Here is a 288,358-nt window from a genome sequence, read left to right as displayed (position 1 = left end):
AAAAATAGAGATTGTGTACCATTTTGTCCAAAAATCTCCATGTCTTAAACAGCGATTTATAGCCAAAATGCCCCACAAATTCCTATTTTTGGACACACAAATTACCCAACTGAACCGCTACAATTTTCATATAATAGAACAAACAACTGTTTTAATTGTATACATTAGATTTACTATTTGTACTTTTCCACACCACTAGCTTACTTTTTTTTTGTCATCTGAACCCCAGTTTAGTAACACATAAATTCAAGAATACCTATCCCTACTAGTTGTAGTTCCCAATGCACAATCACACACCATTACATAACATCTTTATCATCTTACTCAAACACTCATGCACACAGCACACATACATTCCAGAACACCCCAACCCATATCTTCTTTATTTTTTTCAACAGACGCTAAAGAATGCCTACCAAAAGTCAAGTCCGTAGAACGCAACGCAAAAGTAGAGCAAATGAAAATAAGTGTCCAACATAAGCCTCCATCTCTAGCAGAATTTGTAAAAAAAAGTTTAAACAAAACAGCTAAAACAGTCATTTAGTGAAACACAAGAAGTTTCAAGTACAAAAACTTTGCCTCCTCTATCAAAATGTAAAACAAACCAAAAAACAATTAACAGAAAATCAGCTATCACTACAGATAAAACTAATTCTTCAAATTTTAATATAGTGCAAAGTAAGCATACCAAGAAAAGTATTTTAGCCAAAATGTACCGTCACAAAGTCCTTCAAAATCTTATAAAAACAGGAGAGAAATCAGGTTCAATGCTTAAATCCTATTGTAGGAAATTAATCTTAGGAGCGTTGATGGACAGTGCAATTCTTCTCAAAAGAAAGTTATTTATTTTACTGTTAAACAAAATGAAACCACTAACAAAACTAATAACTAAATTACAAAACAGACTTCTCAATAAGCGAAATCTCAACAGAAAGAACTTCTTAAGTATCTGCGGAGGTAAATGGAATCACACTACGAGCACAGAACCATATTTTAATGAAGAAGCGCAGAAATAAAAGCAAACAAGTACAATTGCCATACATAGCAGTGGTCGAGGTTATGAAAAAGTGAATAATACCATAATGGAACAAGAAGTACTCCTTACAAAAATATGCCCTGAAAACTTAGAATTACCCCTCCATTCAACTGAATCAGAACGTCTAGTGTACAAATGGCCATGCATGTCAATGTGTAACATTCCCAAACAATGTTTCAAATCTTTACGCAAATTCCTCAATAAATATGTAAAAAGCAAAGACAAAATCAAAATTAAATTACTGCAAAATATGGATACCTGTCCAGTGCGCAAGTACACAGGACTACAAGGACATTCATTGGCCTGCATTACAGGACCTACTTGTAAAACCACTTTCCATGATATCAAAAGGATATCAACACATCATTCAACTATAAGAAATCTAGTCTATAAACTGTTCTATGCTAAAAGTCGTGCTTTAGCACTAGCAAAGTTAAATAACATCCTTCTACATGGTACAGCAAAAGACCTACTTGAAGAAATTCACTATATCCAGAAAAAATATTTTGGAAGTGAAAGCCATTTACAGAACTAAATAGCTTTAAACCAATTAAGCAACAATTCTACACATGGCAACCTTTTGCTAAACACATACAAAAAAGAAATACTAAAATTTGAAAGTACATCAGCTGAAGTACCAAACCATGTATGTGTATGTTGCCGTAGAACTTTTTATAAAAGTAATACAAATAATACAAAATGGCCATGCACCCAAGACTCTATGCCCTGGCAACAACCACCGCAGCATATCACATCCATAGAGTCAAACATTTCAACTATGGTCTATGGAAACTTTTAATGTCCGTGGACATTATGAGTGTTCTTAGAACACTTTCAACTTGCCAGCGAACAATACGGACAGCGTTTTCAGGACACCCCCTACGAACATTCCAGAACAACGCGATAGTTCTTAGAAAACTTTCAACTTGACAACGAACAATACAGACAGTGTCCTCAGAACACCCCCATTTTGTTTATTTGCGAACATTTCAGGACACCATGAGTTTTCTAAGAACACATTCAACTTGACAGAGAACAATACGAACAGCATCTTCAGGACACCCCTTACGAACATTTCAGAACAACGCAAGAGTTCTTAGAACACGTTCAACTTGACAGAGAAAAATACGGACAGCGTCCTCAGGACACCCCCATTTTGTTTATTTGCGAACATTTCAGGACACTGCAAGTGTTCTTAGAACACATTCAACTTACCAGCGAACAATACGGACAGCATCCTCAGGACACCCCCTACGAACATTCCCCGGACACCGCAAGTGTTCTTAGAAGCGTCTTCAGAACACCACCATCTTGTTTATTTGCGAACATTTCAGGACACCGCGAGTGTTCTTAGAACACATTCAACTTGACAACGAACAATACGGACAGTGTCCTCAAAACACCCCCATTTCGTTTATTTGCGGACATTTCAGGACACCATGAGTGTTCTAAAAACACATTCAACTTGTCAGCCACAACCCCCATTCATATTTGCGAACATTTCAGGACACAGCAAGTGTTTGACAACGTCTTCAGAACACCCCCATTTTGTGTATTTGCAAACATTTCAGGACACCGCGAGTGTTCTTAGAACATATTCAACTTGACAACGAACAATACGGACAGCGTCCTCAGGACACCCCCATTTTGCGTATTTGCGAACATTTCAGGACACTGCGAGTGTTCTTAGAACAGTTTCAGTTTGCTTGCAAACAAAACGGACACATATTGAGTCCTTAGAACACCCCCCATTCAGTTTATTTAGAACATTTCAGAACACCCGTGATGTCCACAGACAAATCGAACACAAAAAGAACGTCTAACACATAAAAAAACACAACTTTCATCCTATCTCATACACTCCCACCCTCCCCAAACACTCCTACACACCAACACACTCTACTAAATACAAATTTTGAACAAAGTTTCACTGCACTGTCCGCGGACGACTGTAAATCCAAGATGGCGGGCGCTACCAAAAATCTGACGCGCTCCACGCCGTCCAATCAGCGAGCACGTTGCATGTCCGCGAACATCACGCAAGCCGATTGGCCAATCAGGACACTGTCCACGGAGCGAACAGGGGAGTGTGTCCGCGGACCGAACACAGATATCACTAATTTATTTTTACCTACATTTTGGTCATTTTAAAAAAAAAAACTACTGGATGGATTTTCACCAAATTTGCAAAAGCACGCATTCGGGACCAAGCCGCTGCTCCTGGTCCAAATTTGGTGAAAATCTGTCCAGCGGTTTGGGCCGTAGACGCGAGCAAAACATTTTTCCCATTCAGTCTATGGGAAAAAAAAAAGTTTTGGGACCCCCCCTATAACTTTGCCCCCCTGGACGAATCCTCACCAAACTGTGCAAAAAAATTCAGAGTGACCCAAATACATTTTTTGCAAAGTTTGGTGAGGATTCGTCCAGGGAGAGCGAAGTTATAAGCCACCCAAAAAGTGCTCTTCCTATGGAAACACCAACTTAACCATAACTACATGGCCACTACCGTGGCCATGTAATATATCACTTTGAGTGAAGATTTACCTTGTTGTTCGCCTCAGAAAACATTTGGTTTCTTTTTGACATATACTTTGTTGTTTTCAGTGGAAGGTTGACATTTGTAGTTGGCAGGGAGAAGATAGCAAAGTAGGGCACAGCACATGTTCAGCTCTTGTTGTTATAACCATCCCACCCAACCCTGGTTAATGGAATGGAGCAAGGTGATTCATTTATTTTTATTTTATTTTTTGGATTTGTAGAGCGCGCTTGCAGCCCTTGGGCATTGAGGCGCTGTTGCAAGCAGTTTGTAAGCAGGATTCATTCAAGGTTATGTTAGCACCTCCCGACATTGGGAGTTCTTAGTTATACATCTAATTGACGAGAGACAGTGAACATTACATGTGATGATTGATCAGTAGGTAATCTCATTGAGTTTCAGTAGGGGGAAGCAATCATGTGAATAGCCTGGTTTTGACAGCTTTGTGGAAGGCTATATGGGAGTCAATAGATCTGATGGGCGCAGGAAGAGCGTTCCAATGTGAGGCGGCCATGGCTGGGAAGCTGGTACTGCCTGCTTGTACTCTACGTGTTTTGAGAGTGGTAATCCTGTTCGCATAGGCTGTTCTCGTGGGTCTGGGTGATGTGTGCTTGGATATTCTCTGGGTAGGTACAGTGGTGCTTGGTCATGAATGCAGTTATGAGTAAGGGCAAGGGTCTTAAAGATGATTCTTTCTTCGACGGGAAGCCAGTGCACCTTTCTCCTGACCTCAGAAATTTGGTCCTTTTTGGAGATCCCAGTGGCAGCTCTGAGGGAATTGTTTTGGACAAGTTGGAGTTTGGCGATGTTGTTACATGAGGTGCCTACAAGGAGGGCGTTGCAATAGTCCAGTCTTGAACCAATTATGGCCCTTGCAATAGTGAGAGAGTTCTGTTGGGATAGGAAGGGTCTGGCTCCGTTAAGCAGTTTGGAATAGTACGCTGAGGAGGAGGCAATAGTACTTACTTGTCTGTTCATGGTCAGACTGCAAGCATCCTCGTTTGCACCATGTCTCCTATAGCCAAAGCATATTTGAGGCCATCTCACAGGTTCCATTTAGTTAGTGTGCTGTTACCCACTTGTTGATCAACAGCTCTTTTTAGCTAACTGTGTATAGAAATGGCAAGATCTCTATTTTTGCTTTCTGCACCATCTGCAGTTGAACAGAAAGCTTTTCTCTGTCCCTTCTTTGGCTTAATGTTTCCTAGGCAAAACATCCATGCTTTGTGTTTTGTCTGTGAGCTACAAAGAGATCATCATTCATCATATATTCAAAAAGAGAATTGACAGGCTTGGGAAATGCTCCTAAGTAAAATACATAACACAGTGCACCAGTGAGCTAGAAACAGTGAGGAAACACTAAAAGACTCACGCCAAATGTGTTATTCTGCCACAGTTTCATAAGGATTGGCCCACTGAAGTAAAGATGTTACTAACTCTACGCATCGGGTGGGCTCGAAGAGTAATTTAGGCAGATGCAGATTCCAAATTCACCAGAAAATATGGAGTTTATAGTTTGGCACTGAGACTCCATAAACATGACTGGGCATAAAAATACTTGTTTTTAATCTAAGCTTTGTAGGGCAGCATTCATGTGGGAGGATATATTGTGGCCATGGGAGGGGCATACATAGTATCTCTCCCTGCTCTTGGCACCCATCAGGTTATGGCATGGGTATCCTGCTCACATGTCACAGGCTCAGCAGTCCGGGCCTGGGTGATCGTCATACATAGGTGTCTGTTTGGCCTCAGCACCAGTCGAATCCAGGCATGGGGGTCTGGCATTTCAGTTTTAGTCAATGCGTTCTCGGGTTTGATCTTCGGTGTGCTCTGCACTGCATTTCCCACAGGTCTTAATTCTTATCATATTGTGACTGGGCTTTCAGGGATCTCTGACTCCAGTTGTTTTGGTTTTATTTTTGTTTGTGGTGTTAGCGTCACTCAGTTTATGTCATGTGTCTGAGTTTTCCATGCTTCAGTTGCTGTGGTTCTATTTTCAAGACCCAAAAATGATTGCACTGCGACTATAGCTGGGCCTAACACTGGCCGGGTAACTGCATGAGCATCTGAGTGTTGCCACCTGTTGATCCCCATCATTTAATATATACTATCCAAAAAACGTGGTCACAAACACAGTAAACAAGGTCAGTTCCAGACTAATCTTAAATGGACCCGGACGATCTGCATCTACTTGAAGTGTGGGTATTATGAAGTACAACACAGACAAGAGATATCAATTTAAACAAAAAAATATTTATTAACTTAAATGTCAGGATGGTAAAAGGCCTAACTTGCCCTATGCTAAGGTGGGATTTCCCTACCTCAATAGAGTTAAAGAGTTCAAGTTAAAAGTATGTCTGTGTCCAAAACCTATCCTTTCCCTCACAACTACAATAAACCAATGTTTATGGATGTAAACAGTAAAAAGGAACATTCTTTAACAATATTTTCTGAGCTTCTTCAAGATCATGGCTTTCTTTCAGCTCCCTACCCCAAGTATAAAACAGTTCTACAAAAGTCTCAAAGTTATCTTTTCCAAGTTCAAGATTATATGGTTTTGAAACAATCCTCGGGGTTCCCTTCCCCAAGTTCCAAGCATCAAAGTTCAAGCACAAAAGAAAGAGCCTTGAGGTCCCATCCTCAAAGAAAACAAAGGTAATTTGTGAAGTCTCAGGTTTCCCTTCCCCAAGACTTGTCTTTCAGCAGAGTTCGAAACACACAAAAGAAAGGCTCATAAAGTCTCAGGATTGCCTTCTCCAAGACTTGTATTGAATCACAGTTCAAAACACACAAAATAAAGGGCATTGGCTGTTCTCTCTGGCCCATGAAGGTTCACTTCCTTTCTTCATACAACAGGGTTAACTCCAAGATACCATATGATTATGGAGTTAACTTCCCAACATGCAGAGTTTTAATTTATCTTGTGTTCAGTTGCTTCAGAAATTCAGCATGCAGTGGTTTTGAAAGATTGCACAATTCCATTCTCTGCCAAGTTCAACATGTAGTGTTTTGTGTTTAATTATAAAGTTTGTATTCAATTTAATGCTCTTTGAGCACTGATGTGGCTTACGATCTTGTTTTCATTCATCCCGCTATAGAATATTTATTAATTTCACTTTAAAGGACTTCCCAATGCTTAAAGACTTTCAAAACCGTTTTGCTTTAAGATATGTGGCCACGGCGATACAAAGTATTTCTTGTGCTTTAACGTTCAACAATGCAAAAAGTCTAGGACTGGAAACTTTCAAAAATGTGCTTTTCTGATTCACACGACCACCCCCGCTACTAGATACAAAGTATTTCAGTACAATGGAAATGTTCATTCACTCGCACTTCGCGCACCGGTTTTCTTGTGTCATAGAAACTCACCAGCCTCTTTACTAGCTGTCCTCGTAACGTGGAGCACATGAATTAAAGCTTCTGTTGCTAGGGGTCCAACTTCTGCCCCTTAGGCATACCTGCACTGGCTTCTCTGCAATGGGGTAAAAGCACTTTGATTGAAAGGGAAAGGGGCAGCCTTTACACCCAGCATCCTTATCCACTGCCAGTCTGCTACATGGAGCTTCTGCTCCCTCATCAGGCAGTCTCAGACCACAGCTCCTTGTATTCCCCTGCATCTTGGCATGCTGTGTACCACGGACCTAACCACAGTAGTTCCCTCCAATGGCTCACCTCTCTTCCAACACCCTGTTGCTGCTCTCCATGTTGCTTTTTCATCCTCCTTTTATTCACCTGTGACCCTCTAACAGGTTGCAGGTGTGTTCTCTCAATCAACCTTGCCTGACCATGATTAGAAGGACATGCCTGACCCTCACACCAACTTCAAGCATCTTCTTCATCTGAGTACCAGCCTGGTTTGTGGTGTTCATTACTCTCAGTTGCCTCTTCCTCGTCTCAGTACTGTCAAGGGTCCCATAAGATGAATTGAGGGGAGCTAACTTAAAATAACATATAAAGATTGGGGGAGGGTTTGGTTGTTTGTTTGTTCACTTTTATTGCGCGCCAGACCCGTAAGTAACAGGGCGCAGTAAGAAAATGCAAAGCTTACTTAGTTACAAGAGATACAATATATACAATAAAGGCTTACATAGTATCCGTAGTTATAAAATATACACAATATACAATAAAGACTTATGTGGTGTTGTTCATCACTAAGAAAACAGGGATACCTAGTCTCGTCTGAGGTCATCCCACTTCCAATCCTCATGGACCCTCCAACCAGGTGATCGTCCCTCGCTTCTCTGCCTCCAGGGTTAGGATCCAAAAGCGATGGCCTCTCCCTGGCCACGTATGCAGAGATCCAGAGGGGTTAGATGTGAGGATGCACTCAGGTTTCTCACACTGCTGAACGGTCTATTGAGGACAATGCGGTGTCTTTTGCCGGATAGGTGCATCTGGATGGGCAATGATGTTTTGTTTACTTTGGGCTATTAGGTGTCGTTTGCGACACCTATAAGTCAAAAACTATTCCATTAGAGTATAGATAGGGAGGAATGGCATATGAGGAGGGAGACACAGTATATAGATTATGTGCCCACCCATTGACGGCCCATGGCCCTACTAATACCTATGGCCATTCCCAGCCATTCCTGCCCCTCCCCATCCAAAACACCTTCTCATGGGAACTCTTTGTGCTCGCTTTAATCAAGCCTTATCAACATACTGTGCACTCAAAGTGCCTGCCAATGTTTTTTCAAAGCAGTTTTCTGAGCGTTAATGACTTAATTGGAGTTATAAACCTGCTACTGGTGTAAAGAAAATGTCTTTCCAGGCCTGCCTTCAGCCACTCGATTCATAAGCACTGTGTGTTCTGAAGTCCTGTTAAAATCAAGCATTGGAAGAGCCAAGAGTTTTGGCTTGTGTATAAGTATTACGCTTTTCCCAGGAACTGCTATTAGATGCCCAGGTACTCACACTATTTTTCTCCTGCTACCATCAATGGCCAGTTAATCCCACTACACTGTGATGGACAAGTGCCATTCCCATGCCTACACAAAAGCCCAAACTGTTGACACATTTCCTGTTGTTGGTTTTCATTAAACTAGTGAAAATCCCATCACGATTACAAAATAATCTGTCCATAGGTGGCGTTTTTGGTTTTGGTGAATTTTTGTGGTGGTAAAACATGGATTTACCATAACCATTGTTACAAAAGAGAGAGGGAAATAGAGTTCTGAACTGAGACTATATGGTTGGCATAGCAACCAGCAATGCCATGGAATAAAATGGCCAACTCCGTAAAATCTCTCAAACTCCTCTGCAGCACTACCCAATGAGGAGCTCCCTAACAAGATTTGCTTCAATCAGCAGTTTTGAAAGAAGCAAGTCACTGAGATTTCCATTTTCCATCTGCATAGTGATTTCATGTTGGACTATTTTGGGCTATTTTGCGCATTTGGGCTACTTTTGGGCTCGTTTATGAGGCTATCTTTTTTCTATTCCTACAGAGGCTGCCTCTCTACCACCCCCCAAAGTACTTCGCCTTCAACCTAATAAAACCATTGTGTTCCATTTCACTGTTTTTATACTCTGTCACACAAGGTTTATGGTCTGCACGAGCAGTCGAGTGTGTCGGCCTGACCGTTTTATTGTGAAGAAAAAACTGCTCTAAACCTAGCACGACTACGGAACTCTGATTCAAACAACTCCTCATATGTTGTACTTTCCATTCTCTGTGGTTTGAGTTAAGTTTCTGAAAGAGAAACTCTGCACATCTTAGAAGAAAACGGTGCCAGCTTTTATTGCTACTAAAAACATCGCCCCAAGAACTGATTTTGTATGAAAATATAAACCAACTGTGGGGACATCACATGATCGCGGGAGCGTGTTCTCGCGAGATCTCGCGAGACGGGATCTCGCGAGCCCACGCTCCGTGGGAAAACGTTCCCGCTTCAGAGTTGGCGCCCGGCCAGCTGACGCGGTCACAGAGGAGCGCTGCTCCTGATTACAGGAGAAGAAGCAGTGAGCCACAGAACTCACACCACAGCTTCTAGGGCGTAACACCACAGCCACTGGAGGCTTCATGGGGGCCCTAGAAGTTTACAGCTTGCCACCGGTGAGCACAACCTTTCCACAGTGAATCAACTGGGAAAGCACAGGACTTGATCGCAATGTACTGTAAGTAAGCGCCCAGCACCACCAGGCCACCTTAGAGCCTTTCTCCCTGTTGTCAGTCAATAAAGACTGTTAGAAACCCTACAGCGTCCTGTCATCTATTTAGGCCACAACACCAACGCTTATTAAAATGCTGTCACAAATGTATGGTTTGACTTAAAAACACAAACGTGCCAACTGAAAAATATATAGTTCGGGTCATTCAACACCACACACATGGGCATTACTATATATGCGGTCAGTAAACTGATCCCGTTCTAAACCCTAAAAAATGAATTCAACCTCGCATTATAAGTCACTTCGTAACCTCATCTGGTATACACAAAGCAGAATTCTACCTCACTCTAAACACACAGTTAAACACCCTCCAACACACATCTTTCCAACAATATTTCTACTGCAAGAACCTGTGACTTGTGCAGCTCATCCCAAAATCCCGCCTGAGAGCTTCCTCGCAGAAAACCTGGCATTCTTTTGGCTTCTCCAAAGTGATTTGGATTTCCTCATATTCTCTTTTCTAAAGTATTGAAAGAAAAGCTAATCCCTCCTTCGTGGAAAAGGGCTGACATTGTTTCAGTTTTGAAGAAGGGCAACTACTTCCGGGGAGCAACTGCCCGATAGCCCTCCTCGAAAGTTTGGGTAAAATCTTTGCGTCTATTTTATTGAAGCAGTTGTCTCGGTGGGGTATAGACTCAAAACATCAAGATCCTAGACAAAAGGGTTTATATTGAGGCATAGGCACGGGTCTGAACCTATGCTTGATTAACTTGCTAAAGCTCCAAGCCACGAAGGGCAAAGATAAGTTAAATGTTGCCTTCGTTGACAGGCATCAATAGTGTGAATCGGGAACGGTTGTGGAAAAAGTTGCAGGAATGGAAATAAACTGAAGACCTGTTGGAACCAATGGAAGCTCTCTATTCGGAGACCTTGATGCAGATTCGTCTGAATTCCCAGGGATTGCTTTCCAAAGCAATTTATGTTAATAGGGGCCTTAAGCAGGGCTGTGCCCTAGCCCCCATTCTTTTTAACCTTTATATATTCGATGTAGTTGAATAACAAAAGGGGGTATGCGGCTTTGCTCCAAAATGTAATGGGACCTTGATACCATGTATGATTTACGCGGATGGTCTACTCCTGATTGTCAGGATGCCAATAGGACTTCAAAGGAACCTTGACGCCCTTCATTCTTATATGTCATTAAATGACTTACAAGTAAACGAAAAAAATAAATGTTGGTATTCAATGGGGGACTGAGAGGCAAGTCTACCCTCAAATTCTATTGGCACATAAATCAACAAATGTTGGAATGCATTAACTCGATTACCTATTTAGGCGTCCGGGTCAACCAGAGTGTAGCGGAAACTCCTTGGGCACTCGTCTTGAGATCAAATAGTAAGAACCTGGCTGCCCAGGGTATGGTTCTACATAATAGAATTGGCAAGTTTTCCATGACCCCCTTGATTATATTTTATAATCAAAAAGTGATACCAATACTTACTTATGGGGCAGAATCTTGCTTAAATCTTTCCTTGCAAATTTGGGAACTCTTAGGACTTTTTTGGGAAAAATCTTGAGATTACGTAAGAGTTTGCCCATGGCAGTTTATTCATTTCAAATTGGGCTTATTATCCCTCTATTCGGTTTCACTATGGAAAACCTTTGCCATTTCTCGTACATCTCTTCTGTCCCGCATGAGCCCGGAATCGGTGATTTTGGGAGATAATGACAGGCCTGCCAAACAAGACTACTTATCTTTATGGAAATATAAATGTATTGATTGTTTGGAAGACCTGGATTCTTCAGTGGCAACCTTAATTTCTAACCCCAACTTAATAAAAAAGAAACTTAATCAGCAGGATGGGATATTAACTCGGGCAAAAAGAAATACATTGATAGTTATGAAAGATTACGTGCTAGAGTCTAAACATTTGAAAACGGGTACCCAAATACTTGAAGATCTTCATGTGTCCAATTGTGCGAGGATACTTCCTGAGAATCTGTTTAAACCTGTACCCAACTAGAGCAGTATTGGCTGCTAGGAAACAGTTAAAGGAGGACCAGTCCTTTTGTAGATATTGTCGGAGGCCCTCTGAGACAGAATCATTGAAACATCTGTTAACAACATAGGAGAACCCTGTTCTTGGGCCCCATAATCGCCTCAGCCCCTACACTGGGTACCGATGACTGGGCGCTAAAATTCTTACTGGACAAGAGCCATATGCTGGGTTTTGCTTTGGTCTAGTTCTTGAATGTAATCCCTCTGAGTGATGGCTTCGAGGTCCTGTTATAACAAGGTGCTCCTACTTGGGTGCTTTGGAAGATATAGGATAATGCTTTTGGGTGACAGTGGTGTTCGATCATAGGGGAACAGTGTTTAATATAATATATTTTGATGACTTGTAATTGCTGGCTGATTATGATATTTTATTTATATCGCAACCATACACAAGTGTTTCTTGTTGTTAATCTTTATCTGTTTTTCTTTCTTTCTTATTTGGAATTTTGTACAGTGAAATTTAGAAAGGAATTGTATTTGATTGTTTTGGCTTTTATATTAATTGTTAAAGGTTTAAAATAAACCAATAAAACAAAAAAACAAAAAAAGTGTCTTAATGCCATCATTATGGGAGTCTGTTGCGCTTGTCCTCTACAGTCACCTGACCTAACTCCACTCTCTTTACCCTTCCCCCACTCTCTACCCATCCACCCACCTATCCCCCAATTTCTCTACCCTCACTCACCCTACCCACTCACCCACCCACCCAACCCCCACTCCTCTACCCCACTCTCTCTACCCACACCCACCCTTCCACATTCTCTCTACCCCCACCCACCAACTATCTGTACCCCTACCCACTCTAGCCCCACTCACCCTATCACCAGTCTCTCTAGCCCATCCACCCTACTGTCACTCACTACCCCCAGACACCCTACCAACTTTCTCTGTCCCATCCTCTCTAGCCCGCCCAACCCAACCATCCCCCTCTCTCTACCCCATCCACCCACACTACCCCCTCTCTCTCTATCCCCAGCTACCCTACACCCCTCTCTCTACCACCACCCATCCTACCCACGCTAGCCCCAAGCTGTCAACCCCCACCCTCTCTACCCCCACCTGACCCCTACTCTCTCTACCCTTCCCACCATACCCCTGCTCTCACTACGCCACCCACCCTATGCCCAATCGCTCTACCCCACCCATCCTTCCCCCACTCTCTACCCCCACCCACCTACTCTCTCTACCTACACCCACCCTATCCAATCCACTCTCTCTACCCCCACCCACCTTACTTCCACTATTTCAACCACCACCCACCATACCCAGCTCTTTCTAGCAGCACCCATCCAAACCCCACTCTCTCTATCATAACCCACCCTATCCCTGCTCTCTCTACCCAAACCACCCACCTTTCTCAGCTCTCTGCACCCACCCATCCTACCCCACTCTCTATCCCCACCCATTTACTCTTTCTACCTATACCCACCCTATCCACTCTCTCTAACCCCACCCACCCTGCCCCAACTGTCTCTACTCCCACCCACCCTACCACCACTATTTCTAGGCCCACTGTATCAAAGCTCTTTCTATCCACACCCACCCAAAGCCCACTCTGTCTACACTCACTCACCCTATCCCCACCCTACTCTCTATCTTTACTCATTCACCACAGCCCCACTAGCTCAACCCCATCCATCTCCCAACTCTATCTCCCCCACACTTCTACACACCCTGCCCCCACTCACTCCGACACACTCACCCTGCCTCCACTCTCTCTACCCCTACCAACCCTCTCTCTACAACCCCCCTCTCACTACCTCTATCCATCCACTCTACCCCACTCTCTCAAGCCCCACACATCCGCCCAACCACCACCCTCTCTACCCTCACCAACTCCTGCTTCGGCCACCATCCACCCAACTCCTCTCTCTATCCCTACCCACCCTATCTCTACCCTTGATCCACCCTACTCACACTCTCTGTACCGCCACCCTTCCACCCTACCCACAATCTCTCTACCCCACCCAAGCTACCCAAATTTTCTCTACTCCACCCACCCTCACTCTTTCTATCCAACACCCACCCAACCCCCACTCGTTCTACTGCCACCCAACCCCCACTCTCTCTACCCTCACCCACCCATCTCTGCTCTCTCTAGCCCCACTAAACCACATTGCCCAACACTTGTTATGCTTGCCCACCTTTCCCCCACTCTCTAAACCCTCACCCACCATCCCCACTAACCCACCCTTCCCCACTCTCTCTTTACTTTGTATAAGGCCATAAATCCTATTGATGTTAAATTCATCTTCCCCGAAGTTGCCAGACAAGGGGATGACACATTGAGTGTCACCGGCATAATTTGTAAATTCAGTGTTATTTTCTATAGAAAAATCGAGGAAGGGGACTGTAAAAATGTATAAAATATAGAAGATGGGCAGGCCCCCTGTGGTACTCCTTGGTTCAACATATTGGGGCTGGCATCTGCCAAAGCACTGCTCACCCTGTACTGGCATTCACAAAGAAAAGATCTAGCCCATTCTGCTGCTAAGGTAGCAAAGCCCACTACCTCCTGCAACCTGTTGACCAATAGCACATGGTCGACCACGTCGAAGGTGGCAGACAGATCAAGAAGCATCAGCATAGTTGCTTCTCCTTGGTCCATGTGATGGAATAGTCCAACAGCGCTAACTCCGTTCCATGATTCTCTCTAAATCCGGATTGCCACGGTTTCAAGATGTTATACGTTCTGAGATGGTTAAGAACTTGCGAATACGCTATTCTATCCAAGATTTTAAGAAAAGGAGAATTTGAGATGGCACGATAATTCAGGGGATCACCCATGGCTAGACCAGGTTTCTTAAACAGCAGGAGTTATCCAGGATTCTTTAATGCTTCCTGGGACACAACTGTCTATAAATGAAGAATTTACGAATCTGCATAATGTTGAGATCAAAACAGAGGAACAAGCCTTAATGGCCAGGGCTGGACAAAGATCACCTTTGCAATTAGAGGGTTTAAGTTCATCAATAATCAGGGTCAATATAGCTTCACTTCTAGATTTAAAGGTACATTTTTCTTCTTGTTTCCATTTCCTGTACGTAGTAGCTGAGTTATCAGAATCTATCGCAATGATAGTTTTTTTTAGATTGTCAGTCCTATCTTTTATATTTTTAAGTTTGGCATCCATGGCGTCTTGTACTGTATTACACCATTCAGTGTTTCTGATAATTATCTCTCTGTTGTCTTTTCTAGGATTTTCTAACTCTTAAAACTTTAAAAAGCTCCCTGGGTTGAGACTGAGCTCTGGCTATACGCTCTAAATATGATTTCTTAGCCATAATAGTAGCCGCCTTAAATCTTTTTAAACTGGTTTTGTATAGTTCTTTATCTGATTCAGTGAGCAATCTTTTCCAGTTATACAGCGCTTTCATTATTTTACTTTTTAACTTTTGTATGTCCAGGGAAAACCACGGGTTAGACTCCCTTTGAATGATTTTCTTATTACGCCATGGAGCTAAAGCATTCACCGCTTTCTGAAGGGTCTGTTGGTAAACCTTGGTATTTTGTCTACAAACATAGTATTATTCAGGTTCTGACGCAGTGGGCCCAGCCATGGATCCAATGTTTCTGGCGTAATGTTTTTTTAGATTTCTGCACAGTATTGTAGATGCCATTCATTTCTTCCTCTGAATTTTCTTTTCTGATGCAACTTCAAAGTGGATTAAAAAAAATGGTCCGGACAAGGGCATACATTCTGGCTTGCTAGGGTAATATTGTGTCCTACTAACCAGTCTAGCGTATTGCCCTTTGAATGTGTAGGAGTCTTCACAAATATAATAAAACCCAAGTCCGCCAGGGTACCATTATGGGCCTTAGCTTGTAGGTCACTGACATCTGCTAACCAGTTATTAAAGTCCTCAAAAAGTATGGTTTTAGAACAGGGTTTTAAGGAGGCTAAAAGTAAATCGCATATCTGATTTATAAAGTCTGACATGGAGGAGGGTGGACGATACAAAACAATCATGCTGATGGTAGTCTTGGCATCGGCTGTCACAGTTATCAATATTGGTAGTCGGCACTCTCCACAATTCTAAAGTGTCTTTATAAATCATTGCCATCTCTATCCTCACCCACCCACCCCACTCTCTATCTTCACCCACCCACAATAGCCCATCTCTCACAACCCCCAACCTTTTATCCAACCTACCCCCACTCACTCTACCCCCAACCTTCTTCTCACCCTAGCCCCACTCCCTCAACCCCACCCACCCTAACCCACTCTAACTGCACACACTGTACCAACCCACTCTCTAACCCCACCCACCCTACTCCACTCTCTCTACCACACCCAATCCCACGCTCTCTACTCCCAGCCACTCACACAACCCCCACTCTCTCTACAAACTCCCACTCACCCAACTGTCACTCTCTGTACCTAACTCCCACCTACCCAACTCTCATTCTCTACCCCACCCACCCAATTCCCACTCTCTATACCCCACCCATCCAATTCCTACTCTCTCTACTTCACCCACCCAATTCCTACTCTCTCTACCTCACCCACCCAACACCCACTCTCTCTACGCAACCGTATCTACCCCGGCTCCCTTTACCTTCACTGCCACTCCCTTTCACTCTCTCTACCCCACCCTATCTACCACCGCTCCCTTTATCTTCACCCCTTCTCCCCCACTCTCTCATCCCACCCAGCCTATGCCCACTTTCTCTACTCCCACCCAGCCTACTCCCAATCTCTCTACCCTCACCCACCCTACCCCCACTCTTTATACCCTCACCCCCTCTAGCCCACTCTCTCAATCCCCACTTCCGTACCCCCACTCTACCCCACGGCTCTACCCACCCTACCCCCTCCCTCTTCCCATCATACCCCCACCGCCTGTACGCCACCTACCCTTTCCCACTCTACCCCCACCCACCCTACCAACACTATCTACCACCACCCACCCACACTACCCCCACCCTCTCTACCCTTATCCATCCATCCATCCTACCCTCACTCTCTCTGCCCCACCCAATCCCCACTCTCTCTACATCCACCACCCACACTAACCACAATCTTTCCACCCTATCACACTCTCTCTACACACTCTCTCTACCCCTACCCACCCTCTCTGTCTACCTCCTCCCATCACCCTACCCACACTCTCTGTACCCCCTCCGACCACCCTACCCACACTCTCTCTACCCCCTCCTACCTGCTCTACACACACTATCTCCACCCCCACCCACCCTATCCACACTCTACCATCTCCAACTACCCTACCCACACTTGTTCTACCCTAACTCAACCTACCCCCACTCTCTCTCCCCCACCCTCTACCCTCACCCACCCTACCCCCACTCTCTCTGCCTCCACCCACCCAAGCACCACTCTCTCTACCCTAACCATCCAACCTACCCTAACTCTCTCTAGGCCCAGCCACCCTACCCTCAACCAACGACCCTACCCCCACTATTCACATCACCCACCATATTCCCACTCTCTCTACCCCCTTTCATCCCCTACCCACACTCTCTCTAGCCCGACCCACCCAACCTACCACCCTCAACCATGCTACCTCCACCCAACCTACCCCTCTCACCCACCCTACCCCACTTTACTCCCACCCACCATACCGTCACTCTCTGCACCCCCACTCTAACACCAATCCAGCCACTCTATCCCCACTCTCTTCTCCCACCAACCCCCACACTCTATTCCCCCACTCACATTACTACCCCACTCTCTCTACATGCCCCTTCTTTTTCGACCCCATCCACTCAACTTACATTCTTTCTTGCCCTACCCAACCTCTTTCTACAATGCCAACACTCTCCCACCATCCCTCTCTCTTCCCCAGCCACCCACCCTCTCCCATCCTACCCATACACTCTTTACCCCCCTAATCTCCACTCACTCTACCTCCACCCACCCTACCCCTAATCTCTATACCCCCACCCACCCTGGTCCCACTCAATCAACCTCAGCCCCACTCTCTCTACCCCCTTTACTTTTACTTTACTTTACAACATGTGTTAAGCGCACCGTGGAACCTCAGGCGTAAAGGTGAAAACTTAAACATATAACATACAAAGGTTGAGCCACAAGGGCCAGAGTTTTGGCAATAACCAAAGAGGTGGGTTTTTAACGCTTTCTTAAAGACAGGTAAAGACCCAAGGAGTCTTAATTCTTTAGGTAACTTGTTCCAAAGTTTAGGAGCGGCTGAGAAAAAAAAAACCCTTCTACATCTAGGCTGCAAGAGCTCATTTTGGCCGCTCGACCTGAGATTCCTACTAATCGGTTTATTGATAATGGAGGTCTGTAAGTAAAGTGGCATGTTACCCATTCTACACTTGAAGGTTATGGTAAGTACCCTAAAAGCTATACGAGCTTCAATGGGAGCCAGTGCAAGGATTGTCTGGCGCTCGTAACATGGTCTCTTATAGAAAGACCCAAGACAGCTCTGACCACTCTGTTCTGTATTATTTGTAGTCTGTGTATTTCGTATTTGTTGATACCCACTAGTAGACTACCGCAATAAACTATCTTTGCGCCATAATTGCTATCTAATTTTTTATAGCTGTGGAGCTCCCCACAATCATGAGCTCGGTTTTACTTTTGTTAAGGGCTAAATTATTAATAAGCATCCATTTCTCAAAGATGGTGAAAACTCTGTTAAGTTCCAGTTCATCCTGTGGGTGGCTACTGGAAAGAGGAACAACACAATGTGTGCCGTCAGCATAGTTACAGAACATAATGCCCTTCCTCTTCCGGTTCTGAGAAGAACAGTGTCATAAACAAATTATAAATGCAAGGAGAGGTACTGGCACCCTTTAGTACTCCAAAGAGGACTGGTATTGTTAAAGCTTCTGATACATCCGAACAGACTCTACTAATTCAATTGTCTATGAGGCCGCCAAGGGAGAGAAGTTGGCAACATCTGTAATTCTGTGCTTCAAAATTGAATGATCGACTAAACGAACGCAGCCAATTGATCCAGCAAGACTAACAGAGATAATGATCCTTTGTCCAGTCTCTTAAGTACGTTCGATTTAAGTTTGAGAAGTGAGGTTTCGGTTCCGAAGCTGCTTCCAAAGCCTGACTGGTGTTCATTCAGGATGGGGCATAACTTTAAAGGTTCTGAGATGTGTCCGTATGCAACTATCTAACATCTTTAAAAGAAAAGGTGTGTTTGAAATTAGGTGATAGTTCAAGGGGTTACTACTGTCTAATCCTGTTTTCTTTATGATGTGTGTAACCATGGTTTGTTTCACGATATTGGGTACTAACCCTTTCTCTAAAGATTCATTAACAAATTTACAGATCGCTTTAATAAGGATGGGGGGCACATTCTTGTGATCACCAAGGCACAAACATCAACTTTGCAGTGAGACGGTTTCAGTTTCTCAATGACTACTCGTAGCGCCTCCTTCGTTATAGGGTGGAAATTAAATTGGGCTATGGTTGGTTGACATTTAAAAGCTGTCCGAGCATCCACAAGGGGATTTACTGGGAAGGTCTTCTTTCTTTCTTGCATAGCAGTCATGATTCCTAAAAGCTTATTATGCATACCGTCCTGAATTTTCTGGCACCAGGCAGCATCTCTAGTTTCTAATTGGTCGGTTGTTAATGGAAATATTCTTGCTCTTTTCAATTTTTTTAAATGTACTTAGTATTTGAGGCTGCTTTGTCGATTCTTAGGTTATGAAAGTTTTGTCTTGCCTGTAGGAATGCTGATTTGTATGCTTTTACTAGGTTCTTGTAAGATAGTAACAAATTTGGTGACAGTGTGGATTTCCATATGTGATATGCCTTGAGCGCTGAGGACTTATGTTTCCTGAGTTCAATTGAGAACCAAGGTTCACTTTTTTGATCTATGCACTTCTGTTTCTTGCGTTTTAGAGGAGCGAGAGTTTCGGAGATACTAGCCATGTTAGAAGCAAGATTCGTTGACATGGACAAGCGGCAAAAAGTTTGAGTCAAGAGCTAGTAATGGTGCAATGTTGTCCGCTGTAAGAAGTTCACAGTTGCGTGACAGCACATACCCATTGGAAAGGTTTGAAAGTTTTGTAGGGTATGGCACTATTATGGCAAAGTGAATAAATGAGTGATCCAACCATGGACAAGAAGATTTATTCAAATCGTGACACAAGGTATTATTGGTCGCGATCCAGTCAAGAGTGAGACCCAGGATATGGGTAGGTTTTGTCACTTGTTGCTCAAAACCTTATTCTAAGAGAGCCTTATGAACCTGTGAAGCATGTGAATCTTTAGGGTCACCTAGTCAGTGATGGCAATCGCCCATTAATATGAATTGTGTTGATGGTTTGAGCCTAGAAAGCATCTGGTTAGTAAGGGTCTCAATCCAACTGTCCTTCAACGATGGCGGGCGGTATAGGAGAATAATGTTAACTGTAGCCTCCACATTCATACCGGTCTTGATGTATAGTGAATCAATTTCCTTATTGATCTCTAATGGCACCTCCCATATAGACAGGGAGTCTCTTAAAATGAATGCTACCCCCCTCCTCTGCCTTGTTATAATTAATTTTTAAAAGCACAAAAAAGTAAAACACTCTAGTTAAAGGAGCTTATGACTAAGTAAACAGGTACAGTTAAAAAAGTGATTCCAAATGAAACTGAAGGCACAGCAGCTTTAAATATGCGCTGCAGACTGCCCAAATGAAATTGAAGATCGGAACTACAATCCTGCAGGGGGGTAAGTAATTCCCACCCAGCCTACCCCCACACCTCTCATTCTCTACCCCCACCAACCCACCCTAATGCCTCTCTCCACCCCTATGCACCCACCCTACCGCATATCCCAACCCACCCTACCACATCTACAGCCACCTATCACACCCCTTCTTTCTCTACTCAACCCTGCCTCTTCTCTCTTCCCCACCACACACCATACCCCATCTTTCCAGCCTCATCCACCCTACACCTTTTATTCCAAGACCCACCAACACTATCCCACCCTAGCCGCTCTGTTACCCCACTCACTTTACCCCCTCTCGCTATCTCTCATCCTGCCTCTCACACCCACTTTAGTTCATACCCTCTCACTCGCTCATATTTCCTCTTTCTCATCAACAATGGCACCCTCTATCAATGGCTTCCTCCCTTGCTCTTTTCACTTCTGATTCTATTGCACACCTGCACCCCTTATCACATCCTCCTTTGAAACCTTGCACCTTCCTCCTTGCACCCTGGTGCCTATATATGCAAAATGCAAAGAACATCAGGAAACACCAAAACTATTGGCATTGCCAATGCTTGTTAATATCAGTTATGATTATAATTGGAGATATTTATCAATAGCAGTACTGTCATTAACATTAACTTTTAACCACCATCTGTTTACAACGAGTGATTCTATGATAATGTCCCGGATCTTCAAGATATTGAAATCTGCTCCCGAGAATCTTTCGCCCTGTTGTGTTTGGTTGACCATGCACGCACACCATTTAGAAATGTCTTAGCTTTCCACATCCAAGGCAGATCTATCACATTGACAGGCCTTCCCCTTCATGGGAGTATGAGCAATTGCACAACTACAGAAGAGGTTGTTGAGTATTTTCAAGCGGAATTGCCATGGGGAAGTGCAGACTTCCTGTCTAACATGTTTCCTTTGTTTATTTCACTCCTGAAGGGTTGGCATCGAATGAGTCAGAATCTTCTAGTGAGTGTGAGTTTCATAGAGTGGTATTTTCCTCCATTTGAAGCAGTTCCTGCCACTGGTTAATTGTTCCATGACTGTATTTATTGAGTAAGAGTCAAACGAATGGCCTGCAGGCATTGAGGAAATCTTACTTTTTTGCCCTGGAAATATATAACTAACAAAACATTTTTCAAAGAGTTATTATTGAAGCAATGCGGTGGCTATGTACTTTTTTAAAATGTGTGGTGGTAGTATGAGCTTGCATAAACCTAGCCTTAGAAGTAGAATACCCTGTGCCATCTTTATATTCCCAATCGCTTTCATTGTAAGCTAAATTTTAGCCATCCAGTTCCATCACCATTGTTCTTGTGTGTAGGTTTCAATCAAACACAGGTGCACATGTGGTGTTCAATAAGGGGGCTTTCAGCATATCGAAAAATCATTCTTATTGTCTGTTGTGGAATGTTATGTGTACGTATTGTGGACCATATACTTACAGGTATTCATATTCCTTTATTGTCCAAGACCTGTAATGGTGTGGGAGGATAATCATGTAATGGGCTGTCAGTCAGTCACCCACCTACTTTTATTCAACGAAGCAGAACATAACATCATTCATATATATGTTTTTAAGCCAGCAAAAGACATTAAAAGGTTTCTGTCAACCATTGCCAGGTTTTTAGAGTTAACCTGTGAGCAGCCTGTAGTATAATAATCAGGTACAAGGTAGCTGGTAGCAACAGGCTTTCTTTATTCTCTTCATGCAGTAACAGGCATAACTGATAAATGTGTCCACAGAATGTCCATAAGCTTCAGGTGTAAGTCATGCAGGGCCTGAGGCTTCAGGATTGCCCTCTGGCCCCGGTGGCAATCTTTGGGTCCTTAACTCAAGAGGAGCACCAGGAGCCGACTTCTCCGCATGGCTCGCGCCTTCCTAATCCGTTTGCCGCTTCGTGCAGATCTGCGCGCTTCTGCAGCGAGATCTTGCGAGACTACGGCAGTGCCGCGTCTCACAAACTCTCTACAAGCATGGTGCATGCATCTCTGAATAACCGATAGGCCACATGTTTGAACCTGCACAGCATCTACCCATCCCAGCAGTGCTACTAACCGTATCCGGTTAGGAAGGATGAGTCCTCCCTGCTCGTATTCAATCGTGTAGCCGGTCAGTTAATACGGTTCTATATTATCACCCAAATGACTGGTAACCGTTTTAATAACTAAGGAAGAATAAAGAGCTGAGACGTCCCTTCCAGTCTAACGTGTATGCCCTTGTGAGACTTTTCAGTCAGAAAACTATGTATAAGGAATTCCCTTGTAATAGAATGTTTGGGGTGACACAGAGGCCAATGTTCTGAGAATGTTCCCTTGTTGTCAAGGAGTACACATCTTACATGTTCGCACATTAAATCAACCAATTATGATTACATGGCTGCTGCCAAATCTCACAACTTCAATGATGCATATGGTCGACATTGTGAAATAATATCTGCAAAGGCCAAGTCTTCCCAGGGGTTTTGGTCTACTTGCCTCAATTCTACTTTATTTGCATTGCTCGCATTGCAAACAGTAGTAACATGTTCAGTTGGTACCGTGGCCACAAGCCAATATTTTGTCTTGATCAAGGCAGGTCTTTTATAGACTTTACCTTTCATAAGACTCACATACGTTAGAGTGGAATCCTAGCACAAGACATGTAAAAATGGGCGTCATTACAAGTATGGCGGTAAGGCAACAACGGCGCCGGAATCGCTACCGTACCGCCCTACTAGGACTTCTGCTCGCGGGTGCCCTTGCAGCGGCCAGGTCTGACCTGGTGGCCGTACCGGCACCCGACAGCAGAACATGATGGTAGCACCAGTACCGTTATTAACGGTACCAGCACTACCACCTTCCCCATTCCCATTGAGCCCTATGGGGCTCAAATGGGAATAGTAGATCACCGGGCCCGACAACCGCAAAAGGGCAATTACCCGTCCGTCTGGGCTGGAATAGCCCAGTAATTGGGCATTCGCGGGTGCTGGACCCGGTTGAGAGTTTGGAGGTAACCTTGGCGTTAAAACCGGCAAGGCTACCTCCAACCTCGTAATGAGGCCCAATATGTTGGCAATTTGGTTGTCTATGGTAGCCTCCAGACTAAAGGGCAGTATTTATTTGTGACAATATATTGCTTTATGTGCCATTCACACTGCTTATTATTAGCGTAGGAGCACCTTACACATTAGTGAATAGGGTTAACATGAAGAGAGCAGAGGCGTGCAAAGATCGTTAGGAAGGAAATTGGGCAGTCTGGTCCAAATGCCTAAAGAAAGAGGTAGGCTTTCAGACTGCACCAGTACCTTTTGAAGTCAACCTTAAGGTGGAGGAGCAGATATGGGGAACCTTATAGCCCTGATCTTTGTGAGGGAATCAGAGCTATTGTGGGGTCTACAGGGCTACCACGAAATAAACCCCTCCTTCAGCTCTGTGCTTTTTGCTTTTGTCTGCTTGTGCTGCACTTTTCTCTTTTATCGGGGAACAGTGACATGACTGTGCTTTGACACTGATAGGATGTACCCTTTGCAGACTAACTACCACATAACACGTTCGAACTCAGCTCTGTACAGCTGCATCCCAGGACCTTCTCATTCGCAGTTGCCAGAGTCGGCTTTTTTACAAAGGCCTTCCTTTCTCTGAGACTTGCAGTGAGAGCCCCTCCTTCCTCAAACAGCCCTTGCTGAACTGGCGCCAGAGACTGCTCTCAGAGTCAACACCTGCATGTTCCAGGCCACGCAGGGCTTGAAAGGATTGAAATCTGCTTAGGTTCTGGTAATATATCATATTAGGGAGTTCATTCTTTTGAGAATGCTTTCTGAACTGAACTGTGCACTGCCGGGCGTGCAGTATGTTCGTTTGAATCCAAGAATTGTTCAGACTATATGATTTACTATTTTTTGTTGTTGTGCAGTATGTCTGCGGTAATGCACACTCAACTAACTCACAAATAGAGTGCTGTATGTGACATAAAGGCAGCCTGCCCTTCACAAGTTGGAATTAGATCTAGCCTTTTATCCGTTCATTTGATTAAAGCAAACAGTAGGTGTTTCTGACGGTTTCATTAACCATCTTTAAAAGCAGCAAGCCAATTGTGAGGGTTGGGAAGTGAGCCTTATGAAGACATGCCAAGTTGTTAGCTAGTAGTTAATCTTTTCAAGTACTGTACTTTCGAGTTAAGATGTTTATTTGCTAGAAGTTTCCTGCAGGTTTTTATGCTAAAACCACTGAAATGTAGTAGTGCAGAGTGAAGCTGCAATACTCTACTTAATAGAGTTTCACAACACAGTATTGTTCTATCGACCCTGTGACTTTGTAACATCACAAACAGATCGCCTGACATCTAAAAAAAAAAACATTCTATGTGTCTGCTATTAGAGATTTTGTGATTTCTGCATCTGACCAGATGTATTTCCAGACCCTCGACACCTAAAGGCAACCGTCACTCTGCTACCAATAAAGAGCAGTCTTGCTGTAATGCACACATCGATTTAGAACATGATAAAGATCACTATATAATGTTTACATTCAGAGATTCCCCCTCACACTCCCTCACTCCTTCCCTTTCATGTATTTTCCCACCCAAACCTACCGTCTACATTTTGCAGGTGAAATGCAGTATAAAAAGAAGTGCGGTAAAACAAATCTGCAGTTAAAATTCTGTGGTAAAACACAGAATATCCACTTATACATCTCTGTTCAGACTTAGTATAACAATCACACTCCGTCCGTTTTTTAAAAATATATATTTCACTGATTCAGTACAATGCACAGACTCAATCAGGTCAGGTCTAGCCGCCTTACAGCAGGCACATTCACTCAGTTGTCAATAAACCCTGCATGCTGCATTGCACTTGCTTTCATAGGATTTCTAATCAAGAACAGATGCAGATCAGGTTGAGTCAATTTCCAAACCTAGACACAGTGTGATTCATACATTTACACGGTGCAGACGAGGAATAATGCTCCGTTATTTATAAAGATCAGATTCAGCATGATGTTAGGTTACATTGCATTTCAGAAGTGTAACATTCGTAGTTTGATAGGACTAGATGATGATGGTATTACCCAATTTGATCAAATTTAATTGATCGAATGGTACATCTGGCCGAATTCGGCTAGTACCATTTGATCGATTTGATTCGGTCAAATTGGGTAATCAATTCTGAACGTGAGGAGCGGAGCGAGAGTTGCAGGGGTGTCCCCTAGTCCCCATGTTTGGTAGTGATGTCCTTGGGGGGGTGCCCCACTTCCTGAGGATTAGAGGTGGGGGATTAAAACTGTAGAGGAGGTCCCAAATACAGCCTGTACTCCAACCACCCAGTTTGAAGTACCAGGAACATTCACGCCGAGATTCATGACATATGATGAGCAAATAAACCAGCAGAGAGCCGCAGTGGGGCTCTGTCCAGTATCTAACAGAAGAACAGCAGCGATTGAAGTACCGATACCAAGGAAACCATGGACAGTAAGGAACCCATTAAGAAAGCCATATCAACAAATGTGACGAACCGAAGATCGCCTGAGTACAGTCCCTGAAGAAACCAAAAAGGTCTTAATGGAAGATCAATAGTGAAGTCACAAGAACCTGAACTGACTCACATGTAGAAGAAATGAAGACCAGAGAATGACATAAAAAGACAAAACACCATGAATAAAAGACATTATGAACCCAAAGTGAAGGACGATGTCAAAATACAGAAGCTTAAGCCACAAGCATGATGAAGACAGTCTACCAATTTACACATGTACATATGCTTGGAACCGCAAGAATGCTAAGAAAATTGTGCAGCTTACTATTGTCATGATGCCTACCTCTAAGGAGCCAGGCCGGGCCCAGCAACCCCAGAGGCAGACATCATTTTCCCCAGGGAAGTCTCAGTCGGCCCAAGTCGGGGCCCTTTGGACTCAGTCCTGGCGCCTTAGGCGCCAGGCTCATAGCGGACCCCAGTCCTGGCGCCTTAGGCGCCAGGCTCATAGAAGAGGATATGTGTTTAAGTGCTTGGGTGCACACTTACCTGATGCAGACCTTGCTGCTTCATCCAGGCCCTCTTGAGGCCTAAATGGGACTACTTAACCTGTAGGACTACTTCACCACCCGGGTGTGGTCGGGGAAGGATACATACCAGGAACTTCTTCCAAGGCTATTTAAACCCCACCCGAACAGCCACACATGCTTCGCGTTGTTCTGCACCTAGCAGCTGGACGCTCACCGTGTCAGCTCCTGCATCCTGACTTCAGCCACGCCTGCCAGCACCCTGGAACACCTGTAAGGGGAGAAAGGAAGAGAATAGGAGAAGAAAAGCCCTTACCTGCTAAATCTGCATCCCGGAGTCATTTCTCCAACGGCCCTGAAAAGGAAGACATCATTTTAAAGGCATTTCGTTTCGATCGCTGCAGCGCTGCATTTTACTCACCTTTGCAAGGCGCTTCCATCTTCAGCAGCAATCTTCCGGATTCAGCTACGCCCCGGCGCCTAGAGGAAAAAAGACAAGAACAAAGGTGAGAGGGAGAAAAGGAATAAGGAAAGCTCAGTTTCCTTTTAAGTCTTACCTGTTGGATTATTCCCACTGCATTTCGGGTCCTGCCGCTTCCTGGCATCTCCGGACCCCGGCCCCTATGGGGAAAAAAGACAAAGACATTGAATGAGCGAATGCAAAGACATTACCTGAGCGCTCATCCAGAACTGTTTCACTTTGGGTCGGCGCCATATCTCCGGCACTCCGAACCCCGGCCCCTAAGGGGAAAAAGACATAAGCATTAGCGCTTGCTGCAATTAGACAACGAACATTATTATTAAGCTTGAACTTTTGAACAGAACCTTTACAGTGCCTTACCTGAACAGTCAAGCTTACCTGAACTCCCATCAATCCTCAATCCAGTGAAGTAACTGGGTTTCAACGCGCCCCTGCTTCAGATGCAGGATGGAGAGCTCATCCTTCCAAACCCTAAGGTGAGGCTTCACGGGGAATCGTGGAGGAGGTATCGTGGAGGGTTGGAAGGGAGTGGGAGGCTTGAGCATTGTTCCACAGTTGGTAATACTCCCTTTTCACGCACAGGAGGGTATCCAACGAGCCAGGGAAGCCAGAATAGAGGGGCCCTTCCTGTCTATCTTCAGAGTTCTGCGCCTTCGATGCCGCGCCTCCGTGGGAACCAGGTGAGCGTTACAGCTATGCCTAGTAGAAGACAGACCGCGGCAAGCGCCACATATATATATCTACCTCGAATAAAGCACATTATATGGATACTTCCACTTTGCACAAGAAGCAGAATTAACCAAGACTACTAAAGGCCACACAAGAGAGGTTTCATATTTAGCGAAATCAAGAATAGAGCGGCAGAAACGAAACTCAGCAGAGGCAGATCATGCCGAGAGAACCAAAGTCATCTCTGCCAAGATGGACGAGCAGTAGCTACAATTAACTGAAGCAAAGACCAGAATATACTGCTTTGGAAGGTCAAGATAAGAAGCCGAAGGCAGGTGGTGGGTGAACCGAAAATCAAATACACTAATTGTTGAAGAAGAGGCAAATTCACGGTGTCCGAATCACGTGACCAGCCGAGCGAACAGAAGCAAGAGCCCCACACCTACGCATGGCTGTGAGCCAGGAGAAGATATCTAGACAGAAGATACAGTCTGGAGGCCAACCACAGTGAAATAATTGACACATGGCCACTAAAGTGATGATTGATTGCAACGATAATTGGAGGAAGGCCGAGTGAGTTAAGGGGCAACCTGCACCTGGCCTACCATTCTGCGTGCTGCTAAGCAAAGTGAAAAAGTATGAGTGGGATTGGTGCCAACCCAATCACAGTAGACCAAGTAATCGATGGTCCTATAGTTAGTAGAACAAATGGGACGTCATACTTTTAGTGAAGTTTACAGTAGCCAGTTTGAAGGTAGGGCTTAGATGCCCCACCTGACAGTGTTAACCCAATCCCCTTACTCCGTTACCATATACAGATATAGTACCTATGGTAAAGTTACCTTTTCCAAACCAATAGAATTGCATGCCAATTTTAAGCGTTAAAACTTCAATGATGATGAGTTTTTACTATAAATGATGTATTCTTCATGAAGTTCGTTGGAGTTGTGAAGCGAGAAGGAAGATCGCGCATCTGCTGATATTCATGAGACTCCCCGTTTTTTGTACTTGTCATTAAACGGACTCCCTTTGCCAAACCGTTTAGCTGTCCTTATTTATTGGTGTTGAAGTATATATCTGCACCCCATCCATCTCACAGGTGCTGCTATCTTGTCTTAAAGTGTTCCTGAGCAAACCCTGACTCTATGGGCCAGTTGGGGGTCATGGAGCACAAAACAAAAAAAGGAGAAAAAGGGACCCTTTGGCTTCCGATCCGACCCGCGATAAAGGGACAGAACTGACGCCGCAGTGTCTGGAGAGGCAGTGGATGTGCAAAAGGTAAGTGGTAGGGGATGCAATTGGGTGGCAGGGGCATAGATTTGCTGGGTTTGGCCACGATAAAATTGTATTTGCAGCAAAATTGACCATGGTCCATTCCGCCACGAACAATTCCGCCAAATCACACAGATCCGATGAGGACTACATGACTCACATTCACCCCGTTATCAAACATCTCAGATCAATGTATTATAACGATTGACTTAACTCTTAATAAAGCCATGGGCTACATTTCATATTCACATTCATAATTATTGGCAATTCCCTTGGGCAGTTTCCACTCAATACATGCCTTCACGCCACTCCCCTGTATATTACCTTAGCCCCAGCATGCTACTCTGCCTGACTGCGATCATGTTCCCTTTCTGTGTCATGCAAAGTAACATACCCTGCACTGGCAACAGTTACCTAGCCTATAATAATGGTTTAGTCAGACCCGCCTGCCCAAGACACCACCCGATCACCTGCCCTACACCATTCCTGCCCACCACACCAGCCTTCCCCCCGGATACCAAGTCCGCCCTTCCCACCCATAGACATGCACACGTTCCGCATGTCGCAGCTAACACACACCTAGCTGTCTATAAGCAGAACCCCATCAACACGAGAGCATCTTGCCCTACCATTGACTACAACACCTCTACATTAGCTAACCCAACCAACTCCCGTAACACTACCCTCATCCCCTCCGATCGGAATTCTAGACTTGGCGCCAGAACCCACCACAGACCTAGCAAAGGCCCTACCAAATCACTCAATAAGATCAACCCTCACACTGTAACACCCATCAACACTATCCATCCCAGTCTCAAAGGAGCTCTCCTAAATGTCAGATCATTAATCGCCCATGCCTCAGAAGTCGCTGACATTATTCTAACAAACAACCTGGACTTCCTTGCGGTAACCGAAACATGGCTGCACGATGCTGCAGGTCCATCTCTTACCCTAGCCATACCTGATAACTACACCATCCTTAGAGCAGATAGACCGAACGCTCGAGGTGGCGGCGTAGCTTTCATCTTTAAGTCCACGCTTGACATCAGACTATCCTCTGCTCCCCCACTCAAATCCTGTGAACACATTACAGTCAAATTTCAAACTTCCCCTAAAAGTACTATTACGCTGCACTTAATTTACCGACCCCCGGGCCCTCCTGGCTCATTTGAGGAAGACATCACTTCACTAGTTGCTGAAAGTTCCAAACCATCAGCACAATTGATTATACTCGGAGACTTTAACCTTGGGTTTAACGACCCCCTAGACACCCCAGCCACTGCCCTGGCCATGGCATTAGAGGAGCATGGCCTCCAACAACTTTGCTCCAAACCTACCCATTCGAAAGGCAGAATCCTTGACTGGATAACTACCCTTAACTGCAACATTACTACGAAAGATCCCACACAACTTATCTGGACTGACCACCACCTCCTCCAGTTTGACATTCTTACCAGCAACTCAGCACATAAAAGGCCTATCATGGCACCTGCCTGCCCTACTAGGAAAAAGAGCAATATCACAGCGGAAGCCCTAATACCTCTGGTGATCCCTACTTTAAACGCACTACACGCCACAACGGACTTGAACCAACTGGTCAACGCCTACAATGAGTCCATGGCCAAAGCCATTGACATCATTGCCCCACTGAAACTGCGCAAAGGAATACCCAAAGCGCACCTGAACACATGGTTCACCCCGGAGCTCAAAACCCTGCGTCAACAAAAAAACAAACTTGAAGCACTCTGGAAATTAGTGCCTTCTATAAATAACAGAACCAATCTCACCAACATCTCCACCCTCTACAAAAATGAGATTATACGGGCCAAGAAAGAATCTCTCAACACTAGGATCTCCCAGGCAAGCTCCAGTACTAAGGAGCTCTTTAACATACTAAAGGAATTAGAAAACCCCATTACCCCCACTGACTCTTGCACTAAGGATAAACCCTGGTGCACAGGGATCCAGAATGCCCTAGCTAACAAAATCTCAGGGCTCCAAACTAAAATCAACAACAAACGACAACAACTCACTCTCGATCCCACCTCCTTCCCCACGCCCCCTCCACCTACTGCCACTAATTCAGGCTTCACCTTCAAAAAGGTATCCATATTGGAGGTTCAGAAAATTATAGCATCCCTTAAACCATCGAATTGCAAGGGGGACAGCTGCCCCGCACAGATCATAAAAGATGCAGCTAGGGATCTCTCCCCATTTATCACCAAATTAATAAACCTGTCCTTCGCCAACAACATGGTCCCCAGCAATCTGAAACAGTCCTGGGTCCTACCGCTACTAAAAAAAACTACTCTCAACCCTGACATCCCCACGAATTACAGACCCATTACCACCGTCCCATTCCTACTAAAAATCTTCGATAGAGTGGCTTATTTACAAATCCAGGACTACCTTGAGGCCAATCACCTACTAGGAACTCGCCAATCTGGCTTTCGACCTCAACACGGGACAGAAACGGCCCTTGTTGATCTCAAATGCCAGATAGACGAACTCAAAGACAAAAACAAGGCTGCCATCCTTCTACTCCTTGACCTCTCCGCTGCCTTTGACCTGGTCGACCATAAAATCCTGTGCAACCATTTATCTCTGGCAGCACACTTCTCCCACTCTGCAGTCACATGGATCCAATCTTTCCTGGACAACAGAACCATGCGGGTCTTCTCCCCCCTAGCAGCGGCTGACCCCATCCCCATCACCTGCGGTGTCCCACAAGGATCCTGTGTCTCACCTACCCTTTACAATATTTTCACTAAGCCCTTATTCGACAAGCTGGACAATCTGGGTGTCACCTATACTAACTACGCAGATGACACCCAGATACTCCTCACCTTATCAGGCAACTACAACAAGGACGCCAAATGGATCAATGAAGTCTTTTCCATCATTCAGGCATGGATGGCCACACATGGCCTATGCCTGAATGATGACAAGACTGAATTGCTTCTTGTCGGCTCACCGAACACTATCAGTAAACTCTGTCCCGGCTACACTAGCTTCACTATTGACGGTAATACCATACCCATTGCCAAGAGCGTAAAAACCCTCGGTTTCTACCTAGACACGAACATCAACCTAGCTAAACAAATCAACATGACCGCCTCAGCCACCGCCTACACCGGTAAACTTATCAGGGCCTGCAGACCACTGATCTCCCCTAGCAACTGTCTCATCCTAGCCAGAGCACTCATTCAATCTAAACTGGATTACTGTAATAGCCTCTATGTAGGTGCCAACAAAACAGTAATCAATAAATTGCAAGTTTTACAAAATAACGCACTCAGTGCCGCCCTCAATATTCCTAGAAGGGAACACATCTCCGCCACCAGAACTGCCTGCAAATGGTTGTCCATCCAACAGAAAATTGATTTGAAAACCATATGCCTTACTTACAAAGCCCTCAATCATCTTGCCCCACCCTACCTCTCGAACAAATTTACACTAAGACAGAACACTAGAACCACCAGATCGTCCAACTCATTACAACTAACAGTTCCCAAATACTCCCTCAAAAGAGCTGGAGGATCCAGCTTCCCAACCTTGGCATCACAACTCTGGAATTCCATCCCACTGGATATTAAATCCACACCTACTTTCCAACCCTTCAGAACCAAGGTCATTTCCTGGTTAACCAACAAATAACTGTCCTACCACATATGTATGCACTCCGAATGTCCAATTTTATGTATATTGTTTGAATACTATTATCTATGCCCTATCAATACTGTACTATTGACTTTTACCTGTAACCTGATGTTCAAAGCGCATATATACCCCCGGGTCAAGAGCGCTATATAAATAAATAAACAAACAAACAAACATGTTTTAGTCCATTGCACCATCAAAGTAGGGGGTAAACAAATGCAAATAAGTCTTTGATTTTCTGGAACAGAGGTAATCTAGCCTGACTGCCTGTCTAATATCCATTTCCACACAAAACCATACGTTAACCCAAAGTCTCCCTAGGTGGCACTGGTATGCCCAGGTGTAGGTCCAGACATTGCAGTGACTACAACACAAAGCTATTATACCTCACTGATGACCAAGCGATCTGAAGCATGTCTGAGGTTAGTTTTGGTTTAGTGCAGATGGAATATGAACCAGAGGTTCGGCTGGACTGCCTCCTTTGTGGTAACACTAAGCCATTTATCCCCTTTTCGAGTGGCAAGGCATGCTGGAAGCAATTATTTGATGGAGGAGGTCTTCCCAAAGCAATGCTAGAAGCTATGATTTATTCAAAACCTTCCATCCATAAAGGATCAGTTGGGTATGCTCACATTCATGGCAGATTTGATCAACTCCTGATTTTCTTATATATAAAACACATTTTAAGGGGTCAGTCCAAATTGAAACTTTACTTTTTTCAAAAACTTTTCTTTTCTTTTTTTTTCAATGCACAATAAAACAACACACACAAACCTCTCTGCCCAGAAAGGCACACAAACTCACAAATATAATCTCACAAATTCCCCACCCACCAATCAATGGTGGTTGCGGATCTTCCCAGACATTCTACCATGCTTAATTAGCCAATATTCTGAAAGTCACCACCAAAATGGGGAACTCCTCCACAAATCTCTCCACCCGTATGGGCTCACAATCCTGTCCCCAAAAAAGGGGGGCATATTATCTAAACATATCAATGATAATATCCCAATTGGCACCCCAAGACCTAACCACAATGTGAATCCGCAATCCCCCCAAATTTACATAGGAAGGAAAACCACACCCCCCCCGCATGTTCCCACACCATGTAACAATGAGGTAATATGTTCCATCAGTTATATCTCCTAAGCCTTACTTACCAACGCCCTCTCAGACAGCAAACTTTCCCTCTTCCATGCAATGGCCAAGCAAGCTCTGGCAGCTAGCAACAGGAAATGGACCATGTGTGGGCGAGCCTTTTAACCTCCCTCGTCTTCCAATCAAAAAGTACAAATATAGGATCCGGATGTCTATTTATCCCATCCACTCCGCTAATCCTTCCCAGGACCTCTTTCTAGAAGACCTGAACTTTCACTTGGGATCACCACATATGCCAACAGGAAGCCCCTTGGCCACATCCCTGCCAACATCTTAGAAAGCTGAACTTGATAATATGGCCATCTATGTGAATGTTTTATCCTGTACAGTTTATATTGGAAAGCTATAGAGGTTTTACATGCGCCACTGCACTTTGCCGCCCATAGAGTCTCATCTACTTACCTACTGAGATCCTTTTACCATTTCCATTTCAATCCCTACAACATCTTCCCCCTCACGGCTAACACAGTGGCACACACAGAGAAAATAAGTCCCTTATTTCCCACACAAGTGTCCAACACTTTTTCCAAGGGGGTAAGGCCCTGCTGAATCTTGGCCTTCCATTTCTCCACCATCAGTACACCTTTCAACTGTAAGTACAAAAAGACTGAAAGCTTACCAATGCCCAAGGAAGTCTCCAAATCCTGTGCAATAATATACTTTCCCTTTACCCACAGTTGGCAGACCCTTTCCAAACTTGCCTCATACCATTCCTGAAATCTCAGCGGATCCAGCAATTCATCCCTCACTGTCGGGTCCCACAAAAGACTCAACGAGGATGGCCATGAGGTGACCCCCTTCATCCCTGGGTGCTGTTTTCAAATATACCATATCAATCTGAAGATGCCGTGCTCCCTAATCCTTCTTGGAATTGTCCCTCTGGGGCCCACAACTACTCCCCCAAATTTTCCAGATAAAGCCAATGATTTTGATGGTCCATCCTCAAAAGGGGTATTAGTGTCCTTAACTGTGCTAGCCTGTAGTACAGGACCAATAACCAGAATCCAACCCCTCCCATTTCTTTGGGAAGAACCAAAGTATCATCGGCACTCACCGCTTCTTACCCTGCCTGAGGAAATGTAACATCTGCCCCTTCAATTCTCCCATCGTCGACTCCAGGGCTTTAATTAACAGCATCTTGAACTTGGAAAGCATCCACAAATAGAGGATCATAGGAAGACACCTCATTTTCAGGGCGTTATGTTGCCCCATCCAAGATAACTTAAGCGTACCCCACAAATCCAAATTCGCATAGAGTGTCTCAAATAAGGCTGGATAGTTAGCAGCAAAAAGACCCTCTTCAGCGACTGGGTCACCACAACCCCAAGATATTTAATATTCTCACGATGAACCTACAGAGCCCAGGACTCCATGACACCAACTACCCTTCCACAATCCTTATCAAAATGGAAAAGAACTGATTTATTCATATTGACCCAAGTACAGTTGGTGGAACCCCTACACACAAATACATCTTTTCAGGTGCCTGTAAATGAAAAGGGCGCCATTACCGCTCCAATTCCAAACTTCCCAACCGATCTGCATGGTTTCCTCAGGTGAAGTAGAATATCATCTGCATACATCCCTAATATGAATTCCTGTTCACCTACACGTAAACCCTCAACCTGAGGTAAAGCTCTAATTCTTGCTGCTAATAGTTCCAGAGATAAATCAAACAGCAGAGAACCCGGTCTCCTCCCATTCACTGCAACCCTTTCACTGATGACCCTTATATATTGGTCATATCTCATTGAGAACCCTACAACCAAAACCAAATGCCGCCATGACTGCATACAAGAACTCCCACCCCACCCTATCAGGGATAGGAGCACCACATTCCCTCCTCTTCCCCTTGCCATGTCCATCAATTTCAGCATTTTAAACATTGTATCTGGTCCTGCCTCCCCAAGATGAACCCAACCTGATCTGGCTGGACCAGATGCAGCATTATCTGCTCAAATCTTGAAGCTAGTGCCCTGGTAAAACATTTTGCATCCACATTAAGCAATGATATCGGCCTATAAGATGTACACAGTTTGGGGTCTTTATCTTCCTTGGGGATCACCAAAATCAACGCTTGACAGAATGTACCAGAGGCCCTTCCAGTGTCCAAAATTGGGTTAAACAGCTTCGCTAATATGAACATAAGATCATTGGAAATTCCTTATAAAAACCAATTGTGAATCCATCATCACCTAGAGCCTTAGCCGCCAGCATTCTAGATATGGCTCTTTGATTCGCTTCCCACTAGAATGAAGAATTTATCAAATTAACCATCTCTGGACTCAACCTTGTGAGATGGGTTTCATTGACCCTGATTTGGACAATATACTGTAGCTACCACCATACTAATTTCCCCTGTCAAACAATTCACCGCCAGCAACCACCCCTCCATGGCCCTTGTTACTTGTGCATCTCTCACATGCAACTTTTTGTGAAATATGATATGTACTGCCCCTTTTCTCAAGTTCCCTGATGCCCAGAATGCCTGCCCAATAAGTGCAGCAGGAATGCGCCTTTGCTCTCCCACTATGCACCTAGTTACCTGCAACATCAAAACGTCCGGATGTAGCTTCTGAAATTCACGATTGACCAGTGCCGCTTAGTAGGCAAATTCAAGTTTTTCACATTCAAGGTTCCCACCTTAAAATTATTCACTCCCCCCACTTGCCGCTGTTCTTTCCCCACCATTGTGACCATCACAACATAAGCAACATTCCATATTGCTGCATGACCTCTGTCTGATTTCGTCTCCACATCCGCACCCATAATGGCCACCTCCCTCTTGCCCCTCACCCCTCATCCCTCTCATCCCCCTCAATCCCAACATAACACCCCAAATCACCCCTGAGACATCCATCAACCAAAAAGCCCCTAGGTGAATCATTCTTCCCCCACTCCTCCTCTTTACATTAACTGCATGGCCCACTTCCCTAATCAGACACGGTTTTCAACAACATCCCTTCATCCAATAATGATGGCTTCAGAGACAGTACCCTTCCCAAGTCCCAAATGTCACTTCACTGGCAGAGGCGTACCCAACCTCATGTATCCACCAGGAACCGTTTTTCTCAAAGGAAGGGTCTTTGACAAAGCACAATACTTCTCAGCCACCCCTCCAGACGCAAGGTATCCCTCCTCTGGTACTTCCTCCGAAAGATGTTGAACAACTTGCGTTGTCTCCATCCTGTGGTTATCCAATGTGCACTGTGGTCATTTTCCACATAATGATGAAAATGGGCCACCACCGATCTGGGGCCCTTGACCCTGCCACCTCCACTCCCTTGTGCACTGTCCAACTTAAATGGTTTACCTCCCTCCTCAACGAAAAAGACATTGACAATTTCTTTGGCCTTTCCACCTCATCAACCGTTTCCCCTCTCTTTTCCTTAAGGCCAAGAATCCGCAGATTATTCCTCCCCTCCCTGTTTTCCATGTCCAGTTTCAGCCAGACTTCTTCCTCTTTAGTCTCCAAATCCAACAACCTAGTATCATATCTCTTTTCCACCAAGTCCGCACTGAGTTGGTTGTTCTCAATGCCCTCCACATTATTTGCCAATGAGCCCACTCTACTCCACAAATTGGATATTGAGCTCTGAATATCTCCCCTTAGTTCTTTGATTTTCTGCAGGATTCAGTGGATGTCTTCCTTAGTACCCACAGATGAGGGGTCTCCCTCCACCCCAGCTTGTGGCACTGCGTCTCTGTTCCCACCCCACTCGCCATAGTCCGGTCTCTTAATAACTGTTGCAAAACCTGAATACTATGGGAGCCTTCGCCCTCCAGTGTACCGCAGAAAAAGCTTAACAGCCTCACTGAAAGGAATCAATCAGTCGGGAGCCACCCAGCCCAGATGTCTCTCTACTTCAGGGAACCCCTCAGTAGTATCTGCCCCCCCTGCGAGGCACAAACACACTAACAATGCCCTCCTGATAGATTCCCAAATGTGCACAATCCTGTGGCCCTACACCAGAATTTCTTCTACACCGCCTCCATCTGTGAATCCAAGGGCGTCTCCTTGAAATTGTGTCCAGAGGTCTGCAGCAACATATGCCAACGTCATTCACGGTCTAGAGGGCCCTCATCCCTTCACCTGGCTCTCCTTCAAGGACTCACCCTTGCAGGTCCAATGTCATCAATATCTCCATGTAGGCTCTGCCTCAGGCACTGGAGTCCTGGCTACTGTAGGGAGGGACCTTTAATCACCTTAACCCAAGATAGGCCTGTTACTTCACAAGCGAGTACATGGTTGTACTTAAACAAGTTTATTGTACAAAAGCTCTGGGGAGCCATTAGATGGTATTTTAGGACCAAACTAAGTCTCAACAATACAACATCAGATGGCAGTTTATATACTTTTTGCAACAATTTAAAACTCTCCCAGATACATTTATTACCCTCCACCCCCCAAATATAAGTGGACAAAACCTCTTCAAAGAAATCCCATCTTTCCCCAATATTTCCATTTTCATTGGTTAGGCTTATCTTCATTGTTATCTTCAGATTATATTCGAAACACACTTCTTCTTGGGATTCGGTGTAGTAGGTCCTGATGTCAGTACATGGTTAAATATTGGTATTGAAAACATAATTAATTGCGAGCAAAAAACGGCCTAACACCTATAACTAAGTATGATTGCACATAGTTCTATGGACATATTTTGGTAAATAGAGAGAGATCTGCTTAAACAGGATTTTTCTTTGAACCACAGATAGCCATCTTCATTTCACAGACTCCTGGAGCCTTAATCTAATTTATGCAGCCTTTTATGCAGCCACATGCACCCTCTGATGACCTGGATAAATACTTAACTGTCGGACCCTGGCCTTAGGTTTACTCCCACCGACCAAATGACTAATCCCCTCAAAAAATTTAAATACAAAGGGTTAGATAACATCTCTTCCCTTGCAAGGACTGTGAACAGTGGTGTCCTGTTCGTACAACCATATTACTAAGTAACAAATTCTCTTTCACGTCAAGAATGTCCCTGCCACTTTAGAATGCCTTTGTTAAAAACTCCCACCTGTATGAGTTTGTTTTCATGTTGCATTTACAGTTTATAATATTGCATCTTCCTATGTGATTCATATGGATTTGCGACACTATCCCAGTTTTGCTGTCATCCCACTTCCGCCATCAGTATGGTGTGCCGAACATGAATCCCTCACAAAAAAGGTGACCCGACTTGACCTCCCCAACATTCCCCCCTTTACTTAATACTTTAACTAACAAATAACCATCTTCTTGGGGAACATCTCTTACCCGATCTCAATATGGACATACTCCTCCGCTGAATCAAGCCAACTCGTCCCCCCACCATTTCCGCAATCTACCTTCAGCTTCACACAAGCATGCAAATTTGTTGGAGGAAACAAAACAGCTTCAGTTTGAGTGCTCGTATGGAATGAGGTAGTGGTGGCCCTAGTTTTGGACAGCGTCATGATCATCATGGCTGCACCTAATGGTACCTGGGCAGAGCAACAACGCAGAATGATTTGGCAGGAACAACAAATAATAAGTAAAAAGACACAAATAGGCATCAGAATCTTCACAGCAAGACTTATGCAGGGAGATACCCATGAAAACAAAGAGTTTATCCATGAGTCGTTGGTGATCCCAGTCTCAGTTTCCATGACCTCTTTCAGTTAATGTAGAGCAGCGATAGTTCTGGTGAGCATGCCATTCTCAGTGTCTTTTTGAGGGTCTAATGTACAGCAGGTACTCCCTATTTTCGGGCATACTCCACCCTCATTTGCTGTCAAGAGGTCGAGTATGTACCGGTTTTGCAAAGTTATGAGCCTCAGTGCCCGTAATTCTTCCTTAATGGCACTAAACGCTGACTCAGAAGTGTTCACAAAGAGCAAGAGTTCATAGCCGGTCACCAGGAGCCATTTGGCATTTGCTGCTGCTTGGATGCTGGGTGCCAGGAGAGAGGAAAAAATGGTCTCTGTGTGGCTAAACAGCTGATATCAGTCAGGAATGTCTGCTAAGGCCTGCAATGATGCTGCTGAGAGGCAGTTGGACCTTTTCCTTCATAATAATCTTCCAAAATTTTTCACCATCTTATATGGTGATGAAGGGGACAAAAAGGGGCACAGTTGAATAAGGAGGCAAAGGTGTAATTTCAGGCATTGGATGTGCCAAAGTCAAGGGTAAGTATCTGTACCTTAACAGGTATTTCTGGTTCTTTGAGCCACGCCAGACACTGTAAATGATGTCTCCATACTGCCCACACTCTTTCTTTATTTGTGCCACCCTTTCTTCAGAGAATCCCTTCTCTCCTCCAGTTCTGCAACTCTCCACCCCTTGCTCCCATCGATGTTTAGAAAAAATAGCTCCCTCCAAAATCAATTGAACTCTTTGAGTGAACATAATATTTTTGCGCTCTAACCGCTCTGTCATTTAGCAGTCCTCATCACTTGGCATAACTGATGCAGTAATTGAGTGGACTTTAAACTGCCCCCTGCACAGGGCTTAGTGCACTTAGCATAGCACATCTGCTACCTCCATCTCATTTGGGATAAACACAGAATGAACGTGAGATGCTAAAGGGGATGAGAGAGCAGATGTAGAAATAACCTACAGAACTCTCTCTCCCCACCTTCCTCATTCCACCTTTCTCATATGGCCGTACCATACGTAGTCAGCAGCAAAACCATGTGCATTCTCTATAGGATTTAACTTATAAGTATCGAAAAAACCATTATCAACATTTCTTTTTCCCCTTAAGATTTTCTCCTCAGACTTCATAAAATTAGACAATTCTAATTGGTCTCTATTTATATTGTTTGTCATCTTATGACATGATGCCCCAAGGACCAAAAAACCCACACAAACATTGTTACACAATTTACAACCTTAAACATTCCTTTTCTTATACAAAAATTATTTAAACTCCAGATCTCCATCCACACAAACCTTTGCCCTGAAATGAACTGTGAATCTCTAAGGTGTGCTTAACTTATATACCTGCTCCTCTGCAGGCAGAGGGCTGCCGGTGTCCATTCAAGTGTCTTTTAGGTAATTGCCCTCCACCTTCACAGCAGTCGCATAGACTGCTGTATGCGGTCCATGGAAACGCTGCTCATTCCAGTGACGTATGACGGTGCGGATGTAGATGAGGTCTCCGGGGAGAAACTGTGTCTTGTACTGATCATCAGTAGTCTCGCCATTTTTTCCTGTTGTCTGTTGGCGAGAAGTCACAACCTGTGATCTTATAATCTTAACACTTTTCCTTAATGCAATAAGATACTCTTTGAACTCCTCCCCTAAGACTGCTGTGGTCTTGTGTGCATCTGATGTCAAACGTTTAGGTGAGAGAGGTGTGTGTAGCCTAGGCCGAGTCACAATTTCATGAGGGCTTACATGGTGGCCCTTCTCCGGCTGATTTCCTATGTAAAATAAAGCTAGTGGGGGGGGCAAGTAAACCATGATTTATTTAACTCTTCACACAGTTTGGCTAACCAGTCCTAAAGGACCCCATTGAGTCTCTCCATGAACCGATTGGCCTGCGGGTGGTGAAACAAGCACAACCAGTGATTTATTCTTAGTAGCAAAGTGATTTCTGTAAACAAGGCATTAAAGAAGTGGGCTCCATTGTCAGATTTTAGAAGTTCGCAAATTCCACACCTTGGAAATACCTCTCTCACCAGAAACCTCTCTGCCGATTTAGCACCAGGGTGTACGCAGAGACCAACCTCAAGCCACTGGGAAAATGGGCAATCCACTCCATTAAGATATCTGTGATTACTGCATCTCTTCATCATGTCCACAAAATCAATATGGAGCTCCTTGAATGGACCTGAGGGCCCCCTCATGGTATTTCCAGGAACTCCTTGCACACTACACAATTCCCTACAAATATACGTTCCCTATTCTTGTCAGTTAGGGATAAACCAATCCTCTGAGAGCTCTGCTGCAATTTGTGGTAGCGAAGTATGCAACGGGTAAGGCATTTGCTTTAGAGCCAAAAGAAGCCGCTCTACAGGCATTATCTTCCCCATTACTTCCCGTCTCCAAAGCAAATCTGTGGGTGACAGGATACATCCTCTCTTTTTCCAGAGCTCCTGTTCTTCTCTAGGGGCTTTCACTTGCATTTCTATTATATGGAGCACCGGGACTGAGGTGTACAGGGCTGGGAACTGTACTTGTTGGGACACAGCATCCTTTTTCTCGGAATCTGTGAAAGGAAAATATGGCACTTCCTTCAAAGCCTTGTCTGCAGCATTATTTCCGAGAGCTATTGAATTGAAGCTATAGAAACTATTGGTTAGTGTGGGCAGCGCACTTCACTAGACCTATCTTTGCTTGCGAGGGTAACACTTCAATCAGCCAGGTTAGCAGTGCAGCATGCTGGACAGGGGACCTGTCAGACCTCCAAAATCCTCTTCTCTGCCAACTTGATAACCCAGAGAGGATGATGGAGGTAACTTATGCAGACTGAATAAACAGTGACTGCCTTTCCCTTTCACATTTCCAGTGCCATTATAAGTGCCACCTGTACCGTCGCTTTTGAAGAGTAATGAGAAGGCAGCTGATTCTTCAGTCTCACCCGGTACTCCCCATCCACAAGACCACAACAGCTGTGCCCGTATGCCTCTCTCCCATCTCTTGGTTGATGATCGAAGACCCATCAACATAAATCACCTCATCTCCCTCGCATTTACCCTCTGTTCCTTTTGTCCCTCATATGTGGTGTAATCACAAACAATACACTTATGCTGCAACACCTCTGGTGCAAATGTCACAGGATTTACTAGTTGGCATCCCATGGGCTGAATTGATGAATTTGGTAAGATGACCTCATACCTTGACACTCTCGTCAATGTAGATTTAGATTTTTCTAGAAATGCAAAAATTGCATGCTCTATGTACGATGTCACCAGGCAACACATTGTAATGGTTGAAAATCTTTGAATGGCAAAAGCCGCTACCACTAGAGCTTGTTCGCAAGGAAACTATCCCTGCACCACTGGGTCTAGGAGTCTGCTGTAATACGCTAAAGCTTTGTGGCCTAGCTATGTTTTCTGGGTCAGGACCGCTGTCATCAGCTGTCCGTTTCAATGGGAAATTAGAAAGCATGGCTTCTTGTACTTTGGGGTCGCCAGGACCAGAGCATTGCTGCTCACAGCCTTGAGTTCCCAAAAGCAAGTCACCATTCTCTCGGACCACTCCATCAGACTTTTCCCCTTCTGTCCCTCCTTTAGACCCTGCAATAAGGGACGCACATAAATAGAGTAATCAAAAATCCATGATCTACAATAATTACTGAACCCCAAAATCATCTGCATTTTTTTCACTGTGACTGGTTGAGGTGTATTTTCAACTGTGGTGGCTCTTTCTGGCATTACCTTCCTTCCTGTGAGCAATATTATTTGCCAAAAATAAATGATCTCTGTCTGACAGTATTGCAATTTCACTTTGTACACTTTATACACCTTGTGCGCAAGCAGGGTGAGGAGCGTTATTGAGTCTCCTCGACACTGCTTCTCTGAATTACTGCAGACTAATAAATCATCCACATACTGTCATGGTCATCGGGCCAAGAACACAGACAGGGCCCGGATCGACACAGTCCTGGCGCCTTTAGCGCCATGCTCATAAATATCAAACAACAAGAAACATTTATTGGGGACAAAATGCTTTTATTGTAAGCATAGCACCTCATTCCGGGTAAAAGGTGCATTTCACATGGGCATTTTCATCACTTAAAGCAGCCCCACGTTTACTTCTATTTACTGGGTTTCCTGGCATGTGCTGACTCACTAGGAGTGGCAGGGTGTGGCAGGAAAGCCAGGCCTAGTGAGCATGCCCACGCTCACAGCTATATTAGCTGCTCCAATCCACCAGGCAGACACTTCACGTTATTCTGCACAACCATGCAGCGTAATGCTCACCACCGCCTGAGATTTGAACTTACCTTGGAAATCCTGCTTCCTGCCTCCATACTTACCATCTGAGGGAATCTGCTCTCACCTGTGTACGTCTTCCTCACATCTTCTGGAGCACCAAACTCTTCATCCTGGCACCACAGCTCACCTGCAAATCCTCCGGAGCGGCAAACTCTTCATCTTGACACCGCAGCTCACCTTCGAGACTTCAGGGACGTTGAAATGGTCTTCTTGGCACCGCAGCAAAACGCACTTTGTCCGTGACCGCAGCACCTGCAAGAAAAAGCAAAAAGCAAGGTTAGACATTAAAAAGACACTGAGTTTAGGTCGCGTCCCATCCCATCTCGCGCTTTTTCTTAAACCATCACTCACCTGTTGTCGGACATTGCGGTTTCATCTATCTTCCTCCCGGCTGCGTTCCGCACCTCCACAGCTGCTGTGGAGCCGCAATTCCATCTATTGCGAAAAAAACAGAAGAGAAAAACGTTATTCAGGAAATTACAACACAATCAAGAGCAATAATAAAGCGGGAAGGGGAAAACAGAACGAGGAAAAGATAAGAGACATTGAGAAACACTTACTACCAATTAAGCGAAGAATAGTCGCAGCTAGACTGATCTATTACTCACCAGGGATCAGTGAAGGAACTAGATCCCGTCAACAAGCACCCCTGCCAGAGGTTGCAGACGGAGAGCTCAACATCAATAATTACCAGGTGAGCCTTATGGGCCAGTACATGCCCACAGAAATCGCAACTTGGATAGAAGGGGTTGAGAGGTACCATAGTCACTGAGCAGCACACTCACATTTTCTCATATCCGCGCAGGAGCAGAGTCACCAATTGTCTCATTCCACAGTCTATCCGCAAGGGGAGAGATCTGCTTGGGTGATCAAATTCCTGGGGGGGCTGCAACCATGCCCCAACGCCTCCCCAGAGACCAGGTGAGCATAACACGTACTGAATTACAGTACTGGAAACATGCCAATACCCCAAATTGATCTAAACCACCCTGTTATAAAATACTCAGAGGTTCACAGTACCCCTGGGCCAACCCTATGTGTTCAAATTTCTGACAATAATACGTAAAAGCCGTGAGGTACTGAGAATCGGTAAGGGAACAGAAAACATTTATTTTTTAAATCAATCACTGTGAAGTGGGTCAACTCAGTAGGGATGTTACAGAGAATGGTGGCATGATTTGTTACCAGTGGAAATTCCTCTGCACCAATATTAATAAGGGGGCACACATCCTGGACCATCCTCAAACTGGACCCCGTTGCCTTTTTCACAGGATAGATAGCCATATTGCATGGGGACACAGAGGGTTCAATTATGCCATAATGGTTTCATAAATCCCTTTGTCTGCCTCCCTAGACATGGGGTACTGCTTAACCAGTGGTAATATTGCACCAGATTTCAATTTTATCCTCCCATCTTCAACACTTTTTAGCAGCTCCACATCATGAGGATTGATGGTCCACAAATGATCCATCACTTTTCCAAAATCTTCTTTCCAAAATGACAATGCATTCTTAACGATGAGCATGGTCTGTGATACTTCCCTTTGCTCTATCGCTATCTGGCAAGGCACCCAAATTTCAAAGACTATGGTCCTCATTCCGACAGTGGCTGTAAAAATCTGGTGTTACCATGATGGTGGTCCTACTAGTTCCGCCACCACAGGGTGCCAGAAACAAGGTAGGATTGCGGCTTGTCAGCCACACGCATCCCTTAACTGCGGACCCGGTCACACCACCATCACGGTAACACCGGTGGAGAAAGATGTACCAACACCAATGTTGGCGGTGCATCCGCCTCCGCCGCATGCATGCCGGAACATAGTGGCACTGTGGACATGGAGCTGGAAACACCGGAACTGAAAATAAAGTGATTTCCGGAAACAGAAAGAACCCGGCAGCCATTACAAAAATCACAATCCATTGCAATCTCCCTGTGCCTGAAGCCATCCAGCCTTACTGACTGCCAGGACACATCCAGGGACGTGTCCTCCAGGATTCCCCAAATCCACCAGCGAAGGCCACGCTTCGGTGAGGCCGAGCTGACCATGCTGGCCAACCAAAGTCGACAATGCTGGGGAGCTATTCTCAGCAGAGCAGCGCCACAGCACACAGCTCCGGTGCAAGGCAATCTGAGCAGAAGCAGCCCGGAAGGTGACTGCTGTGGGGGTGACAGCAAGGAGTGTGAAAGACTGCCGCAAGCAGTGGGATGACCGCCGACTGAAGGTGCACAACTTTCTGGCTGCACACCGCCCCAATGCACAGCTGCAGGTGGCGGACCACCCTCGCCCCTCAAGCTGCTGCCCTGGGAGAAGTGCAGCAGTGTGCTGCACTTGGAGGGCATATAGAGAGTTGGTGCCGCAGATGCGGGAGCTGGGACACCTTTTGAGGCAAGTCACATGCCCTGCCCCCATGCATGCCCCACAAAACCACATCAGAATGCACCATACTTGACTGTGTGTGAGCTGAAACAAAGGTGCCTGTAAGTAGACTACCACACATGGGACAGGAGCAGCAAACGCATGATGATGACCCATTACAGTGGCTGCCAGGCTGAAGCGCCCAACAGGCCTGTCTATGGCGGGTGCTGCAGTCCTGGCATGCTGAGTTGCCATGGAAGGGCCTCCACCATCAACGTTGCCACTGCTCCTGCCTACCCACTCCCATGGGTCCATATTGGACTCAATGGGAATGTGTATCAAGAACATTCTGCTGCCTGACTTCCTGGTCTCTGGATTTTTGAATAGTTCAGGGGCACTGTGAAGTCAGCATATGTACATTGTTAATGGCTCAGGGAGCAAGCTGCAGGTAGCACTGGCATGGTTAACACCAGATCCATAATGAGGCACAGTGTCACCTGCACACAGCAGCACACACACACCCAGGCAGGGACACCCATACACAGCTGCATGTACAGCATGGCTACATCATAGGCCACGCACCCAGGCCCCCCCACTTTAACCCGCACATGAGAACACTGATGAACAACTCATAGCCAGACTCAACTGACAAACTGAAAATAGAGGAAAACATAATCCACCAAGGTGACACTTTGCATCCTAGTCACAAGTACTGCATGTGTGTCTGCCATGCTGCCACTGCCAGCACAGCACAAAACAGGTACGCCCTCACCTGCATGTACACATGGCACCTACCAATTGGGGAGTGCATATCCCTTATATGACACTGCCAGCCCTACCATGAAAACCCCACATATATCCTGGTCATGCAACCAGGTCACACATCGACTCCATGCATGCAACCCCCCCACAAGCCCTGCAACACATCCCAAATATCTGCACACAGGCAGACACACATGGTACTACCCACAGCCCAACGTGGGTGCACATGTCAGCATACCCAGCACAGCTGTGTCACATGTGTCGTCTACACAGTGCCTGCAGCGGAGTCTACGGGACACATGCATGAGTTAGACATACAATGCATGCCTCCACAATGTAATATAGCACAATGACCATGTTGCTTGTAAACGTACAATAGTCAGCCAGGCAGTTCCCTATCATCATGCCTTTCATTCACCCACAGGAAAATCATCTGACAAGGACGGCGGGCAACCACACACATCAAGGGACAGCGGATGTGCAAGGGGCACATCACACCATCCAACAACCTCTGGTGCAAGCACATCTGCCATTGTGGGAGTGACAACTGCCACCGTACACCAGGCAGAATCGGCAGATACCCTAGCTGCCCATGTCACACAGGCAGCCCCTCTGCTTGCGCCACATGCTGCCCCTGTCACACAGGCAGCCCCTCTGCTTGCTCCACCTGCTGCACTCGTCACACAGGCAGCCCATCTGCTTGCTTGCCCTGCTGCCCCCAAAACACAGGCAGCCCCAAGTGGAATTCCACAGGGATGTGCACCACCACCACCCCAGCAGCTGACTCATATGCCAGAGACAGCAGTGATGGTGATGGAGCTGTCGAGGCAGGCCTTTACACCGGCAAGGACACAAACCACACCCCAGATGTTTTGGGCACATTCAGCCCCATGAGCCCGAGAAGTCCTGTGCGCTTGCCCTACCTCTCAATACGGGAGATGAATGTGCATCTCCAACATATGGAGGAGTGACAAGACACACTAACTGTCCTGGTGCAGCAGCACTTCGAAGAGTCATGCCTGATGAGGGAGAGCAATCAGGCAATCGGACGGTGGGTTGCACGTGCCATTGGGCGGTCGGCTTGTGCCACTGTCCTTTTGTCTCAGAGAGTCTGTGAGGGAAATAGTGTGCAGTCAAACATTGCAGCGACAATGGCACTGGCCCTACAGTCTATCATGTCACCACTCTCACGTGAAAACACGCCAGCGGCCTCCACTAGGTACCGGCCTGCAAGCTCCCAGGCAGCCAGCCCCAGGAGGAGATCCTTATGTCTGTCTGGCTCCTCTCAGAAGTACACACATGCCGCCAAGCATGGCCAAAAGTAGTGCGGATACATGGACACTTGCACCACGTGTGAATCGTTGGGGAGTGAGGGGTGAGAGGGTACGTTTGGGAGTGGGGGGGCTCCATATTTGGGATAGATAGTTGGGGACTGGGATGTGGGAGGGTGTGTTTGGGCGGGGTATTGCTGTTGCACATGTTTTTCAATATTCTTCATTATAATACACTGGGTTGTGCATATCAATCACAACTGAACATTCTTTTTCTGCGTGAGTATTAATTATTTAATAGATTGTGTTTGAAATGATGTGCCAGAAATTGTGCACCATGTGCTTGTGAGGAATGTTAAAAAGAAATTGTGAATCAGTGCATCCAGTGCATGTTGACCATCCATGGCATCCTGCTGGGGTAGCACTGCCATCCCGTCATCGTCGTCATCCCCATCCTCCTCATCTGCAGGGATCATGTCTTGGGGGCAGTGCAATGTTGTGTCGAATACACGTATTGTGCAACATGGCACATGCCACGACAATCTTGTCAACCTTGATGGGGCTATACATTAGTACCCCGCCAGATCTGCTGAGGCAGAAGAACCTTGCCTTGAGCAGTCCAAATGTCCGTTCTATGGTGCCCTGTGTCCTGATATGTGCCCAGCAGTAGGCCTCCGCATGCACGTTCCGTGGGCCTCTAATGGGTGTCATCAGCTATGGCGTGAGGTGGTATACGGCTGCACCTGCATGGGAATGACAGAATGGTGATTCAATGTTTGTTGTGTCAATCTCTTATCAGTGATGTGAGCATGTACACATTTACAAGATTTAATTAGCACACAACATAGTACATGCCACAGATGACCCTATTGATTTTTACAATGTTACATGTAATGCCATTACCATATTCAAATGTTAGGTCACTCACTCGATCTGAGAATGTTTGGCTTGCTCACTGTCTGCATTCATGATATGCCCTTCGATGCTACTAAATGGGCCTCATTACAACTATGTTGGTCTGGAAACCACAGTGCCAGTAAGCTTACCGGCACTTTTGTTTCCGGACCGGCATATTACAGGTCTGCGGGTGGGTGCCGTCCCGCATGACAGGTCAGACCTGCCGGGTGGAATGGCACCCACCCGCAGAGTTTTCACAGAAGAACCAGCACCGTTATCGAGGGTGCTGGTGCTTCCATGGTCCCTACCCCCATAGAGTCCTATGGGACTCTATTAGAATGGGGATTTACAATTTACCGATGCATGACTTTACGGTCGGCTGTTGTTGTAATCCCCCGTGTTTCTGGGAAGTCAGGCGCTGGTAAATAATTACGGGTCCAGCGGAAACCCGCCAGTGATGATGCCAGACCGGTACCGAGGTCCATCATGTCTTCTTTCCTTGAATGTAAACAAGGGTGCATGCCTGCCTACTAGGAGCCTCCTATCTTGTATGGTGCGAACAATCTGCCTTCCGCACCCGCAGCACCCAAGAGGTAAGACACTGCTGTGAGCAGAGGGCCCAGTAGGCAGTGTGCACAGGGGAGCACCAGCGACATTCTCACTGGTGACAATACTCCCATGTACATATCACCATTGCGTACTGTGGCACTCCATGGTTAGGGGGACTTTCTATTTACTGGAACCTGGATTCCTGTGACATAGTAACCTTTAATGGGCCTCAGGCACTGGTAAACCAGGTGCATGTAAGGTGTGTGGTGTCTTGCACAACCCCAGGAGGGGATGGCTCGAGCTTCATGCAGGCCTATGGATGTGGGCCATGTGTGCATTGGCTTTGATATCTCCAACATATTAATGCACTATCCCACTGAATTGTTCTTTCATGTTGTGTTGCCTACTTCAACATGCTACTCAACATCTTCGAAGCGTACATAGGTCATATTGAGGTGGGTATATAGGCTGTATTGAGTACTTGGTGGTTGCTGACCACTTGTGTAGGCATGTGTACTGGACACCTGTTGCGGGGTCCAATGATGATGGCATGTAGGTTTGCATGATTTTGACTTGTCTGTGAAGCAGGCAGTGGGAGATGCGCACAGTCTTTTGACAGGCATATGTGTGGATTGTCTGATGTATTCAGGTACATGTGGTAGTTTTGTGTTGCCTCATTTGGCATATCATTGATAGGTATTAGGTGTGATCCAAATGACCATTTGGTACATGATTTCCATGATTTTTTAATAAGGGATGCAATGTATTGGTGTTAGGTTGAATTTGCCACATACTCTGCTGACTGTGCTTCTACCTCCCCACCCCCACTAGACAGAGGTCATGCATTGGTCATTCTACTTACCCAACAGTCAGGTACACTCTGGTGAGTGCCTATTCCCCCCCCCCCACTACACAGAGGTCATGCAATGGTCATTCTACTCACCCAACAGCCAGGTGCGCTCTCCGATGTGCCGTGCCATGTACCCTGCCAACATGGAGTTCCGCAAGACCATTGAGTTGTGTGTGGATCCTGGAAACCGTGCACAGCAATGGGTGGTAAAGTGTTCAGCATCACAGACCATTTGCACATTGAGGGAGTGGAATTGTTTTCGGTTTCTATGCACTACCTCAATGGCATTTCTGGCCACCAACTCCACATGGGTGCAATCTAACGCACCAATGCAATTGGGCATGCCTGCAAGAGCATGGACGGCGATTTTGGTGGCATTAACCTGGGCAGGGGTTCGGGGTAGGGCGATGTGGTATGCCACATGGCACAGCAGTGCATCCAGTACCTGGAACAAGACCCTGGAAAAACAGGGTTGTGACAGCCCGTGCAGCTCACCCACGGTGTGCTGGTATGTGCCGCTTGCAAGCAAGTGCCATACCGACACTACCTTCAGCAAGGGGGGGGATTGTAGTCTGTATGTTTATCATGCTGCTGATGTCATTAATAAGGGTGACTATTGATATTATGTTCTCCCTGTCAAGCCGGTACAAGGTGTGGATTTGGCTTGGGGTCAGATTCCAGGGCGAAGCCCTGATGCAGGGTATTGCTGGCTGCCTGTGGGGTGCTACCTGCTGGGCATTGATGTTAGGCATGGCCAACTGGTTCCTCATTTTCCTCCTGTGCCTAAGCCACCTCCTCTGCCTCTCTGCTGCTACATCCTCAATAGCTCCTTGTAGGTTCCCCAGCCAGATTGCTGCTGCACTGACTGCCAGCATGATTGTGTTGTGAGGTGAGGTGGGTGTGGTCCTTTCATACATTCCCAGTGGCAAATGGTGTACAGCTGGGCTAATTTACTCCACCTGGGGCCTGTTGCTGCTCACCTGGTACTGTTTAACACCTGGTCCGTGGTGCTGGTATTATAGGCGCAGTGGTCACGGTGCCCCTGCCATTTTTATGGCGGTGTTTCCGTGTAGGCAGAACTCTGAATGTGCCTGTACTACCGCCATGCCGGTAATTTAGGGGCGTCCGGAGACTCTGCGCTATTTACTGTCACGGTGCTACCAGGTGCGGTAGCACCCTGGGGTAACTTTGCGGTGACAGTGTTTCCGCACTTGTGACTCTGAATGTGCCGGTCTGAGAAACGGTGCTGGTAAAGTGCTACCAGCACCACTATTCCCAGACCGTCATACTTATAATGAGCCACGGTTCAATTTTAAAGTTTCACCAATGAATTAGTAAGTGTGCCCTGTGATTAAACGTGTTTCAGCTAAGTGCATTTTTCAAATCTGGGCACAAATGGTTCTCATCAATCCTGTATTCTGGTGTGCAGTCTGTGCTGTATTAGTGGGATAAATCCCTCTTCAACATCTGCTTTCTCATCGTCCCTGCGTGTCGGCTCTCGCGTTTTCGGACGATGAGAAAGCAGATGTTGAAGAGGGATTTGGACACACAGCCCTTACAAGTGTTTTCCTTGTTTACTAAAACCGCTTTTGCTGCCATTGGTGTAACACAATTTTATGGAAGAAACTGCTGGCTAATGAGCCTTTGATCTCCCAGGAAGTCATTTTATTTCAACCTTTTAAAGAATCTTCTGAATTTTAAAATCAACTGTGGTCTTTCTTCCACTTCAAATTGGACTCTTAAAGCTGTTACCGGGTGGTGCGAAATTGTATCTTGTCAAACGGCTTTGGTACCATCTTGGGTTGGTTTTCTTATTGAAGTTCATTGGGAGTGTGAGCCCATAATATGAGTTATCTTGCTTTATTGAGGAAGAGGCTGTGGGCAAATAAGCCTTCGATCTTCCATAAAATCAAACTATTGTAGAACTTTATTCTGACATGGAAAAATTAAACCTTCAAAGCTGACAAGTTGCAAAGCTGCTGTTGTTGAGCTCTGTGCATTGTCCTGAAAACATTCTTTAGGATTGGTGGGGTTGATTCAGTGGGCAGTATAATTAAAAGTATTTGTAATCTGCCTACAGAGAATGTGATAATTGATTTAAATACTCTGGCCACTACTGCAGGTAAAAAGGAGAATGTGTAGATTGTTTCTATGAGTGCTACCATCAAATCCATGGTCTGTGGTGCAATTGGTAAAAACTCTGACCTCCTTCGGAATAAACCTTAACTAATCTTGAGGCAAAGTTGAGGGCAGTCATTTTCAGCCGCTATTAAAATTGTCGTTCTCTGTTTGGCACTCCCAAAAGCCTGAAACTTTTAAAAACTCCATATTTGCATTCTTCACAAGTCGACCATTTCTGTCTATGACAATAAGAATGTGGTTTTCTTTAAAGCATTTGTCACTACTTCTGTGTGAATTCTGTGTTGTGGACTTTGGTGGTTTTGTGAGGAGGGAATAATTGATGTTTTGAAGAAAAGGGAAAATTGGGAATATTTACAATCATCTCACGGTATTTGGTCTGAGAAGCGGTAAGCATTTAGGGTCTAATCAGTAAAATAAAATAAAGGAAATATGAATATTCCGGATAGAGCAGGCTCTTCAAATAATGAAGCTACTATAATACCATGTAATCCCAATGGTGTAAATACATCTATTAATGTTATTCCTTCACTAAAAATGCGATTAATGAGTACTGAAGAAATAAAGGTTGCCCCTTTTGAAGAAGAATCTAAGGTGGTAATTGTTTTGAAGGAACCCAATAATGCTTTTTCTCGACACAAGATGCTAATTTAAACAATGTAAATGTGTTGGAAGCAAATACTGTGAACAGTAAGACAACCCATCAATTAAGTGCTTCTTCATGCTCCCTTAATCATGTGGACCCGGAGGACCTCTTAAATTGTGGTGATAATAATTTTATATCTGATGTATCAATTTTAGCACCAGTTGTACTAACTGAGCTGGGTAAGCGTGTCAGACTGTCTTTAGGCCCACCAAATACACAATCATTATCTCCTGCAGTTGACGAAATACGTCTATTTAGTAAACCTAGTATGTCTCACAAATGTTCAGAGGGTAGCTCCTCTCATAAAATGCATAACCACTCTCCTTATTCACTTGATCCCATTAATCAACAAAAACAAGATAAAATGTCACTGAAAAAGGAAGGTCCTCTGCCCCATGTAACTCAAATCAATTAAGGAGATCCTTTCAGTTTTATCAAGAGGAGAATGTTACATGTCACAAATCATGTATATCTACACCCTTATCAGCCAATATTCCTCCATTAGAATCCTTCTCAATCGATATCTGCTCCTTTCCAGTGTTAGCAAGAATTTTGAATTTACTGGATAAGGGGCACGATACGACACATTGGAATTTGGGATGTCAAGTCAACCTTAATTGAAATTTTAGCCAAGATAAATATTTTGGAGGGCTTTATTTTGGCTTGTGGTTATACAATCTTAAATGAAAACAAGGGAAGAGTATATAAAGTCTCAACTGCTTGCCAGACACATAGGACCAATGACAACTTTCCAAATCCTCCTGTATGGGTATTAACTGGTGCTCATACTTCCGCATTACCAGCTGCGAGAGTATATAATGGCTTAAAGCATAACTTAGAGGGCAGTGTTAACCAGCAATGGGGTTGGAAAGATGATAATATGTTTATAGGGTCCACACACAAACTCATGAGATAGATGTTTGAGATGCTGTTAAATCTAATATGTCTAAACCAGCCAAACTAGAAAGAGACATTCATACCTTAATGTGCTCCAAGGATAAGGGACATTAAATGGTAAATATGGCAATAGAGGTAAATTTAAGTCAGGGAGAGAGACTTCTCTCCACCAAACAGTCCTACACCATTGGTGGAATTAATGACACAGAGACAAATGACTTCGGAACAGGAGCTTGCTCACAAATCTATGGTAGAGATGAATTCTCGTAAGTCTTCCCCAATCATTACATCAAACTCTCGCATAACTAGATGGAAAGAAGACAAAGCCAGGAGAAAGTCTAAAAAGAACTCCAATAATCAAAGAAAAAGAAAGAAAAATATGCAAGTGGCTAAAATCCATGGTCACAACACTATAATTAAAAGTATTTGTAATCTGCCTACAGAGAATGTGATAATTGATTTAAATACTCTGGCCACTACTGCAGGTAAAAAGGAGAATGTGTAGATTGTTTCTATGAGTGCTACCATCAAATCCATGGTCTGTGGTGCAATTGGTAAAAAAACTGATACAAAAGGGGTGCTTTGCAGGCTGTTCTCACATTGTGGGAAAGTTTGAATAGGCAACTAAACCCAAGGTACTGCAAGTCGATTTAATGATTTTACTGTCCCATTTTACTAAAGGAGGCGAGGTTATTAAACAAAGCAAACTGCCCTCTTTCTTTCCAATGTTGAGTAAAAAGGCCAAGGAAGGAAGTGCAAAGACAGTGGCACATGCCAGAGCTTTGAACGTGGTTGACTCAATTGCCATCTCAAACATTGCTCATGAACAGGAAACAGTGTCGGGCATAGCTGTATTGAATTTGATTCCCAATACTGGTCAAAAACACCAACGGTGCTTCCTACTCCTAAACCATTGAGCAATCAACCAAATTAACCAAAATCAGAGCTCCATCCCTCCAAGATCATGGGATGGGAAAATGACTCAAAACTAAATGGTTCTGGTACAATGAATAGATCCAATCTTTTGGATCTTTTTAAACAAATGCCAGCTTTAAGATCATTAAACTCTGATGACATTGATAGGGTTACTCTACCTCAGAGTAATACAATCACCTGATATGCGGGTACCAAAGTATTATCATTTCAAAACTAATATGGGAACAGCGCCAAAACCTAATGATTCTGGGTTATCAACTGTTCATTATGGATTGAGGATGCTAAGGAATTAATCTCATTCCAGAATGAATTACATAATGTCACAAACAAAGAGTTTTATTCAGGTGAGAATGAATTAGCTACATTAAAATCGATGGCAGATCAAATTTCATGTTTAAATAAAGCAGGTCAGGATTGATTGTGGGTTGAACTGGCAATTAAGACTTTCCTGGCACTCCAAAGGGGGCTTTCTCAACTTTAGCCTGCAATCCATAAGTATAATGTCATGGAATGCTTGTGGTATAAATTATCTAAATTTATGGTTACACAATTCACATCAACACACCAGAGCAATGAGCCTTATGATTAAGGAAACTATGGTGAGTACACATTTTCAGTTAGATGGATATGAAACATACACTTGTCCGGCGATTCAAGCTGCAACAGAATGACCTAGTGGCGGGCTAACAATAGCAATAGATGGTAATCTGAAAATAAAGACCCAGTTAGTCCATTCCTCTGACGGCCATTTAGCTGTAAATGTGGACTTGCTGGAAAAAGACACATCTCTACTCCTCTTAGTGAATATATATTGGAACACAGTGAAAATCCAATTGGAAGAGTTTTTATGTAAATGAACACTTGTTTTGGAAAATTGGGTTCACTTTCACCCAAACAGCTAAATTATATTAGGTGGTGACTTTAAACGTGATTGCTCAGAAGATTCAAAAATCAACAACAATCTGATGCAAGAATCGATGTACACTAAAAAGTAGGCTCAAGGAAGTATATGGGATACATACTTTGCAGAGTGGGAGATATGGCAGTTGGAGGTGTGCCCTAATTCTGTTCCTACATATACATGGCATAGAGGTGATCTTTATTCTATGATAGACGACTTTTACGTATCTTCAAGTAGTAAATCCAAATGTGGGCATGTCAAAATTAGAGATCTGGGTGTGGGTGACCACATGATGCTTGAAGTCAATTACACAAAACAAGTTCAAGTCTATGAAATAAATCTTCACTAGTATTTTTTTAATTTGATCATCCTGGTCTTTCTCTAAGATGGAACAACAGACTAAGCACAGTCTTTATGAACTTACTAAAAGCTGACATTCTCTCTTCGGGTGCTTTATGTGAAGAGAATTTCTATCATGCGGATGAGATAACCTCCTATCAGAGAGTGTGCTTAATTGCTAATTTAATCAGGCACAAAAATGTAAAGTTAAAACCACGTGTGTATAATAAGGAAATAGACCCATCAAAAAAAGTCAAAAACAGTAAAATCAGACATCTTCAAATCTAAATCTGCCTCGGTTAGAATATAAAGAGGAAAAGACACATATATGCCAGTTCCACAGGAACTTACATCACTGAGAATCAGTATCTACACAAGAGACAATCAGATTATGATTAAAAATGTGTGTAATAACAGCACAAAAGCCTTCTGGTCAACCATTAATCAGACTGTTGGAAAGAGTAGGAATAATATTGAATTTCAAATCTCAGAAGAGGTCTGGGTCAATTTCTTTATGGACAAATACAAAACCCCCAAAATCGTTATTGGTTTGCCCAATCCACGTGAAGGTGTATGTCTAGTGGCCCTCTGTCCATGGGAAGAAGAAGACATCACACTGGCCATTAACACATTAAATTCATCAAGAGCAACCGCCAAGGCGGCATTCCATCAATTGTATTGAAAAAATATCCTCTACATTGGGCTTCTATACTTAAAATAAAATCATTTGATATGATATTCCTCACAAACTCAATTCCAGGCTCTTGGTCTGAGTCTCTTGTTATCCCTATTCTCAAAAAGGGTGATCCCTAAATGGCCTCAAACTACAGGCCTATATACCTAACTGATGCTGCTTCTAAGGTGTTCGCATAGCTGGTCTTAAGGGAGTTGGAAAGTATTCTACATCAAAAGGGGGATTTATCACGCTTTCAGGTTGGTTTTCATAAAAGAATGAGATCCTCCCTATATGCGATGATGCTGGCTCATCTCCTAGAATGGTCAAGCATAATCCGATATTTCTGGCTTTATTAGATATGACTTCTTCTTTCGACTGTGTAATAAGACCATTATTATGGCACCAGCTCCACTGATGATCTTATTTTTTTATATAGGACGCCTATGGGGTTACAAGCTAAGCTCATATTATTCAAGCAGTACGCCCTTAAAAATACTAATGCTACTAAATCAAAATGGGCTAATGCTACTAAATCAAAAATTGTTCTTTTTACAGGTAATCATGAGCCAAAAACCATGAGGTGGTCTCTGGGCTTGGAGAGAATAGAACAAGTATCCAAGTTAAGACATCTGGGATATAGTTTATGTAATTTCTCATCGACATCTATGTGGAAAGTGTCTCTGGAAATCAAACTACCACCTCTTCTCTCTCACATGTAATGTCTTTTTTCTAGGGTGTGTACGTTTTCATTAAGACCAATCCTCGATTATTATGTGTTGAAAATCGAACCAATTCTACTTGACGGATTTGACATGTCTCTAATAGATATATATGAACATCTGAATTTGATTCATGGTCGGATATGTAAACGTGTCCTTTGCTTTGCAAATTCATTGCCAAATGCATTATTAAGACTCAAAGTAGGTTTGGTCTCGCTATCCTCATGATTGCATTGGAGGCAACATTCCAAATACTTAAGAATTCTAGATCCACCTTTCAACTCTTTACATGAGGATTTTTCTAAAATCTTTTAAATGAAACCTCTGTTAAAATCTTTCAATATGTATGGCAATAGAATGCATGCTTTGCTCCAATGACTCAATTAAAGAGGAACTGATTCAACTCTCAGAAAAAGTTTTAAAAATAAATATACAACTATGATTGGTTGAAAACCACTGGGACTATGGGAAATTATAAACTCCATAAAGAATATATGTGCTTCCGACAAAAAAGAAATGTCCATGCAACAAAGCATGTGCACTTTATATGTGATTTCAGTTTAAAAACAAATTAACAATGGAATGTACTAAGCACTGGAATGCTGGAAATACACCACATGAAAATGTATATTGTCGATTTTGCTAAATATCTACAGAGACAGAAACCTTAAAACATTGGGTATTGAAATGCCTACATTTTGGTCCTCTGAGAGTACAGACATTTGGTGTTGATTTGTCTACAAAATCTGAATACTATATACTTTTTTTCTGGTCAAGACTCATGTAGGGTGAACATGTTGTTCTTGTCACAGCATTAACTTGTTTTCTCACAACTTTCAATCCCCAATTATAGAGGAAGTAATTTTAGAATTAACGTATAGGATGTTGATAGTTCTTCCTAATATGTTTTTTTGTGTAATGCCACCATCATTGCAATTTAAAATAATGAGGATGTTTTTAAAATTGCTGGTAACTTTTTTAAAGAATGACATTTTAAATGATTGTGAAGTTCTCAATCATTTGTGATAAATGTAAAGTGTTGTGTTTTAATAACAAATTGTTAATCAAATGATAATATGTATATGATGAAATGCATTAATTTTGTAAAGGTCCATTGTTTCGGCCAAATACAATAAAAAAATATGCATCTGTAAAAAATAGAATTATTAATTTGTTGATAGGCCCTGGTTTCACAAAAGAGACAAAAGGCACATGTAAGCACACAAAATGGCAGGTATAAGCACACCTAATTTCGAGACCCGTGGATAGTGAGAGAAAGGCCTATTTTTCACAAAATGCAGATGTAAGCACACATAATGACAGGTATAAACACACCGAAGTTTGAGACTCGTGGATAGAGGGAGAAAGGCCTATGTTTCACCACTTTTATCTGCGATAATGATCAATAATCAGGTGCTACAAACCTGGAAAAATGCTATATTGATCCCAATTTTCAAGAAGGGAGACAGATCTATTCCAGCAAATTATCACACAATTGCACTTCCGGATGCACTGGGAAAGCTGTTTGCCCCCATCCTCCTTTGTCGTCTAACTACCTGGTCTAAACAGACCAATAGGAGAGACCCTAGACAGACCAGTTTTGTCAAAGGAGTGGAGAGAAATGTCAATCTCCTTCTGCTGATCATAAAAGTGCCAAGGTCCAAAAAAAAACATATGTGGCCTTTATTGATCTTAAACAGGCTTTTGACAGCATGAATTGTGATAAACTATGGCATAAATTATTGACATCGAACTGTCTCCCAGATCTAGTAGCTGCAATACGAGCTCTCTACTCAACTACTCTGGTGTAGGTGAGACTCTCAGGAGCAGGAACCACCTCGAACAAAATCAAAACCTGGAATAGTTTCAAACAGGGCTGCCACTGGCACCTATTTTGTTTAACCTTTACATTTCAGACCTGGCTGCCAGTCAAACAGAAGTGAGAGCCCACCCCCCAATCTTGAATGTGGTACTAGTTCCTTGAATGATATACGCCGACGACCTGGTACTATTAGATAAAACACTGATTGGGTTGCAAAGAAGACTGAATGCTCTGGATGCCTACTTCAACGAAAATGGGTTAACTATAAATGTGACAAAGATTCAAATTTTGTCTTTCTGTAACCAACAAGGATCCACCAAGGGGAAGATCTCCTTATTCCTAGGCCCAACCAAACTAGAGCAGGTCTATACCACAAAGTATCTAGGAGTCTGGATAAACTGTAGCATCAATGAACATGAGTGGGACATTGGCCTAAAAACAAAGGTCCGGACTCTGGCCCGACAAACTCTGGTTCGTCATAAAAAGTATAGAAAGTTCTCTTTGATCCCCGTTCTTACTTTCTACTGTCGAAAAGTTATTCCTATTCTGATATATGGAGCGGAAACAGCTCTGAATATTTCATAGTGGATTTGGGATATCCTGGATGGTCTCTTCTGGAGGAAAGTTCTTTTGTTACCGCAATCTTTCCCTGTAGCTAGAATAAGATATGAGCTAGCAACCCATTCAATGCATTCCATGATCTTGTGGAAATCAATAGACTTATATAAAAAAAAAAAACTCTCTTAGATGAAGACTTGCCATGGATATTTTGAGATCAACTCCTATAAGCCAGCAAAGTGATCTTCTCAATGGTAGGAAGTCCAAATGCATGGACTGGATGGTACCCTTTGGTTGTTCACTAGAAACCCTGAAGTCCAATCCGATCAAGATCCGGAAATGAATTCAGTGGAGGGACTGGATTGAAACACAGGAGTTAAAAGCAAGATGCAAACTATCTATTCATTGCTCAGTAGAGAGTCATGCTTTGAACCAACTTTCACCATATCTAAAGAAATTTCCATTTGCAAAGGCCAGAGACATCGTTCTGCGATTGAAGGTAAACCTTCTTCCCACCAGGGAGGTTTAGGCACATCAAAAGCAATTGAATGGCCAGTCAGTGTCCTGTCACTTCTGCGATGACAACACTCACCAAGAAACCTTGAGACACTTGCTGCCCGAATGCACGGCTCTGGCTTATATCAGAAACAAATATCGGGATAGGCTCCCATCGGATTCAATGGGGGTCATTACGAGTGCGGCGGTAAGGGGTTAACGCCGTTAACCCCTTTCCGCCGCATTACGAGGTGCCTTAGCGGGTCCTGCTAAGGGACCAGGGAGCTAATAACGGGGACGTTATTAATGTGCCCGTTATTAGCTCCCTCCCAATTCCCATTGAGCCCTATGGGGGCTCGAATGGGGATGGGTATTTTGAATGGGGACTTACCGGGTCCTCCAAGGTTGGAATGTAAATCCCCCTTCAAGGAACCCGGACACGAGTTTGGAGGCAGCCATGCCACTAATAGCACCATGGCTACCTCCAAACTTGTAATGACCCCTAATGTCTCTTAATGAGGATGAACGATGGAACTCCTTGCTCTTGGCAGAACAAACGTTCTTTATTTTCACAGTACTACAATTCTGGATGGAACTATCCAGTTTGACACATTTTTAATTGTATATGTTCTTAAATCTGCAATGTGATAAAGTAAAGGATGAATGTGAAAGGTTTGTAATAAACCAATCCACTAATAAAAATAAAATAAAAAAAGGTCCAGCCCAGCAAAGCTGTCTCTGCATGCCTCGTGGTGGCATTTTTTGGTGCATTTATGAAGGTCTTTTATTTATATCTTTAAAGACACTGACACTGCCTCACATCACTTAATAAAATCTCAATTGAAATGCAACTCATCTCGCCTCCTGCCTTGGACTGACTGACTCTCTGAGAGTTGTAGTCTTTGTGCTAGGGGGACACTGGCACCTCAAGTTCTTTGCCGGTGGCTGTCGAGACAGATATACTGGTGCTTCTAATCTTGGCCAAACAACCAGCATACCTTTGAGAATTAGGCTTGCCTGATGCCTATTCAGTCCTCCTAGGGCATCTGGCTGCATACTTGGTCTCAGTTGGAAATGGGCCAGAGTCACTGTAACCCATCCTGGCTGCTGGCTTCAGCCATACAGCGCAGTGCATACCAGAAATGCACTGCGGGCTGTGATGAATCCTGTGGAGTCATCACTGATTCCCCAGTGATGATCTCCCCCCACATGGCGAGGGGACGGCTACCGCTACCTTATCTTGACCCTGGTGGTGGTATTTTAAGGGAGGATCATGTGGAAGGGAACGGCTACCGGGAGGAGGAGATGACTCCATTAGGAGGCATGCAGCATTCTTTCCCTCCTTTTGAACTAAGTCCTGTGACACCTAAACTGCTGATGGCATACTGTCATTCTGAGACGAGGAAGGGGAAGGAGGAGTTAATGTCGATTGAAGGAAACACCAAGCCGAACATGCAGGCTAGTTGTTGTAATGAGACTCAGCTGTGCAGGACATTTATGTCTTTCGGAGAAGAAAGAAGCAGAACGGGCAAAGACGGAAGCAGAAACGAAGGTGAAGGCAGCCACACGGGAACAGACTGTGCTGAAGAAAGCAGGTGCTTCCATACTGCTGCTTGGAAGCATTACCTACTGGCGTGGTGTGAAGCCAAAGGAGACACACCAGGCACTGCAGGAGCACCGCTGAGGAGCCGGCAGCAGCAGTTTCACATGTGAGTGAATGCAGAGCTAGCAGGAGAGCCGAGAGTGGGTCTGCAGAGCGGGAGACACTGTCCCACAATGAAAGAGTGAAAGCTTTGCCACTGTAACGTGCCACGGGTAGGAAACGCTATCAGACATCTGCGAGTCTTCTCAGAGATGTTGAGGACGTACCAACAGGCATATGAACAGTTAAGAACTTATTCTGGATACCGACCAAGTCAGAATTTCATCAAATGCTCATGTACCCATAGCTCCTCCACCTTTTTCTTTCTCATGCCTTCCTGAGCTTCATATATATCCCTTCACTCATCCCAACTATCTACCTGACTTTGTTCCTCTCTACCACTACGGAATGTTCTATCATTCTCCTCCTTTGCCTTTCTGACAAGCAAAAGTGCTTCAACGCCATGAACTATGGCAGGAGGTGCTAGACAAATATAAGATAACATAACATAAATCAGTTACATTAAAGGAGGATGATCCTAGAAACTTTTTGTCACATAATAAAGCAGCAGGAGAGGCTGATGGTATGCAGATATATACTCCCTAGGGCAGCATTTTCCCCAAACTAAAGGCTGAGTATCTTTAAATGTGTACTTGCTGGGTAAAGACAGGCTCCTCTATAAAAAGTGTCAACTTATCACCGCCTGCAAAGGAGCCTCCAAACACCTTCAGGTGGCCCTGCATCACCTTATGGTAATATTATGGTACCTTCTTTGCCTAAGCAGATCCATGTAATATTAGGCTGCCAGGTATCCGTTTAATTTTCTGCCGGTTTAGTTAGATGTGGATTCCATATCTGTGCAGGAGTTATTGCTAGATGGGTAAAGGATGGACTATGCGCCACAATTGCTTTTCATTAGGCACTGTATTTAATGTTCTACACATCTGATGATTAACGTAGGTCCTTACTACCTCAGGAAGCACATGGCATTGTTAAAGATGTGAGATGGTACAGTACTAGCACCCTATAATACATGGCCCCCGGGTTTGTGAATCGTTGGCCACTGATTTCCATCTGGACTGTACAACAGTACAATGGTAAGTATATAATTGCTAGAATAATCTGCAGCACATGCATTTATTTGGGAAGAAAGCAGTGCAAACTCTGCAAGATTGAGGAAAATAAATCAGATTTCAGACTGAACAAATTTAAAAGGCATATTCAAGATGGCTATAGAACTTGTAGTGGGTTAGAAGAAGGATCTGTACACAAGGTGGACATGTTCACTTATTTTATTGAAATGATAAAGAAAAACAGACCTAACTCTCCTATTACTATGAGCTAGTTGCCTGCCTCACCAACTAAACTAATGTGCTCCTCTGTCGTCAGGAAGTCAATAAAGGACACGTCCTCTCTCCAAACCTATCTCTATCTATCCCTACCACTAATAACCAATAATTAAAATGGGCCAGTCTAATGTCTCTCGCTATGTGGCCTCCCCTTTGCCTTTTTCTCGTGTGGCTTATTCTGAGGGTTTCTTCTTTTAACAATGTTGTTACAAACACAAATGCCTCTCTTCCTCAATGGGACTCTCTAGGTTGATCTCTTGAAAGAAGACCGGTGGGTCTGGTCTACAAGTTCCTGTAACTCTTTTCAACAGTCACTATATCTTAGACTACAATTTACATGACTCTTGTCCTCAATGTTTTCCACATAGGTTTTTGCACCTTCTTCCTCTAACTGTATGTGCTCGAGCTTTTGATAAATGTTGAGGTTTCTCCACTCTTGGGAGCTCTTTAATATCATGTCTGAATTGTTTTATTTCACACAACACTTTTATTACAGACAGTCTGCCCCCTATTGTTCTCTCTCTTCTGTTCAGGCTTCCTCATTTCTACTTTCATAGTGACTTGTTCTTAAAGGGCATTGTCTGAATCAAAACAGAAGACAGACACATTGGGCCCCATTACGAGTCCGGCAGTAGCTGTCCAGAAAAACCAGCAGGCTGCCGCCAGACCCGGAATGAATTTCGGCCTCCGGACTTGCCAGATTTACCAGGGCATTACGGCCACAGTGATCCAGTAATTCCGGAGGCAGAATAACGTTACTCCCCATATAGGACTCCATGGGGACCATGGAAACACTGGCACCCTAATTAAAGGTGCCGGTTTTTCCATTTCCGTCTGCAGGCAGGTGGCGCTACTCCCGCCAGGTCAGACCTGGCGGGAGTGCCACCACCAGCCTGCACAACTCAATCTTCCAGGGCGGAAACCAGGGTGGCGGTGGGTTTACCGCCACCTTTGTTTCCGGACCGGCAGGGTCATAATGAGGCCCATTGTTTTTAATATAAGGAAGTCCCATATATGCAGAAAAAGTGTCTTCAAAAGGGAGTTCCCCTTCAGGTCCCACTTGCCCAGGCCCTAGGGAGGGTCTTGGCTAGTGCGCTCACCTCCCTAGCCTCACAGGGGATGGCTCTCCCTTGGGGATAAGGGACGAATACTCCCGATTTGTCACAAACTGCACAGTACAATGTAGACTTACTATCAAGTAAGTAGCCCTTTTGTGGTGCTATTTCGAAAGGTTATCTTCAGGGAAGATTGATACTTATGTGATATATTCCTGCAATGATTACTGAGTAATGCAGCGTGATTCTTATAATTACAGAAATTCTAAAAGAGCCCCTAACTTACTTCCACCTAAGGGCCAACGTTGTTTCTCAATCCAGCCCTGCTGTAGTATGGTGCTTACACGAGCATAGCTGGTGGAATGTTCAGTGCCTTGCAACCTATGGTTCCTGGGGGTTCTCTTGGAGGAGGTTGGGATCAATCAGGATGGGAACTATTACTGAATGGGCCTATTTACACTGCTCTCCTGTTAAACATTCCTACTATACCCTGTACCATAATAAATACCTGTCCTTTCATACTGATCGGCGCTAGTGTCTTACCTGCATCCTTCCTGTGCTACCAGCTGAATTCAGACACTACAAAATTGGCAACGAGTGAAGAAAATCTGGAGCAAAGATGAAATTCAGAGCCCGTGATGAAGACAGGGGTAAAGACCTCATGACACGGATGAAGATGGCCCCAAGTTTCATCTGCGCTGTCAAGGCGAGCCATGTTATGGTGAGGAGCTGGTCACGGTGTGGTGATGGCAGTTCTGGTGTCTTATGGGACATATAGTCCCTCTGCCATGGCCCTGCAGTGGTATGGACACCAACACCAGATGGTTGTGCGATATGAAAATAAAGGAGTGACACTTAAATGGAAAAGAATGATGAGAATAATCACTTGTTTGACCTGCAAGTGCTTTCCTTCTCCCCTGCATTCCACCAAGTCACATTTTTAGCTGATCCTCCAGGAATCTAAGGCGGCTGAAGATACGGTCTTTCATGGCGCTCACTCGTTGATCGCCTGAATGAAAGCGTGACTAGTGGAAGTGTTAAAATGTACATTTTGAGCAATGAGCTTGCTGCTCAGTCACAGGTCATTGCTTTGAAAATCGGCCTCGACCTGCATTATTTTGGAACCACATTGCATGGGCATCATGACCCCTTGCTGCGAACAGACATAAAAGTTTGTTTTGATAACGCTTTATCCCTTTAAAAGGGAGAAAAGTCACTCATGTGAGGTCTGAAAGCCCATGTCATTGTGTTTCCTTTGTCAAAATATCATAGCCAAAACACGCTCACGGAAAGGTTGTATATTGATCAAATTACTATAGCTTGTTTACCATCTGCTGGTGTATTATAAAGGTCTGATGTTGGACTGACCATGTAATCCTAACAGTACAGTGTTCTGTGGGCGCTGTTGATTTCTTTCAATACGTGTTAATTTACCTTGTTAAAGATAGTGGCACAAAAACCTTTTGAAACTGACAAAGTTAAAATACATATCGGCACAAATATGGCCTAGACCACCACCTCACCACAGCCCTACCGTTTTCCCCAGGTCTGAGCGCATAAGGACCCTTGTCATGTGAGTTGAGACAGAGGAATGCTTTCGTGGATGGTGTCACAAATCGAGGATGGATCCGAGAAATATTTCACCCCCATTGCTCTGGATACTTCAAATTGAATGTAGAATCTGTCTTGCCTGCTTGAGTCCAGTGCCATATGCACAAGGCTGGTGATAGATCAAGCGAAGCAACAACTCTAGTGCCAATGTGCAAATCTACAGGGAGGACAGTGGGGGGCAGTTTATATACTAGCACAAAGCACTGATAGGCCCAGTGTTCATACAGTCTACAGAGCTAACGTTTTTTGTGGACAAGCATCAGAAGGGCATCCAGTTCATTGCCCCTCCCTTTGAATTCTGGGATGTGTAGTTCCCCATCTTTCAAATTGATGCAAAAACGAAAAATCGGCTGATCTTTAACCCGATACTGCTGATCACTAAGAAAGAGCAGTCACAGCATCAAAGCTGCATTTTCTAATGGGGCCTCACTTTCCCTATGCTCATGTCTGCCAAACAAGGCCCCCTTGGCAGACGCCACATACCACAATTACTGCAGCCTTTCCAAATCAGATTGAAAAGCTCACTTAATAGCTGCAGGCCTTAAAACGGTATACTGGTATATACAACGTGATGGTTATTATAGTTCAATTTAGATGTTCACGGTATCTATAACGGTATACCGGTATACAGTTTTACACCCCTAATGTGCGTTGGGCGTCGTAGAGAGTCCGAGCACAATACTGAAATATGTGTATGAGTGATATTCATGGTTTTTGGTGCATGTTAAGTGTAGTCTGGTCAGATGCAATGGAGGCGTTTGTGTGGCATATGATATTTATACAGATTAAGCGCTAAGTTGTGTTGAGTGTACGTAAAAGAAGGAAGTATACTTGTAGTTAACACATGCATGCAAAATGATATTCCACCAATGCACGATTTAACATTCTGCTCCTTTAGCAACAGTGTTTGTTTTTATCTGTGCTTTTATTCGTGTTTCAAAGCACTCCAACAGGACAATAAGTTAATGCACGTGCCTGACAATCGTTACATTATGCAAGAGCTTAACAGGAAGGAGGGAGAGGAGGTAAAGGGGGAAGACAAACAGGTAAGTGCAGAGACAAATAAGAAAATGGGCTGGGGTGGGAGTGGTAGGCAGGATAGGCACATCCAGTAGGCATCTAGAACTGATTTATGCACAGGTATAATACACATCAAGCGAAGAGTGGCAGATCAGTGAAGTCAATTGAGAAAAAGATAAAATGAGTGAACTGAGCTGCCATCTCACAAAAGTTCAAATCGCTGGGCGTTACATGGTATCGTGAGTCTTTCCAGGAAGTCACGAACAAGCCCACAAACTAGATTAATACTGGGGGATCGCGAGAGGAGATAGAAGGGTAGACATGACCAACGTACGGGCCAGGCCTGGAAAGGGCCAGACAGGGGCCTTTGATGCAGGCCTTGGGTGGAGGGCCAGCTGTCCCGCTTGTCCCGCTTGCCGGCTGCAGATTGGCAGATGAAGCATAAGAATTCCAATCAGCACCTTAAAGCAAGCAAGGCACTCTGGTGCCAGGGGAATGAACAAAGATGCCGGCGGCCATGTTGGAGACGGCTGGGCCGACCGGCATAGAAACTTCAGGCCCCACGAAATAACGCCACTGCAGGTGCTGCATGTTCAAGTTTGCAGGGTTGGTACAATGCATGAGGGTGCGCGGCAGAAGAGCAGAGCCCCAGTGGGCTTACCCTCATGATTCATGCAGATTCTCCTGGTCATGTTGACATCGGGAGAGGGAGGCCAGGGGAGGGAGCCAGATGAGTGCCCCAGAGGGCAGGGAGGGGGAAGTGAAGTCCAGGCCAGGGCAGGCAGGGGGCTTTGATGCAGGCCTCACGTGGAGGGCCGTCTCTCCCGCCTGCCGGCTGCTGATTGGCAGGCTGAAGCAGAAGAGGGCCAATCAGCACTTCGAAGCAAACAAGGCACTCCTATGCCAGAGGAATGAAAAAGATGCTGGCGGCCATGTTGGAGAGGGGCAGGCCGACTGGCATAGAAACATCAAGCCCCATGAGACAGCGCCATTGCAGGTGCTGCATTTTTTGGCACAATGAATGAGGGTGCGAGGCAGAAGAGCAGAGCCCCAGTGGGCTTACCTTCATGATTCACACAGATTCTCCTGGTCGGGTCGACATCATGGGAGGGAGAGCAGGGAAGGGAAGGGAGCCATATGAGTGCCCCATGGGGCAGGGAGGTGGAAGTGTGTTTTTGGGAAGATGCGTGGTGTAAAGTGGCTCATTCTAATGTGTTGGTGGCCTCCCTAGTGTTATCAGACTATGGCAGAGTTTGTTTATGGTGGATAAGTTATAGCACTTGAATTGTTGCTAATGTTGTTTTGTTTCTTTTGTAATGGTTCTGAGTGCACTCAAGCATGCAGGCCGAAACCTAGTGTGGCGGGCAGATGGAAGGTGAATAAGCCATTATGGTTTTGAATGTGGGAATGTTGTGGTTTGTGCTCAGAGGTGGCAGATCTGAGATTCGGGCTGGCAGACCGAATATGTGGTTTCATGTTTTTCTCAGTGGTTTTGTGGGTTAGTTACGTTGAATGTAGAATACGTTGTGAATAGTAATGTCGGTGGCCTTGTTTGAGTCTGGTTAGTGCTGTGTGGGTTATGAATAAGAGTGTCTAGCCCTTTCCTTAGGCTTAATAATGAAAGGGGATATGTAGTATGGTGCGTACACCAGCTTAACTGGTGAAATGTCCAGTGCCTTGGAACCTAGGGTTACTCTTGGTGGAGGTTGGGATCAATCAGGATGGGAGCTGTCACTGAATGGACCTATTTACCCTGCTCTGCGCTTAACTATTCCTACTATACTACGTAACATGATAAATACCTATCCTTTCATACTCACTGGCTCCTGTGTCTTACCTCCATCCATCCTGTGCTACCTGCTGAATTCAGACACTACAATAACTTCAAAATGTACTGAGCAATTCACTAGGATCTTGAGCATCCCTTTTTGTTGAAAAGAAGGGTGGTGTATGGAACTTATTTTATTTTATTTAATGTTTAACATCAATTGTTTGTTACTATATATAATGGGTTACTGTTTTAAATAACTCATTTCTTTTAAAGGATAGTTCCGGGATTTTTTTTTTATTGTTCCTATGGTTCGGCCATGTGTTTTTAAGCATAAATCGGTAGATCGTAGAAAACTTTCCTATGGACCTTACCCGACTTTTCGTCCATTAACGCACTCGAAAACATCCGCCATTTTATGATAATCCTATCATTTCCCCCCATCGCCCTGGCTCACCTGATTTTGCGGCACTAAATCAAATCCCCCGCCCCTGAAACAGACTTGATCAAAACATTCATATTCCCCGCCTCTATCCGTGACGTGACTGTGCTGCGTAGGCAAACGCGCCCAGGCGTCTTCTACGCAACTCCACACAGAACCAGGAAATCAACACAGATGAGCTCACACAACACAGCGCGCCACAATTGGGAATATGAAACTGTACTTTTAAATTAAACCGCAAGATTGTAAATTTGGTAAAGTACATTTATTGGACATCAAATGTTTTGAGAATATTCAGCGATTTGCATTTTTATTTGCTCACGTTCCAAAAAGTTTGTTTCGAGGCACACGATGTTCCTTTGCTGTACACAGGGTCTTAGATCAATGAATTTTTATTTGCTCTCAATCCAAAATATTTCGTCTTGAGGCAAGCGATGTTCGTGTGCAGTACACAGGGTGTTGGTTTACGATAAAATAAGCTCTTCGGTCGCACTGATAATCGCATGGCTGTTCCAACAACGAGGCAGTAGGCCACCACAACGGTCTGTATGTTGCATCTAGCCGTTAGTACCGCGTAAGCGCATAATTGTACTTGGCGATCGTCCCACAAAATGGTCAGGGTGCTAACGTTGTTCACGCGGAGAAGCAATTGGCGATTATAGAAGCCATCCGCCGGTGTCTGGTACTCGTGACACAGACAATAATGGATGATGTACCTGTTTGAAAAACATAAAAAATGAAATTAGTCTCACCATCAGATCTTTATTAAAATTATTCATTTTATATATTAGGTCGGGAAATTATTTCATAGCTAGGACAGTGCAACTGGGTTTTATACGTCAAGGGGGGGCTGTAGGATACTGAGACAGTCCCCCAGTGCAGGGGTTGACAGGGAGTGCAGGTGGAGAGTGGAAGGGCCCAGGACCGAGGTCGCAGACAGTGGACCAGTTGTAGCAGGGGAGAGGGAGAGAGAAAGCAGAAGCAAAGAGGAAGGTTTTGAGGTGCTTCCGTAAAAGGAGATGGTTCTCCCCAAGATAGTGCGCGGTACAAAACAATATGCCACATAGAACGAACAAGTACAACTTAACCCCTCTTTAAAGCTACTGTATAGTAATTAAATTGCGGTATAAACTCATCTAAAGAGTTACTTACATTATATTTGCATTTTCCATTGTGTCTGTGCGTAGGGCAGCCCCGAAATACCACTCCTTCTATGCCGACGTTATTTCTTCTAATGAACGAACATGAAATGGCTTTCGTTTCTGAAATTATATTCATTATCGTTTCTTACGTGGTCCCGGCCTGTCAAGGTCAAATAACAATAGAACCTTATACTGAGTCGTGGGCCATTCTGGCACCCGAGAAAAAATCAAAGCAGCTGACCTTCACTTTGAACGAGCACACATTCCTAGTTAGCTACATTCAGTGTAAGGCCATCTCACAGGACTTGAAATTTACACTCCATCTTTGCATTTTGTCTGCATGCTTTGCAGCCCCACAGAACCATAAATACGGAGACATTCTATATTTTTTGAAAAATGATTTATATTACTGTTTGGTTTAATTTAATGCGCAAATGAACAAGGTTGGATAGACACATTGCATGTACACTGAGCAATCACTTTTATTTACACATTACATAGATACACATATTCAATGGGCCTGCGACATGAGGAGACTCGAGAGAACAGACAATCAAATTACAATCATTTAAACCGTGATGTGTATTTCTCAATGAGCTCTTCTTTAGGTGGACATGGAAAAGAGGCAATGTTGGGTGGCAATGCAGTTGTCCCCTGCACAGGTTCGTTCACAACTCCATTTATGTGCCTATCTAGGACGTCAACAATAAGTCTCTCAAACTCATATTGCATATCCTCAAACACTGGTTTGATCACCCATTGTTTACTTCTTTTAGTGAAGGCCTTATTGTAGCGAAGCGTCCCTAAAGTTCCGGTCGTCCTACTTTGTTGACGGCCAACATTATGGTTATGTGCCAAGACCGCTAGAAGAGTCCGATTTATCATGCCCTCCATGCCAAAATGCAATCGTTTTGGCCTGTACTTTAGGCACATATTGTGGAACACCTCCAAATCTCCTGTGTGGCAGAATTCCGTGAGTCCCCTCAAAGCTTTTGTTATAGTTTTATCAAATACAATCTTTTCAATGGCTTTGTGAGTGGGTGATGAAGGAATCAACCACTTCTTCTTCCGTGCCTCCTCTGTGGACAAATGGCCATGTTCACAATTGTGGAAATGTTGGTTTGTGTTCAAGCGGTGAACGTTTGTACAGTGTAGCATTACTGACCGCCATTTTTCCAGTAGAATTTCCAACGACCCTCCACATGTTTTTGAGCTCCACCAAAGATGGTTGCTGATTGACTTGGACCACTGTGAAGTACCTTGCATATCTTTTTTTTTACCTGCAGCCGACAATTTTTTATTGATTGTTTTTGCAAGATGCCAAACGTCAAATTGGTGATTTATATTTTTGTACTCTTCTCTCATTGTCTTGGCAATTGAAACGTGTCTGTCCGTGGCTATCAGGTCGATCACCATTCCCCGCGATTGTAGTTCTTGCAATGATGCTACAAAGCCAACTTTCTCCATGGCCACTGAGGATGTACTTTGTGACACCTGCACGACCACCGAACTCACAATTTTCTTACTTTCCATGTCCTGAAAGTGGTAGGTGCAGTACTTGGCTGAAAATCCTGGGCTGTCGCACTGTCCATCACCGGCTAGCCTGAACCGTTTGCCCGCGAATGTACCATCAATAGACATTTTTTCCATTCTCCAAGCTTCGCTAATGGCTGGAAATAGATAATCGGTTTGGTATTTGTAGAACTGAGTTTTCGCAATGAAATGGATTCCCACAAACTGAAAGAAAGACTCTAATTTTTTAAAACTTGAACCACTAAAAAGTGCAGCCGCTGCACAAAGTAGATTGCCTGCTGGCAGTTGTCCCAGCATGGGTTGTGCAGACCATGAGAAAGGATGATATTTTGTACAGGTGGCATGTATTTTAAGGTTAGTGCCTCGAATTGCACGAGTCACATTAATCAATGGCTCCCCACATACTTCCCCACCTACCGTATGCCCACATTTCAACCGAATAATAATATCAATCAAACAACTATCGAATACAATGAATTTGGCCTCTTTCCTTATACTGTCACTCTGCATCCCAGCTGGTTCGGCCTGCAACGTTGAGGACATGTCACTCACATGAAAGGTAGAATCTCTGATATCGTCTTCCGCTATGTTCAGTGATATTGAAGGTGTTTCATTGTAGTCCACTTCATTCTCTTCCATTGCAACATCTGTTCCTTCTCCGGCAATGGGTGAATAGGACAATTTCTTCAACTTTCTCGCGGTCATAGTTTTTGCGGGTGTGGATTCTGTGAATTGATCTCCGACTGCATCCGAACTACCAGGAGGACATTCACTATCAATGGCTGGTGGTGGTATAGCTCCGTTGTCAATCACTTCATATTCTTCCCATTGGCACGATGCATCTCCAGTCTCAAGTCCCTGCCAAAAGGTTTGACAAGCAACATCTCTCGTTCGCTTCACTGTTTGTGTAGATCTAGTTCGTACACCCACTCGCAACTAGAGGACAGATTGGAAAAGGGATGTTCAGTTTAAACAGAACTTACAGTATTGAACTATTAACAGTGAAAAACAACATAGTATAGTGACCAGGACACTAACCTTCTTTTGCTTTCTTTTCTTTGAAACTTTCTTGCCTCGAACTTCAACATCAGGACGCTGTTGCTCCGACTCGTGTGTGCATGTCTCCACTTCCTCTTGCGCTGCAACGACTATATTTTCATGATAAGCACATCCATCACGCACTGACGCTCCATCGACTCCCTGAAACATAGAACTTTCATTAGTATGTATAATAATATTGAAAACACAAAATGTACTTGGGGACCAATACCCACGTACATCTCAATAGCAAAACACGAATGAACGCTTTGTGTAGAACATTCAAACGACAATTATTCACGCATAGTTGATCTAGTTAGATGGAACTGTCAAGATCCATACCTTGGGCTCCTCATAGACTTCCATTGATGATATTATTGAAGATGATGCTTCAGTAACTCCCTGAAACACAGTAATTGCATTAGTATGGTTTTCTATTTTGATAAAAAGAACAGAAACTTTGTGCAGGCATCAACGGCTCATCTAAATAGACCTGCACAAATGATCAGTTGTCTAAAATAAATAATGGATATCTAAATATGATTCGATTTGCTCGATCGTTGGAAGTGTCACCACCCAGAGATCTGCATCAACTACTAGGGGTGATGTTCTTGTAGAAGAAGCTCCGTCATCTCCCTGAAACATAGTACTTGCGTTAATAAAGAAGGAAGTATAGCGGATGTAATCACGTCATATGATTTCGCTTGATCGAACTGTCAGTATCCATACCTCGAAATGCATAAGAACATCAAGGGACGATGTAACTGCGGTGCACACTTCTGCAAGCTGTTGCGCCGACCCGTAACTGCATGCGCCCCCTTCTTCTTGGACTAATGCTCCATCAACTCCCTGAAACATAGGACTTTCATTAGTAATGAACACAATATTGAAAAAAGAAGACACATAGGAGGGCGACGACAGAAGGACATATCAATGGCTAAAAACGAAAGAAACATTGTGTGTAACAATCACGCTACAAGAATGCAAGATCTGATGATCTCCATCGATGGAACTGTCCGGAAACGTACCTCGAGCATCTGAGTGACATCAACGGTAGTCGTCAATACATTGGACTCCTCAGCATCTCCCTGAAAGACAGTACTTGCATTATTTTGGATAACAATAATTATAACTGAAAACAAAGACTAGAGGACGAGTACAAGGGTGTACCATTAGGTAAAATAATTACACGATAAATTAAAACTATTGATTTACATGCCTAAAACAAGTCAGTGGCAGAATAGCCAAGTAAGATTACCCGATAGGCGCTTGAAGTGGCTGATGACTGCAATAACGACACGGATGGAGAATCTTCCGCCTTCATATTGAGTGGATACATAAATGGGGAAATTATTGTTAGCTAATGCTACACACTACCGCAAGGCCGAGAGATAAATACGTAACGTTGACTCACCAGTGGAGGGATGTGGACGAATAGAGTGGGAATAGCGGTTGAGAGCAATTTTCGCCTCGCTCGCGGTGTGTTCTTCTTTATTAGCAATGATGTGGAGTACATGTCAGAGGTAAAGTGCCTGCTGCAGATGCGGTATCGATCACCCCTCTTGTCCGCAAAGACTTCTAGGACTCTACTTTCAAGCTCAGACGGTGGATATCCGCAATATCGGACCCATTCTCTTATCTGATCTATTGTTTTAGGGAAAACATGCATTATAGTACCTTCAGATTTATAATGGGTCTTCGAAGGGCAACCGCCAATGGAACAGGCAGGCATTGTGGAAAGTTCTGAAAAGTAAAGATCAACAATTCTCTATGAATACCAATGTAAACTCAGAACATGTGACTAGTTCCTTGCATGTACTGTCTTGAACGAAAAGAAATTGGACGCAAAATGATTATGGTACATGGCCTTACCTTGACGAACAAACAGTTAGATGCAGGGATCAGAGTAGTTTCTTGTCGTAGAAAAGGGAGCAGTTCACAGGTTGCAAACTGAGGAGTTTCCTAGAAGTGGTCACGGAAGTTCACAGAGACGAAGAGCAGATAACCAGCACCTTCACGGGTTGACTAGCAAAGCGCAAAGAAGTGCTCATTAGAAATATGAAGTGGGTTATAAGGGATTCGAAACTGGGGTGTGTTTGTGAATGAATGATGTGTTAATAGTCGTGGCATTATGCGGTTTGCAGGGGGGAGTCCAGCGTGAGGGGGGATGCTTGGCAGGAGACACGGGGTCTGGAGGTAGACATGGGAACAACAACCTATGCTCTATAGACCACTTTGAAGTGTTCATGGTCTTTGGCACCTCTTGGCCTTTATCGCTCCCTGACAGCTCCACTTGCCAGCGCAAGTACCCCGGTGCGAACAGCCTTTGATAGGGCGGGGGGTGGATTGGGGCGGTGGTCGTGCAGACAAGACACAGGAAGACTCGTGAATGGAGACACACTTATGTGGATTGCAGGGGGGCGTCCAGCGTGAGGGGGGATGCTTGGCAGGAGACACGGGGCGGCACGGGCCAGAGGGGGTCATCTCTGTACCCGGTGCCCAAAAGGATGATTTATTGGGCGGCCTGCGTGAGGGAGGATGCTGGCCGGAGACATGTGGTGTGACAAGACAAGGCACAGGAAGACTATTCAATGGAGACACACTAGATCCATTTAAAAAATCAAAACAACCATTGTTAAAATATATGTTGGGTTTTATTTTAGATCTTAATTTCAATTGAACATAAATAATAAACATTACACATTGTAAAGTTCCGGTTGCAGCACATCCAGGGAAAATCCGCGGTATTGTCCACTGTCGCTGGGGAAATGTTGTCTAATGGCAAGTACCGCACAGGCAGGTATTACTCTCCGAACGCGGTGTCCGAGCCTCCCGTGAAGCCACCAAGTGAAGCAACGATAGGCCACCAGCCTGTACCACCTGTGAAAATGAAAGATGCAAACTGTATTAAAATGACAAAACTTTCTTATCACTGTCGATTCAGGTAAAAAATGTCATTCTGCTTTGAAAAAAATTCTATCTAGAAAATGCATAATATGGAACCAATTTACATGCATTCGAATGATATGTAGATGTAATTTTATATGTGGGAGACGACCATGACATAGTAGTGGCATCACTGACATCACAACCAGAGTATACTTACTCGTTACTCGGATTACGCGGACGAACAGTGCCGCGAAGTTCGTGCATAAGCACCATCATCATCCTCAACACGGTCCGTGAGAGGCAGGCTTCCCTGAACTCTGGCAGCTCGGTGATGCATTGCGGACTTGGCTCGCCTTCCAAAATGTAGGCCAAGCACCCGGAATTTTCACGGCAGCAGCAGTTCTCCTCCTCAGTTGGCATTAGCTCGCACCGATTGCACGTGCACCAGGTGGAGACGCCGTCCATGCGACATGGTCCAGGCTCTTCATCCGTTGACTGGTCCTCCCAACTGCCGTCCGAATCCCCATCGTTTTCGCGTGCTTGCCTTTCCAGTAGTTCTTCCTCGGTGTACTCGGGATCGTACATATATGGCATTATTGTAGCCATTGTGTGGTAAAGAAAGTAAAATAATTTACAGAGATGGTACAGGTGTTCACAAGGCCTAGAAGCGGCGAAGGTAGCTGACCAGAGCACAGAAACGAGTCACAGAATACACAAAGTAACACAGAGAGAGGAATGGATTCGAAAATCTGCTGCTCTGTGTTGTGAAACGGTGTGTTTATACTTATAGAGGAAAGAGGCGTCCTGCCATTTCCATGGCGACACTTCATTAGCTGAGGTGCAGCGATTGTTGACACGAAACATGCTTTGGCGTTGGGAAATGGGTGGTACGCGTCTGCTGATGTCAGGCTCAGGGGCGGGGGATTTGATTTAGTGCCGCAAAAGCAGGTGAGCCAGGGCGATGGGGGGAAATGATAGGATTATCATAAAATGGCGGATGTTTTCGAGTGCGTTAATGGACGAAAAGTCGGGTAAGGTCCATAGGAAAGTTTTCTACGATCTACCGATTTATGCTTAAAAACACATGGCCGAACCATAGGAACAATAAAAAAAAAGTCCCGGAACTATCCTTTAACGCACTCGAAAACATCCGCCATTTTATGATAATCCTATCATTTCCCCCCATCGCCCTGGCTCACCTGCTTTTGCGGCACTAAATCAAATCCCCCGCCCCTGAGCCTGACATCAGCAGACGCGTACCGCCCATTTCCCAACGCCAAAGCACGTTTCGTGTCAACAATCGCTGCGCCTCAGCTAATGAAGTGTCGCCATGGAAATGGCAGGACGCCTCTTTCCTCTATAAGTATAAACACACCGTTTCACAACACAGAGCAGCAGATTTTCGAATCCATTCCTCTCTCTGTGTTACTTTGAGTATTCTATGACTCGTTTCTGTGCTCTGGTCAGCTACCTTCGCCGCTTCTAGGCCTTGTGAACACCTGTACCATCTCTGTAAATTATTTTACTTTCTTTACCACACAATGGCTACAATAATGCTGTATATGTACGAGCCCGAGTACACCGAGGAAGAACTACTGGAAAGGCAAGCAAGCGAAAACGATGGGGATTCGGACGGCAGTTGGGAGGACCAGTCAACGGATGAAGAGCCTGGACCATGTCGCATGGACGGCGTCTCCATCTGGTGCACGTGCAATCGGTGCGAGCTAATGCCAACTGAGGAGGAGAACTGCTGCTGCCGTGAAAATTCCGGGTGCTTGGCCTACATTTCGGAAGGCGAGCCAAGTCCGCAATGCATCACCGAGCTGCCAGAGTTCAGGGAAGCCTGCCTCTCACGGACCGTGTTGAGGATGATGATGGTGCTTATGCACGAACTTCGCGGCACTGTTCGTCCGCGTAATCCGAGTAACGAGTAAGTATACTCTGGTTGTGATGTCAGTGATGCCACTACTATGTCATGGTCGTCTCCCACATATAAAATTACATCTACATATCATTCGAATGCATGTAAATTGGTTCCATATTGTGCATTTTCTAGATAGAATTTTTTTCAAAGCAGAATGACATTTTTTACCTGAATCGACAGTGATAAGAAAGTTTTGTCATTTTAATACAGTTTGCATCTTTCATTTTCACAGGTGGTACAGGCTGGTGGCCTATCGTTGCTTCACTTGGTGGCTTCACGGGAGGCTCGGACACCGCGTTCGGAGAGTAATACCTGCCTGTGCAGTACTTGCCATTAGACAACATTTCCCCAGCGACAGTGGACAATACCGCAGATTTTCCCTGGATGTGCTGCAACCGGAACTTTACAATGTGTAATGTTTATTATTTATGTTCAATTGAAATTAAGATCTAAAATAAAACCCAACATATATTTTAATAATGGTTGTTTTGATTTTTTAAATGAATCTAGTGTGTCTCCATTGAATAGTCTTCCTGTGCCTTGTCTTGTCACACCACATGTCTCCGGCCAGCATCCTCCCTCACGCAGGCCGCCCAATAAATCATCCTTTTGGGCACCGGGTACAGAGATGACCCCCTCTGGCCCGTGCCGCCCCGTGTCTCCTGCCAAGCATCCCCCCTCACGCTGTACGCCCCCCTGCAATCCACATAAGTGTGTCTCCATTCACGAGTCTTCCTGTGTCTTGTCTGCACGACCACCGCCCCAATCCACCCCCCGCCCTATCAAAGGCAGTTCGCACCGGGGTACTTGCGCTGGCAAGTGGAGCTGTCAGGGAGCGATAAAGGCCAAGAGGTGCCAAAGACCATGTACACTTCAAAGTGGTCTATAGAGCATGGGTTGTTGTTCCCATGTCTACCTCCAGACCCCGTGTCTCCTGCCAAGCATCCCCCCTCACGCTGGACGCCCCCCTGCAATCCACATAAGTGTGTCTCCATTCACGAGTCTTCCTGTGTCTTGTCTGCACGACCACCGCCCCAATCCACCCCCCGCCCTATCAAAGGCTGTTCGCACCGGGGTACTTGCGCTGGCAAGTGGAGCTGTCACGGAGCGATAAATGCCAAGAGGTGCCAAAGACCATGTACACTTCAAAGTGGTCTATAGAGCATGGGTTGTTGTTCCCATGTCTACCTCCAGACCCCGTGTCTCCTGCCAAGCATCCCCCCTCACGCTGGACGCCCCCCTGCAAACCGCATAATGCCACGACATATACACGTCATTCATTCACAAACACACCCCAGTTTCGAATCCTTTATAACCCACTTCATATTTCTAATGAGCACTTCTTTGCACTTTGCTAGTCAACCCGTGAAGGTGCTGGTTATCTGCTCTTCGTCTCTGTGAACTTCCGTGACCACTTAGAGGAAACTCCTCAGTTTGCAACCTGTGAACTGCTCCCTGTTCTACGACAAGAAACTACTCTGATCCCTGCATCTAACTGTTTGTTCGTCAAGGTAAGGCCATGTACCATAATCATTTTGCGTCCAATTTCTTTTCGTTCAAGACAGTACATGCAAGGAACTAGTCACATGTTCTGAGTTTACATTGGTATTCATAGAGAATTGTTGATCTTTACTTTTCAGAACTTTCCACAATGCCTGCCTGTTCCATTGGCGGTTGCCCTTCGAAGACCCATAATAAATCTGAAGGTACTATAATGCATGTTTTCCCTAAGACAATAGATCAGATAAGAGAATGGGTCCGATATTGCGGATATCCACCGTCTGAGCTTGAAAGTAGAGTCCTAGAAGTCTTTGCGGACAAGAGGGGTGATCGATACCGCATCTGCAGCAGGCACTTTACCTCTGACATGTACTCCACATCATTGCTAATAAAGAAGAACACACCGCGAGCGAGGCGAAAATTGCTCTCAACCGCTATTCCCACTCTATTCGTCCACATCCCTCCACTGGTGAGTCAACGTTACGTATTTATCTCTCGGCCTTGCGGTAGTGTGTAGCATTAGCTAACAATAATTTCCCCATTTATGTATCCACTCAATATGAAGGCGGAAGATTCTCCATCCGTGTCGTTATTGCAGTCATCAGCCACTTCAAGCGCCTATCGGGTAATCTTACTTGGCTATTCTGCCACTGACTTGTTTTAGGCATGTAAATCAATAGTTTTAATTTATCGTGTAATTATTTTACCTAATGGTACACCCTTGTACTCGTCCTCTAGTCTTTGTTTTCAGTTATAATTATTGTTATCCAAAATAATGCAAGTACTGTCTTTCAGGGAGATGCTGAGGAGTCCAATGTATTGACGACTACCGTTGATGTCACTCAGATGCTCGAGGTACGTTTCCGGACAGTTCCATCGATGGAGATCATCAGATCTTGCATTCTTGTAGCGTGATTGTTACACACAATGTTTCTTTCGTTTTTAGCCATTGATATGTCCTTCTGTCGTCGCCCTCCTATGTGTCTTCTTTTTTCAATATTGTGTTCATTACTAATGAAAGTCCTATGTTTCAGGGAGTCGATGGAGCATTAGTCCAAGAAGAAGGGGGAGCATGCAGTTACGGGTCGGCGCAACAGCTTGCAGAAGTGTGCACCGCAGTTACATCGTCCCTTGATGTTCTTATGCATTTCGAGGTATGGATACTGAGAGTTCGATCAAGCAAAATCATATGACGTGATTACATCCGCTATACTTCCTTCTTTATTAATGCAAGTACTATGTTTCAGGGAGATGACGGAGCTTCTTCTACAAGAACATCACCCCTAGTAGTTGATGCAGATCTCTGGGTGGTGACACTTCCAACGATCGAGCAAATTGAATCATATTTAGATATCCATTATTTATTTTAAACAACTGATCATTTGTGCAGGTCTATTTAGATGAGCCGTTGACGCCTGCACAAAGTTTCTGTTCTTTTTATCAAAATAGAAAACCATACTAATGCAATTACTGTGTTTCAGGGAGTTACTGAAGCATCATCTTCAATAATATCATCAATGGAAGTCTATGAGGAGCCCGAGGTATGGATCTTGACAGTTCCATCTAACTAGATCAACTATGCGTGAATAATTGTCGTTTGAATGTTCTACACAAAGCGTTCATTCGTGTTTTGCTATTGAGATGTACGTGGGTATTGGTCCCCAAGTACATTTTGTGTTTTCAATATTATTATACATACTAATGAAAGTTCTATGTTTCAGGGAGTCGATGGAGCGTCAGTGCGTGATGGATGTGCTTATCATGAAAATATAGTCGTTGCAGCGCAAGAGGAAGTGGAGACATGCACACACGAGTCGGAGCAACAGCGTCCTGATGTTGAAGTTCGAGGCAAGAAAGTTTCAAAGAAAAGAAAGCAAAAGAAGGTTAGTGTCCTGGTCACTATATTATGTTGTTTTTCACTGTTAATAGTTCAATACTGTAAGTTGTGTTTAAACTGAACATCCCTTTTCCAATCTGTCCTCTAGTTACGAGTGGGTGTACGAACTAGATCTACACAGACAGTGAAGCGAACGAGAGATGTTGCTTGTCAAACCTTTTGGCAGGGACTTGAGACTGGAGATGCATCGTGCCAATGGGAAGAATATGAAGTGATTGACAACGGAGCTATACCACCACCAGCCATTGATAGTGAATGTCCTCCTGGTAGTTCGGATGCAGTCGGAGATCAATTCACAGAATCCACACCCGCAAAAACTATGACCGCGAGAAAGTTGAAGAAATTGTCCTATTCACCCATTGCCGGAGAAGGAACAGATGTTGAATGGAAGAGAATGAAGTGGACTACAATGAAACACCTTCAATATCACTGAACATAGCGGAAGACGATATCAGAGATTCTACCTTTCATGTGAGTGACATGTCCTCAACGTTACAGGCCGAACCAGCTGGGATGCAGAATGACAGTATAAGGAAAGAGGCCAAATTCATTGTATTCGATAGTTGTTTGATTGATATTATTATTCGGTTGAAATGTAGGCATTCGGTAGGTGGGGAAGTATGTGGGGAGCCATTGATTAATGTGACTCGTGCAATTCGAGGCACTAACCTTAAAATACATGCCACCTGTACAAAATATCATCCTTTCTCATGGTCTGCACAACCCATGCTGGGACAACTGCCAGCAGGCAATCTACTTTGTGCAGCGGCTGCACTTTTTAGTGGTTCAAGTTTTAAAAAATTAGAGTCTTTCTTTCAGTTTGTGGGAATCCATTTCATTGCGAAAACTCAGTTCTACAAATACCAAACCGATTATCTATTTCCAGCCATTAGCGAAGCTTGGAGAATGGAAAAAATGTCTATTGATAGTACATTCGCGGGCAAACGGTTCAGGCTAGCCGGTGATGGACAGTGCGACAGCCCAGGATTTTCAGCCAAGTACTGCACCTACCACTTTCAGGACATGGAAAGTAAGAAAATTGTGAGTTCGGTGGTCGTGCAGGTGTCACAAAGTACATCCTCAGTGGCCATGGAGAAAGTTGGCTTTGTAGCATCATTGCAAGAACTACAATCGCGGGGAATGGTGATCGACCTGATAGCCACGGACAGACACGTTTCAATTGCCAAGACAATGAGAGAAGAGTACAAAAATATAAATCACCAATTTGACGTTTGGCATCTTGCAAAAACAATCAATAAAAAATTGTCGGCTGCAGGTAAAAAAAAAGATATGCAAGGTATTTCACAGTGGTCCAAGTCAATCAGCAACCATCTTTGGTGGAGCTCAAAAACATGTGGAGGGTCGTTGGAAATTCTACTGGAAAAATGGTGGTCAGTAATGCTACACTGTACAAACGTTCACCGCTGGAACACAAACCAACATTTCCACAATTGTGAACATGGCCATTTGTCCACAGAGGAGGCACGGAAGAAGAAGTGGTTGATTCCTTCATCACCCACTCACAAAGCCATTGAAAAGATTGTATTTGATAAAACTATAACAAAAGCTTTGAGGGGACTCACGGAATTCTGCCACACAGGAGATTTGGAGGTGTTCCACAATATGTGCCTAAAGTACAGGCCAAAACGATTGCATTTTGGCATGGAGGGCATGATAAATCGGACTCTTCTAGCGGTCTTGGCACATAACCATAATGTTGGCCGTCAACAAAGTAGGACGACCGGAACTTTAGGGACGCTTCGCTACAATAAGGCCTTCACTAAAAGAAGTAAACAATGGGTGATCAAACCAGTGTTTGAGGATATGCAATATGAGCTTATTGAGAGACTTATTGTTGACGTCCTAGATAGGAAAATAAATGGAGTTGTGAACGAACCTGTGCAGGGGACAACTGCATTGCCACCCAACATTGCCTCTGTTCCATGTCCACCTAAAGAAGAGCTCATTGAGAAATACACATCATGGTTTAAATGATTGTAATTTGATTGTCTGTTCTCTCGAGTCTCCTCATGTCGCAGGCCCATTGAATATGTGTATCTATGTAATGTGTAAATAAAAGTGATTGCTCAGTGTACATGCAATGTGTCTATCCAACCTTGTTCATTTGCGCATTAAATTAAACCAAACAGTAATATAAATCATTTTTCAAAAAATATAGAATGTCTCCGTATTTATGGTTCTGTGGGGCTGCAAAGCACGCAGACAAAATGCAAAGATGGAGTGTACATTTCAAGTCCTGTGAGATGGCCTTACACTGAATGTAGCTAACTAGGAATGTGTGCTCGTTCAAAGTGAAGGTCAGCTGCTTTGATTTTTTCTCGGGTGCCAGAATGGCCCACGACTCAGTATAAGGTTCTATTGTTATTTGACCTTGACAGGCCGGGACCACGTAAGAAACGATAATGAATATAATTTCAGAAACGAAAGCCATTTCATGTTCGTTCATTAGAAGAAATAACGTCGGCATAGAAGGAGTGGTATTTCGGGGCTGCCCTACGCACAGACACAATGGAAAATGCAAATATAATGTAAGTAACTCTTGAGATGAGTTTATACCGCAATTTAATTACTATACAGTAGCTTTAAAGACGGGTTAAGTTGTACTTGTTTGTTCTATGTGGCATATTGTTTTGTACCGCGCACTATCTTGGGGAGAACCATCTCCTTTTACGGAAGCACGTAAAAACCTTCCTCTTTGCTTCTGCTTTCTCTCTCCCTCTCCCCTGCTACAACTGGTCCACTGTCTGCGACCTCGGTCCTGGGCCCTTCCACTCTCCACCTGCACTCCCTGTCAACCCCTGCACTGGGGGACTGTCTCAGTATCCTACAGCCCCCCCTTGACGTATAAAACCCAGTTGCACTGTCCTAGCTATGAAATAATTTCCCGACCTAATATATAAAATGAATAATTTTAATAAAGATCTGATGGTGAGACTAATTTCATTTTTTATGTTTTTCAAACAGGTACATCATCCATTATTGTCTGTGTCACGAATACCAGACACCGGCGGATGGCTTCTATAATCGCCAATTGCTTCTCCGCGTGAACAACGTTAGCACCCTGACCATTTTGTGGGACGATCGCCAAGTACAAGTATGCCCTTACGCGGTACTAACGGCTAGATGCAACATACAGACCGTTGTGGTGGCCTAGTGCCTCGTTGTTGGAACAGCCATGCGATTATCAGTGCGACCGAAGAGCTTATTTTATCGTAAACCAACACCCTGTGTACTGCACACGAACATCGCTTGCCTCAAGACGAAATATTTTGGATCGAGAGCAAATAAAAATTCATTGATCTAAGACCCTGTGTACAGCAAAGGAACATCGTGTGCCTCGAAACGAACTTTTTGGAACGTGAGCAAATAAAAATGCAAATCACTGAATATTCTCAAAACATTTGATGTCCAATAAATGTACTTTGCCAAATGTACAATCTTGCCGTTTGCTTTTAAACCACAGTTTCATATTCCGAATTGTGGCGCTGTATTGTGAGATGATCTAAGACCCTGTGTACAGCAAAGGAACATTGTGTGCCTCGAAACAAACTTTTTGGAACGTGAGCAAATAAAAATGCAAATCGCTGAATATTCTCAAAACATTTGATGTCAAATAAATGTACTTTACCAAATTTACAATCTTGCGGTTTAATTTAAAAGTACAGTTTCATATTCCCAATTGTGGCGCGCTGTGTTGTGTGAGCTCATCTGTGTTGATTTCCTGGTTCTGTGTGGAGTCGCGTAGAAGACGCCTGGGCGCGTTTGCCTACGCAGCACAGTCACGTCACGGATAGAGGCGGGGAATATGAATGTTTTGATCAAGTCTGTTTCAGGGGCGGGGGATTTGATTTAGTGCCGCAAAAGCAGGTGAGCCAGGGCGATGGGGGGAAATGATAGGATTATCATAAAATGGCGGATGTTTTCGAGTGCGTTAATGGACGAAAAGTCGGGTAAGGTCCATAGGAAAGTTTTCTACGATCTACCGATTTATGCTTAAAAACACATGGCCGAACCATAGGAACAATAAAAAAAAAATCCCGGAACTATCCTTTAATGGACGAAAAGTCGGGTAAGGTCCATAGGAAAGTTTTCTACGATCTACTGATTTATGCTTAAAAACACATAGCCGAACCATAGGAACAATAAAAAAAAAGTCCCGGAACTATCCTTTAATGTGTGATACTTTATTGTTGGTTTTCTTAATCTTTACCAATAACAACTGTTGTTAAATGTGTTGTGTTTGTGCTCCAAAAGTGTTTTTCTGTTCTCCTAAAGTACCCTTATTCCTTCCAAATGAAGGTTTGCTGCCTTACATTGGACAACTCGCTGCCCTCCTAAAATTCTGAACAGTTCTTTCAGCGTACACGATGGTTCAATCATAAAATAACCATTGGAAGAGCCAAAAAGTCAATGTGTTTAGCAAGGCAACTACAAATAAAATGTTATTTAATTGTACCTTTTTGTTTACAAAGCTAGACCTATTGGCTTTGTCAGTGCTTATATACGCTTGTCAACACTGTGTGGTTCTCTCTTATCCTTATTTCCAGGCTATGTTTGAGGCAACTGAAAGGACAAATCACACAAATGGGCTGATGGCCAACATAGTTCCTGCCTTCTTAATTGGATCTATGTGATTATTGCGACGGCCGAAAATGACTACTTTTTCTTTAACCCTTTACAACACATATATATGCGGTGGGAGACAACCTGCAAACCCCCCCCATATTATTAGTATACTGTAATCCCCCCGCCCCCGTCGCAATTCCCAGATTCACATTTTTGTATGATTCCTCTTAATTTATTAGGAATTGTGTGCATGAACACAGCAGGAATTGTGCTTTAAAATTGCAGGCAGAAGTGTGAAGGTCAGCGGGATAGGATCCGAAAATTCAGGAAATGGGGTATGCTGGAACAGAGAAGGGAAGCAGATGGCCGAGTATTTGAAAGAACTTGGCAGGGTAAAAAGGAACAGTAATGGAACAGACAGTGAAAGGTTGCAGGCCTAAGATGAGTAGTGATGGAGCAGCACTGGATGGCTCAGCTGGCACCTCCATTGGGATAGACACTGAGGGGTAGGACTATACTGTAGCCATGAAGAAAAATGTGTGTTTTGGGAATTGTAGGGAAAAGGATGGGGACAAGTTCAATAGTGCAAAGAAAGGGCAGTGAAGGAAGGGGGTGGTTGATCAAATGAGTCAATGGTCCTCGGGAGGATAGCTCAATGACAATGTGCTTGCCTTGGAAGCAAGATGACACGGAGCAACACAGGTTTGATTCCCGGGACCGCGCTTAGAAACCTCTGGGTATTCAGCATGTTATAAATAACCTATCATATCATATCATTAGGACTGAAGCAAAATAGGATTAGGGTTGGGACGACAGAGGGGGAAGTAAGCTAGAGGTGCAAGCTGATAAAAAAGGTAAGTAAGGCTGGTAAGGTTGATACACATCGGTTCTGAAGACATACGTGCATTGGGACACTGAACGGGCAGAGCAGAGACCTGAGGTGGAGCAGGTAAACAGTGAACAGTAAGATGATCAGAGTATGAGGTTAGCAAACGAGGATTCCAGGGTCGTTTCTTCCATGTCTCCATTGTTATCTAAGGCCATGTCTTCCAATTGCAAGTGTCAAGTTTACTAAGTCAATTGCACCAATCTCATGGTCAGTGTGTCCAAAGTCCACTGATTAAGGAATTCATGCTTTTGTCACCTAGATTCTGTTACCTTGTCCAAGTATCCTGCTCTGTTACCTTGTACATGTGCCTTGCCTCAGCTACCTTGTGACGGTTCTGTGCCTCAGTTTTCTACATTCCTAGTTCCTGCTTTCCGGTTATGAATTCTTGTTTCCCATTTAGAGGCTCTTAGTGTCTGGTAAGTGATTTATGGAGTCTAAACCCATGCATCTGTGTATTTCTTTGTACAGCGATTGGTTCCTATGCCCTAGTAGATAATCTCTGCCATATCCTTTGTCATGTCTTGCATGTAGTCTATAGTGTTTTATGTAACTGTGTTGCTTTCTGTTCCTACGGAAGGCATCCACTGATTGTTCCTGCTGGACTCACATAGGCTTGTCCCGTGTATGTACACTCCTTGTTTATGTTATGTTATCGGAGCTTAGTATAGCTTGGGTATTACCTAAAGGTGTTTTGGCACTTTTACTGAACACCACATGGGTAATCAGAGAGAATAACAGAGAATAAGAAAAGGGAAACAGCACTGATAAATGCGGGAATAGGAACATTTTAGAGCATTATGGAATTCAAAGTAATCGTCAGTAAGTCTTGAAGCAAGGGTCAGGGTGTTCCAGAGCCGAGGCCCAGCTACAGAGAACATCCAACCGCGCTTTTTAAAATCCGGGGTACACAGAGACATCGATGACCAGCAGAATGCAGTGCACTACCATGGGCATAAAGAATGAGCTTTTTCATAAACAGAAGGCCCCCAGGCCATGCACTGCATGATTAATGAGGCACAGAGCCATAAACTTCACTCTGCTTTTCATTGGGAGCCTATGGAATTTAGTCAGAATAGGGGAAGCATCGGAAAATGTAGGGAGGCCTGGCACCAGTCGGGCAGCCGTGTTTTGAATAACCTGAAGCCGTGTGGCGTTACAATAGTCCAAAATACCCATAATTGTGCAGGCAACCACTAGGCCCTTCATATTGGCAAGGATTAATGGCACAAGTTTTTTTAAAGTTCTCAAAAGCAAGAGCTACATCTGCCATCTGCTACTAAACTGTAGATCAGGAGAGAGAGTGGCAGAGATCTTTACCACAAGATGTTTTACTGATTCAACAGGGGAATGGAGGTTACCAAAAGAAGGGGGGCAAAATTCATCATAAGGACCGGGCAGGAGGGGGGCCTACCACCAATACCTGAGTTTTATTTCCATTAAGCTTGAACCAGTTTTGGCTCATCCAGGCACCAGTGTCTGCCAAACATCCTCACAGGCAAGATGCCACTTCCTTGAGGTTGGTATCAACTCGAAGAATGAGTTGGGTTCCATCGGCCTATGTGTAAAATTGACAACCATGATTTTGATCAGATTAGCCAGGAGGTGAACATAGAGATTAAACAGCAGGGTGACATTTCAGAACCTTACACAGCAAAGACATAGGGATTGACCTAAACAGAGGGTCAGGGGGACAAAGTTTGTGATCCGTCAGATAAAAAAGATGTAAGCCACTCCAGAGCTGCACCTGTAATTCCATCCTCCACAAAGCAATGGTGACAACGCTGCAGAGAGGTTCAAAAGAATAAGAAAGCCCACACCGTCCTGGTCTCTGATACTGGCCAAATCATCAATCACCAACACCAACACAGCCTCCGTTCCCATTAGGAGATGAAAGCCTGATTGATGGAGATGTAAAATTGCAGCTTCCTCAAAGAAAATATGTAGCTGTGGTGTAACAACAACCTCCATCACTTTCATTTGGAATTTAAGGAGGAAATTAACTGCCTTGTGGGCTTTATGCCTTAGGGCCCAGATACAGAAGCCAACCTTGCTGCCCCCTTCCATAGGCGTGCGGCGTGTGGAGCCTGTAAGAGTAACTTGCACAGAAGCATTGAGCTTCCCATATTTCTGTGTGTAGTCTCAGGTGGAAGTCCTCATTCTGTGTCCATTACATGGTTCCCATTTCGTCTTGTTGACCATCGCAGTCTGCCTTGTATGTTTGTCCTTCTTGTTTTCCATTCTGCTGTATTACCTTGCCTGTCCCTATACATCAACAAGCAGCCCCCAAACATATCTGGGTTGCCCTGTTGTGTACCTCCTGGCCGCTAGGGGGCCCTATAGAGTTTCAGCAGTTCTTGCAGGAACACGCCACAGTTCAGGGGCAGATGAGCCACCAACAGGATGGGTCAGCTGTAACCAAAGTTCTGAAACCCTGCATGGCCTTGGGGTAGTGTGCTGATTACACATATACAGGGTAGAAGAATTGTTGGCACCTGAGTTAGGAATAGTAGGGTGTACGACTGTCAGAAGTTAAAAAACACTAACATCTCTTTCATAGGTACATTGCCCAAATACAAAGATTGATCTACTTGACAGCATCTAAATGAAGACCAAATTGTAATACTACCACAGATATATATTGGAAGGCATGATACTAAAAATATCATGATTTGGAGAAAGTGTGAGGTTAGGCGTTCTATGATATTGGCGAACATCTGTATTCAAAATGTGATTATTGTTATTTCAGTGAACGATAAATGTATATACAAACTAAAGAGTTAAAATGTGGTCATCAAATATTTTTTTCTGAGGAAAGAAGGCAAAAACACTAGTAAGTACTTGACGGGAAAGTGGAGGAAACAAGGCCATTAAATAAAGAAACAGAATTGACAAGGAAAAGAAAGCACAGGTTAAGCAAACCAAAAATAACTACCATTGAGTTTTCTAATGCTGAATTTAGTTAATGTATTCTTGACATACCGTTGCAATAGGTTACTGTATTTGTAACACTAAACAATAAAATAAATGACACAAGAAAAAGCATTTTACTTCCAACTTCTTATGATAGCATCTGTCTCCAACTGCCTAAGTAGTACTGGGGTTTGTTCAATACAGTATTGATAAACAGCTGTTCTGATATCTAAGAATAACACATAGCAATCTGACTGAAGGAGCTGGGACGGTCGCCATGTATTCAGGATTACTTCACAATGTCCTTCTGTGTTTAGGACTTCACACAGGTAGATATTTGGAATTCTGCAGATTGTATACCTACAATATATTCCACTGTGTGAAGGTATGTACAGAATGTGGTGTGTGATTTAGTGATCCCCATCGAAGAAAGTCACTGCCAGAGGTGTGCAACCACACCCCAGCACCCACTAACTACATTTCTCTAAAGCTCATGGACAGGAACATACAAATATTAGATTTTCTTTAATGAGGTTAGTGGCGATCCAACTACAGACACTCTCAGAAAGAAAGTGTCTGTAAATCCTATGAAAGAAGCATTTTAAAATAGCCTATTTTCTGGCAAATGCCCTTCCTGCGCGTCAGGCGACATGCATATGCTTAGGTCTAGTGCACAGATGCCTTGCAATATGCTCTTTAATTTGCAACTTGATGTGTCAGAAAGAGGTCGCCGTGATGGGCAAGACACCAGTGAGAGCTCTGAATCCCTGGTGTTCACAAGCTTATCAGTTTTGGGAAAACCTCTTTTTTCATGCAGCTCAGTACTGTTGACAAGTGCTACTGCCAACTGAAATGGCGCTTTTTTAAAAGCGAGAATAAGTCAAATGTTAACTTTGGCAGTGTGGGGAGCACTGCCATAATTAAAAGCACATGCCCTTACAGTTTTTTTTCTACAAAATATGAAAATCCAACTCAGGAAATTGCACTTGGCCTACTTCCTTTCTATGCTGTGCTAATTTGGTTCTCCCTGGAGTTCAGCAGATCAAAGTGAAAACACCAAGGAATAAAATCTTATTATCATTGGCGCTCAATTACACATTTTATATATTTCTCTGCCTGAAAACAGAGGAGTTGGACTTGTATTCATTAGTTTCTTATTGAATGCATAAAATCGCCCTGCAGTTCCTCAAGGCTGAAGGAGTTAGAGAAAAAGCATGAATCCACCCAGTCAATGCAGCAAAAAGAGGAATTCAATGGGCTTCTTTTGAAGCAACAATGTCCTTTGCTTCTTCCTGAACAGCATATAATTGCTGATGTTGTGCAGGGATAGCGGCAGGTCATTCCATTGGTGGGCAGCCTGGTATGAACATGACCTGCCACCGCACCTAGTACACTTGAACATTGTTTGCCACAGTAACAAAATAATGCTTCTGGGGTCAAAGTGGAAGGACATGAATCATGCAATGCCTTAAAGGATAGCGAGACAGACCAGAAGTAGGACTAGGACTCGGGGACATCATGTTCATGGATCTCCATTATTTCCCCTAACAATTAGTCTGACCTCTTGGCCAGCTTCAAAGAAAGAAAACAAACATAATTAAAATTAACTCTAAGTGACAAGTTCCCTATTCTAAAACTCAAATGTTCAAGGAAAAAGTTTATTCTAGGATGAATCAAAATATAAAGTTCCTTCGCCCAAATCCTATACTAGCCTACTACCTTTACAGAAAAGCTAACACACAAGTCTAAAGGATTCAACAACTAAAAAGATGCTTGACTGCTTTTGTTCCAGGTTTTCTCCCCTGCATAGAAAGTTCTTCAGGTGCCACTGTAATGGTTAAATGTTCCAAATGTAGTTCCAAATACAGTCTTAATTTGGATATTTCAGTCTGTCTTTCTCCTAATACCTGTGGGTGTCGTTATAACTTATTTACCACACTCTGGGGTGTTTCTTTTCCACTCTAGGGCTTCACACTCTCTTTCACTTCACTTAGGGTGTTTCTCGCTTGTATCCCTGTTCCTGGGTGTCCTCACCCTCGCCCCCTCTCTTGAGGTCTCTTGACTCTCATCCACTGCTCTTGGGGTGTCTTCACTCTCACGCCCTCTCTAGATGTATCTGAAACTCAGAGCATCTGGGCTTCTGGATCAGAGGGGTACGGCTCTCTTCTTCCCCTATGCGTTCAGCTGGGCTGTGTCAGGTTTCCCTCTTCAGCACAGCAGGGAAGCTACCAGGCTCAAGGCAGCCTTCCTTCACTGCTTCAGGCTTCTTCTCAATCGTTTTCCCCAAACCAGCGAGATAAGGAACCAGTTCCCAGCTGAGACAACTTTCAACTGAACAGGCACTCTTTTTATACAGTCCTTTCTCCATTAGCCCACTACTGAGCTGTCCAACTTCACCATTGGTGGAAGTATTGCTTACCTCACAAGCCTTCCAGGGTAGGTAATCCACTATTGGTCAGTTTGAATTTCGTTTGAATCCATTAAGAGTTCCAATTAACTTTATTATACCAGGGCTTTTCTCCAGTTTATCTGACTTGCTCCTTCTGGGTAGTTGGTACATCTCTCTGTGTTCCTCTTGCTCTGTGAAATAAGGCTTTTATTCACCATGCCTTTGGGATGTTGTATGTTTTTAATTCATTTAAATTCTATTTACCCAGAATACTTAATGGGGGGATGGTTTGAGACTGTCTTTTTACATGGGAGATAACAATACTACCACTGTGCTATTTCATCTGTGCTGCTATTCAGTTGTGAGGGAGGCTGAAGCCTTTTTCCTGCAGCTAATCATTGTTTTTTCTCTCTCCATGTTGGTAGCGCATCTCGCTGTATGTTGCCGGCTTGATCAGCCACTCCTCTTGTTCACAGTGTGTACTCAGGCCGCAACCATTTCCCAACTTTGCCGCCACAGGCGTCCAGAGGTATGAAATTTGTGTGAGTCAAGGAACGTCTCTATTCATGACATTAGTTCAATTGAGAGAGCCTTTGGGATACAGGCTGTTCTAAACCACCCTGGCTGCCACACCCTGGATAGTCTATAGTTTAACAAAAAACAGCGTTTCGTAGGAAGGTCAAAATAGACTGAATTTCAGACATTCATGATCACAGTCTTGTTAATAAAATAAAAAAATAAAAAAAAACTTTTCCACAGTTGGTTGAAAACAGCAGGTTTGCACAATCTTATTAATTTGACATTTGACATTCAGATGCCAAGGATATTGGTCACTGGGTTGGGGAACAGGGAGAGTCCCATGTCATCTTGCAGAGAAAGAGAAAGGGAAGTAGGACTGGCAGTGCTAAAGTAAAGAATATATATCTTAGAACAGTTAAAATGACAGTTTGTTAAAATGCATCCAGTGATTGATGGTCTTCATGCAATCTTAGAATTCGTGCACTGGAGAGTTAGAGTTTATTCACATTGAAGTGTCATCTGCAAAGGCATAATAATGTATAGAACTCTCCCGCATCAATCTATCTAAGGCTGGTTTATAAATTAAAGATAAGTGCAAACAAAGTCAGTATTTGTGGTTCCCCATAGTGGTGCAGAAAAACCTCATCACATTCTGAATCCATCGGAATGATCTGAAATCTACAGTATAAGAAAGTATGAATAAGGTCAGGTTTAGACACTGTTGTCTGTAAATTCAAGGTTTTGGATAACCTGCTTTTGCATAGCCGTGATCGCTGTTGGTAAATTTGATAAACATTTTTTCCTAGATTTTAGCTTTTATATTGCATGCATATGTACAATATTCAGTAACAAAATTATAAGAAACCTGTTGGTGACGAATTGCAAATTGAACATTATATTGCTGATACAAATGTACAATAATAAAAGAGCATAATTGGTCAATAGTTTTGATAGTATATGTTGAATCTCATCATGGTGCCATTCCTTCAAATGTTTTACATCTAGCGAATCTTCAAGCTAAACATGTTGCGACTCTTAACATAGTATACATGCATTATAATTCCTTGGTCACAGGTGTCAGAATTCTGAAATGGATGATGGGTTCAATGTTATCTTTTTTATTTTGTATTTAGTGCCTGCTATTTAATGGATTATGTTTATGGCTTTCTGTTGGTAGCTTGTCTAGTGGTGATATTACAATTATTGCTTTGAAAACAGGCTTGTGAAAGTTAGGAGAGGACAAAAGACTTCCCCGTAACAGGTAACACAAATATTCAGGTGAGGAAGACAAGGAGGACATTACGGGCAATATCTCCAAGGGATAGTAGTACTTGTCCTTGAGACAGATAATCACAGAGCTGATAAGGGTACACAGTCAGAACCTCATTATTTAGCACTGCACTCATTTCATTTGGTAGAGAGGGGTGAGAGAATGTATGTATTATGGTGTAGTTACCATCCTGGAAGACATTTTCAGAGTTCAACATGTAGCTGAGCACTATTGAGGCAATATTCCCCGAGGTCGTGGGCCCACCACAGGGTGGGGCCTTCTACCTAGGGGCATATCGCCATTAGCACTCACGTGGCATGCTATGTGGCTGCTAATGGTTTACAAGAAAAAAGGAAAGACTTTTCTCTCCATCAATGGGATAGAAAATTTTCATGGAGAGAAAATACTACACCAACATGGCCACCATAGAATTGGAAGGCATTTCCATGGTGGTCACACTGTTCCGGGAGCTGAAAGGAGGTGCGGTGGCAGATTCCGACACTGCAATCAGGAAAGTGAGATGAGAGGAGGGCTTCTTGTCCTTAAATCCCATCTCATTCAGGGAATGGATGAAGGTCAGATTGCCTTATTGATAATTTTAGACCTTTCTATCACATTTTACCTGGTGGACCTTTCGATCTTGTCCACCAGGTTAAGAGAAAATGCATCTTTTTCTGAAGAGGCCATTCAATGGATATCATCCTTCCTAAAGGACAGGCAAATCAGAGTTGCCAGCGAATTGGCAGAAGCTGATCCCATGCTTCTATTGTACGGAGTCCCACAGGGAGCATGCGTCTCTCCGTGTTTCTATAACATCTTCATGATCCCCTTCTTCCAGATGCTGGAAGGGGAAGGGATTGTGTTTGCCAACTACGCAGATGACACGCAATGTGTCCTACCTATTTCAGGAATATATCAAAAGGATGAAGTTTTCATTAATGTCATCTATTCAAAAATTCAAAATTGGATGGTGTCCAATGGTTTGGCCTTGAATAGTGCCAAAACTGAACTTCTCCTCGTAGGCTCCCCAAGTAAATTGGATAAATAAGGAGCAGAATATAAGAATGTCAACCTGGACAATTGTGTTATCAAAACTTTGTCCAAGGTTAAGACTCTAGGCGTATGTCTGGATAGACATCTAAACATGAAGGTGAATAGCCTCGTCTCCTCAGCCTCCTATTTCCTCAAACTCTTCCGCCATCTTCGCCCGCTTATTTCTGAAAAAAAATCAGAAACAGTGGCCAGAGCCATTATTGGCTCGAAATTAGACTATGGATGCAGTCTTTTGGTGGGTATCCCCCAGACTGAGATCCATCACCTTCAGGTAATTCAAAATGGGGCAGTGAGAGTGGTGAAGGGCCTTAGCAAGAGAGTTCATGTCTCTGAGGCCAGAAGGAGCCTTCACTGGTTACCGGTTGGAGAAAGAATTCAATTTAGGCTTATCACTCAAAAATGCATTGTGGGTCAAATGCCATTATATCTGAAGGAAGCCATAATCGTGAAGGATAGGTGTAGGTCACTTAGATCAGATAACTCAAATATACTTATTGTACCTCGGCATAAGACCAACAAAACAAGGCATGGTCTTTTGAAGTAGCGGTTCCCACAGCTTGGAACGCCCTTCCAACTTCAATAAGAATGTTGGTGTCAGAGCTTTTTTAAAAAAAAAGCTGAAAACATTACTTTTCACCTAGAGCTTTGCTAGTTGCGATAACAGACAGCTTAGAGTTCTGTTGTATGTGTAGTTCTGTTCCGTGTTTGTTAGTTTGCGCCCATCAGCCTTTGGGTACCAGGTGCGCATTACAAATGCCTTAACATAACATAACAGCGGGGAAAAAACACACAACAAACATGGTCAGCGTGGGAAGATGGCGGGCGGGGGAACAGTCTGTGTTCTAAGCTCTCTGAATGGCTGGTGCCACTGCCCAGTGTGCAAATGAAGGACACACATTTGCACTACATTTCCTCCAGAGGTCTTAGAGGCCCAGTTAGAATTAAGGCCCCCATAAAAGGTACAGCTATACTTACATAAGAAGTAGGGAGCAGTATTTTAAGTGTTCTAGTGCATTTAGGTAAACACAGGCATGGGGCTGATTTCAAATTATGTTGCAGGTTCCACAGTAAGGGAATTCATTGAGCAACTGGAGGTAAGAAATTTGTATTTTTGGATGGCTGGTTTACAAGGGACCTTTCAGAGAGGTTTGTGAGACCACCACAGAGCCTGTCAGGGATTCCTACATGATGCAGAAACCATAACGTCCTCAGGCGGTTCCCATACAAAACCACAAAGCTAGTTAGCTGAGGCTAATGAATTGTGTGTGAGCTTCTGGGAAAAGAGAAAACTCCTTGGAAAAGATCAAGCTGCATAATCCAGTCCAGATAAACAGGGGAAGGGCAGAATGCCATCCAGGGATGCAAAATCTAAAATGTTGGAAAGTAGAAGGAAGGTTTAGCAGTCTCCTAGAGCCTTTCAGGAGACCAGCACAACACTGGGTCATACCCATTCAGAAAGTCCAGGTTTTTCAGGAAGTATCAAATAAAACAAGCATTGGCAATGCAAATAGTTTGGGCCTTTGTAGGAATCTAATAGCAGTGCCTGCAAAATGCCTAATACATATGCAGGCGGTCAATCAATGGGAGGGCAACTAACTAAACACCTACAAGCTTTGATTTGTCTCCAACATACGGTACTCACACAATCCAAAGAGATGCAAAAAAACTGAAGTGCCCGCACCTTCAAGTAATCAATTCTGTCTTGAACCATAATGCCATTGCTTTTATGTTGCCCACTCCACACAGTCAATAAACACTTGCTACATTATCCCCTGCTATTCCATCCACCCGTATTACCACTTTTGCCATCCGCTAGTGAAAAACGGAACGCTGCCACAAAAGTTGTCTACATGAAATGAAAGTGGACCATGCGTTTCATGGCCTGTGAGAGAAAGGGCAAGCTTTAAGTTCTTCTGAACACAGATGGAGAATGGTGACTACTGTGCCACAGTCGGTGTGCGTTAATGGCCAGAGTAGAATTGAAAGCATCACTTCCGTCATTCATGTACCTCACCCTCAATCCCAACAACGTCAACTGAACCCTTCATCTTTGCTTGGTCATCCTATTAGCACCAATTGCAGTTGGGCAATAATTGTATAAAGCACTATGCAAAGCACACTGGCGAAAGCGCTAAGCAAGTAAAATATTACAAATGTCTAAACATTAGCATCAATAATTGCAGTATGGCAAGAAATGTCCCCTGTACCCAGAAACACACTCATGTGCAGTAAACGTTCCTTAAGCAGTTGTGGCTATTCGAATATAATGGATACTTATCAATCCTTTTATGAGGAGGGTAGTGTCACATTTCAATGCAGATCCAACTCATCTTTATTTGAAGCGCACTGGACCGGATAAAATTAATGTTTTGAAAAGTCAAAATATAAGAAAACGAAATGAAGGGACATACACTAAATATCGGTTCACAACTTTGTATGCTTCTTCAAAGACAATAAAAAGCAGGGCTCAATATGGATTCAGTTTCACTGTAAATTAAAGAGGACTCTGTCACCAGGGCCACAGATACTCAGCACTAACTTAGTTATGAAAATGCACTCTGGGACTTGTAGTCAGATAATTCTAACTGAAGCAAATGGACTCAAGTGCTGGGTTGTAATGCTTTTGAATAATAAATTGGATATGCCCCCGCTAGCAGAAAACACAGCTGTAAAACAGACCATAGTTGAGAGGCTCAAGAACTCACCTTGGATCAATTGCCTTTGCAGCTGAAAATGCACATAACACTTAAAAAAAAATAGTGAAATAAGACATGCATAAGGCAAACAGATGGTCGTACATCAGTTAAAATACATGAACGTACCTGCACTTAGATTCCAGATGCCCGGCTCTGCCATAAGCAGTTCTGGAATTTAATCAGCTACAGGAGTGCTGTTGTGCCTGTTCCCCAGTGTAGTGGCTGGCTCGTATCCGCGAAATGGACCCTAGCAATAATCCACCTCCTTCTCATCATGTGAGTTACACATTGCAATCTAGCTTCGGACGTGATTGATTCTGGTGATGAGGAAGTGCATGTCAGGCAGGGGAAAAGAGCTTAAATATGCTCCTGACAGTGAATATAGAGCGTTGAGTGCAGACATAATTCTTTCCTGAGGTGCCACAGTAGACAGCACACAAGAAAAATAAAAACATATTTGCAATAAAAACATGGTGGATGCAATTATGAATACAATAAAAAGAAAATCACACAATTACCTCAAGGTAAAAAAAAGCATACAAAATAATATATAAACGTGAATAATATCAATTATTATAAGTATTGCAAATGGAAAAAAGGCAGTAATCACCTGAAAATGTATCATTTTATTTGGAAGATGCATGGTATATTTACCATTCAAAGATGGCTGGCTTGTTTCCAGAGACCTTCCTTAGAGACACTCATTCAAGATGGCTGCCCCATGGAAATGTTCACACAAAATCAAAGTGTTTCGAGATGGGCAGGATTGGATGGGATTAGCCAAGGGGATTACATTGGCTAGGGTCAGGGAATGGGAGGGAATCCACTGTGTATCCCTCATCAAATATCATCTCCATTGGAAAAGCATTACACACCCTCATTCAAAGCCTATATTTGAAGCTCTTATGTTAATGACAATAGTTTTGGCTTTTAAGCTAGCACTTGCAGCACCACCTAATGGCCCAAACTAAAAAAGGAGGAAATAACCTGAAAAGTTTCACCCCCAGGGAATGTAGCTGTTTCAAGAATCCTATCAGAGGTGCTCCAAGGAAGATAAAAGGGCAGAACATTTGATTGTTACCTGTGTTGGGCCAGTAACAGACCTGAACCCTAGGGAGTCCTTAAATCAGTAACAAGTCATACTCAGGGTGAAATGCAAAATAACTCTTATACAAAATAATAAGACTGACTCAGGAAGTTGGCAAAAAGTCTCTCCCAACTGTTTTATTTTCAATTGTCTAAAACAGGGAGTTACAACAGACATCAACAGACGTCGCACAGCATTATCTCATTTGAGAACTCAAAGCATTTCATAAAAGATTATACTTTTATAGCAAAAACTTGTCATAAGTGATGTCATACGATGTGGCAAATGAAGAAAACCTATGGGGGTGTGATGACTTAAAGGGAGCATATAAGTACACATTCTATAATGTATCGCGTTGTTATTGGGTCTCTACAGTCAGGTGGACAACTTATGCCCACCCCTAGTGCAAGCCATCTTCATCAGTTACTAGATGCACAGTACACCATTGGCTATCAAACTATAAGGCCCTTTGTTATATGACCTTCTACAATTGGTTGGCATTCTTGTACCCTTCTGGAACATTCGGCTCACTAGTAGCAGGTAAGCTGGTACCCTAGTTGCCATTGGGTGGACTTGACCGTGTTTCCCCACCCAGGTAGCCCAACATCTCTCATTGCTCATTTCGTCTGCCATTCAGATTGTCTTTGAACTTGTCCTTTTAAAGTATCCTCGCTCCTGAGAATAAAAGGGAGTATAGGCACACTCTTATCATAGTTCAGGTCTGCACGCCCAACTCCTATTTCCATCCTTGACTGACATGACAGGAGACCGTATTTCAGCCTGTTTTGCAGCATTTAATTGTCTTGAAATTAAAAACTTGGCACTCATGGTGTTCTTTCTTGCACCTTAACAAGGGCTGATTCAACTTCTCATGTTCACTGTTCTTCAATGATAGATAACCAGTTCTTGGCCGCTCCATCCTTTGACACCAGGCCAGACAGCTATTTGAGGCTTTTCCTCAATCTTCAGCTGCTTTCTCATTGCAACACAGCTTTCCAAACCTTCTTTCTTCACGGATCTGAGCTCACTAAGTGAGTGACACCGATGTCCAGATTCTACTAATGGTGGCACTGCCTGCAGTCTATTCACTACATATAGCTAGCCTTTAAGATTACTTAGTCTACTTGCATTGCTGCAACTGTACAGTAATGAAACAGCTTGCATTTTCTGCAATGCTCTTCACACGTGCAATCTTCATTACGCACATGAGAGTTTACTCGATTCTTTATGTCATCATCAGATTCTATGAGGTCTATGCATCTTCTTCTTCGACCAGCCTTCTCAGTGCATCACGCTCATTTCTTTTGACGTGACCAACCTCTTTTTCTCTCATCTATATATTCCTTCAGGGTTCTCCTCCAAAATATTGTCGTCTTTACGGGGGTATATCATATAGGGTTTTTTCAATGGATACCTTTCCTCGAAATCTCTCTGTGGAATAGGCACCATTACTGGTGTTGTGCATGTCACGATATTCGGTTTCCAACATATAGGAAGAATGTGGGCAGGACTTCCTGCAGAGGCCATCAGCTGCTCCTCTAAAGACCCAAAGAGATGACAGGAGAGCAGAGGTGATTGGCTCAAAGAAACTATATGTCAATCAATCTATGATAAGTGCACCCTAGGGAATTTGTTGTCTGTGTCTACGGCAGAGGCAGCCAGTTGGGAAACACTGGCCCAACCTTAGGACAGGTCTCAGGGGTCTTACCCTAAGTTTGTGAGCCATGTGCTACACCAAGCCAAGAGGGTTACGAGAGAGGTAGAATCTTAAGCAATATGACTCTTCCTAGTATCCACTGTTTTTTTCTACTACTGAGGGAGAGTGTGAAAGACCAAAGAAATATCGAGGCTTAGTACCACAAATGAAATACGCCAATCACGGATTGAAAAGATACAAGTATCTTTTATTACTGTACAGTATCAAAGCAAAAACAGATAGCTATCTGGCTACAAAGACCTCGCAGTATGTACCAGCAGACACAGTGAGGGCTGAGAGTGCTGGATATCTAAACACAGACATATTTATACTATTTTCAAAACATTGTCCAGACTCTCTCCAAGCTAATAAGTTACATGCTAGAGTTTGTGCCCAGTTCACATGTCAAATAGTACAATGGTGTACAAGGAATTAAACAAGTTTGCATGTCCATGAAGTTAGAATGGTGCTGTTGGTTCTCTGATCCACGGGAAGCCTTGTTCCAAGAATCGCTACAATGCAGTTCAGCCAGAACACACGATCTGAGTTTGTTTTCCATTGTCTCATTGTTTATATGAGGATGAGGCTTGTGAGCGCAGACAACACTTGGATGGCAGTTCATTTGAGTCACAGGGTTTCTTTACATTGGTCGAACAGTCTGCTCTTGCTCAGCCTAAACATTAACTCAAAGGTCGTATTAACTCAGCTGCAAGTTGGAAACACAGTCCACCATTTTAGAACATGAAACAAGAGTTGTAATCAAAATGGTGGATGTTTCCTAAAATAGCGGGGGAGTTGTTCAAAAATCAGAACATTATGAACACGGTTTTCTGTGCAACACGAATGGGTTTAGGCCAATATTCAAAGCAAGGCGGTATTATATGATTATCGTTTAACAAGCGGATAGGTGGCATCTGTGTTGCTTACTCATGAGAGGGTACACAGAGCAGGCCAGGATGGCCCTAGTTTCTGTGAGAAAGAGTTCCTCTTAAATGCCTGTGCTTTAAGACTCAGGAAGCCCAGAATAAATAGTTATCCATCTCACACACCGGGAAAATTGAAGGTCACTGTGAACCTGCATTTGGACCACTAGCACCAGTAGCACCTCAGTGTTTTACTCCTGAGAGTTTGAATTAGGAGGCTTCAGAGTCTCTTAACTGAATAGCAGAAGACCCTGAGCTTGTTCTAGCACTGCAAATGTTAGCACATGCCATCCTGCCTGATGTGTCCAGGTTGCAGGTAACAGAAGGCCCGGACCATGCTGACTTTCCCCAGCTCCTGCAATAGCAGACTGTTCTGACAGTAATGTTTAAACAGAGGATACAGCTGGAAAACCTCAACACTGGATGAGGTGAGAGGAGATGAGAGGAATATACGACTGTTAGCTAGAGACCTCTGCCTGCATAGTACCACAATCATTTTGACTCAAAATATTCATATTGTTGTCAACCTAGGGAAGCTCATGACTCTCTGTGAGAAAATCCTGTGGTCCATCCAGCTGGGCTATTTTACTGTGTTTTATAGTTCTAAAGCATCCCTCCTAAAATATCTCTCGTGTCAGTGCATGTTCTGAACACAAGCATTCATGTGCATAACTTTTTTGATGTTTTTTGGTGCCAGTATGCCCGTGATATCACTGAAGAGAAAGTTGCCTCTAAGATTTTCCATCTGGTGGCGACAGAGAATCCTCCGAGTGAACAATGTCAGGATAAGCCTGCACTGGCCTCATATGGGTCCTTTCGGGATTCACAGCTCCTAGAAAGAGGAATTGTTCATTGTCCTCACTGCTGAGGACATTGACCCAGAAGGAGTCTCTAATTAAGAGACATCTGAAGAAAGAGTACCAGAACTGTGGAGCCTGTCTGTTCTGACTGAGTTGCAGTCATCGGGAAACCCAGAAAGGCTAATTCATGCAGCATTTTGGCTTGGTAGGGCTTTTCACATAGGTAAGTATTCAGACCCAGAGGGAAACGGATAAAGGTGAGCAAGGAGGAAGTATGCCTATGCCTGCTAGTTAGGCACCATTAAACCCAGGATACCTGCATGCTTTAGACTCAACCTAGACACCCAAGGACTTCGGAGTGTGAGGGGTCAGGAGACACTGAACCAATCAGAGAGAGACACCTGGTTAATCCAGTTGGGCTGTTCTGTCTTTGGACAGGGAGACTGACCCATGACGTCTCAGAGGAGAGATATGAATGCATCCCTGAAGGTCCTACTGTCAAACTGGATATTAAATTATGCCTCCTATTGTAACGATTGTACGTATATTGGCCTACGCCAAGTTGCTTAAAATTGTACGCGAATAACTCTCTACGGCAAGGTCTTCACCTTAGAAATTGATGTAAGCCGCCATCTTGAATCAAGCCTCCATTTTAGGTTAGATCCGCCATTTTGGGGGTTTTGTACAAAGTCACCCTGTAATCTAAAATGGCCGTCTCGTGTGCTCTTGTTCTTGCCTTAACCTCTTCAACCTCTGTAGGAGAGTTAATGTCCAACCTGCCTTCAGGCTACATGTTAGGGTCGTGTAGACCTTGTCCTTTGTTGACCTTGGGAGCAGGGGAATACTTGAATCAGCAATGTTAAACTACAAGTATACAAGAACAGTAACACTATCCGAATATAAAATGGGAAACATGTGTTTGATCTATATTAAAACAGTATGTAAAGAGTGTAACGTTAAATTAAAGAATAATGGAGTATGTTAGTAAATGTATTCAAAAGTAAACCGCATGCATGAGATATGTAAATTAGGAAAGTGAACCTGGCGTGACCCTTGCCCAATGTATTATTAACTTGTGAGAGGCTGGACATCATTTTTACAAATTGTATAAATATGTCGATGTCCAGCTAGGAAATTCTGTTCACTGCTCACATTGAACCCTGCTGGTGGTCTCTGTGATGTATTGACGGCCAAATAGCTATTTGTGTACTTTGTTGAATACTGTTCCGTTTTGTAATAAAGATTCTGGGAATCTTTACAAGCCTGTGTCGGTGTATTTTCCTTTGCTTGGTGTAACAGCCGTCATATCATATTTTTTTCTGATTCCACACTACCTCCAAGTCCATCCATGAGGTTGTCAACCTCAGGGTAAAAGGGAACTCTCTGGATGGGGATGCTTGAGACCATCTACCCCATACTAATGCTCCACTTCCAGAGGGAGACTCCTGAGCTCGTTGTGGTATGTCTGAAGGTAGGGGCCTAGGCAGTAAGGCTATGGACTCATCCCCTGAGAATACCAGGAGGTGTGTTGTGCCTAGGAGGGTTCCCACCATTGACACTATAGCAACTGGAGATGACTCACTAAGTGTAGAGGAGCAGACATTGCTACTCCTTCCTATGCAGAGCCTTTCACAAGTCATTTGGTGATTCTCAGACCCTGGTGATGTACACTGTACCCATGATATCTCCAAGTAGAGGATAGGGACTCACACATGAGGAGCATCTGGTGATACTGTTTTCTACCCTACTGGTGCACCTAGAGGCCCTTACAAAACATAGTACAGTTGGTCCTTTAATCAGGACAATTGTAGATAAAGAAGAGGAGAACTTATGTGATGAACCTGCTCCCTGTACATATGCCAAGGATTGTATCTTCTCATTCCCCTCTCTATGGATAGCTCGATCAGCTCAGTTGGAGTGACTGAGACTTATCAGACGTTATCTTGGGAGGATGAATTCCCCCAACTGTGAGTGAAACTGATGGGCAGGCATCTATCTGATGGGAATATATCTTTCCCCCTCACTCTAGAAGAACACAGGGACAAAAGGGAGGCAAATGTACCTTGGTTTACAGTAAACGTGCATAACAATGAGTAAACATAGCCCTGTGCCAGAGATTCGGAGATTGCAGCTCAAATCCACGAGAGACAAGACCTAACCCAGGGAGTTGCTTCACATGAATTTCCCACTGACTGATATCACGGTATCCCCTCATGACCCTTATTCTCATATATCCCTGTCAAGTCGTGCAAACTGTCAATCATTTCACTGTATTCCAGCATCTACCTGCACACTATGTCACAGCTATTTGCCATGAAAAACCCATTCACCATGACCATCTCATCATCCCATCTCCACCAGCAGGCACTTTAAAAACATCCCTCTGTCTCCCTTCACTCCCTGCCTGGGAAGGATTTTCTCCTACACTCCCCAGAGTTTCTATGATTGAAGACACACGCCAATGAAGAAAGGGCCGAGAGCCTAATTTCCACTGTAAAATAGGAGGGGATGCTAGGTAGAGCCTGTCTTGGCAATGGGTGAGTTTGGGGTTTAATTAGAATGAAGACAAGTGACATGTTCATGCCGTTAAGGCGTGCAGTGTGGTGAGACTCGTGCTCAAGTGATGGCCTGTTAAACTAGTCATATCGCATTTCCCACCACATGATCACTCTACTGCTGGATTCCTTGTATGTTTTAATGTTTGTCTTGTGTCAGCTCCTACTGTGTTTGTGAGATAATACCATTAGGGTTCGGATATTGCTAGGTGTGTGTTACATATCTTTACATTGAATGGGTTTTTAATAAAGACACGTGGTTATTCTATTTGCTATACATTAATAACTGTAGTGAATGGGGTGAAAGTCAAGGAGAACTACATGCCTGGAAACTTTGTGAGCATCCGAATCTCACTTTGCTCCTTAGCTTCTGAATACCAGGCTCTGTTTTTTTCAACATCATCTGCCCGGATTTGTCTTTTAAACTCTGCATGGCCCCTCCTCTGTTCCCAACTATTTCATCTCCCTCTCATTTTATCCCTTGCCCAAATCACCTGTTCATGGCCTAATGGGAATAGTAAGTGCAATGCAAGAAATGTACGCGCAAACATACATGCATGCATATGATACTGAAAAAACCCCAGCCAGGAGGCATTGAGCTTGAGGTCCCATTAGTGTACATGAAAACTTAAGCGGTGTTGACACTGTGCAATCAATCATAAGCAGATACATGGGGGGTTGGTTGCCCAGGCACAAGGTCCTCATAAAAGGCTTTGCTCTGTCATTGTCGACCTAGCCCTCCAAAAGCACTGCCTCATTTGATCACATTAGATTCATCAAACTTACATAATTATTAAGGCCCTCAAATTGTTGGGACACAGACAATGCATATGCTTTAACTTGGGCTTGGGACAGAAGGGACAAAAACAGGCAATACAGTATATTCTAAAGCGTGGAGAAAAGCCAATTTTGAAGTTTGTATTTCGCTTGACAACAAGCAGTCAAATAAGGGTTACCTTAGGGCTGCACAACTAAATCCCAACCTGTCTGTCATTCTCGTCTCCCAGAATTATGTATTAGTGCAGGCTGGCACGGGGATCCCAGCTGTAATGCGTACTTCGGCTGGATGTTTCTTCTTAATCTTAGCAATTTAATGTGTCATTCCTGTATCAAACTTCTCCGACTATAAATAAAGCAAGCACTGTTCTGTTGAAAGAGCTGGAATTCCGTTTAATTTAGATCAGCCTGCCCCAGGACCACACAGGAAGGGGGAAATGCAACGGCTTCCCTAATTTAATTTACAAAATGCAAATACCCATCTTCTGGGATCCCACTATGGAACTCATGCACCCCTCCATACATTTTAGCACTATGTTTTGTCTGTGCCACTGGAACACCAAGTGGCACCTATTGTGAACTAATTGGGACTCCGAATACATCAATATAATCAATCAACAATACGTTTTTATATTTCTGTCTTTACTTTCCCTTTGCAAAATTCTGGCACTTCCCTATTTTATTTCACAGACTACCTGTCCCATGAGGCACCCGTTAGTTCTGATTACCTGGCTATTCCTATGCAGCAATCTTAGAATTGCAATCCCCAGAAGCCATAGAGATCAGTGCTGCTTTCCCTTTGCCAAGTCCAGATAGGGAGGAGGCATATTACCTTCAGGTGTAGTGCTCCATGTGCTGCTGATGAGGATGCCCTAGCACAGGGTGGGCCAGTATGTAATTCATGGAAATTCGCACAAAAGTGTCACACGCGGCTGGCGCACAGTGTGGCCGTGCGAATGTCTGCGCCAGCCGCGTGCGATAAAATCAATTTCCGCGCACAGCGTATTCATGGATTCTCGCCGCCAAAAGCAGAAGTGGCGCAGAGTGGCGCAGCGACCCTGCAGCAGCGCCAGTTACGCCCCCAAGAACCCCCTCACGCAAGGAAAAGCCATCAAGATCGCAAAACCATCGCAAAGGGCTGCGCCAACCCTGTACCAGTTTACCGGACTGGCAAACAGCAAACGCAAAGCGGGGAACGCGTATTACGGGTTTCAGGAACACGCAATCTGGCCTGGGGGAGTGTGTGCGTGTATTTCAGGGGTGCGCGAGAAGTCTCACACGCGATCGGCCCTGGGGAAGCGTGTGCGTGTATTTCAGGGGTGTGCGAGAAGTCTCACACGCGATCGGGCCTGGGGGAGCGTGTGCGTGTATTTCAGGGGTGTGCAAGAAGTTTTACACGCGAATGGCCTGGGCGCGTGTATTTCAGGGGTGCGCGAGAAGTTCTACACGCGATCGTGCTTGGTGCGTGTATTTTGGGGGTGCGCATGAAGTTCCACACGCGATCTGGCCTGGGGGAGTGTGTGCGTGTATTTCAAGGGTGCGCAAGAAGTTTTACATGCGAATGGCCTGGGTGCGTGTATTTCAGGGGTGCGCGAGAAGTTCCACACGCGATTGGCCTGTGCGCGTGTATTCCAGGGGTGCGCGAGAAGTTCTACATGCGATCGTGCTGGGCGCGTGTATTTCGGGGGTGCGCGTGAAGTTCCACACGTGATCTGGCCTGGGGGAGCATGTGCGTGTATTTCAGGGGTGCGCGAGAAGTCTCACACGCGAACGGGCTGGGTGCGTGTATTTCAGGGGTGTGCAAGAAGTTCCACACGCGATCGTGCTGGGCGCGTGTATTTCGGAGGGGCGCGTGAAGTCTCACACGCGATCGGGCCTGGGGGAGCTTGTGCGTGTATTTCAGGGGTGCGCGGGAAGTTTCACACGTGATTGGGCTGCGTGCGGGTATTTCAGGGGTGCGTGAGAAGTTCCACACGCGATCGTGCTGGGCCCGTGTATTTCGGAGGTGCGCGTGAAGTCTCACACGCGATCGGGCCTGGGGGAGCGTGTGCGTGTATTTCAGGGGTGCGCGGGAAGTTTCACACGTGATTGGGCTGGGTGCGTGTATTTCAGGGGTGTGCGAGAAGTTCCACACGCGATCGTGCTGGGCGCGTGTATTTCGGAGGTGCACGTGAAGTCTCACACGGGATCGGACCTGGGGGAGCGTGTGCGTGTATTTCAGGGGTGCGCGGGAAGTTTCACACGTGATTCGGCTGCGTGCGGGTATTTCAGGGGTGCGCGAGAAGTTCTACACGCGATCGTGCTAGGCGCGTGTATTTCGAGGGTGCGCGTGAAGTTCCACACGCGATCTGGCCTGGGGGAGCATGTGCGTGTATTCCAGGGGTGCGCGAGAAGTCTCACACGCAATCGGGCTTGGGGGAGCGTGTGCGTGTATTTGAGGGGTGCGCGGGAAGTTTCACACGCGATTGGGCTAGGCGCCGGTATTTCAGGGGTGCGTGGGAAGTTTCACACGCGAATGGGCTGCGTGCGGGTATTTCAGGGGTGCGCAAGAAGTTTCACACGCGATTGGGCTGGGTACGTGTATTTCAGGGGTGCGTGGGAAGTTTTACACGCGATTGGGCTGGGTGCGGGTATTTCAGGGGTGCGCGAGAAGTTTCACACGTGATACAGCAGGGTACGTGTATTCCAGGGGTGCGCTGGAAGTTCCACATGCGAATGTCCTGGCTACGTGTATCTTGGGGTGCGCGGGAAGTTTCACACGCGACATCAGCAGGGTACGTGTATTTCAGGGGTTCCGTGGAGTACTACACGTGAATTGGCTGTGTGGGTCCTCCCAGGTGTTTGCTCCACAACCTCCATGGCCCGTGCACACCACGGGGGACTAGCCTGCACCCCCACTCGTCCCCCTGCACCCCCACCCCCGAGCACTGTGGGGCACCTGCCAGCAGGCCCCCACTAATGTCCAACTCATGTCTCCCAACACCCCCACCTCCCAGCACTGTGGTGCACCCTCCACCAGGCCCCAATTCATGTTCCCCAGCCAACATGTCATCACAATCTAGATCCCTGGTCCCTATGGTTAGCCTCCAAATGCAAAACACCCACCCGAGTATTGCATCCACCCACTCAGAAATGGCAATAACATGATAGAACACCAGTTGCAAGTTTGGAAACAAACACATGTCCCTCACATACACCCAATGGGTGTCAGTGAATCTCAAAACCCATATCATGATATGCATGAAACCAATGAGATGATACTACAGATTGAAGTTTGATCAAGAAATATGTATTAAAGGAAACATAAATTGAATCAAAAATAAACAAACAGAAATGGGAATGTAAAAAAATAAAAAAGAAGCATGTCCGTGAAAAAATGCAAAACCAAAAATCATAATCCAAAGTAATGGTGTCCAAAGTCACAGTCCACAAAAGAAAATCCTATGGAAAATAATAATCGAAAGCCATTGCTCCATGGGTAAACTGTAAAATAAAAAGAAAATCCAACAGTGAACTATGTACAGATGAACAAGCCAGGGTCCATGATCCCAACAAAAGAAATTAAACCTATCTAACAACACTACCTAATAAAAAAAAAAACTATATACAAAAATGTGGGCCATTGTCCAAAAGGTCCAAAAAAAATGCAAAAACAAAGGAAACCTAACACTAACTACAGAACTATGTACAATGGCAGCGGGCTAGTCTGACGGCTCACTTTTGGATGTTCCGGGCCAGGGCATCATCGAAACCGAGGGTCCGCAGGGCCGTCAACGTGTCCACCTCCAACCCCCTGCGGATTGCCTCCAGGCACTCGGCCCGCCTCAGGGCCCTCCGCATGGAGTTCTCCGCCCTGACCATCGTGAGCCGTGCATCTTCCGCCCGCTGCCGCTCCGCATCTATGGCGTGGCCCAACCGCTGCCACACGGAAGACACTTTCTGTCCTGGGTCCTCCTGCCATCCGGCCGATGCCTGCCCCTCCGATGTCAAAGGCCCCGAGCCTTCATGGCTCCCACCACGTTGCTGCTGCTGCTGTGCCTCTGCCCGTGCACTGCCTCCTGCTGCCTGCACATCCTCCGCTGGCTGGGGTGCAGTCGTTGATGTGGCCACCCCTGCTGGACGTCCGACTCCCGACTGGGGCAGAGATGCCTCCTCCACCAGCCTGGCCGCACCGTCAGAGGCAGCTCCACAGGGCACCCAGGTGACTGATGGGTGGGAAGATGGCACGGAGGACGACTGGCGCATAGGGGGTTCAGTGGAGGAGGGGGTCGCAGCAAGCCCCATCAAACAGAGGAATCCAGCCTGGGTGACCTGTCCCAGTAGGCCGACGCGGTCAACGAGCCATTTGAGATAACGTGCAGTCTCCTTATGAAAAGACTGCAGGTCACCTCGCATGGCCCATTGACGCAACGCCACACCAGTCAGGACAGGCTCAACCCGGACCCGGATAGCCACGTCCGCAGGCAGAGGAAGGCCAGTTGTCGTGAGCTCATCACCTGCCTGAAAGCGGGTCTGGACGTAGGCATCCCTGCTGGTGCAAGATGATGCAGGGACAGGATCAGGGACAGGATTGCACACAGGCACCTCCGCGGCGGCCTGTGCTGCCTCCTGTCCCTGGTCCTGCACTGCACCACTAGCACCAGTGGAATCCCCACCTCCAAACCCCGTCTCTGTTGCTTGCACGGCCTCCTCCTCCACGAAACCCCCCACCAACCTGGATGACTCTGTGCCATCTTCCCCCTTTGGGCCCTGTGGGGTCCCAGCTGCCCCTTCTGCTGCCGAGGAGTCCAACTCCAACCTCCGCCTCTTGGACCTCCCCCCGGCAGCTGCAGCCTGGGACGCGGTACCGGACTCCTCACTCCCCGACGAGATCACAACCTGGGAGGGGAGCCGGGCCTTGCATCTCCGGCTGGCGGTGGGATCCCCGCCGCTGTGCTCCACAGCACCTTCTCCGCCCTCTTCATCAGTTGACGCTGCAGACAGGGATAAATAAAACACAGGCATCAGGGCAATGTACAATGGACACATGCACACATGACAGTTGTACATGAGTGGCATTGGCAAACCTCAGACATGCCATCACAATCCCCAACACACATCATTTCAACTCGCACACATGAGCCATACCACAGCCATATCGCAACTGCCAGCACCATCCATACACATACAACAGCATGAGCAGGCAAAGCTGAGCCAGACATCACATGCAACACAGGAAGTGCACTACACATGTACACACACCACCACACTTGCATGCATGTGTACACCTCTGCCAAGTGTTGCAGTGTTCAGATGGGCATCCATGTCACATCTGCCAATCAGGCTTCCACATCCCGCTGTCACATGCATCCATGTTACATCACTGTTGCACCCTTGTCAAATACACACAAATGCACATGTACACAGTGCTTGATACATGCAGCTGAAAACAACATACATGCGTGACATCACGAACATGTCTACTTACATACACATTCATCCAAACATGTGTGCCCACACAACTGCATTTGGCATGCAAGCCTACAAACACAAGCACCATCCATGTCTCACACATTAGAGCCCTCGCATGTGTTGGCCTCACGGCCCTGTACACCCCCACCCATACTCGACCCCATACAAACAGAGATGCAACCTGCACACTACTGAAACATCACCACACGCACAGCTCACAATCAGGATGCATGTACACTTACCGCTCGACTCCAGACTGGTCTGCCTCTCAAGGACCTAGACGTGGAGCGCTGGGGATATGCGTTCCAGGACCCTCATCTGATCTTCCGACAAGTGGCCCCGGCGCCCCTTAACATCCGCTGCCTACAAGAGGCGCCGGGCCTTGTTCAGGGTCCTGGACCTGAAGTCCTCCCAGCGCTTCTTTACATGTTGGAAGTCGCGGACTGTCACCCCCTCCGCGTTGATGGCAGTCACGATGTCCGTCCAGCTCCGAGTCCGTCCTTCCTTGTCGGCGCGGGAACTTCCGAAGAGGGCATCATACTGCCCCAGGACTTGCTCCACCAGGACACCAACTTCCCTGGTACTGAAGCTGGTGCCCCTCTGCCTCTCTGGCCAGGGGGTGTCAGTGGTGCCAGATGTTGCAGTGCCCGACATGACAACCCCAGAGGCAGGAGTGGGTGGGCAACTGGGTCCTGGGGATGGGCTGTGGAGCGATGGAATCCCAGTCGGGAGTCTTCGGTTCCAGCGGGGGGGGTCACAGCAACAGCACCCCTGGCTGATCTGCAGGCAGCAAATGGCAGGGCACGTGGGCAGCAGGCAGTCAGGCAGCAGCAGATGGCAGGTGGGAGCGTGCTCGGGGCTCTGGGGGGCAGTAATTCGGCCTTCTGGGCAGGAGCGTGGTCTTCCGTGTGCTTACGCGTGGCCAGCTTGATACAGAGTGATTTGGCACGTGAAAATTCTGCACGTCAGCGTGTAATTCGAGGAAAGGCCCTTAGCACGTAAGCGCGTCTACACGCATACGCAATTTCATTGGACCAAAGGCCCTTAGTGCGTAAGCGCATCTGTGACGTATCGAGCACGGGCGTTGCCCTGGCAGGGCTTTGAGATCCCACGTGGATTTCCATTGCGCTGTATGTGCTTTCCAAGGGGTGCGGTGCGTGTGTTTTCCAGGCATTGGGGTTCACACGCTATTACTTCACAGCGGGTGGGTGTTTGCTACGCGCGTGTGAAACTTCCCGTGCACCCCCAAAAACACGCACACGCTCCCCCAGGCCCGATCGCGTGTGAAACCACCCGCGAGCCCCTGAAATACACGTACCCCGCTCCCCCAGGCCCGATCGCGTGTAAAACCACCCACGAGCCCCTGAAATACACGTATCCCGCTCCCCCAGGCACGATCGCGTGTGAAACTTCTCGCGCACCCCTGAAAGACATGCACACAGGCCAATCGCGTGTGGAACTTCTCGCGCACCCCTGAAATACCCGCACGCAGCCCATTTGCGTGTGAAACTTCCCGCGCACCCCTGAAATACCCGCGCCCAGCCCAATCGCGTGTGAAACTTCCCACGCACCCCTCAAATCCACGCACACGCTCCCCCAGGCCCGATCGCGTGTGAGACTTCTCGCGCACCTCTGAAATACACGCACACGCTCCCCCAGGCCTGATCGTGTGTGGAACTTCTCGCGCACCCCTGAAATACACACGCACAGGCCAATCGCGTGTGAAACTTCTCGCACACCTCTGAAATAGACGCACACGCTCCCCCAGGCCCGATCGCGTGTGGAACTTCTCGCGCACCCCTGAAATACACGCGCACAGGCCTATCGCGTGTGAAACTTCTCGCGCACCTCTGAAATACACGCACACGCTCCCCCAGGCCCGATCGCGTGTGGAACTTCTTACGCACCCCTGAAATACAAGCGCACAGGCCAATCGCGTGTGAAACTTCTCGCGCACCTTTGAAATACACGCGCCAAGGCCTATCGCGTGTGAAACTTCTCGCGCACCTCTGAAATATACGCACACGCTCCCCCAGGCCCGATCGTGTGTGGAACTTCGCGCGCACCCCTGAAATACACGCACACGCTCCCCCAGGCCTGATCGCGTGTGGAACTTCTCGCGCACCTCTGAAATACACGCACACGCTCCCCCAGGCCCGATCGCGTGTGGAACTTCTCACGCGTGTAGAACTTTGGCACACTTTTTTTGCCTGCGCATGGACGCTACCGCCTGCTTTCGTGTGGCGGACATGTATGGGCCTATGCGCGTCTTTGGCCGTGCGCTGTTTTTCCCTATTCCATTCCATGAATACGTGTTGTAGACGAGCGTGTGGGCGTTCCGCGCACTTGCCTCCTGTACTTCCCCCGTGACGCCCACATTTTCACGAGTTGTTCCCCATTCTGCATGTAACGCCCCGTGTTACGCCTACTTTTGTTATGTGCGCCGCGCTATGTGCGAATTCGCTGTGGCGTTATCGCACGGCGTTCGATGACCTGTGCGCCAGCGTGCGCCGCACACTTTTTCAGCGCACATCCAAAATTGTTCTCGCGCACGGACTTCCATGAATCGATGTGCGCTGGTTTCCCTGCGAGTTTCGCACTTGCACTACGATTTTCGCTCTTCCACTGCGAATCGCACATTTTCACACGCTTGCGCCGACATTTTCGGCGCACATTAATTCCATGAATCGGCCTGTTGATCTCTGCTCTGTCCTGTTGCTGCTGTTTCCAGAACCTTCTCCAGTTCCAGTGCCCTGCGCCCCTGTTCTCCATGCCCTGCAGCCTTGCTTCCCATGCCTGCAGTCCTGTGCTCTATGCAGTGCTTTAAGTGGGGAATGAAATTGAGGGGTGGGGGCTCTCATTAGGGTGTGTGGCTTGCCTAAGCCTTGATGGGTGTGGCCAAAAGACAAACATGTACAAATGGTCTGGCCTACATCACTAAGCACATATTGTAAAACAATCTGCTTGCTACATTCCTTAAAGTATAACAAATCAAAGCTAAATGTCATTATTTATTTATTGGTCCCGCCTTCACTAGGGCCATTGACAAAAGGGTTGGTGTTTAGGTACATTATCAGGTGCATTTACAATTTTTAAACATTTAACAATTTCCCAAAACCCCCCATAATAATCTTCAAGGGGGTCCTTGTCTGCATGAGGTTGCTCACATTGCCTTTCCTCAGCTGTTTGTCTCACTTATGCTAGACAGCTTTTCACAAAGGACAATGGCTTAAAAGCTTTCACTGGAGGTCTATTAAGTTTCAGCTATAAAGACGAAGGAATAGTGGCCACATGGAGAGATGCTCGAAATTCATGGCACTGAAGTCCCTTTCACAATCTGCATTACTTGAAGGTAACGTTTCCATGGAAGCAACTAAAGCCCAGAATGCCTGAGGGCACCTTTTGCTACAAAAGTCCTTAAACTCCCTGAAGACATGGATGATGTCTCTGATTGGGAGCTGAAATTTGGTACACAGTCTTTGAATCACATTTTCACCATACATTACAATTATTTCATGATTAGGTAAATTCTTTGCATCTAGCAAACTAAAATGAGCTTCAAGTTCTTTATCCGAGTCTGGAGCACACCTTTTAGCAAGTTTAACTAAAATGGCTTTAATAAAATTGGATTTCATTGAGTGACACAAAGTTTGCCCTTCCCTGAGAAATGTAAACGTCCTTGAATTGTCCACAATCAACTGCACTCTGAGCAGTGGAAGCAAACTCCCCAGGAGATTCATTCATCGTAGAAATTCTCCGGACTTGCCCAACCTAAGGTCTGTGTGCATCAACAATTGTGATATCCTGTCTCTGAAGAGCCAGTGACAAGTCTTTTAGTTCTTGAAGGGTATCACACATCATCCCTAAATCTTTCAGAAAAGAACAGGAGGTAATCTTCTTAAGCAGACCCTCAAATTTGCTTTGGTCACTTTTGGGTCTTGAGGGTTCCTTAGAAGCTTCTCTGAAATGCTTACACAAATCAGGGAAGCTGTTCCAAACAGCTTGTACTGTCCTATAACCTGATGCAACCCATGGTGTGTCCAACATGTTCACTATCTTCTGCAGCTGCAAACCCAGATCACTGGCAGCCATTTCTAGATGTCTTGTGTTTTTTGCAGACATGCTGTATGTGGCGTACAAAGTGTCCATAAACATTTTAAAATTATTGGCCACACCTACTTTATCAATTGTGTCTGCTACAGCCAGTTCAGGGTGGTGAGATAGACAATGCCAAGATAAAACAATATTTGGTAATTCATTTTGCAATAATATGGTCACCCTACCTTTGTTACCAAACATTACAGCTGCACCATCAGAACAAATAGCACCCAAATGGAAAGCAACAGGGTTTTTGTGATGCCAACATTCTCAATATATCCCAGCAGAGCTGCCTTTATGGCAAAAGCATTTGTCTCTTGCAGCTCAACTAGATCAAAGAAAATGGTAACTGGCCCAAATAGACCCCGCAGATAAATAAACAATGTTGATTTGTTGCTGACAGTCGTGCTCTCGTCCACAAACACAGCAATCTTTGGCTTGTGTTCTCTGATACAACACACCAACTTCTTTTTCATTTATGATGCAATATGTCTTACTATTTCAGTTGCAGTAACATTAATATGTAACACACGGCCCATTGCACTGACATTCACTTTCTGAAAGTCTACCAAATCAGGGTGATCTGTGAATGGCGATTATTTTTGTCCAGGTAGAATACTGTGTGAAAAACTCTGGACATGCTTTCCAAATGTTTGCCACCTCTTTGCAACATGGCTTGCATCATGTAGTTCTTTTTTCACTCTGTTAAATTGTCTTCTGATGCCTTATGAGCACCACCTGACTTGTGCTACACAATCTTCTTCTGGAGATGCTTCTGCCTAGCATATTTGCCAGAACCTGAATGACCCACCTTTCCATCGGTCCAGTCTATGCTTCTGCACACACGTTTCACACTGGAGTTGACCAATAAGTCACATGTTGCTTTCCCGTCCCTACACACAGAACATTCAATGTGACCGGAAGCTAGAAAAATCCATTCATTTCCAGCTCTGAAATAGCACCATTGCTGCACACTCCAGCAATCAGGGGTTAGAAGAGGCTCTTCTAGCACAGGCTGTAGTGTAGTCGGAGATGCACTGGAACTACTGGCCTCCTTAGCGCAAACATCTTGACACATCTCTGCTGCTGTCTCACTACATAGATTGACTGGGCCAGCTTCCTCATCCCCACTCCGACTGCTGGCAGCCTCCACCACTCTACATCTTTTTGTTGATGGCATATAGTTAAACAGCGAAGTCTGAATAGACTTGTACTTGGGAAGTACCTCACACTTTTCTGACATCGTTAATGGCTGTGAAAAATCTTGGGGAGGTAGAGCACTATGGGATCTGTTTCTAGACTCTGCATGCCGGAAATTCTCAGCTTCCCATCTGTAAACAATACAAATCTGGTTTACTGCACTGAATATAGTTTATATGCAAGTTACTATATCGTATTTGTGAACCAGATTGTTATGCTACTCATACCCTTCTTCTTTATGCTAACCCCATGCATTTAATATAGAACAGAAATTGCAAGTAAGGGGACATTTGTAGTGAGCCATGCATCCAATGCTCCATTGCCCTTTCTCCTCTTCTAATGGACTAGCCATCCATCACACAACCGTGGCTGACTTGGGGCAAGTGGCGAAAGCAGTGACATTTTTTAAGAGATTAAAAATATAAAACACATATGCCCACCTACACCCGCACACACACAGCATCTCTCCCCAAGGTAGTCTAAGGAACCAACCATGATTAGAGATCATGATTAGAAAGTAGAAACAACGGATTGGACAGCACGACCAATGCTTTCTCACAAAACAATTACATTATCTGGTTTGATTAATGATAGAAACATTTGGCTGGTTAGATAATTGACATACCCATTTCTCTTCCCTTGCACTCCTATTCTGAGAAGATGCAGCACCTGTTGATTATTTCCAAGAAGATTTACATGAAGAAGATACAGGTTCCCTCTGTCCACTGAGTTACAAAATAAAAACTAGAGTTTGTTTCAGAAATGGCCATTAATCCCACACCCCTCCTCTCTCCCTGCAATGCATGCAGAATTACACAAAGCAAAAGTCATTAATTTTTGTCTCTAGATAGTGTTTTTTATTGGGGCCCGGCTTGCTTATGCGCCACCAATTACGTGTCATAAGTACTTGTTAATGCAGGCACAGTATCACGTGCTGTTGAATTGCTGCCAGCATAGTATGCATGAGGCAACTGCACAACAGGAGCCGCTGGCATACCCATGAGGGCCCAGCTGTGCCGGTCAAGGCTTGAATCGATATTGCTGTGGCTGCTGCATTATAGATCTTCTACCAATTAAGGGATGTTTTGTGCAACAACACCCAATGACCCCGGCACCAAATATTGCTGTCACCAACTAATTTACTGCTTGCCCAAAACAGCTCCTCATGGGACCTCTTTGAGCTCGCTTTAATCAAGCTTTACCATCACACTTTGCAATCGAAGTGCCTGCCAATGTTTTCTCAAAGCAGTCTTCTGGAAATTGTTTTATAAGCACATATTCATCACTGGTGTGTTAGTTAATCATTGCTTCACCTAACATGATAGTAGCATATATGTATTTCTTTAGAAATTACTGGTTCACCCACAGAAAAATTGTCTTGGCCAAGATAGGGCACTGGAAGAATGATTATCTTGCTTGAGGCCGAGTTTGTTTGTTCTCTGCCATTTTCTGTGTCATTCTGGATTCCATTACTCTCTGTCCAGACCTGTTTTGCTCTGACTATTCTGTATTTGACCAAGTCACTATTGCCCTTTACCTGGTCTTCTGGGCTTTGTTGCAGCATTCTCTATACACACTGCCCCTCACTAAAGTCTCTCACTCTCTTAGCTAAACTCTACACACTGCACTTCACAAGAGTTCACACTCTCTTTGCTGACCTCCACACACTTTACTTCACCAGAGTCACCTTCACACTTGCTTTGCTAAACTCCACACATTGCACTTCACAAGAGGCTCCCTCTATTTTCTGAACAACACAACATTACATAATACAAGTTGGACTGATTCACAAAGTTGGAATGAGCAGCCCAGCTATGTACACATTCCATGTTATGTCCTATTGATTAAAGGGGGACACATTGCAAAATAAACACACTGTACAGTGTATGTCCAACATGATCAGTAGGGATAGGGCTATAATCTGAATGTAGCTGTCACCGGTGGCACGCGCTGCAGGGGGGCGGTTACAGTTTCCATTTAATTAGCAAACTGTTGTGTCTTTTCCTGCTCACACTGATTTGATGTCTTTCCTCCATTGTACCGAGTGAGAGGCAGGCGCACAGAGGATCCGCGGACCAGATGTTTTTCCAAGAGTGGCAGATGACAAGAGCTGATGGTGTGGCCTTAGCTGGTGTGAAAATCAAGCAACATCGCCAATCGCCATCTCATTTGTATGTGTTTATTATTATACCCACAACGGAATCGGTTCACCCAGTCAGCATGGACTCACGTTTCACATCTGGACAACAAAGACGGTCAGTGACGGTGACTAAATAGAGCAGCGTGTTTCTTATGTTCTGTGACAGTGACACTCAGTCAGCTTCTCTTAAGAAAAAGCCAAACAGGTCCTTTTTTTCCACTTCCACCACTGGTAGTACGTAGTCCAGAAGGCAGTGGTTATTTATTTGATGTGGGCAGCCTGGAAATAAATATATCGTGGCTACGAGTCAATGTCAATGGATCAAGCGTGCCTTAGTCCCTTTCTAATTCTGTTTTACGTTAGGAGAGTCAGGGAGTTTGGCTGGTACCCCGGGTCTTGAGGAACAGGGGGATGGAAGTGCACCTCAGTCAGCACAAATAGATCTGAAATCGATGGTTCTTCCTTGTCCAAATGAGGTATTGAGCAGGGTGCCCAGGAATTACATCATGACACTGAGCATACTTCACCCCCGCGTCTTCCACACAGTCCTAGATAGATAATCATGATACACAAGCGGCCACACAGCCCCCCCCACAGTCTTTTATCAAGAGATTGATGCCAAAGCTTAAGGGGCACGCTCTATTTATTGCGCATTACAGCGATCGTGTTGGCCAAGCCTGGCGTTTCATTGCTCTCACAGCTTGCCAAAGGTAAAATATACCCAAATGGAAAACTCGTTATTTATACAAAGCTTTGGAGCTGACCAGCTGGGTCTTCAATGAAATTGCATTCACTCAAAATTAATCGGACAATCAACAAAGTGAACATTATTTATTAACGATAGCAGGACATATCAGGAAGCACTTTGTGGAACATTACCTATTATTTCTTGCTCTGGTGAACAAGAACAACCCAGTGACCTGTTGTATAGATCAGCAATGGGCGTGAATGCGATAAACAACGGTATACCGGCTTGAAACTACAGCAGCGCAGCAGCCACCAGCCGGTAGGAAAAATTCTATTCTTCCACAATGGCATGCACTCTGACTTCACTGCAACTTCTTCACGTGGTTGGTGGCAGATGAAGTTACACAGTCTTAAGTTTTTTATTTATTTATTTATTTAAGCTGTGAGCTTCCTGCAGGCAGCTGTGACTACAGAAGTGCCAGCCAGCCACAGCATTGTTTAAGCAGTCTGAGCGATGCTGTGGCTGGCTGGCACTTCTGTCAGTCACAGCTGCCTGACTTGATGATGGCGGCATGCTCATCTCCCATTGCTGCTACAGCCGTGGCAGGATAATGACCTGCCTTTGCTTGGTGGGACCAGGGGCTTTTTGTGAGACTCCCGGAGCCTGGCCCCTGCTTGCCGTTGTCCACTTAAAGCACTGGCTCTATGTCTGCAGCTTGCTGGACTGCTCCTGGGCAGGACAAAGACTGATATGCAAATGGATATTACCCATCTGTGAAAGGCACAGTGAGTAAAAGCAGTGGCTGCGAACTCTCAAGTGGTTAATAACCACTGAACAGGTTATCATGTCTGTTCTTGCGAGAGAGGGGCGCCCGCTACCTTTGTAAAACAATATTTTAAGGAACCTGGGATTGGTAACCCAAGGTCTCCTGGGGGCAACCAGACGTGGTCTCCCTCTCACTGTGCTTAGAGAGGCATCAGCTTCACCTCACTGATGATCCCCAACAAGGGTGAAACACGTGTATGGGGTTGCTGGTGGTACTCTCGTTCAGATTGGAATTGCCATTGTATTTCGGTGCTGGACTGCTCCTGGGCAGGACAAAGACTGATATGCAAATGGATATTACCCATCTGTGAAAGGCACAGTGAGTAAAAGCAGTGGCTGCGAACTCTCAAGTGGTTAATAACCACTGAACAGGTTATCATGTCTGTTCTTGCGAGAGAGGGGCGCCCGCTACCTTTGTAAAACAATTTTTTAAGGAACCTGGGATTGGTAACCCTAGGTCTCCTGGGGGCAACCAGACGTGGTCTCCCTCTCACTGTGCTTAGAGAGGCATCAGCTTCACCTCACTGATGATCCCCAACAAGGGTGAAACACGTGTATGGGGTTGCTGGTGGTACTCTCGTTCAGATTGGAATTGCCATTGTATTTCGGTGCTGGACTGCTCCTGGGCAGGACAAAGACTGATATGCAAATGGATATTACCCATCTGTGAAAGGCACAGTGAGTAAAAGCAGTGGCTGCGAACTCTCAAGTGGTTAATAACCACTGAACAGGTTATCATGTCTGTTCTTGCGAGAGAGGGGCGCCCGCTACCTTTGTAAAACAATTTTTTAAGGAACCTGGGATTGGTAACCCTAGGTCTCCTGGGGGCAACCAGACGTGGTCTCCCTCTCACTGTGCTTAGAGAGGCATCAGCTTCACCTCACTGATGATCCCCAACAAGGGTGAAACACGTGTATGGGGTTGCTGGTGGTACTCTCGTTCAGATTGGAATTGCCCTTGTATTTCGGTGCTGGACTGCTCCTGGGCAGGACAAAGACTGATATGCAAATGGATATTACCCATCTGTGAAAGGCACAGTGAGTAAAAGCAGTGGCTGCGAACTCTCAAGTGGTTAATAACCACTGAACAGGTTATCATGTCTGTTCTTGCGAGAGAGGGGCGCCCGCTACCTTTGTAAAACAATTTTTTAAGGAACCTGGGATTGGTAACCCTAGGTCTCCTGGGGGCAACCAGACGTGGTCTCCCTCTCACTGTGCTTAGAGAGGCATCAGCTTCACCTCACTGATGATCCCCAACAAGGGTGAAACACGTGTATGGGGTTGCTGGTGGTACTCTCGTTCAGATTGGAATTGTCATTGTATTTCGGTGCTGGACTGCTCCTGGGCAGGACAAAGACTGATATGCAAATGGATATTACCCATCTGTGAAAGGCACAGTGAGTAAAAGCAGTGCCTGCGAACTCTCAAGTGGTTAATAACCACTGAACAGGTTATCATGTCTGTTCTTGCGAGAGAGGGGCGCCCGCTACCTTTGTAAAACAATGTCTGCAGCTTTGTTGCCCCTGCCCTGCAGCTTTGTACACAGTGCCTGTCGGAGGTACTCTGCTCCCTGCCTGCAGCCCCTGGATCTCTACATGCAGTTCCTGGCTCGGTGCATGTAGTCCATATTAACTGGTTAAACTTAAGATTCCAATCCTGAGTTTCTTGTTATCTGTTTGCAGTCCAGCCCTTGTTATTCTAGACCAGAATTACAGTTCATTTTATTCTTTCTTAACAATTTGCAACAATTTGCAGTTCAGGCTTGGTTATCCTAGCCCAGGATTTCAGTCCAGAATGTTCTTGTTCCTCGTCTATATTTCAGTCTGCTTCTCCTTGATTCCGATCCTTTGATTCCAGTCTGAAGTTCCAGTCTCCTGTACCCTGGCACTTAGATTCTTGTCTTCTTGTTTATATGTATTATTCCTGTTTTACGTTGCTCCCATTGACTTCCTGTTTTTTCCTTCGATATGTCTGTTACTGTTCTTGTCCTCACTTGTGCTAGAGTAATTCCTTTGTTCAGAGTTTGGGTGCTGGATTTCCCACTAGGCACTCTCTGTCCCTTTTCTTTGTTGCTTCTCAGTCTTGTCCATTGTGCCATATCTGTTAATTGCGCTGGTTCCTGTTTCAGTGCAGTCACTGTTCTGTTTATGCTGGACACGCTTCATCCATCTGAGTATTGTTTGTGCCTTCGGGTCCAGATACAGTCACCCACTCCTGATGCTACTTTGTGTGAGCATTCAGAGTATGTCCTGTAATAACAAACAGTGTGAGTTCCCCCTGACCCTCGGGAAACTCCTTCCCACATTCTGCATACAACCAAGGTGGGAGTCTAACGTGTTTCTCTTGTTTGAGTTTCCCTACCCCTTTCTGATCCTTGCTTTTGTTACCCGTTTGTAGTTATTGGCAATCCTTCTTTGTCTGCAGTCCTCCTTTCACTCCTGTCTCTTGTGCACTAGTGTCTCCTGGAATTTCGGGGTAGGTCCCTGTCCTCAAGCCTCAGTCACACTGCCTCTACAACCAGGGTTCTTACTAGTGGTAAAAACACTAAATATATGCTGGTGAAACAACAGAAGCTCTACTCCCCTTGGACCACCTAGCAAGAACTCATTGGGGGGTCATTGTACAGGGTGCGGTATGTGTGCCCTATAAAACACATCCATTTACGCCACATTCACAGCATGGTGTATAGGCCTCATTTTCATGACATTGGGCACCTCAGGTGGTAAAGCAAAGCAGAATGATAATTCCACTTTGCACTGCAGTGCAAGGCTTAAGAATGAAGCGTATATGCCTCGCTCCTACGTGGCATACAGGAGTGGGACTAGTCCTATCTGCTTATGGGTCCACTTGAACTTGAACTCAAAGTGGATTCCGGAGCATGGACCAATGCAGCCAGACTTCAGTGTGTGCAAAATCCCCTCCCAGAGCTAATACACCACCACCAGCCACCCTCCCCCCACCAACACGAAATTGCAGAAGCCACAGAGCTTCCTCCCATTCACATTCACCTCCACAAAGAAACGGACCCCCTATGCCTCCCCCTTAGCCCTTCCTGGTCCGCTACACTCTGCTGATGACCCTGCCAAGTGTTTCTGTTTACCCTTGCTCCCCCATTGACTAACTAAGTGCCCTCATCTTTGTGCCTGACCACTCTTTTCCCATTAGATGTCTGACTTTTGTGCACCCCCTAACTCCTGTGCTTGCTGTTCTCCCCTCTGCTCCAGGCACCACCAACATCCACAGCTGCCTCCAATCTCCCCAGCTTGCCCCATAGTCATATTATAATCATCCTCAGTCACCCCAGCACCAGTAGAAGAGATCCGCAAGTCCTGCAACCTGAACCTTTAATCCACTCAGCACCAGACCATCTTCCATTCTTAACCAGTGTACTCCACCAGCCACCCAATGGGACCATATCTCACCAGCCAAGGTTTACTGAGGAGGAGCTAAAAGTCCTGGTTGAGCTGTCTCCTGCATCACAGGTCCTGGGCCTCACAGGATTTCAGCTCACCAGCATAATAGGGTCTGGGAACCCATATGTATCCAGGTGAATGCTGTTACGCCCACACAACGTGCCCTGGCCCAAATCCAGAAGCAGTGGCATAGACGTGTCTGCAAGTAGATCACAAACATAACAGTGTGTGCTTGGCCACATCATGCAGTGCAGCACTCCAGAGCTGGAGTTGTGGCTTTGGGAAGAACAAGCTTTGACAATGATCTTACTCAGTGCACTTGAGGGAATCGGATGAGTTAGAAATGGAGCCCAAGTTGACGACACATCATAAATGCAGCTGTATATACCCAGCAGCCGCATTTCACATGCAGCTGAGTCGGCAATGGTTGCCTGAGCAAGGCATCATGCCCATATGCCTGTTTCATGCCCTGCCACCTATTCCTGCATTGACATGGTTGAGGAATGTCATGGACCGGCCTGTTGTGCTGACCTCCATTTTACCAGTGCACTTGTTTCATGGCTGCATGAGAAATACATGCAGATGTGAAATTAACTGATTCCTATGGCATCCACATCAATAGAGAACCTGCTAAACTGCAGGTGAAATGCATGGGAATCCAGTAGCAGGTGGTGTCTGCAAAGTGCATTGTCCAGGCGCAAGTCACATTTACAAGACGTACCACAGAATGAAAGGGTGAAGGACAGTTTAAGTGGCTATATCCTTTCCTTTTGCAGACGTAAACAAATAGAACGTAGGGGACCAGATTGTTGCTCTCCCTTGCAATATTTATGTATATGCAATGCTCTTCATGCATGGTGCAGGTCAACCAACAAGGACAAGCCTATGAAAGTGGCTTCCTCAGCACCTCCAAGATGCTTTAGTCATCCATAGAAATGGCATCCCTTCATGGCATCCCCGAACAAGCACCATATAAACATATTTCAATGTGCAAGAGTGAGACTGAAAATGATACATGGAATCCGACCACATGACATCTGTGGTACATTTACACGACAACAGTAGTAGGCCCACCACTCACAAGAAAGTATGTACGCATGCATGCATGCCTCAATACCCCAGCAACACACACATTAAGTCCCCAAAGGTCTATCCCACCAATAGCTAACATTCCATTGAGAGCACCAGTGCACTTTGTGATTACATAGAAAAGCATCCCCTCCAAACATTAAACCACTTCCCGACATGCAATGGCCACTGAATGTGGGAATAATTGTGAATATGATTGTAAAAATCTGTCCACCAGTGATTACACATGATCATTGCCGGAGCAGATTACTATCGATGTCCATGTAACCTGCTGGCTAGTAGTTAGTGACCATGGCAGGTGCATTGCATAAAACCCCATCAGGCACATGGTGTATCTGAAGTGGGATAAGCACACAAACCAATTAAATGTGAATAAGCAACCAAAATGCCGTGAACTACATATGTCATATGCACAATAGTACCACAACACCCGAAAACATGGCACCCATGTGTCCATGTAAAGGATTTGATGCTAGCAGATTCAATGCCACACCCAAAAGTAACACTGACTTGTGTATTGAGAGTCGCCAACTGACACTTGCTATGCTCATCTTCTGCTTTGTGCTATATATTTTCTTTGACCACGGTTCATCTTTTACAAAGAAATATTAAACTATCCTTCAAGTAATAGAATTGGTGCTCCCCAGAAATATCAATGGGTGTTTCGGAATGAGGGGTAAATATCTTGGACATCGATAATAAATGCATTGCTAAGCAATTTTAGTAGATTTGATATATAGGAACTACGATACCTGAGAGCAACATTTGTACATATTGCTTTTTTATTGAGTGAATTGACCACATTGCCCATACATCTGGACTCCATTTTGGACCCAAATTATCATTGAAATATGCCATACATATCCTTTATATACAACACTGAATCATTTCACCAAAACTGTGCATGGGAGGAGAGTGGGAGGTATGCATCCTTTACGCCACATAAGAGTTCAGGCACCTGCCACTCTCTGTAGCAACAGTGGCTGTGAATATGAAAGCCTACTTGGTGCAGCTGTAATAGATTGGGGCAGAGGGTTTAAACCTGTTGTGTCTCCTATCAACTGGCTGAACAGGGTGACTCCTAACTCCACTAGGAGTTGACCTGTTCCACCATTGTTGCTTTTAATGCATTCATTAAATAGTAAATTTTACACCTGTGCAATATAAGTAGTATATTTTTACTTTTAATGTATCCCCTGATAGTTCTTGCTACACACAGTTATTAGTGTGTTTATTTTACGTTATTAGATTCTCACAGATGTCGTTCTGCTTCTACAAGGTCTCGGGAGGATACCTCAGGGGCAACGTGCGAGACTTGGAAGCAAGACGACATGGAGCAACACAGGTTTGATCCCCGGGTCCGCGCTTATAAACCTCTAGGTATTAAGCGCTTTATAAATAACCTATCATATCATATCATACAATTGGTATACTACACCTATTTTCACACAAGACCTCATTACAAGTGTACCAGTCCAGAACAAAATCTGGAAAAATGTACGCTAATTGCAGCTCTGGAATTTTTTTCTGGACTGGCACACTTCAAGTTTACTGGGATACCGGTAAACTCAAAGCCAGGTAAGCAGGGTTGGAAATTGCTAAGGTACCTATGGTTCTTAAAATGATTCGAACTCAGACTTTCCTCAGCTCTCCCCATTACATTTCCTGTGTAGAGCTCATGAATTGTGCTAGTCCAGAATATTTGGCAAGTGCTGAGCAAGAAATGGCATTTGGGTACAATGCTTTGCAGGTGTTATGATTTGTTGCCCAACAGTACATTAGATCTTCAGTACATTAAACAGATGTCTCATGCATCTCAGCTTTTGGCCTGGGAGATCTGTTCTTCCAGCTCCTCATTTTATGGCACACTACTCACATCCCCACCACTAACACATGCAGCACCATTCGTGTGCATGGTAACTCATTAATAGCATGACTGAGGAGATAACACACGCTTTTCTCTTATCACAGTGCCGCCCCACACATAGCCAACACTTTCATTTGCTTGCCTCTCACATCTAAAATCTATTGTGGCAAAGCACAGAACAGCCCATTAACACTGAACTTTAAATTGCGACCTAGCTTTTGCTATGATAATGGCCTTTTAATAGGCAATTAGTGAAGATTGTGTTTAAAGCATCAAAGACTTTACCTCTCCCCTCTAGCACAGGGCTGCTATTGTATACGATTTAAATATTACTTTTACTTTGTACAGTATGTGTTTTATTTCAATGTTAACATGTTAATCACATACAAAAGACACACAGAAACCAATATAAATCTATGTACATGTTTCCAACCTAATTACTTTTCTACACATATATAAACAATCACTTTTTTCAATACCCATGGATGGAAAACTTAAAATATATTCTAACAGATAGTCTCGTTCAATGTTTTAAAGCACTTCTCATGTCATTTGAAAAATGATACATGTACGCAGTTCTTTTATGTATCTTTATTTTAAAACGTAGTAAATAGGGTGCAACATGTGTGTCTCTCTGTTTCTTTCTACAAATTCGTTTTGTAAATGTATATATAGATTATATTATAGTGAACACGTCTTAGATATATTTGACACAAACAGGAACATTCTAAGCAGTGTACTATTTATAATTGAGACATCATCTTTTACCAAAGTACTACGAAGGAAAGCTTTGCAAGTAGTAATATGATGCATGTTTAACTGTTTACTCTTTAAAACAATGTACTCATTGTTATGAACTATTCTAAAATGCTAATATCACATATGTAGAAAAGTAAGGGTGGTCTAAATATGAGCAATTGCCAAGAGCCATCTTATGCCTAATGCAATGAGTTAAATAATCATTGCTGTCTTATGTGATATTACTGATGTCATTAGGGATGTCATTGTGGTCATAGGCTGTGCAACAGGGGGTCTGAGGTTCAGGTGGCTTTAGCTGAATTTCTGGGGTTTTGTGCTGTTATGCTCTCACCTTAACATCCCTGCAACAAAAGGTTTTCCTTCAATTTCAAGGGTTTTGTTATTCCATAGGTTCTTTCTGCACATGCCCATTGGCCATGGCCTAGGGATGTGCCCACTGTATATGTTAGAACACTACCATACCACAGCCACTCTATATTTGAAAACACTTGCAACCCATTGCTCAAAGACTGATTTTGACTTGTTTTGACAGTGGTACTGTTTTGTATAAAAGATTGCAGGTTTTGTTTTTAGGTAATGCGCAGTGAGATTGAATTAGCATATGAAGGTGCGCTCTGAAAAAAGTAGGTGGACTGTATGAAAAAGTGGGGCTACTATGTCCACACATATACCTTCAACCCGGTCACAATTGTGAGGGGTCAGAAATGTGAAGCGGACAACTTTGTAAGGGTTTTCTCAACAAATGCCATTTTATTAACTTATATGGTTGGATAAACGCCTCACTATATGTAACCTGACAAGGATTTCCCTGCCTAAAATAAACTAAGGGAAACACTCTAATACAGGATATCGCTCCCTCACACTTAGACACACAACAAATAAATAAGTAAATGCATGGCAATTCAAACCAATCATAATTGAGTTTGTATTGCAGTTACAGTCTCTTTTCCGTACCTGAGTGAATTCCCCTTCCCCAAATTTTAAGCGGAATTCTGCTTCACAGTTAATAAAATAAGAACATCCTGATTTGCAGCAAAGTTCCAACACAGTTCTTTGCAAGTTCAAATGGTCAACTGAACGTTTCCGTACTTTGATGAGTCAACAAAGAGAATAGAAGACTCTTCTATGAATAATGCTCCCCTCCTTCTAAATCTCTCTTCCCAGAAGGGAATCGTTTTTGTCACTATTGTTTCCCCACTGCACCAGTAACCAAACACTGGAGAGTATAGGGTCTCAGTCTACATCTCTCTTGGCTTTGGCAATGTGAGTTTACACCAGCGTTTACCCTATGTTGTACAACATATGGACCACAAGTTTCAAAACTCAGGGACTTTTCACTAGCCCCCTTCTGTCTTTGGCAATATCGGTTGTATTGTGTTTACCTTGATTTTAGCTGCTTTTGGCCTTGGCTTGGGCAATACTTGTGGGTATCAATTTTCAACAATATCGCCCCATTGGTTTGCAGGGTTCTCCAGGGACTCACACATTCAAACTTATAGTCATTTGGTTTTGTCATTTAAGACTTATGCTGCTTAATATATTCAAAATTACTTGTCGAGTTACTTTCACTCACACACGAGTGCTGCATTCGCTGTTTTTCAATGGTTCGGTATTCAAAATTACTTTTAGAGTTACAATCACTCATATGCCAGTACCGCTCTACTGCTGAATGTCTGCCTTGAACATGGGAGAGGGTACGCAGAGTTCCGGGGTCACTACCAGCATGTGAACTCACTGGGTAAGATGTGCACCTCCTGTCCACTTGCTGCTAACAGGACTTCTTATGTGGCTCCTTGCGACCTGGCAAACTGCTTCATGTAGTCCTCCTTCACCCACGCCACCTGTGATTGGAGCGCCTGGTGGTCCAGAGGCCCTCTGATGCACACCAGCCACCAGAGACAGCCTCAAGGCCCTTGGTTGCATGCCAGCCACCTGAGACGGCCTCCAGGGAACAAAAGCTTCACTTGCCTTTGCTTCCCACTGCACAGCCTCTACATTTTAGGACTTGGGAGAGACAGCCCCCCCCTGGACCGGCAGCTGCTTCTGCCAAACAGAGGTCCCAGCATCTTCCCTCTCTTCCTGCTTCTGTCTGGGTTGCCTGCACGAACGACAATGCTTCTGCTTGCAACAGCTTTCTGTAGGATTGTTTAGCGTGTTTTGGGAGCACAGAGCACAGCACCACTGCACAGGATCAATGTATAGCATGTTTTTTGAAGTGCAGCACCACTGCATGGGTTTGGTGCATTGCTATAAGGTGGTACAGCAAGGCATGCGTTGCCAGTGTAACATGGACATGTAAATGAAAACAGGCTATTCAGTCAAAAACGATTTCTACATCTAAAATGCAAACAATTTTTTTTACATGTAAAATGCACATTTTTTTTCTTTTCTCATCTGAAATGCCTCTGTTGCAGGAGACAGATTTGAGGATTAATGAACTAACCTTATTAACAATACTAATGATTCTAACTCATTAATAATATAATGTGTTCTCCAGTGCAAAATGACATGGAAAATGAGGCAGAGTCTGAAAGTCATTTTAAACGCGCATCCAGATTATTTTTTTCTCTGCGTTGCTCTGTCCACAGCATTTGCAGGAAGCAAAGATTCGAATAAGCAGGAAATCAGTTTTGTTACAGTTGCTTACTGTAAAAGATTTCTATTGTGTGCATGAGGAGGATAGGACATAGGGGATTCTTATTGGACAAGCATCATGTTAGAGGCTGTAACCAAGTTTTCCTGTAGAATCTGGGGGAAGAAGAAGGCAGAATACATTGTACACAGCTTGGAGAAAGACCTGACTGGTGGCTGTGGAGTTCCTGATTGAAAAAGCAGATCCCAGCTGCACTGCTGCAGAGACTGGGAATTCCAGACAATAATCCCCGGTTTGAGGAACGGCAGATGCCTGTTCTCACTGGGGGTGCTTGAAGAGGGAATTGCCACATCCAGAAGGCGACCAGCCGAAGAGTTTCACATGCTGAACAGATTAGGTAATTATACATTGCAAAGTACGGGGGCAGTGTGCATGAGTGCGAAACTATTCAGTCAGTGTAGAAGAGGGAAATTCCAGTGTTTATCAACATGTTTAATGTTGCGACTGTTCTCGTCCCTCTCTTCTCATTTTGTTACAGATAATGTTGACTGTGCTATTTCATTTATTTCTGTAAAAAGAGTAAGATCGTGTTTAAATGCAATTTTTATAATACACAAAAATATCTGAAAGCAGACGGGTAGTGTGTTTTATTTTCTCTTTCCTTGGTGCATTTACCATTACAGTGCTGATGATGTGGGGAAATGTTTAGACAGTGCAATTGTCATTTTTAAGGTAGCTAAAAATAAGACTTGGCTGAAGCTGTGTGCACGATTTCATTCAGTATGAGCAATTATAAATAACTGTGTGTGTTATAGCCTGCTGAAGGCAAATGAGTCAGCAGAAATAGAGACCCGGGACATAGTTCACTGTTGTATAAAAAATAGTGAGTGTTGTACCACATGTTTGCTCGCTGTTGTAAATAATTCAGTGATAAATTGCCCATGGTGGCACACTAAAAATGAAAATGTGGTATTTCTGAAATGTAGGCCTGAGGTCTCTCGTGATCACACGAACAATCTAAACAAAAATAAGGGGTTCTGGATATTGGGGCCACAAATAAAACAAAGGAATTATGCTCACCAAAAATACCACCAACCACGCATACCAACCGTGCATACCAACAAATGTATACCATCCAAATATGTCTGTGTACTGAAATAATGCATATCCACTGTATTATTATTATACATAACCCAATCTGAATACAAGGAGTGATTGTTACTAAATTATTTTTTCAGCTGTAAGAAAATACCGTCAGGCCCCAAATCTACACAAAATACCTCTGCTTCTCTTCTCCTATGGCCCGCACCTGAGAGGGCCTTTTAAGCCTCTCTGTCTCCCTCAGGCGCGGGTCATCTGAATCAACGATCTGACCACTCTTGCAACAATGCACCTCTTTAGCCCTCTTCCTTGTCTCAGTACTTAGGGAATTATAGGACTTGAAGTCGCTAATGACGTCAGTTTTTCTGAATTCTTCTGTATTACAATAAGCCATTAGAAGATTATAGTTTCAGGAAAAGTTGAATGGAGGGGGGTTCCCCATCTTCCTGACCTGCTTCCCCTCCACCCATGTGATCCTTCTGCAGAACACCACCCCCAGTGTCAGGATCAGGAAGAGTTTGCCTTTCCCTGGCCACATGAGAAGGGTCCTAGGCCAGGTTTTCTGGGGGAATCATGACTGATTCATCACATAATGCTTGATTAGTATCGATCACACAACTAATAGTTATTGTCCCGTCAATCCATGTCCTGTGTGTAAGATACATTCTAACGATTTTAATATTACATCTTGCATCTGTTGTATTGTAAATATTCAATTATGCGATTGCATAACTGTGTTAATGTTCTCTCTCTTTTAATGAACCTTTGATTGAGATTTTTTACAAATTGTTTCAGAATCAAAAAGCATATGTATCTAGAATTGTAAGAAAAAAATACCTTTCCATGATTATGAAATAAAGGCACATACTTAAAATAATCTCATTGACATGTATTATTGTAATATAAATCAATGATATTGAGGGAAAGAAATATTTAAAAAAGACAAGAAAAATAGATTGATGCATATCTAGTAAGATTGCATCACCAAAAATAATACGCTTAAAATGAATTATTCAGGTGGCCACCAGGGGGCGCGCAGATGAGGACCTCTCCTGCGTGAGCTCCCATCCCGAGGTCCCCAAAGGCAAAATGAGCCCCCGCTTTGGGACCCCCCCGGAGTTGGAAATTGTGGAGGAGGCGTGGGAAGGTCGCCCCCACCTGCGGCAGAAAACCCGAGGGAAAACGGACCCAGCTTCCCTTAGATATGCATCGGCAAACTCTGAGCCGGCCTCGGCCCTGCCCAGACTTCGACAGAGTCAGCAGTGCGCCCGTGCTCCGTGAAGCGTGGCCCGGAAGCTGCCTTCCCTACGTTCCCGCACCGCTGCCCGCGGAGGAGAGATGCGAGAGTCCGCCGAGTGGCACGGCAGCACCCTTCAACGGTAGAAGCGGTGTGAGCCCTCAGAGAGTCCCGCCTTTTGAACTTGGCAGCTCGATTCCGGAGAGGGACGCGGCCCGGTGGCCGATGGGCGAGGCGCTGCCGCTCCCCCGAGGACGGTAGTAGAAGTAAGTGCCTCCCATTGACCCTCCTCCCGCTACCTGCACTCGTACGGCGGTCCCCGAACACTACAGCGGCCTCGGCTGCAACCTCGCCCGTCGCCCGCGACTTGAGCCGGGCCCCTACGGGATCGATGGCCTGATCCATCGCACCACGCTCGGGACTGGTCGCGTATAGCGTGCGAAAACCACAAGCCCCGTTTCATGTGGTCCCAAGACCCTCACCACCCTGGCTCCACCCGTCCCGGGCTTTGTGGAGGTTATTGGCCCAAACAGCAGAAGGCAGATAAGTGGGGACTGCCGCCCCCCCCCCCACCGTACAAGCTTTGTGATATTTATCCCGCTAGTATCAGTGGTTCCACGTGAGGGCTGCACGAACGATCTGGAAGAGTCTGCCCTGGTCCCCCGGAGTTCACGGGGACTCTGATCTCCCCCTATGACGATCTCATGGCACCGGCTACACTAAAAGTGACTTCCCCCGCACAAACTACGAGCCACCACGAAGAGATGGTCGTGTAATAGCCCGGAGCTGCCCGGAGCTGCCCCTGATACGGCCCAAGGCTGCCATCACGATTGGACTACCTCGTCTAAGCTCCATTAAAAGATTGCCTTATACCACAGAGGGAAAGGCCCCCTGAGGCGGTTTCACCCGCTTGGAAAACATAACAGAGGCATCATAAAGGGAAGGGGTGTGTGCCTCCTCTGTGGCAACGAATATCCTAACATGCCCGTCTTCCAAGGCCTAGTACGGAAGGTAACAGGTGGATGAACCTCCAACAGAAATTGGCCGTCTACGCTTACAGTTCCCCGCCCCGACCCGGCGATAACCCCAACATGGCGACCCCACCAACTCCTGCCACCGACACTGATAAAGCTGCTACCAAAGGTGACATTGCAGGATTGCTTGCAGAAATAAGGAACATGGGGGCCAACATTGGGGGGAAAATTGACAAACTCACGCAGCGCCTCGACAGTATAGAGGACAGGGTCGAGGGAGTAGAGAACAATCAGGCCTCCATTGACGTCCTCGAAACGCAGCTGAATCTCAGAATAACTGAGCTGGAACGGAGAGAGCAGGAGTGTAAACTCAAGATGGACGATTTGGAAAATCGGGAAAGGAGGAATAACTTGCGCTTTTTAGGGATTCCGGAGAAAGAGGGGGAAACGGAAGAGGACCTGAAATCAACCCTACATGACATTATCAAGCTCCTTGTCGCCGACGATAATATTGATGAACCCAAGACAGAGCGCATTCACAGAGCGGGGGGGCCGCCTGGAGGCCCGCGATCTGTCCTGGTGCGATTCCACCGTTACCAGGACAGGATGAGAGTGTTGGAAAAGGCGAGGAGCGGAGGCACCATCACTTTGTGTGGAGCTTAAATAACCATCTACTAGGACCTTTCCTCTCTGACCTTGGCCTTGAGAAAGATGTGCAAACCACTTACCACATGGCTCAAATCCCGCGACACGCGCTACAGATGGGGATACCCTTTCTCTCTTTCCTTTGAGCATGAGGGCACGAGAATCAGACTAAACTCTGAACAGGACATAAAGGCTTGCATTGCAGATCTACTAGGCCCGCACGACCAGGAGGGTTCTCGTGACCTGCCCCCCAGGAAAGAGGGGGAATGGCAGACACAGGGTCTGAAAAGAAGGAAGGTGAAAGGCTCGAGAAAATATCGTAGGGGAAATGGCTCCCCGGAAGGGGGCAGTTGACACTGGACGGAAATGGTATAATCCAATTGAATTGAACGCTAATATGAGGGATTTAAGGGAGAATGTTGGGGGATTGTATTTATCTCTCCCGCTTACAATGCATCAATATGCACACTCTGGGGGAGAGGTTGTAGGGGGCTCATTAGTAATTCATTGATGTTTATTGTGTAAGGGGACCGTGAGGTAACGGTCTCCACTGGTGGTTCGGTTTTGGGCCAGTGCTTCCAACTGGACCCAATCGGACGCCACCAAACTCAGGGAGGGAGGGATGGGTGGGGTGGGCGGGGAGGAGAGATAGGGATACGTGTCATACTAAAGATACAATTTAAAGTTCTACAAGGGAGAGTGGTTGCATGGTTGTTTGCATATCAAGGGGAGCGATTGAAATGGTCAAGAAGTTCATACGGGCACACAGACAGCTCTTGTCATGACCGCTGATTCATGCTGCAGGGGTGCCATGAGGGTGGGAACGCTGAACGTTAAAGGTCTTAATTCACCCACGAAGAGATCACTTGTCCTTAGAGAATTCCGAAGGTCAAAAATGGATATACTTTTTTTACAAGAGACCAAGTACATGAGAGGTGAGGAAAGAGTAATTCTGGGAAGACGATCCGGGTCGGAGTTCTGGGGCTCTGGGCCACTGAAGAAGGGAGCGGTGGGAATACTCATCAAAAAGGGGATATACTTTAAGGCCACGAAGGTCTGGTCAGATGCGGAGGGGCGAGCCCTCCTGGTTGCAGGGACCATTGGGAAGGTGTCTATCACCATAGCCACGATTTATTCCCCAATGTGGGGCAGCTCAGGTTCCTTTCCAAGACGATCCCCAAAATCATGCTAGAGGCGACGGGGCATGTCGTCCTTGGTGGAGATTTCAACTTGTGGGCTGACCCTGAGGTAGATTGGCATCCTGGTAACCCTGAAACGCGGGATAAATTTGGTGGAGATCACGCCCAATTCAAAACACTGATGGAATTGTATGGCCTGGTTGATGTGTGGCGATGTATGTACCCTATGGGGAGGGAGTACACCTTTTTCTCAGCGCCGCACAACACGCTCACTCGCATTGATTACCTCTATTTCTCAAGAGACCTATATGACACGGCCTCACATTCTGAGATCACGACGATCTCATGGTCGGACCACGATATGGTGATCGTTGACTTAGATTGGGGGTCCCTGCCCGTTAGATGAGGACGATGGAGGTGTAATGAGACGTTATGGAAGGATCCCGTTTTCAAGCTAGAGATGGAAACTGAAATTGAGGAATATTTTCGATTAAATGACACTGGGGAGGTTTCCAAACAGGGAGTCTGGGAAGCTGCTAAGGCAACGTGGAGGGGAATTCTCATGAGAGAGGGTGCCAACAAAAAAAGAGAGAGGTCCTTAATTGAAAATAAACTCCGCAAGGAAATTACCCAACTGGAGAGGGACGTGAGGGAGGGGGATGTTATTGACCCCGAAAAAGTTGTAGAAGCCAAGAAAGAGAGAGAAGAGTTGCGCCTTCTAGAACATGAACAAGTAGCCCGTAAACTCCTCCTCTTGAAGCAAAAATATTACGAGAAGGGGGACAAAGCGGACGCGCTGTTGGCGGCCAGATTACGTGCCCAACGGGTGGAATGCAGGGTGCAGGAAATATGCGACGGAGGACCCGGCTCGGAAACAAATCGATCCTCTATCCCAGAAGTCTTTGCAGTCTATTATGAGGCTCTGTACACTCCGGAGGACCCGGATATATCTAGTATTCGATCCTATCTAGACGATATCGACATGCCCACACTGACACGCACTGAATCAGAAACCATAGATGCCCCTATATCGGGGGAAGAGATCCAGGAAGCCATTAAGAGACTCACGTTAGGCAAATCCCCGGGAGAAGATGGGTATAGAGCAGGTTTCTACAAGACATTCGCCCCACAACTCACGCCCTTTCTTGTTGAACTATTCAATCAAATCCTAGAAACGGGGAACCCCCAGACTCATTTGCCAAGGCACTCGTAGCGGTTATCCCGAAAGAGGGAAAAGACCCTAAAAAATGTGGATCGTACCGTCCCATTTCTTTGATTAACATAGATGCCAAAATATACTATAGGGTCCTAGCGGCTAGGATATATGGAGGGAGGGCCCAGGAATGAAGGGAATCACAACATGGCCCTCTCCATTGAGTCACCTATGGTCTCCGGGCATCAACAACCACATCCCCAATGTTGACAGATTTCAGGCATGGTATGAGGCGGGCCTGGAGAGGGTGGGCCAGCTTCTCCTCAGTGACTCTTTCATTACTCTCCCAGAACTAACCGAAGCTCTAAACATCGGAGTGCTGTCCACTTTCCACTACTTACAAATCAAAGGGGTACTGACACAAGCAGCATGGATTGAAAAATTGAGTCGAGAGCTCACCCCCTTTGAGAAAATGCTAGACTCCAAGACCGATAGGAAGGGCCTAATTTCCCTCATGTACAAACTCATTCTCGAGGGGGGTAGTGGGTCCATGCATAAACTCAAAGCGATGGGAGACCGATATGGGGACAGAAATAGAGGATGACGAGTGGGACAAAATGTGTGTTATGGCTACACGTACCTCCATATCATGTCAATATAAGCTCCACTCCATTAAACTTTTGCACCGCTGGCAATATGACCCATATAAATTATCCAAGATGTACCAATCCTCCTCCCCTACCTGTTGGCGTGACTGTGGGCAGGTAGCTGACTATTGGCACATGTGGTGGGGATGCCCCAAGATTAAGATTTTCTGGGACGAGGTCATGGGGTGGATCAGACACATGGACGAGATACATAGAACTGCTGACCCACATCTGGTCCTGTTTAGCCTCGAGAGAATAGATGATGAATGGATGAGGGTCCGGGGCATAACCCCCCATCTGTTATTGGCAGCGCGAGCTCTAATTGCGACTAACTGGAAATCGTCCACGACCCCGACTAAGAAGGAGTGGGTTAATGTGGTACTGAACATATGTACCATGGAGAAAATCATCGCATCCCTACATGGTAGGGCGACACAATGTGAGCCCCTATGGTCGGAATTCTTAAATACACACACATCTAACAAACACACACCACTGGACGATGAAGCGCCCCCACCTTGATGGAGACGTACCTGACTCCCTGTTTCCCGTGTAAGGTCTCGCTCCACCTGGCTCAGGCCTTCTTCCGCTTCGTTGCCAGGGATGCCACTCACAGGACCAAAATATGTCCCCCCCATGGCGACCCCTTGAATGCATCTTACTACATAAATCTCAGCCCCTGAAGATACGCGCTTTACCATGACACCTCAACCCCTACGCGACACGACTCTCATTCCCGGGGGGAGGGGGAGTGATGTTTATATACGTGAGGAACGAGAAAGGTTCTGCTTAATGTCTGAGCATTATTAGTAGTAAGCACCATTTACTGATGTTAATACGAGATGTGAAAACGCGTGTTGCTAATATGTATCTCTTGTGCTCACATATGTAACCTTTTTCTGTTCTCCCTTAATGCGACAATTGTTAACGTTGAAAACCCAATAAAAACAAATGTAAAAAAATTTTTTAAAAAAAAATGAATTATTCAACAATTACATTGCAAGTTATATACTATTACAATTTTTGTATAATGAAAACAGCTTTCAAATATTGGGCAAAAGATTGAAACTTGCTTTGTAAGAAAAATCGTGAAGACAGCCATACATCATTTGAAATTTGAAGTCAACCTTTCATCAAATTCAGGTTTTGGAGGACAAACCTCTTGTGCAATGTTCTGTGGCATACTCTTGGCCCTGGGACTATAACAATCTGGAGCCATTACATATGTATGCATGGCCAGCACACTCATTGGCAGATGTTGAACAAATTCAAAATCCATCTGCCGGAATATTGGCTTTGCCACCCACTGTTAGCTTCTTTTTGTTAACACCATGTTGTAACGAAGCATCACAAAAGTTCCTGCAGTTTTAGCTTGTACCCTATCAACATTCTCATTGTGTGAAAGGACAGCCCCGTCTTGCTCTGGACCTCATACCATCTATGCCAAAATGCAACCTTTTAGGCCTGTACTTTAGGCACATATTATGGAACACATCAAAATATCAAGTGTGGCAGAATTTGGTGAGTCCCTTCATGTCTCCTGAAAGCATTTTGTTGTACACGAGTGCTGTGAGCAAGGAAGCCTGTCACCAAGTACATTTTCGTATGCTCCTGCTCTTTACTCAAAGGTCCATGCACACGTTCATGGAAATGTTAATTTTCTTCCAAATAGCGTATGTCTGAACAATAGGGCATTATTGAATGCCATTTTACAAGCAGAAAATCTACAGATCGAGCACAAGTTGTTGAGCTCCACCAAAGATGGCTATTGATAGACTGTGACCAATTTAAAATATTTTCTGTACCCTTTTTTACTAGCAGTTGTAGTTTGTTTAGAAATTGATTTTGTGATGTGCCATATATTATATTGATGTTGTACGTGTGGGAACTGCTCTCGCATGGCTTTTGCTACTCCAACGTACCTGTAAGAGGCTACTTGCATTCCTCTGTATTGTAGCAGTTCAATGGATTTAATTAAACCATATTTCTACATGTCAACATAAGATGTACATTCAGACACTTGCATGAAAACTGAACTCACTATTTTCTTTTTTGCTTTCCATGTCTTGGAAGAGGTAAGTGCAGTAGTTAGCAGAAAAACCAGGACTGTCACACTGTCCATCACCAGCAAGCCTGAGCCTTTTGCCACAAGGACATTGTCTATTGATATCTATTTGAGATTCCAGGCCTGGCTAACAGCCAGGAACAAGACATTGTTGTGATATTTGTAGTATTGGGCTTTAGCAAGGAAATCAAGTCCCACGAATTGCCAGAAACTTGATATTGTACTGAACATTGATCTGCTAAACAACATATCAGATGAACAAAGTATATTTCCAGCAGGCACTTTTCCAAGCATAGGTTGAGCAGACCATGAAAATATGTTATGATGGTGGACACAGCTACCCTTGATCTTCAGGTTGGTGCCTTTGACTACACAGGTAAACTACACCAATGGCTCCTCACACTTCTTGCAATGTAATTTATGATCATATTTAATCATTTTGATAATCTCTAGCAGGCAGCAGTCAAATAGAATGTATTTTGGCTCCCTTAATACCCAATCATCCTGCAGTAGAGTGCTTTGCGATTTGATGGTGGTGGGGAAGTCCTCCACTCTAGGAAGAGCGAAGTCCAGATCATGAGCACAACCATCTATCAATTGCAAAGATGCTTCAGTTATTTCAGTCCGTGATATTTCTGGATTTTTCACATGTATTTGGAAATGGGGAACATTGTCTCTTTCTTCGATGGACATTTTTTAGAGGGTGTGCATTGTGTGAGTGGGTTTGCAAGCAATTCTATAACATCTATGTTATCTTTCTCTTCTGGGTGAAGTTGTGTGCTGTAACAATGATCCATGGCTACTTTCCATAGTCAACTGGTGAAATTCCATTAAAATTCCGTCCACTGGCCATCTACATCATGACTCTGAATCTTGAGAGGATCAAGCTGAGCCTCACAATGCAGTTGCTGCAAAGTGACATCGATTTGGCAAGCAAAATCATTATTTTGTGTTGCTGTCTGAGTCGATTTTGCTGCTCTTCTTCCTAGGCCTTGAATTGAATTTAAAAAATCATGCTTAATGTATGGCACATATACAGAATATATGAATTACAACCTCAAAATGTAATATCAATAAAATTACTTCTAAACAACTTCTTTAAAAAAAAAACACAAAGCTGCTAGGGGAAGGCCGGAGGAAAAGGCATGAATCCCTATCTGCAGCTCTGCTGCGAGCGACTTTGCCATATGAAGACATCTTCGCTGCCCGGAGGAGAGAAGACTCTCCCACAATCCCGCCGCTCGCCCAATCCACATTACTGCCTGCTGTTGGAACTGCCATGCCTACCGAACACAACAACTCAGTGAGCGGGAAAACGCCAGCGAAAACATCTGCACCTGAAAAGTGCTTTCATTGGCCCCTGCACCTTGCCAGCTCCTCCTCTCCTGTCATAAATGGAGGAGGAGGAGACCGGCAGGCGAAGCCGCTAGGGGAAGGCCGGAGAAAAAGGCCTGGATCCCTCTCTGCAGCTCTCCGCTGCTCAATGGCGCTGGTCAGCAGACCATGCTGGGATTTCCAAGGTAAAGCTGCCAACATGAGCCTAGTAAAGAAATTTGCGACCCTCTGCCTTGACACACCGCCAGCCCACTCATTGCAACCTCCAGCCACTGCAAAGAATGTGCGACTCCGGTCGCACACCACCCCACCCCCCTTTCCTTCCAACCCACCGCTCCTTCACACAAGAAATGATCGGCTGGGAAACAAGAGATCCCACCCTGCGCGCAGCGTTAAGGAGGAGCTAAGTGGCTTCAAGCCCATTCCCATCAGACACAAACTCCCAGCAGGAAAGCTATGTCCAGCACTGTCCCCCAAGCAGTATACTCCAGGACCGCCGCACCTCCTGTCCCACTCCCAAGTCTCTCATTGCAACTGCGTGAACACTCAGACTCCCATATTCTAAACATTTACAACAAGGTACTTTGTGCCAAAACACTATTGTTGCCCCCTGCCCTCACGGATATCACCAACTCGGTGCATGCGGCCCATGCCTTACCCATGCTGCCACATATATCTCTAATGAGTATCAGGCAAATGCTTGCAGCCTCCACTGTCCTTACAATGCCTGTGCCTTCAATGACTACGGCTTTGCCTACAGCCCCCACTGTTACTACAATGCCTGTGCCTGCCATGACTATGCCTATACCTGGATCCCCCACTGTTACTACAATGCCTATTCCTGCAGCCCCCATTGTTACTAATATGCCTTTGCCTGCAGCCCCCAATGTTACTACAATGCCTGTGCCTGCTATGACTATGCCTATGCCTGCAGCCCCCACTGTTACAACATTGCCTGTGCCTGCCATGACTATGCCTATGCCTGCAGCCCCCACTATTACTACAATGCCTGTGCCTGCCATGACTATGCCTACAGCCCCCACTATTACTACAATGCCTATGCCTGCAGCCCCCATTGTTATTACTATGTCTATGCCTGCAGCCCCCACTGTTACCACAATGCCTGTGCTTATCAGGACTATGCATATGCCTGGAGCCCCCACTATTACTACAATGCCTATGCCTGCAGCCCCCACTGTTACTACAATGTCTCTGCCTGTCATGAATATGGCTGCAGCCCCCACTGTTACTACAATGCCTGTGCCTGCAGCCCCCATTGTTACCACAATGCCTGTGCCTATCATGACTATGCCTATGCCTGGAGCCCCCACTGTTACTACATTGCCTGTGCCTGCCATGACTATGCCTATGCCTGCAGCCCCCACTGTTACTACTATGCCTGCAGCCCACACTGTTACTACAATGTCTCTGCCTGCCATGAATATGCCTGCAGCCCCCACTGTTACTAGAATGCCTGTGCCTGCCATGACTATGCCTATAGCCCCCATTGTTATTGCCATGCCTGTGCACGCTGACCCCATCGTGATGACTACACAATTGCCTGTAGCTCACAACACCACGGTGCCCCCCAAAGCCTCTAAGCCAGTCCTCGGAACAATACCCAAAACCTCCCTAAAACTGTGGTTTGATCAATGCCTGGTCTCTCCCAGCTCATGCCTTGGACATCCATGATCTCATCCTCAAGAATAAGACCGACCTTCTTGTTATTACTGAAACCTGGCCTAATGAAACCTCTGGTCCACTTGCCCTCTCACTTGCCATACCGGATGGGTACACCATCTACAGGCAAGACTGCCCCTCTCAAGGGGCAGTGGAGTAGCCCTCATCGCCAAAGAAACCCTTGCTATTAGGAGGACGGAAAGTGACCTTGGCCATAGCTGTGACTACCTTCCACTAAAAATCAATCTCTCCCCCATCTTCACGCTGGCTCTTCACATTGTCTATCGACCCCTGGGCCCGATCTCTGAATTCCATGAATCCCTCATCCACTCTCTCTCAGGCAACTTGAAAAAGACCTCTAAAGTCTTTCTCACAGGTGACCTCAACTTAGGCCTCAATGATCCTAACGACGCTCACGCCGCCACCTTGAACAAAGCACTATCTACTCTAGGGTTCTCGCAAACCATCTCCAATCCAACTCATTCTAAAGGTCGCTCACTAGATTGGGTCTCCCAGCACAACTGTTCAGTGCTCATTACAGAGAATTCATCTATCCCATGGTCGGATCACCATTACATTCAATTTGACCTAAACACCTCTAAAGGGCCACCCAAACCCATCATCCCACTCCCTGCAGCTCTCTCTAGAAGCTCACGTCAACTCACTGCGGAATTGCTTACACCCTTCCTCAAGGTGCCTGCCCATCAGGACCCTTCTCGAACGACCCTAAGACTCTGGCTAGCGCCTTTAAATGGGTTGTCACCCAAGATGTTGACTCCATTTCACCCCTCACTCTCAGAAAAGCCAAGAAAGCCAAGCACACTAATGTATGGTTCACTCAGGAACTCTTCCAATTACGTGCCAAAAAGCAAGCTGCCCTCTAAACCTAAACTAAACCTAATGATGCAACCAAACTAGCCTTCAAGGCTATCTCCAAAGACGACTAAATCTGGAATAATCCAAGCCAAAGTTACCTCCTTCAACACTAGGATAGCTAATCCAAAATCAGGCACTAAAGACATTTTCACCATCTTCAGGGAGCTGGAATCTCTGTCCACCCCTCCACCTACACTCCTCAAGGATGAAAAATGGTGCAATAACACCCAATCGGCCATGCTTAACAAATTAAACACCCTGCAAACTAAAATCCAAGCTCACCAAAATGCATTGTCCCTCCAAATTGCGAATCAGAAGAGTAACTAGAACAAGGAGGCTAAAATTAAATCTTCCCCGCTATTCAACTTCAAGGATATGACTGAATCTGAAGTCATCTCTCTCCTAAAAACCATCAAGCCCTCTAACTGCAAGGGGGACGCCTGTCCTGCTCAGCTCATTAAAGACTGCGTCTGACCCTTGCACCCTTTCTGACAGCATTCATCAATGCATCCTTCCAATCTGGACATGTCCCATCTGACCTTAAGGAAGCGTGGGTGCGTCCGCTCCTTCAGAAACCTTCCCTCGACCCATCAGTATCAGGGAATTACAGACCCATCACCACTGTCCCTTTCTTGCTGACAATACTGGACAAAGCAGCCTACCTGCAAGTCCAAAAATTTCTTGAGGACCACCATCTTCTGGGCCTTCGGCAGTCTGGCTTTAGACCACGACATGGGACCAAAACATCCCTCCTCGACCTAAAAAATCAAATGGATGACATCGCAGACGCCGGCAAACCTGCACTCCTTCTGCTCCTCGATTTATCAGCCGCGTTGGACCTCGTGGACCATAACACCCTATGGCATCACCTTTCCATTGTAGTCAACTTCTCCCCCAAAGCATGTGCGTGGATCACTTCATTTCTGCAGGAAAGGGCTATGAAAGTCTTTTCCGACTCAGCGTGTGCCACTCCCAGTCACATCAAATGTGGGGTGCCTCAGGGCTCATGCATTGAGCCTACCCTCTATAACCTCTTCACAAGGCCTCTTTTCAACTTGCTTGATACCCTGGGCATCTCATACATCAACTATGCTGATGACACCCAGGTGCTCATCCCTCTTACAGGTGACTATGAGCCAGATAGGATTACCCTCAACTCCATTTATTGCACCATCCAAGCGTGGATGGCAGAAAATTGGCTGTGCCTTAACAGCGAGAAAACCAAGCTTCTGCTAATCGGTTCACCAACCATTCTGGGTAACCTGGACAAGAACTACTGCTCCTTCACTATTGATAACATATGCATTGCAGTATGCCAATCAGTTAAGACCTTGGGTGTCTACCTCAACTCTAATCTCACTATGAAAAAGCAGGTCAATGTCATTGCCTCCTCTTCTGCTTACTACTCCAAACTGCTCAATGCAGCAAGACCCTTCTTAACCGCACAGAATTGCATCACCATTGCTAGGGCTACGATTGGCTCAAGACTGGATTATTGCAATGTTCTCCTTGGTGTGATTTCTAGCAAAAACATTGCTAAACTCCAACCAGTACAGAACAACGCCCTCAGGGCCGCCAAAGGATTCTCTAAAAAGGATAACATTTCCGACCTTAGAAGAAAAGTCCACTGGCTACCCGTTAAGGAGAGAATCATCTTCATAATTTTCTCCCTCATGCACAAATGCCTCCATGACCTTCCACCCCCCTACTTGGCCCAGCACATAACCATGCCAACTTCCTCTAGGCCATCCAGACTGGCCTATACCAACCTTATCTCCATGCTCAAAACCTTTAGAGTGCGTGCAGGTGGATCCAGCTTCCCAGCCATGGCTGCCACACACTGGAATGCTTTACCTACGCACTTCAGGGGAATCAATTCTCACCTAGCCTTCCACAAAGCCATCAAAACCAAGCTATTTGTCTGACCTGTTAACCCTAGCTCTCACCTTTTACACACTGAAATATACCCAACTGTACTGTGTATTCTTGTAACTGAGCACCTCCAATCGTCCATATTGTAACCAAGTAACCACTTTTTGTAACCGCAATCTTGACTATGTACATCTCATTCTAACTAAGTAATTACATTCTGTAACCGTAATCTTGACTATGCACACTTTCATGTAAAAACGCCTCAATGCCTTTGGGCTGTAGTGCGCTATACATATGTAAAAAATAAATAAAATAAAATAAATGTTTGCTATTTACCCTTGTTTTCCTAATTTGCATTTAAACAGTCAATTTTGATTTGCTGACCACAAGACCAAGCTGAAAAACAGCATTTTGAAAATGTATAAAGCAAGCAATTGACTCTTCCACTTCAATAAACATAAATACATATCTACAAGTAGAACCTAATTTCCATATGTAAACCATTAAAACATATTAAAAGTTACACAAAAGGAAAAAGCGATGATAACTGATATTTTACAATACCTTATGTATACCTCTGGTCCATGTGTCTCTTCAATTTAGACTGCTTTAGTAGTACATTCCTTGTGCATAAGAAATTAAACAAAAAGAGTTCAATTGTTAAACAATGTAATATTAAAATCTTTGATCTCACAAACTACATGTTCAGAAAGTTGTTTTAATGATTGTCGACCTTCAATATCAGTTAACCATTTAAAAAAAATATTGTTAATCTTTGTGATATAATTTATACATTCTTATTAATAAAATGTCAAACACTAACATTTTAAACAGACATTTGCAATTGTACCTGATAACATTCTGAGATGTCACAGGGAGTTGGTGTGAGGTCATCCTGCAAAGCATAGTGAGGACATTCTTACTGCCTAAAGTATGTTGCTTTGTAATTATTTTTTAACCCATACAGCTTTGGATAGGCAGTTAAAGTTTATGAACAAAAACAAATTGTTCATATAGTGAAAGTTTCCATGTTATTCAGGTACAACATTAGTTTTTGTGATGGTTAACTACCATTGTTACATGTGTGTGAGTGATGAATACAAGGCTGTTGATTGAATACTTTGCAATTTGCTGACAGTATTGTTAATTCACAATGATCACATCAAATTTTAAACAAAATATTGTTAATCAACAACTATTAATATAATTCAATACATTCTCACTTCTCATACCTCATCCTCCAGACCAGTTGCAATAGAAGAATAGGGTGTTAAGTTCCATCATCCCCCTATATCAAAGTTATTGTTATAATAAGGATGTAAAAGCAAAATTAAAAAAACAATAAATGAAAAAGATGGTCGATATTGATATACAATCCTGCATGCCACTTTGTATCAATAGCTAGGATTACACATAGGAGTGATCAATATGTTTAAAGTTGAACTTGACCATACACATTTATTGTGTAGTCACACTGAAGGATTAGTATAAAAAATTACCTGAACGATGAGTGAAGTTGCTGTTGAATATGGAATAGTGGTCGATGTAAAATCTCAATCCTTCATTCAATGTGTATATTCATAACAGTGTTCAATAGAAAATGTACTTTAGTATTATAACTTAGATCACATCAAATGCTCTAAAACAAGTTTACCTGCATGTCGACTGGCCTCACCATTTGGATATTTGATATGTCTGTGGTTTACTCTGTGGTGAAAGTCTGTACTTCCATCAGTGTGGGCTACGTAAAGACAGACATGGTAATTAACACATTTACAAAATAACCTATTTTTAAAGGATGCTATGTAAGTATTTATAAAGGCTCCCATTGCACTGACCTATTAGTGTATCCCTAATCTAGGGATACACAAAGTAATCTATAGTGAAAAATGTATAAACTACAGTACATTGAGTTGCGAAAGAAACTTGTATAATAAAATATCGATGGCAATATTCCCCAAAAATTCAAAACGGTTCATTATGTTACCTTTACACACACTATTTCAATTATATTGATCATTTAGAAGACATATGTACGCAGACCAATTAATTATATAGCAACATACATAACAAAAATATTTTTCCGCTACTCACCTTGGCCAGCATGTGATGAAATTCAGGTGGAATTGCATTGGGAAATAATTTGCAAACGAGTCTCGGGTGGCACCTACCTTTTCATGTACTTTGATACTTCATACATATCTTTTGAGAAATGCATGCAGCATATGTGGAATCGATGGCCCCTCGCGTCATCAAAGACATCCTTGGCTCTGCTTTCAATCTCAGACAATGGAAATCTGCAGTTGAACAGTCATGTTCTTATTAAATTTAAATCCTTTGGAAATACATGTATCACTGTACCATGACATTTGACATGGCTAATATTAGGGCAACCCAGAACCATACATGAAGGTATTGTGCAAGTGTCCTTAAGATCTGTTAAAAGCATATATATTGCAATAGTTAAAGTTTAACAGTGAGTAAATCAACGATTACATAGTTTTGATATTAAAGGTTTTTTTTTTTTACATTTAAAGAAATGCCCCGTAACCGGGTCTAACCATCATAGCTATCTGATTAGTCCAGAATTATTGTTCCACCACAAGCAAAAATGTATTACTAGTACAATGAACAAACCTTGAGCCAATTAAAGCAAACATGCATTGAAAAACTGTGAAGTATTTGAGATAAATTAAAATGAAAATAGAACACGGTGTGCATTGAGTATAAAGCAATAGAATGTTGCCGAGCAGAAAATGATGACACTCCAGAAACCAATAGTTGACCAACCGTTACTTGGAAGAATAGATGAGCCGATTCAGCAAGCAAGATAAAAAGTGGATGGATAACGATATCAATTGTAGCTTGCAATGATGTTTTCTTGGTAACTTTCAAGGTGTTTAAAAAGGCTTACAGAAGTGGGTGTGCATGTGAATGTCTCAAATGTTCGTTCACACCCACCCGGCCTCTATGGCAAGGTTTGACCTCCTCAATCCTGCCAATGCAGCCCCCTTGCGATAACATGTCCACAGGTACGAACAGCCATTAATACTGGAGGGGTGATGGATGTGCATGAGAGGATCACAATAGGCCTGGAACATAGTCAAAGGACACAGAGCTATGTAGAATGCAGGGACTGGGTCTTCAAAGGGGAGTCTGGAGACTGCGGGTCTAGGATGGCCATGTGGCCAATGGCCCCCACACGAAAGAACCCTTTGAGTTGTACATGGTATTCAGCACCTTCAGCGTTCCCATCTACCCAGCCCCCTTGGAAACGCCCGGCCACACGTGGGAAGTGACCGGAGGGAGGTGGAAGTGGATGAGGTGAGCGCAATAGGCAAGTGAACTTGTTAAAGCTACCCAATCTTGCATGAACCTCGTAGATGTTTGGATGTTTTGTTGACTTACAAAAAATGTTCAACAACTTCATATTAACTCTTTTATTTATTTTTTATTTATTATGAGATGGTGGATGGCAATGACAAACTACAAATTGTACTGCTGTTGGTGAGGTAATGTCTGTATAAATCCCCTGTATTGTCTGTAGGCAATAGAGAATTTCTTACAAATGGCTCGAACCACAAATGCAGGCATTACTCGACGAGCATGAAATCCCAGTCTTCAATGAATCCACCATGTAAACGCACGATAGGCCAGAAGTCTGTACCCACCTGTGTAAGGAATACAGAAAAGGTTTACTTGAATGAAGCCGATAATTGCATTTATTTTGTTTGCAGTACCTTCTAAAAATGTAAGGGATTATTACGCTTAAAAAAGTATCTTTCCGAGTAAAGTATTTGTGATTTCCAGTAGGGATCAATTAGAAATGTGAACGCCCATTCGAGCAAAAACAGTTTTGGACATAAGTAAATATTGTTTTTAACTTCAAAGTGAAAGAAACGTAATTGTTTGGACATTAAATCTAGTGATGAATACTTTGGTTGGAGATTAGAAAAAGAAATGTATTCAATTTACAGAAAAAAATCTTTCGTCAGTGGTCCGTCAATTTATAATGATGTAGGAGAACAACATAAAATGTTAGCCGCCTCGGTTGTCAAACATACATTTACAGACCAAACTTGCTCGTTACTTGGATTACAAGGGCAAACTGTAGCTCAAAGTTGGTGCACATGGACCATCATCATCAGCAACACTGATCTTGTAAGGAAGGCTGCCCTGAAGTCAAGGAGCTCAGTAACGCATAGCAGTGGTATGTGTTCTTCGACAATGTAGGCCAAGCAACAGCAGTTCTCCACCACAGTTGGTATAATCTCACAACAATGGCAGCTACACCAGGTTCAAATGTCTTCCATGCGACTGGGTTTAGGCTCCGGTGGATGATCGTCATGACTTATCTGATTCGCCATAGTTTTGGCTTCTTTCTCTTTCAAACTTTTCCTCTTCATAATATTCAGGTTCGTACTGATAGGGTTGAACTGTTGCCATAGTTCCTGAATATTGAAGGAGGACTAAATCAACAGTGCGAAAAATAAAAAGGTTTTTTTGTGTAGAGTAACAAAATGAGGTTTTACATTAAAATTCAATGTTGAAGAAAGACAAGAGAAGAAACAGCTCTCATACAATTGTGCAAAGACAAGAATAATAGGTACAAACATTGAACGTTTGCAAAGAAGCATGTACAGAACATGGCATGTTAAAGTAGAATTTAAATGTGTTTTGGTAAAGACATTTTTACATAATACAAGACATGTTTAAATAAAATGACTACGGAGTTAATTCATTTTAGGCCGTATACGGACCTGTTCTCAGTGCGTGGTACTTGAAAGATAGCTGAACAGAGATGAAACAAGTAAGGGATGCTTTAAATGAAATACACTGACACAAAGGTAAAATAATTTCCAATGTTGTGTGATCAAAAAGGGTTCATTTACTCTTGTCAAGGAAAGAGGCGTCTTGGCTTTTCCATGAAGACACGTCAATAGATTGCACACAGAGGATGTTGACATGAGACGTGCATTGGCGTTGTAAAAAGGGGCTTGAGCGGCTAGTGATGTCAGCTTTAGGGGTGTGTGATATGAATTGCTGCTGTGAGGGCACATGAACTTGGGGCAATGGATCAATAGATAAGATAAGCACAAGATGGCGGTAACCAACCTGTCATTTTCGCATTTGTAAATATGAGATAAACTAAGGTAAGATGAATTGGAATTATTTTTTAAGATCGAATGATGTATGCACAAAAATAGATGCCTGATCGATTGGGCCAATAAAATTTCTGAGCGAGCTTCCCCTTTAAGTAAACACTGATCTTGGTGTTTTAAGTTATCACAGTCATTTCCTGATGTCGGAGAGAAGTGAAGTTTAGAGAGACAAACATATTACATTCATATTTATAACGTCTTGGTACAAGATTTTGGCACGCTTTTCCTGTGTTGTCAGTGCCTAGATATAAAACAAACATTAGTAAAGCCGACATTTAGGGCTTTTGGATCAGCATCGGATAGACCTTTGATAGGCATCGATATAATAACACTCTCTGGCTATAAAATCAAAACAGGTGGAAAATGGAGCAATTACCTGGAAATATGTCAGTATATGCCAAATGCTTATTGTGACGGCATCATGAAGTAAGACACAGACAACAGAATTAATGTTCAAACAAAAGATACTTATTAACTTAAATGTCAGTATGGTAGAAGGCCTAACTTTCCCTATGCTAACATATGGGATTTCCCTACCTGAACAAAACTAAGGGAAGTCTGAGTCAAAGAGTTCAACTTAAAAGTCTGTCTGGGTCCAAAACCTATGCTTAACCTCACAACTAAAGCTAACCAGTGTAGGGATGTCAATAATCAAACAAATGGTGATCAACACAAAGTGCTGAGCTGTTTCCTGCTCTCTTATTCTTCTTCAGCTCCCTTCCCCAAGTTCAAGAGAGTTCCACAAAAGTGTTAGAATTACTTCGCTTCCACTCAAGGTAATACAGTTCCACACACTCCTCAGGGTTCCCTTCCCAAAGTTCCAAGTAGCATAGTTAAAAGAAAAATGGTCTTGAAGCTTTGCCCTCAAGGCAACAGTTGTAATGTCTCACGTCTCAGGACTCCCTTCCCCAAGACTTTAGCTCCGCCAGTTATAGTTATTTCAATCTTTCAAACAAAAAGTTTTAACACAATTTAAGGTCAGCTTGGCCATATTCCTGGATTACCTCCTCCATTCACTAGCAGGGCCCCTACCTGGTTTTATTCCACAATGTCTTTTGGTACTCGCAGTTCAAGGCTCACTGGTCTAGGCGCAGTTGTCGGACCACACGGCCCACCCACCAAAGAGCACGCAACCAGGATCCCTCTCTTTGTTGCCCCTTGGCTTTATATATAATATTAACACTTCTCTGACTTCTCTTTGGTAGTCCAGAGGCTCTGCCAGAGTACATCACACACCTTTTGCCAGTCTTTAGTCTTGCCGCACTCCAATTGTTCATAAAGTTCGCTTTGTGGTGGTCTTACTTTTGTCCTACATTTTATGACACTCTTTCATGCTGGTGTTGTTTCCTATACGTTGTTGTTACAATGGCACTTTCCCCTGGGTCGTCTTTTCTCACTTGCTTTGCTCATAAAGCGTCCTTACTTTTATATTCCTCAAACTTCATTGTGTGATTTCATTCTGGTCGGTATTTACCAGATATGTAATGTGCTCAATGGTTAAGTTTTATTCAGTTTGTTGTTTAATAAATGTGCGATATGCTCAATTTCGAGTTCCCATTTGATTTGGTATTCAATATGCATCTATCATCATTAGTTTTCCTATAGTTCAGTAATGTATTACCTCTTCGCCACCTGCTAGGAACACCCCCTCCCCCCCAGCTCCTGAGTGCCTCTCCTGACACTCATCTGTCTTCAGCGATGTTCCCCGGCAGCTTCTGCTCTCTCTTCCAGCCTCGCAGGTTGGCGGGCCCGCTGCTACGAGCCCTGCTCGTATTCGGGGACTTGTCTTTGCCCCGCTGGCTGCTCTGCCGCCTCCAACTGAGTGCAGACAGCGTCCCACTCCCTCTGATGCTTCCGCAACTCTGGCTGCACGTTTCTTGCCACAAAAGCTCCTGCACATGCCTAATGGCCCAACAGGCCTTGGGCATAATATGCATTCTGGGCTTGGGGACGGTGTCCGGGTTATTCCACAGGTCCCACCACAGCTGCCTCTACCAAACATGGGTCTCATGCTGGTCTCCATACCACAGGTCTCCCGGTCTCTCTCTTTGCTGTGCATTTTGCCTCCTTTATGGCAGGTTGCAGGTGTGTATTCCCAATTGGACTTTCAGGACCTTCACTACTTTTTGGGGGCATCTTCCTCATCCCATTACTAAAGTGGTGACGTGGCCTACTGTGCATTACTCTCAGTCTCCTCTTCCTCATCTCAGTACTGTGAAGTGTCACATGTGAGGAAATGGTTTATAATAGTCCATAAAGGTTGAGTGAGGGTTATCTTGGTTGTCAATGGGAAAAGGGGATACCGTGTTTTGCCCGAGGGTACCCCACTTGCAATCCTCAAAGACCCAAAAGCGATGGCCTTTCCCTGGCCTCCTGCACAGAGGATCCATGTGGAGTAGTAGTGGGAATACACTCAGGTTTCTCACATTATCTAATACCTCAAGCCAAAACTGTTGGCTTTATCATTGCTTGTTTTTAATTTGAATGCATTGAAGGTATATAAATCAAGGGACTGAAGACACATTTGGACATTTGTGTTGCTCCAGTAGCCATTTACAGCTGCAATTAAGCCATTAACTCTCAGCAGACTGCTTAGAAAAAAAACAGACAGGATAACGTTTAATAGTACTACTTGAAAGAGCAAGCTCAATTAGGAGTTTAGGGTGTGAAGGAGCAGGTAGTGGGTGGGAATGGCCATAGCGACTAGCATGGCCATGGGTCAACAATGGGAGGGTTAATAACCAAACAACAATGACAGGCTTCCTCTAATCTAATTTCCCCCTACCTATAATCCAATGCTTATAAGTGGCGCTTCAGAGAAACCTAATAGCCCAAACTATAAATGCTGAATTTTGGATTCAGTTTATGTACATATACTTCTTATGCTGTACAAGGAAGACATACACATCTGACACTGCAGACTCTCTGAAAGGGGCTTTTGCTCCTTGAATTAATGTACATTGTAATCTCCTTCCTTTATCTTAGAAACATGAATATTGATACTCACTTTGTTGAACTTTGAGTGATGTGAAATCACTTATAGAGGCACTCTAGACTTGGGTCTGTGAAGAATGAATCCTGTGGAGTCCTCACAGAAACCCTGCTTAAAGCCTCCTCCCAGGTGGCCAGGGGAAGGCAGTCGCTACCTGATTTTAACACTTGGAGTCAAGGACATAGGATGACTGTCAGGAGAGATGTGGTAATCATCTTGTTCGGAGGGTGATATTTCCATAATATGGGAATAACTAATGGCTTGTTGACAGAGTAAGGCTTCCCTCCCAAAATTACCCACATTGTCAGTGGTAAAAAATCTTATAGTCAACAGGAAAATGATATATGCAAGAATCAGAGAATCAATATAACTACTTCTGATAGCTATGATTCTACCCTTGGGTTCAAGAACCAACTGTTAATTCCTTTAGAAACCTCTGCAATGGATCCTACAGACTCCTCACTAAGCCCCAGCCTAAAGTCTCATCCCAGCTGTAAAGGGAAAAGCAAATGCTTTCAGATCCTGACCGTGGGGATGGTGTTCTGCAGAAGGAGCAACTGAGAGGAGAATGGGCCCAGGGGAACGGAAGGACTCTGTAGAGTAAGACAGTGTATTTATCTTCTTCTAAGGAGGGCAACTCCTCAATACCAACGTATATAATGTTTTGTAGTCATAACAATCTTTTTCTTCCACAAGTTGCACATGTCAATGTGGATAAAAACAATCATAATCCCTTAGGTATGGAGAGAAACAAAAATGCTTCTAATACCCTGGAGACTTATACAGTTAGACGCTCTCCAAACTCTCAAAGGTACAGTGAAAGGAAGTCTGTGAATAATAAAAATTCAAATTCTAAAGAACTTTATTCCTCCATACAATATAGTCTTGTGATTGTTCCTTATGATATTCCTTTAAAGAATATTATGAGGAACAGAAATGAGTTTGAGACTGAAAATTAAGTTAGAAAAAGTAATTTTGTCATTAGGGACTTCAATAAAGTCCCATAATTCCCAAAGTACTGGGACGAAGAAGAGGGCTAAGAGGAACAAAACTGTAGAAGTGGTCAGCTTGTTACTGGAAATGACTCACACCAGAGGGGGACTGGGAGGCTTAATAAGCCCCTTCAGGTTTAGGCCACTATTGCGCAGGGAGAGCAGTTTGTGCAGTGTAAGCAGCAGAAGCAGAAACTGGAGGAGAGAGAAGATGCTGGGACCACTGTCTAGCAGAGAGCAGTAGCCAGTCCTTGGAGTGTCTTTGCCTCCAGAAGCCTTGATTGCAGAGGTCAAGCAGCGGGAAGTGTGAAAGAGGGAAGCTTACCCTCTCAAGACCTGTTCTGCAGAAGCTGCGCAGCAGGAAGTGTAAGTGTGGAATGCTCTCTCCCCCACAAGCCTGTCTGTGGTGGCCAGTGTGACAAACCTGAAGGTGTCTTACCCATCAGCCTCCAGGGATCTGTCATCCAGGTGGCCAGGACACGGCCATCACTTTTGGGTCCAGTCCCTGGGGGTGGACCAGGGCGGGAGGTTCACTTGGATGAGGGGTCCTCCGGGAGCAGAAGTGGGACACTGGAGGGTAAGACGCAGTATCCCCTCACATTTCTGACCCCTCGCACTTACCCCTAATGGTATAGTTTACAAACTATGTCCGCAAATGGGACCAGGAAGAGGAGCACAGAGGTGCACAAGCGTGATGTACAGTCTACTGGTTCTGATGACCCACAGCTGAGCTGAACCTTTAAATATTTAAAAGCCCTTGGGTGCAGGCTATTAGAAGTAGACAGCAGCAGTGGGAGCAGCAGAAGCAGAATGAAGAAGATGCTGGAACTGATGTTGTAGATGCAGCAGGAAGCGGTGCCCAGAGAGTGACAGAAGTTAGGACTCTGAAGAGCAGAGGACACACAGCAGGAAGCAGTGCTGTTATTGACCGTCCTGTAGGAGAAAGAAGCCCTCTGGTCTGGCGTCCTGCTCGGGTGGTTGGCATTTACCGGCATATGCTAGGAGTCAGACAGGCTTCCTTACTAAAAGGTGTGGGCCACAGTAGTTTGACCAAAGCTGCCAGATGCCAAGGACCCAATGAGGGAAGAAGTAGTTGCAGCAGCAGTGGTTCGAACGGACGCACTGGGAAAGAATGGTGAGTTGGCCTTCATTAGGTGACCACGGGGGTCTCTGCAATAGGCTGCTGGCTGCCAGCAATGCTTTTGAATACTGAACTAATGAAATAAATCATTATTGGCATGATACTGATATTAAGAGAAAATTAGAGGAGAAAGATTGAAACCCTCATTTCCAAAGTAAGAGGGGGCAATATTTAAAGAAGATTGTAACCATCATTGCCAAAGTAAAGAAGGGCAATATTTGAACAAGATAACTCATCAGATTTGCCTCTAGCTCAAAAGAGGGGGTCAATATCGTGAAGGAAGGATAGCTCAGGGGCAATGTGTTTGTCTTGGAAGCAAGACAACGCAGCACAACACAGGTTTGAATCCCGATCCCACGCTTAGAAACCACTTACTGGTATTAAGCGTGTTGTAAAAGAACAATTATAATAGTTATAATAATAACAACAACTGGTGTTGCCTAAGCCAAAGAAAGGCAATTATAAATAGAAGAGGAGAACATTTACATAATAGTTTACAAGAGAGAGATTACGTGAAAGGGAATACGACAACCTATAAAAGGGGAAACAGCTTTCCTAAAGAGAGAAACTTGAACAAAAGACATTATCAACAGTTCAATGGTGTAGTAGAAGGAAATAAAAGGTGGCAGGAGAGAAGCCATCTTTGTATCAAGAGGCAGAGGAACATAAGGTGCATTGCATGTGGCAAACAAATCAGTGGAACAAACAGCATCAATGTGTATTGTACCCTTACGAAAGAAGTTCTGAATCTCAATGTTGTTGAAAGTCAAAGACTTTTCTGAAGTTTGAAGCAAGCCACACCACAGAGTAATTGTATTAGAAGTAGGAGTTTTATCCTGGCAGGCGACTATGCCAGGAAAGGGACTACTGGTCGTTGGTCCTGACAGGTTAGTGGACCAGGAAGAAGACCATTAAAGTACTGAAGTGTGGTAGAAGGTGGTAGTGAAAAGAAAGTGTCAAGGCCATTAATGTGTTACGATTGATTGATTGATTGATTGATATTTTATTTCTATCGCTCTCGTACACAAGTGTTTCAGAGCACATGAAGAACTGTGCTAAAATCATCCTGACAAAACTTTATTGTTTATGAAGAAGTATGAAAGTGAGTGTTCATTAAGAAAAGTTATATTGAACACTGACCGGAAGTGGGAAGACAATGTGTTTAGTTTATTAAGCAAGAACTGTGGAATTTTGACAATTATTTTGAAGAGTGATAAGTTCTGGTTAACATCAAGACATTCAAGTGCCAAGTGAAAGACTCATGGAGTGAAAGGAACTTTGTGTTGCATTTGGAACAGATGCTGGCTATTGAAAAGAACCTTCTTGATTTTAACTTTGATTTGGAAAATCCTAAATTAATCCTGCAGAAGGGTTACCGTGGTTACACTATGTTTAGACATTTTAATGTTTGAATATAATTGGTATTTTGTTGAGGTTGAACAGCCATATGGTAACTGTATGATGCTGTTGTATGTATAAGTGTGAGGGACACACCCTTTTGATATTAGAATTTCTTCCTTTAGTCTTAGTGTGACAGGTAGGGAATTCCTCGTTAGGTTAGGGAAACTGAGATGTTTTTCTCATCCTTATTAATGAATAAAATGGCTACTTGTGAGAAAACCTTATTCAACAAATGGCCCAGAGAGACGGACTGTCCTCGACTGTCTGGAAAATAAAACCTCCCTTCTCTACATCTCCTCTCAGTTTTAAAGTGTCCCTTATGTCATCAAAGCAGGGGTGCACTGGGAACCAAAAGTGGCCATGGAAATGGTTTTCAAAGTGCACCTCCTCCTGCCTCTACACTGTGCGAGGAAATGTAGCGAGCATGCACAACTCCTTTAAGTAGGGTTTGGAGGGGTTCTGAGCTCAAGAAACGTAGGGCAGAATGGGTGCAAGTGTTATTTTATTTAGCGCTTTTGTCCATATGTTGCGATTAAAAATGATAGTTAAACATAACCAAAAAAAGACAAACAAGATTTCATAGGCACAAGCAATAACATACTGGAAGCTATTACACACATTATTTGAAAAGGATATGATGTGGGGGAAGTGGACTGATGGAAGTGTTTGGGTGAATAGGAGCGATGGTAAGCAGAACACCAGAATATGCAGAGAAAAAGGCCCATGTTGCAGAGGCCCACAAGGAGGTTTCCTGTGGGACAGTCAACTGCTCAAAAAAAGTCAGTCTCCTTTCATACTTCCTCCCTATAGATTCAGACTGTACTGAACTGAAATGGCACTCCTGCTTCCAAGCGCTCTCTCTCGTGCACAGATATTTCATTTTAGCCATTTCATAGAAAGCCCAATGTTTGAAGCAATACAAATAAGAGCCCCATTCTAACTACTTATTCTATAAACCACTTCCAAATTGAGACAAATGCTTCTTCTGGCAAACCTCACATCATGGCCTCCAACAGAAATTAGGAAAGACGTCCTTTTCCATTTTGAGAACATGGCGATCTGATAGTCAATCAAGCAATACTTTTTATTTCAGGTACAACCCATAAAAGCACAACAACATCAAAAATGAAAACAGTCATGGACAAATAAATCAGAGACATTATAAATAGCAATTCCTATCCAGTAATTCATAGTTTGATCAAACATTATATAATCTCTTTGTATTGTTTGTGAATTCATGATTCAACATTAAAACGTTAAAACAGCACAGTCAGCTTAAAAATAGTTATAGAATGAAAAATTGAATTCATTAAATAAAGTTCAAGCATTAAACATTTACAACATACTGTTGAGAAAAAATACCAGTTATGGTGCTGCACTTATCGCAAGGGTGCTCCTGTTCCATGCTCTATATACATAAGTAGCAACTGCCTGAAAAATAGAGTTGGATGTTGATTTTAAAAAAAAATATTGTTGTCCTCCACTCGCAAGCAGTTGCCCTCATTACGAGTGAGCTGTTCCGGAAATAAAGTGGCTTTAACAGCGTTACCGCCACCTTTTCCAGACCGGCTCACTCCGAGTATGCTGGTACGGGCTGTGAACTACCGGCAGGCCTAACCTGATGGTAGTTCAGGCCCCTACTGGCAGATAAATCACTGAAGCAATGACACCGTTAACAACAGGTTCCATGCTTCAGTGTTCCCATTCCAATGGAGTCCTATGGAACTGCACAGGAATAGGAACTTACCGTTCCGCTGTCTATAATATCCCGCTATTACAGGGCTATCGGGCAATGGAAACAGTAAGCTGAGGTTGCTGGTAGGCACGTAATGAGGCCCACTGTTTCAAATATAAATACATTTAATATAGGAATAAAGGACATCACAGCATAAAGTGAGCTACGGACTCCTCTCTAACTAGACAATGAGCACATTTATTTGTATGTTTACCATCCCAGTTGTGCATGGTTTGGGCCAGTGTGAGTATCCCAACCCTCACTTTTCATAAAGAGGGCTCAAAGCTGAACAATGGTTAACTTTTCTATACATCATCAGAGAAACCAAGGAGCGGATCTTCCCTTGCATATCACTGTTGCAGAGCTCCTAGTATTTAGTCTTGATCCCTCAAGCGTGGTGTAACTCTCATTGGATCTGTCCAGATCTCCTTGTATCCTATGCTTCTTAAGAGGGCTCCAACATGCAACCCCCACGGATGTGACCCACCTCCTTCCTGATTAAGTATGTCATACACAGCCTCTCTATAGTTCCTCAGCTGTGGGACCAACCATAATTTAAGCCAATGTGACAGTGGTCTAGTTTCAGCCATGTGGTTTAAATTTGCAATTCCCAGTTCCTTAAGGATTAATACAATGGAATCTGCAGTTTGGTAGGGGAACGAGTTTTTTAAGAAAACCATTTTCAATGGTGCACAGGGTTTTGCAGTAGTTAAAACCTCAGATTTCTGCTGCATAGAGAGCTGTTCACTTTGCTTGCATTTGATATGCTATTTATTCTGGGGTTATGGCTTAATTTCCCTTCTTGATGGTATATCCAGCTATTGTCCCTCAGTATCTTCATTGGGAGATGCCTGCTTTCTCTTGCTTGCTTTCCCAACTGCCAGTGCTTGAGAAACTTGGGCCTAAGTAGTCAAAAGTACATACTTGTTTGACTTCCAAGGAATCAACTGTGATGTTAAGCGGTCTCTTCTTTGTGGAGAATACCATTCATTTTGTTTTTCTGTGTTTATTTCAAGGCCTCTGTCACAGAAATCTTTGAAAAGTTGGGGCTGTGCCCCGAGTCCTGTTGGTGTAAGTGATAGCAACACAGCATAATCTACCAAGAGGAGCATGGGACATTTCTCATCTGCCAATGAAGGGGCATCTGTGGGAGTGGACAGGAGTTAGTGGATGACATTATAAATATAGAGTTAAAAAAGGGATGCTGCTAATACACACCCTTGGTGTACTCCTTTTTCCATCCCAAAGGGGTCTGGGACTTCTTCACCGGTGCCCCACCGACTGCTGCCTCAAGATTAGTGTATAGCAAATTAATTGCAGACAGCAGCTCTAGTGAAATGCCCTGATCCTGCAAGCTGGACTACAATTGTACACATGGTACACAGTCAAATGTAGTTCTTAGGTCTATGAACAGAGCATATAAATTAATGATCCTTAGTTTAACAGTTAAATGTAAGATTAATACATTTTTCACTGTAACCTCTATTAATATCTCTTCTTATGCATATATGTATTAATACCTCATTATGTATATATGTATTAATACCTCTTCTTATGAATGTATGTATACTAAGTTGTCTTGAAAAGCGCCCAGATACCCCAGGGTGTGGCTCGCTGTACAAATAATAAACAAACAAGCACGTCAAACCTAAAGCATTGGTCAACTGTGGTTGTCTTAGCCGTGAAGCCATTTTTCCTGACACGTCTAATAAAGAAATGGGGAGGTAATTGTCCAACACTCACCCCCACTGCCCACTTTCTTGTACATTGGGACAACCTCAGCCCTTGTCCACCATCTGGGAATAGTTGCTGTCGCTGTAATAGCGTTGCAGAGTCTCAGGAAATACAGGACCCATATGTCTTTCTCGTTTAAAATAGATCTACTAGAATTTTGTCAGGATCTGAAGCCTTGTATTTTTTGTGCAGCCATTGCTTGTTCCACTGCAGGCAGAGTAAAAACAACCACCTCCTGGCAATCTATTATATTATCACTTGTACCCGCGTTCTTCTCATTACAATCTCTTGTCTCCTTATAGAGTTGACTAAAATGTTCACACCACATGTCCTCTGTTATACCCCCCTCCATCACCCTCTCCTCTTTACCTGCCATTGGGGACATTAACCTCCAGAACTTGGCCTGGTTTTTATTTGTTATTGCCTCTATAATGTCAGCCTATTTCTGCCCTTAATTGTTTCCTGGTCATGATGCCTGGATGAACAAAGCTCGTCTTTCCCCACTAACTCCACATTTTTAGTGCACCAAATCAGATGCGTATTTAAAATAATGCATTCCTTGTCATTCTAGGTATCTCTACGTGTTGACATTTTTCTGACTAGTGGCCAAGGCTTTGTTGCATGTGGTCTACTACTTCCATCAGTTCCTGGTGCACCTTAAGCATCATATGGTTAGGTAGTGCCAGTGTGCTGAACACTTTTCTTGGAGCTGAAGGATGTCATTATAGACCAATGTTAGTGTCTCATTTATATTAACAGCTGCTCATTTTATGCAGCATTGTGCTTGTCCACTTACACCTAGAAAATAACTTCTCTGGCTTGTTACATAATATCAGCAGGGACTAAAATTGATTGTAATAACAGTCTTCAGGGGTCTGTGGTCGCTTTCCACTCTCTGCCCCACTTCAAAATCCTTCAGTCATGCCCATTTCCTTATGTTCAGCGGAAGATAGTATATGTGGCTCTTACGGCGACGCACCACAAATTCGGGGATTGCTGGTGTATCGCCTTTGGTTCTACCATTACAGGCCCAACAATTAAGCCTCAGACATGTTCTAGCAAGCTCAAGGCCGTCTTTATGCTGTCTTTTTGGGAGAGCGATTGTCGGGTCTGATATGCCACATGCCAGGTCTTCCTCTTGAGTCAATTCCCTTAACGCCCATGGAGGCTCAAATATGCAATTTGTTTTGCGCTCTGAAACACTTCTGTATGAGCGCGATAGAAATAAAATATCAATATCAAAATCTCAAACAATCATGAGATACAGATCTTTAGTTGAATCCATTCTCTAGCCTTCTATCAAAGCTTGCACAATCCTTATGCTTCTTACACCATTCCTTGGGTTTTTTCTATTGTACACATTTATCACCAAGAGGTTCACATGATTCCGTAGTTCCATGTGTAGTCCTTGTATATCTTGGTTGTCAGAGTCCAGCCAGATGCTTTTTGCATTTAGTAAAGAGTCCACACAAACTGCTAGGCCGTCACTTGGTCTGCACAGTCTTCCTTTCTACCTGGGACATCAAAACAGATGAAATCCTGAAAAAGAGCCTGGTCAATTGCCCTGGTTTCCTGGAAATATATAAGGTTATGTTACCTTATAAAATCACACCATCCCTCATCATTCATGTTCTTCACAACACCAGCTATATTCCAGGATAACAACCACTTCAGTGGTTTTCTCAGTTTGCCGGGCTCACCATTATCCAAACGCACAAAGTGTGTGACTTGTCAATTGACCCCTTCGAGTCCATCTGTCTCAGCATTGGATTGAATATGCGCCAAAGGGTCCCCTACCTTAATATCCCGAGTTATGCTGACTGCAGTCCCTTGCCCGAATATTGATTGTGACACTAGAGGTGCTTTACATGCTGTGTCGTAAACTAAAGGAATCCTTGGTGGCAGGGGTTTCAGTTCTACATTTACTCCTGGCGGGGGCAGAGTTCTATGATCCACGCCACATAAACCGTTGGTGAAATGACTGCTCAAGACTAATAAAGTCTTTGGCATGATCCTCTTTGTGAGGGTAGTCTTAGACAGGACATTATATTTGCTCTCACAAGCGAACAGCATCCTCTGTGATGCCTAAATCAGTGTATGGATTGAACAAGGCTTCCTTTGATTCGACTGTATGAATTCCAAGTTTAGGTACATTGACCATGTAGACAAAAGTGCCTTGATGCATCTGGCTCAAGGTCAGGCTTTTGCTTTTGCGTGGGCAGTGCTTGTTCACCCTGGTTAAAAGAATATGTTGGGCCTTTTTCATGTTGTTCCTTAACCACTGACCCATGGCTTCTATGGATGTACATTAAAAGACCGCAGACCAAAAAGCTTGAATTGGAAAATACCAAGGCTCACTCTGCCGCATTTTGGAATTCAAACTTTTCTTTTTTAATTTATTTGTTGTCCCCCGCATTGTTTCTTGTATGCAGGAGACACCCCTGCAGCCCCTAAACCATATAATACTAATGTAGGAGTGTGGGGGACACACCCACAACATCCGCTCACTTACCTCAGTATTTTCAGATTTGGTCATTTATACCTATGCTGAATATGGCAAAACCATATGTATGACCCTCTAGATACGATCCTTTTGGTTGATACTGGCTTCTACCCAGCATGTATTTTACCCTATGATGGTCACTGTCATTAAGGGATAGGGTATCTACCCACTTTGCCATTTTTGCAATTCCAGTCCTTATTACAGCGTGTAACCCTTTGTCTCACATCTTTTAGCCCATCCACAGGAACTTTAGTATTCTTCGTATCTATCATTAGTACCCCGCGAGGAACAATCAGATTGTTTCAGATTGTTTCAAACGATCTGATTAGCCCTCAGTGGGTCCTTTCCTGCCTGACAAATCTCTGCTCACCACTGCAGCCTCAGGGTTCCGTCCGCGAGTGGCCGCTATGAAGAGGGAGAAGGGTCCCTTTTCTCATTTCCATGCAGCCATTTTCTTTGTTTTTATTTTTTTATTCCTTTTTTTCAATGGCCACCATGGAAAGGGAGAATGGACTACATGTAGGACCTTCTCCCTGTACAACAACAAAGAGACCAGAGGGAGTTTAAAGACTAGTTGCAACAATTGCCATTACTTTTTACTCGAAAATACTATAAAATGTTCCACTAGTCTTGTGTTAATGAATCCTTATGGGGTGCAACTCATCACGTCCATCTCTTCACTCGAATTACTTCTCTCTGAGCCAGCCAGAACGATTTTACAAAATAATTATTTTAATTACTAAATTCAATTGGTACAATGACCTTTGCAAAAAACATGTATATGTGTGTCTTTTGGATATAACATACAATAGTGTATTGTGACAATTTTCTAAATATATTGCTAATTCGTCCGTCTATACTGTCAATTCATCACTCATTCACCAAATAACCCAACATGTTTCATTCCTCTTTCCCTCAATCTAAGAACAATTTCATCAGGGGAACACTATTCATACATCCACACTCTTTCGTCTGACATAGGTCTACAGTGTTTCATTACTGTTTTCTCTTATTCAGGACCACTGTTCCATTGCTCAGATTATTTCTGATTTCTTAACCAAGAACTGCTATTATTCTTCAGTGGCAATCTTCCACTCTGTCTTGTCGATTCTGCGGACTGTTACACCCTGCTGTGGGTGTCCTTGCCGTGCAGTATTCAGGTTTCTCTTAATGCACTGCACTGCTTTTCAGCTGTCCCACACACTATTTCGCCTAGGGTCAACACAGTGTTTGTTTTCGTTCTTTTCTATGTTATGGCCCTCGATATGATTCAGACTGCTTTACTGGCAACTTGCCTCGCAAACTTCAGGCCCGGCTTCTGTTCACAGTATTTCATTCTATTTCCTTCCTTGTGCCTCGTCTTTCACACACCAATCTGCAAAGTTTTTACGGTCGTACTTTTTGCATTCCAGCTGTAAGCACTACCGGTATTCACACCTTCTCCCTGCTCCGTGGCATCCATTTTTGTTTTCTTATTTCCAGTTGCAAAATGCAGACGGCATCTCACAACTGAAAACAATACTATTAGTACTCCGGTTTTAAGGGCCAGAGTACTAATAGTAATATGCCCCTCAGGGGGGGGGCATTATCTGAAGCGGTAATGCCCCCTATGTTCGGGGCTTATAGCTTAATTATTGCATGCATGACCTGTCGGTCTACAACTCTCTTACTAGGTTGGGAGCTCCATGGGTCCTCCGTGTGCTTATTCCTAGTGGGACGATTACTACGTGATACATCCTGAGTCCCTTCTAGGTTCTCCTTAATTTATTTGACATCTCTCTAGAGGACCTTGATCGCATGGGATAATTCCTTTAAAACAAAGTATTTCAATGTTGCAGCATTCCTTAAAGGCATACTCTAGTAAAAAATGTTATTTTCCCTATGGGTCGGCCATGTTTTTTTAAGGCTAAGTGGCTCGATTTTAGAAAACTTTCCTATGGACCTTACCCGAGTTTTCGTCCATTAAACGCACGCGAAAACAAGCACCTGGGAGCCGCCATTTTCTGATAATCCTATCTTTTCCCCGATCGCCCTGGCTCACCTGCTTTTGCGGCACTAAATCAATTCCCCCGCCCCTGAGCCTGTCATCAGCAGACTCGTACCGCCCATTTCCCAACGCCAAAGCACGTCTCGTGTCAACATTCGCTGCGCTTCAGCTAATGACGTGTCGCCATGGAAATGGCAGGACGCCTCTTTCCTCAATAAGTGTAAACAGACCGTTTCACAACACACAGCAGCAGATTTTCGATTCCATTCCTCTCTCTGTGTTACTTTGAGTATTCTGTGACTTGTTTCAGTGCTCTGGTCAGCTACCTTCGCCGCTTGTAGCCCGTGTGAACACCTGTACCATCTTGGTAAATTATTTTACTCTGTTTACCACACAATGGCTACAATAATGCCCTACATGTACGAGCCTGAGTATACCGAGGAGGAACTACTGGAAAGGGAAGCACGTGAAAACGATGGGGATTCGGACGGCAGTTGGGAGGACGATTCAACAGATGAAGAGCCTGGGCCTAGTCGCATGGATGGCGTCTCCACCTGGTGCACATGCAATCGGTGCGAGCTAATGCCAACCGAGGACGAGAACTGCTGCTGCTGAGAAAACTCGGGATGCCTGGCCTACATTTCGGAAGGCGAGCCACGACCGCAATGCATCACCGAGCTGCCAGACTTGAGGGCAGCCTGCCTCACACGGGCCGTGTTGAGAATCTTGATGGTGCTTATGCACGAACTTCGAGCAACTGTTCGTCCTCGTAATCCGAGTAACGAGTAAGTATACTCTGCTTGTCATGCCACTCCTATTTCATGTTCTTCTACAAAATTACATCTACATATCATTGTAACGCATGTAAGGTGTTGAATAGTGTGCATTGTCTAGATAGCATTTGTCCGTGTAAAATGCCATTAGTTACAAGAATTGTCATTGACAACAAATGTTTATTAAACTTATCTGGGTCATTTAAAAACAGTTTGTTTCATTCCTTTTCACAGGTGGTACAGGCTGGTGGCCTATCGTTCCTATGCATGGTGGCTTCACGGGAGACTTGGACACCGCGTTCGAAGAGTGATACCCGCCTGTGCCGTTCGTGCCATTAGAGAAACGTTCCCGAGTGACAGCGGTCAGTACAGGGGATTTTCTCTCGCTGTGCTGCAACCTGACCTGTATAATCTTTAAAGTCTTGTATTTTTGTGTCATGAAAATAAGATACAAAATAAAACACCACATTTATTTTAACAACGTTTGTCTCGATTTTTTAAATGAATCACATATATCTATACTATCAATTACCACTGAATTATACAGACCTTCGGGTCTTGGGCCACTATAATACACTGGTTGAAGTGTGGGTCTGTGCTCACAAGAATCTGCGGTATGTGGCATTTGTTATTGATAAGCAACGATATACTATCATTCATATAAAGGCGATATACTGTATATTGACATAAAGGCGGTTCCCGCCGGTGGATGCTGGCTGGCATGGGGGGTGCTGTCCGGGGCGCGAAAGGCCAAGGTGCCAAACAACATGTACACTTCAAAAGGTGTCCCACGCCAAGGGGCCATCGGTCACATGGCCTCCCAAGACCCCGTGTCTCCAGCCAGGCCTCCCCTTGAAGCAGGCCGCCCCCCTGCAATCCACATAAGTGTGTCTCCATTCAGCAGTCTTCCTGTGCCTTATCTGCACGCCCCAGGCCCATCCATCCCACCCCCCTGTATCAAAGGCGGTTCGCGCTGGTGGATGCTCGCTGGCATGGGGGGGGCTGTCCGGGGCGCGAAAGGCCAAGGTGCCAAACAACATGTACACTTCAAAAGGTGTCCCACGCCAAGGGGCCATCGGTCACATGGCTTCCCCAGACCCCATGTCTCCAGCCAGGCCTCCCCTTGAAGCAGGCCGCCCCCCTGCAATCCACATAAGTGTGTCTCCATTCAGCAGTCTTCCTGTGCCTTATCTGCACGCCCCAGGCCTATCCATCCCACCCCCCTGTATCAAAGGCGGTTCGCGCTGGTGGATGCTCGCTGGCATGGGGGGGGCTGTCCGGGGCGCGAAAGGCCAAGGTGCCAAACAACATGTACACTTCAAAAGGTGTCCCACGCCAAGGGGCCATCGGTCACATGGCCTCCCCAGACCCCGTGTCTCCAGCCAGGCCTCCCCTTGAAGCAGGCCGCCCCCCTAAGACCACGACATACATACGTCATTCATTCACAAACACACCCCTGTCCCAAATACTTTATAAACCACTTGATATGTTTCATGAGAACATCTTTGTGCTTTGCAAGTCAACTCCTGAACCTGTTACCTGGCAACCACCGAGATCTACGCTAATCTGGTCGTCGTCGTGCTATCCGTGAACTTCTGTGACCGCTTAGAGCAAACCCATCAGTGTGCTACCTGTGGCCACCCACCTATTCTCCTGCAACATACTGCTCTGCTTGTTGAATCCGACTGTTTGTTGGCCATGTATCCTAGTCATATTTCGCAGATTTTTAAATTTCTATCTATTTGCGAGTAGAGTACACAATAGTGCTATGTTCATTGGGCTCATTGCTATTGACTAGAGTTTCCATTGCTATGCTATCAATAGATCTATTTATTTTCATCTGTGTCTATTGTCATCGAATTGCATAATTCAGGGATCCAGTCTATGATGTAAGCATGTTTCCTTCTCGTGCAATACAGAACATCCAAGGGATGAGTCACATGTTCAGATTTTAGTCACATCATTTATACATTTCTGCAATTCATGCAAATGCTAAGCTGCACATAATGAACTGGTACAGTTCCTGCGACCAAAACAAACCTTGCATTGATCATTGTATGATTCATTTACTTTTGTATCAAATCTTTATTCTTGAAGATTGTATAATAATGTCGATATTTACTTTTCAGATTTATCAACAATGCCTGCCTGTTCGATTAGCGGTTGCCCTTCGAAGACCCATGCGAAATCTGAAGGAACTACAATGCATGTATTCCCGAAAACTGTCGATCGAATAAGAGAATGGGTCAGACATTGCGGATATCCACTGGATGAGCTGGAAAGTAGAGTCCAACAAGTCTTAGAGGACAAGAGGGGCGATCGATACCGCATCTGCAGCCGGCACTTTTCCTTGGACTTGTACACAACTTCTTGCGTAACAAAGAAGAATAAACGGCGAACTACACGGAAATTGCTCGAAAACGCTATTCCCACTCTATTCGTCCACATTCCGCCACTGGTGAGTCAAGTGTCCGGATTTAGCTTTCGGCCTTGCGGTAGTGTGTAGCCGAATGGATCAATTGATATTGTAGGTGTTCTATCCCTTGTAATAATTTCGATATTGATATGAGTGTATAGTTTTTTGAATAATGACATTTATCAATATATTCTTTTTCGATTTCATAACCCACAAACGCAATGTATATATATATGGGGACAGGGAACTGTGCTGTATTGAGCATTTTTCAAGTATTCTGTCGGCTTACATGGCTATTTTCAATATTGGCATTTCATTATCAATCATCAATTGACCTTTACAACTTCTTGACTATCCCTTGAATCTGAAGCAAGAACATTCTACATCCTTGACGTGGTCGCAGTTATCAACCACTTCTAGCGCATATCAGGTAATCTTATTAGGCTAATCCGCTACATACTTGTTTTATGCATGTCAAGTAATAGTTTTATTCTATCGTGTAATTATTTTACCGAATGTTTGGTTACTGCTTTCCAATTGATATACACCTTAGTTATCGTCCACTGGTGTTTGTTTTCAGTTATAATTAGTGTTATCCATACTAATGCAAGTACTGTCTTTCAGGGAGATGCTGAAGCGTCCGCCACATCTACAACATTTCTAGATGTTTTTTAACATCAGGAGGTATGGATACTGACAGCTCCATCGAGCATCATCATCAGAGCTGGAATTCTTGTCGTTTGATTGTTCTACACAATGTTTCATTCGTGGTTAGCCGTTGATATGTACCTGTGCTGTCGACCCCAGTTGTATGTTATGTTTTCACAATTGTAATCCTCACTAATGCAAGTACTATGTTTCAGGCAGTCGATGGAGCGTCAACCCCTACACTTGATGCAGAGCCTGACATTCAGGTATACGAATCGGCGCAACAGCTTTCGGAAGTGCGCACTACATTTGCAACATCCATAGATATTCTTCAGCAGCACGAGGTATGGATACTGACAGCTCCATCATGCGTGATCATATAACGTGATTCCATTTGCTATACTTTCTTCCCTATAAACGCAAGTGCTGTGTTTCAGGGAGACGACGGAGCTTCCACCCCAATCACAACATCTCATTTAGATGATGCAGATGTAAAGGAATCGTTGAAATAAGTCGATGAAATGTGATCATATTTGGATTTTCCTTGATTCTTTTGGACAATGCATCTTTCGCGGTTATCTCTTTAAATGTACTTGTGCGTTCGACCCCAAGTGTGTGTTATGTTTCCAATATTGAAAACCATACTAATCCAAGTACTGTGTTTCAGGGAGACGACGGAGCTTCCACCCCAATCACAACATCTCATTGAGATGATGCAGATGTAAAGGAATCGTTGAAATAAGTCGATGAAATGTGATCATATTTGGATTTTCCTTGATTCTTTTGGACAATGCATCATTTGCAGTTATCTCTTTATATGTACCTGTGCCGTCGACCCCAAGTGTGTGTTATGTTTCCAATATTGAAAAGCATACTAATGCAAGTATTGTGTTTCAGGGAGATGCGGATGCCTCCTCTCCAATACAACCATTCATGGCTGTCCATGCAGAGCCGGAGGTATGGATAGTGACAGTTCCATCGAAATAGATCATCACTGGTCGAATACTTGTCGTTTGATTGTTGCACACAATGTTTAAATCGTATTTGGCTATTGAGATGTACCTGTGTGTTCGTCCTCACGTGTTTTATGCTAACAATATTTTGATACATAGTAATGAAAGTACTATGTTTCAGGGAGACGATGGAGCCTCATTCCTTGCTGTCTATGCGGATACAGAAAACATACTCGTTGCAGCACAAGAGGAAGGGAGGACATGCGGAAACGAATCGGAGCTACAGCGTGCAGATGTTGAAGGTCGAGTCAAAAAAGTTGCAAAGAAAAAAAACAAAAAAAGGTTAGTTACAAACAGTTAATAACTTTAAAAAAATTTTTGTGGTGGGGACTATTTTATGTTTTTTTCTAGTCAATTCTACTACACTCCATCTTGTGTTTAAACCGAACATCCCTTTTCCAATCTTTCCTCCAGTTACCCGTGGGCATCAGAACTATACACACACAGACATTGAAGCGAATGAGAGATGTGGCTTGCCAGACCATGTACACTATGGAGGAACTATTAATTGAGGCGAGGCGTGTTCAGGCTCGAGATGCTCATGTCCAATGGCCAGAACATGAATTAGCTCTGTTTGGAGACTACAGCAAAGTTGCATTGGACCATAGCTACTGTGCGACCGGACCACTACAAGAAGATGTTATTGAATGTATTGGAGATAGCTCTGAAGTAGTTGCAGATCAATTTACACAATCTACACCAGCCAAAAAATTGCCACCAAAAAACATGTCGACATTGTTGTGTTCTCCCATCAATGTGGAATTAGCAGATGTTGAAATGAGAGAGAATGAACCAGCCGCAGCATCCATAGACGCAACAATACTTGATAGCAGCGATATTACTTTCCAATGTGTTGACATCTCCACAGCGTCAAAAGCTGAAACAACGTTGACGCAGGATGACAGTCTAATGAAAGAGAGCAAATACATTGTATTCGACAGTTGCTTGATGGAAATTATAAGTAAGCTGAAATGTGTGCATTCCGTTAGAGGGAAAGTATGTGGGAAGCCATTGATTAATGTGACTCGTAAAATGAAAGACACAACCGAGGCTTTTTTCAGTTTGTGGGACTCCATTTCATTTCTAGTGCGCTGTACTACACATACCAACGTGATTATCTGTTTCCGGCCATTAGTGATGCTTGGAGAATTGAACAATTGTCTCTAGCAAGTAAATTCGAAGGCAAACGATTCAGGCTAGCCGGCGATGGACAGTGCGATAGCCCTGGGTTTTCTGCCAAGTACTGCACCTACCACTTTCAGGACATGGATAGTAAGGAAATTGTGAGTTCGGAGGTTGTGCAGGTAACACAATGTACATCCTCAGTGGCCATGGAGAATCTAGGATTTATAAAATCAGTGGAACATCTACAATCGAGGGGGATGGACATCAAGCTCATAGCCACGGATAGACACGTTTCAATTGCCAAGACAATGAGAGAGCAGTTCCCACATATTAAACATCAATTTGACGTATGGCATCTTGCTAAATCAATCAATAAGAAAATCTCAGCTGCAGGAAAAAAAAAGGTTTTGAAAGTATTTTGCAGTGGTCACATTCTATCACCAACCATCTTTGGTGGAGCTCAAAAACTTGCGAGGGGTCAGTGGAAATACTACTTGAAAAATGGCGGTCACTGATGCACCACTGTACCAACGTTCACCGCTGGACAGCAAATGAACATTTCCACCAATGTGAACATGGCCCTTTGTCCCCAGAGGAGGCACGGAAGAAGAAGTGGTTGATTCCATCATCACCGACACACAAAGCCATTGATAAGATTGTTTTCGACAAAACTCTATCAAGAGATTTGAGAGGACTGACAGAATTCTGTCACACAGGAGATTTGGAGGTGTTCCACAATATGTGCCTAAAGTACAGGCCAAAGCGCTTGCATTTTAGCTTTCGGGGCATGAAACATCGCACTCTACTAGCCGTCTTGGCCCATAACAGCAATGTCGGACGTGAACAATCTAGGACTAGGGGCAAAGTAAGGATGCCTCGCTACACCAAGGTGTTTTCAAAACGAAGTAAGCAATGGGTGATCAAACCAGTCTATGATGAAATGCAGTTCGACTTTGTGAAAGGCCTTATTGTTGCTGTGTTAGAGAAGCACAGATATGGAATTTTGGACGTTTCTGTACAGAGCAGTGATCCATTGCCACCAAACATTGCGACTGTGCCATGCCCACCCGATGCACAGCTGATTGTAAAGTACAAATCGCGGTTTAAATAATTGCAATAGGATTGTATTTTTGTAAATAAATGTTATTGTACAGTGTACCAGTAAACCTAACCCCCAACTTCACCATCATGGGTGGCGAAGAAGCTGGGTGTCATCTTTGAATTCTCTCTATTCACCTCACATATGTGTATGTATATATTTTTCTCATGTCTCATCTCATGTAAATGTAAATGCTGCGCACTGTTAACGGAGGGGAGGCTTGCGTATTGCAAAAAATAAAACAAACAAACAATAAATCTCACTTTTAACTCAACTCCTGTGGTACTTTATACTTTCCCTGACCTTCCGCAAAAAATTAAATGTTTCAATTTAGGCTACAAAGCTCGCAGACAACGGGGACAAAATTGGGGCACTTAGAACGCGCCAGCCAAGCAGGCTGTGGCATTTGGGAGAGAAGCCAGTTCGCATTTGCACATTGAGGCGCACTACATAGACGGATTCTAAACTTCAAGTTCTCACAGATGCCTATACTATGTGATGTTGCAAATAAAGAATGCGAAGGACAGTGCACAGATGAGGCCCACAAGTCGCACTGGAAGTATAAGGGTCTATTATTTTTTGACCTTGAGACAGGGACCATGCAGAAAGAACTACATTTGAAGGGAGTGCGCAATAACGTAAGAGACGATAAGGCAGAAAATTCAGAAACTAGACCGAGTTTCAGTTTTAGGTCAGTATACGAAAAATCATTGTCAAGAGCATGGTCCGTTTTACAGACTGCATTACGAAGAGACACAATGGAAATTTCAAATATAATGTAAGTAAATCTTTACACGCTTTTATACCGGAATGAAGATTTAGTGAATGGATGCATGAATAAATGAATGAATGATGACTGTAAAAGATGTTAAAACTGTTCGTAGTGGGCACATGGGCATGCAGGTTCACTGGTGTCACCGATCTCGCTCCTTGGCCCAGCCACTTTTCCCTGCACTACGGGACTGTCTCTGTATCCTTCAGCCCCTTGTCCCGGCATTTACCTTGCACTTGCCACCAGCTGGCCCTATTATTTAATTTGAATTCAACTATCCTTGTACAGCCCATCCCCATGCGCGATCAGAAAAAAACACCTGGCCTAGTAGGATCGTTGTCTGTCTGCCCTTGTTCCCCACCTGCCTCGTCACGCCTAGAAACACTTGAGTATACGCGCGTTACAAATGCCATATCATATCATTCCTCATGCATGTAGAGTGTCGTTTATCATTGTGTGTTGCCCTAGATTTATCTTGTTACTTTTCGCATTTATGTTAGAGAAGAACATACTCCATTGAACTACCCTTGCAAGCAAATAGTTTCTGATCGGCCGTAATGAATGAAATGAGTAATATTAATGAAGTTCGGCTAGTGAGACTAATTATCATTTATTTGTTTTCTTAACAGGTATTTGATCCCGTTCTGCAACTGCCACCTGTTTGAGACACCGGCGGACGGATTCTTCAGCAGACACCTGCAGCTTCGTGTCAACAACTGGAGCACGATCACCATATTATGGGACGATCGCCAAGGGCCCACATGCCCTTACGCTGTACTAGTGGCTAGAAGTAACATAACAAACTTTAGGCTGGACTAGTGCCTAGTTGATGGAACAGCCTTGCGTTCACCGTGCTTCCAAAGTGATTCTTTTTACGAAAATGAACACCCTGTGTGCCATAATGGAACAGCGCGTGACCCAAGATGAAACGGAACAGTTATTGCGGATACAGATAAAAGAAAATAAATGTCTTCTGGAGTTCATATGAATATTCTCTAAACATTTGATGCCAAATAAATGTACTTTACCAAATGTACTGTGTTGCTGTTTCATTGTAAAGTACAGTTTCATATTCCGAATTGTGGCGCGCTGTGTTGTGAGTTGATCTGTGTTGGTTTCCGGGTTCTGTGTGGAGTCGCGCAGAAGACGACTGGGCGCGTTTGCCTACGCAGCACAGTAACGTCACGGGGAGAGGCGGGGAATATGAATGTTTTGATAATGTCAGGCTCAGGGGCGGGGGAATTGATTTAGTGCCGCAAAAGCAGGTGAGCCAGGGCGATCGGGGAAAAGATAGGATTATCAGAAAATGGCGGCTCCCAGGTGCTTGTTTTCGCGTGCGTTTAATGGACGAAAACTCGGGTAAGGTCCATAGGAAAGTTTTCTAAAATCGAGCCACTTAGCCTTAAAAAAACATGGCCGACCCATAGGGACAATAACATTTTTTACTAGAGTATGCCTTTAACCTCCTTTTTTCAGAGATAATTATTGAAACCTCCTCACTGTACTCCCTACTAATGCAATTGTGGGCATCACTTTTGGTTCCCTCGCATTAGATTCTTCCTTGTCTTTGCTTGCTTTCATATCTGGTAGGGAGGATATAGTTTCAGTGATTTATTTATTTATTTATTTATTAGTAATATGTTCATAACCATACCAGGTTTTGGTTTTACATATGTTAGTGATTAATAGATTTGCGTCCTCAATTGGTCTGCTAATTATAGAAAACTTACACATGAACAGTAAGGAAAGGTTGATTCTCAATAGCACAAGGATGCTGGTGCAAGGCACAACAATTGTTCAAGAGGGTGCCTTAGGCCGTCTCTCCCTCCTTGCACCCAGCTGCTGTAAACTCAATAATATAAGTGAGCTGATGCAGAACACGACCTTTGTGTCTGGGGGAGATGGTTTCAACCAATTCCCCCCCTCACACCCAGCCAGGCTTTCGTGTGCTTTCCACTCTTCGCACTCGACAGAGCTCACCCACTGTCAACTTTAAGCCTCCAGGGGGACAGTTCTGAACTATGATACCTGCCATTTACAATGGAGCACTGAAGGGAGATTGCGGGATAGTTTAATGAGGCAAAACATCTGATAATACAAGATTTGCACAGACCTCTACCTGCCCTCAACGTTTATGTAAATAAAGTTGTGCGTGAGTGTTTGCCACATAGCGACAGTGAGGAAAACCCTCTTATTTGTAGCTGGGGTCACACAGCCTCTGGTGTTTCCTTGGGCACAGTCCAGTAGGTTGATGGCATGCTGGGCTGCAGTGGACTACAGGGGATTGCCCTTTGCCTTCGGCTTGCTTCTTAACGGCATTCAAAGGGGGTGGGGCAACCACATGCAAGGGAGTGCAACGGCGCTTTCGCAGAACACAAAGGGTGGCTGACTACAAGGGAAGGCATCGTCCTTTGTCTCAGTACATCTATTTAACAAAGTGTAATCCAACGATTCTGATAAGCATGCATGCACTATGCAGATCTTTGTCATTCCACCATTTATTAAAACCTATTTGCCGACAAAATGCCTTCTCTATTCTCACCCTTGTGTTCAGGTATTGCAACCTGTAACCACAGCCCTTGTGGTCATCTTCTAAAACATGGGCATCTCTGTGCCTCTTCATTGCACTATCCCCACCAGGTGAAATCACTATGTTGGCCAATCTGCATGGGCTGTAAAAACATATTCCACCTCAAAAAATTAGTGCATGCCTCCACAAAGGAGGTGCAATTCAGAGTCCGGTAATACTGACTGTTCCCACATGTTCTTTTAAAATGCATATTCAGGATTCCAATGTGGTGACCAGCGGAGACCGACCTGTGTAATGTGTCCTTGTCCCTACCAGACCGTAACTGCAGCAGACATTGAGCAACACGCAAACAGATCGTTTGGGGAGCAGAATATCATTCCATGCCCCCCTCCTAGCGCAGCCCCCTGTGGCAGAGGGGAAGAGTGAAGGAGAGCAATGGAATGACCATTGAGTGGTGCCTAGAGCAGTGCAGCAGAGTAAATCGGAGGCGTGCTGGCCGATCCAGCCCATCGACAAGCAGGACAGCAGGACTGGAGTTCCACCATTCTGAGCATCTCGAGGGGGAGGTGCCAGACGAGGAAAGCTTGGCATGTGGAACAGAAGGCAGAAGGAAAGCGGCTCGGCAGGAATGCTCGGAGCCCGGGTGGTGAGTGTGCATAGTCCTCCTGGCCTATTGAGAGTAGTCCACCCCGCGTTCTTTGTGGTCATTATACAGCTAGCTGACTCTGGGGAGCAGGGAGGCAGCAACATAGCTTTAAGTGAGCACTGGCACCATGAGACAAGACAGCTCTCCCTAATACAACTACTGAGGATCCCCGGGAGCCCCCAGTTGATCCCGCGCACACCAAGGAATGGGGCCTACTTGTTTAATTTAGTAAGGGATCTACATTGGTTGCAGAGTCCAGCAGCAACAAAGAGCCTTGCCTTTGTAGATCTGGTAACGACCGAGGGGAAGCCCTTAACCCATGCTGGGGAGAACATCAGAGGGGTGTATAGTTTCATTTTGGCAACCACATTTATGCTCACGGCTCCTCCTACACATGAAATCTAACCCATTGGGGGAAGAGAGGGTGACTATCTCCTATTCATACAGAAAGGAAGTTTACCACTTCTACTCACAGTACTCTAGAGCTGACCATAGTAGCCCCATGTCCAAAGCAAAAGGCAAGTCCTCATCAGCAGAGTTGAAACACCTCACCCACTGAAATGGCCCAAACAAAAGTTTAACAAAACTGTAGGGCCCAGAAGCTACAGCTCAGCCAGCAGAGGACTTGGCAGAGATCGACATGCAGAGACAGGGGGATGAAGATTCAGGAGATGCAACCATGAAGGTCTGCAGGGAAGACATGCAGCAATGGTTTAAGGAGTTCCATGATCAGTTCATGAAATCGTTCCAGTCCCAATTCACCCAACTAAAAGCGGAAACGAAGAAATCTATTCGAGGCCTGAAGGATGATGTTGCGAAGTTAGAAGAAAGGGTGGATACAACAGAGATAGCCCAACAGGAGTTGTCGCAGGACGCAAATTAAGACAGAAGGTTCTCAAGCAGGTTGTCCTTCTTTCCCACAACTTACAGTTACAATGTGAGGACCTGGGGAGTAGGTCTGGATGGTCCAACAACCAGATCAAAAACCTGGCGGAATCAGTCGTGGATATGGACTTGAAAAGCACTGTGCACAAGATATTTGTGGACCTTCTGTCAAGCGAGGGAGATGGTCCAGTCAATTTCAGCCGCATACATCGAGTAGGCCCATAAGGACAGGAACCGGGCTCGAGGCTAAAAAACATATTGGTGGCACTATCCTCTTACCCACCAAAAGAGAGGATACTCTCAGCAGCACACGTCTCAGGGTCCACGTCGATCAATGGTCAGGAAATTCAACTATTCCAGGCTCTAGCTCAAAGCACCTTACAGAAAAGGAGAGCTATGGACCCTGTGGTGAGATTCTTGGTGAAGAAGCAAGTGTGATACAAGTGGACATTCCCATTTGGTCAGCTCTTTACTTGGGACGACTGCCACCACAGGATAATGACATGTGACGAGGGAATGCAAATTCTACAGCTACGAAAATAGCCCACAGTCGACAGCGACAGGAGTAAAATGTTGGGGATGACAACCAGGAAGCAGTGGGGATGGAAAACAGTATCAAGGAATTCCAAATTGAAAGGAAAGGAAAGACCCTAACTATATGAGAGACTCTGAGCACCAAGCAGTCGTGGTCAAGCGGCAGTGTGCAAGGGGGAAGCAGTGGCACTAGCAAAACTCAGTCTCGCAGGACAAACTCACTAAATGTAGCCGCATTTTAGTTTAGGAGAGCGGTGGGTGGGGCCACTGAGGGCGGCCATTCTTGAGAATCCAAAGTGGGGTTTAGCATACCCTAAAAGACCCCCTGGGTTAATTTGAGGGCCATGTTCGATGGACTTTACCTCCTAACTCCCTTAGGGAGATTGGCTGTCGTCAGGGTAGGGGTAGGGGAAGGGGGGCAGGGATAGGAGAGGAGAGGGAAGTTGAGACTTGGCGGGACGGGGAAAGCAGAGATCCGGGGTGAGACCACTGGAGGGAGGAATACAGGAACTGATTGATCATCACCAAATAGTGCGCAAAGGAACCAAGTCTGAGCCCCAATGGCCACCATAAACATACAGTCTCATAACATAAGGGGTATTATCAGCTTGGTCAAGAAGAGGAAGCTGGAGCCCCTCTTGGGGGCTGAGAAACCATACTTGGTTATGTACCAGGATACACATATAAGTAAAAGGGATAAAACAAATGCCTTGGGGAAAACGGTGGGGGTTTTAATTGCCATAAGCGATAGACTGTTGGTACAGCAACAAAACACTGATGTAGAACTGGGAGGTAGATTTCAATTTCTTAATGTGCTTATAGAAACTCACCCCTAAACGCCAGCCACGATTTATGTGCCCAATGTGGAACAGGATGGGTTCTTGAGGGAGATGCTAGTACACTTGGAGTGCTTTGTCAAGCGGAAGGTGGTACTGACAGGGGACTTTAACATGGCTTGCATGCCCCAAGAATACAGGACCGCACATGCAACTCAGCATATACAAGCCCCATCGAAAGCACCTAAACAGCTTTTCACGACAAACACTACACAACGCATGTCAGGCAATACCTGGCCTAGCGAATGGGTATACTTACTACTCACATGTCCACTCCTCCCTATTGCGTGTATATTACCTATAGGTCTACACATGTCTAATAGGGAAAAATAAAAAATAAAAGAACAGGGTATTATTGCTCCATCAGATCACGCCCCCTTGATGTTAACTCTGGAGGTAGAAAGGAAAGCCGGGGGGGGGGGCAGCTATGGAAATGAAGCTTTCCAACTGATCTATTGCAGGACCCTCAGATGGTGAATCCATAAAAGAAAAGATGGTCTCCTACTTTGCCAACAATGAGACCACGGGAATGGCAATACAATCAATGTGGGATGCCTATAAAGCTGTGCTACGAGGGCAACTCATAGTGATGAAAGCTGTTCAGGATAGGCAAAAAGTCCAGTTGAAAAGGGAGCTTGAGAGTCAAGTAAGGGTCACATTGCAAGAATAAATGAACGGTCCGAACAGAAAGGACCAGAGGTCCCTGAGACATGCCCAGCTCGACCTCCTAGATACAAAATGTGCAGAAAGAGTTCTACTATTTACAAAGCAGAGATATTAAGTCGGAGCAAACAAAGCAGATAAACTGGCTATACAATTAAGGACTAAAACAGGTTCCCATACCATTCTGAAACTGATGGATACGGAGGGGTCACAACCACTACCAGAGAGGGGATTGTGGCAATGTTTGAGAGATACTATGCAAAATTGTATGCCTTGGAGAGTCCTGAGGAGGGTAGGGAAATAGAATACATATGTACTTGCTCACTCCAAAAAATGTCATCTTTAGAGAGGGAGAGCATGGAGAAGGCTGTACAAGAAAATAAAGTTTTGGCAGTAATTGAAGACCTCCCAGCGAATAAAGCTCCAGGCCCGGATGGCCTTACGGCAGACTTCTACAAAATGTTTGAGGGGATTCAGGTACTAAGCTATATAACTCCTTTGATCACGCAGTGAACATCACGGGGACTATGAACGAGGCCAAGGTGGTGGTACTTCCGAAAGAAGGCAAAGATTTGACACTGCCAGGCTTCTAAAGACCAATTGCACCCATTAATGTAGATGCCAAGAGTTATACTAAGGTCCTGGTGAATAGACTTTTGCAGCTTTTGTCTGCACTTATAGGCTTAGACCAGTCAGGCATTATACTATCAAGACAAACACATGACAACGTGTGTAGAGTTTGTCATTTAATAGAGAAAACTGAAACATCATAACGGTCACCACTATTAATTTCTCTTGATGCAGAGAAAGCCTTAAACAGGGTTGAATGGTCTTTCCTATTTAATACCTTAGAAAGAATGGGATTTGGCTCACAATTTCTCAGAACGGTACGCACAAATTATCAGACCCCTTCTATACGGCTGGAGATAAATGCAACATTGTCCAACAGAATTACTATACGACAGGGTACTAACCAGAAATGCCCTCGCTCCCCACTGTTATATGCCATATATCTTGAGCTGCTGCTACTTAAACTTCGATCTCTGGAGGAGATTCAGGGGATTGAGATGGCAGGGGAGCAGCACAAGACAATAGAGTTTGCTGACGATATGTTAATGGGACTGTCAGACCCACAGAGATCAATCCAGGTACCTATGAAAGAGCTTGAGGACTTTGGGGCAATTGTGGGGTTAAAAATCAACACACAGAAGTCAGTAATCCTGAATTTGTCAGCCCACCCAGACACCTTGATCCGGGGAATGAGCATAACATGACTAAATGAAGCACCAGCGGGAATCACATATCTAGGGGTGGCACTAACCAAGACACTTGGGCAAAAATACAGTGCCAACTACCCTTTGCTACTACAGAAAATACAAACGGATTTGCTAAGGTTGTACCCCCTATCTATCTCGTGGCTGGCAGGATCACAGTCATACAAATTATGGTTCTTCCAAAACTCTTATATTACTTTGAAGCACTCCCTGTCCGCGTCCCAAGGTCTTTCTTTTGATCACTCGACAAAATAGTGTCAGCCTATATCTGGCAGAATAAACCCCCCTAGGTAGCCATGAAAGTTTTAACAGTGGTATGGAATCGGGGAGGTTTGGGGCTACCCCACGAGGCGGTGCAGCTTAGGATATTGAGGGAATGGTTCACGGGAGACTTGAGCAAACCCTGGGTGAAACAAGATAGGGAGTGGAGGGAACCTTCTATCAGGTCTTTTGTGGACATGGAAAGAACTTAGGCCCCAGAACCTACAGAGGAGCCAAATAGTTGGCCTGGTGCCAGACATATGGGATAATCTTGTGGCAAGAGGAGTACTATCTACTTCTATGTCCCCATTTTTACCTTTATTTCTAAACCATCAATTTCTCCCAGGGTTGGGGTGGGGTGCATTCAAGGCTTGGAAAGAGTGAAGATGCCTAAAACTGAGAGACATGTTTTAAGGGCAGCAGAAGAGATCTTTTGACTCATGTATAACAATCCTGGATCTGACTGAAGCCAACCGACTCATATTACCAGCTGTATCACTGGTTGTCGAAACAACTATCATGACAGCGGCCACTCGCCTGTTGACAACCATTGAGCTTAATATTACATCCCACCCAGGGTAAAAAAAAAGTGGGTATCTGCTCTTTATAAATTTCTTAATGAGCGCCAGGTCTTGACACAATCTTAGTATCAAAAGTGAATGGAGACAACACTGAGTAACTCCATAGCAGAAGAAATTTGTGAATGTCTTTGAGCTAATATACCAAAAGTGACACGTTTGGTCCAAACACAGGTAATGTGGTACAAAATAATGTACCAATGGCACTATACCCAGACAGGATTCATAAGATGTACCCCTCATCGCCACCTGACTGTTGGAGTGGCTGTAATACTAGGGGGGGGGGGGGTTGGTGGCATATATATATGGTGGGGTTGCCCGGTACTCAGCTTTTTTGGGTTGGGATGAAAACACATATGAAGGAAATGTATCCAAGAGTATCCGCTATTGGGGGGGTGGGGGAGAGAGATACTTTGTGGGTTGTGGGGTCAGAGTTACAAACCACTTAATAAAAGTCAAAGGAGGGGCTATATGTTACTTGTTGTAGCGGCTTGGTTAACAATAGTACTCAAGTCGAAAAATAGCGAGCCCCCCCAGAGATCTGGACTGGCTACGTAAAGTATGGCACTTTGTGGCACTGGAATGTGCAACCTATACAATACAAGATCAAGCGCTCTTCAGACAAGAATGGGACAATGTAATATCATTCCTGCAAGGGGACTAGGTCGACTTCTGAGCTACTGTAGCTCTTTCACTAGGGTTAACACACATGCAGCAAATGCCTACAGTAACTGGTCTTTGAAGTCCCTGCAACATGACTAAGGTCATAGACGGGAGGGTTTTGTCTGCCCATACATGAGCTCACCTGGTATATGGGTCCTGAAATTTGCCCTATGATGAAAAGGTAGTTGTGAGGGCCTCAGTCGCATCCCCAAACTGTTACATACGTGATGAGTAAAGTGACCGGATTACAGGAGAAGGAACAGCTAGTCTGAAAGGGCACCTATTGGACTAGGTAATTTGGGCACTCTGGGTGGTGGAGGTCCATTGAAGGGTGAAATGGGACTGGTATGGGCTTTTCTCCATGGATCAAACATGGCCCATGATGTGTCCTGATGGATTGAGCAATAGATCAGCTCCTAAAATGCACATTTGCTGACATTATCTCCACCAAGCATGCCCAAGCCTATAAGTGCCTCAATGAAATGTTCTCCTATGGATTTCTGCAACCTCTGCTACCACCACACCCTACCTGCAACCCATGGGTGCATTTCCTATGTACAGTGCTCCATGCCTTATGAGCTAAATGTATGCTTTATAAATCAGCTACATATAACCCGCTTACCAACCCCGAAATGCAATAGTATACGACACTAGGAAAAGAAACTGAGTGTCTAGACCTGGAATCCATAAGAGATATACTAGAATCAACACAACCAAACACTACTGAACTCACAGCAAGATGGCTCACTTAAGAGCTGAAATAACTAAATAAACCAAAAACCGCAAAATGGAAAATATATGGAGAGAACATTACAACCGACAGGACAAAATAAAATACCAAAGACAACTAAGATTTACAAATCAACAGTACTCAAAGCAAAAACAAAAAAATGACACTACAAGAATTGAATCGGCAACCAACCCATGAAAAGAACTCTTCAGAATTATCAAAGAGATTTTTTTTTTAAAACTTTCATCCTGCAACAAAGTTGTCATCCCAACACAAGCATTATGCGACATCACCAAGCACTTGAGAGCAAAAATAGAAACAATCCAACAGACAACCAACGCAAACCACACTAATACACGGATAACTGGCAAAACGCCAATCACAGCACGACTTACCTGCTTTGAACCAATAACCAAAGTCATTTTCTCCACACTTATAAAGGACACCAACCTCACAGAATCTCCAAACAACCCTTGCTCCCTGGACATCTACAAAGAAATCCTCAACTACAAAACCCTGGCATCACACTTCCAGCACCTAGTGAACCTGTCGCTAATCACAGGAATAGTACCAATCTCCTTCAAATAGACATACATCAAACCACTGATAAAAAAGAGGAAATGGAGAGTGTGGAAGATCCCAGTAGCTACAGGCCTCTATCCAACCTGCCCTACCCGATGAAGATACTGGAGAACCATGTATACAAAATCCTACTTATGTTGAAACAAATGGAATAATCGACCACTCACAAGTTGGCTTCAGACCAATGACAGGAACAGAATCGGCACTTCTATCCATATGGGACGACCTTAACATAAATGCGGACAACAGCACTCAATCTGCGCTCATACTACTGGACATCTCTGCAGCATTCAACACAATTAGCCATGCAACACTAATAAAAAGACTGGTGGAATACGGAATAAAAGAATCTGCCCAATATGGCTATCCTGCTTCCTCGCAAATCGAACTGAGAGAACCTACCTATCACCTCAAACACCACAAACATCTCCTGCAGAGTTCCACAAGGATCAAGCCTCTCCCCCTACTCTTCAATGTTTATGTGTCGCCATTGATGAAAATAATTAGAACCTAAGGACTGACCGAGTTGATGTTACGATGTCCAAGTGCATTCCCACACAAGTACCTGGATTGGAACTACCCATTGTCATGTCATACCCCCTTCAAACATAGTCCCTCTGGACCAAATGTCCATAGACGTTATGAACATGAATTGCATTTCTGGGCAGAATCGTACCCATAGTAGTCCTGTGTATGCTACTCTGATTTGCAATCTTTTTCCTGCAAGCACTGGTCCTACTTCTCATCAGAGAATATATATAGGAAGGGGTTCTCATCAGATAGCACGCTGATTTCCCCATATATAAATCCCTCATAGTTTACAACTACAATAAATACTTGCTAATAAATCATTAACATTAGTACAAATAAAAAATCTTTCTTTCTTGTGTATAATGAGTATGAAAAGTATTGTAACCACAGGAACATTTGAAATCATTTTCATCGTTCATGAAAAACACATGCAACACTTGCTAGGGCTGGTGGCCAGATGGGCGCACCACAAAGATACAAATTGACAATCTTAATAAGATAAAATGTAATGAGCGCTTTTGTTTGACTATGTATAACAACGGGATGCTGTGGGTAGAAGACACGATTTTCTGGAAAGCATTTCGTCGTTGTTTCTGTTTAGCACCATGTGCTGCCAATCACCTAATTAGCTTTGCACCTTCCTCCCTTCATGAAACCAGATACAAATCCTGCTGTTTCTGTGGATTTGTCAGGTTCCTGATTACATTACTACACGGATAGCTCTGTAAACATATTTATACGATGAAGTGTTGTTTGTTATCCTGTGGTGTTAAAAATGAAGGAACAGTGTAATTAGACAAAAGTGTTATTAACTTTGATGAGGCTTACTTGCCCACAGCCGTTCAGAAAGCATCTAATTAAAGTGTGCGCCTGCATAACCTGGATACCGTGGTTAATCTGAAAGCATCTTCGTGACAACACAGAATGGGGTGCCTTGTCAAACTTGTTCGGTTTCCTGTAGCTTGTGGTAGAATGGGATATCACGTGTGCTGCAAATAATTCCGAACAAGCGAGCTCCTGTGCCCCACAGTGAATTTAGTATCTAAAGCTTGCAACCTCACAACTGCCCAGTACAACCAATGGTACCTGTCGCTTAGTCTTGTTATTGTTGCAAATGTCAAGGTGTGTTATCGATTACAGAGTCGGCGACAATGACGGGATTGGCAGATTACTGGGCAGCCTATCTGGTCGCAGGGGAATTCGCAGACGAGTTTTGCTGCATATATGTGTGGGGGAGGGTTAAGGGAAATAATGATTGTATGGGAGTTTAGGGGGGGTTGCAGGGGTCTCCCCGCATATATATATGCAGCAAAATCAAGCTGTCAAAAAAAACAATTCAAACAATTCTCATAGCACCAAATAGATTGGATGTAATCGCCTGAAACCACAATAACTGTCGGTATGATTATGTTGGGGTTTCTATTAAAAAGGTGTTTTTGGAGGCTTACAAATGTAGTCCCTGTGGACAAATCTGAACGAACATTTCCACACAAAAAGTATATATTGCAATTTATTTGGGGGAGTTGGATCACTTTCTAAGCCACAAACTCAGGGAGGTAGCAAAAAAGTGCAATTTGTTGTTCAAAATCCAATCTTTTGCCGACATATGCTGCAACACCTGCTGTAAGGATTGAATTCAAACCTGGACATGGTTGTCATGTTCCCAAACTCGCATTATCTCCTTGGTATGGTGACAATTCTTCAAACATGAAAAAAAGTATGCAAAGAAATAGCGCTAGATTTTCAGTTTGGGTGCTCTAACACGCAAATTCAAATTCAAATCCAGGAATGAGTTTGGCATCCAGTTTAGTGCAGTGAACTTAAACCCGGGCCTGCAAACGTTTTTGTGCAATAAAATGCCAAAAGAGGCATGAGCCGAACACTGGATCAGCGCTCGACAATAGCGCTGGTAGGGCAGGATATTCCCATTAAAAAATATATTTGGAAAATTTGTCAGTGTTTGTGGACCCAATGGTGCATCCACAGAACGGGGGATGAGGCGCTAAGGGTGTTTTTGACTCAACCTTCACAAGTAGGGTCACCATTGGAGCACCTGAGGACAGATAAATGTAATTGAGACCAAGGGGTTCCATTTGCCAAACAATGGCTAATCCCCCTCACTAACGTGGGAAGGGGGTTTAGATTCTATTAAAGACAAGGAGGCGAGTATTATGCATTACAATCTTTACTTCTGAAACCACAACAGCAAAGAAAAAACGTTTACAAACAAATAGTTTCAATAAGATAACTTCAAAGTCAATGCAAGGGGGGTCCCCAATCCAATACGGAGAACAGGTCATGCACTGGAGATGGCCAATGAGCAGGGACCCTCCCCAATATATGTCCTTTACTCTAATCTCAACTCCTCTTTCTGCAGCTGTCTTGCATCAGACGCCCACTGAAAACACCAGATGATATATCGCGGAGGCAGGATTCAACGAAGTTCAAAGATCACACACTCTCCGCATCCAGCAATCTCACCCGAAGTTGAATGAACAAGAAACAAAAGGGTGGGTGGGTGTTTCCTAATACTCGCCTCCTTGTCTTTAATAGAATCTAAACCCCCTTCTCACGTTAGTGAGGGGGATTAGCCATTCTATGTCAAGACAGGAGGCTTCCTATTATGCAAGTTTAAAGCCCTTGCATCACAATAACCCCAACATGATCAATACGCTTGTGTTGTTGTGAATGATGATTTTCCTGACCAATCAGCTGCTATGACACATTTTTTTCCCCAGGCTACCCCCAGGAGAACATCCTTATGCCCTAGCACCTTTAACTGAAAGAACCAAAAAGGAGGAATTAACTCCTTGTTTACGCATAACTTACTTAATCTATCTGGCAAAAGAGGCAGGGGACCCCGCAAGGGGTCCTCATAGGATTAGAAGCTGAGAGGTATTAAGATGGTAAGAGCCTCTCTTCTTCAACTCAAAACATTATAAACTCTAAAACACATAACTTAAACAGTTCTACAAAACCTGGATAAGAAATGGTAGAAACCAAGCGCTTACACCACCTGAGAATAGAGAAAGTGACCCCCTGAGGAGTGAACATTTTATTGCCCATATCCAATACTCTGACCAGAGAAATTCTTAACAGGAACAAAACCCAACATGGATAACTTGGAAACAGTTGTAACAAAGACCAACCTTCATTAGTAAGGACCAAAAAACGGACAAATCCTGACGATATTAACATCCAATAGAAGAAAAAATGCCTATCCTAGGTGGGACCATAACACCAATGAGCCTGAAGGCCCTGCGCACCAAGGAGTGCCTATCTACTGCCTCACCATTAACAACATGTCCCAATTAGACCATGGCAGTTAAATGCATTCATCGACATGTAAATGTTAACTTTTTTTAAACAACTGCACCAGAAGTTAACAATCTCTACTGAAAGGGAGAAACAGAACTGAAAATTGAGTGACACAGACTAACCCAGCGGTTCCAAGCTGAAGGGCACCCCGACTTAATAGAGGCTGCCCGAAGTCCTTAATGACACAGAGTCCTGCGAAAGCCCTCTGAAGCACCAGGAAGAGAAGAAACGTTCTAATCAATAAGGGAGACGAGGCCACGGGCAGAGAGGGATGAGACAAAGAATATCAACCGCCAATTCCAGAAAGGCTGGGAACCACCCCGCGAAGGCCAACCCTAGCATTGCCGCCTGCCTGCACATCTGAACCAGGACTCTCACTACCATGGCAAAGTAGAAAAGCATACGAAAGAAAATGGACCCAACCAATCCTGGAGGAAAGTGTCGGAAGGCAGTGCACTGGGATCCGGACTCTAACTGCAGAGCCGGGGAACTTAGTATATAAGTCACAAGGCAAAGAGAACCACTAATCAGACCCCAAACTACAAGTTCTTGGCAAAGAAAGAACCCTGTCTAACATCCAGTTGCTCCTATCCTGGAGATGTCTGGAAAAACCAGGCATTAACAGAGTTGCCAACTCCCAGAAAATACTCCACCTTCAACACAATGTACCAAACCAGACAGAAAAACCAATTTCCCTTGTTAGATATGCTAGGGCCTTGGACCTGGTCCCCCCCAGATGACTGATGTATCACACAGCTGCATTATTGCCAATCTGGTAAAAGACGCAAAATTGCCTTGATCCTAGAGAAGGCTCTTGACTGCAAGAGAGCTTGCTAGCAGCTCCAGACAGCTGACATGCAGTTGCTTCACTAAAGCGGACCACTTTGCTTGTGGAAACCTGTCCTATCTTGGCACCCCCAGCCCAGTCTGCTGGCATCCGACTCCAGAAGAACCTCCGGAAAGGGAATGGAAAATGTGAACTGCCATTCCAGGCATCCACGAGCCTGAGTCACTAAAGGAGCTCCAGCCTACCTCAGGGAACAGAACCCTTACTGCGAGGAAGGCAGATTCTTGCGAAGATGTTTGGTCTTGAGGCGTTACAACGCCCTGTAATGGAGAGGGAAAAGATAACTTGGATGGAACTGACCGCATCCCCACAACCCAAGCTAGCTGTTTTAGGGGAACCCGCCCTTTCGAGGGGAGAAGATGGATTACTTCCTTACCTATGAGAGCCTGCCGTCCGGAAGGATAAAGATGTGGAGCTTAAACCCCTTGTATTTATAACAAAAACAAACCCATGATTGTAGAAGGGAACACCGCTAACTGCCGTCAAAGAAATATTAACCGAAACCCCTTGGACCTGAGGGGAGTTATCACCAGCTTCGTTAACTTGGTGAAGCACCAGGGGGCTGATGGGAAAGGTCAAACTGAAAGGAGGGACATTGGTAAATGCGAGCCCATCAGAGGAACTGAAGAAAAACTCCTGATAAGGAGGAAAAACAGGAACCACCCGGCACTCATCCTTGAGGTCTAACTTGTTCATACAATCCGCCAGGAGAAGGGAGCCAATGAGAAGAAGAATCCCTTCCATTTTGAAGTTATTACAAAGAGATGTTAGAACTTATAAATTAATGACTGGGTGAAAAGAAAACCCATCATGTAGCGGGACCAGAGCTATCGTGTTCAGAAATGAGAAACTGTGAAGGACGCTGGTACCACTGTACCTTCAAAAATGAGGTCACTGACCTCCACAACCATCAAATTTTGCTTGTCCTTACTAGACGCTAGGAGAGGAGGCAAGGGAAAACAGACAAAAGAGGCGAAAATACTCAAAATGAACTCACTTTAAATGACTGGAACCCCCAGGGATCTGAGGTGAACGCCTGCCAAGAAAAAACCTGGGCAGCACATGAGGCATTACTGAAGGTACCCTAGGTCTGCCAGGACCCCTGCCAGCACAATATCTCCAATGCTGTCAAAAAACAGTGTTCGTGCCCCTCGAGCAGAAGAGTAATTGTGCGCACCTCTTAATGCACCTTGTAGGAAGGAAAATCCCCCTTTTATTTTTTAGCAACTCCGGTTACCGCTTTGGCAACACAGGGTACTAATGACTTTATACCCCGTTCCAGCCCCTGAAACAGGGGATGAACGCCACAATGTTAAAGCATTTTGTTAATGGAGGTACTGTGATATGGTAAAATTCTAATGCAAAAGAAAACCATACTTCTTTTGAAGCAACGTTATGTTTACAATGGAAAACCTTATCAAATCACTGCAATTTGTTGGCTTTGGTTACCAGCACAGACATAACTCACCTAACCGTCATGCTCAACTCATGACATGAAACATGACATCATAAAATACATGAACAATGTCATCACCGGGGATATGCCATATGACATCACTAATTATCTCCTATCCTAGGCGAACAAGAGGCATACCTGTAACATATGTGTTGCAGGGTCTTTAACATTTCTCTTCAAGATGTTTTGTGCTACAACTCCCATAAGCCCTAGCCAGCAAAGTCAAAACAGGAAGATCATGGTTGTTGTAGTCCAAAACATATGGCTAGCCTCGTTTTACAAACCCTTTGAGCTGTCTAGTGCCTATAGGACACACTGAGTGGTTACAGATGGACCAAATACTGAGTTTGTGGAATGTAAGTGAGTCAAGAATCCGACAATGGAACCACAGCATGGACACACACCTTGCCTTTTGGGTACTTTGGGGGAAGGTAAATGCAGCAGGACATTCCACATGCACAGTACCCCCAAGGGCATGGTGACAGGCCATTCTCTGAGGCACTGTGGGTTTTAATAATGTGTCTGGGTCATGACATCTATGACATCATCTGCGACCTTATGAGTAGTGCTTAACAGAGTGGGGGGCATGATTAGCGATCTTAACTAGGGAATGTCAGTGCTTTTTAGGTTTTGCATTGTATCCATAACATCGCTTAACAAAAATCAAAAACATTTAGGTTTTATATTGCGTATCTTGCCATAGAACAGCGCCGGAACGGGATTCGAACCGTGAAGCTTCGCTTTGTTACAAGACAAACGCCCTAGCCCTGGGCTATCTTCACAGCACAATTCATCCCTCTATCCGAAACAAATCAATGCATATTTTTAAGGTATTTAGGCGTGTTTACATTTACGTTATTTTACAATAACACAGAACCATTTATTACCTTAACAAAAAAAAATGTTTCAGGTAATAGGTGTATAAGTGTGGCATCCATGATCTGGGTTTCCTAAACTGCAAGTGTTTTTTTTTTCTTCCCACACGTGCCTATTACCCAGATTCTGGAATTGAAGTGTATAACTGAATTATTTATTACTGGCGTGGGCTGATTTAGTCAAAAGGGGCAAAGATATGGTCATCTTTGGTGGAGACATTTTAGGTGCAGAAGACCACACCTTTGGCATTCAAATTAAAATGTGCCCAAATCATCATGCAGAAATAAAAGGCATTCAATGTAAGGCTTCATTTTTAGAAACCGACCCCAGGGAATTGTCCTAGCCATCACCAAGCATGATTTTGATAATATGAGAACTTACTCCACTCCCTCAAACTCTGTGTTCCATTCCTCCTCATAATCTGCAATACATTTGGAAATGGGAAAACATATTTCAGGATGGCCAGGCTTGTAATGAGGCCCACCGTCTTTATAGGTAGAACTCCATAAAGAAAACTCCTCGTTTCTCTGGTATGGCCAGTGGATGAGTTGTCCTTCTCCTTTAGTGCAACTCGGGTGGGTGCACGAGGAATGTTCCCTGGTCCTATAGTGTTTCCACTTTATACAATAACATATACACTTGAAACAGCTACTGCTGATGTGCCATGTCTGGTTAAACATGTTACCTAAACTACATGAGCTGACAATGCAACATTAATAGCCAGTACTCTTGTGGCAGGAGAGAAACTGATCCGAGAGTACTCTCAATTCATGTCAAGTAAGGAGTAACATGTCCGTCCCTCAAAGTTTGTAGTGAGGCACTTAGTCAAGTGCCCGAAACAGATTAAAATAATAAAAGCAAATGGCCCATTTATTATTACATGTGCAATTCATCATGTTTGTCCCTCAAGGGCTATCAAGTACTGCATAGATCTCAAACCATAGGCACAATCTTGAGTACCACCAAGAGGACGAAAGGACATCATCTCGAAAATGTATAATACTAAATGGATTGCCATAACTTTAATTGTGCCATAGACTGGAGTATTGTTGTATCTAATTCTCTCCAAACTGCAGAAAACACTTCTCTGAAGGACCGACTGCAGGTACCGCACTCAACCTTACCTTACATTGCTCATAAGGAATTGGAAATACCATATGATGCTGATATCATCTCAAGTAAACCCCTAGACATGTGAGCTTCTGACTGGCTTACGTCCTATGAAGCTTTGACTAAGGCTATTAAGTTTAACTTTGAAGTGGCTCACCCTTGGTTGCCTTTTAGGAGGCAGAACCCAACCAAAGTACACTTGGCACCACAGTTGGATGGCATGCTTTTAAATGCCAAAAAAGTGGTAATAAAAAGATGAACCAGTTACTAACAACTTTTCATTTCAAGCATGAGAATTACAGTGCCCCTTTACTTACCTTTTGTGCTACTACAGGGAAGTTTGTTTTAGCTGGATAACATCATTTGGCTAAAGAGAACATTTTATTTGCTCAATTCAGGCTGGGGCTTTTACCACTATTCACAGGTAGGCAAATTACACTAAAAATGTACCTGTTTCTGTTACAATACTTCTTTGTATTTATGGTGCAACTGCAATTCTGGCTTTTTAGCCGTACCTAGAATATTTGGGAACCGAAGAAGGGATACCACAGGTATGACATGCAGTTCCTCTTTTCTCTCCCAACAACCCATGCCATCCTTCTGGTGTGGGCTTTTAGGTATATATTACTGCAGTGCCTCGGTTTGTGCCTTTTGTGTATACATACATTTGCAGTGAAAATTCTTTAGTTAAGAGACTGATTTATTGCAAAGAAAACCATGAAATTTGGCGGCTGTTGAAAGTGATGACAAACTTAACTCACAGTGACCCATCGTAGTTGCCACTCTTGATGTCACTTGTTATCTTATCCCTGCTGTGAACTCATGTATGTACTCATGGATCTGAGCAAAGGGTTGTATTCCAAGTTAACATTGACATCACTTCCCACACCCACTAAATTTCATAGGTTTTGTTGTAAAAAATCAGTCTCTTAACAAAAGTTTGTTCACTAAATAGCAAGGCTTGTGTTATGCCATGACTTACTCATGATCTATGAACCACTAGCCAAAGCCTTCGGCCACTGCCAGTCTCACTCTGCAACAATTAGGATAACAGACACTGGCCATGGCCTATGTCCATCTCCCAATTATCCATCACCCCCCTCCCGCTCAGTTCTATAACACACTTTATTTTCAGACCATGGTGTGCGATTTCCCCGCTGAAATCCTCTGAAGGTCTTCTGGGAATCCAGCAGTAAGAAGCAAATATTCTGACTCAAAATGGGAACTAGAGCCCCACCGTTCCAGTAGTGGATTCTTTCATCCCAAATACCCTACCCATGCCCTGGTGTGAAGCCACCGCTTTCTCTACTCAAAATATAATTTGGAGCACTTTATTTCTCATGTTTCCATGACATTATCGTGGGAATCCCTTGCACAAAGAGAAAAGGAAACTTCATTTCTGAAAGGTATCAGTACTGTAGTGCCCCATGGGAGATAGACAACGTTTTAAATCTAAAATGTGTATCTGAGGCATATTAGGGGTCTATTAGTGTATGTGGGACTTGCATTTCTTTAAAAAGCTTTAATTTTTAATGACCTTCAAATAAAAGTGTGCAATTGAAGAGTGAATGCTGCTGATGTATGTTTACAATAGACTTTATTTTGATTGGATAAGCATGTCACATGATTAAACATTGAAGATCTAGATCTTCTCCTGACGTCAGCAGTGAAGATCTCTCATTACTGCACATCACCTCGTTTCAGGTACTGAATTACTAATCCTACCTTAAGCCCCCACATACCTCTCTCCCTCGTCAGAGCACCCAAAAGTATTCTGGCCTTTACCCTACATCTTTTTTCAATTTTTTTTTAATTTTATGGTTAATCAAATAACCTTTAACAAACTTAAGATCATAGAGATTAAAATAGAATAAAATAGAATTTCAAAACATAATTCTCAAAATACATTACAACATTTAAACCAGGATTCTTAAATTTGTAAATTTCCTTAGAGCAAATAAGTTAATAGAAGCAAAAAAGAAAAAAAAAGAAAAGCCAAAGAATGGAAAGCAAAAAAAAAACTAAAAAACAGAACAAGATCACCTCAAGCCATCATTCACATATTGTGGCACTTCTATTTTTTTAGACGCACATGTTTTCTAATTGCACTTAAACTCCTCGGAAATATCCTCGAAGTGCAAACGTTTTACAAAACCCATTGCTGCAATCACTGGTGAGGTAGTTTTCCCAGGCAGGCAGTCATTCCAAAGTTTGTCCTCTCACTCTAAAAACTCATGATATGCACATTTACTAAAATAGCACTGAAGCTTTACACCAAGGGCGGGGCATTGAATGAGCAAGTGATACAGTGATTCCACTGAATCCTCCTGCTTACAAAATCTACACTTCATGTTTTCACTTTGGATGAGGCTGCATCTAAATGTAATTAGGTTGGAGGGGAGGAGATTCCACCTGAAACTAACCATTCTATTTGCATATATGATATTCAAATGTCAGGTATGCCTCGTCGCTCTGTGCCACGCGGTTCGCCAGATATTCACGTTGTCTGTCAGTCCTTACGGGTACCTTAAGGTATACCCATTCCTTAAAATGATTAAAGATTCCAATAGGGTACTCCAGCGGTGTGCTAGTCCCTACATTAGTATCTAGGTGTCTCTCATTCAAAAAATGTACCAAAGTCTAAGGCTTAGGTGCCAGTTGAAATGTATTCTCTCAAAAGCCCATGTGTTGAGACGTGTTTCGGCCTTACTTCAGCCTTTTTCCAAACTGGGCTAATGGTATCAACCACATATGTATGAATTTCGAATATTAGAGTATACAAAACACAAGCATCATCATATTTTCAGCCAATGTGAATATGCAAAATAATAAACAATGAATATAAGTTCAAAAACTGAAAAATCAAACAAATGAAAATCATAAAATTAGTTATAAGAAATACCAATCAGTATGTATTAATAATATACATGATAAAACCCACATAAATGCTTCCCTTTGTTTTATATGGTGTTCGTGTCAAAAGTGCAGTCTCCCATGCATGCCCATAAGGCCTTTCTTTTTAACATTGACCAGTGCATGCTCTGTGCAAAATGGTGCTGAGGTGCCAATATTAGGCTCCACTGGGTCATGCATTTAAAATTATATTCTGTTTCATAAATGTGGGAAATGCCATCACATACATGCTCACCTTATTTCCTATGACTCTGCAGAGAGTTTTGAGTGAATTATCTCGACCAGAAATACATGGGATAGTTCTCTTGCGCCTGGGAAGATATATAATGTCTACTATGTCAAAGTTGTTACATTAGTCCTAGTGCATTGGGATGCACTTACTCCAAAAACCATTATGTCCTAATCACATTGGGTTTTAAACTGCACAGCAGCATCTGTCTAGTATCCAAAATATATTGCTGATATCCTTTGCCACCACATTATCAGACCCTACTTTCGGGTGCAGTTACCCTTAGGTAAGGACTATTCTCTACACATTAGAAAGCATGATAATACAGAGGTCTATGGCTTTTTAAGCTGCATAGGTTAAATAGCCACGTTATTTCCTACATTATATATCTTGAAGCAGATTAAATGAAAGCCAGATGGCTGAGATTAGAGGTGGATAGCACACATATTATTAGGGAAGGGTAATCATGCTTCAGTAGTGGTCCGCGTACAATTCGTTGCCGCAGGTGCCATTTTGATTCAGCCATTTATTTTGTGAACAGTAATGACGTCACGCGGTGTACACGTAACGTCACACGTTGAGGCAGCCATCTTGGTGAGCAGTTCCGTTTCTTTTGGCTTCCAATATTCATCTTGCTATTAGGCTAAACAGATATTCAATAACAAACAGTAAATACTAATCTTAAGCCTCAATTTGGCATTGCAAGAACAATTATTATATCAAGGGCAGGTGATACAAATAGTGTATGGAAATGTCCATTGTGTGGACGAATACATATCTGTATATAGTAAGCCCTTGAGTATCAGATGTGCTATCTAATGTGCTACATATGTCACAGAAATCTGTTTCACAATACTTTGATCTTCATACAAATAAATGACTAATCCTTTGTGCTATGAACAATTGCCTGCTGGGGGCCAGATTAGTCTTGAGAATTGATATACTTTGGTTAGCTGCGCTCACTCTAATAAATACAAGTGTTTGTGTTGTCACACACACTGATTATTCTAAAATATATCTGATCCTCCTGTCGCATAGGCATCATTGTCAAGCTGTAAGTCTAAAATATCTCTGCTCATCCTATCACATTAGAGCTAAAATGGATAAGAGCCAATGGCTCTAAATTCCCCTTATCCCCACTAGTGACTTTAAGAGTGCTTTTGGTTAGTGATTGGTTTAATGCACTGACATTTGTTCGCTGACCTCTATTTAGGTTCTGTTTCATTGTATGTTGTGATTAAGACTTAATAACAAACATCCCACTTTAAGTGTCTTATGCAATATTATCATATGCTTAAAAACAGACCAATACATATTTCCCTAAGTCTGCATGAATATTTATATAATTATTTTTCATTTCTGATCCATCCTGTACTAGATGCCATCATATTGCAATTTCCAAGCCTTATTTCACAAAAAACAACTAATGATATAATATCATACAGCATTTTGTGTATGTAACATGTTAAGTACCCATTTTAATAAAAGCAGATCCTTCACAAAAAACACCCAATCTTATGGTCCTTTTGCACATTATTTTTGATTCTGTCTGTCTGAGTTTGCGTTGTTTGTCTCCTCCCCTTTTTCCTAGGGAGACTTTTTTCAGGCCAATAAATCTTCAATCTTTTTTTATCTTCCATCTGATGCATTTTCTGCCAATGTATGGCCAAAGGAAATTTAGGATCCTGGGTTCCAATGGTCGTTACGTGCTCTCAAATCATAATTCTTAATTCTCATATTGTACTACCAACATAAATCTGTTGACATACGCACTATATTGCGTAAATAACAAATTTAAATCTGCAGTTTATCTTTTCTGTGATTTTTATCCTGATTCATTGAGAGTTGATACGTTTGTCTGTGTTAGTATATGCATACTTGCACATTTTGCATGTTCCACACTTCGAGAATCCCATTCTAAGGGTTGCAATGAGCTGGTCTCATGCCAGTGCTTGGTAGGAAAGAAGGGCTTGGTTTATTCTTCAGCGTAGGTGCCTTTGAGAAGATTATTTTAGGTGTAGCTTCCAAATGTTTTGTGAGTTCTTTGTCCAACTGTAAAAGTTGCCAATGTTTTCTCAAGATTTTAGTAATCACGTTGTTGCCCTTGCAGTATTTGTTTATGAATTTAGTTGTGTGTAGGTCGTTATTGTCTTCTCTTGTCTTTTGTACACGTGTGATACTTCTTTCCATTCTGTGTACTGCGAGAAACCTGATGGTATCCTCCCACCTACTCCCCCAGGATATTTCATTCAGGTGGACAGGGAAGGGCCATCGCTTTTGGATCCCAACCCTGGGGGTGGACAAGCAAGGGAGGATCACTTGAGTGGATGGTCATGGGGGATTGGGAGGAGAATACCTAAAGGTGAGACATGGTATCCCCCCTTTTCCAAGTATACACTAACCCATTCTCCCTCAGCCCTAATGGGGTATTTTCAATCACACCCCATCCCCTCTCCCCATTTCCAACAAGTATTGGGAAGAGGAAGATGCGACCGAGAATAATGAAAATTACCTGTCGCAACAACATAGGCATACTAAGCAAGGCCTACCATCTAACACCTTTGAATTGTCCCACTAATACAGTCAGGCAAGGTCAGGCACTTTTGCTGCGATACTGTTGAGGAGTTTCGTGAAGACGGGATAACATCAGTAGCTTGCTGGTGGCCAGAGCGAGAGCGGGAGTGCTGGGAAAGGAAGATTCCGGTGAGTGAAAGCCGGAATAAAGCAAAGCAAAAAACAGTTAAATGCAACAGCGAAGCAGGTGAAAGCGGGAAGAGAAAGAAAGCAGAATATAAGTGAAAGTTGCACTAGAGGCGCAGAAGTAAAGAAATATAGAGCAAGTCTGCTGGAAGCGTGAAAGCAGCTAGGAGAGGGGCACAAGTGACCTGAAACAGAGCGACAGCAAAGACAGAGTAAAAAGGAAATGGACAATGAAGAGAGGGTAACAGTAAACCGAACATGAGAAAAGGGTTCAAGCGACCGACAGGAAACACAGAGGGTGCAAGAGGGCACAGTGAAAAGTAAAGGGAAGTGTGCAAGAGGCACTGAAAGGTGGCAAGAAGGTGCACGTGTGCAGGGCACACAACCAAGTAGATAAAGGACATAGTGAAAGAGGCACAGAAGAGGAAAAGTTGCCATAGAATAAGGAGAGGGGTTAGAGGTCAGATTGGTCACACATGGGAGGAGCAAAGAACCCAGTGTTCTCGAAAGCCTCTGATACTACCCCCATGAAAGAACTGTACAGTGAAATGTACATCCTGATAAGAGCACATTTTTGTTTGTGTGAAACTGGAGGGGCCTAGGCTTGGAGAAGGGAACCCTAAGAGAACCACTAAAGACATTGTTGAGCTTTGTGAAGAGAGGCCTAGACTTGGGCAAGGGAACCCTGAGAGGCCTAACAAGAATTCAGTATTTTTGTTTGGAACTGGAAGGATCAAAACTCGGGGAAGGGAACCCCAAGAGACCTTGTGAACTGTATTGATTTGCAGCAAGAGCCCTACATCGAAGGTTCCAAAGGCAAACCTTTTAAGTTGAGCTATTTTGAACTGGCGGAACTACACCTATTGGTAAGGCTACCTAACAAATATGGTTTACATTTTCTTTTGAATCACCATTTTTCCTTAAGAAGACCCCCTGTCACATTTGGTTTAAGAGTGAGGCCTAGCATAGGTTTGGACACAGACAAACTTTGGTTTTAGAATTACGGACGGACCTCAACATCCCTTAGAAACATCAGTTGAGGGAACAATACCCTTAGAGTTAGAGCCAGATAGGCATTCAACCACACAAAGGTTGATAATAAAGGTTTTCAAACTGTTACTTTTGAGTCTGTGTCTCTCTTGATGCCATACCTGTCTCACAGTACCGTATCCTGTGCTTCATCAATGCAGTATGCCGGATATCCTATTTCCGGAAATCTACTGGTCAGGAGGTGATATTCCTTCTCAAAAACCTGTTGGTCTTCACAGTTTCAACGGGCTCTTGAAAACTCCCCAATGGGTATATTATTAAAAACGGTCTCATGCTGGCAGCTGGTGGCATAGAGGGTTGAGTTAACCTCTGTTTCCTTTCTGTATGTGCATGTTTTAAGCTTCACACCAGCTACTTAGATTGTCAAATCTAGAAAATCTATTTCATTCTTGTAACTATTACAAGTAAATGAAATTCCAAAGTTATTGGAGTTAAGTCTATCAACAAATATTTCCATATTGTTAATGTTAGCTTTCCCTATTAGGAGGATGTCATTTATATATCTGTGTCATGAGATCACATGTTCAGAAGACCCCTGACCCGTATACAGTCAAGTGTCTTCAAACAGACCCATAAACAGATCAGCCAGTGCTGGTACATATTTGGCACCCATAGTGACACCTTTTGTCTGCTGGTAGTATGTGTCATTAAAGATACATTAAATATGGGTCAGTGTTACCTGTAACATTTACATCAGCATCTCCACGTGTTGGTAGTAAGATGCAGAGCTTTCTTTAGTGGTGTACTCTAGAGTTTGGATTGCAAAGTCATGCTTTATTGCCATATACAACACATTAACGTCCAAAGTGGCCAAAAGGTAGTCCAGTTCCCATGCACTTTTCTTTACAATATTCACTACTTGTGTGACATCTTTTAAATAGGATGTTAATTTAGACACTAAGGGACGAATGATGTTATGTAAGTATTCTGAAGTCTCCTCTGTTGCCCACCCTAGGATAGGTCTTACTTCTGGTAAGCCTAGATATTCTTTATGGATTTCCAGCAAGAAATACATGGTAAACATAGTGGATCCTTTTACAGTGAGATATGATTTTCTGAATCTTTGAGAATGCCTTTTAAACATGAGTTAATTCAGATCTGATATAACTTCCTGTCTAGGGTCAGTTTTGAGTATTTTCTTGAGTATTTTATAGCAACCTGGTGTCTCTAAGTGTGTTTTAGCCATTGTGATATATTCTTTATAATCCATGATCACTACTTCTTTTATAACAATTGTTTTGTCATTAGCCAGATTCTTTATGGCTTTGTATTGTCAGTGTAGGTATTTGTTCTCTGGTTTTGCTTGTCAATTCGTTTGTTTATATCTTCTACTACTACCTTCTAAAAAGAGTGTATTGCATTATAAATTGGCATATGAAGAATAAATTTGGACCTAGCTCTCAATTGTTTCATTTCAAGGTTCCTTGGTCTAATGTTTACTTCTTGCAAAGTGTCCCTCATCTTGATTTTTCCACTTCAAGTGATATTAATAGATGTGTGTTCTCAATATCACTGATTGTAAACTTGATAGGTTGCAGTCTGTAATCTCGATCTTCTATCTGTAATGTTTTTGAAGCAAAAAATGTTTTCAATGTAAGTTTCCGAGTAAATCTAAATAAGTCTATCTGTATGTCTATGGGATCACTGTAGGTAGATGGTGCGAATGACAGTAAAGGGTTTTCTTCAGAGGTCCTTATTCTGTCTGAACAGTTAATGACAAGACAATTAATCTTGTGGTTCATGTTTTACATACTTTAAGGAAGGCATGGTATCAAACAGTAAAGACAGACACAAGTGATCACAGTTCAAGGGTGTTTATTAAACTTCAAATGGATTTGAAAAATGCCTATCTAATCCTAAAGCTGGGAGCAAGCTACAACAATCAAATAATAATAAATGCAGCCCTAGTGGAGTGTGGTCAAAATAAAAGGGCCTATACTAATAAACCTATTACCAATCCTTACTTCTAAGTTCAAAGGGTGTGGGAAAACGATGTATGCAAAAGAAAAGTAATCAAGAAACAGTATGTCAGGATAGTTGAGGAGTTGGCTTCCCTTCACCACGTTTTTAGCTCAGTCAAGGTGGCACATTCGAGCTTCGCACACACTCTGGCTTCTCTGCCACGAGGATGCAGTTCAAAACATAAGTATCTGGGCCGTCTGCTCCAAAGTCCATTTCCCAAAGAAAGTCTCTTATTTCAGAGTTCCTGGCATAACAAACAAGTACAAAGGTTCCTTCATCTTTAGTATTCTCATATGCACAACTTCTCTGGTGATATCAGGAACTTCTGTGCCAAAGTCTATTTGCCATTCAAAGTCTCTTATTTCAGATTTCCTAATGCAACAAACATTCAAAGTTACTTTCTCCTCAGAATTCTCATACCTGCAACTTCTTTTGTGATTCACTTTTCACCCTGGGTCCCCCTCTGCCAGGCTCAGACTAAATTGATCTCATTTTCCAAACTTGCTTTACTATATCAAAATTGAAAACTTCCGACTGTGCGCTGGATTTTGCTTGTCCCGTTGCAGGACCACTTCGATTCACAATACGTTGTTCTCTTCTTTACATAACCCTTTAACTTTCACTTCTGCCACTTATCTGCATATCTTACAGAGACCTTCGATTGATCACCCACGCAGTGCCGGACCACTCTGTAAAAGGTATCATATCAAAGTCTCTTCAAATTTCAAACACTCATCAGCAATTCAACTTTTACTTGTGTCTTTTCTCACAAGCGTTGTAACAATGTTCATTCCAGCACTTGCCATAAAATGTTGCCGCTTGCAACCTTGGCTTCAACACAGACTGGTCTTGTATTTGTCTCCCCCAACTCACTGGCTGTGTTGATTTAATTGACACTTGTTTGTTCTTGGAGCCAAGGGTGGTATCATAGCGGCTGCTGCTTCTCGCCGCTCTGATTACTGGTGAGGGAGAGCCTGAGTATCTCTGATACACAATACAGGATTCTTCAGCATGGTTTATAATCTCAAGGGCTTGGTAAAGTAACGGTCTCTTGTCGGAAAGGTCAAGGGAACTTTCTTCCTTGCGATCTCCACATATTATGCCATCTTTCTTCTCTCATTCAGCTGCCGTCTCAAAACAGCAGTTTCCTTGTGTGCTTTGCCTCACTCTGGGTGTGCTTTCGTGCTCTGTCTTTTATCATTGTGGGGAAGCTTAATGGAAGTCATGTGTCAGTAATGTTCAGTAATTGCCTGACCATTGTATTGGGACACGTCAGGTATACTGCTCGGGTGTTTGTTTGTTTTTGCCTAGAGTGGGCTGTACGTGTGAAAGTGTTCATGTAGCAAAGGGGGGGGTTAGAGTTCCTACATATTCTATCTGATAGGATCGGGCAAAGGTGTTACCAGGAATGGAATACAGTGTCTCACCATCCAGCGTCCCACTCCTCAAAGACCCCCTCACCCAGGTTTTGCTCCCGCACTGGTCCACTCCAAGGAACTGGATCCAAAAGTGACAGCTGTGTCCTGGCCACCTGGATGACGGATCCCAGTGGACTAGTGGGTGATACAACTTTTGGTTTCTCACAATACTCTAATATTCTAAATTCATAAAAATGTGGTTGATACCATTAGCCCAATTTTGAAAAGGGCCTACATAAGGCCGATACAAATGACAACATATGGGCGTTTCAGAGAATACATATCAACTGGCATCTAGGTCTTAGACTTTGGTACATTGTTTCAATAAGAGGCAAACCTAGATCTAATTGAGGGACTGCCGCACCACTGGGGTGTCTATTAGAATCTTTATTTGCATATATAGTTAGAAACAGGGCAAACGTACCCTGTCTTTTATGATCATACTTCAAGTGTTCCAATGACCCAAACCCATGGAATTTCTCCAAGATTTGAATCCAGTCCTCATTGTATAAAATGTTCTTAACCCCCGCCATGTGGTTTTGTTTTATGTTATCCTCCCGCAGCCCCAGATAAATCAACAAGTGTCTGCAATATGATACAAGTTCATTTAAGAGATCCACCATGGATGATTGAGTTAGAGTACACAGGCCTTTGTACAATGATTTGTTTTGGGGCAGACTATATTTTGATATAGTGACATCTTCCACCACTGTGGCAGTGAGAGAATGTAACCCCAGTTCAGGAGGGAGGTCTGGACCACCAAGACTTTATGCCACATCAAGCCCTCCAACACAGGCAGCAAATTCAATGCCTAAAAGGGGAGCACCTCATAATCATAGAGCAGCTTGGGAACAATCTTTCTTTCATAAAATTTCAGGGTGGGGAGTAGTGAGAATTTCCTGTATTTGGCATCCATCCCATACATCTGTGCCGACAGGGCAGTCACCCTGCTTCTGAACCACTTCCAATCCGGAGATCTATGTGGCTTAGCTAAAATTGGAAATCCAAAGGTAAATTAAATGCTCCACCCCCTCCTGAGGTTCTGCCAAAATATGCCATTTAAAGGTAGTGGCTTTTTTTCTACAACATTGCAGGATCTTATCATTTTGTGGATTAATCGCCAGTGATTGACGAATATCAGAAAAACTGTATAACTGTTTCCCCACATAAATGTAATCAAATGTGAGGCCTGGCAGCCACCATGCCATGTGTTGTGATGAGGCAAGTCGTCTTTCTCTGCCCCATTTAGCATAGCAAGGCCAAACCCCTGTAGACTCTTCTGCCAGTGCCAGCCTGACAAAACGTTTGGAGTTTTTTGCAATGTCTAAGAGGAATTGAGCTTTTTACCTCCATTTCAATGCAAGCTTCATTTAGGTCCCTGGCAACAATGTGTTGCCCCCTTTAGCTTTAATGCCTCAGTCATTAGTGTACAGCAAAAGGAAGTCTACAGCCTACTCCTGCTCACAGATTCCCTAATGCCAGTACACACTGACCAGGAGAAAGTCCAACAGACACCCCTCAACAAATGCTTTTACATGTACTGCCAGAATCCCCTTGCAAATATTTACACTAGACACCAATTCCCAGCCAACGTCTGATTTAAAGAGAGTTGCCAACCCCTACAGAGGGGCGACCCAAAAGATCCTTCCAGGTGGGCTGTAAAAGAGCTGTGTACCATCCAACAACCAGGTTACCTGCAGCTAAATAAAATTATGACTTTTCAAAAACTGACCTAACTCTGGGTTAGCAAAAAAATTATAGTGATCCCTAGAGTTCCATGATATAAAAGACAATTATTCAAAGATGAATTTTCTAGCCTGCTACGTATTCTTGGTTAGACCCAGACACCAAATCTTTTATGTTAGATTCACACCTACTAATTTCCTTTGCAATGTGAATCTTTCTTTGTTCAACAGCCCTATGATCAATAGAAACACATATTTACCTGGCTAAAAGGGAAGTAGTGTTGACTGGCCTTGTAAGATTTTTTAAAGAATTTGCTTCATAATACGTGGTGAAGTTGTAGCCTTGAAGTCTCAGGGTCTGCTATTCACCGAAAAGTTTGCCCAGGACTATTTTTGAACTTATATACTACATGAGTCAGCAATCATTTCTGTGTAAATCGAAAAAGTCCACTCTTTCCAATTCTCTAAAAGCGAGAGCCATCAAGTTAGGTATATCTCTCAATAGTCGCAGTGTTAAGGTTTCTTATTGGGTGTCACACACTGGACCAGGACTCTTGCCCTTAGCCTAGGATGTAGCGCTCAATTAGAATACTTTTTCTTTATTTCCTAGAATTCCGATTGAGCTGGCACCCAACCCATCTCACACCCCCTTTTACAAATACCCTGGGTCAAAATGGGCCATGAGCCTGGCCGGTTGGTGGGAATACAATATTTATTTTATTTATTTTAATTTTATTTTATTACATTTGTTATACGCCCAGACCCGGGGGTATCACGGCGTAGTTACAGACAATGGAAGAACACAATCTTAGAATGAACACAGAGGTACACAGGAGTAGCAGTCAATAATATACAACAATATACAAAATAGTCAGATATTATACAACAATATACAAAGCAGTCAGATATGTACAGTTAATTGGAGCGGATTAGTGCTCTGGTTCAGTTAGTACTTATTGAAGAGCCAAGTCTTCAAGAAACTTTTGAATTTAGGGAAGGAAGGTTCGTTCATGATGTGGGTGGGTAGAGCGTTCCAATGTCTGGGGCCAGTGTTTTGAAGCTACTACCCCCTGCTTTCTCTCTTTTGTATCTGGGGGTGTCAAGGTATGCGTTTGTATTGGACCTGAGGAGTCTGTGCTGGGGCTTCATCATGACTGTGTTGTTTAGGTATTTGGGTGCTTTTGTTAGCCCTGCATTTGTGAGTGATGCTCAGGGTTTTAAATATAATTCTAGCTTGGATGGGGAGCCAGTGGTGGTCTCTTCTGGTGTTAGAGATATGTTCAGATTTTTTGATGCCTAAGGCTGCTCTGAGGGCTTTGTTCTGCATGAGTTGAAGTTTGGCTATGTTGGCTTTGGAGGTGCCAAGGAAGAGGATATTACAATAGTCTAGCTTAGACAGTATGAGTGCTCTGGCTAGAGTAACGCAGTTATTGGCTGAGAGGAATTTACGGCTGAGGGAGATGAGTTTGGAGGTGTAGGAAGTGGACAAGGCTAATGTGTTTACTTGTTTAGACATGGATAGTGTTGCATCTAAGTAGACGCCAAGGGTCTTGACTTGTTTAAGAACAGGGATTATGGTTCCATCGATGGTGAATGATTTGAAAGCGGGCTCAAGGGTATTGATTTTGCTGGAGGAGCCTAGTATGAGGAGCTCGGTTTTGTCGTCGTTGAGACAAAGGCTATTATTAGCCATCCAGTTTTGAATGAGTGAGTAGATTTGGTTAACCAGGAGGGAGTCTTGTTCGTGATTGCCTGAGAGAGGAATGAGGATTTGGGTGTCATCGGCGAAGTTAGTATAGATGACACCCATGGCATCCAATGCTGCGAATAATAGCTTAGTATAGGCATTATACAGAGTGGGGGATAGGCAGGAGCCTTGCGGCACACCTGCCGGGACAGGCACTGGGTCTGCTGATTCTTTGCCGATGGATACTCTGGAAGTTCTATCAGCCAAGAATGATTTGATGCATTTGGTGGCGTTCTGAGCTAGGTTGAAATTGTTTGCTAGAGTGTTACAGAGTTTATCGTGGTCGACCAAATCAAAGGCCGCTGAGAGGTCCAGGAGCATCAGTAGACAGAGTTTACCTGCTTCTCTAGTGGCATCCATTTGGATCTTCAGATCAAGGAGGGCTGTCTCTGTGCTATGGTTGGGACGGAATCCTAACTGACGGTCTCCTAATAGTTGATGGTGTTCCAAATGGTTCTGAATTTGGCAGTAGGCTATTTTATCAATTATTTTGAGGAGAAATGGGACCGTTGTAATAGGTCGGTAGTTGGTGGTTATTGACGGGTCCAGGGATGTTTTTTTTTTAGAAGTGGTGTCACCCAAGCTTTTTTGATACTGGTGGGGACTGTGTTTGTGAGGAAAGAGGCATTGATGAATTCGGTGATGATGGGTGTAAGGGTGGGGGCACAGAGTTTCACTAGGTGGGAGGGAAATTGGTCTTCTTTACAGTTGGAGGCTTTAAGTTTCATTATGGTGTCAAATACTTCTTTGTTAGACACTGGTGTGAATTGAAATGGGGGGCCAGTAGTGGCATTTGATGTGGTCATTGATATGGTGGGTGGAGTTTTGTCAGCTAGGAGCGTTTTTTTACTATCGATTTTATTTTGCAGTAGGAGGATTTTAGATGAGAGGGCGTTTTGTATAGTGGTGCACCAGTCTTTACTAGCATTGGAAGGTGCTGAGGTTTGACAAGGTTTTTCAAGCTCTCTAAGGATGGTAAACAGTTCTTTGCTGTCTGAGGAAGCATTAGTAATACGAAGGTTAAAGACATTGGCTTTTTGGGTGATTATTGCTGATTTATATGTTTTGTTGGCGTCAGCGAAGGCTAATGCCGATTCTGGGGTATTGCTTTTCTTATGGAGGTCTTCAAGTGATCTTTTTGTGCGTCTTAAGGCTACAAGTTCCTCATTAAACCAAAAACAGGAACGTTTGTCAGGTCTGCGGGTTTTAGTGGTGATGGGAGCAAGTAGGTCAATAGTTTGGGTAAGGCATTGTTGGTATTGTTCTGCTAGATAGGAAGGGTTGTTGGTGCCTAGAACCGTATGGGCAAGGGCAGCACTCAGGGCTGGAGTGAGTTTGTCGGAAGAGAGCTTTTTAATATTTCTAGTTTCGAAAGTTTCTGTTTTTTTGGGGGTGATGTGATCTGTACTAGCCTTGTATATAGTGAAGTTAATTACATAGTGATCTGACCAATTGACTGGGAGGATGGAGTCAATGGTGACTAAAGAGTTAAGAGTGAGAAGCCGGTCCAAGGTTCTTCCTTTTGAGTGGGTGGGTTTATCTATCAGCTGTTCGAAATTCATTTCTGACATGGCTGTATAGAATGTAGATGCATCCGAGTCCAGGGGGTCATTGTATCCTAGGTTAAAGTCACAGAGGACTGTGCATTTAGTTTTAGGCTTGATGAGGGGAGTTAGGAGTAGCGGGATGTCCAAGTCGGGGTGTGTATTTTTATTGGGTGATCTGTACACCGCTAGTAAATTGGTAGTGGTTTTGGGGTTGGAAGTATACTTCACTAGTAGGAGTTCCTAACCTTGTATCTGTTCTATTGGGCAAACTGATTTCCAGAGTGGTTTTGGCTATTATGGCAACTCCACCTCCTTGGGTGTTTGTCCTGTCTGTTCTAAGGATGTTGAATCCCGGGGGAATGACAAGGGCTAGAAGTGGTCCTGCCGCTGGGTGAAGCCAGGTTTCAGTGACCACCAGCATACCAAGATGTTGGTCCTCGATGAGGTCATGGATATCCATTGCATGGGCATCTAGTGAACGGGCATTGATGAGTGCACTTTTGAGGGTGGAGGTGGGGGCAGGGGGTGGTGTGTTACCTAAAATGGGGGAAAATCAGTGGTTTTGTTCTTGGTTTGGTGTTTGAGTGGTGCGTTGTGGAGGCTTTTGTGTTGGAAATTGATGGGCGTGGTGTTTAGTTTGGTCAGTGTATTGGGTGTGGTGGTGAGTGAAGTAGCTAGTAGGGACATTTTAGTTCTAGACATGAGTCTATTGAGTCTTTCAATACCCAGAATGGGTGTGGTCCTGTCATTAATGCTAATAGGTTTGGTGTGTTTGTATGTGGAAGGGTTGGGACTGAGGCACGGGAAGTATGAGGTTGCTGCATTCTTGATGGTGGTAGGTGTTATGTGGGATTGAGGAGATGGTATGGGGAAAGGGGGGTGTGTGGGGAGGGTGGGGCAGGGGAGAGGGAAGTGGCGTTGACAACCTAGTCTGGCTAATCCTTCGCCAACCTTGATGAAATGTCCTCTTGTGCATGGTGTAGCATTAGGGACTATACAAAAAGGGAACATGATAATGGTAAGGAGAGCCAGCATTATATTGGTGGGGGCTGAGTGGGCAGAGATAGAGTTCAATGAACTATTTAGGCACATGGGTTAAATTCAATAATCCAGCATAGGCAGGCAATGCACCAAAACAAACACAATGGACACATGGGCTAAATTCAATAATCCAGCACAGGCAGGAAATGCACTAATGCAGTCACAACATCAACATGGGTCGCTAGCAGGGTGCACAGGCCATGGCTCACCTAAATTCGATTTTTAGCAATCATGGTAAAATGCATAGGTCGCTATCATGGTGCACAGGCAATGGCTCACCTAAGTTCGATTTTTAGCAATCAGGCCAAAAAGCATAGGTCGCTAGGAGCAATTATAGCAGCCGGGGTTCACCTAGATTTAAAAGCACAATTTAGGCTAAAAATACAATGTGCAGCCAGGTAGGAGCAATTTCAGTAGGGCCACTTTGTGATAAATGTGCATAGCAAGACAGTAGCACTATGCGAGCTGCCTCATAGGGTAGACAAGCTACAGGTGATAGCAAATATTATCGGCTAGCAGAGAGTCAAGGATTGGTGCAGTGCAGGCCTGTGATGCTACAGGGCGTAAATGCACAGTATGCGCTCAGTGGTTTGGGGTCGAGGTGTGCAGGGTTGCAGCAGGGTAATCAAAACACAGTCAGTCTCTTACCAGGAGTTTGGAGATTTGCAAAGTGTTTGGCAAGTGCAGTACAATGTAGTAGATGGCTGTTGGTGTCGACTGCATTAATAAATCTGCTGGGCTAGAGGATGCGGGCTCCGCATGGGGTGAAGTGTTTATGTCAAAGGTACCGCGGAGCAGTATCCAGCGCCGTGCTGCCTGTGCGGACAGGTGCAGACAGGAAGGGCCTTAGGTGATGTGGGCCGGCTTCTGCCTCCGGTTCACCTTGTGGCCTAAGGGCCTCGTCGCGTGGATGGTTGCTAGGCAACCAAAGTAAATAAAAAACGGAACAGCAGGGCGGAGGCCATCTTACGGTCAGGAAATCAAATCAACGGCTCCTCGTGGGGGTGAATGGGCATTTCGTGCCTTGGCCACAGCATGGAGGGCCTTCTGGAGTGCCCCAATGGGCAGTGTGGTAGGTAGCAGTTGACTGGAAAGCAGGCAGAATCACTCGGGCCTGCGGTACACAGAATGCATGGATGGATGGAATCCTAGCTGCCACTGCAACAAACGGATGGAATCCTAGCTGCCACTGCAGCAAACGGACTTCTTTGCCAGGCGGAGCATCAGCGAGGTAGCAGGGCTCCAGCCCTGGGGGAGAATGAGCTGTAGGTGCAGACAGGAAGGGCGTTGGTCTTGTTGGGCCTTAGGCGATATGGGCCGGCTTCCGCCTCCGGTTCGCCTTGTGGCCTAAGGGCCTCGTCGCGTGGATGGTTGCTAGGCAACCAAAGTAAATAAACGGAACAGCAGGGCGGCGGCCATTTTACAGTCAGGAAATCAGATCAACGGCTCCTCGTGGGGGTGAATGGGCATTTCGTCCCTTGGCCACAGCATGGAGGGCCTTCTGGAGTGCCCCAGTGGGCAGTGTGGTAGGTAGCAGTTGACTGGAAGGCAGGCAGAATCACTCGGGCCTGCGGTACACAGCATGCATGGATGGATGGAATCCTAGCTGCCACTGCAGCAAACGGATGGAATCCTAGCTGCCACTGCAAATTCAAGGAAAATCACACAATTTTAATATTGGGCAGCAATCACCATTGGGGTGATAATTACAATGTAAACTGATGACATACACTTGGTTGACCATCTACTAGAACATATCCAAAGCACAGATGAATAGGAGCAATTTTACTGTTCGGGTAGATAACACCCGAGTAAAGATTTCCCCCTGCAATGCTCCCTCAAACACCAACTAATCGATTGAGTGGATAGAAAGGAGCAGCAAGGAGTCAGGGATACTATGCAGAAAACGGAATGAAAATCCAATCTTCCCTCACAAAATGGGAGGCAATTGCCTTAACACTCGGAATTGGTAAATAATTAATTTAAATGTGCGGTTGAATAAATGAGGTAAATATGAGTTATCACGGTATGAGGGATGTAATAACACTAGCAACTACAAAGCAAGGTACCAACAAAGGGTATACAATTCAAAAATCATCTTTGAAGTGACAACACAGTGCCGCCAGAATCACACACCGAATTTCCATTTGCTAAATTATGGTTTGAAAAATGGGTGAAATAGACAGAATTGGAATGCGGTTTTTAGGCTTGGTGATCGATACACATAACAGGGATAGTAGGAAAGTGAAAGAGTGGCTCTAGCTGAATAACTGGATGAGATTTTCAAGGTGAAAGGAAATTCGGTTTTGAAAATAAAAGCAGTTAAAAGAGAAAATCGGTTTAAAAAGGAAAGGACAGGTCTCATTTAAACTAGATTTAGTGGCTAGATTGTTAAAGAAAGAAACGGTACGCGCCAAGGTTAATTTGCAAAGTTAACCTTGTCACCCCGCATTCTGCTCTATGTGGGAATTAATTCAATTATTGAAAATATAACTAAGGACTTATGCAAGACAGAAATGAATGGAAGAATTGCGCTAACACTAGAAAATCAAGGAACAGAATACACAGAGGATTCAGACTATCTTCAGCAAGTTATCAGGGTATGGATGGGATTATGTAGAAGGTGGAACAAAGACAAGGTATCAAGTTGTGATATACTATGGGTTGCTATGAGATGGAATAATACACACAATCAGTGCTCGAGTTAGGGTTTTTGGGACAGCCAACCGGGTTTCTGGACAGGGAGGCACCATCTGGTCATTGGTCAAAAAGGCGGTCTCTCGTAACAAACAACAGCTGGGCCTGTCTGGTCACGACACAGCTGCATGCAGGTAGTGGGGCAAAAAGCTGGTCTGGTCACAGAATACTCTCCCACAGGGTACCACAGCTTTTCCCCCTTTCTCCCAGAGTTAGTAGGATTTTGGTATGGGGTTTAGTTCTGAAAGATGGTTCTGCCTGGATAGGAGGGCCTGGATCAACTATCCCTTTCCTGGCAGTTGAGTCTGGAATATTGCAGGATGAATATAAAATGTCTGGATACGCAGGTGCTGGAAAATTCAGAAGAGAGTGTCCTTTGTCTCTGTGAGCTCCCACTTTTTATAAGGCAGGTGACATCACAGAATTTATTGTTGGGCAGAACTAAGCTAGACCTACCCCTAAGAATAAGATAGGTCAGCCTATGTTATGTTGCCTCCTCCTTAGGGGCAGATTGAACTGAAGGAGGGGACAGCCATTTTTGCCAAAAATCAGTTCTGACATAAATTGCACCTTTGTACAATTGTGGCACTTTCACAAATCATAAAGGCAATTGCATATTTCACACAGAGCATAATACTCCCACTCCCAAATTTGTAGGACTTTGTTTCGTCCTTCTAATAATTATTCGTGATTTTCCGTGGGAAATATTTTACCTAAAATTCTATAACTTTATACATGTGTACATATTAGCATAATGCATGTTAGCGTTGAATTTCAAAGTGGCAACATATACACTTTCCTCAGAATATCCAATTTTCTGCCATTTCCGTCCCCAATATGCTAGTGAAGGCTACCATGTCTTCATTTAAAGCCACACAAATTGCATTTCAACCGTAAAATGTTTACATTCCTGTGTGGTCCGGTTACAGAGATAAAAGTCTTAAAGTTTATTTATAAAATAGACTTTTGAGCCAGATGGCCAGCATTGTCTCCCAAATAAGGGCATAATTTCAAAGACTGCTCTGGAGTTGGCTTTGAAGCCCCCCAGTTGAAGTTGAGGGGAGGCGTTATTTGCAATTTCACATTTAGGTGCCCTGGAACTCTATTGTAACCGGCTGAAGCCCAGACACAAAGTCTGACGAGCGTGTGATATGCTTCCTCTTGGTCCATTCAGAGTTTCCAAGGGGGCGTCCCCTTTTGGGGGAAGGCAACTCCTGTTCCCCGCAAAGTAATGTCCTTTGAAGCCAAGCTCGAAACCCTGTTCTGTGCCTTCCCCGGTACAGTGAGGGCATTTATTTATTGATTATTTTTCTCCGGAGCCAAAAAGCAAGACTGGTGGAATAAAACATTATATTAGATTTCAAGCAAAACCCCCCTACATTTCTAGGCACAAACAGGGCCTTATTCAACATTACACTTTTAAACGGACACTTTTTTGTTTGCAAAAAGCAACCATTTTTACACGTGGTTAATTTTTCTGGGATGTCACTTTCAAACGCGGCCTTCTTACATCCATTTTCTGAATCTTGCCAAAGCCCCAGTCATGTCTCTAATGCACAAGCATCTGTCCAAATAAAGATCCTTTGAAATGGACACATGGACAGAGAGATAGGGTTTCTTTTGAAGAGTTTATCTGGGATATTTTGTAGCAAAAAGTCAAGCGTTTTCCCGTACGGCTGGGAGTAAAGTTGTTTGTGATTTCACAGATTTTTCCTGACACAGCCTGTCATTTAGTGAGAAATGCTATCTTTAACTGGGGCACAACTTGAATATGGCTGGGCACAGCTGGGTCTCACTGGATCAGGACTGTGTATTGTTGAACAGATGAAAAAGGGCATCAGGGCGTCATCATTTTAAAGGTAAAATATTTCCTGCTTTTCAACTCTCTTCTTTGGTGCACATCAGGAAACACACTGGCAGCCTTTCTTGGTGTGTTCCCGGTGCCATCTTGCCCAATAGGTGCTTGGCAAGGACAGCGCAGCCATTATTTTGGTGACTGCAAAAAACGCAGTTTCTAAGGCAAGGCGATGGTGCTCAACAGTGCAGCGCAGCCATTTTGCTTGTAACTGTTGAAGTGCAGATTGGTGATGAAGGGGAATTCTGTTGGGTGTGTAAACGTACCCCACAGCAGTATATGCAATCTGTTTAAGACTCAATTCTCATTTAATAGGCTCTCAAATAAAACCCAATAGGTAATGTGCAGGGGTGGAGTCAACTCCTGTTTTCTATGTTGCTGGAGGGTCAACAGCCATTTCTGTTCACCCAGGTTTTCCAAACTTCCTTCGGGTGCAGATCTTGGGCCTTTTGAACTCTTTAGGATGATATATACCTTGGGTTGGCCGTTTTCCGTCGTGTTGCATGTGATGCCCATAGTTGTTCCAAGTGTGATGGGTCTCCTTGAATCCCCAGTCATACAACCTCAAGACTCGGTTATGTTTCCGGTAGGTGCTGAAAGCCGGTTTAGGAGGACATTCGCTCTTCATGGAAAATTGATCGACCAAAGTAAATTGTTCTTGATATTTTGCCCATGGATCGTGCTCACGTAACTAATGAGTCACATCCAATTGCTTCTTTTAACTCTCTGTCATACTGCACAAGTGATGAGTCCTCCAATAGATACGAATGGGACTTACTTAACTTGTCAGTTTAACTTGGAGAGAGCCACCAGGGTCTCCTCCACCTTCTCCTCATTCTAATGGATTGTATTCCCCTTCCTTTGATTGCACATCCTTTTCTGTGTGGCAACTCTAAGTGCTGCAATGAGTGTGGGTTGCCTTGTCAGAGTCCTCAGGAACTTGTGAGAGGAATTAAGTGGTTGCCTGTTATTTGGCTTATTTGGCTATTTTATTCCTCAGACCATTGGTTTTGGCTTTAACCTTCTCCGGTTGTTTTCCACCCTGTTTGTTCAAACAAGTGCTGGCTGATTTCTTGAACTGGGTTTACTGCAGCAGTAGTGCCCAAAGTTCCTGGGACCGATTCTTCTATCTGCTCCTCCAGAGATTGATCCGAACATTCCCCAAAAGCAAATTCCCACAGCAGGGATTACTCCTACATCCCTCTTCCTCGTCAGTCACCTCCTACCCAACCTCACTCTCGCATCACAGTCGCCAAATTTTTGTTTTAGCGTACATTGGATAGGGAAATCCCTCTCACTGGCTTGAGGCAATGCTAGTCCCAAGAGCTACTCTAAACTGACATGTGCTGAAGGACTGCTGAAAAAGCGCTATTGTAGGCTCTCGGATGCACTGGGTGAAGGCCACCTTAGCCTCCATCTTTGATTACGCCAGCTTAAACTGGCAATAACAATAGGCTCTTATTCTCAACCAGAAGTGCATAAGGGAGCATTAGTCCCACACACCTCAACTAAGGAGGACTACACCGGTTGACATCAGAACAGTGTGACTGACCCAGAAGAGGAGAACCATGCGATGATAGAGATAGAAGATAGACTGTGGATATCGACCATAAACCCATTTAGTGTAAGCTGGGAGGGGGGGAGGCAGGAAAGTCAAACATAATTGACTGGCATTATGATGGGCCAGACCATGAGGGAATATAAGGGGAAGGCTACTTGGAGGTGGGTTGGGTTAATTTGGGCAGTGGGCTGAGAGGGTAGTATTTGTGTTCAAGGTTTGCACTCCTGTATTGAAGGTTATCTTGCTTTGTCCATTTTGCTTTGACATTCTCTGATTTTACATTCATAGACCCCCACCTATCCCACCCTACTCTTCCTCATCACAGCCCTGCACTACTCTCACCTCACTCTTTCTAATCACTGTCCCCAAACACCTCATTCTTCCTCATCAAATTCCCCCACTACCTCCACCACACTCATCACAGTCCCCCACCTCACTCATCCTTGTCACAGTCGCCACCTACCCCACCTCATTCTTCCTCATCACAGTCCCCAACACCTCACTCTTCCTCATCACAGTCCCCCAGTCTTCCAAATCACTCTTCCTCACAGTTCCCTAACACATCTTGACTATTTTTATCACAGTCCCCCCTATTACTCCCTCCTCACTCTTCCTTGTTGAAGTCCCCTACTACACCAAACACACTGTTCCTCATCACATTTCCCCGTTAGTTCCACCTCATTCTTCCTCATCACAGTCTTCTACTACACCTTTTCATTTTCTTGTCACAGTCACCCACTACCCCCACCTCACTCTTCCTTTCCGTAGTCCACTACTACACCCACCACACTCTTCCTCATCACAGTCCCCTGCTAGTCCCACCTCATTCTTCCTCATCACAGTCTTCTACAACACTGAACTCACTTTCTCATCACCCACTAGCTCTCCCTCACTCTTCCTAGTCATAGTATCCCACTAGCCCAGCTCATTCTTCCTCATCACACTCCCCCACGACACTGCCCCACTTCCTGGTCAGAGTACCCACTTGAAGCGATGTTAAGGTGCAGATTTAATGCAACAAAACCCCTGAAATTTGGCAGGTTTGGGAAGCAACTCCACCTTAACTATGATCCCACCCAATGTTTCTTTTCAGTCTTGCTAACTAAAATCTCAGACCCATATTGCTGCATAAATGAGAAACATACACACAAGCACAATGTGGTTGTGTTTTGGTGCATTTAATAGACAGATCTCAATCAAATATCTTGCCCACCTAGGCTGCAATCTTAATGAGAACTAATAATATACACATGGGCATTTACCCATATCCTTCATTCCTTTATCTCTCATTGCACAATGTTACAGAGCTGGTATCTCTGGGAACATCACTTAATGTGAACTGTATTTAAAATGTATGCAAGTCCTTTTCAGAGGTCCCCCTAACAGCAACATCGTGGCCAGGATCTGTCTAGAGATGACCGGCTAACCATCACTTCCAAGGCAGGCAGCTCTTTACAAGTGAGCTCTATTTATGAGAGCTGCGCGAGTCCCTCTCTTCCTCTCTCGCCCTTCTTCCCTTGATGTAGCTTTATGAGTCTACATAGAGGGAACTCCTCCCTGCCCTAGAAGGGGTCCAGGATATCCCTAAAGTATAAGCCTCCCTATCACAAGTTATGCAGGGTGCCCTTTGCCTTAGCCTGGAAAATGCATCTGGTCTGTCAGTAATCCTGGAGGAAAAAGCCTTGTCCTTCCCTTGTATTTGGGTGGGAATACTTTGTTATTTGTATTGATAGATGCAAGGCTCTCAATCTGTCCCAGCTTCAAGCACAGTCTGCGAGTTGACTATCAACTATATTTTACAGACCCTCTCCACAGTGTCACATTTGAAAGCACAGGGAATTATCTTATTAAACCCACACAGATCTTGCTCATTGGGAAAACCTTTTTTGCCTAGAGTAAATAGCCAATAGTGAATCTCCTTTTCAGATGCTGTCCACCAGGTTCATGAAGAGAAATGGACACATCAGAAATGGGCTGGCATATAATCAGTATGCCTACAGGGGTTTAGACGGGCATTCCTTTTACTGGGTCTCAACCAACACCGCCGCGGGCCCAGGATCACAGTGGGGCTCGAGTGGCGGCACCACGCGGGATGGTGCTGCCGCTTGTGGAAGCATTCACCTCCCGTCCTTGTGGGTAATGCGGGCAATGCCGCAAGGCTGCCCCTCTCCTGGTTCGCACAAGCACCCTCTCGGCAGAGGGCTGCGACCGGGTAGGCGCACCAGCTGGTCACTCTTCACCTCCTCCTGTGGCACTGCCCCTCCACAATTTACTCTTTTAGCAAACGCCGCACCCTGCACAGACTACCATGCACCCACTTCAGCCCCAGGAGGGGCGGGTGCTCACTTCTCCGGTTCCACTGGAGCAATTGATGATCAGCATGCAGGGGAGTCTGCGGGCAAGCTTGCACCTTGGCCGCACAAGCAGCTTATACAGAGGGCCGCGACTGGGGAAACTCGCTGGCAAGACTCCCTGCATTGTTCTTTGTCGCCACATCTCGCTACAGGGACAACTCCTCCTCCCTCACTTGCTCGCGGCAATAGATGCAGCTTGCAGCTTCACTCCCCACAACAGGGGACAGCTGATCGCTCCTCCCGCTCTTCCTTCCAACGAAGAGGGAAAGCACACACGCAAGAAGGACACACAACAAACGGGGAAAGGGAGCCCCTCGGGGTTCCCACCTTCGTCACCAATGTTATGGGGCCATGGACATCCAGCGGGCCCACTGAGTGCCATGGTCATCGGCACGCTACAGGCCCAGTGCCTGTGGGGATTGGGGCCTGCCCTGGTCATCCGGCAGCCCCATGGTGCTATGTGACACCAGCACCATCGGGTGTGGGAGCGGCGCTTCCCATGCCCCTAACCATGTGGACCTCTGACACCATGATGGCACGAGTGTCCCATGGCATCAGGGCATGCAGGCCGGTGCCCAAACGTGCAAGCCTGCAGGCTTACATAAATGAGACAAACTCAGGAGTTCCTCTTCTGGAGTCTGCAGCTGTTCTGTTGGGCGTGTCTGCAGAGGCTCCTTTTATTAGCTTGGGGCCATGACACAGTCATGGCCCACCTTAAAAGGGAAACACACTGGTGAGGGTCCCACACCACAGAACCCATTCAAATTCACATACGATAAATCTGAACAGGGCCAAAGATTCTTTTACATTTCAAACTCAGCAGAGGGTCAAGAGGTATATTTACTGTACAGACTCACAGAGAAGGCTCTATATAGTCACGGTTATATACATATATGGACTCAACATAGTGTAGTTTTGTTCAGAAGGCCACTGCAACAGTTGGAGCATTATAAGGCATCTATGTTTTACCATGAGGGAAGCTCAGAATCCTAACAAAGGATGTGGGTGTGTCACTAAAATCTAAACACTAGGCAAATGCTATTTTCATGTAATAGATGGGAAAGAAAAGCTTTAATCAGCTACACTCATGAATGAAAGGTGGTAAAACCAAAGCTGTAGGCCACTTACATACAGGTATGCTGACCTTCTCAAATGAGGGCAATGAAAATAAAATAAAACTTGATACATCCTAGTACTGTGTGAAAATGTATTTTTGTTGTTGTATAAACCTTAATTCGACAATCTTTAGATAATATATACAAATTACAATCAAATAAAATATTGCATTTGTCAGGGTGGACCCCTAATTACCTCAACCCAAAGTGGGTCCACCACCTGAGGAACGAGTGCATGTTTTGTACGAAAAGCAAGTGTATTGTAAAATCATCAAGGGAGCAGTTTGATGGTGCTGTAGGACAGTTGATACATTTCATACATTTTTCTAACAGTTACAACACTCCCAGATACTTTATTACAACACACCCCTCACACATGATTGGACAAAACACATACAAACAAGTTCCATCTTTTTTCTTTTTTGTCATTTCCTTTCTTCTCATTGGTTATTGACAATCTTTACTACCATCTTCAGATCATATTCCAAGTCTGCCTTTTCTGGGGATTGGTCCATGGTAGGTCGTAACATCATGACATAATAAAACATTCACATGTAAACATAACTTATTACTAGTAACAACTGGTCTAAGGCCTTTTAACCTTAAGTGTGATTGCACATGGTCTGCACGGATATCTTATCAATATGAGGAGGGCTGAGCAATTAGGTTCTCTTTTAACAATTGATTGCCATCTCATCCGCCTGGTTTTCACAGGGCATTTATGTGAATACCACTACAGCATGCAAAACAGAGGGGGGTTTGGGAAACTCTCTACCAGCACGAAAACAGCCATTGACTTGTTCATGGGTGGATGGCCCCTGGGAGAGTCTCAACCAAGTCTTTAACTCACTGTTCTTTTCACAGAGAAGAAATGTCCCCGCATATCAGTCTTCGTCTTAGAGAGATTCCCAGACGCCACCTTTGTTTTGCATAAATTAACTTTGGGTATCACCCTAAGTTACCAGGGTGATCCAGACATGGACCCCTTGCTCACTGTTCTTCGAGAGGCACAGCTTCACCTCACTGATGATGCCCAATAAGGCTGAAACACGTGTATGGGGTTGCTGTTCAGAGGAGAATTGCCTAGCATTTCGGTGCTGGACTGCCCCTGGGGAGGACAAAGACTGTTATGTGGGGACATTTCTTCTCTGTGAAAGGGACAGTGAGCTAAAGACTTGTTAGAGTCTCTCCCAGGGTGTATTCACCCAAGAACAGGTCATTGGGCTGTGTTTGTGCTGGTCGAGTGATTCCCAGACACGCCTTTGGTTTACCACTACAGCATGTATGGCCTCCAGTTCCACCCTGAGAAAACAATTGAACACCAGTCATCCTGGCCCCGGCCCGATCTTTATTGCCGACCCAAGCAAATGGCCAAACCCATCTGTATGACTTCAATGCAATGGGCAAGATTACATTGTTTCTCCACAGAACTATTAAGCCTTAAGCATGTGTCCTGTTTGACAGCTGACCTTCTACAGGATCACTCATTCTCTTCGTCAACCCCCAAGCCTGCAAAACCAGAACTTGCCTGTTACATGAAATTCATTGTGCAAACTGCTAGCTGCAAAGTCCGACTAAATGCACAAAACCCTACTTCATCATATGTTTCTCCATATGCACATTATTCCTTCTTTACCGCAAGATTTCAAGACAGACTCCCCCTCTGGAAGCACATTAAAACCCTCTTCGCCTGCCAGTTCATACGTATTTCAGAGCACCCCATATGTGAATCGTGTTCATGTTGCATTTGGCCATTTTAACACCTTTCTGCATGTTTGCAAATCTAATATGTATCAGTTCTAACAAAATGTAGCACTAAAAGTAACAATTATCTACACTTGATACATATGGAATTGCAACATCGTGCTCAGTTCGCCACCACCCCCGTCATCAATATGGTGCACGCAAGATGAACCCCTCTTTCTCGTAGGGACCTTCCCTGACCACCCGAACACATTCTAAAATTTCCAGCACAGATAAAATAAGCAAATCTTGATAAAACATACACAATATGTGCCATGTGGTACCTTTTGTTAAACATTAAGATTAGGACACACCCGAGTTGCACAGTCACTGTCCAAATTTCATATCATATATTGCAAAAATAAAACGCCAGTTTTCACAGCAAGTGCCACATTAATGTTTTGTGACCAATGACGATATTGCTCATTTAATCAGATAAGTTTAATGTGTAGCCAAGTGAAGCCTGTTTAGCCAGACACTATGAATATATTTGGAGACAAAATAAACACTGTCCCAATTTAATTTTGATTTACAAATTGACATACCCTCATCCAATGTGACAATTCCATACATAGTTAGCAACGGCTTGAGATAAATAATTCTCAGACGTCTTAAGTCATCGCATAGGAACAAAGTGCATCACTGATTTTTCCTCAGTCCCACAGACAGGACATTTACTTTCATACAAGTTAAAACAGTGATGTGTACATTTTCTGACTTTTAGACAGCCCAGGAAGAACTCTATAAATAGGGACCCCACATATGGGGGTGGGAGGAGGGGTTAGGATATGAATGTAACCCTCCTATCATGTTCACACTTGTTTTCCGTGTGTTCAGGGCCCAAGGATAAAGACTAGTATGAGGTTTGCAGATTGACACAATTTCGATAGTTAATAGCCAATTTTACCCGCATCTTGACTTCCCTTGTGATTGCCTGCTGGTCATCCCAGTATTGTCGCAGGCCTAATGCAATCAAGCGTTTTTTAACATGAGTCAGCCAGGAGATACGATGACCATTATGTATTGCCATTGCATGACTCAAGGCTCTGCAGTATTTGGTGAGCTGTGGGGCAGACCAGATCTGCAGCCAATAAAAAAGCAGGTCTGAACTCTGCCTCCCCATCAATTGGGAAACATTTGCATTCGGATTGTGCAAGCACATGGGGGCACTTTGCAGGAGCAGCAGGAGAGACTTAAGAAATGTATTTTCAACAGAACACAGGAGTTTCATGTTAGTGCTTCCCCAGATCTCAGAGCCATATAGGGCAGATGCTTTAGGCTGAGCCCTATAAACTTCAAACATCGGTTTAAGGGGGTTGTCCACGTGCACAATAACATTTTTTTGATGGAGTCACTATATTTCTCCAAGCTAGATACAGCCTTGAGCAATTGGGGACCCTAGCTAATGTTGCCTAAGAACCGGATCCTGAGGTAATTATACCAAGGGTCCTGTTTCAGTTTCTCGCTGCTGACTTTCACATGGAGGGTTGTTTTTTTCCCATGTAGCAGGCACAACACCATAACTTAAGTTTTGGTGATATTCATTCATTTCTAGGCCCATGTGACGACATTTCTTTCTTTCCAAACAATGGAGGGATGTGTGTAAGCCTGCCGGGATTGTTACCCAGAGTACAGCATCATCTGCGTAAAACAGCACCGGAATCCGGTCATCCCCGAGACGGGGTGTATCTTGAGCAGATGCCACGAGTTCCTCTATGATGCAGTTTATGTGAATACAAAAGAGTAGAGGTGCCAGAACAAAACCCTATCCGACCCCACTAGCTGCATCCAATGAATTGGTTACATCACCTGCTACACTCCAGTGTACCACCTCTGTTTTACTGTATAGGCATTGGAGCGGTTCCAGAAGTCTATCAGGGATATTTTTAGCCACCAACACTGAAGCCGGTTCCTGGGAATGCTGTTAAAGGCAGTCTTCAGGTCAACTAAGGCCACGTTTTGCCTTCATTTCTGTACAATCAAATGTAGGCAGAATTCCAGGTCCAGCGTACACAATCCGGATTGGAAGCCTGCCTGCATGTGACTTAGAAAGACCTCGGAGTCAACACAGGCCGGTAGGTGCTGAAAAAGTGCCTTTGTATAGATCTTGTCTGATCTGTCCAGGAGGGATAGCGGGTGGTAGTTTTCAGGCTTGTCCATCCCCCCTTTTTTGTATAGAGGCACTATTTCTGCAATGATCTGGGGACTTCATTTGTTTTTAGCAGGGAATTGAAGACCCTCAATAGAATTGGCCACCATATTCTCAATTCCCCTTTATAGAAATCCACTGAGATTCTATCGGGGCCAGCCACTTTCCCAGGTTTGAGACCTAGTGGCATCCTCAACATCCTTTAAAGAAAGCTGAAGACGTTGGAACAGGCCCCCGGCTACCATATCTTCAGTCGTGCCATGAGTCAACCTGATTCCATATTCTTTATATAATACCTCAAAATGGTCCTGCCAAGAGTTGGGGGTTATGCAGCCATATATTATGGTGTCATTGTCTAGTTCCATATCTGTGACTGCTTTCCAAAAGTCTGCAGAGTCCCCTTGCTTAATATGATCTAGCATTTCTCCCCATTTGTTCTCCATGAAGTATGTTTTCTTATTCTCCAATATAAATTTGTAGTTGTGTTTTAATTCCTGTAATTGAACTCTATCTCCTTGTTCGACTTAATATATGTTTCCAAGGCTTTTTTAACTTTGCTACATACATCGTCAAACTAGTTCTCCCTCTTTAGAGTGCCCTTCTTAATAGTGGGTTAAGAGCTGACCACCCAAGCTGGATACTTTTGATCTTCATGTCATAAAGCACAATTGCTTCTTTATCCCCACAGCCATTGGTAGCAAGTTGTTCAATAGCTGTGATGGTCTCTCTATATGGGTTTGCATTCTTTCAATTCCAGGTCCTGCATTTTACTGATCAGTGGGTATGGCCTGTGATCGTTATGTCACTAGTCATAGTGGAGTATGTTACCATTGAGACAGAGGTAAGTTTAAGCAATAACACTAATGGTCTGTGGTTGCTATCTTGTCTTTCAAGGACCTGGAACTCCTCAGCACGAGTCCATTCACCGCCCTGGATCAGTACATAATCAATCCGTGAATATAATGTGAGGTTTCCTGGTTGATTCTTTCTAAAACCACCATTACAGGCCCTCAGGGCAAGGCTATTAATGACCCAGGAAGTGTCAACCGCATAGGGCTGTGTTCTAGTGGGCAGTTTCCTATCTAGTCTTGGAATACCCAATAGTTCATCTTGGTCAGACCAAAGATTAACCAGCTCTCTGAGGGGTTCCAGCTGTAAATTAAAATCTCCCATAACAACAAGCTTGTATGGCCCTGGGTTGTAAGCCTTCCAACTAAGAACACACTGCCTCAATAGAATGATCATGGGAAAGCTTTAGCTGAAGTGGATCTGTTGTAAAGGTTGAACAGAAGCATTCTCGACCCAGCAGGAGTTTTCATGCTTAACTGCTGCAAGTCCGGATAACCGATAGGCAGTTGCTCAACCGCCCAGTTCAAATCTGCCTCCACCTAAAAACAGAAGGCCCCCACACTGTCTCCCCCTAATACCTTGTCGGGCAGAAATGGAAAAGAAAGCTAGTCTGTACCCTGATACCTTGCGCTGGTTTTGAATAGAATTCATATCTACACACTTAGTTTTAGTTCAGTGAGATTGATTTTATATTAAAAGTGTCAGCCGACTTGTGTTTCGACTACTCAGGATCCTTTTCAAGGCTGGTTTATATACAGACACGATTATTAGGTGGCATATAGTTTAGGTAATAAGGAGTGAACATGAATGTAGTACATACGTTTTTATTACATTAGTTAGTATTTACATATTGCACACATGTTTTGGCATATTTGTTGTCATATACATATGTTATTACAGTGTATAATTCAGAACCCACTATGGATAAGGGTCACATGCTGGATTGGGTGGCCTCTAAATATCTTACAGTAGAAATCCTGAGTACAACCCCCTGCGTGTGGTCTGACCACTTTGCTATTACCTTTGTAATATGTGCTCCATCACCGCCCCTAAAAATCATTAAGTCTGTAAAAACAATGAGTAGAAATTTCAAAAAAGTAAATGGAAATGATCTGCAGGAGTGTCTATCACATGTTATGTCAACCATGTCAAACCATGACTTCCCTCCCATTCTTGTTGATCAACTCTCCAGCATGTTGATAGCCATGCTAAATAGAGTGGCACCCATCCCCCCAAACACTTGAGAGATAATGTGCTACACAGAAGCTGGCTCACTCAAGAACTAATCTCGATCAGAAAGGAAAGAGAAGGACAGAATTAAAATGGCTCAAAAACTCATCCCCTACTAATAAAGCCAATTGAAAAGTGTCTGAAAAAGCTTAAGGGGAAAAAATGGTTGTGGCCAATGGCACCTTTTTCAATGACCAAATTGAGAGAGCCGAAAACAACACAAAAAAGTGATTTGAAGTCTTTAAAATGCTGGAAAACCAGCTGCCTTAACATCCCCTAACAGATACACTGACCAAGATTGTGCTATGACCCAACTAGCATTTCAAAACAAAATAAACACGGCAAGGGCAAAGATTCAAAGTAATCTGTAAAACGTACCCCACCTGCCCACAATAGAGAAGGAAACGATAAGTGAGATTCCAACTGAGTTTAACTTCCGTCCTATTACCGTGACCAACATGGACAAAATCCTATTCTCCTTATACCCGTCATCCAGCCCGGAAAATCTCATCCCACCAAAGATTATCTTGGAACACAAAGCTTTTTGCCCCATTCATGACTACATACACCTCCTATCATCTCATTGTCCCTGACTCTATAAAAAAAGACTGCCATCTCTTCCCTGATAAAAAAAAATCAGGGCTAAATTCACATGATGCCAACAATCTGCGTCCTAGTGCAAATTGCAACTTTCTGCGTAAAATCTTAGACAAGGCTGCTGCTGTGCAACTCCAGAATTTCCCCAGAGATTTTCACCTTACACTCTAAGACAATCATGTTTTAGGCCTAGCTTTAGTACTGAGACCACCCTAATAGACCTCCAGACTGAGCTGCTCAATATCCTTGACAATGGTAAACTCGCACTGCTGATACTGCTTGACTTATCTGCAGCTTTCGATCTCTTAGACCATGACCGCCTAATCCAGATACTGAGGGCCTCCAATGGACTTATCCCTCATGCTATTACCTGGGTATGATATGATATGGTATTTATAACGTGCCTATACACAAGTTTTTCAAGGCGCAATAAGGCAAGGGAGGGGAACAGAGGTAAGACAGAGACAACGATCTTACTAGGCCAGGTGACATTGAGATCGCGCAAGTGCATGGGAGGTTGGAAAGGGGAAAAGTGCAAGGGGGGAGTGCAGTACATAGGATAAACAGTAAATAAATAGAAATGATAAATATGAACAATAAATAAGAAGTGTGGCCAGCTGGTGTCAGGTGCAAGGTAAGTGCAGATATCAGGTGTCAAGTGCTGGTAGGGGGATGTAGGGATACAGAACAGCCCCAGAGTGCAAGGGTTGACAGGGGGGCAGTGCAGGTGTGCAACTGGCAGGGAGGGGACCTGGGCCCAAGAACAGAGGGTAGCCCGGTGACCAGTGCAGTTTCAGTTAGGAGTTCAGCAGGGGAGAGGAGGAGAGAAAGCGGAAGCAAAGAGGAAGGTCTTGAGGTGCTTCCGGAACCAGAGATGGCTCTCCTCAATTTCCAGAGAGGCAGAGAGGCTGTTCCAGGGGGAGGCCCCAGCCGAAGAAAGAGATCTACCACCAACTTGTTGCTTGGAGAAGTGACTGACCCTGAGGGAGTTGGAGGCGGATGAGCAAAGAGTTTGAGAAGGAATATATTTAGGAAGAGAGAGTTGAAGGTATTGAGCCCACATCCCCAGAAGGCTTTGTGGACAATGCAGAGGAGTTTAAACTTAAACCTTGCAGCCACAGGGAGCCAGTGCAGAGATTTTAGTGCTGGAGAGATGTGATCCATTGGCTTGAGGCCAAGCACAAGTCTTGCAGTAGTCCAGTCTAGAGCGAACCAGAGCTCTGGAGACAGTGAGCTTCGGGGGGAAGGAGAGGAAAGGAAGAATAGCTCTCGGGAGGTGCAGCTAGTAGTGTGTTTTCTTAGAGGTGTCAGAGTGTCCGGTGTGCCGTGAATACTGTGAGGATTTCTTGGGACTGCTGCTAGAAATCACTGCTGCCTTGGAACTTTACATTGGAGTCTGCTTTCACTTAGCAGACACAGGAGTCTGCTTTCACTTGCTGTTGCCCTGCCTGCACAGACGCTCCACCTCCCTACGCCTGCTTGCTTCATAAACCGGAAGTCAAGCAAAGCGTAGCGGAGTGTCCGGTGGTAGGTGGAGTGTGGAGTGCTAGACCCCAGCGCCGTAAAAGATCTTCTAAACTTCAAAACACAAAGGAAGGTAAGCCTTCCTTTTTTTTTTTTTTTTTTCTTTTCTCTACACGGGTCATCTGGATTAAGTGAAGAGCACGGATATAAAATGCTCTTAAGGAGAGACAATGAACAAACTGGAGGGGCTGAGGGCACAGCTGGGGACACAGATATCACCTGTTCCACCCCCTCCTGGGCTGCGGAGGCAGAACTACAGTTGGAGGTCCCTGATCCCCTATTAAACGAAAACCCTTGCCCCTTTAACATTCAAGTGAAAATTGGAGCAAGCACAGCTCTATACATAAATAACGGGCTGGGGGCACCCAATACTGGGGAAACACCCAAAGTCACGGGAGCCGCCATGGATGACATCGAAATTGTAGCAGGAAGCCTACAGACGGCCGCTGAGCATTCGGCAAATCAGGTCACACAAAAAACCATAGATAAACCAGTAGAAACCCAAACGCAAAATCTGGTCAGTTCGCCAAATCCAACAACATGGAACGTTTCTACTATTGAGCATTGGGCAAGCCCAAATGAGGCAAGCATAGGTGACAACGCCAGTCTAGGGCCTGCATCCAGTGGGATAGAAAAATCAAACTTACAAACATCGGGGGAGCATCACATACAGAAGATCCTGAAAAGAAAAAACTCAAACTCCGAGGCAGAAGAAGAAAGGCCGTGGATGGAGTCAGCAAAGTTGGAAGGCTGTGAGGGAGCAAACCCAAGGAACCAGCTTAGCCCCCCAGCCAGATATACAGTTAAGAGGACGAAATACCCGACCAACCAAAAGGAAGGTGCCCCCAGAAGCATTATATGGAAACCATTTACTGCAGGACCATTGCCAATAAACCTAACAAAAGGGGGGACCAAAACTCCAACCATCACAAATGGAGGAACCATAGTAACCCCAGTAAACGTAGGACAGACCCTTAGCCTCAGTTTTGGCAGCAGGAGCTCCGCCTGTACGAATCAATTAAAGAAAACGACAGGAGTGGAAATATCAGACGCAGTTTTGTTGGAAACGTCAATGGACATGGAGAACGCATTAAGAGATAAGTTTACAGGAATCAAAAATGTTGACAAAGCAAAAGGAACGAGTGCCAAAGTAGCTACTGAAGACAAATTGACGCAAACGTTGCCACCAAACCAATTGGGAAGCGTAGACCAGGTCATATCAGGCCGAACAATGGAAGACAATTTCCTAATGGTCGCAACTTTGTCAGGTGTCCTAGCACCCTTCATGAAATTGTACGAGGATATCGCGGACACACTAAGAGATCATTCTACAATACTTGCTATGGTTCACACTAAAACAATATTTGTGGAGGGCTTTATCTCAGCAATCCAAAACAACTTGGACAACAGTACCGCCAACGTCACCCAACTGCTACATGACATAATCGAACCTATACTAAAAGAGAAAATACTAGGGAAGTCAAATCCAAAAAGCAAGGAACCAATAAGGAAAGCCTCTGGAATAATGACCACACAAGAGGTCAGCCCAGTCATAGAAAAAGAAAACAAAGCTGGATCCAACGAGCAAGAAAACAAAGGAGAAAGGTCCACGGCAACACCGGTAAACGTAGAAGAGGTCGCAGAAACCCAAAGTGCGTCCGTTACGGGACCGCGAGCAGCCCAAAGTGAAGAGAAGGGGGAGGCAAAACAAAATGAAGACGGACCCACCCTGGCCGAGGACTGCACCAGCAATAATCTTTTGAGAGAAAAATCAAAGAGCACATCATCTGATCCAGATATAAGAAACGAGCCAACAAAATCACTAGAGACTGAAGTGGAAAAAAAACCCTAAACAGAAGTGCCAGGGAAGGGCTAAACAATTCTACAGAAATAGTGGAGGCTATCTCTAGTAAAAAATCGACAACAAGGCCTGAAGACCCCACCACTACGGATAAGTGTCGGGAGAAAGGAAAGAAAAAGGGGAACGTGTGTGAGATCTTCAAAACAAGAGACACAAACACAGGAGGGAAAAAATCACATAACCAAATAAAAATGAAGAACAACGGGCCCACAGATAACAAATCAGGGGGTCAACAAAAGATCACAGGACCCACTAAAAAACAGAAAAATCAACCACCAGTAAAAGCCACAAACAGTAGCAAAAGCCGGGCATTTATGAAAAATGTGACAATACCAAAAGAACAACCGAGTATAATTGACCAGCTAAGAAACAACAAGAAAAAGGTCAGAACAGAACAAAAGATTGAAGGACAAAAGATCTTAGAAATCGAAGAAGACGATTGTATGAAAATGACCTGCTGGATCTCTCTACATACCCGGTCTCAGATGATGAAGACAAACAGGGAATAAGAGGCTTCGAAGAGGTAAATACAGAGGCAGAAGACTACTTGAGTGAGGAGCATACAGACTATAGTGAGAGTGATACCTCATCTATAATGTCAATACAGACCGAAAACGAGACACAGAGAGACAACAAAAAAGTTCCAGATACTCATACAGAAAAGGATGCATTGAGAAAAAAACGGGATCTAAGTGAAAAAACTCAGAAGAGTGAACGTAGAGGTCGAGAAAGGAACGTGGGGCGGTCTGAGACCCGGGACCACGGAACCAGTCGGGAAAGTGAAACAAGATACAGAAAAAAGCGGACCGAGATGGAGGAAAGAAGAGATCGGCATCAACAAAAAGAGGGGGAAAGAGACCTACAGCATCGACCGCGCAAAACAAGTGCTGGTGGCAGTTATAAACAACCGGGGCTTGTCCTAGAACGTATCCTTCATTATGAAGACCGACTAATTCTCAACAGAACCAATGTAATAAGATTACTCCACCAGGTACCGGCATTAAGACTAATTACAACAGACGACCTGGCGATCGTCAGCAGACAACTACAGACCGATTGCATTACTGGACGTGGTGGGGAAGGTCTTTGCGTCCACACTATTGAAAGCATTAAACCACTGGGTACAGCAAAGTGGACGTCGTGATCCTTGGCAATCGGGTTTTGTGAAGGGGAGAGGCACGGCACTCAACATTTTCCTGATTAACTTATTGAAAGCCAGAACACAAAAGAACAAACACCAAGGAATCTACATCGCGTTTGTAGACTTGTCGAAAGCTTTCGACACCATAAAAAGAGCCAAACTATGGAAGAAAATGGAAAACTGGGAATGTCCTCAGTCACTGGTGGAGAACATCAAGGACTTGTACACGCACACAAGCATCAGAGTCAGACTGGATACAGCGGGTACACTAACAGACGAAATTCAGATAAAAATGGGCTTAAAGCAAGGATGCCCGCTGGCACCGGAACTGTACAACCTGTTCACGTCAGATCTGGAAGATTCATTTGAGTCCACCCGCTGCTTTCCACCAAAAATAGCAGGAACGCCGATTGGGAGACTGCTTTACGCAGACGATATCGTCCTGATGGACCAAACCCAAATCGGCTTGCAAAGACAGCTTACATCATTACAGTCGTATGTGGACCCAAATGACCTGGTTATAAACCCAGAAAAATCAAGAATTCTGAAGTTAGGCCCAGGAGGTAATAAAGCCAGAGGGAAAAAAACTAGGATGGTCTCTGAGAAACAAAAAAATCCTGGAAGTTGAAGCATTCACGTACTTAGGAGTCTGTATAGACAACACGAAGAACAATACGCCAAGAATAGCTGGGCTAAAAAGAAAAGCAACCAATCTAGCTGCCCAAGGGAGAATTCTGCGTAAAAGATACTGCAGATTTACCTTATCACCTCTAATAGCCTTTTATAGGATGAAAGTGGTGCCAATACTAACATATGGGGTAGAATCACCAGTCCCCTTACAAGCTCAAACATGGTCAATCCTGGAGGGTCTGTTTTGGAGAAAAGCTTTACAGCTGCCTAAATCAGCCCCAATACAGCAGATAAGAAGAGAGCTGGCTCTGACATCACTCAAAACAATAGTGGTATGGAAAACACTAAGTTTCTATCGGAAATGTCTTGAGGAAAACACTACGGGTGGATTTGGGGTGTTGAAAAAAGCCCTAAAAGATCAATCCGATGTAATCCTAACAGACTGGCAAAAGTCATGTCGAGGGATCCTAGTGAACCTCAGCGAGTCAGAGGATGACTTATGGATTAACCCAGACAAAACTAAAAAGAAACTATACATGGCAGACTGGAAACCCAAGAAGATAACTGTAAATATAAAGGTTACGAAGACTTCTGGGCCCAGCCACGAAAACTGAATCAGATCCCGAGCTATCTGACTTTATTCCCCAATTGGTACTTCCGAGACCTTTTCCTGGGATTCAGATTGAACATTTTACCAACAGGAGAAATATTACAAAGAAGAAAAAGGCTGGACATCAGGGAAAGCTGCAGAATGTGCAAAAAAAAAAGGAGAGATAGAATCTCTGAAACACCTCATACTACAGTGTACCGGTTTAAGGAAAGAGCGAGAGCAGTGCTTGGGGGACATCCTTAGAAGCTACACGACAAGGAATGTCGGTGAGTGGTGGAGGACTCTTGTAGTAGGAGAAAAAATGAAAACGACATTAGCACTCATAAAATTAGTGATTTTAATCCTTAAGAAACCAGAGGAGATCAACAACATAACCCAGGACTAATAAGATGCTACCAAGCACTGCTACTAAGATACTGTATACCAAACGAAGAATCATGATGAAAGAACGGACATGCTCAGGTTAAAGGTTTCAAATAAGTCTGTTTAAACACAATCTGTTTAAATAAAATAAAAAAATAAAAAGATGTCAGAGATGTGAGGAGAGAAGGAGAGTGGAGTCAAAGATGACCCTGAGGTTTTTAGCCTTATAGGTGGGTGCATGAAGAGGGCCAAGGAAAGAAGTCAGCCAAGCCAGGGCCTGATCAGTGATACCCAGCTTATCACGGAGATGGTTGAGCAGGATGGTTGACTGTGTCAAAGGCAGAAGAGAGATCAAGTAAGATGAGGTTATAGGGGCCGTTTGAAACAAGGTTGGAGAGCAGGTCTTCATGGATGTTCAGGAGAGCAGTTTCCGTACTCTGCCAGCTCTGAAGTCAGATTGATGGTCAAGGAAACAACCAACAGATTCAGTGAGAAGATTAAGCTAGGAGATGGCAAGCTTTTCAAGGAGTTTGCCAAGGAAAGGAGTGATGGAGATTGGGTGGTAGTTAGCCGAGCAAGAAGGGTTGAAAGAGAGTTTCTTAAGAAGAGGGTACACAAGAGAGTGCTTCAGGGTGAAGGTAAGACTCCAGTGGCGGAGGAGTGGTTGCAGAAGTCAGCCAGGGCAAGAGCCAGTGTGTCAATGTGGTCCTTGATAGTTTTGGAGGAACAGGGGTGAACCTGTTTTGACTATACTTTTGTAGATTGGACTTGTCTAGAAACCTCAACTTGGGAGAAAAGGGGAAAGGGAGAGAAGGAGGGAGGAGAGGTGCCCGAAGAAAGGCCAGAGGAAGAGCAGGGAGTAGGGGGACAAGGGCGAGAGGAAGAGAAAGGTGATAGGATGTCCTTAGTTTTAGAGATGAAATGAGAAGCCAGAGCCATGCAGAGGGCCTGGGAGGGTACAGGAGAGGTAGAGACTGCAGCAGGATTGGCCAGTTCCTTGCAGATTTTTAAGAGTTTGGCCGAGTTGTTAGATGCTGCAGAGATGCGGGCTTGGATGTGAGCTCTCTTCTTGGTGCAGACAAAGAGTCGGTATTGCCTTTGGAGCAGGCAGCAGGCCATATTGTCGGAGGATGTACCGGACGCACACCATTTCCTCTCAGCCAACCTGCACTTGCGTTTGAGGGTGATGAGGTTGGAGTCGTACCAGGAGTTGCACTTGGCTTTGGGCTTCAAGCAGGTCCTCATGATAGGGGCAAGAGCATCGAGTATCAAGAGCATCAAGAGTATCAGATATAGCAGAGTGGAGCATAGAAAGGGCTGTGTCAGGGTGTGAGTCAGCCAAAGAGCAAAGGGGGGTGAGAAAGAGGCGGCAAAAGCCTCAACGGAACACACGCTTCGTGGTTCGGATGACCGAGAAGGTGGGTTGCACTGCTGAAGGTGGCTTGGCCTGGGGTTGAGCTGGGAGGAAAGGAGAAAGTGACCACTCCAGGAGAGAGGAGTGGTGAGAGGGATAGAAAGGGGAAGGTCTGAAGAGATCAAAACATCCAGAGTGTGCCCTGCAGAGTGAGTCGGACCAGAGGGGAGAATCGAGAGTGAGAGTGAGAACAGAGGTCGCGAAAGAGTGCAGAGGAAGGACAGGAAGCATCCAGGTGGATGGTAAAGTCTCAAAGAAGGGGAAGTTGAGTGGTTGAGAACAGCAGGGAAGAGGAGAGGTCTGCCCACTCAGAGAGGAAGGAGGAGACCTGCCAGGTGAGGGAATGGCCTGGAGGGTGAGAGGGAGTCTGCAGATGAGGCATTCGAATGAGGAGTAGGCCTACGTAGGAATGACAGAGGCAGGAATCCACTCAGGGAAGATCAGGGCTATGCCCCCTCCGGAATGGTTGGACCTGGGCATGGAGAGGATCTTTTAGCTGTCAGGGAGGAGAGTGTCAAAGATTGTGACAGAGCTGGCCGTGAACCATGTCTTGGTGGACATCGAGTTCAAGTTCCTCCAGGAGGCGGCAGATGTCAGAAGAGTTTTTGACAGCTGAGCGAGAGTTAAGAGTGGCAATATGGAGAAGGTTGCCGTCTTTGAAAGACTTCCGTGGAGGGGTACAAATCAGAGGCATGCCCTGCGTAGGTGTAGAAGAAGCCCGAGGGGGAGCAGAAGAGGAAGGAGGAGAGAGCGAGTTAGGCAAGGAAGAGACAGCAGGGGGAGGCAAGGAACCTGTGGAGGGGACAGCAGGAGAAGGAAGGAAGGAAGTTTATAGGCACAGGAAGCATCTATGAAAGAGGAGAAGATTGGCCTGGGGGCCTTGGACCAAGACGGTACAATTCAGGTAAACATTTAAGATGACCTTAGAGGAGTGGAAGGAGGCCAGGAAGACCACTCACCAGGTGACACCATTAATGGAGGAGAGAGGAGAAAGCATAGCGACCATATGAAGAGTCTATAGGTCTGGCGATGTAACAGCAAAGAGGATGTCAGTGTGGGTTTGCCTAGAGGAGGCACTGGTATAGGTGTCAGCGATAGGGAGGCCTGGGTTGGATACCAGGATGTCCTTTTTAAACTTTTTCCTACCAGATTTAGTGAGGAGAGCAGGCTAGTCGATTGAGAAGTAGTTGGAAAAGATAGGAGAGACAGCGAGCACCATAGAGTAGGTGGGGAGAGTAAGTGGGGGGAGCAGAGGGTAGGGGCGGGGAGAACAATAGGGAAGAAGACTAGACAGAGAGAGACAAGACAATAGTAGACAATTGACAGGTGCTCAGACAATGGTAGAAAGACTGCTAGATGAATGGTTTGCTAAGAAGTCAGTACCGCAGAACGGCACTATTTTCACAATGTAGTTTAGATATTGGAGAAAAAACACCTAAATCAGAGAATCCTGTATAAGGGGAAAAAATGCCTAGGTTTCACAGTGCAATTTTAAGTACTCTCACAATTCAATTTTTAAATACTGTGGAAAAAAGGGTGTACTCCTTTCTTTACAATCACCCTTCCAAGGTCTGCTGGGGAGATGCATCTTCCCCCACTACACCCATTGTTCACGGGGTCCCCCAGGGTTAATGCTTGTCCTCATTTCTTTTCAATCTATATCTCAAACCCCTATGCGACTTGCTGCAGAGCTCAGGTGCTTATTTTACCAACTATGCTAATAAGCATAGTAATAATAAATCAATACATGTTATGACCTAGCAATAACACCTGGCCCACTTGTAATCACAGGCAGCAATGGACCACCGACAGTAAATAGATAAGAAGGAGCGGGGAAATGATAATATAACACCTCTACCCAAGTAGGGATAATGTTCGCCTCTTGGGTGTACTAAGCTCAAAACACTTACTAGGAACCAGCCACGCCATTGCCCTAGAAACAAGACAGTCAGGAAAAGAGAAAGAATATACCTACCCAGTATGACAACAGGGTACATAAAACTAAACTACAAGGATTAAGTGACACAGCAGATGCTCTAGTTCCTTTGGTAGCCCCCCTACTCAATGCCCTACCGGACACCAATGATCCCAACAATCTAACTAACATCTACAATGAGACCATGACTAAAGCCATTGATACTATTGCTCCACTAAAGTTACGTAAAAGTAAACCCATAGCCCACCACAACTCGTGGTTCACTCCAGAGTTAAAAATACTCCGCACTGAAAAAAGAAAATGGGAATCACATCGGAAATCATCCCCTACACCTGAAAATAAATCTAACCTTGCCATTATTACTGCTACCTACAAAAATAAGATAATCCAGGCCAAAAAAAAATGTATAATGACAGAATAGCTCAAGCCAGCTCCAGTGCTAAAGAATTATTTAACATCTTAAGAGAACTAGAGAACCCCAACCCACCGCCAGACACATGCACTAAGGAAAAAGCCTGGTGCACCAGCATCCAAAATGCCCTCTCCAATAAAATTAAAGGACTGCAGACCAAAATAGCTGACAAAAGATCCCAACTAACAACCATTACACCAGCACCTACCCCCACCCCTCACACAAACTCAGGTTTCACTTTCAAAAAAGTCACCATTCCTGAAGTCCACAAAATCATTGCATCTCTTAAACCATCTAACTGTAAGGGCGATAGCTGCCCAGCTCAGATTATAAAAGATGCAGCTACAGACCTTGCCCCATTCATTACTAAACTTGTAAACTCCTCCTTCTCGAACAATTCCATCCCAAGTAACCTCAAACAGTCCTGGATTCTACCACTACTGAAAAAACAGATCCTTGACCCAGCTATACCCACTAACTACAGACCAATTACAACAGTCCCCTTTCTACTGAAAATTCTGGACAGAATAGCCTACTTGCAAATACAAGATTATCTTGAAGCTCACAAATGACTCGGTACCCGTCATTCTGGCTTCAGACCACGTCATGGAACAGAAACTGCACTTGTCGACCTCAAAAGCCAGATCGATGAATTGAAAGACAAAGGAAAGATGGCCATCATACTTCTACTCGACCTCTCTGCGGCTTTTGATCTGGTGGATCACTCCATACTTTGCAACCACTTATCCTCTGTGGCCCACTTCTCCAGCTCTGCAGTTGCCTGGATCCAATCTTTCCTCGCTAACAGAACCATGAGTGTGTTCTCACCGTCAGCAGCTGCTGACTCCATGCCCATCACCTGTGAAGTCCCCCAAGGATCCTGCGTCTCGCCCACTTTGTACAACATTTTTACAAAGCCACTAATCGACAAACTGGACCGTCTGGGTGTCACCTACACAAATTATGCAGATGACACCCAGATACTCCTACCCCTCTCAGGAACCTATGATACAGACGTTGCGCGGATTAACAAAGTCTACATCATCATTCAGGCATGGATGGCCACACATGGCCTCTGCCTGAATGATAAGACAGAACTACTCCTAGTTGGATCATCTAATAACCTTCTTAAACTAAGTCCTCACTACACAAATATCAGCATCGATGGGAACAGCATACCCATAGCCAAACACATAAAAACTTTAGGCTTCTACTTCGATGCCCAGTCTAATCTAACGAAGCAGATCAACATGACCTCTTCGGCCACAGCTTACACTGGCAAGTTGATCGGAGCCTGTGGACCTGTACTATCCCCCACCAGCAGCCTTACTCTGGTGAGAGCGCTCATACAATCGAAATTGGATTATTGCAACAGCCTTTATCTAGGAGCAAACAAGTCCATTGTAAATAACCTACAGATTATGCAAAACAACGCGCTTAGAGCAGCGTTGAATATTCCTAAAAGAGAGCACATTTCAGAAATTAGAAAACAACACAGGTGGCTCTCTATACATGACAAAATCGCACTAAAAACTATCTGCCTCACACACAAAGTGATTTACTTCCAAGCCCCCCCTATCTCACAGACAAGTTTACATGGAAGGTATCCAATAGATGCACTAGATCATCTAACACATCATCCTTGGCGGTGCCTAGATACAATCTAAAAAGAGCCGGAGGTTCTAGCTTCCCGGTATTAGCCGCCCCCAGCTATGGAACACTCTCCCTCAGAACATCCAAACCATTCAAACCTTCGACAAATTCATGAGTTCATGTTATCACATGGATTCTTAACAAAACACAAAACAGCAGCTCTTGATACCACTAATAGCTAGGTGGTCTGCTCTACTAGTATACGTGTCACCCATTCTATACTACTGCTATGACCCAATGTATAATATGTATAATGTTTAATGTATATATGTACCATTGTAATTTTACAAACTGTATTAATGCTTACAACTGTCTATATTATACCATGTAGCCACTTCCAGCATCAAGCGCCCAATTGTCTCCGGGTCAGGTGCGCGATATAAATAAAATAAACAAACAAACAAACAAATATAACCCAATAACCAAAACCTCAAATTTCTGCATACTTAATTCACACAAAAACCCAAACACAACCACTTCTCTCACAGCAAACTGCACGCACTTCACCACACCGCAACAAACAATCAACACATGGATTGCAACAACAGCACGCGAGGACTTGCTTCGATCATATATTCACACCCAAGCTCAGCGTACAGTGAAAACTGAACTGAAGCTGCCAACAGGACACCACCTTCTCACTTCCCTATGCCTTCTTCACCCACTAACCCAACACACCCACCTATTTGTTTACAGATCCGCCTCAGCGCCTGGAGACCAACTCTGTCAGTGATGGTGCGCTATATAAATACCTTTAACATTAAAATTAACATACTCAGCCGGTCCTGGAAGCTCTGAAGGATCCTTGAGCAGGACTCAGCAAGACTGGATGATCTCACTCGACTGATAGAATCCCGGATGAACCAAAAACTGGATGTGTTTGAACAACAAAACTGAACTGTTAATTTGTGGCTCTTCCCACTCTTGAGACAAACTTGACCGAAGATATCACTACTTTAAGATCCATAATTGTGACATCTTCATAGCCACGAAAGTTAAGACCCCAGGTTTCCACCTGGAGGCATCCCTCAAAACTGAAACACACATCAATCAGACAGCGGTTCAGGTCGAACCACTGCACAGTATATGGGCAGATAACCCAGAATCCCCTCCTATCAGTCCACACCATCCATAGGAAACAAACACATTGGTGCAACACCGCAGGACAGGTACGTCAGCCTAACTTAAAGTAGAATATGCCTGCACAACCCATAGTACCACTTGGTACCACGCTCCCAATGATGCATCTAAAAATGCTGCTAATATGCAAGCACACTTTTTCACTCTTCTCAAGAATGACTAACAGGACGGAACTGCACTGGCTAACACATGCTGGAGGACTCCAAGTCAACCCTCCACCACCTGGCATGTTTAGGAAAGTCAAGCACGACAAAGCAACAAGGGTCTTATACAGAACCTGCAAGGGCACCCCCTAGGTCAAGCGCCATCCACCATGGTACCCACATACTAGTGTGCCAGACATCATCCCAGTAACTCAGCACAATGCAATGGGCTATACATGTAGCTGTATGTCTCCAGCACCAGAAAGAATATGCCAGGACATGCTTAACTATTAAGTAAAGCGCCCACTCTCACATGGTTCACACCAAGCTCAGAACTCCCTAAACTCCGGATTTCTCCACAGCAAACAGCCCCAACAGGCCATCGCAAAAATACTTACATACCATGCTCCAAAGATGTGGCATAAACAAGCAAACCCTAGTTAAGGCCTAACACCACCAAATACCACTTAATACGCCTCAAGGAGGCACCTTGTGTACTAACGTGACCATCTTAGACTACAAAGTGACCTATCTACCTTCCTTCCCATGGTACTATTAATTCACTCTAATGCTACCAAATGAACTATGTATATGCTAACAATGTGTTAAATCATGCTTATGTTACTATGTACATGATAACAAATATTCCAAAATATGTGTGGAATATGTAAATACTAACTAATGTAATATTAACATATGTACTATATTCATGTTCACTCCTAATCACCTTCACTATATGTCACCTACTCACTAATACACCTATCTGTATATAAACCAGCCTTAAAAAGCATCCTAAGGGGTTGAAACACATATTGGCTGATCACTTTCAATACAAAACCGGCCCCCTCTGTACTAAAACTAAGTGTGTAGATATGAAATCTATCTATAACCAGAGCAAGGTATCCGAGAGCAGACTAGATTAATTCCCCAAGGAGAGGTGGCAGCAGCACCTCTACTAACTGACAACACAAATAACATCTATACCAGAGTTTAAACTAATAGAGTGAAGCGCATGTGGAGAATATGATCTAGTGCCCAACCTTCTTTTCCAGAAATGGAGAAGGATTGGTATCCCTGCACTCTAAACTCTTCTAGAGACCATGTTCCCCAGAGGCACATAACACTATGGGACTCCATGAAGTCACACCATCTGTAGTCCATGAGATGCCTCTTCAACCCTGCTATGTTCCTGCTCAGGAATTTTACTGCATAGTCCTGATTTGTGTTTCGCTGGCTGGTGTGCGAAAGTTGTCAGTTGACATCTTCTGAGTCTGCCACAGCCACTTCATTACCTACGATGGTTGTACTAGGGGTGCAGTTACCTATATTTGCCATCTCACTGTGTGCACTATACAACAAATGTTAGGCTTTTTACCATTAGAGCCTGAGCGAGGTAGGTTCTAAGCTCGATCATCAACAGGCCCTGATGCAACCCCCCCAGCTCTAGGAAACACTGAATGTAATCATCTGGGCCCGCCGGCATTCAGTTACGTCTGCAGTGCATTATGTCCTCACGGATCTCTGCAAGACAGCCCCTTTTGTAGTGAAACCAATGAGTACATTTACTAATAAGGGCATCCTGTGTTTTGTAAGTATTTTCTGGGATTCTTGGCGCATAGTACAATACTACAGATGTGTCTTTGTTATTGCCCCTCATTAGACCCCTGAGCAGGGATAGTCTGTCACCACCCGTTTCTCTCTGCACTCATGGAGCATTTTGCTTTAGGTTGGGTGGTATGAGGTGTCAGGGAGCGGCCAGGTATTGAGGTTGCTGCTCAGGTCATACCCATCTGGCTACACTGCTCCACTCAACATAATTGTTAATGAAATCATTAATTGGGCCTCCCCACTTGTCAGACCCCTGTGCACTAAATGGTGTCATTCTCTTGTATGGTATGGGCACTGTTTGTGGTGCATTATGCATGCGTCATTCCCATGGCAATGAGCATAGCGTTCCTTTGTGTATACAGTAACTGAAGCTGGTCTCGTGTTTAATACGAACACTTGTTGGCAGTCTTGACACATTCTTAATTGTAATTGAAACCACTCTCATTTTTGTGTATAATCTTTATTGTGTTTCCTTAAAGCTGCTATATGAACCACTTTTTCAATTAGGCAGGTCAAAATATGTTACTCACATGAATTAGAAACACGATCACCAAATATTGCAGTTTTAAAGATTGATCTAGTCACATTGATGACAGTTTATTATTATGTATTTCTGATATAATCACATACAGTGATCAGAAACCGCTAGTACTGGGCGTAGGATTGTACATCTTCTTTACAGGTTGGCATGAGTTGATTAAAGATACAACAAACTGTATTCATTTTACATTAGATACCCACACCTTCAATACATTACTCATGTTTCATACTGTGATGTGGCAATTCTGTGTAACATGTGGCCATTACCGCAGTGATATTTCACTGGAACACATGCATCTCTTGTTCCGTTTTGAGGCCTACAAAGGTACAGCATAAATTACGAATGCATTTTGATTCCATGCGTCTCAATTTCAACTTGAGATCTTCTTCCTTTTTTACCATGTTTGGCTTTCATTACTCCTATAAACCGACGATATTTCTTGTGCATCTGATGGCATGTCTGACAGTGTATTGCTAGTGGTAACTGTGGGTCCTGGCTCCTAAGACTTGCCAGATATTCTCTAATTCTAATTCGCACTTGTCTTATGGTGCTTCCTATATACAATTTATTGGACACACACATGATGGCTTATACAACGTAGGTTGTTTTGCAACTGATAAAGTCTTTAATTTTGATTGTCAAGTCATATTGCTGCAAGAATGTGTCACATTGTGGATGTGCATATCTGCACATGCTGCAGTTGTGTATTTGTGGAATCTAGTTAGGGTCCGCAGCCAATCACATAAACTGCACAAGGCCGTATGTCTAGAAAAGACTGATACAATTTATTTCTGATGGTTGGTACTCATGTGACCATACATTTTGGCTTCGGTGATATGCGTCGTTTCAAGTCAGAGTCCATACATTAAATGTGCCAGTTTGCACAGATCATGTGCATCCTTCGAGTATTGAGTAATTATACTAATCAGTGTTTTTCTGGTCTTTGCTTTATCAGGATTAGCTTGCAGCATGACTGACCTATCTAATGTTACAGTCCTAACTCGTGATCTCTTTAGAGTTGCTGACGGGTATGCTCTCTCCTCAAATCTTTTGGTAAGTAGTAGGCATTCTTTGTCAAACAGTTCGGTTTTGCTACAGTTACGGCACGCCGGGTAGGACTCCCCTACCAGTATGTTGTTTACAGTTGATCTTCAATGGCAACTCTCTTCATGTAATGTAGAGTTGACCTCTGTAGGCATCCAATATGTTGCTCTCTCTATTCTATTCTCATCAATGTACATATGTAGGTCTAGAAAATCCATATTACTGTCAATACAGTGTCCCGTCAATGCTATACCTAAGGTGTTGCCAGTCAGATAGTGTACATAGCTTTCAAAGCCCAGTTTGGTACAATGCCATTTGATGAAGATATCATCAATGTAGCATTTCCAAATGATGATGCTACCAATATAAACACTGTTGTTCAGGGATGGGTTGGTTCATATTGGGCCATGAAACAATTGGCCAATGAGGAGCATATTTTGCACCCATTGCTACTCCCTTCGTTTGTACATAATAGGAGTCACTTAAGAGGAAGACATTATTCAAAAGTGTGAAATCTAAGAAAGCTTTCAGCATTTCTATATTTTCATAGTGAGATGCCAAAAAGTCTCAAAACGTATAATCAATGGCTCAGATAGCTAGTCTGTGTTTGATTGCCATGTACAGTGTTGCCACATCCATTATACCTAGCAGTTAACCTTCCTGTCATTGTACTTCTGAAAGAAACTGCAGTACCTGCGTGCTGTCCCTGATATAGCATAGTAATCTCTCAACATGTCCTTTTATGGCACTGTTGACATGCTGCGACAGGCCTTCGGCTGCCCAACCTATTACACTCATGATTGTGCGAACCTCAGGCAAAGTATCAAAGGGATTATGCATCTTTGGCAGAAAGTATATTGTTGGCATCACAGGTTCTGTCACCTCAAGAAAATGTCTTTCCTCATCTGTGAGGAGCCCTTGCGCGTGCCCTCTGCGTAACATCATCTGTAACTCTTGAATGATTCTCTTAGTAGGGTTGTTTGGCAATTTCTTATCGCACCTTGGAATCTCTAAATGTTTTTTGACCATCTTCATGTAATCTTGTGTGTCCATTAACACCACATTCCCCCACTTGTCTGCTTCCTTGATAACTATACTTTTGTCATTGGCCAAGTTATCCAGGTCTAGTTGTTAATTCCTTCTTAGGTCATACCTCATTCTATTTGTTGTCTTGTTTTTCTTATCTAAGTGCTGATAAACTTGATTTGTAACTGCCTTATGAAATGTATCAATGAGATTCTCATTTGTCAACTGGGGAGTAACCGTGATTTAGGCTTAAGTTCTTGTAGTCGTAGGTTGCTGGCACTCACCCTGAACTCTGTGTATAAATCCTCCTCCCTGATGTTACTTTCTGATTCTATAGACATCAGCGAGTGTGTATTCTCTATATTTTCTATATCTTCCATGGTTACATTGCTCAATGGTTCCTGCGTTAGTGGTGGTACATATGTATTTACCTGTGTTGCAAAGAATTCTTTTAATTTGAGTTTTCAGACAAACTTGAAAATGCCGATTTGAACATTTATAAAATCAGCAACTATGGTAGGAGAAAATTACAGACCTTTCTTCAATACAGTCTCCTCATGTTTGTTAAGCTGTCTACTTGATACATTGATTACAAGATTAATATCCATCATTTCCCTGACTGTTTCCGGAAACTGGATCTTGTCAATCTGCCTGTGTGGCCCAGGTCTTCGTCCAAGCTTCCTCCTGCCCCTGATATTGTGTGCCATGTTGTAATATTTTGAACAAATGGGTCTTGAAATCTTACTTGTTTGGTACCCCTTTGTGTACCCTTTTCTGTATCATTCTAAAAAAACCTTTGTGTTGCTTACTTTTATCTTGATGCCAGTTAAATGTGTTCCGGAAATGCTGCTGTCTCGCCTTCTAATTCTACATCTGGGCTGCCTGTTGATGTATTGGGTGTGCTTTCTCTTGATCTATTGTGGGATTCATCACATTTTGGCTGAAAAGTGAGGAATCTATCTTCATGGTAGTCACGCTCATCCCTATAATATTTTCTGAATTTACGTAGGTTGATCTCCTCTTGGTAGGTTTTCAGAATGCCATACATTTTGCTATAATTCTTTTTTTTGGTGCTTTCTGGATTTGGCATATCTGTAATCTCTTGTTTGAGTTTGGTGATCTCTTCTTGGACCCTCACATGTTCTCTGGTTGCATGATCTATCATTAGTTCTATCATATTTTATTTTACTTTGATTCAAATTATCTTCCCATTTGTCCACCAGGTGTTGGTCATCTCTGTTATCAAAGTTCAGAAAAATGAAGATAAGAAGGCCTCCAAGTAATTTGTCATAGATGCTTTTTCCTAACATTTATTGTTTTTTTTTTTTGGATAGTCTTTCTAATCTAATACATTTTTGCCTTAGGGTTTCAGTACTATTCAGGTTGCTCCGAAAGCGATGCTGGTGCTGCCTCTTGGCGCAAATAGGGCAGCTCTATCCTCTTCTGCATTAAGCAGATATTTTGCCATTTTGCTAAGATTGTGGCCTTGCGGAAATCTAATTAGGTTTAGCCTATGTCCGACAGAATCTCTGATGTGTGCGCTCTGGCTCTCAAAAGGTTGCGAAAAGATATTTATGCCTTCCTATACGCTGCGTTGCCAATAAAAGGAGACTGTAACCCAGGCCTCCAAATTATAAAGTTTAATATGGATTGAGCTGGTGAATCGCGCAGGGCTGACAAAGTGGGAGTGGGGAAAGAATATTTTTGGGCGAGACATGGTATTCCCCTTTCCATTGTGATTACAAATCCTACCCTCCCCCTACCTTCATAGGTTGTTCCCTGTCCTTTCCTCTTATTTCCCCCTCAGTCAAACCACTCTAGTACTGGGACAAGGCGACTAGGAGTTGTGCACATTAACATTCAGTTACACCACTCTGGTACTGAGAAGAGGAAGAGTCCTGGAAACTATTCCAAGAGTCAGGCATGTCCCAAGATCATAAGTAATTGGTGTCAAGCAATTGAATTGAAGGGCTTGCACCTGCAACTTGTCAACAGGTCACAGGTGCATAAAAGGTGGAGCCACCAGTGGGGAAAGGGAGACCAGCAGGAGAGAAACCGGGCCGGTTGTTAAGGGCCTGAGAGGGGAGAAATCCTGCTATGAAGGAGGCTGCCATGGAGGGTCCTGTCTAGAGGCCAGGACGCCAGCAACTGAAGGAGACTGAGATGCTGAGGCCTGAGCTGGCCGTGAGGTCAGAGCTGTCAGAACCTTCTTGGTCAGGTGCCCACAGCCAGAGCTATGTGGCATGGAAAGAACCCAGTAGCATTGCAGGCCACTGGTAGCATCCGTGAGTGATGAGTGTAGCTACTGTCAGCACACAGTGAGATTGCACTGCTCACAAAGCTACAGCGACGTGTGCGCGGAATGAAGAATGAAGAGAGAAGATGTGCAGAGGATCCACCAAGGGCCAGTGAGTGTATCAAATGGAACACTGGTGCTTGGGCTGCTCTTGGAACTTCTACATGGCTGGAGGGCTACCAGATGATAGGAAATATATGTAGACTCGCAAGTGAGCCCACAGTGACGGGGCGGGGTTTATGAAACAATGTAAGCAAGTTGAACTATAAGTAAGAGAAAGTGAATTAAGCATTACTGAATACGGAACTGAAGGAAAGTCTTTGTTTGCATACAAATGGAAACCAAGCATGTGCAGAAACCATGTAATGAATACTGAAAGACAACAAATAAGCCTTTCTGAATAGAGTGGAAAACAAACAATGAACATTGCTAAAGATTAAGTAAGGTGATGAAAGAGATTGAGCACCACACAGTGAATTGTGTGGAAGAACACATTGTGGCAAAGCCAAGAGACTGGCAATGAGAAGCCAAAGTGAATGCGAACCAGAGCACAGGTGCAGTGACAGAGGAACCTGTGCGGGCATGTAAGCCTAAAGTTATCAGTTGTGTGACCTGTAATTGGTGGACTGTGTGGTCCATCAACTGCACATAGGCTGAGGATACACTGTCTGAAAAGCCAAGGAAAAAACAGGTAACGAATCTCCACTTATGAAATAGATTGCTGAAGTGAATACAGTAGATTGCAATCCGTGTAAACTACTGAAGAGTCTGAACTTGGGGGAAAAGTTGACCTGGAATTTTTTTTGAGTATTACGAGACTGAAATTGATTGTGAGTTGGCAAGTTGGACAAGCTAACGTCTTGGGGAAGGGAAACCCAAAACCTGATGAGCATTGTTGTTGCCTTGGGTAAGGGAAGCCTGAGTCCCTTATGGAACTGTGTTTTGAACTTGGGGAAGGGAACCCCAAGCCTTTGTGGAACTGTTTTTTTGAACTTGGGGAAGGGGAGCTGGAAAGCAAGCCAGGAGCTGGAAGAAGCTGAGACTTTTATTTGGAACAATACTTCTTTTGTTATTAATATCCCTGCACAGTGTTTAGCTTTAGTTGTGAGGGTAAGTGTAGGTTTTGGACACAGAAAGACTTAAGTTGAGCTTACTGACTTGGACTATCCTTAGTTTCTTAAGGTAGGGAAATCCCACCTTAGCATAGGGCAAGTTAGGTCTTTAACCATCCTGACATTTAATTTAATAAATACATTTTGTTTGAAGTTTGAATATGTTGTCTGTGTCTTACTTCATGATACCTTAATTTTACCTAGAGACAATATTGGTTAGTGGCCCATTTTCCTGTCACGGTTTTAACACACCTTCTTTCAGACTATATTCAGACACTATGGACCACCCAAAGTCATTGTTTCCGATTGAGGGAGGATCGCAATTCATCTCACAGTTCTGGAACAGCTCCATCAACATCAAGGAGTGAATCTCTGCCTTTCCACAGGAAATCATCCCGAAAGCAATGGCAAAACAGAACAGATGCATCAAAACCTGGAACAGTACTTCCACTGTTGTTGTGCCAAAGAGAACAAGACTGGTCAAGGTACCTACCCATTAGTGGAATTCCTAACAATTCCCTTCATACCTTCACAGAGGTCCACCCTTTCATGGATACGCTGCACAAAATTTGAAAATCATTCCTCTTGAGGCAGTCGAATCTTCTACAGTTCCCACCACCGATGAATGGGTACAAAACAAACAACATAAACACAAAGACATTCAAATAAATCTCCACCAGAGTCACATGCAAGCCAAAAATACGCCAACCATCAGATGCCAAGAACCAGTCTACACTGCCAAACAAAAAGTGTGGTTATCCACCAAGAATTTAAAGCTTCTTGGAAAGAAATTCAAACCTCACATCATAGCACCCTATTTTGTCTCCAAGAACATCAATCCCATAGCTGGCAGATTGCTGCTTCCCCCCGCCTTCAAGATTAACCCATGGTTTCATGTTTCTCTTTTGCAAATCCATTGACAAATGCATTCACTGCTTCATACCATTTCACGTCCGTCCCTGCTTCTTGTGATATCGAAGGAGTAATGCGAAGTCTCTAAAATCATAATTCTAGTTGGCACAAGAAAAGGCTTTATTACCTTCTAGAATGGAAAGGGTATGGCCCCAAAGACCACACATGGCAGCCTTCTTCTAACTTACTCCCGAATTACTCTAGGCGTACCATGAAAAATATCCCGATAAACTTGGACCACTGGGGGTTTAGGAGGGGCACCTAGGAGGGGACCGACTGTTAGGAACTTACCTGCTCCCTTGGGGCAGCACACTCCATGGGAAATTCCCATACATAGAAAAAAATAAACTAAATAATAAATATATTTGATGTATAGATGTATAGATTTGAGTTGGTGCTACTTTCTGCGCATTGATGACCCACAAAATAATTTCCTTAATTTATTTCTAGGTCTCTCAAGTGAAGATAGCCACTCCACTAGGCACATGCAGCAGATCGTTAAATATATTAATAGTACTCTACATCTTTATCTAGTAACAATTTGACAGAAGGCACAGGATTGCTGCTTCACCCTAAATAGTATTTTCTACACTGTTTATAATACTGCCTAAATATAACCAATTTAGGCTATGAAATGTTTTTTTGGCATCCAACTCTAATATTGTGAACCACTGCCCTATTTGTGAACTAAAAGCCACCAAATTTACCAGACACATCATATTATTATGGACCCCTCAACCTACTATGCACCCAGTCTTGTCAGGATATATCAACATAGGTAAAAACCTTTATTATTATTATTATTATTACCCCCATTAACCGAGAGGCAGTAATTTGGCTATACATTTTTGCATCCCCATTGCGGTGTGAAAATAGGATGTTATGAAATACGCTCTGCTGGACTTTGCCCGATTTTGGCAGATGGATGGTCTAGGAGTCGGCCATCATTTGGGAGATGGATTTTTTTTTAATTAAAATGTATTGTATTGATTTATAAGGTGGAGTGTTAACATGGTCTTAAACGTTTTATAAAATAAATTAGGAAACCTGTCTGGGCCTTTGGTTTAACCTCTCGGAGGGAATGAATGGCTTGATCTACCTCATCTGCTGCTACAGATGCCCCTAAATCATCTCTTGTGACAACTTGGGGAGGTCGACAGAGACTAGACAATCCTTGAGTTTGCCATGACCCACTGGTTTCTCGGCGACAAATCCCAGAAAGAGCCTGTTATAACTGCTTTCCCCTTTTCCATTGATATTCTGTGAGCAGAAAGGTTGCGCAGTTTTGCAGCCGACAGCGTATTGCTCTTCTTTCCCTTTGTGCAATAGTATTATTGTGAGCAAAGGAGTGATTGTGCCGATTTCTCCGCCAAGGAAGTTTCAGTCGATTGGCAGTTCTAGCTCTCGGAATCCTTTGAAAGATCCTCTGTGCACATGCTCTGGCTCCTGAAATTTAACTTTGTCCCCGACTAACTGACTTTGTTGTTCGCTGTTTTTAATAAAGGCTGCAATATTAATTATGCCACTTTTACCACTGCAATGCTTGCATCCCACAGCATGCACAATTGCACCTCGATTTGTGATTTCCTCGAAAGGAATTTAGTCAATGTTTCTGTTATGCGAGTTCTGATCACAGGGCCTCAGAACAGGAAGTCATTAAACTCTTGTGCTTTGTGGCACAACACTGAGGGTATTCTTATATGTGAAATGTGGCTAATTTTTATTTGGCAATCTCGACGTTTTCCGGATGAGAGTAATACAAATTAAAAACATGTCAACTCTCGAGTGTACCCTAAGTTCTCGGGAATAATGCGTGTAATTCTTTTCCTCAATGGAAAACCCCTTAGCCTTCAATTAGGGGAAGCCTAGCTGCGATTGTCTGAAAGTTCCTTCTGTCTGCCTGGGAAGGGGGGGAAGCAAAGATGTATGCACCATGGGGTCGATTGTACAGTTGCCTCACTCTGTAATAAATAGGCCTAAAATTGGAATCACATCTTTAAAAAAGTAATCTCGTCCGTTGCTGGGAGCTTATGATGATACTAAAGTAAATAGGTTTGCCATTTAGTGTTCCCTTAACCAATATGTATCTTTCAAAACATTGAACTTTATAAAGGGAAAGTCTTTAATGGGAGCATTTTCTACAAAATCAGCATCAAATAGACACGGTGGATTAAGGATGACATATACACCTTAAACTGGCATGACGAGGAGCGTTGCCACTTGCTCTCTGTTGTAGCACGTGGTTCCGTTTTCTTCATAGTATTCTTGAGTCAGTGAGTCAGGATGCTGAAATGTTGTTTGCATAGATTGACAAATTTGATTTAACTCCTCAATATCAACAAGACCCCAGAATGTTCAAAATGAACAACATTGTCCAATTTAATACTCATTGTTGAACTTCTGGATAAGGATAAACGACTACAGTTTATGTCACCATTCAATTTCATTGCTCACCTCCACTGTCAAGAAAGGGATTGTTTAAGGAGTCAGACCCCCAACGGTCTGTATGGTCATGCTTGTCAAAACAATTGTTATGGAATCCTATTCAAAACATTGAGGGTAGCCTAATCGCACGTAAGCAGAAATGCAACACCAATCCTACTTATTGGGCGATGCAATTTATGAACATGTATAGAAAGGAATATAATCATGTGAGGGAACATCAAACCCACAATTCCATGACCTCAGATAGATAAATATAACCAATACTGTTGATACATATAAGGATTGAGTTTGTATCATGTGTATCGATTAACAATGTTCATCATCCAGAATTTATGATGCCACATACTGTGTTTATATGTCTGTTATCGGCCATTAATTCATTTTACGTCTTGTTTCAAAATGTTGTATTAAATTGAATTACTGTGTGTATATGTGTATGCATTATAGAAGTGTGTGCTCCGTGTTCCCCCTTATGATGATATTCCTTGTCATGGTATCTGCCTGTTTTGAGCTCCTGCTAAAGGTACATGGATTCCATAAGAATCATTATTTCAGGCGGCATTAACACTTTCCAAACACGTATTGCAATAAAAAAGGTGGTGAAGGCAAGTCCCTTTTTACGCACACTCCAGAGTGACTACAACCCTCTAGGGAAATAAGCCAGAAGATAGCTTTTCAAGGGTAACAAGGTTTAGTGTTACAGAATACAAATATCAGTAAAGGGCTCTGTTGCATAAGAATATTTTGGTTAGTCTGAGAAAGGAGCAGAAGCTTAAAAAAAGAGTGTGGCATCATCATATACAGTAGAAACTGGTGCTACTTAATGGCAAGACCATATACATGGGCCGGCTTCATGGGGGATGCCAGGCTACTATTGGTTAGATCATTCGCCATCTATCAGGCTCCACGTGGGTCAGCTGAGCTCATCCTCTTGTCTGGTGAAGGTCGGGTCGCTCGTAAAAATACGTTACATTTATAATAACACACTAAACCCACTACTCCATCACTGTTGCATGCACCTGGGCAGCTCAGGGGTTGGTGCCAGGGGGAAGGGAGGATGAAATACAGTCACGCTGACCAACACATTCTGGGCTTCGTTGATAAAGCTCCTCTCTCACTCAAGTTCGCCACTCTGGGTTTGATCTATAATTTATCCCTCCCTGTACCTTGTGTTACAAAGGATGTGTTTTATGCTGTGCGGTGAAACAGTTGTGCATGCTAAGATCATTTATGGTTGCTTGATTTGTGCTAGGACAGGGGGGTCACTCACCTATGGAAAGTAGGGGTGTGGTGGTCTAGTCAGTGGTGTGGGGCTTGCTTTGTGCTGGCTGGGTGGGGGATGGAGGCCTGCAGGCAGCTTAGTGGAGATGGCTAGGCACTACATAGAGCATGGTGCTGTCTCAGGCTCTTGCAGGGTGCATTCCTCTGAAAGATATTAAATGTTTGCAACAATGAAGGGATATGGGGGGGGAGTGGACTTCCGTGAGAACTAGCGGCACAGATTAATTCTGCCTTAACGAGGTTGGGCCTAGTGAGAGCACAAGGGGACCACTACAGTGGTGATAGTTGGCGGTATAAATATCCTTTAACATTAACATGGAGCTCAGCTGGTGCAGCATTGTTATGCAAGACTGTGCTTTCATCATAAATACAAGATGGTGTTTCTTTCTATGCGTCTCCTAATGCCATTCATCTACTGTTTGCACCATATTGCTTTTCGCACTGAGTTTCAGGGTGCCGTTTTCTCACCCTTACACACTACACCATCTCATAGGGGATTCTCCTTAAAGTGCTTAGGGCGGTGGGATATACTCTTTTCCATCCCAACATTCCCCCCTTTTGTTACTTCTACAGTAACAGATTCTCCTCCCTCATATTTACACTCAATGGCTCACCTTACTGCTTCCTCCCATACCGGTGTCCCTTTAATTGGAATCCAAGCTCTGCAGACATGTCTTAAACTTTCCCCTGCTTGCACATTTTGCTCTGGTGTACAGATCATGTAAATGCAACCCCCACCACCAGCCAAATCAACCCGTACTACTTTGTAATTTTCGGGGTCAGGGGAAGAACAATGGTTGTGTGGTATAGGGTGTCTACTACATCTCCAACAGAGATTGGGACCATGTGGTGAACAGGGAGGTCAGTACGATCAGTCTGCATTTCTACTTGTGGATCTTTGAAACAATTGGGGTTAATGGAACTCGTTTTACATTTTCGGGGGTCAGTATCAATGAGTTCTAGGTGGATGTTGCATGCCTGGAAAGTGCCTTTGATCCTACATAGCGCAAGATTAATTAAACATTGGGTCTCTATCACAGGTAGTTCTTGCAGTACTAAGGCCTTGAGTGCCCCAGATGCACAAGGTCTGAAGGAACAGACGTAGCAACTCCCATTGGTGGTTCGTCTTCCCATTGCACTCATATCAAAGTATCAACAGTTAGAATGTCTGGGTGATGAATAACTTCTACTGCATCGAGGCCAAGACCATGATATGCATCATATTTATGTTGGCGCGCTTGTGTTTTTGCTATGTTATTACGTAGCACATGTCTTTTAAATACTTTATTTCTACTGTTAGTTATATTTACATTACTACTTCCATTACACAAGGAGTTTGTTACATTTGGTAGCAGTATTTGGAACATTTTGCTTGTACATATAGATGTATGGGAGCTGCTACTATTTGCAGAGATCACATTATGTACTGGCTCTGCTTTCATTATATTGCTTGGTTCTGAGATACTGAATGGTGCACTTTCATTCATCCTTTCATTCAGGTCAGGACGGGCTGGAACTCAGTGCTATTATACTGGAGGATATAGGGCTCAGGGTGGGATCAGTTTCACTAGAGAGTACAGGAGTAAATTCAGCGACATTGGAAGGTAATTCAGTTGCATTTGAACAAAATTCAGTAATATTGAAAGGTACCTCAGTTGCATTGGGCAGGATACTGATGTTTCAGGTCCCCATGGCCCCGCCCCTTCTTTTAGATGGCCAGCCCAGATAAAAGACGTTCCCCAATAAATCCCTAATAAAAAACATCATTACTGCAAACAAAATGGAGGCCACACTGGCTGTAGATTCGGGTACTACTAATACTACTCCTATCTACGTTTGAAGTACATCTCAGTGTCATCATCTCCATCATTGTTAGATCTGTGGTTTTTGGAAATAATAGGGAAGGAGGGAAAAACGAGGCTTGGAAGGACGAGGCAAGGAGGGAGGGAGATATATATATATTACACGGCCACAATAGTGCCGTGTAGTTATGGTTAATTTGCTGTTTCCATAGGAAGAGCACTTTTTGGGTGGCTTATAACTCCACTCCCCCTGGACGAATACACACCAAACTTTGCAAAAAAAAGTATATGGGCCACTGTGATTTTTTTTGCAAAGTTTGCTGATGCTTGGTCCAGGGTGGGAAAAGTTATAGGGGGGGGTCCCAAAACGTCTTTACAACCCAAACCGCTGGACGGATTTCCACCAAATGTGCGGCAGGAGCTTGGTCCCGAAAGCGTGCTTTTGTAAATTTGGTGCCAATCCATCCGGTAGTTTTCTTTAAAATGACCAAAAAGTATGTCTCAAAAAATGAGTGATATCTATGTCTGCTCCGCGGACACTCTTCCCTGTTCACTCCGCGGACAAGATACCGATTGGCTAATCCATAGCGTCATGTTCGCGGACATGTGGCGCGTTCACTGAATGGATGTTGAACGGCGTGAAGTGCGTCAGATTCTTTCGCTGCGCCCGCCATCTTTCATTCGTGTTTTGGTGTACACGGCTAACACATACAAAACAACACACCATTGCACTTGTTAACCTTATGAAATACTGTTTCGGAAGGTGAGGGTTAATGAGACTCGGATGGGATGTGGCAGCAGGAAGTCAAAAAATTGTGTTTTCTTGTCATCAAAGTCGTACGGTAAATTGGAAGTTGCTGCGCAATATTGTGTCCACTAAGTACAGGCGAAGATTTACTGCGTCTGTGTTATAATGTATTTAAAATAATATTGCAGTCAGACTGGCATCCTAGAGTTTGAAATCTGAGGTAGCCACCTGCACTGTTTGATGGAAACAGCGGTTCTGCAAGTGTATGGGAGTAGCAGTTCTCATGCATGCATTCAGATATGTTGTTGCAAAGTCAGAATGTATTTTCATTCTGATTGAAGGTCACTTGGTTTGTTTTTTTGGTTGCAAGCTCAGTAGGCCCACGTATCCGACTAAACCCAAAAGGGTCAATTGTTTTTTGACCGTGAGCAAAAGGGAAAATTCAGTAAGAATGCAGGGAGTGAAAGTTTGGAAAAAATACCATTTGATAAGGTTATGTATTCAAAACTTTTGTAAGACACATGTAATGTCACTTGAAGAAGAATCTTTGGTGCACGTACATTGCTGTATGGGTTTAACGAAGACAATGGAGACGGTAAATATCGTGTATGTTTACTTTTGACGACTCTACACCAGAACGAGGTTTACTTTTGATGAAGGTACACCAGAACAAGTTTTAATTTTTCATTACCAAAACAATAATTTTGGCAATGTAACTGAGGTACTATCTTTCTGTGTAGTTGTCATTTATTTTTTTTTACTTATGGAGAGTGCAGATATTCGGCGTTTGTAGCCTATCACTAGGTTCACCCATGTTCAACGCTATTATTTCTTTCAAATGTCGATTTATCAGTTTCCACGTTCTTTATGTCTTTTTTTAAATTGTTTGGTAAAGGTTGGGTATTGATACGTATTTTCTGTTACATTTTCCGAACAGCTACATTCTGCCGTACTGTGATTGCCATGGATTCCAGATGCCAAGTGATGGCTTCTTTGCATGCCAGATGCACATACTCGTGACCGGCTGCCTAACCGTCACTATTTTGTGGGATGACTGGCCTGGCCCCATTTGTCCCTATGCTGGAGTGGCCATTAGGAGTAACATAACATATTTTATGGTGGTGTAGGCCGAAGTTCATGCCAACGTCTTGGAAATCACTGTGCGGCCGAAGTGGTTGCTATATCGAAAGCGAAAACTTTGTGTATGCGAAAAGATCAGCATGTGCCGCACGATTAACATTTTCGATGACGGCCGCAGAAACAAAGTTACTATTTGATTGAAAATGGGAATAGTCCGATGGTCTCGGACAGTTTATTGTGAAATGAAAGTACTTTACAAATACAAAAATGTTAATGTTTTCTTTTAAAAACCAGTTTATTATTTCAAAATGTAACGTGCTATGTTGTACGTCGCTGTGTGTTCATTTGCAGGTTCTGCGTCACGGCACAACGGTGCTTATGGGCGCATTTTGCTACGCTGGAGAGGAACATCATCCAAAATTGTACAATATCATTAGGGTTGGTTATTTTATTGACTAAGGTCATGATCCGCACAATGTGGCTACTGGCCATGACCAGAAGGGAGAAAAGATAGGATTACAGTGGCCATGTCCACCTGGGACTTGCTTTGTGGTAAAGTTGTTCGACATTAGGATACATTTGAAAGGGAGGAAAAAAGTGCTTGTGGTAATATGTTAACAGCGTTTCCTTTTTGCTTTTTGCAGGCTGCCATGGAAAGCGAAGAGGGGCCATGTATGGAACAACCGCCTTCCCTTTCTATGGTGGCCACCTTGGAAAAGGATTTTGTTTAAAATGTAACGTGCTATGTTGTACGTCGCTGTGTGTTCATTTGCAGGTTCTGCATCATGGTACATAGGTGTTTATGGGCGTATTTGGCTACGCTGGAGAGGAACGTCATCCAAAAAAGTGTACAATATCATTAGGGTTGGTTATTTGATGCGATGTGGGAGTGTTTTCCTATTACACAAGTGTCGTAATGTAGTTAAAAAACGTAGCGGTATACATTTATTGACTGAGGGGTAGGCTGCAGCCATGGGGAGTGGGCAGAATGTCGGGGGTAGGTGGACGGGGGAAAATGTTGTGCGTGTGTTATTTGTAAGGTAGGGGCAGTGTTTCTCATGCTCATTCATCAGAGCAGTGGTGCTGTTTCTTGGGGAGGAGGGATGGCCTTAGCTCATGTGGTTTTCAGATAACTAGTACTTTTGCTAAAAGTATGTACTGTGTACTACATTGTTAATGGCCAACTACGAATAAGTGTTGGAGCTGTGCAAGGGAAATGTTGAAGGTGGAAGTTCATACATCAGTAAAAGGTGTATTTCCACATTGCCCACGAGGCATACATCTTATTGTTAAGTGTGTACAGATTCTCAGACATGTCACCGTGCTGTGCGCCAGCATATGGTCATGTGGCATTCTCCGCAAGGTGTGCAATGAAGTCAGATGTTACTTTACATTATGGTTACGTGCTACTACTACAAACCAATGAACTTTAGCAACAAAAAAAAACGTTGTTAACGGGACGTTATGGTTCGAAGTAAAACCGAAAAACCCTTGAAATTCGCCAGTTATGGTAAGCTAAGCAACCATAACTCGCGCCACCACCGTGCACTGCTAAGACTAACACCCAGGACATCAAAGATGACATCAGAAATGTCATTGATTGACATCACTGATGACATCACATATCTGGCTCCCCCTTTTTTCCTTTACTTACATATCTAGGCCACATGGTTTTTTTCAGTAACAGTCAGGAATTAAAAATAGAAAAGGTACTATATTTGTAGACTTATCCTTCAAGTATGTTCTTACAGTAATTCCCTTAGGGTCCAGTCAAATCATGTGATCCATTTTCACACAAAGCTTCTGACATAGACCAGTTCACCCGGTAACAATGGTTGCACGGGTGTGGTGTCATTTTATGGAGCAGTTGATATTTGTGCATTTTCCATGCTTGGCGGAGCCATTTGTTTTGTAATACATTTTATTGCATGTGTCAGCTGGGACAGATATTGCTCAAATTCTTCCTCCAGGATTGCTGCAGCCCTATGAAACGGTGCTGGGGCAAGCAATACACCCTGTTCTTTTTTAGGGTGTTTGTAACGCTCACCTGATATCCACGGGGACGCCACTCAGCCTGACTGGACCACTTGCGATCTCGAACCCCCCCCCTTGGACTAGGATTGGGCCTAAAATACAGGAATTTCGGGTTTAATATTACCGTCTCTTGTTGTTTGGATCCCGCCTCCGTTGTGGACCCAACTCTCCCCTTAGTTCTCTCCTCACCTTGCTTTCTTGTATGATGCGCTCTCCGTGCTGCCTCTCGGTGCAGGGGTGCGTTGTTGAAGTGGGCGCACCGTGACCTAGTTGCTTCACTGGTGCGGGCCCTAAGAGTCCAGACCTGCAGTGACTCCAGTCCGTCAAGGTAGGTTTGCTGGTTTGTGCAAATTGTCCTTTTCTTTCCAATTGCCCCTGTTAATGTCTCTCCTTCTTCCTATATGTGCAGGAAGAGCTCATTAGTGATGTCGTGCTGCTTGGGGCTAAGCACGTGATGGTAAGTGAAAGGCAGCTGCAATGTCCCAGAATGGATGCTGGCTGAGAAAGTAAGCGGTGAGTAATGCGTAGCACGCGACGCCTTCTTGACTTTTCGTGTGCTAACCTGTGTTTCCTCTCTTTTGCAGGTCGTTATGGCCCGGAATGGATGTTGACCAAGAGCGACTCGAACCCAGGTAAGCGTGCAATTGTTTTAGCTGTTTTCGGAATTGGGATATAAACCCTTACTAATGCTGTTTCGTTCTTTTCTTCTCAGGTTGCGGCTTTTCCGAAGATCGGGGGAACGTCGCTGAGATGCAGTGTTCTCTGGACCAAAGGAGCGATGGACGGCAAGCAGTATTCACTCACAGGTAAGTGTTATACTGATGATGTTCCTGTTTCTTTCAGGGATGCGGCTCCGGGAAGGCAGGCGAAGTTCTGAGCAGAATGTGGCGAGCGTCATGCTGCAGAGCGCAGAGTAAGGCGAAGCATGTTCCTCTGCCTGGGCATGGTTTATATAGCCCCCAGGTATCCCAGGTATCCCTAGGCCTTACCACACCTAAAACACTAGACCGCATAGCATGGTTCATTAAACTGAGCAATGCGGGGGCATCCATATTGTACAAAAGTGCATTGTCAAATCCAGTTCTCAAGTCTTCCTCACTTTATATATGAGTCTGGTGCCAAAGGTGCCAGGACTGACTCCAGGAGAGTCTTGGAAAAGATGGCAGGGCCTTTAAGGCCATGATGGAGGGTCGTAGCCTAGCCCCAATACCTTGCCTATTAGGGCCAGGGGCAGGGGTCATGACAGAGTTGAATAGTTTGGAGAGCCTGCTCTAAAGGAGGCTGTTGATACTTTCTACCACCCTATTCGCTTGTGGGTGGCAAATCAAACACATGCAATGTTCGATTCCTAACAGGGCAGTTATTTCCTTGAAGACTTAATTGAAAGAATGGGTACAATTATCTGACCTCAAGACGTCACACACTCCCCAGAGGAGTTTTGCGGCACACTTGCCATCTGGGTGGGCATACGGGCCAGCCTCAACCCATCCAGTGAATGGACACACAACTGCAATCAGTTCCCCCATGTCTGCATAGTCAATGTGCAGTACGTGGAATGGGCAGACAGAGTTCCTCAAAATGTTCTGAGGGTCATACCTGTACTAAATACTTGGCACGTGGTACACTGGACAACCATAGTTGAGGTGTGCCTGTAGATTGCGGTTAAACCAATCTTCTTGACTGTCTGCTGTAATGTGTTGTTAAGAGCTATGGGAAGGGTAATGCTACTGCTCAAAAGCTGTGTGTAATAACTGTACTAGCATCACTACCTTTCCTGTACTTGGTTGTCTCCATAAAAGGTCCATGAGTGATTGCATGTACCATTGCTTTAGCCATTTTCCTGTTCTTCTAGGGGTGCTATACGCTGCAGCTCAATTATCTTTGCAGTAGGGAGAGCTGTGTATGCCGTGGTTACAATGTACTCAGCAGATGTGGGCACAGGGAGGTATCCTGCAGCTTTTGCTGCAACATCAGCGACTGTATTTCCCAGCAAGATTTTGTCTCTATTGTGTGTACATGATGCACATTTAACAACTCCACATGGGGTTCTGTGAGTGAGGGCAGAAATCAGTATGCTGAGCATGGTGGCATGCTGTACTGGTGAGCCATCTGCTCTCCTGAACACCCTCCTTCGTACCGTGGTGATTACATAGGCAGAGTCTGAATAGATGGTAAAATAGCACCCGTTAGATGCCCGCAGAGTTTCTATTGGTGCTACCAGTTCAGCTGCTTGTGCTGAATAATGTGTGGACAGTCTCCTCATTACAAGCGTTTCATATTCTCCCTCCTCTAGGCGTACCACTGCTGCCCCAACATGTCTTTCACCTGTCTCTTGATCAATTGATGCTGACCCATCAACCAAGAGGATTTCTCCTTCTTTTAGGGGGCTGTCTCTGGCTTTGGGGATATCATCGTCTTAGCCTTCATAAGGTGCACAGTCATGCTGTTGAAAATCTACGGCGGTAAATATTTCTGTGAGGAACGTGTCTGGGTTCACTGTCTTGCAGCTTACAACATAGTTGTGGGGTCGTGACAATATTATCTCATAAGCTGATGCTCTCTGTGTGGTGAGTGTGGATGTTGAGCGATCCAAAATCACGAATAGTGAGTGTTCCACATACAATGTTACTGAGCACCCCATCATAATTGTAGAGCTTTTTTTCAATTGCAAAGGGTGCAGCTGCAAGAGCCTGTGCACACGTGAACTGCCCCTGCATCACTGAGTTGGGTTTTCCACTGTAATAAGACAGTGGTTTATGTCCATTGTGCTCTTCTGGGTGAGTTCTGCTCTCATAAGTGTACCATTTGAGTGCAAACATTTTTGAAACTCTTGTGTGTAATCTGGGGTGGCAAGGACAGGTGCTGTCAAAATCACTTATTTTAAGTCGTTGAAACTTGTTATCTCTGGCGTCCACTCTATTATGTTGCTCTCTTGTTGTGCTTCCTTGAGGCCCTCTGGGAGCGGACTTGTGTATGCTGCATAATCTAGAATCCATGCGCTGCAATAATTGCACAATCCCTAGAATGTTTGCATGTCTTTTACTGTGAGTGGTTTGGGAGTGGTGCACAGTGTAGCTACCCTGTCGCAGATGATTCTTTTTCCCTCTTTAGAGATGAGTTGCCCCTGTAGAGTACCTCCAGCTGGCAGTACTGGAGTTTTGCTTTGTCTACTTTGTACCCTTTCCTTGCTAACAACTGTCATAATGCAATAGAGTCCCTTCAACAGCTTTGACAGCAACAGTGCAGACCAGAAGGTTGTCTACATACTGAATTATCGTGCTGGGTACTTGGATGTTCCCTAAGTCTTCATGGATTCATGTAATATCCTGTTAAAAATGCTAAGGCTCTTACAGTACCCCTGCAGCAAATGAGTGCATACATAAGGCTTTCATCCCAGGTTAAAGGCTGTTTGGTACTGTGACTCAGGGTGGAGAGGTACTGAGAAAAAGGCATTCTTCATATCTACCACAGTGAAATGTGTTGCCTCCTTAGGTATGCTGCACAAAATGGACACTGGGTTAGGGACAAGTGGAAACTCTTTCTGTACTACTTCATTAAGGGGCAGAGATCCTGGATCATCCTCCAACTGCCCCGTTGCTTTTTTATTGGGGTATATGGCTGTATTGCATGGTGAGGTAGAGGGTACTATGATCCCTTGGTGCAACAGGGCCTGCAGTGTTTCTTGAATCCCTTACTCTGCTTCTCTGGACAGCAGGTATTGTTTTACCCGTGGCAGTATCACCCCTGGATTAAGTGTGATTTTTACAAGCGTCACTTCTTTCAGCATCCCTACATCATGTGGGTTTGTCCATTAATGTGTGGGGATGTATTGCAAATCGGCCTGGCTGAATGGCGGTGGGGTAACAACTGCCATTGAGGGGCTCTGCACCTTCCTGTATTGTACCATGATTTCACAGGGTATACAAATCTCGAGGATAATTTCTGGATCAGTATGGTCATCCTCAAAAAGTTCTTCATCATACAATTCTCTTAGGGGCGCATTGGGATTAATGCATAATACAGTGCACCATCCAATCCGTTTTTGCAGACACTAATAGGCCTTCCAAATCTAATGATAGGATTGTGCAAGCAACCAGATCTGGGAATACCACAGGTCAAAAAATGAAGTCAGTGGGTACTCTCCACTCCTTTCTGGTAATCTGGGGAACAGCTTGTGCAAGGACTTTGATACTGTAAACAAACATGGCAGGGTTGACAGGGATACCTCTCACTACCACATCACTCACCATGGCATGTATCACCAGCATTGCACTTAGGGAACACATGCCAGGTGTGGCACAGATGATACCACTGTCTGTAAATGAAATTGCCATGTTTAATTTGCTAAGCAGACCCCTGCCAAGCAAGTTGACAGTAGAACTCTCAAAGTAGAGGAGAGGAGCTTGTACAACCTTCCCTCCCACTTTGACGTCTAGATCTTTTGTCAATCCCTGTATGTCGAGAGTCTTTCTTGATAGTGGGAAGTCACCTTCAATGATGCAGGACTTCTCCACTCCTGAGTCCACCATAAAGATGAATTGTTTGGTCCCTATTTCTGCCCCCACCAACGGTTCCTCTACTGTATTTAGGGTCATTGACAGGACTGGACATGCAAGTGCTTTCTGTGGGCTGTCCTAGTCAGTGTGGGTATCCATCCCAGGGAATGAAAAAGGGTTTCCCCCTACTACTGTAGCACCTTGAAATGGGGCCATTGCGCTGTTAGGTGCAGTGCCGAAAGTGTGTCTGTTCTCTGCTGGCTGTTGGCGTGGTGGGAGGTAGGGGCCAGGGATTTGTGGGGGTAACTGCATGTAGGCCTGATGAATTTCATAGGGTATTGAAGTAATCGGGGAGTGGACGCTTGGGGCTACCTGGATGGGGACACTCATACTGCTGCTGGTTGTAGTTGTAATTGCCTCCCTGCCTGCGGTGACACACTCTTGAAAAATTGACCCTGTTAGGCAGAATTATATGCAGTACCCTTTGAGAACACCACACATAATTAAGTGACAGTACAAATTCACCTTTGGTACAAGCCTGTACTACACAGTAAAGTGGTAGTGATGGCTGAGCAGCCAGACTTATCTCAAGAGCAAGTGAGCAGTATCAATAGTTGCACAAAGGACAGCAATTACTATGATTCAAACAAACACTGACTCAAGGTTTCTGAGTAAAAGAATATACAATTATTTACACATTAATTGAAAAACATTTCACTAAAGTAAAGCAGTTGAAAAAAATCACACACTTAATACACCACACCACTCCCAATAGATTCTGGACAAGTTAAACTCAAAATGAAGTATGAGCAAAATGGCACTCCAGTAATTTGAAAGGGAGGGAAAGACAAAATGAGACAAGAACTGAGCAGCACCAACAGTTAAGTAAGCAGGGCAATCTAGAAAAAGGAACTATAGTGAGGGAATCAAATCAAAAGGGCTTAGGGCCAAAGTCAATAGGACCTTGTGATCTTCTTTTGCTGAAGATCACACAGTTCAGGGTAGTTTGCGGTTAAGTCTTTGCCAAGAGTGCCAGAAGAAGTTGACCAGCAGAAAAGTTAGTTTAAAGAGAAGAGAAGGACAAGCCTTCAGATTGGCGAAAGGTTTCACACAACTTCACCGTGGCTGGACGAAACGAACAACCAGATTTGCACAGTACCTTTAAATGGAGAAGAAGTTGTAGCTGAGGTGGACGTTCCTGGCAGGTCCTGCAGGCTCACGGTTCCTGAAGTGACTGTCGGACTGACACAAAGTAGGAAGACTGGAGGGCCCTGCACTGCCCAGGGAAGAAACCAGCAGCAGAGCAAAGCAACAAATAAAAGGTGTGCTCCTTAAAACCCAACCAGGGTCCGACCTTCCTGGCTATCCGGTTCACTGTAGCTCTGTACAGCAAATTCGACCAGAGGAGGGAGTGCTGGCTTGCAGTTTGGGCAAACTGGTTGGTCCCACCAGCTCAAGAGAAGAGGATTCTTGGAATATCCTCTCTGTCATTGGAGTCTGAAGATTCTGACCTGCAGCAGAGCTTCACCGGGAGGTTCAGTCGTTGTAGGGGTCCTCTTCTGTCAGCTCCTCTTCAGTTCTTTTGCTCCAGTGGCGACTCTTCCTTTCCAGCCCCAGAAACCTGCTTTTTATGCAGTTTTCCCCCATCACACAGCCTGGCTGTCAATCATACAGCAGGGTGGCTGTCCTGGCGGGACAGTCACCTAGCCAATCAAATAAGAGTGCAACTTGGGTTACCAAGGGAACCCATGGCAGGGGTCCTAAAACCCCTCCCTCACATCCTGCCTACCCAGCCTTTCCGGTGCCTAAGGAGGGCTTCCCTGCAGAAGCCCGCAAAAGGACGGTGAACAAAGGAACAAAACCTGGTTTGGCACACACAAAACACGAGAAAGACATTTTCAAAAAGAAATGGCGAATAAACCCAGCCAGATCCAAATTAAAACAAATATGGTCCAGCGGATTTAAGTTTGAGGCTTGGCCCTGTCTAAACTGCGGCCACCTTCACCAGTTTATTTTTAACTAGTTTTGCTCCTCTGCCTGTTGCCTTTGTATAGTTTCCTTTTCTTGCTCTTTGATCCTCCTACAGTGGTGGACTATGATACTTTGAATCTCGGGCTACCCCTTTGCTTCCTCCCCAGCTATCTTGTCAAGTGCCTTTTGCAACTCCTTGGGTAGGCCTCTTTTCACTATAAAATAAAATAGTGATGTTGATTTGTCCCAGGCGCTGCCCGTTTCCACTCTCCAGATCTCTTGAACCCTAAGAATATACTGCGTAGCATCTAACTCATCTCCCATTGTGAAATGCATTATTGATTGTAAGTCTGGGGTGTCTGGGAACGTGTGTAGCAGCACATTGCATATGTGTGCCCTAATCTTATTGAATGATGCTGTGTCATGGGCATTGTTACTCAATGTTACTCCTGGCTACCTAGCTTTAATCCACATTGTCTCTGCCTCTTCTGCGACTGCTGCTACCAACAAACTCTTGATGTCCCTTATTGCTAAGGGTACCCCTGCTGTGTTTTTTACAATTGCATAGATCCATTTCCCCGCCCACGCTGTGAGCTGCAGGGGTGCCTTGAGGAGGTTATTTTTGTCCATTTGTGGGGGCTTTTGCAGTTTCATTTATCCTTTCCTACCCTTAGTTGCCCTTTGTTTCTTCCATGCTAACGCTATTCTGCCAAACCTCTCCATTAATCTTCCGTCCCATGAACTCTCTAATCTTGGTGTCGTCTGGCGTGCCTGTTCGACACCTCCCTCTCCTTCTTTCGTGTCATCGAAAATCACTCCAATATTCCTCGTCCCCTCTTCGGGACCCTACATTTTTGTAGCCCAAGATGTCTGTTTTCCGCATCCCGCTCTACGTCGATGGTTCTTGTGGGTGCACTGTCTATTCTAAATAGAAAGTAACTTGACTTTCACTCATCCCTGTGCTGTTGGGGTGATCCTGTGGGAAACGCTGGTGTCTCTCTCTCTCTCCCTAGTTGCTTCACATACTGACTGTAACCTGACCATTTCAGTGCATGTTGATGCCAGCATGACTTCTAGGTTTCTCTTGCTCACCCCGGTGTAGGCACTAACCTCTGGAGGTGAAACATATGGCAGGGGTGGGGCTGTGCTACGTATGGCCCCCATGTTGCCCACCGACACATATGTCAGGTTAGTATACCCTTCTGTTGGGTGTGTTGCTAGTGGGTATATCCCCTTTTTAATCTCTTCTTTCTTCTCACCCTGCCCTGTGCCCATCTCCTTGTTATTGTCTGGTAACGCTCCTTCTCCCTTCGAATCCTTTGTTCCTATGAACATTTTCCAGAGGTTTAATACTTCCCTCCTATTTTGTAATGGTCTTCCCTTATACTTTGCTGTCAGGAAGGTAGACATGTGTTCCAGTGAACATTTGTCAAAGGATCCTTACTCTGACCATGAATGGGACATCCCCTCCCCTTTAGAGTCAGTCAACAATTGGTTGTGGTACTTTTTATATTTTCTCAAAATATAAGGGCAAAGCCTTACATATATGGCCTAAGGGAGTGTCGGTCCCCATCGTCGTGCCTGGCGTGTGTTTTGTGTTGAATCTACGCCTAATCTATTGCACCACAATCAAAACAGAAAATCGTTCAACACGTTGAAACCAAATACAGTTCTGTCTTGTCTTTTAGTACATGTCAAATCTGTCATGAACTCACAGAAAATTCATTGGTTCACTTTTCGCCTACCCACTAGTCCCCAATGGAGCTTCTTTGCACACCCACTACACACTCTCCTTATGCACACACACACACATACATACCATACACGCACCTACTGGCCCTCCTCCTTACACTTTAAAGTACACCAACAAAACAATCTAAAAAAACAAGCTAAAACAATAATCACAACTTTTCCCGAGCTCTCTAATTATACAGCGCTACTATGTTTTCTCATTATTTTTCTGCTGCACTGGTCGATTCAGTGCATGTGGCCCACCTTCTGCCTCATTCGGGGTGGCTCCCGTATTCCTTTTTCCTCAACCTTAATATCCTTAAAAAAGTGAGTAGAAAATGGCCAGACAAATTCAACACAATCCACACATCAAAACACACTCAATTTAATTCACTGCGTGTTCACCCTATGCATACTGCTCCACATACCCAACCCTACTTTGTTATCCCTTGCAGGCTATACTCAAATGTTCATGTTCTCCCAAAGGCCTCAGTTAACGGGGATCCACAACAGGCCTACACCTCTCCTTGGGGCCGCACCCCGCTCTAACGAGCAGGCAGGGTTCTGCAAAGACGACATCCACAAGGCCACTCAGCATATGCATTTTGGGATTGATCACGGTAGGTGGGCATGGCTCTTTTGGAGAGGCCACCTGGATACCTCTGCAGATATGGGGTGATGGAATCCCTTCAGGGTCACCAAATGAAGGCAAGTCCCTTTTTAAGCACATTCCAGAGTGAATCCAATCCTCTAGGGAAATAAGCCAGGAGATGGCTTTGCAAGGATAACAAGGTTTAATGTTCCAGAATACAAATATCAGCAAAGGACTCTGCTGTATGAGAATGTTCTGGTTAGCCTGAGAAAAAGCAGAAGCTTAAAAAGCTATGTGGTGTCATCATATACAGTAAAAACTGGAGCCACTGATTGGCAAGACCATATACAAGGGCCTGCTCCATAAGGGATTTAGTTTCCTCACCATCTATCAGGCTCCACATGGGTCAGCTGGGCTCATCCTGTTGTCTGGTGAAGGTCGGGTGTCTCGTAAAATACAATGTTACATTAATACTAACACGCTAAACCTACTACTCCATCACTGTGGCATGCACCTGGGCGGGTTGGTGCCAGATGGAAGGGAGGATGAAATACAGTCACGCTCAGCCACACATTCTGGGCTTCGTTGATACCGCACCTCTCATACTCAAGCTCCCCACCCTGTGTTTGATCTATATTTTATCCCTCCTGTACCTTGTGTTACAAAGGATGTGTTTTATGATGTGTGGTGAAGCAGTCGTACATGCTCAGATCTTTTATGGTCATTTGATTTGTGCTAGCACAGGGGGGTCACTCGCTTATCATGGAATGTAGGAGTGTCGGGGTCGAGTCAGTGGTGTGGGGCTGGCTGGGTGGGAGTTAGATGTCTGCTGGCAGATTAGTGGAGATGGATAGGCACTGCACAGAGCCTGGTGCTGTCTCACACTCTTGCAGGGCGCATTCCTCTGAACAATACTAAATGTTTGCAACAGTGAAGGGATACGGGGGGTGGACTTCTGTGAGAACTGGCGGCGCAGATTCATTCTGCCTTAAAGAGGTTGGGCCTAGTGAAATCTTTCCATGGAGCTCAACTAGTGCAGTGCGGTTATGCAAGCGGTGCTTTCTTCATAAATACAAGATGGCGCTTCTTTCTATGTGTCTCATAAAGCCATGCATCTACTGATCGCGCTATATTGCTTTTCGCACTGCGTTTCAGAGTACTGTTTTCTCCCCCTTAAACACTACACTATCTCCTGGGGGATTTGCCTCACCTGAAAGCGCTTAGGGGGGTGGGATACACCTATTTCCATCCCAACATTGGCCAGGCAATTTTGCACATGTTAACACCTTTTTATTTACAATTACCTGTTGTAAATGTTTCAAATGGCACGAGGGTAAACAGGTGGTGCCCAAAAGTAAATTTACTTTTTTTTTATTTAAAATGAGCCCCAAGTGGGCCTTCTATTTAAAAAAAACAAAGAAAATAGCATGAGGGGAGAGGCTCTATTTGCATTTTTATTAAATATAGTCCAGTATAGACAAGCCCCATTCTTTTCAAGATGTGGTGTAAAGAAGGAGTACACCTGGTGATTCCAGTTTAACACCTTTTGCACTACATTTTAGAAAAAGTGAAGATACCTCCCACAATTCATAACTGTGGGAGGTATTTAATGAATTCCCATATCATCCCCTTGCCTTTAACAGGTGTTAGAAACTGACATATTCCATTGGAAACCATTGGTTTTATGCAAGCATGAAAATGCTATGCTGGCAGAAAACCAGGTGTTTTTTTGAAAGCGGGAAGGGAAGGGAAAGCAGAAATGGATCATCGTTATTTGACCCCACTCCTAATCCAAAAACCACTAAAATCCCATGGAGCATTGAAAAAGGTTTTAAGAAAGTTTAGCTGTCTTTAGACCCTTTTTTAAAGCCGTAGGGGATTCGTAAATGTGACTCAGAATTTCGAACCTGTATTTTTTCCAAAATACGAATCCTCTACTCAATGGAGGGGTTCTCCACAAGCCATGTTTCAGACAATTTCGAGATGGATTACAAAATGCTATTTCGTTTTCGGGAAGATTTAGTCGTTTTTACCATTTATATTTTATTGAAAACACAAAAGCATATGAACATTAAACTGGCATGATGTATGTAAAAGTAAAATTGGGATTAGCAGATTTGAACTAAAATAAAAATTATAAAAAGAGTGAATTATACAGTAAAACTGAAGAAAATGTAATCCAGAAGAACTGGGGCGTCTTTCATGAAAAGGCAGCCTTATTGTTAAAAGAGCAGGTTGCTCTGCCTTCAGATCCTTGAATACCAAGTTTCACAGATTAAAAAGGAGTTGGAAAAATCCCCAAAACCTAATGCTGAGAAAATAGGTGAAAATGAATGTGTAGTCCTCCTAACGGGCTCTGAGTGGGATCCTGCTGTTAAAGTCAAAGACATTCCTCATTAAGAGTAGGACAGTCCGGAGCCCTTTCCGGACCGCCATACTTCGGAGAATGGCACTAGGGGCACGGATCCACAGTGAGGCATGACTTGCCAGGAAATAAGGCCCCTACCAGCATGTCTCTCACTGAAGCACTGTCACTGTTAGCAACAGTGCTGGTGCTTCGAGTGTCCCCATTCCCATGCAGTCCTATCGGACTCCAGGGAATGGGGCTTTTCCGTTCCGCCGCAACATGTGATATCCTGGTGGATATCAGGCAGTAGGTGGAATCAGTGTTTCTGCAAACTTTGTTGTTGGGGGCTGCTCCGGTCCACCGGGCAGCCCCATACTCGTGTCGGGTAGCGCCCGACACCACACACTGAAGTGCGGCGATCACGCCGCGGGATGAAGGGTGGGGGTTCATCCCACCGGCTCCGGGGACACCGGAGCTCCACACAGGGGGGCAGGTCCACCTGGCCCCCTTGGCCCCGGCTCTGGGGGCACCCAGGCCGGGGTCACATTCCCAACCCGCCTCACATGGTTGGGGACCCACTGGGACGGCGTTGCCCGGCAGGGGCACCGTCCGGACGGCGTTGCCCGGCAGGGGCACCGTCCTCAAGCTGGGCCCCGTCCTTGGGCCCAGCACACGTGGCGAGGCGCCATCCTGGCGCCAGCACAACACACACACACACACACGGAGTCAGGTTCACTCTTGACTGCCGAGCCGGAAGCAGCTTGTATCTTTTATTGACGTGGTCACATGGGTAACCATGTGACCACAACACACACAATGGAAGATACCATGTCCCCCTACAGGGGTGACAGGCAACACTTGTAAGGAGGCCCATTATCCATTGTACAAAAAATGATTGGTACATGGGCATTTAAAATATGCAATAAACAAATTACATTGGGGTGCAGCATTAAAATGTTCCCATTCCATGTGTTTAGTACACACTTCAAAGTTTAATGGAAGAACAAAGGTTTTATATTTTTAAATGTGCTCGTATATGATATTATGCATTATTTGAGTCGAAGTCAAGCACAGTTGGCTAGACTGAATGACTTACAACAATAAGTGGCATTTTGGGGAAGCCAAGATGAGTACAACGCAAGTCATTCAAAAACAGTGACTGAATTGCAAATGTGCTATAAATGGAAAACTGAACTCAGCTTTGAGCCAGAAAGGCTAGAACAGCTTTGAGCCTTTAATGATTCACACATGATCATTATGCACACCAAAGAACAGCAATTAAATTAAAATGAGATTGATTTCTGGAAGACATGGGAAAACTCCTATGCAGGTGCATGTGCTGTGCTGAGCTATTCATTAATACTTTGGCTATGAATATTGCACATTTACAAGAGACAAACATATGGAGGGTGCACGTGGAGGCGCGTGCTGGGAATGAAAGTGAGAGAAAATGCTAAGGGCCTCTTTAATATATCATGTAAACAACATGTAAAATATGTACTAATACTTTCATGGAAGACAGAGGAACTAATGTTCCTTAAATAGTAACGTAAAATTCACGTGTAACAATAATGCGTAAACATTTTACTAATACATTTTATGTTACTAATTATTTCAATGTGTTTGTCAGAGAGGGGGCACAGATCGAAATTTACTAATCAGCCACTCCCTTCCTCTCCACTATACACATTCTGAGGCATTTACACCTGCATAAATGCTGCACATTCCAATGGAATTCACCTACTTTTTACACCTACTTTTCATGTCTTCCCTCTTTTGTGCTGTACAGCTGTTACATGACTAACAAGGTTAAACATTCCCCCTCTACATGCATCCAGGCAACATACACACCATGCTCCCTGTGTTAATGCCGGCCGAAAGGCCCTGAAACCGGCCAATCACAATTACCAAGTAAGAGGACTATGAAATGAGTAGTCATTGGCAGATAACAAATCAATATACAAGTCCATAATTGGACAATAAATTTACTGGGTCTGGTTCAAGGAGATGCTACCAGGAGTAACTGAGTCATTCATAGAAATAGAGGGTAAAATTAACAAAGTTGACAATGAAACTAACTCTGATTCTGCTTTGACTTACAATTCTCTTCTCAACAGTAAGTCTGAGTTACTCTTGGTCACATCTTTTGCAATAAATAGTCTTGCTACAGAGGTAAATTCAGACAGATTCAGAGTTACTATCAGTAACTTTTTTGTGAATCAGCCTCATTGGTTTTTACTCTAAATGCTGGTTTTGTGTCAACAAGATCACCACGGTACCATGTCATCTCTTTGTCCCAAGTGGTTCAGCCTCCGGTAGATCCACTCACATCTTCACACAAAGCCATTCCAGCCCAGACATTATGGGGTCAAATCATAAAGGTCTTTGCAGGAGTACGTTTCATTTATTCCTGTAAAGCAGTTAGTTAATTGTAGTAAGTTCTCCAAATTCACAAATGACTTATTAATGATTAAGAAAATACATTTCTAAATTTCATTCTGCCTAGACCAGTAAAAGTTGAGTTTTTGCCAGAGGCATGTAAGGGAGTTTGCGGTGTGTGAAGGGGTTTTTGTGTGATGAGATAAAAGATGCACACCCACACAAGTGTACCATTACATACAGCCACAAAACTTCAAAGTTTATTTAGGACCTTTTCGAAGGTGCTTTGGTTACACCCACAGGTTGACAATATAAGTGTTGGATGTGACGTGTGAAAGCGAAGTTACGTGTCTGTTAATGGGTTACTCCTGATTTTTTCAATATGAATACCATGTTGAGGTGTAAATTACAACCACACCTACCTGCCCATTTTCATTTTTGGCGTAAAATGTTGAGGAGACGGGACAGGCGCAACAGAGTTTGTATGCTTGCCACAGTGCATTTTTCTCACTAAACAAGCACCCCTTATCCCTCTGGACATTGCGTTTGTACGAGTTAATAGCCGCAATGGTAAGTTTGGGGGGGCATATAGGATACTAACAGATGTAGACTTTTGTCAAACTCCTTGCTGCGCTTAGGCCCATTCATTTGGGCAGTGGGCTCTTACCACACAGTGCTGTCCACCTAACATACCATCATGGCTTAGATGAAGGCCTATGGGCTTATATCTCGGAGATCTACACCCTCAAGGAGAGCACAACAATACTTGGCAAATGATTGAGTATGTGGGCACATGTGTAACGTGTATCCCCACATGTGCAGGTGCTGCAATCATATTCCAAATGCAGCCACACATGCTCTAGGGTATGCCTCCACATGTATAGGATATATATTCAGCATATGTAAATTATAGCCCTGCATGTCTATGTGTGAACGATATGGCCAGTGTCTCCACTAAAAACCGATAACTGCGATATACCCACTTTTCTTCGGATGTAGCTATCATATTCCAAGTGGCACCTAGTACAATGAAAGAAAGCCATAATGTGCTCAACATAAGATATATGCATCCCTACGTGTACAAGTGCGTCCTACACATGACAAGTGAAGCATCAAAAGCCAAAATAATGTGATCCCATGACTGGCGTGGTCAACAGGTCTTAAGGCATAACAGGTCATGTCCAAATGCTGCCCACATATAAAAGTGTACCTCAAATGCCCCAATGATGACTTTCTATGATTGGTTAAGACACTGCATGTAATGTGCTCGCACGTGTGTGCAGTGTTTCCATCATATGGCAAGTGATGCTTTGTGTGCCACCAATAATGTCATCCTGTTCCCTAGGTGCTGCCATCATATGTCAAGTGATTCCCCAAATGCCACAAACAAATTAAAAAAGTGCCCATGGCACAGAAGGGACCTTCCATCAGTTGTCAACTCATAGCAGCAGTTTTCCTGCATGTTGTGCAGCATTTTCATGGGGGGCCTATCGGCGGTACCCTCCTTCTATGCCCTCTTACCTTTCACAACATTCATCTAGCCTTACCATTTTAAAGAAAAAATACTCTAACCATGCACCCGTCTAAAAATACTGTTAGAATTTGCAGCTAAATGGCAGTGATGAATTGGCCCCTACGAGTTAGGCGGTTACTCTCGATCCACCCTTTACACTGCATGACATTGGATTTCGTACGTGGACATGTCACTGAAGTGCCACCTCTGGTCCAAAAAGAACTATTTCAGTTATGATAGTCAACATGCCATGTGTTCTTTTCAACCCTCATGTATCTTTGATGGTGGTAGTCTCGCTCTATTCACAGAAGAACATGCAGAAGGCTTAGTAACTGCATCAACAAAATAATATATCCTTAATTAAACACATCAGGACCCAAAATCGCTGAAACAAAAATAGATGTTAACACCCACACTGATGAAACTGCATCCTGAATATTAACTGGACATAATATTAACTAGACATACAGGACAAACGTAGCCAGGCAAGAATGAGTTGCACATGAGGCATTCATCTAAGCTCTGCTAAACAAAATATGTTTGCATTTTTCTGACTATGAAAAGTACTAACTTTCATTAACTACAGAAGAAACTCACACTATCATGGGGTCACCTAGAAAGACAATCTAGAACTATGTGAGTTAACAATACAAGTGTCTTCTAGTTTACTAACTAAAACAATTGCAAAGTGTCCATAACATGGTAGCTTTGGTGATTTTTGCCATGTGGAAAATTGGCAAACTCTCCTTTTACCAATCTGTCAATTTGTTACTGGTTAGGCAGAGTGACATTCAAGGTTGAATCTGTTACCTTTCAATGCTGTCAATGAGGGATGCTGGAAACCCACACAAGATGAATCCAAGATCTTCCCATATGTTCCAACTCCAAGTCATATCGCACAGGCCAACATTACATTTTCGAGATGGCTGCATATCTCTGGTTCAGTCTGCCTATGAATCCACAGTATTTCAGGATTGAAGGCCTCCAAAAACCAATCAAAACGTTTCTTTCATGTTATTTAATGTGCTGTCTACAACACCAGTATCTTGAATCTCCAACTCAAAGCCTGTAGTCTTGTCTCATATGAACTGCCATGAATTGTTGTATCATCAGCAGTGCAATCTAGCATATTCAGCATTTGATATTGTGGAGAAACTGGTCATTCAAAAGTACCATGGCTCATAGGTTATTTCCAACATGATTTCCTCTCCAAGTAGAATCCAATCATTCCCTTTCTTGTTTTCAGTCTGTTTTATTTCTGCAGGCAAAATTAAAGTTTACAAATGAACAAGGATTGAACAGAACTATCTTTATGCATACAAATCTGAACAATATTTTAGCAATAATCATCCATTCCACGGACTGGAACCCGTGGTAATGGCGCGGGGGCTGAGTTAAAGGCCTAAGTTTAGGGAGGGCTTTTTTAACGAGCTGTTACCACCTGTTCCAACCCATGAAATGGGCACTTATTGATATTAACACCCGGAGTTTCCAATTGGATAACCTGGGATGCTAAGAGCAAAGTATTTTGTTTGAATGAACAGGACGTCTCCCGGCGTCCCATTCATTGAAACAAAATACTCCCTAAAGATGGCCACCATGCAACAGGAAGTGAGGGCTCCATAGAGAGCCCCTCTTCCATTTCTATGGCGGCCAGTAAGTGGGGTTTAGGGGGATTCAAATTAAGAAGGGAAGGGAGGGGAGGGGTGGAATATGGTGGGGTGGGGAAAGCAGCTATCAAGTTGCTTGGAACGCAGGATTGGAAGATTCAGCCTTAAATCCGAGCAACTTGACTGGTTGCTCCCCCTACCTTGGGTGCTAATGGATAATAAAATCAACAAAGCTGACCTTCAACCCTCCCATAAGCTATAGCACACTAAGAATGTTTTTTTTTAAATTTGTTTATTTGTCTTGGTTTATAATAAACCTTTACAAAAAAGAGAAAATGAAAAGAACAACAGTATACACATTTACGAAATATGAAAAACAGCAAAATACAAAAAAAGAAAACACATTAACTTAAATGGATTAAAACATGATTGATTCTAGATCAGAACAAAAAGCATACAAATCGAAAACTAATAACCAAAACAATTATTTCTTAAAATATGGGTCATAATTGATTATAAAAGATCTTTTTTAAAACCACACAGTAAGATAGTAAAGCCAAATAAACAATGAGGTAACAACTAATGGGATTCACTCAATTCATATACATACTCTCAATGAAATTTAACAACCTTTCTCTGCACTAACACAAATCACAAATGTTTCTCAAAAAAGAAGTAACCCAAATGTTTAGTGTCACTGAATTCTCGTGCATTATTCTATGCCATATAAATTCTCTATTTACCTCATGGGTTGATCATACAAATTGTGCAAAGTAATTTATCCTATAGGACATAAGTCCAGAACATACCAAAAGGATATGCTGTAATGTTTCTACAACTCCCTCCTTTTTACAAAATCTACGCCATTTCCAATCCACTAAGTTACAGTTTCTAATGCATTTGATTTGATTGGTTTGTATTACATTAAATCTAAAACACATAAAATCATTCCGCATTTGCTTACTGGGATATTTCTTAAGATAGCCTTCCATAGCCGGAAACCATTTCCAAATGCAACATGCATATCTGTATAGTTTGGTTTCGATAATTTTATTCTTGGTTAGTTGCCAATCAAAACCCACAAGACTAGCTTTCACTTTTTTAGGTTTGTTGCGAAGAGAGACAGTACAGACCTCCATATGATGCATTCTATGTAAGTCAAATATGCATGTAGATCATTGGTAAACAATTCCCAACCGTAGGTAAAATGAGGTGTTATTTTTTTTTAATATAAAACTGAGTTGCAGAGAATTTCCCAAATTTAGTTTCGATGGCCCGCATTTTCCTAATCGCAATCTCTGCTTTTAATTTAAGCTGACTTTTAATTAAGGTATTGGACCCTATCCCAGAAAAATGGAAGCCCAGATACTTGAATGCGGATTGGGCCTTAATCGTTTTGTTACCACATGACCATGTAAAAGCATTTTCCTTCTTATTAGGTCTACCAAAGTGCACGATTACTGTCTTAGATGGTTTGATTTTAAGCCATAAATCAAGAATAAACCTCTCAAAGGCCTTGAGCAGTCATTGAAGGCCGACCTTGGTGTTATCCATCAAGAGGAACTCATCAGTTTATGCCATCCAGGACAAACAAATATTATTCAATTTAGGACTAACCAAACCCTTGTTGTTCAGTGCTTTGTTGGCACCGCTGACATAGAGATTAAAAATAGTGGGGGCCAACATGCATCCTTGTTGGAGACCATTGGGGATAATGAGTTCATTTGAGAGGAGACCTTCGGAGTCCAGTCGTACTCTTAGCCTAGTATCAGAATAAAGGGCCATGATGATTTCGAGCAAATGTATAGGGATATCAAGATCTTTAAGTAGTAGCCATAGAATTTTCCTATCAACAAGATCGAAGGCAGAGCTCAGATCCATTGATACCACAAACATTTTATAGATCTGGTCGTTAAAGATTTTAATATTAAGCCACAACAGTCTGTACCAATGTTTTTTTTAAACCGATCTGTTTGGGGTCTAGAATATTCTTTTCTGCAATCCATTTATTCAGATCCAGTAAAACCAAGGAGGCAAAGAATTTAGATTCCGGATCTGCAATTGCAATCAGTCTGTAACTGGAGGGAGCCAACCGGGAGCCCTTTTTAAACACAGGGATTACTATAGAAACTCTCCAGGATGTTTGACTGTATTTACATAAGAGAATATTTTCAAACAGCAAGAACAGAATGTTGGCCCAGTTAACAGGGTCGAGCTTCAACCGTTTATTAGAGAGGTTATTCGGGCCAGGAGTACCCGAATTTTGGGATTTTACAATAAGGCCCACAATATCTTCTTTAGCAAATTTTGGGGTGCAATTCGGTCTCCAGTTTACCTCAGTAAGTTCTGTATTGTTATTAAGGGTATACAGTTTGGCAAAATGGCCTAGGCATACTTCTTCATTAATGACATTCATATTGGCCAACTTTTGAGGTCTTTCCAATTCATTAAGAACCAAAGGTTGGTACAGTTAGAACCCTTCAGAGCTCTTGACATTGATTCACCATCCATTTGAGAGCGTTTGCCTCTATGGTGGATTAACCAATTTTTATAGCTTTGTTTAATTTTCTCTGTCGTTAGCGTAATGTCCAATTGCGGGAGACCAGACTTTTTAAGATGTCTTGGTTGTTTCCTGTATTCACTTCTGCATACATGGACTTCGCTATCTGTACAATGATTCTGATGTTTTTTGATTTTAAGTTTTTACCTAGATGTTTCTCTATTTTATTAGAAGTGAAATGGATATATGCAGCAAAGTTTGCGGCAGAATAACAGTAGCCCCTTGGTGAAGAGTCATGGTCTCAAAATCTTTCGCCATAGTAGAGGTGAACTCGATGTTTTTACCATGAGTCCACTTAATTCTATTACCATTTACATTGGAAAGCAGGTCTTGTTTATACACATATACCATAGAACTTTGAACATTGACAGTTGTCTCAAACAACAGAAAACAGTGATCACTACAGCTCGTCTCTTTGATCTCAAATTTGCGCATACATTTTGACAGACCACTAGATAAAATCAATAGTAGAAGTAAGACCTCAGGCTTTCCATGTATAGTGATCATTATGCAAAATATCAAGAGCCCACAACTCAGCAAAATGTGCCCACATTCTAACCCGCAATTTGGGGTTACCCCCAATTCTAGCCAAGTTAATTTGCTAAAATAATTTGCCAAGCATACAATCACTATAACAGTCGGCATTGAGGTCCCCGGCAATGGCAAGTTGACCACCAATGTTGTTTTGCAACCATAGTTCAATGGTAGATCCCAAATTGGTTAATTCATTGGCAAGTTGCAAGTCAGACAATTCATTCGGGTTCCAATACACGTTTACTACAAGTATGGCTAAACAATCTTGTTTAGCCCCCAACTGAAAGGAAGGAAGGAAGCCACAAGAAAATGGTGAAGAAAGCGCCATTCACCCGTTTTTATCAAATCATTTGTCTTTTTGGCTGCTAATGAGACCCCCTTTAGGACGACCCTTGTTGACACCATGTGCACAACTAGATAGCACCGTAAATCCATCCCAGCACAATTCAGTTCTACACCATGTCTCCTGAAGTAGGATAAAATCGAACTGAACCAAAAAGCACATCGGATCTTCATTATGCAAGAGGTTAAAGCAACCTCTTGAGTTCCAACTCACGAAATTTAGGATGCGCTCAGAGCTTGAGTGGTTTTCCCAGCTGTTTAAGTGAGTCAATCGACTCACGCAAGGACAAAGCTAGCCACCTCCAGTCTTGTTTGTCCAGTTCAGAATTAGTTTTAGAATTAGCCCTATCTATGTTGGGCGTAAAGTAGCCCGTGTCATATTTCACTTGCCAAAGTGGAACATTTTGAGCCAGTGATAAATTAACCTTATGTTCGTATATGTCAAACCCTCGAGATTGCAGTTGTTCAGCCTCTTTCAAGAGTTGCGATCTCACCAGAGGTGAGGGAATGACCATACGAACATAATCGTACCTGAATTTATGTAAAGAATCTACCAAAAAAATGTTGGTAGATGATATAAGACTGAGTTCCGGAATGGCCGCAAACCGAGATAGTATATATGGTCTGTTCAGTGCTGTGTTGCCACTATCATTAAATAGTGTTTTAAAAATTAATCCTGGCAGTTCAGGCCTCGCTGGTTGCCTTAGGTCTGTGTCTTGTTGGGCTAAGGTTGGAATTCTATGTTCGTAACCTTCGCTAAGTTCGATCAAATAAACTTGTTCTCCAACACCCCTGATCACATGGTAATCATTCTCTTTGATTTAATCATATGGTAATTCAGTTATTTTAGTTGAGGCTGGGGGGCGAGACGGGATACGCTCAGGTTGCAATAACAGATTATCTTTGAGCACCTTCAAAATGAGGTGGTGCATTTCTTCCTCCCTATTGTCACATACAGCCCTGTCCACCCCTTTACCAGCAGCATTGGTAACCAATGATGGCTCAAGAGTGTTGCTGGCCATAGTGCCAGGATTACAGTCGTTCACCTTTGTTTGCTGCATAGGATACTTTCCAATCAGTTGTACCCATGCTGGTATTGACAGTGATATCACTATTCTTCACAGGTATGCCCAGGGATCCAGTTGTTCTAGCCTGTTCATCTGGTTTCATAACAGTCATAACATTGTTTACAAAGGGTCCCACTTGGTCCTTCCGCCCCCAGACCGAATTAGAGTTAAACGACTCTGTATAGTTTTCTGTAAAAGGAGCCGATTTAAAAATCTCAAACATAGCTCCCTTTTCTTTTTCCTAGCATCGCACAAAGATAGTCCTCCCTCAGAGAAAATACCTTGAGTGCTTGGGGCATTCACTTCATGTAAGTCGGCGGGGTTATACTGTGGGTTCATATTTTTTTTTGGTTTTTCTACTTCATCTTCGGGGACAAACATTACATCTATTTCATCAAGCATTGCTTGTTTAACTTCAGGAGCCCTCAAAAATTTTCGAGATGATTTTTTTAGAGCTTCATTGCTGTTTTGTTTCCTAATTTTAGCCAGTTTCTTACCCTGTTTTTGACATTTTTACTTCAAAGTCGTCATTAGAGTTAGGGTGCTCTTTATCAATAATTGCCACATTACCTTTCTCACTTTCTACCTTTGTCAATTCACCACTGGCTTCCTCCTGAGTCGGAGATAGGTTTATTATTTCTTCAATAGGTGCAGGGTTAGTCCCCACACTCTGAACCTTTATGCCCTTTTCATCCCTCAATTCCTTCACCAAAATTGATGTATCGGCTCTCAGTACCACAGCAATTGACTCACCCAACCTCATAGGTAATTTCCCTATTTACGAGGCTAAAATTGTAATCTCGTCAGTCTGCTTTCTCAACTCTGACAGCATCAGACATTTGAAGATACCCATCATTGTCAGTAGGTCAGGATTTGCTGCGGAATGGCTGGGGTCAGACAAGTTTCCTATGCCAGGGGCAACTGAATAATCTTCCCCAGAAGGGAGAGAGGATGGAAAGTCAGCAAAATTTTCATAATCAAAATCACTAGATTTGCATGATTCTTGCATGATAGATACCACTTCTTTATCAGGGATGCTTTCTTTTTAGATTGAGTGTCATCGGGAGACTAAAGCTCTAAAAAGAGTGGTTGGGAGGGATCAATTTGGTCTTCAATGGATTTACCTGCATTAGAACAATCCTGAGTTCTTCCTCATCATCATTAATATCAGGTAAGGGAAGAGCAACAGCGTGGGCAAGGCTAGCAAGTCTAGTGCTAACGGCAGCAAAAAAATCAGCTCTAACATCATTGTTCATGACCGACAGTTTGTTTTTCCTCATGTTGAAAGTGGAATGGAAATGCCAATAAGAGTAAGTAATCAATTGCAGAAAATGGAACTAACTACAAAGGAACTTTCAATAAAACATTAGCCGCCTCAATGTCACACCCACCGACCACCGCCAGCCCAACAGCCTCACAGCGCACACTTACGCCCACTTCCGGATGGGCGCGCTGGATGCGCATCCACCGGAGTGTAAAAGTGGCGCTGAACCAATCACAGGCTGCAGGCAGAAAACCAATCACCAGTTACAGCAGGCAGGTTTAAATGTCAAGGTACACAAGTCCACGTGTTTCAGCGACAGCACGGTTTCACCTTGCCGACTAGTACTTCATGAGGATGACCGCTTGCAAAGTGCCGGCATTCAGGTTCCAAAAGTAGATTCAAGTCGGCGGCACACAATGACAGGATAGAACAGTCCAGAACAGCCTAACAGCGCACACTTATGCACACTTCTGGATGCGCATGTTTGTTTTGTTGAAGTCTGAAGCTGGGGAAGGGGCGCACTAGAGTGGAATGGCAAAGCAACTTTAGTTATGGGGTCTACAAACATATCAAATAATGTTAATGAACTGCTCAAGCATCTGACATACTGGTCTTGGAATAAGGAGTATGGCCAAACAGTGGCATAGTGACTGCTATAAACGTTTATTAACAAACAAGAAAACTTATCTATCCCTAACTAAAGGTAGTTCCCTTCTTCAAACAAATGAATGCTCAGCGAGTCAGGAAGTCTGTGATGGCCAAATCAAAGGTTTGTAAGGAAGGCATGGTATCAACAGTAAGACAGACACAAGTGACCACAGTTCAAGGATGTTTATTGAACTTAAAAAGGGTTAGAAAAACGCCTATCTTACCCTAAAGCTACAGAGAGGAGCAAGCTACGACCATCAAATAATAATAATGAATTCGTAGTGTTGACTTGTCAAAATAAAAGGGCCTATACTAATAAAACTATCGCCAATTCTTACTTCTAAATACAAATAGTGTGGGAAACAGTGTTACGGAAAAGAAAGAAGGGTTCACAAAATGATATTTCAGGATGTTCAGGCCTTTGACCTCCCTTCCCCTCGTTTTCAGCACAGGACAAGGCGGTACACTCGAGCTTAGTACATTCTCAGGCTTCTCTAGCACAAAGATACAGTTCAATGTTAGCATCAGGGCCTTCCATGCCCAAGTCTCTTTGCCTTTCAAAGTCTCTTGATCCAGAGGGCCTGATGCAACAAACAAACAAGTTATTTTTCTTTTTCAGATTTTCACAAGTACACATGTAAGGTACCATTCTTATCAGGACACCTGTGGGAACACGGGAGGGTAGGCCATGTGTTGTTGGCTGCATGTTTCGTTGGGTGAGCCGAGTCAAATGTGCGGAAATCTTTTTCAGCATATTTTGGTCTTTGCCGGGGGTTCTGGGTAATACATTCTGGGCTGATTTGCGCAAGTCAGACCTCTGCTGATTCCCACTGGTGTCCTCTTTTTGGAAATGCATGGGGTTCCCTGTTTTCCTTAGTGGTTTCGACACCCTAGGCCCAAATCTGTAGGTTGTGCGCATGAGCATAATTCTTCAAAATATGCTGTGCCGAAAGACTTGGAGTTACCCGTGTTTTTGGCTTTCCCCTTTGCACCCAGGTAGGTGCACCCACACGTGAGGTACTGTTTATTTCGAGACACCTGTGCGAACGTGGGAAGGTTTGACATTTGTTGTGTTTGCATGGTTTTCATGACTTTTCGACCCATTTGATGCTGCTCTTTGTCACACACCCCTTTTATTTCCCAAATGTGACCTATAGTTAGTCACTGCTTTAGGCCCTATGCACTATTGTAACCTGCACAAGTCACCTACCCTTCAAAAGGTCTGCCTGTGCTCTTTCAAAAAATGTATGCTTGCCCTTCCTCACCACATTTGTTTTCCTTTTTACACATGCTAAATACATCTGTTCAGGCAGTAAGCATAAAACTCTGGTGTACCATGGCTCTGTTTTTTGGCTTGTGGTATTGCTTGTTTTGTGAGACATTACAAAAAATATGTGATTTCCTAACTGCAAGAGTCGGGGGAATGTAGCAGAGCAATGTTTTTCTCAAAATTCATAGAAGCCATTGCCTACCAGGCCAACCATGTCCATCACATACCTTTTTTTCTGTCATTTTCCCTACATAGTTGTTACCCGACCTGCGCAAATCATCCCTTCCTAAACTTGGAATTTTGTCTACTTTTCAGAAATGTATACCTTTCTGTACTCCCATTCAGCTTTCCTACCCTTTTCTTCAATTCTGTCCACGCATGTCCTATTGGAAAAAAGGCCAAAATCGCCTGCCTCTCACAAAAAGGTTGATAACCACATCAACCACTCAACCTGTTCTTGAAAGCCAAGAAAATTGGGAATTCAGCACAGCAAACCATTTGTTCCTAGCCCTTAGAAGGAAAAAAACCACAGGCTTCTTTGTACATCTTTTTATTGGCATGTTTTGAAAACACCCAACATTTTCTCCCTTTTTGGTTATTTTCTCTCACCACCCCTACAGCAAACTAGGATTGCCATTACGACCATCTACATGTGGGAAAAAGGGCCAAATTTGGCAGAGATATCTCTTGTAACAAAGAAGTTACAAGGCATTGTATGGCGACATACCAAAATCACCAAAAACGGCCCTTAGCACTGGGGGAGAAAACCCATGGTAGTTAAGGGGTTAGGAAGACAACATCACATTTTTCTTAAAAGTGAGGGCAAGCATAGGGTTTGACACAGATATACTTTGGCTTTGGACTTACGGACATTGATGGCCCTTAGAAGCATCAGTTAAGGGAGCAAGTCCACTAGATATAGGGCCAGTTAGACGGTAAACCAACCCTACAAAGTTGTATAATTAAGGGTTTCAAACTGTTTCCTATAAGTCTGCGTGTCTCTTGATACCATGCCTGCCTCACATTGTGTACAATACATCTGTGTGTTTGGTGGCTGGGGACTGCTTCATGGAAGTTATTGATGGTGACAATGCTGGCTTGTAGGGTTAGTGCAACGTCATCCAATTTGCTATATTGAGAATTTTGAGGTTGTGGCCCCGGCTTCACCAAAGTGATTTACAGTGACCAAAGAAGCCTAGATGGTATTCAAAGCTTCATAAACATTATTCACAATGACCTAGATGGTGTTCAAAGCTTCATACAAGTTATTTACAAAGACCATAAGGACAGATTATGTCTACAAATTCAAAGTGCTTTACACTAGGAATGTTGCCATTTACTATGGACTCAGCTTCATGAAATGATTTACACTGGCAATGCAGGGATATATCCTGGGTGCTGCAGCATAAAATGGACTTTCAAAGTGTGTTCTTAAAACGAATTCGCATTTTACCTGATAATAACTCCATATTTTGATGTAGCACCCCATACCATGAGGTGAAGCTTTTCCAAAGATACAATGACTAACTTGTTTCCATTGCAAAACACAATTGTAACCAATTTCATAAGCTAAGAGTGCCTAGATGCCTTTGCACGCTGCATAAATGACAAAATAAATAAATACATAAAACAATGTCAATGATGGCATATGTTGTGAACTCGGACATAATGAAAATGTTGTCAAATGCTCCTGCATAGTGTTGATGACATTGCATTTACTATGTTTTGCATGCATTAGCCTAAAGAACCACATGTAAATTGTATACATTTTTAAACCACTTTTCTCAAAGTGCGTGCATTAAAATGCACCATAGGAGCCACCCACCCCCCCCCCGTTACCAGAAGCTGCTCCGCTACTGCCATGTGCAAAATAATGTTGAAAAAACAGTTGAACACAAAGGCAACTGAAACTGGGTTCCACGGGCCAGGCCTCCCCACCCAAAACCTTACCAAATGTTCTGTGTAAGGTGTAAGATTTGATTGAAAACCTTATATCTTTTGCCTAGTGCAGCCCACATCCCAATGCTGCGGCAGCATGATCAGTCATTAGATGGAAGTGGTGGCCCAGGCTGGCTCGAGAGTCTGTGGCCCAGAAAAATATTCTCCGAGTGCTTTAGGCAGGTGTGGGGACTTGCAGTGGGGCCCCTTATTTTGTGTTGCTGAATCTCTGGCCACTACTTTAGCAAATCTCCATACTTAAAACACTTCTGTATAGGCGCGTTATAAATGCCATATCATCTGAATCGATTGGTTGCAGCAGAGATTACAATTGAAACATTAATACACAATCCAAGGTGAGCTCAAATGAAATGGTATCAGCACGATTGGATTACGACTTTAGAACAATGCACAACTTATAAAGACTTTAGTTCTGACCTTTTTGGACTGTGGCTTCTTATCTTTCTAAGTTTCCGTCACCGAAATTCAGGAATCTCTTCCTCAGATTCAGACTTAATTTGTGGCACACACCTGAAATTTTATGCAGACGTGGTCAATTAAAAACATGTAGTAATATCTGCCAATTCTGTAATCTTGCAAGATATGAAGAAACCTTAAAACATCTAATTGCAGTCTGTCCTTTGTTGACTACGAATCGTGTTAAACACTTTAGAAAATTGTTTATCAAAGAACTAACTGTGGATGAATTCTGGATCAGAATCTTTTCTGCTACTCAACAAGTAATTAGAACTGCCACTATACAATTCCTATTAGAACCGCACCTGGAAGTTATGTAATGTTAGATTTTAACAAAAGTTTTGACCGTTGAATATAATTTTATATTGTGGAAACTAACTGTTTTAAATAGAGGTCTATGAACTGCATGTCATAATAATTTTAATGGTTTTCGATGTCTTCATTTTCACTAAATTTAGCTATTTATTGACTGTTTTTATTTTAATCTTAAAATTGGTCATGGAAATTAAAAGGTTGATTCATCAGCCAAATCAAACAAAAATAGAAGTGCCATATCATATCATATATATCCTATCATATTGGTTTTGCTACCTTTTCCACTCCACTCATGTAACTAAAAAAGTTGGTGGTGTTGGCCTCCTAATCATCAAGGGCAATCCATCAGCTCCCCACTATTTTTACCCACACATTCTTGCCTCACACCACTCTCATCAACATCAGTGATCGCCCACCTGGCATGCTTAACCTTTGTTTTCTAATAACTATATCTATTACTGTAACACTCACCTGGTATCCACGGGGACGCCACTCAGCCTGTTCGGACCTCCTATGACCTCAAACCCTTCCCTGGAGCCTGCTTGACTGAAGACTAGGCCTGAAACAGAGGATTGTCAGAGTTTAACTCTCTATTGTCTCTGCTTGCTTGACCCCTCTCTTTCCTGGGGTCCAAACCTTCCCCTCGGTCCACTCCTCACCTTATTTTCTTGTGTAGGGCGCTCTCCATCCTGCATTCAGTGCAGAGGTGCGTTGATTGATGCAAGCTCATTGCTGCCTAGTTGCTTCACTGGCATGAGCCCGACGGACTGGGCTTGCTGTAACTTCAGCCCGACCGGTAAGTAGAATGAGTCTTTATGAACAGTTCTGTTAACACTCGTTTTCTTCTAATGTGTCTTTCCTTCCTTAGGCAATGGACGGGGTTCGGAAATGGCAGCGTGCTGTTGCGGTGAGTAGCACTAACGGTGAGTGAGGGTGCGATGTGGGATGCAGCCCCTTCTTGTATTAATCAGAGTTCGTCTCTATGTCCTTTTAGGTGCCGCGATATCTCAGCGTGGTTGCCAGCTAAGAGGAAGAGATGCGGTGAGTGAGCGCGATGTGTGGTGCCTCCGAATGCTTTCCACGCTAACCTGGTATGTCTTTTTCCTCTTACAGATTGATGAGATGCTCCGGAGTTGAAGTTACCCCGAGCGGCTTGAATTCAGGTAAGTGTTGAATCTTGTACAGTTTGAGTAAGTGGAGATATGCGGAATGCTTATTATTGTCTTCTCCTCTGTTCTTTTCCCTTTTTTTAGGAAGCGGCGTGCCGAGATGACAATGACACCGGCGTAGCTGCCCACAGGACTGGAGGAGCGATGGATGGGACCTGGACGCACAGCAAGGTAAGGCTGTTATTAATGGTGTTCTTGTTCTTGCAGGGGCGCTGGGCACGGAAGAAAGGAGCAAGCCTTCTGGAAACCGATCCGAGCACGGTGCAGAGAAACGCAAAGCGTGTTTCTCGGCCTGGGCGTGGCTTAAATAGTCTCTAGGTATCCAAGGTATCCCTGGGTTGAACCACACCCAAAAGGCTAGACTGCATATGAAGTTCCAGGAACTGGAATATGTGGGGGCATCCATCTTGCCCTCTATGCACTACAAGTCCAATGCCATCCTAGGGAAGTGTGTGAGCCTGGCACCACAGGCGCCAAGTCTTACTCCAAGTGGGTCTTTGGAAGGATGGAGAGGCCCTTAGGGGCCATGTAGGTGATCGTGGCCTGGCTCCAGTCTGATATCTCAGAGGGCTGGGGGCAGGAATCATGACAGCACACCCCCCCCCCCCCAAGGCCTCTCTCAAGGTGGCTCTCCTGTCTGGTCCTGGTTTGGTTGGATGGTTTTGATGAAATCTTCTAAGCAAGCGAGGTGCATGGATACACTCACAGGGTTCCCATGATCTGGCCTGCGGACCATACCCTTTCCAGTCCACTAAGTAGTATAGGTTGGATCTGACGTACTTTGAATCCAGGATGGCCTTGACCTCAAATTCTGGCTCTCCTGCGACTACTACTGGCTTCGGTGGGTTGCTATTCGGGTCCCAGGTTGAACAGGTTTTGGACGGAAGGTTCGGGGTCCTTTAATGGACACGTGTTTAGATGCCAGCCAGACTGTTTCCAACCTGGTAATTGGGGCTTTTACTCGGTGTTGGTCAGCAAACTTCTTTTGCCGATCCTTAGCTTGAAGTAGGTGTTCAGCTGCTCTTTTAAAGGGTTGAGAAATGGTCGAGTGTAAGGTTTTGATTGCTGGCATTTCCAAGGTTGTAGGGACGTCTAACTCGGAAGTACGTGAGTGCCTGCCATACATGATATAAAAGGGGGTCTGCCCAGTGCTGGTGTGTAGGGAATTATTATAAGCATATTTAGCTATCCAGAATAGGTCTGACCAGCTTCCTTCAGCTTAATGTAACATGCAGCGCAGATACTGCTCGAGCGTTTGATTCGTCCTCTCAGTTTGACCATCCATTTGGGGATGGTGACTGGTGGATAGCCGGATGTCCATTTGAGCCATAGAGCAGCACTTCCTCCAGAGGCTAGACACAAATTGAGTACCTTGGTCTGAGACTAGTACCGAAGGAAACCCATGGAGCCGTACAATGCCTTCAAGAAATACCTTTGCCAGGGCGAAAGCATTTGGGAGACTCTTAAGGGGAATGAAGTGTGCCATTTTTTAAAACAGGCCAACGAAGAAAAAGGTTTTCCCCTTTCCCATTGTAAGAATTTGAAATAAAATGCCCTCCTTACATATTTGGGGGCGCAAACTTGTTCCTGCCTTGTCTTTGTTTAAATCGTCACCAAATATTATACAAGGGGACTACTGAGGAACTCGTCACATTTCTTTATGTTGGTCAAAATCTATATCTGCTTATTGGAGCAGTTTTGGCCACACCTCTAGTTATGTGGGCTCTATGTGTGCCAAACCAGAGACATATAACCATATTTAGCACAAGTGTGTTGCAAAAACAATTTATATAATACAAGTGTATGATGAAGTAGAAAATTTACAGTGACACATATGTTCAATGTGGATAAAAATAAGGTATAGCTATGTTTCACTTTCAGTTCTCAGTGCCAAAATTCCGTAAACAAAGAAAGAAGGAAGAAGGAACATAAATGCATCCTAAAGTGGTTGCTAAAACATATTTACAGTGACATACAATAAATCGAAACAGTTATGAGAATGTCAGGAATGCCACATTAATTCTGTGGGGCAGTTTCCTCTAGGATTTGCAATTTGAGCAAGGTGTTTTGGGATAAATAATTTCTACATGTGATAGTGTTGCTTTCAGCATTTCTTGTAGTCCCTCGACTCAAATGCTCAGGTGGACCTTTAAGGTCTGGGTCTTTGGACTATAAAGATATCTCAGAATGTAGCCAACGTGTTCAAAGGAAGTTTGATTAACACACTATTAGATGAAGGATTTGTAAATAGTCTGTCCATAATCATCTTCTCTACGCTGACTAGTGTGTAGACGTTTCGTGCTTCTATGTACTTTAATAGTACAGGGCACCTTCTTCAGGGCATCCAGTGAGTAGACCCTATTCAAGAAGAGACAACAAAAGAAGTGTGTGAGTTCCTCATGTTTGTCAAGCTGCTAGTCCAGCTTCAGTTCAATGAATTTGTATTGCTCAAGTTACCGGCTGTGCTTGAAGTGTAGTCAGTAGCAGGATCCCAAGTTCCCTAGGGAATCCCAGTCGGGTGGGGCACTCGCTTAGGACAGGAGGCAGATGGGTTTTTAATGCAGACAGTGGATGGCTTCCTTGTGTGGTTGTCCATAAGCCTGAGTAGATTGAGAGGAGAACAGAAAAAAGGAGGGGGCAGGAGAGGAGAGCATGGGTGAGCTCCTGCCAAAGGCCTAGTGTATATACATGGGTTGTAAACTGTATACATTAAGCTTAGTGGTGCCTGGTTACCTTAGTTGGTGGTCTCTATAGATCGACCTATTCTTTCGTTATGGCCTTAGGGCCATCTTGTGGTTGCTGCTGTAGAGTTGGGGAGGAGAGGGGCCTCTTCTCTATGGGGCCCTCCTCTGGTCGGCAATGGAAGCCTGTCTGTGGGGAGAAAACATCATTTTATTTCGTTTTATCTATGAAAACAGGTCCACGACTACTAGAATGGTGTTAAACCCTTGACTGGGTGGTAAGTCGGTAATAAAATCGAGGGATAACGTGGGCCAGGGTTCTGGTGGAATTGCCAATGGTTGTAAGAGCCCAGCCGGTTTCTGCTTGGATGATTTGTTTTGTGCACACTCTCCACAAGATAAGATAAATTGGATAATGTCTTTAAGCCACGTGGGCCACCAGTAATTTCGTTTCACCTTGGCTAGGGTTTTTGCGATCCCATGGTGGCATTCGATTAAAGAATCAAGATAACTGGACATGACTTGTTCTTGTAGTTCTTGGTTTGGCAAGAATAAACGGTTCCTGAAGTAGGGCAACTGTTCCTTTACCACGTAATGTTCTCCCTCTGTACTCCACTCTTGTAATTGCTCATGACTCATCAAGTTTTGGATTCCTTCACGTAATTCCTTCTGAGTTATGGTTGCCGTGATTCCTAGGAGTTTGTCACTCAGGATGATGGCTATCGGGTTAGGGGTCTGGTACCCCTGTTCTCCCACACCCATACAGGAAAGGGCATGGGCTACCCGGTTTTTACCCCTGGTCGAAATGTGATCGCATAGTCATATTCAGCGAAGAAAAGAGCCCAACGTAGTAGTCGTGAGGGTTGAGCCTTTGCTGTTTTTAGGTCCTGGAGGTTCTGATGGTCAGTTATCACGGTGATTGTGTGTCTGGCACCCAGAAGGTAGTGTCGCCAGGCCTTAAAGGCTGACTTAATGGCTAGGAGTTCTTTGTCTGCGATAGCGTAATTGATCTCGGGGGGGGGGGTGTGAATTTACGCGACCAGGAGGCAACACGGTGTAACTGACCAGTTTCAGGGTCCTTTTGTGAGAGGACGGCTCCCATAGCCATGCTCGAGGCATCCGTCTCCACCAGGTCTGGGAGATCTGGGCGAGGGCGACATAGAATTGGGGCAGAAGTGAATCATGCCTTGAGTTCCTGGAAAGCCTCGTCTGCTTCTTTTGTCCAATGAAACTTTTTATTGCATTTCCTCAGTAATGATGTGATAGGATGCACTATTTGCGAAAACCCCGGGATGAACCAGCGGTAGAAGTTTGCGAAACCCAACATGCTTTGGATCCCCTTGAATGAATTTGGGGATGGCCAGTTTAAGATAGCATCTACCTTGTGTACATCCATTCAGATTCCATTCGGACTGAGGATGAAGCCAAGGAATTCCACCTTGGAGACATGAAATGAGCACTTTTTGAGCTTTGCATAGAACTGGTGTTGACAGAGTTTCACCAATACGAATCGCACGTCTTTGACATAGTCCTGCTTTGATGCAGAGTATACTAGGATATCGTCAATGTGCACTAGAGCACAGACATCAATCAATTCCCTTAAGACGTCGTTCATGAAGTATTGAAATGCAGCGGGCGCATTGCAAGCCCATAGGGCATTACTTGATATTCGTACAAACCGTACTTGGTACGAAAGGCGGTTTTCCATTCATCCCCCTTTTTCACACGAATGAGGTGGTATGCTCCTCTCAGGTCTAGTTTTGTATAGATTTGGGCATCTTTGACTTGATCAAGCAGTTCATGGATTAGCGCCAAAGGGTAACGATTTTTCATGGTAATCTGGTTCAGTGCGCGATAGTGATGCACGTTCTTAAGTCCCCTTCCTTCTTTGGTACGAAGAATAGGGGACTGGCTGCTGGAGACTTCGAGGGACGGATGAATCCGTTTGCCAGGAATTGTTCGAGATAGGACTTCAGGTGCTGGTTTTCTGGTTCCGTGAGTGCGCAGATTTGTCCACAAGGGATCTGTGCGTCGGGTATCAGGTCGATCTGGCAATCGGATGGTCTGTGCGGTGGTAGGGTATTAACTTGTTCTTTCTGAAATACATCTTGAAAATCCTGGTATTCACTTGGTAGGGTACCGGTTGCCACTGTCCGATGCGTAGAAGGTCTGGTATCAATTGGTTGTTTCCCTTGGCGATAACATGTGTGGGTGGAGTTATCAGAAAATGCCAACTCATTTGCTTGCCAATCGATTCGAGGATTATGAGCTAGCAACCATGGCATTCCTAAAATCAACCGGAACTGCGGTGCCTTAATGAGGTCGAAAACGATAGATTCTTGGTGTCCATCCTGGCACAGAAGGGTTAAGGCTGCAGTGCATTGGGATACTGAACCAGAAGCTAATTCCGTGCCATCAACTGTGGTAACAGTGTCTGTGGTTGACTTAGGGCATAAAGGAAGCCCCATCTTTGCTGCGAGATCCTGGTCTATGTAATTCCCAACAGCTCCACTATCTATGTACTACGCTCTTGTTGCGTGCATCCGAGATGGTTGTTGGGGATTGATCAAGACCACAGATAGTGCAAAATGGGAGGTCTGTAGTTCACCTTCTTCGGTTGACAAGTGGACCCCTATACTTCCCGGGGCTTGGGAGCTTTCTGATTCCTTGATGGTATCTTCCTTGTCCGTGGCCCCTACCGTCTTCTTCGGTGGCTTCACAGGACACTCTAAGGAAATGACCTGACCTTCCACAGTATAAACACAGCTGCTGCTGTCACCTTTTATCCCTTTCTGCTTTAGTCAAGGGGGATCTGACCCCCCCAATTTGCATTGGTTCCCCTGATCCTTCAGTTGTTCAAGAGACATTGTCCTTTGAACCCACATTCATAGGGTGAGGGTCCGGTCTGGTTCGATCTGCTCTTCGATCTTGCAACCCATGATCAAATTGAACAACAAGGACAATCAATTCTGAACAATCTTTCGGGGGATTCACTACTTGCGCGAGAACATCTTTGAGCTCTCCCCACAGACCCCGATGAAATAACGTGGTTCTCTTCTCCTCAGGCCATCCTGCTTCAACTACGAGTCTATTGACGAGACCTATTAACATACAGCCATACGTGGCTGTATGTTAATAGGTCTTGGTTGCCTTGATGTAGAGACAGAAGTTCGTTATGTAATGCCTGCCCATGAGTACGACGGGCGAAAAGCTTTTCCATCTCCTGCTGAAAACCCCTGAAGTCATGCAGCAAAGGATCGTCTTGATTAACAAAGGGTACAGACCAGTCCGCGGCGCTTCCGCTCAGATAGGATAGCACAAAAGCAACCCGTGATTGGTCATTCGGAAAGGCCCCTGGTCTGCAAAGGAAGTGCAGGTGGCATTGATTCATGAATGTTGCATACTTCTTGGGATCCCCCGTGAATTGCTCCGGCGGCGGCCAAGGGAACTGCCCCAGGAAGGTTTATCTGAACCGGGTTGGCTGATGGTACTGGCGTTGAGGGCACATTACCCGACAACGGTGCATGCCCCGCTTGTGACTGGAGAAGTTGCTGGCTTAAATCATCAGTGCGTTCCTTAGCAACTATCAACTCTCTCCTCAGGGTGTTGGTCTCCTGCCTGGCTGCATGTACTTCGGAACGTAACTGCCCCAACATTTGGGCTAACTGGTTAGTTTCTGACATTTCCATGATGCCCAGGTGGATTTTGGTGTGAGACTTTGTGTTCTGTAACGCTCACCTGGTATCCACGGGGACGCCACTCAGCCTGTTCGGACGTCCTATGACCTCAAACCCTTCCCTGGAGTCTGCTTGACTGTAGACTGGGCCTGAAACACAGGATTGTCAGAGTTTGACTCTCTTTTGTCTCTGCTTGCTTGATCCCCCTCTTTCCTGGGGTCCAAACCGTCCACTCCTCACCTTGTTTTCTTGTGTAGCGCGCTCTCCGTCCTGCGTTCAGTGCAGGGGTGCATTGATTGATGCAAGCTCGTTGCTGCCTAGTTGCTTCACTGACGTGAGCCCGATGGACTGGGCTTGCTGTAACGTCAACCCGCCCGGTAAGTAGAATGAGTCTAAATGAACAGTTCTGTTAACTCTCGTTTTCTTCTAATGTGTCTTTCCTTCCTGAGGAAGGGGTTCGGAAATGGTAGCATGCTGTTGCGATGTATAGCACTAACGGTGAGTGAGGGCGCGATGCGGGATGCAGCCCCTTCTTACTTGTATTAATCAGAGTTCGTCTCTATGTCCTTTTAGGTGCCGCAATGTCTCAGCGTGGTTGTCAGCTAAAAGGA

Source organism: Ambystoma mexicanum, chromosome 12, assembly GCF_040938575.1.
Source record: "Ambystoma mexicanum isolate Mex_15411 chromosome 12, UKY_AmexF1_1, whole genome shotgun sequence".
NCBI classification, from domain to species: Eukaryota; Metazoa; Chordata; class Amphibia; order Caudata; family Ambystomatidae; genus Ambystoma; species Ambystoma mexicanum.
Note: the sequence above shows the minus strand (reverse complement) of the source record.